The following is a 288,358-nucleotide window of genomic DNA, read 5'->3' as shown; positions in this document are numbered from 1 at the left end:
AACCCATCTATAACCCATCCATAACACATCTATAACCCATCCATAACACATCTATAGCCCATCCATAACACATCTATAAACCCATCTATAAACCATATAACCCATCCATAACACATCTATAAACCTATCTATAAACCCATCCATAACACATCTATAACCCATCCATAACACATCTATAAACCCATCCATAATACATCTATAACCCATCCATAACACATCTATAGCCCATCCATAACACATCTATAAACCCATCTATAAACCATATAACCCATCCATAACACATCTATAAACCCATCCATAACACATCTATAAACCCATCTATAAACCGTATAACCCATCTATAAACCCATCTATAAACCCGTCTATAAACGTAACTATAAACCGTATAACCCATCTATAAAACCATGTACAACCCATCTATAAACCCATATATAAACCCAATCTAAAACCCATTTATAACCCATCTGTTTGTCAGATTTAAAAATTAAGAACCTACGTATTTATTTGATAGAATTAGAATTCTGTATAATTTACAGTTCCTTAAGAATATTGTTTTGTTTTCCTCTTTCTAGATCTATTATTGAAAGTCACCTGGGATCTTATAATTGAATATTATTGTACATGGCGTAACTTTGGAGTCTCCTGTCAGACCACAAATAAGAAAGGGTAGATTCAGATCCCTGGAGAGGGGATCCTGAGGGACCAATGAAAAGGATACCTAGGACATCTTTGTGAAGAGAGCTTCCCTCTGCTATTTCTGAAGGTGAACGGTATGAATAGATTACATGAACCCTATTCTTACTTTCCGTAATTCAATCAATAAAAAAGGGGTCTAAATAAATGCCTGTGTGATTGTGGACACATAGGGATGAGGGACCAACGACAGGCTTTTAACATATTAACTGTGGCACGCAATTGGCTAACCAGTCCCAGCAGATGACCCCATGTCCCCCTGACCTCTCCCTGCCAACCAGGTCCTCAACTCCCACGTGACTGCGCTGTCCTTGTCTGCACAGAATCTAATCTACATTAATCTCTAACCATCTACCTCTAGAATGATTGCTGTTTTGAACAAGGTAACTTTAGCCAACCATAAGATGTCCAAAAGCTGACTGAACTGAGAGTGTTGCTGACTGTACAGTCGTGGTCAAAAGTTTTGAGAATGACACAAATACTAATTTTCACAAAGTCTGCTGCCTCAGTTTTGATGATGGCAATTTGCATATACTCCAGAATGTCATGAAGAGTGATCAGATGAATTGCAATTAATTGCAAAGTCCCACTTTGCCATGAAAATGAACTTAATCCCCCAAAAACATTTCCACTGCATTTCAGCCCTGCCACAAAAGGACCAGCTGCCATCATGTCAGTGATTCTCTTGTTAACACAGGTGAAAGTGTTGATGAGGACAAGGCTGGAGATCACTCTGTCATGCTGATTGAGTTAGAATAACAGAATGGAAGCTTTAAAAGGAGGGTGGTGCTTGAAGTCATTGTTCTTCCTCTGTTTACCATGGTTACCTGCAAGGAAACACGTTCTGTCATCATTGCTTTGCACAAAAAGGGCTTCACAGGCAAGGATATTGCTGCTAGTAAGATTGCACCTAAATCAACCATTTATCGGATCATCAAGAACTTCAAGGAGAGAGGTTCAATTGTTGTGAAGAAGGCGCCAGGGCGCCCAAGAAAGTCCAGCAAGCGCCAGGACCGTCTCTTAAAGTTGATTCAGCTGCGGGATCGGGGCACCACCAGTGCAGAGCTTGCTCAGGAATGGCAGCAGGCAGGTGTGAGTGCATCTGCATGCACAGTGAGGCGAATACTTTTGGAGGATGGCCTGGTGTCAAGAAGGGCAGCAAAGAAGCCACTTCTCTCCAGGAAAAACATCAGGGACAGACTGATATTCTGCAAAAGGTACAGGGATTGGACTGCTGAGGACTGGGGTAAAGTCATTTTCTCTGATGAATTCCCTTTCCGATTGTTTGGGGCATCCGGAAAACACCCTGTCCGGAGAAGACAAGGTGAGCGCTACCATCAGTCCTGTGTCATGCCAACAGTAAAGCATCCTGAGACCTTTCATGTGTGGGGTTGCTTCTCAGCCAAGGGAGTGGGCTCACTCATAATTTTGCCTAAGAACACAGCCATGAATAAAGAATGGTACCAACACATCCTCCGAGAGCAACTTCTCCCAACCATCCAATAACAGTTTGGTGACGACCTATGCCTTTTCCAGCATGATAGAGCACCTTGCCATAAGGCAAAAGTGATAACTAAGTGGCTCGGGGAACAAAACATCGACATTTTGGGTCCATGGCCAGGACACTCTCCAGACCTTAATCCCATTGAGAACTTGTGGTCGATCCTCAAGAGGCGGGTGGACAAACAAAAACCCACACATTCTGACAAACTCCAAGCATTGATTATGCAAGAATGGGCTGCCATCAGTCAGGATGTGGCCCAGAAGTTAATTGACAGCATGCCAGGGCAGATTGCAGAGGTCTTGAAAAAGATGGATCAACACTGCAAATATTGACTCTTTGCATAAACTTAATGTAATTGTCAATAAAAGCCTTTGACACTTATGGAATGCGTGTAATTATACTTCAGGATACCATAGTAACATCTGACAAAAATATCTCATAACACTGAAGCAGCGAACTTTGTGAAGACCAATACTTGTGTCATTCTCAAAACTTTTGACCACGACTGTAGTGGTCTGAGGATGAAGGATGAAAGAGCTGTAGCCTACTTGATGACCAAGGCATGATTATTCTACCTGGCCTTTTCCCCAGTCTGGTTGGCTAGGGCTGCAGAAGACTGTCAGTTTATTACACTGCAGACAGAAATAGAGTTTTCAGCTCACAACAAAGGAGCAACCAAATGCCAGCATTCCAATCAAGAGGAGGATGAAAGGAGTGTGTGTGTGCGTGTGTGTCTGTATGTGTGTATGCATGAGTGTGTGCTGTTGTTTGGCCTACACATACGTGAGGGTGTGTTTGTCAGACCTCTCCCGGGGGGACAAAAGTGAAAGAAAGAAGAAAGACAGCGTGCCAAACATTTACATTTACATTTTAGTCATTTCGCAGACGCTCTTATCCAGAGCGACTTACAGTTAGTGAGTGCATACATTTTCATACTGACGTATTTTTAAAAAAAAGCAAAAAGAAGCAATGGAATGGAAGAATTCTCAGTGGTATAGTAAACTGTGAATAGATCCCTTTAGGTGGCAATGAGAGAGAACACAAGCCAGCTGATCACCCAAGCTCTCCACTTGCCTTAGTCTCTTGTTTCATTAATGCTGCCCTCAGTACACCTCTAACCCTCTCAGAAAGAGTTCAACACCACTAAGACGAGTTGTGACTCACTTCTACATGCTATTCCTGTAGTTATTTGCTATAAATAGAGGGTGAAATGACTACAATTTCTGACACAACTCAAATTGGTCCTGTTATCACTGTTCAATATCAAGATGATTTGAATTAAAGTGCTCAACCATCAAGCTTCCATTGTCTACAATAGCCGCAAACAACAGATCTCTTCTAATCACTGCGCTCTTCTCAATTGACAGGTTCATTTCCTCTAGTGTTGTAGATTATTATTAGTCAAGTGTTTTGTCAATGTCAATGGCAGCAACTGACATTTTGCTGCATAAAGAAATAGCCTAGGAAACAACGCATGGAAATTCATCATTGGCACTCACAGAAAGATGTGTTTGTTGAAATATGTAAGTCTGAAATAAGTAACACTGCCAGCATACTGCCCACAGAGCACTTGACCTGATACAGTGCCAATCCATTCAGCTAAGGACACCCTCACGATACCAGACAGACACCTTCTGCAGGGCCCTCCCTCCTCTCCCTCTCACCTCTTTTTGGTGGTACTTGATGGCCAGTTTGAGCTTGGCTAGGTCGCGGCAGTCCTGTGGGTCCAGCTCCTCACTGAGGTGGTCACGGTGGTTGAGGATGGTCTCCAGCTCTCTGGAGCTCCTGGCCTGGTCCAGCAGGTCCTTGGCAAACAGCTTACACTGCTGGGACAACTCCTCGTACTCCTGACGGAACTCATTCTCCACCTGGAAGAGTAATAAACTAGTTATAAACCCTTTATAAACCCTTGATAAACCCTTTATAAACCCTTCATAAACCCTTAACACTACTGGGAAAACTCCTGGTAATCCTGAAGGAACTCGTTCCCCACCTTGCTCAGCTCTTTCAGCTCCCAGCCCAGGCGGAAGGCGGTCAGGATGGGATCCTCGCTAGACAGGGCAATGAGCGATGGGCTGGCTAGGGTCTTGTAGACGTTGAGGCGGGAGCGGGAGTGGCGCAGGCTGTCCACCTCAGAGCTGGAGACGCACGCCACACAGTCACAGCGGATCTGGTGTGGCCGGGGGATGGTGACTTTACGCTGGACCAGCAGCTTGATGATCTCGTAGTTGTTGGTGTGAGCTGCCAGCATGATGGGTGTGATGTCAGGGGTAAACTCTGAGAACTGGGTATCCATCATCAGGTTGGGCACCTGGAGAATAGAACAGGTTGGGGAGGAGAGGGAGTACTGAATGCGCCCCAGGCAAGAGCAGAACCTGTATAACTTACATACATTGGTGGGAAAAGTACCCAATTGTCACACTTGAGTAAATGTATAGATACCTTAATAGAAAGTTACTAAAGTAAAAGTGAAAGTCACCCAGTAAAATACTACTTGAGTAAAAGTCTAAAAGTATTTGGTTTTAAATATACTTAAGTATCAAAAGTAAATGTAATTGCTAAAATATACTTAAGTATCAAAAGTAAAAGTATAAACCATTTCAAATTCCTTATATTAAGCAAAGCAGATGGCACCATTTTCTTGTTTTAAAAATTTACGGATAGCCAGGGTCACACTCCAACACTCAGACATTATTTACAAAAGATGCATTTGTGTTTAGTGAGTTCGTCAGAACATAGGCAGTATTATTTTTTTATTTCACCTTTATTTAACCAGGTAAGCCAGTTGAGAACAAGTTCTCATTTACAACTGCGACCTGGCCAAGAGAAAGCAAAGCAGTGCGATAAAAACAACAACACAGAGTTACATATGGGGTAAAACAAAACATAAAGTCAAAAATACAACAGAAAATATATATACAGTGTGTGCAAATGTAGCAAGTTATGGAGGTAAGGCAATAAATAGGCCATAGTGCAAAATAATTACAATTAGTATTAACACTGGAATGATAGATGTGCAAGAGATGATGTGCAAATAGAGATACTGGGGTGCAAATGAGCAAAATAAATAACAATATGGGGATGAGGTAGTTGGGTGGGCTAATTTCAGAAGGGCTGTGTACAGGTGCAGTGATCGGTAAGGTGCTCTGACAACTGATGCTTAAAGTTAGTGAGGGAGATAAGAGTCTCCAACTTCAGAGATTTTTGCAGTTCGTTCCAGTCATTGGCAGCAGAGAACTGGAAGGAATGGCGGCCAAAGGAGGTGTTGGCTTTGGGGATGACCAGTGAGATATACCTGCTGGGGCGCATACTACGGGTGGGTGTTGCTATGGTGACCAATGAGCTAAGATAAGGCAGGGATTTGCCTAGCAGTGATTTATAGATGGCCTGGAGCCAGTGGAATTGGCGACGAATATGTAGTGAGGACCAGCCAACAAGAGCGTACAGGTCACAGTGGTGGGTAGAATATGGGGCTTTGGTGACAAAACGGATGGCACTGTGATAGACTACATCCAATTTGCTGAGTAGAGTGTTGGAGGCTATTTTGTAAATGACATCGGCGAAGTCAAGGATCGGTAGGATAGTCAGTTTTACGAGGGCATGTTTGGTAGCATGAGTGAAGGAGGCTTTGTTGCGAAATAGGAAGCCGATTCTAGATGTAACTTTGGATTGGAGATGCTTAATGTGAGTCTGGAAGGAGAGTTTACAGTCTAACCAGACACCTAGGTATTTGTAGTTGTCCACATACTCTAGGTCAGACCCGTCGAGAGTAGTGATTCTAGTCGGGTGGGCGGGTGCCAGCAGTGTTCGATTGAAGGGATGACCACGTGTTCTCTTGATAAGTGCGTGAATTTCACAATTTTCCTGTTCTGCTAAGCATTCAAAATGTAACTAGTACTTTGGGTTGTCAGGGAAAATGTATGGAGTAAAAAGTACAATATTTTCTTTAGGAATGTAGTGAAGTAAAAGTAAGAGTTGTCAAAAATATAAATAGTAAAGTAAAGTACAGATACCCAAAAAAACTACTTAAGTAGTACTTTAAAGTATTTTTACTTAAGTACTTTACACCACTGCTTACATAACATATACATGACCTTTATAGCATATACATAACATGTAACCTGTCTGTCACATCATGCTAATTGGGCTACAGTAAGGACCTTCTAGGCCTAGGTAACTAGCTGAAATGTGCTCCTAAGGTCCTCCTTACCTGTTTCTCTCTGCTGGGCCTGCGGTGGGACAGCAGCAGCTCCACGGCCCCCACCACCTCCTTGCGGATGGCGTAGAGCAGCGCGTCGCCCACGTGCACGCCGTGGTTGAGCAGCAGCTCCATCACCTCCAGGTTCTCGTTCTCGATGGCGATGAGCAGCGCACTGCGCCCCAGCGGGTCCAGGCAGTTCACATTGATATTGTAGTAGATCTCCGCCTCCTGCAGGGCCAGCTTCACCCCGGCATAGTCACCCTTCTCCACCGCCGTCAGGTACGCCCGCTCCTCCGCTGACAGCTCCGCTTCCGCCCGCACGATCTGCAGTGGGATGCGGTCGCGGTACGGCGAGTAGCTCGCCTTCTTGTAGTACAGCTGGGCCATGGAATTCATCATGTGCACACGGTCAGTGTCACTCACGACCTACTGGGAGATTGGAATCTGGGGCCAAACAAAAAACAGCATGGGTTCGTTTTGTTCTCCACATATTACACAGTAGGATAGTGTTGATAGTATAGTATAGTAGGGCAGTGTTGATAGCCTAAAAGGCTCTGTATGGTCAATCCGTATTCTGCAATGGCCATACAGCATTTACTGTGATAAGGGCTCCGCAGAAGTAAGAGCAAACATACTTTTTGCACTTCGCAGAGCAGCGCAGAGCTGTTGTGAAGGAAGATGTCAAGGAAGTGAGTTTGTGGTTATACAGGACCTCCTGCCCTCACCTACCGTCAACCAATCATGTTAATGCGTAGCTATAAGCAGCCCTCCGCATTGTTACAGCAATGCGGTACGGAGCTCAATTTGCAAGAGTTTTGTTTTTCTCCAGGAAACTGACTGCAGAGGGGAAGAAGCCTATAGGTGGAGGAACTAGTGGGGCCCCTCTGCCACCCCACCGCCACCCCCTCATCCCCGCTCTGCCACCCCACCGCCACCCCCTCATCCCCGCTCTGCCACCCCACCGCCACCCCCTCATCCCCGCTCTGCCACCCCACCGCCACCCCCTAATCACCCCTCTGCCACCCCACCGCCACCCCCTCATCACCGTTCTGCCACCCCACCGCCACCCCCTCATCCCTGCTCTGCCACCCCACCGCCACCCACTCATCACCCCTCTGCCACCCCACCGCCAACCCCTCATCACCGCTCTGCCACCCCACTGCCACCCCCTCATCACCGCTCTGCCACCCCACTGCCACCCCCTCATCACCGCTCTGCCACCCCACCGCCACCCCTCATCACCGCTCTGCCACCCCACTGCCACCCCCTCATCACCGCTCTGCCACCCCACTGCCACCCCCTCATCACCGCTCTGCCACCCCACTGCCACCCTCATCACCGCTCTGCCACCCCACTGCCACCCCTCATCACCGCTCTGCCACCCCACCGCCACCCCCTCATCACCGCTCTGCCACCCCACTGCCACCCCTCATCACCGCTCTGCCACCCCACTGCCACCCCTCATCACCCCTCTGCCACCCCACCGCCACACCCTCATCACCGCTCTGTCACCCCACTGCCACCCCCTCATCACTCCTCTGCCACCCCACCACCACCCCCTCATCACCGCTCTGCCACCCCACCGCCACCCCCTCATCACCGCTCTGCCACACCCTAATCACCCCTCTGCCACCCACTGCCACCCCCTCATCACCGCTCTGCCACCCCACTGCCACCCCCCTAATCACCCCTCTGCCACCCCACCGCCACACCCTCATCACCGCTCTGCCACCCCACCGCCACCCCTAATCACCCCCTCTGCCACCCCACTGCCACCCCCTCATCACTCCTCTGCCACCCCACCGCCACCCCCCTCATCACCGCTCTGCCACCCCACTGCCACCCGCTCATCAACACTCTGCCACCCCCTAATCACCCCTCTGCCACCCCACTGCCACCCCCTCATCACCGCTCTGCCACCCCAGTGCCACCCCTAATCACCCCTCTGCCACCCCACCGCCACCCCTCATCAACGCTCTGCCACCCCACCACCACACCCTCATCACCGCTCTGCCACCCCACCGCCACCCCCTAATCACCCCTCTGCCACCCCACTGCCACCCCATCATCACTCCTCTGCCACCCCCTACTCACCACTCTGCCACCCCACCGCCACACCCTCATCACTCCTCTGCCACCCCACCGCCACCCCCTAATCACCCCTCTGCCACCGCACTGCCACCCTCTCATCACTCCTCTGCCACCCCCTAATCACCACTCTGCCACCACACCGCCACCCCCTAATCACCACTCTGCCACCCCACCGCCACCCCCTCATCAACGCTCTGCCACCCCACCGCCACACCCTCATTACCGCTCTGCCACCCCACTGCCACCCCCTCATCACTCCTCTGCCACCCCACCGCCACTCCCTCATTACCCCTCTGCCACCCCACCGCCACCCCTTCATCACCCCTCTGCCACCCCCTAATCACCCCTCTGCCACCCACTGCCACCCCCTCATCACCACTCTGCCACCCCACTGCCACCCCGCCACTCCCTCATCACCGCTCTGCCACCCCACTGCCACCCCCTAATCACCCCTCTGCCACCCCCACCGCCACCCCTCATCAACGCTCTGCCACCCCACCACCACACCCTCATCACCGCTTGCCACCCCACCGCCACCCCCTAATCACCCCTCTGCCACCCCACTGCCACCCCCCTCATCACTCCTCTGCCACCCCTAATCACCACTCTGCCACCCCACCGCCACACCCTCATCACCGCTCTGCCACCCCACCGCCACCCCCTAATCACCCCTCTGCCACCCCACTGCCACCCCTTCATCACTCCTCTGCCACCCCCTAATCACCACTCTGCCACCACACGCCACCCCCTAATCACCCTCTGCCACCCCACTGCCACCCCCTCATCATTCCTCTGCCACCCCCTAATCACCACTCTGCCACCCCACCGCCACCCCCTCATCAACGCTCTGCCACCCCACCACCACACCCTCATCACCGCTTCTGCCACCCCACCGCCACCCCCTAATCACCCCTCTGCCACCCCACAGCCACCCCCTAATCACCCCTCTGCCACCCCTCATCAACGCTCTGCCACCCCACCGCCACCCCCTAATCACCCCTCTGCCACCCCACTGCCACCCCCTATTCACCCCTCTAACACCCCACCGCCACACCCTCATCACCCCTCTGCCACCCCACTGCCACCCCCTAATCACCCCTCTGCCACCCCACCGCCACCCCCTCATCAACGCTCTGCCACCCCACCGCCACACCCTCATCACCGCTCTGCCACCCCACCACCACCCCCTAATCACCCCTCTGCCACCCCAACACCACACCCTCATCACCCATCTGCCACCCCACTGCCACCCCCTAATCTCCCCTCTGCGACCCCCACTGCCACCCCCTCATCAACGCTCTGCCACCCCACCGCCACCACCTCATCACCGCTCTGCCACCCCACCGCCAACCCCTAATCACCCCTCTGCCACCCCACTGCCACCACCTCATCACTCCTCTGCCACACCCTCATCACCGCTCTGCCACCCCACCGCCACCCCCTAATCACCCCTCTGCCACCCCACTGCCACCCCTTCATCACTCCTCTGCCACCCCCTAATCACCACTCTGCCACCACACGCCACCCCCTAATCACCCCTCTGCCACCCCACTGCCACCCCCTCATCATTCCTCTGCCACCCCCTAATCACCACTCTGCCACCCCACCGCCACCCCCTCATCAACGCTCTGCCACCCCACCACCACACCCTCATCACCGCTCTGCCACCCCACCGCCACCCCCTAATCACCCCCTCTGCCACCCCACAGCCACCCCCTAATCACCCCTCTGCCACCCCTCATCAACGCTCTGCCACCCCACCGCCACCCCCCTAATCACCCCTCTGCCACCCCACTGCCACCCCCTATTCACCCCTCTAACACCCCACCGCCACACCCTCATCACCCCTCTGCCACCCCACTGCCACCCCCTAATCACCCCTCTGCCACCCCACCGCCACCCCCTCATCAACGCTCTGCCACCCCACCGCCACACCCTCATCACCGCTCTGCCACCCCACCACCACCCCCTAATCACCCCTCTGCCACCCCAACACCACACCCTCATCACCCATCTGCCACCCCACTGCCACCCCCTAATCTCCCCTCTGCGACCCCCACTGCCACCCCCTCATCAACGCTCTGCCACCCCACCGCCACCACCTCATCACCGCTCTGCCACCCCACCGCCAACCCCTAATCACCCCTCTGCCACCCCACTGCCACCACCTCATCACTCCTCTGCCACCCCCTAATCACCACTCTGCCACCCCACCGCCACCCCTCATCAACGCTCTGCCACCCCACCGCCACACCCTCATCCCCGCTCTGCCACCCCACTGCCACCCCCTCATCACTCCTCTGCCACCCCACTGCCACCCCCCTCATCACCCCTCTGCCACCCCACCGCCACCCCTTCATCACCCCTCTGCCACCCCCTAATCACCCCTCTGCCACCCACTGCCACCCCCTCATCACCACTCTGTCACCCCACTGCCACCCCCTAATCACCCCTCTGCCACCCCACCGCCACACCCTCATCACCGCTCTGCCACCCCACCTGCCCCCCTAATCACCCCTCTGCCAACCCACTGCCACCCCCTCATCACTCCTCTGCCACCCCACCGCCACCCCCTAATCACCGCTCTGCCACCCCACCGCCAACCCCCATCACCCCTCTGCCACCCCCTAATCACCCCTCTGCCACCCCACTGCCACCCCCCTCATCACCGCTCTGCCACCCCCTGCCACCCCCTAATCACCCCTCTGCCACCCCACCGCCACCCCCTCATCAATGCTCTGCCACCCCACCACCACACCCTCATCACCGCTTTGCCACCCCACCGCCACCCCCTCATCACTCCTCTGCCACCCCCTAATCACCACTCTGCCACCCCACCGCCACCCCTCATCAACGCTCTGCCACCCCACCGCCACACCCTCATCACCGCTCTGCCACCCCACCTGCCCCCTAATCACCCCTCTGCCACCCCACTGCCACCCCCTCATCACTCCTCTGCCACCCCACAGCCACCCCCTAATCACCCCTCTGCCACCCCACCACCACCCCCTCATCAACGCTCTGCCACCCCACCGCCACCCCCTAATCACCCCTCTGCCACCCCACTGCCACCCCCTCATCACCGCTCTGCCACCCCACTGCCACCCCCTAATCACCCCTCTGCCACCCCACCGCCACACCCTCATCACCGCTCTGCCACCCCACCGCCACCCCCTAATCACCCCTCTGCCACCCCACTGCCACCCCCTCATCACTCCTCTGCCACCCCACCGCCACCCCCTCATCACCGCTCTGCCACCCCACTGCCACCCCCTCATCACCCCTCTGCCACCCCCTAATCACCCCTCTGCCACCCCACTGCCACCCCCTCATCACCGCTCTGCCACCCCACTGCCACCCCCTAATCACCCCTCTGCCACCCCACCGCCACCCCCTCATCAACGCTCTGCCACCCCACCACCACACCCTCATCACCGCTCTGCCACCCCACCGCCACCCCCTAATCACCCCTCTGCCACCCCACTGCCACCCCATCATCACTCCTCTGCCACCCCCTAATCACCACTCTGCCACCCCACCGCCACACCCTCATCACTCCTCTGCCACCCCACCGCCACCCCCCTAATCACCCCTCTGCCACCGCACTCGCCACCCTCTCATCACCCTCTGCCACCCCCTAATCACCACTCTGCCACCACACCGCCACCCCTAATCACCACTCTGCCACCCCACCGCCACCCCCTCATCAACGCTCTGCCACTCCCACCGCCACACCCTCATTACCGCTCTGCCACCCCACTGCCACCCCTCATCACTCCTCTGCCACCCCACCGCCACTCCCTCATCACCCCTCTGCCACCCCACCGCCACCCCTTCATCACCCCTCTGCCACCCCCTAATCACCCCTCTGCCACCCACTGCCACCCCCTCATCACCACTCTGCCACCCCCACTGCCACCCCCCGCCACCCCCTCATCACCGCTCTGCCACCCCACTGCCACCCCCTAATCACCCCTCTGCCACCCCACCGCCACCCCTCATCAACGCTCTGCCACCCCACCACCACACCCTCATCACCGCTTGCCACCCCACCGCCACCCCCCTAATCACCCCTCTGCCACCCCACTGCCACCCCCTCATCACTCCTCTGCCACCCCCTAATCACCACTCTGCCACCCCACCGCCACACCCTCATCACCGCTCTGCCACCCCCACCGCCACCCCCCTAATCACTCCTCTGCCACCCCACTGCCACCCCTTCATCACTCCTCTGCCACCCCTAATCACCACTCTGCCACCACACGCCACCCCCTAATCACCCCTCTGCCACCCCACTGCCACCCCCTCATCATTCCTCTGCCACCCCTAATCACCACTCTGCCACCCCACCGCCACCCTCATCAACGCTCTGCCACCCCACCACCACACCCTCATCACCGCTCTGCCACCCCACCGCCACCCCCTAATCACCCCTCTGCCACCCCACAGCCACCCCCTAATCACCCCTCTGCCACCCCTCATCAACGCTCTGCCACCCCACCGCCACCCCCTAATCACCCCTCTGCCACCCCACTGCCACCCCCTAATCACCCCTCTAACACCCCACCGCCACACCCTCATCACCCCTCTGCCACCCCACTGCCACCCCCTAATCACCCCTCTGCCACCCCACCGCCACCCCTCATCAACGCTCTGCCACCCCACCGCCACACCCTCATCACCGCTCTGCCACCCCACCACCACCCCCTAATCACCCCTCTGCCACCCCAACACCACACCCTCATCACCCATCTGCCACCCCACTGCCACCCCCTAATCTCCCCTCTGCGACCCCCACTGCCACCCCCTCATCAACGCTCTGCCACCCCACCGCCACCACCTCATCACCGCTCTGCCACCCCACCGCCAACCCCTAATCACCCCTCTGCCACCCCACTGCCACCACCTCATCACTCCTCTGCCACCCCCTAATCACCACTCTGCCACCCCACCGCCACCCTCATCAACGCTCTGCCACCCCACCGCCACACCCTCATCCCCGCTCTGCCACCCCACTGCCACCCCCTCATCACTCCTCTGCCACCCCACTGCCACCCCCTCATCACCCCTCTGCCACCCCACCGCCACCCCTTCATCACCCCTCTGCCACCCCCTAATCACCCCTCTGCCACCCACTGCCACCCCCCTCATCACCACTCTGTCACCCCACTGCCACCCCCTAATCACCCCTCTGCCACCCCACCGCCACACCCTCATCACCGCTCTGCCACCCCACCTGCCCCCTAATCACCCCTCTGCCAACCCACTGCCACCCCCTCATCACTCCTCTGCCACCCCACCGCCACCCCTAATCACCGCTCTGCCACCCCACCGCCACCCCCATCACCCCTCTGCCACCCCCTAATCACCCCTCTGCCACCCCACTGCCACCCCCTCATCACCGCTCTGCCACCCCCTGCCACCCCTAATCACCCCCTCTGCCACCCCACCGCCACCCCCTCATCAATGCTCTGCCACCCCACCACAACACCCTCATCACCGCTTGACACCCCACCGCCACCCTCATCACTCCTCTGCCACCCCCTAATCACCACTCTGCCACCCCACCGCCACCCCCTCATCAACGCTCTGCCACCCCACCGCCACACCCTCATCACCGCTCTGCCACCCCACCTGCCCCCTAATCACCCCCTCTGCCACCCCACTGCCACCCCCTCATCACTCCTCTGCCACCCCACAGCCACCCCCTAATCACCCTCTGCCACCCCACCACCACCCCCTCATCAACGCTCTGCCACCCCACCGCCACCCCCTAATCACCCCTCTGCCACCCCACTGCCACCCCCTAATCACCCCTCTGCCACCCCACCGCCACCCCCTCATCAACGCTCTGCCACCCCACCGCCACCCCCTCATCACTCCTCTGCCACCCCCCTAATCACCACTCTGCCACCACACCGCCACCCCCTAATCACCCCCTCTGCCACCCCACTGCCACCCCCTCATCACTCCTCTGCCACCCCCTAATCACCACTCTGCCACCCCACCGCCACCCCCTCATTAACGCTCTGCCACCCCACCGCCACACCCTCATCACCGCTCTGCCACCCCACCGCCACCCCTCATCACCCCTCTGCCACCCCACAGCCACCCCCTAATCACCCCTCTGCCACCCCACCGCCACCCCCTCATCAACGCTCTGCCACCCCACCGCCACCCCCTAATCACCCCCTCTGCCACCCCACTGCCACCCCCTAATCACCCCTCTGCCACCCCACTGCCACCCCCTAATCACCCCTCTGCCACCCCCACCGCCACCCCTCATCAACGCTCTGCCACCCCACCGCCACCCCTAAACACCCCTCTGCCACCCCACTGCCACCCCCTCATCACTCCTCTGCCACCCCCTAATCACCACTCTGCCACCCCACCGCCACACCCTCATCACCGCTCTGCCACCCCACCTGCCCCCTAATCACCCCTCTGCCACCCCACTGCCACCCCCTCATCACTCCTCTGCCACCCCACAGCCACCCCCTAATCACCCCTCTGCCACCCCACCACCACCCCCTCATCAACGCTCTGCCACCCCACCGCCACCCCCTAATCACCCCTCTGCCACCCCACTGCCACCCCCTAATCACCCCTCTGCCACCCCACCTTCACCCCTCATCAACGCTCTGCCACCCCACCGCCACCCCCTCATCACTCCTCTGCCACCCCCTAATCACCACTCTGCCACCACACCGCCACCCCTAATCACCCCTCTGCCACCCCACTGCCACCCCCTCATCACTCCTCTGCCACCCCCTAATCACCACTCTGCCACCCCACCGCCACCCCCTCATTAACGCTCTGCCACCCCACCGCCACACCCTCATCACCGCTCTGCCACCCCACCGCCACCCCCTCATCACCCCTCTGCCACCCCACAGCCACCCCCTAATCACCCCTCTGCCACCCCCACCGCCACCCCCTCATCAACGCTCTGCCACCCCACCGCCACCCCCCTAATCACCCCTCTGCCACCCCACTGCCACCCCCTAATCACCCCTCTGCCACCCCACTGCCACCCCCTAATCACCCCTCTGCCACCCCACCGCCACCCCCTCATCAACGCTCTGCCACCCCACCGCCACCCCCCTAAACACCCCTCTGCCACCCCACTGCCACCCCCTCATCACTCCTCTGCCACCCCCTAATCACCACTCTGCCACCCCACCGCCACACCCTCATCACCGCTCTGCCACCCCACCTGCCCCCCTAATCACCCCTCTGCCACCCCACTGCCACCCCCCTCATCACTCCTCTGCCACCCCACAGCCACCCCCCTAATCACCCCTCTGCCACCCCACCACCACCCCCCTCATCAACGCTCTGCCACCCCACCGCCACCCCCTAATCACCCCTCTGCCACCCCACCACCACCCCTCATCAACGCTCTGCCACCCCACCGCCACCCCCTCATCAATCCTCTGCCACCCCCTAATCACCACTCTGCCACCACACCGCCACCCCCTAATCACCCCTCTGCCACCCCACTGCCACCCCCTAATCACCCCTCTGCCACCCCACCGCCACCCTCATCAACGCTCTGCCACCCCACCGCCACCCCTCATCACTCCTCTGCCACCCCCCTAATCACCACCTCTGCCACCACACCGCCACCCCCCTAATCACCCCTCTGCCACCCCACTGCCACCCCCTCATCACTCCTCTGCCACCCCCTAATCACCACTCTGCCACCCCACCGCCACCCCCTCATTAACGCTCTGCCACCCCACCGCCACACCCTCATCACCGCTCTGCCACCCCACCGCCACCCCCTCATCACCCCTCTGCCACCCCACAGCCACCCCCTAATCACCCCTCTGCCACCCCACCGCCACCCTCATCAACGCTCTGCCACCCCACCGCCACCCCCTAATCACCCCTCTGCCACCCCACTGCCACCCCCTAATCACCCCTCTGCCACCCCACTGCCACCCCCTAATCACCCCTCTGCCACCCCACCGCCACCCCCTCATCAACGCTCTGCCACCCCACCGCCACCCCCTAAACACCCCTCTGCCACCCCACTGCCACCCCCCTCATCACTCCTCTGCCACCCCCTAATCACCACTCTGCCACCCCACCGCCACACCCTCATCACCGCTCTGCCACCCCACCTGCCCCCCTAATCACCCCTCTGCCACCCCACTGCCACCCCCTCATCACTCCTCTGCCACCCCACAGCCACCCCCTAATCACCCCTCTGCCACCCCACCACCACCCCCTCATCAACGCTCTGCCACCCCACCGCCACCCCCCTAATCACCCCTCTGCCACCCCACTGCCACCCCCTAATCACCCCTCTGCCACCCCACCTTCACCCCCTCATCAACGCTCTGCCACCCCACCGCCACCCCCCTCATCACTCCTCTGCCACCCCCTAATCACCACTCTGCCACCACACCGCCACCCCCTAATCACCCCTCTGCCACCCCACTGCCACCCCCTCATCACTCCTCTGCCACCCCCTAATCACCACTCTGCCACCCCACCGCCACCCCCTCATCAACGCTCTGCCACCCCACCGCCACACCCTCATCACCGCTCTGCCACCCCACCGCCACCCCCTCATCACCCCTCTGCCACCCCACAGCCACCCCCTAATCACCCCTCTGCCACCCCACCGCCACCCCCTCATCAACGCTCTGCCACCCCACCGCCACCCCCTAATCACCCCTCTGCCACCCCACTGCCACCCCCTAATCACCCCTCTGCCACCCCACTGCCACCCCCTAATCACCCCTCTGCCACCCCACCGCCACCCCCTCATCAACGCTCTGCCACCCCACCGCCACCCCCTAAACACCCCTCTGCCACCCCCACTGCCACCCCCTCATCACTCCTCTGCCACCCCCTAATCACCACTCTGCCACCCCCACCGCCACCCCTCATCAACGCTCTGCCACCCCACCGCCACCCCTCATCAACGCTCTGCCACCCCACCGCCACACCCTCATCACCGCTCTGCCACCCCACCGCCACCCCCTAATCACCCCTCTGCCACCCCACTGCCACCCCCTCATCACTCCTCTGCCACCCCCTAATCACCACTCTGCCACCCCACCGCCACCCTCATCAACGCTCTGCCACCCCACCGCCACACCCTCATCACCGCTCTGCCACCCCACCACCACCCCCTAATCACCCCTCTGCCACCCCACCGCCACACCCCTCATCACCGCTCTGCCACCCCACTGCCACCCCCTCATCACTCCTCTGCCACCCCACTGCCACCCCCTCATCACTCCTCTGCCACCCCTCCGCCACCTTCTCATCATTCTGGTTCTCATTACCCACGCAGAGCCAGCGCTGTGGCCCCATGCAGCCCCGCAGGGCATGCCGTCTCTGGGGCTCCACTCACACACATCCATATTCATGGCACCACATGGAGAGGGAGTGGAGGCTTGGGGGTAGTGCACCGCACTGATCCCCTGCCAAATACACTCCTCCCAACCATGGATGGGAGGGAAGTTAGAGAAGGGGTTTCGAGGGGTGATGGAGAGAAATTGACATGAGATGTGTGCTTGCTTTTCCCTCAGCCTGGTCTTGCATGAGTGAGCCCCCTGCTTCAGGGGCTCTGCAGGAGATATGGGTCCTGCAGAGCCACGGGTGACAAAACACTCTCCCACTGTATTTTCTGCAGCGTGTGGATGGCTGGGTAGTTTAAGTGCTGCTGGTTGGAGCTTAATCTCCTGGGGACGGTGACTTTGGCAAGACTGTCACTATCTCAGGTACCTAGGGACCTGCTCAAATCACTTAGATTTGACAAACACAGTAAGGGGATTGGCCAGCCCAGCCAGAGAGGGTGGATATGTCTGTACATAAGCCAAGCTTGTTAGCCCCTGATCCCTTGGTAATTGAACCAACCATTGACTTAATCAATACAACTGAGCCACCCTTTGATGTGGCTGACATGCTGATGTTGACTCTGTCCTTGTGACACCAGTATTACATTCCCTCAGGTATAATGGAGACCGGAACTCTCCAAACACACAGTTTCATTCTTGGCAAGGAATCTCAAGGAGGGATACTCAGTTAGATTGTGTTCGCACCAAATTGTCACCTTGGAAATGCATTCCTGTGTCAGCTGTAAATGACGAGGAATATGTATAGTGACACCTAGTAAGACGTGCCCCAGAATACCAACAACAACCTCCATTTACACAAACTGGAGATTTGTAATAAATACAGCTATCATATCTAATACTAAGCAGTATTATTATTCCTTTGTGATAAGCTTTGATAGCAACGTTCCAACATGGCTGTTTACTGTGCTGAAACGCTCATGCTGTTCTATATCTCTTCAACAGACCAGGCTGGCGGCTGCAGTGCACAGACTGCACAGTTTTTCAATGTGAGCAAAAATTAGCATTAATGTGGGTGAACCAAGCCAAAGCCAACCTTATGCCCAGCTCTAGCATACATCCCCTATCTGTCCTTCTAACGGAGAGGACTAAAACCGCTCAAAGCAATTACATCAATCACCTCCTTTACAATCTCAATTCACATCCCTATAAAATATTAACTGATGATTGATGTCCTCTTACAGCATATTATTACTATTATAGTTATTGTTATATTGCTCCTTGTATACTGTAACATAATTACGCCACATGAATCTTGTAGGATGATTTTGTCTACAGTACAAGTTAAATGCTACAATTAGTGTTTGTGACCAGTGTGGTAAAGTGATGGGTGATATTAGGCTAAAGACCGTGAGGCATGGTATTGATCATCCCTGTTCATGTGCACAGCTTTTCATTACTGTGGTGACTGATGCAAAGACCACTAATCTGCACCACACCACACTTACCACAAGACAAATAGCCTACAATGGATTGGCTTCTCGGGGAGGTTTTTATTTTCTCTCTCATGTGCATTTCAACCATAGAGTTAGATAGAGGACTCATCTTTGGAACTACTTTAAATGGTAGGAGCCCTCAATGACAATGTCCATGCTAAAACAGGTTATATCCATCTAGAGTCCTCTATCTATCTCTATGATTTCAACCAACAACAAGACTGAGGGCAGTGCTGCTTCAATCATGTTAAATATATATCTACCATAATCACTAAGAACTCTACGCTCTTAGAAAAAAAAGGTGCTATCGGGAACCTAAAGGGGTTCTTCGGCTGTCCCCATAGGAGAACCCTTTGAATAACCATTTTTGGTTCCAGGTAGAACCCTTTTCGTTCCAGGTAGAACCCAAAAGGGTTCTACCTGTAACCAAAAAACAGTTATTTTATGGGGACAGCCGAAGAACCTCTTTGGAACCCTTTTGTCTAAGAGTGTATTTCTATACATAGAGACCACAGTAACATATGAAAATGACTTGATTGTTTTTCAAAACCCGAGACGAGGATATTCTATTAGCTGTGCAGGACGTGAGAAGCAAGGGAGATGAAATACATTAGGAAGTATAACGGAACCAGCTGTGGGCGCTCTTTAATGTCATGGTTAACGCCACCGATTCAGTGTACTTCTGAAGTTTTGTGAGCTGCTAGAGTGGCCCTGCCTGCCTGTAGGTGAAGGGAACCCACGGAGAGGACATGGATATTTCCTACCGATGCTTCATTGCTATGCCCAGCAATAGAATTGCACTCATTGATTAGATTGCATAAGAGTCGTCTCCTGACATTCAAACTAACATCCATATTTAAGATCAACACATTGTCTGTCTCCTGTTGGTCTTCCTCGTGGAGGTGAGGTGAGAAGGAGTAGGGAGAAAGGGAGCCGCTAATGCAGAGATACTCTGGTTCAGCTCATTCTGTCGGGGCTGGATACCTGGCACTTCATAAACCAGCTGCCGTAGAGCAAACACACTGGAGCTGCTGAAGGCTGGAGCATCCTCCCTGCTCCACTACAGTGCAGAGCTGTAGGGAGGCTCAGGCTGATTGGAAATCTAGCAGAGTGGGCAGTAATTAGGGATGTTTAATGTTGAGTTCAAATAAAGCTTGTGCAGCTCTATTTGCATATAAGGATTTCTTCACAAGTTGTAATTTAATGTTGATCTGAGCCTGAAAAGGAGAGGGACAACAGATAATCAACAGATAACACAAACGTATCATTGGGGGCTAGAAAAGCGAGTCCACTGGGGTGTGAAAAGGTCTGGTGTGGCGTCACAAACCGCAGTACTATTTATACCGCAGTACTATTTACACCGCAGTACTATCAGTACCCATTATAATTCAGAATATGTCACAGGAGCTGAGCCAACCAAAGACTGAACATCAAGTGTTGTTTAGAATGTTGAAAACAGTTTAAATAAAACTGTTTGCAGGAACTGCCTTCAATTGTGTTCATTTGTGTCAATCAATAGTCTGACATTTGATGAGTGAGACTTCTGGCTCCATCACCGTGAGGAGAACTACACATCTGGAAGTCAATTAGATACTGTATCTTGTCAATGACTGTGTCCCTAGTGGCATTAAGACTAACAACTACTGTCCAAACATCCAAACAACATTCATTTTAGAAATTGGATTGTGTCAGTCCAGGCTCAAGGGAGTCCTATATGTTTCAGGATGATTGTGTCAGTCCAGGCTCAAGGGAGTCCTATATGTTTCAGGATGAGTGTGTCAGTCCAGGCTCAAGGGAGTCCTATATGTTTCAGGATGATTGTGTCAGTCCAGGCTCAAGGGAGTCCTATATGTTTCAGGATGATTGTGTCAGTCCAGGCTCAAGGGAGTCCTATATGTTTCAGGATGATTGTGTCAGTCCAGGCTCAAGGGAGTCCTATATGTTTCAGGATGATTGTGTCAGTCCAGGCTCAAGGGAGTCCTATATGTTTCAGGATGATTGTTTCAGTCCAGGCTCAAGGGAGTCCTATATGTTTCAGGATGATTGTGTCAGTCCAGGCTCAAGGGAGTCCTATATGTTTCAGGATGATTGTGTCAGTCCAGGCTCAAGGGAGTCCTATATGTTTCAGGATGATTGTGTCAGTCCAGGCTCAAGGGAGTCCTATATGTTTCAGGATGATTGTGTCAGTCCAGGCTCAAGGGAGTCCTATATGTTTCAGGATGATTGTGTCAGTCCAGGCTCAAGGGAGTCCTATATGTTTCAGGATGATTGTGTCAGTCCAGGCTCAAGGGAGTCCTATATGTTTCAGGATGATTGTGTCAGTCCAGGCTCAAGGGAGTCCTATATGTTTCAGGATGATTGTGTCAGTCCAGGCTCAAGGGAGTCCTATATGTTTCAGGATGATTGTGTCAGTCCAGGCTCAAGGGAGTCCTATATGTTTCAGGATGATTGTGGCAAGTGTCAGATGAAGTAACACAATTAAATTCAGCAGGATGAATGTGCTTTTAATGCTGAAGCAGACACAGAGAACTTGTTTACTGCATCTCAGACATGATGGGAGGGAGAGAGAGAGAGAGAGAGAGAGAGAGAGAGAGAGAGAGAGAGAGAGAGAGGGGGGGGAGAGAGAGAGAGAGAGAGAGAGAGAGAGAGAGAGAGAGAGAGAGAGAGAGAGAGAGAGAGAGAGAGAGAGAGAGAGAGAACGAGAAAGAAAGAAAGAGGGAGAAGTAGAGAAGGAGAGAAGGAGGAGGAATCCACCAGAAGCACCGTGAGAAATGGAAATATCCCGCTCGACTGTGTGTGACTCGTCCACACTTCCTACCGCTGGGACATTGTTTCTCACAGCCCATCAACTGGGTTAGGCACAAAGCTGGTATTTAGCAAGATTATTTCCTCTGTGCTGTCAACAATTACTCTAATTATTATCACCACAATGCTAATATTCCTCTTCAGAGAGATGACTTATCCTAAACACTATTTTCTCCAATCGTCACCTACTGTTGGGTTCATTTTTCCACCCACGTTAGAGTGAACTCTGTGTGGTGCATCCGACGCGGACAGAGAATTATTACTAGGGTTGCAAAGGGAGGGTATATTACTGGACATTTAAGGAAGTTAACCAGTAAACTACTAGAATGTTGGTATCTTTTAAGGATTTTATGTAATCTACATCTAGTGGCCCTTTTGGGTACTGCAGATTATCACAGCTGTCTGTAATTATCTCTGGCTCTCTCTCTGGCCTTATCACATGTAAAAAATATGAAATAATTAAATAAGATGATTTTAAAATGAAACATAGAATGACAAAGCTGTAAATCATTATTCTAAATATACCATAAATTTAGTGAATACCGTTGGTGTTTAATCCCTAATTGGAAAAACACATCAATTTCACGTGAACACATGTGAAGTGTTACAGAAACACATGTTTTAATGTGATCACATGTGAAGTTAAAACCCTCTCAACACACTGTGGTGTTTTTACAGTGAGTGGGATAATTGTCTGTGGTAAGAGAGGTTTACTGGTAAACTAGTATAGATGACGTCCCATGTTTAGATCTCAGCAATAAGGGATGTATCAATAACACAGGGCTGATGATTTCCACAGAGACACACAATCTATTTCAACTAGAATGGTAGACCATTGTTCCCTTTTCTGCATTAATGATGGATTTAGGTAGCCTTTTCCTCCAGTCGAAGGACCAAATCGCCCTCTAGTGGCCTCATGGGTGGAATGTTATTAATATATTTCAGAATCTCATAATTAATTAACTTTCTTTTTTTTTACTGCAGAAAATCCAGTGTTTCTATGTCAAACGGTTTTGTTATATTTCACTCTTCTGTGATGTATATAAAGTGTAATATTGGGATTCAAACGCAAAATTGAATACATTTCAACTCCATATTTGACATGGTACAGGTGTCTTATTTTTATATAAACCCAAAACCATGTGTGTGAGGTGTATACTTTTGTTTCAAAGTAGATTTGTTTAAGACTAACAAGAAACACTCGGTGGGACTCTGATTTAGCCCACTGCAGTAATTTAACATAGCTGATTGATCTCCTGCAGATTAAATATGTACACTGAGCCACCATCTCCAGTGTGTCAGAGAGAGAAAGGCACACACCAGTCCCAACATTCACCCTGGAATCTGGATCATACTTAGTCTGACTATGGAGATGCAATGTTTACATATGGATTGAAAAGATCATGGGGAACTTACCTGATGCAGATATTCTACATTCTCTATTTCTTTGTGTTTCCCCACCAGTCTGTCCCTTTCCTGGTTACCTCTAGATCGTTTTTTTAATGGTGATTGGGTAGTCCTATTAGAATTGGTGGGAGTCTTATCCAATCCTCATGGTCGGTGGCTGTGGCTCCAAGAGACATCTCTTAGCTCCCATCATGGAGCAGAGAACTCTAATCAGGAACAGGGAAGGCTGATTACCCAGAATCTCCATCCCTATCCTCCTCCCCACTGTGGGGAAAAAGAACAAGAGCACCGCTGATTATCCAGGAGGTTTTCTCTGGCATCCTGTGCTCAGACAAGAGACTGATAAATGGCTGGGTGGCTAGCTCTGTTCTGTTATCCTGCATTCGTCTCTCCCAACACAGGTTGCAGTGTTCCGCTCACTCCTCCCTGATTGGTGTAGCGGCAGGGCCGGGGGCTCGCTGTGCGTTTGCCGTGGTTGTCATGGTGTCGAGCAGAGTGTGGTCACAGTGGCGGCTGCGGCGGATGCACTTCTCCAACCCCTCTCTGTCTCTGTCAAAACTGCCAGCTCCTCCACTCCTGCTGTCTGTCTGTCCTCACCTCAGACTCCCCTCTTTGGTGCTTTGCTTTCTCTCTCTTTTCTCTCTCTCTCCTTTCTCAACCCTCCCTCCCTCTCTCCCTCCTCCCCGTCTCCCCTCCTTATCACTGCTGCACCAGCCTCCTCTCCCCCACCCATTCATCTTCAGTATCTGCTTGTATAGTGGCTGTTGATGTCAGCTCTTCCCTCCCTGCTCCCCAAATTGCAGGTGAAATTTGTCATCCGAGGCTAATCAAGGATCAAGGGATTTGAAATGGCTTTACCCTCCCTGCCCGTCACCACCAATCCTGCAGAGTTTAGTCTCTACTTCTGCATTTGACCATTCTCATGCATAATCAATACATGAACCTGTATGGAGAGTAATGTGGGCTACCTTGTGTTGAATCTAACCAGACTGTAATTGCGCTACCCTAATTGTTTTCATTGAGGCCAGTCAACCACACCCAGTCGATAGAGTGATTAATTTAATTACTTGATGAATTAGAAAATCCTGTAATTAGAAATGGGCAATGTGGGTTAGTCATCCAAACAAGATGCAGCCTGGCCTGTGGCTAAACTCTCTTCCCCAATAGTGCTGTTTCCTCATGAATATCTCTGCTCCTTGATGGCTTGTGGGTCTGGACATCAATAATGTATACGATGGGTCTGTTCTCTAATTTATTCCCATATGAATAAATCCTGCATGATGTGGCTTTCCATGGTTGTCTTTGTTTGTCTGAGGCAGGAAACAATTGTCTCAGTAAACAAAGTGATTTGATGACAAACCTTGTTTCTTTTGTTTCCTCAGTACTGTCACCTCAGACTTCACTGTGGTGGGGGGGGGGGGGGGTTGCTTGGTCTTGGTTATGCAAGTTTGATTATTAGATTATTAGTTTGATTGTTATTTAAACTAGGCAAAAGACATGGCTCTATGTATTGTCAGGAAGAAAATCTGAGAGAGAGAGCGAGAGAGAGAGAGAGAGAGAGAGAGGGCGAGAGAGGGCGTGAGAGAGAGAGGGCGAGAGAGAGAGAGAGAGAGAGAGGGTGAGAGAGAGAGAGAGAGCTCTGCTCAATTCTGAGAGGGTGGGGACAAGAGATCATACTGCGACAATTGGCATATGCTGTCATGGGTACACAAAAGCTCTCCCTCATTTTCTCTAGTCTACACTGGTTTAGAGTAGTTGGTGTATCTGGGAATATTAAGCAGCTTGTGGCCAAAAGCAGAGCACACACATAGATTTTAGGAGGATAAGATTAAAAGTATCTTCTTATGTTGGACAAATGTCTATGTTGATTGTGAGCTATTATGGCACTGTCTGCTGGACCAATTATGTTTGTGTAATATGCCCACATGACTGAGCAATGATATACTTTTAGATAACCATTCCAAACCACAATGAACATTTTAGTCATTTAGCAGACGCTCTTATCCAGAGCGACTTACAGTTAGTGCATACATTATTTTTTTCATACTGGCCCCCCGTGAGAATGAAACCCACAACCCTGGCGTTGCAAACTGAGCTACATCCCTGCCGGCCATTCCCTCCCCTACCCTGGACAAACGGTGTGCCGCCCCATGGGTCTCCCGGTCGCGGCCGGCTACGACAGAGCCTGGATTCGAACCAGGATCTCTAGTGGCACAGCTAGCACTGCGATGCAGTGCCTTAGACCACTGCGCCACTCGGGAGACACAACAGAGAGTGGTATATCCATGAAGTCAGCACGGTGATGTAACCATGTATAAAAGGTCAACCTGCTAGGTAGGTCACAACCCGGCCACTGGCTAAATATATGTGAGTATATTCTACCAAACCCTCCATCTTGCTGATTTATAATCAGCAGATTCCGTTCCTCTTTGAGAGCTGATATCACAAAGGAAATGGAGGGGAGGGTGTAAAATGTTGGTTGTAAATTAAATTGTGCTCTGCAGCATCTCAAATCAAATAAAATGTTATTGGTCACATACACGTGTTTAGCAGATGTTATTGCGGATGTAGCGAAATGCTTGTGTTTCTAACTCCGACAGTGCAGTAATATCTAACAAGTAATATCTAACAATTTCACAACATATACCCAAGACACATAAATCTAAGTAAAGCAATGGAATTAAGAATATATAAATAAATATATGGACGAGCAATGTCAGAGCGGCATAGACTAAGATACAGTAGAATAGTATAGAATACAGTATATACATATGAGATGAGTAATGCAAGATATGTAAACATTATTAAAGTGACTAGTGTTCCATTTATTGAGGTGGCCAGTGACTGCCATGATAGCGTACAGAGCAAATGGACACTTTTCTCTCCGCTGTAGCACCTTCTTTGCCATGATACAGTTATTCAACATGATGTCAGTAGTGTTCTTTTTGATATGTATACTTAAATGAGCCGGCAACAACATGAAATACCATAATGCTGTTTCTTGTTTTACTGTAAGTCAAAGTCAAAGTCTCTTCAAATGGCATTTGAACTGTGATGTGCACTGGTTACCCAGGTTGCACTCTAGTGTGTACTGACCAAATAGGCCCCCAGGATTACAGACGGATACCCAGGCAATCTGGGGCGGTAATGACAGAGGGCCCAGGGATCAATAAAGCCATTACACACCCAGCTGTGGACAGCAGCTAGCGCACAGCACACACTACCGAAACATGCGCCCATGTCCTGGTAACCTCCCTGGTAACCTCCCAGTTAACCTAATGTAGCAGGCGTAAAATATATGCCTGAATCTACTGTAGATCCCCCCCACATGAAAAAATACTACAGTTTGCTATAGAATACTACAGTACCGGGTGACTTCCGGTTGGGCGATGTAAGAAGACGTGTTTGAGAGAGGTCCCCAATTAAACTTTTGTTTTAAAGATTTTACATGCCGCTGTTAGTTTTTCTGTTGATGTATCGGTTGATTATATTATTTTAATCATTTTTTATGGTACCATGAGCAAGACCAACCCGAAGAGAACTGCTATGACCAACACATCGTCGAAGGCCGAACCAACTACTCAAACACCGAAAATAGCCTGGTCTATGACCACGCTTTAATCTGAGCTAGCTAAACAAATAAGTAGCCTAAAAGAGTATAAGGCTTCCCTCATCATCGCTTCACTGGCAAACTTCCATTGACACCTTTTGAGAAACAGTCAACATGTTTGGGCTACACCTCACTACACTAGAAGGTTTCTCCACTGACAACACCGAGCGGACTGTCGAGCTAGAGGCAGCTGTCTCTCATATGAAAACGGCCAACATAGCTCTACTTTCCAAGGTAGATTCGTTAGAGAATTATACCAGAAGGAAAAATATCTGGATCGTTGAGACTGGAGGCAACCATGTGAAATTTGTCTCCGACATGCTGGTAGAAGTGATGGCCAACGGTGTCTTTGACAGGCCGCCGGAGCTCGACCGAGCGCACAGATACCTCGACCCCAAACCCAACTCAGGGGAGCGGCCTAGGACAAACCTAGCCCGCTTTCATCATTACCAAGATAAGGAACGTGCCATGCGCTGGGAGAGGGAGCATCAATCAAATTTCTGTGGCCAAAATATAAGATTCTACCCGGACCTGAGTGCCAACCTCGTGAAGAAACAAGCTGAATTCAAGGACATCAAAACCTGTCTCTACAAGAAGGGGATCAAGTTTCAGCTCCTACACCCTGCCCATCTTTGTGTCTTTTACGAGGGAGAGACCGTTATTTTTGACACACTGTCTGATTTATAGAGTAAAGTTGATCGAGGAAGGCTAGCAGCCGGCTGGCTAGCCATGGTGGGTGGAATATGTGGCTGGCTGGAAGGATCTTTTCCGTTTTGGAATGCTAATTTTTACTCTGTATCTTGAAAGCTTCAGGCATTAGTTTTCAGCTGGCAACGGACTGATTTTCATGACATTCACTTGGATATTACTTTTCACATGAAAGCAATGATATTTATTTTTTTCTCATTCTGGGAGCATCCGATGACATCTTTGTTTTATTTAGTTACATTTGACTGAGATTAGTGGCAACGTTAGCTATAATACATCACAATCAAATTGGCTGGCTAGCGGGAGCTGGCTGGACACACTTGACTATTTACTATCTGGCTGGCTAGCTAACGTCACATTTGTTTTGAAATGTATTTTTACATGGCAACAAGATGATTGCTTAATTCCAGGAGCACCAAGGGATATCTTTATTATGTCCATATTTGGCTGAGAAGATTTCAGACAGCAGGTACTTTTGGCTGACTTGCTAGCATGGCTAGCTACGCACAACAAAAACCAGAGAGCTCAAGCATTGACTGGGCCATTTGAATGTGGCGGTGGATTTAGCTAAGCACTTCTCCATAATTTTTAGCGGCTAGCTAGCTGAGATATAGCTTGACAACTACCTAGCTAGCTACATCTAGAATCAACTGAATGTAGACCTGTATCCATGTAAGTAACATTGGCTGACTAGTTTAGCTGGCACTAGTAACACATGTTAAATATCCAACGTCGGTTTATTGTGTTTTTGTTTGAACTAAGTTGCCGTTAGCTAGTCATTTACCTCGCTAAATAATATTTAATAATACTACAATCTCAGGATTTGACTCAGGTTAATTTCTTGTTTGCATTTGCTTTCATATGATAATAATATGCCATTTAGCAGACTCTTCTTTCCAAAGAGACTTACAGTCATGTGTGCATACATTTTTACGTATGGGTGGTCCCAGGGATCGAACCCACTACCCTGGCGTTACAAGCGCCATGCTCTACCAATTGAGCTACAGAGGACCACAATGATTCTAATGCCTTTGTTTGATTGAGTGGGTGTTTAGCTATATTTAGCTTTCGCCTCTACCAAGATTCACTGATGTTGGAATATTTTGGCCTCCGTGTTTGCGGGGTGCGTTCCCTGCTGTGGTCTTTGTGGTAGCGCTGCACCTGAGTTTCGTATTTCACTCCCTGTAGTTCCGAGCACGGGACGTGGCATGGAGATTGCCCCTTACACAACCCATGGACCAAAAGTCTTGACCAACAGAAGCATTTTATTTTGCTATTGCCGTCTGTTAAAGCTAATAGAGGATGTAGCTGATCGACTATTGACAGTGACACTGTTGATATATTTGAGTTTATTTAAGTTAAAATTATTTAAAACTGGCATTGTAAATAATTCTGTTCCTAATTGGGAGCCCTCTTGTGTAGGGTAAGTTAAGTGACAGATGGTTAACCGGGAGTCTGACCCTATTTGGGGAAGCCTGCAGTCCACCTTAGAGGCGAACATAGGACAGCGTTATTTTGTACTGCGTTTATTTTCTGTTATTTTGAGGGTTTTTGTCGGGGGAGTGGGGGGACGTTGTTTGCCTTCATTAATCATTTGATCGTTACACATTCTACTTCAACAGTATTTTGCGTACGTTTTCGGTACATGCTTTTTCTTTTGTCGCAAGATTTGATCGGTGGTCTTATACATGGTTTTCATCTCTATTCCAGTCTTAATTTAGTAATCTCAATTTTTAATGACTGGGAGTTGGGCGGTCAGCTATTAGGTTTACAAGCTGGAACGTCAAGGCAATGAACGGCCCGTTTTAAACGGGCTAGAGTCACACGGTTTTCTTTACGAGCATGGAGAAAAGGCTGGTCGACTTCTAGCTCATCAACTCAAGTGCAAATCTACCTCACAGCTGATCCCTCAAATTCACAACACCTTGGGTGTTTTAACAGTTAGTCCCACTGAAATCAATAATACTTTCAAAACATTTTATTCAGATCTTTACACATCAGAATCACCTGAAGACAATTCAATTATGAAACTCCTACCATTAGTACAGAGAAGAGAGAGGCAATTGATCAACCTTTGCAGTTAGAGGATATTATTAATTCAATTACAGCAATGCAAAGTAGGAAATCCCCTGGCCTAGGTGGCTACCCAATCCAATTCTACAATAAGTTTTCTGCCAAACTGGCACCCCTCCTGCTTGAAATTTTCGAAAACACCCTGGACCAGGGTGTTTCATTACAAACCCTGACAGAGGCGTCGATCACACTTTTGTTAAAATCCGGCAAAGATGCATCTGAGTGTGGCTCATACAGACCGATCTCACTTTTAAATGCAGATGTTAAAATATTACCGAAATTGCTCGCCTCTCGAATAGAGTCCGTTATGACAGACATCATATCGACTGATCAGACAGGGTTTATTAAGGGTTGCCACTCCTTTTCTAACATTCGATGTCTGCTTAATGTAATACACTATGCTGCATATTCGGATGTTCCTGAAGTAATTATCTCTTTAGATGCGGAGAAGGCATTTCACAGGTTAGAATAGGAATATTTATTCTCTGTACTGGGAAAATGTGGCTTGTTGTGCAAACTTGTTTTCCTGGGTCCGACTGTTGTACTCATCACCCAAGGCATCAGTACATACAAACAAACTTTGTTCACAGTATTTCCCATTATCAAGGGCCACATGCCACGGATGTCCAATGTCCCCTCTGTTATTTGCCCTGGCAATAGAACCCCTTTCTATTATACTAAAGGACACACCCTCAATACATGGTATCTACATATGGGGACTGGAACACAGTTTCCTTGTATGCAGATTACTTGCTTTTATATACCTCAGACCCTGAAGCGTGTGTCCCTGATATAGTGGACCTACTGCGTAGGTTTGGTGTGTTTTCGAGTTATAAATTGAATTTCTCAAAAAGCATTCCACATTCCACAGGATACTATTCAATTTCGTATGTCCAAGTCTGGCTTTAAATATTTAGGGATCAATATCACCCGTACCTTGTCTTCCCTCCATGATGAGAACTTTATACCCCTGATTAGCAAACGTAAACTGGACTTTTAGAGATGGAGTATTCTCCTTTTTACTTTAGCTGGTAAAGTGAATTGTATGAAGAAGAATGTATTGCCCAGATTTCTGTATTTGTTCCAATGTCTCCCACTTTTTCTACCAAAGTATTTTTTCACTTTAGTGGATAAGCTTCTTTTTTTTTTTTTATGGTGCGGTGGGAGTCCAAGAATACGAAAAGCATTCCTCCAGAGGACTAGCCCTTCCTAACTTTATGTATTATTACTGGGCAGGAAATATACAATATATTTTTAACTGGCTTCGCACCCCAGAAACTGACTGATGTACTCTTTGTCAGCTTTAGTCACCTACAATCTTCCTCTTTCAGCTTCGCGCTACACATCCAATCCAATTGTTGTCAATGCTCTTCAAATTTGGACTGAATTCCATCAACATTTAACATTCTGTGATGTCTCTATTCAAGGTCCTATATGTAATAATCACCTCTTCCTTCCAGGCAAACTGGATTCAGCTTTTAGGCTGTGGCAGAGGAATGGCCTTACTAGGTTAAAAGTTTAATGACCTTTATATTGATGGCACCTTTGCCAATTTCGATGACCTCGCTATCAAAATGTATCTACCTCATTCAAGTTTATTTAACCAGCCAACAAGTGCTCAGCATATGTGGGACTCCTTCAAGACAGTTGGAAATCCATTCCTCATGAAGCTGGTTGAGAGAATGCCAAGAGTGTGCAAAGCTGTCATCAAGGCAATGTGTGTCTACTTAAATATATCAAATGTATTTTTATTTGTTTAACACTTTTTTGGTTACTACATGATTCCATATGTGTTATTTCATAGTTTTGATGTCTTCACTATTATTCTATAATCTAAAAAAATAAAGTGTGTGTGTGTGTGTGTGTGGGGGGTAGCCCTATTTGGTAAAAGACCAAGTCCATATTATGGCAAGAACAGCTCAAATAAGCAAAGAGAAACGACAGTCCATCATTACTTTAAGACATGAAGGTCAGTCAATACGGAACATTTAAAGAACTTTGGATACGTTCATTAGAGTTCCCAGCCTCAGAAATTGCAGCCCAAATAAATGCTTCACAGAGTTCAAGTAACAGACACATCTCAACATCAACTGTTCAGAGGAGACTGTGTGAATCAGGCCTTCATGGTCGAATTGCTGCAAAGAAACCACTGCTAAAGGACACCAATAAGAAGAAGAGACCTGCTTGGGCCAAGAAACACGAGCAATGGACATTAGACTGGTGGAAATGTGTTATTTCGTCTGGAGTACAAATTTGAGATTTTTGGTTCCAACCGCCGTGTTTTTGTGAGACGCGGTGTGGGTGAACGGATGATCATGTGTACTTCCCACCATAAAGCATGGAGGAGGAGGTGTTATGGTGTGGGGGTGCTTTGCTGGTGACACTGTCTGTGATTTATTTAGAATTCAAGGCACACTTGACCAGCATGGCTACCACAACATTCTGCAGCGATACACCATCCCATCTGGTTTGGGCTTAGTGGGACTATCATTTGTTTTTCAACAGTACAATGACCCAACACACCTCCAGGCTGTGTAAGGGCTATTTTACCAAGAAAGAGAGTGATGGAGTGCTGCATCAGATGACCTGGCCTCCACAATCCCCCGACCTCAACCAAATTGAGATGGTTTGGGATGAGTTGGACCGCAGAGTGAAGGAAAAGCAGCCAACAAGTGCTCAGCTTATGTGGGAACTTCTTCAAGACTGTTGGAAAATCATTCCAGGTGAAGCTGGTTGAGAGAATGGGTGGCTATTTGAAGAATCTGAAATATAAAATACATTTTGATTTGTTTAACACTTTTTTGGTTACTACATGATTCCATATGTGTTATTTCATAGTTTTATTGTCTTCACTACTATTCTACAATGTAGAAAATAGTAAAAATAAAGCAAACCCCTTGAAGGAGTGTATATATAAAGAATACTACAGTACCTACTATATAATTCTGTAGTGTACTGTGGAATACTATACTACACACTCTAGTATACCTCAATCATGTGTAGTACTTACTATAGGATGTTGTAGTATACCGTAAACACTACAGTAATGTTCACAAAAACACTACAGTAAATACTACAGTACAGTCTGCAAAATCACTACAGTAAATACTATAGTATATACTACAGTATTCAATTTGCATATACCCTGCCCATTCCCCTCCTCGTATCCCAATTTGTGCCATCCATAAGTGAGAAACCTACATGCCAAGTAGAGTATATGATGGGTTCCCTACAGGTTATAAAAAAGATCAGAAGCGCTGAACTGTCCGTTCAGTCCTACCTACCTACAGGTTATGGGAAATTAGCTTTGAGTATTTTGTCCAGTAGGTTTCCTCAAGGACAAAGCCCCCACTTCTATGTCAAAAAGAATAAAACAAAAACACTATAGTAAATAGTACAGTCATGTCTGCAAAAACACTACAGTACATACTATAGTATACTACAATCCGCAAAAACACTACAGTAATTATTATAGTATAGACTACCATTTTTTCTTACTACAGTATTTATATTATAGTAAACTGTAAGTACTACAGTATACTACAGTCATGTCCGCAAAACTACAGTAAACACAAAAACACTACAGTGAATACTATAGTATTTAACCATAGAATACTACATTATTTTTTCATATGGGCGGCGGGCCTACATACTGATCTTGACGAGATGGAAAAAAAATGTCGGGGGAGGTTCTCTTCTGCACTTTTCAACCAATCTAGTAAATGTGGAGGAGGAGTTAAGATGGAGTGTCGCCTTGTTAATGTCCAGAAGTGGAAGTCGTGTCACAGGCTCTCTTTCCATTTCCCCTGAAAACCGGAATATCCGGTTGTTGGGACTCGGCATAGGCTACCTCCCAGGTAACCTCCTACACTCTACTGGGTAGAGTTCACATTTGGCAAGGTTGTCTTTGATTGATTAACATCTTGTCTCATCTGATCTGAAGGTCTACATCAGCTTCAGATGGAAACTTATGAGTCCCCAGCAAGCCTGATATTGATTTCATGGACTGAGGTTTGGGAGAGTAAGCCATGGAAGACATAAAGATACTGTAGGCCTACAACTTTGGGACAAGGGCTCAAAGTGCCCAAAGCTCCTTGTATCAACTTTTCAACCTTTGAGAATATTTCATTAATCTCATACAGTATTCTGGATGCCAACAAGGATGAAAATAACGTAATTTATATTAAACGTAATCAATCCCTACATCAAGGCATGTACAGTATAGGGGGATACCAAAGAGTCTGAGAGCAGTATTGCAATCCTATAAATCTTATCAATTAAATCTTCAATTTGTTTCGTAAGATCACATTTTCTAAGTTCAGGGGGGATGAGAATAGCAGAGGAAGGACTTCCTGCCGTCACAGCCCCACAAGGCACTGTTCAGTGGTCGTGGTGCTGAAATCAGCTAGCGATCCTTTGGTTTCCTTCGCGCTGATCACAGCGCTGTCTATGGTGCTGAATATTGATGCACCAATATCAGGGATTTCCGCAGGCTAGTTAGACATCTTCATTGTACCTGCCGCTTCTGTAATGTAAGTTACAACAACATGCATTAGTGTCTCTAGAGACCCATCGTCTGTTCAGCAAGTGGGCTACAGACTGTACCTCAAGGTCATGTAGTCAATGATCACAGCCTAAACCAATACCATGCTACACACTATCATCACCTGTGAATTATATATGTACTACACTTCACATTGGGTGAGAGAGACCCATTTTGTCTGGTGTCGCAGTTAAGTTTTCATATCACAAACACAATCCTGCAGGCACATAGTGAGAAAAAAGCCTCATCAAATTATCTTCTGAGCAAATCAATTGTGAGGTTGTGGTTTTTCTGTCCCCTCCCGTTCCCCCTCTCAAATATACTACATGTTAATAGGCTACACTGATGGATTAGGGCATTCATCAGAATATTTAATGCACTGTGACTTTTGAGTATCACAGACAAAGATTTTTATGTTGGGTTGTTCTCATCACAAAATGGAAACAAATATATCTAGAGTAGCTACAAGGGAAACATTAGAATGATTTCCAACCTCACAGTGACTCCATGCAAATAGATCCAGCATGCATTAATAGGCTGACAGCGTGTACAGTATGACCTCTGTACAGAGAGAGAAGAGAATATCACCTGCCTTATTCTCATGAACCTTCCTTCCAGCATAAAACATTTATCTCTTGTCATAGGTAAGGAAGTCCTATCTTATTCCTATCAAATAGACTTATATTCATTTTCAGATTTCTATCGGGTAAAACATTAAATTTGCACCAGGGCTCTGTGTTGGAGAATCCAAAGGGCACAAACAGTTTGTGCATCAGAACATATGAGACATTTACAGCAGAGGTGATTAGATAATGTGGTCACATTCTATGGCCTGGATTAAAGAGGCTATTTTAATAATGCAGTAAGTACAAAAAGCCTTGGGAATAAACCCAGGTGTAATCACAGGGGTAACAGAGATATATGTAATCACAGGGGTAACAGAGATAGATGTAAGAGAGAGAGAGAGGGCATCTTCCCCAATATTTGGAACCAAGGACTGATCACCCCAATCCACAAAAGTGGAGACAAATTTGACCCCAATAACTACCGTGGGATATGCGTCAACAGCAACCTTGGGAAAATCCTCTGCATTATCATTAACAGCAGACTAGTTCATTTCCTCAGTGAAAACAATGTACTGAGCAAATGTCAAATAGGCTTTTAATCAAATTACCGTACGACCGATGACGTATTCACCCTGCACACCCTAATTGAAAAACAAACAAAAGAAAACAAAGGCAAAGTCTTCTCATGCTTTGTTGATTTCAAAAAAGCTTTTGACTCAATTTGGCATGAGGGTCTGCTATACAAATTGATGGAAAGTGGTGTTGGGGGAAAAACATACAACATTATAAAATCCATGTACACAAACAAGTGTGCGGTTAAAATTGGCAAAAAACACACACATTTCTTTCCACATGGCCATGGGGTGAGACAGGGATGCAGTTTAAGCCCCACCCTCTTCAACATATATATAAAATAATTGGCGAGGGCACTAGAATAGTCTGCAGCACCCGGCCTCACCCTGCTAGAATCTGAAGTCAAATGTCTACTGTTTGCTGATGATCTGGTGCTTCTGTCACCAACCAAGGAGGGCCTACAGCAGCACCTAGATCTTCTGCACAGATTCTGTCAGACCTGGGCCCTGACAGTAAATCTCAGTAAGACAAAAATAATGGTGTTCCAAAAAAGGTCCAGTTGCCAGGACCACAAATACAAATTCCATCTAGACACCGTTGCCCTAGAGCACACAAGAAACTATACATACCTCGGCCTAAACATCAGCGCCACAAGTAACTTCCACAAAGCTGTAAACGATCTGAGAGACAAGGCAAGAAGGGCCTTCTATGCCATCAAAAGGAACATAAAATTTGACATACCAATTAGGATCTGGCTAAAGATACTTTAATCAGTTATAGAACCCATTGCCCTTTATGGTTGTGAGGTCTGGGGTCCGCTCACCAACTAATAATTCACAAAATGGGACAAATACCAAATTGAGACTCTGCATGCAAAATTCTGCAAAAATATCCTCTGTGTACAACGAAAAACACCAAATAATGCATGCAGAGCAGAATTAGGCCGATACCCGCTAATTATCAAAATCCAGAAAAGAGCCGTTAAATTCTATAACCACTTAAAAGGAAGCGATTCCCAAACCTTCCATAACAAAGCCATCACCTACAAAGAGATGAACTTGGAGAAGAGTCCCCTAAGTAAGCTGGTCCTGGGGCTCTGTTCACAAACACAAACAGACCCCATAGAGCCCCAGGACAACAACAACAACAACACAGTTAGACCCAACCAAATCATGAGAAAACAAAAAGAGAATTACTTGACACATTGGAAAGAATTAACAAAAAAACTGAGCAAACTAGAATGCTATTTGTCTCTAAACAGAGAGTACACAATGGCAGAATACCTGACCACTGTGACTCAAGAGAAGACAGGCTATGTGCACACTGCCCACACAATGAGGTGGAAACTGAGCTGCACTTATCTACTGGGTGAAAAACCACAGTGTGCCATCACAGCAGCAAGATTTGTGACCTGTTGCCACAAGAAAAGGGCAACCAGTGAAGAACAAACACCATTGTAAATACAACCCATATTTATGTTTATTTATTTTTCCATTTGTACTTTAACTATTTGCACATTGTTACAAAACTGTATATATACATAATATGACATCTGAAATGTCTTTATTCTTTTGGAACTTCTGACTGTAATGTTTACTGTTAATATTTATTGTTTATTTCACTTTTGTTTACTCTCTACTTCACTTGCTTTGGCAATGTTAACATACGTTTCCCATGCCAATAAAGCCCTTAAATTGAAATTGAGAGAGAGAGAGAGAGAGAGAGAGAGCGAGAGAGAGAGAGAGAGAGAGAGAGAGAGAGAGAGAGAGAGTGAGAGAGAGAGAGAGAGAGAGAGAGAGAGAGAGAGAGAGAGAGAGAGAGAGAGAGAGAGAGAGAGAGAGAGAGAGAGAGAGAGAGAGAGAGAGAGAGAGAGAGAGAGAGAGATTCCTCTGCTGGAACCGTTGTGCTCTACTTGAAAACCTTAAGTAGATTCATACGCTCAACAAAACCATGTTTACTGAGTGAAACAAACATGCTTTCTTACTACAGTGGAAGAGTATTGTATTGGATCTATCCAATAATCTGGTTTTGAATCTGTCCCAAAGTTCAAACTTGGTGGACAGTTGATGTAAATGTATTTAGAATACGCTGAATTAAATGATGACGTCATGTCCTGATTTTTCATGCTCACTATATCAGATCACCAGTTTGTCTGCTGACAAGGGAGAAAAAGGGGTTTGAAGAATGTCAACAGTCAACTTAAAAACAGAGATAACTGATTCAATACAGTGGTCACATTACCTAACATCCATTTACTGCACTTCAAGTTTGGATTAGATTCAGATGTTCAGAGCAACACATTGTTGTCCATTAAATACATAGCTTTCTGCCATGATAAAGGAGGCATAATACTTGACTGATGTAACATACATTTCATGTAGAAAAAAGAACAAACACAAAACATAACAGTGTTGAGCTGTGCTGTATCTATATAATGTAATACCTAAAGCTTTTATTTACACATATACAGTAAATACAATGATTTTTTTTTTTTAACTAGTTGACAACACAACAGATCCTGTGTGAAATTGTGTAATGCATGTCTCGGGCCAGTGGCTGGAATGTTAAAGTTGTTGGAGTGCATAGAGTCCATTGATTGTGTCAACTGACTCATTAAGTTCAGTGGCTGGACATTAGACCTATTGACCAGGGGTGTATTCATTAGACGAAGACCGTAGCAAAAAGTTGCTAAATGTTTTGCAACAGAAACCGTTTGCTCCAAACCAGAAAACGTTTTGCAAAAAAATTAAAAGGAGTTTCTATTGGACATATTCAGGTAGATCCATCCCCGTTTCATTACGTTTGGTTCTGTTGGGTTCCTAGTGAATACACCCCAGACATAGAAAACATGGTCAAATCAAGATCAGAGGCTAACACAAATTAACAATGTAGTTTTAAAAACTTTCTGTCTTCTAACCTTTAGGCACACTAGAGCTCTTTAGATAAATTCACTCTGAGGTGGTTTTAAGCAAACTGCATTCTAATGTCGACTTTTCTTATAGATAACTGTATCAAGCGAAGGGTTTTACTCATGCTCGGTTCTATGGTCTGGAGCGCTGCACGAGTGGACATTTGAAATGGAAGTTATGGAACTCCCTCGCGTGCTTGTGCTATGGGGAAAAAGTCCAGAATGAAAAGTACATTAAAAGTTGAGAATGATAGGCTACATTTGCATCTGTTGGCCATCAAGTAGGCTATTAATTATATGCCATTCTAGGCTACAGTACGTTGAAATGACGATATCACTGGAGTCATTGCAAATCAATTTGTGCCACTTGTGTAGCCTTACCTGGAGCTGGCAAACGGATTTATTAAATAGTCTATAACTCAGTTTGTGTTTTTAGCCTTGTGTTATTATGCAATTATTAATGTACGTGTTTTGTTAATTAAATTGGAAGTTATCAGTTGTGATCATGGTCACAGCTCTATCGCAAATGTATCATTCTCCACATTTAATGTCAGTTTCATTGTGGACTTTTCCCTGAAATTAGATGTTGGTCTATCAGGGGCTATAGGCTACCTGCATCCAGCTCAGCAAACCATTTCAAAGTTGAATTGCAATTATAAACCCAGATTTTAGTCAGTAGCTTATGTCTATTGAAATAACAAGTCAATCTCACAAACAGGTCATTTATAACGGTTTGTAGTCTTAACATCTGGCACATAAATAGCCTAAAATTAGTTTTTTGAAGTTCGTCCAAGTGTTTCTTGCACAGAGATTGAGATCCTCTGTCCAACTTTCATCACTTAGAACTCTCCTGTCAGATGTATCTATATTTACATTTACATTTACGTCATTTAGCAGACGCTCTTATCCAGAGCGACTTACAGTTAGTGAATACATATTTTTTTTATACTGTCCCCCCGTGGGAATCGAACCCACAACCCTGGCGTTGCAAACGCCATGCTCTATCAACTGAGCTACATCCCTGCCGGCCATTCCCTCCCCTACCCTGGACGACGCTGGGCCAATTGTGCGCCGCCCATGAGTCTCCCGGTCGCTATAGTTATGCACATGCGCAAACAGGATTTATTTAAGCAATAAGGCCCGAGGGGGTGTGGTATATGGTCAATATACCATGGTTAAGGGCTGTTCTTATGCACGACGCAATGTGGAGTGCCTGGATACAGCCCTTAGCTGTGGTATATTGGCCATATACCACAAACCCCAGAGGTGCCTTATTGCTATTATAAACTGGTTACCAACTTAATTAGAGCAGTAGAAATAAATGTTTTGTCATACCCGTGGTATGCGGTCTGATATACCATAGCTGTCAGCCAATCAGCATTCAGGGCTTGAAACACCGGTTTTGATCCCTGGATGCTTATTGGTTGAAAGCCATGGTATATCAGACGTGTACAAAGGGTATGACAAAAACGTGCTTTTTACTGTTCTAATTACGTTGGTAACCAGTTTATAATAGCAATAAGGCACCTCGGGGGGTTGTGGTATATGGCCAATGTACCACGGCTAAGGGCTGTTCTTTGTGGTATATTGGCCATATACCACACCTCCTCAGGCCTTATTGCTTAATCATACCAGTCAAAATAAGTTAAATCGACATCCATCGATGGAAAAGGATCTGGAGTTTAATAAGGGAGCTTTTATATTTTCTTTTGCGACATATTCTTAAACTCACAATAATTGTTATTTTGATGGAAAACCAAATTTTGCTTCTTAGCCTACATTGTTAAAAATGACGTCGATATTCCTTCTGAATTCGCTCGATAACGTTATGGAAAAAGGGTTTATTGGAAAAATGTGTCAACTCCTCTCTTGCTGCGAACATTTTTTTGGAGCTCATTTTCAGGCCTTGTGGGCAGGTTTTAAGAGGTCATTGGGCTAAAAATTTTAGCTAGACCGGGCAATCCTGGTGGCAATCCAAAATGATCTTGGCCGTAAGAGAGATTTCCAGGGTCACCATGAAGGACCACACAGCGACTTCAACCTTTTCCATATTCATGGTTAAAAGTTGACATTTTGATAGCCGTCCTGTCCAGCAGCATCATTCACTAGATGTTTCCATTTAACCTTGTGTTGTAAGTCAGGAGAGTCATCAAGGGTTAAATCTATGGAAAAGTTTGATGTTAGGTCATTGAAAGATGTAGTTATTACATGCCTGCTGCCCCAGCAGTGAGGTTTATGATTACGTCAGTCAAGGATGTACAGTTGAAGTCAGAAGTTTACATACACTTAGGTTGGAGTCATTAAAATTCATTTTGCAACTACTCCAAAAATGTATTGTTAACAAACTATAGTTTTGGCAAGTCGGTTAGGACATGACACAAGTAATTTTTCCAACAATTGTTTACAGACAGATTATTTCACTTATAATTCACTGTATCACAATTGCAGTGGGTTAGAAGTTTACATACACTAAGTCGACTGTGCTTTAGAAGCTTCCGATAGGCTAATTGTCATCATTTGAGTCAATTGGAGGTGTACCTATGGATGTATTTCAAGGCCTACCTTCAAACTCAGTGCCTCTTTGCTTGACATCATGGGAAAATCAAAAGAAATCAGCCAAGACCTCAGAAAATAAATTGTAGACCTACACAAGTCTGGTTCATCCTTGGGAGCAATTTCCAAACGCCTGAAGGTACCACGTTCATCTGTACAAACAATAGTATGCAAGTATAAACACCATGGGACCACGCAGCCGTCATACCGCTCAGGAAGGAGACGCGTTCTGTCTCCTAGAGATGATTGTACTTTGGTGCGAAAAGTGCAAATCAATCCCAGGACAACAGCAAAGGACCTTGTGAAGATGCTGGAGGAAACAGGTACAAAAGTCTCTATATCCACAGTAAAACGAGTTCTATATCGACATAACATGAAAGGCTGCTCAGCAAGGAAGAAGCCACTGCTCCAAAACCGCCATAAAAAATCCAGACTACGGTTTGCAACTGCACATGGGGACAAAGATTGTACTTTTTGGAGAAATGTCCTCTAGTCTGATGAAACAAAAATAGAACTGTTTGGCCATAATGACCATCGTTATGTTTGGAGGAAAAAGGGGAAAGCTTTTAAAATAATGTATGCACTAACTGTAAGTTGCTCTGGATAAGAGCATCTGCTAAATGACTAAAATGTAAAAATGTAGTTACACCAGCTCTGTCAGGAGGAATGGGCCAAAATTCACCCAACTTGTTGTGGAAGGCTACCCGAAACGTTTGACCCAAGTTAAACAATTTAAAGGCAATGCTACCAAATACTAATTGAGTGTATGTAAACTTCTGACCCACTGGGAATGTGATGAAAGAAATAAAAGCTGAAATAAATAATTATACTATTATTCTGACATTTCACATTCTTAAAATAAAGTGGTGATCCTAACTGACCTAAGACAGGGAATTTTTTCTAGGATTAAATGTCAGGAATTGTGAAAAACTCAGTTTAAATGTATTTGGCTAAGGTGTATGTAAACTTCCGACTTCAACTGTACATTTCTCCTCCACGCCCATTTGGTCCCCGAGAGTCAGAGATGCATGCTCACTGATGTTGACAGATATGACTTTTCATGCAACCTTTTGTTGGATAATAAATAACCTGAAAAAGAGCAACATGTGTACAACTACACACAGCTGAGTGGTTCTCTGATACATGTGGGGAGAGATGGATTGCAGTTTATATGGTCTCATGACTCAAATGTTCCTCCTATTAAGTGTTAGAATTTCTTAGTCACTACTGAAGATCCACACTTCTCACAACAGTAGTGTCATATCAAAAACACTCATATCAAAATACTACAATGTTGCATAAACTTTAATACATTTACAGCTAAAGAAAAAGGCACAATTAAAAAAAATACATTGCGCAATTGTGGTAATTTCAATGCAGGGAAGAAATCAATTTCGATCCACACAGAACATAAAAATTTAAATTTTTATTTTAAATCAGCGGCATCCTAAACATTCAAAACAAATTGCAGGTGCAAAGAAACCAACCTTGTCCAACAGATGTAGTGTCACCATTGGTCAAAAGGGAGACATCCTCACATCTAAAAAAAAAAGTCATTCCCCCAACAACAACAAAAATATATTTAATCATCATTCCTTTCAGCCATAACACAGTGAAATGGATCAGCCCTGCTTCAAACACAGTTGGTTGGCATAATAGGCAATGGTAAATACCTGGTTGTTGGACTGGACATCTGCCTAAAGTCTATGGATTGTGTCTCTAGATACACATATGAAACACTGGTTCAAGTCCCTCAAACGCAAACTTACAATTCCATGAAATTCACAACCCAGTAAAACAGAAAAATTAAATAAAATCTATTTCAACACCCTTATGGTAACACACACGGCACCTTACACATCTTTTAGGAGTTAAAGGGTGTGAACTCTTATGCTATCGCTTTAAATATGTTTGTTCAACTGACAAAAACAAAGAGATCAAGAGAACACTGACAGCACGGTGTTAAAGACCCAAATGACAAACAGAAAGTAACTACAGGGAGAAAATAGTTTCAAAACCAATTGGATGTTTTGTTCTAGGACAGTTGAACCCTACAGATGGGTTTGCTCACCAGCCAGTGTCTTAACCAATCACAATACCATTTTCTATTTGTCAAAGATGATTATTCATCATCATCATCATCATCTTCGTCCTCTTCCTCATCATCCTCGTCGTCATCATCATCATCTTCAGCCTTCTTTGATTTAGAGGCTCCTGCCCCACCCACTTTTCCTCCTTTGTAATCTGCCACATCCTAGAAACCGTAAGCAAAAGTGTCTTAAAAACAAGTTATTTCCTACCCCTCGAAATCCACAGGTTTTGCAATATTTATCTAGTGATTCCTTGCATATAGGGTCTGACAGCACAGTCAGACCACTTAGTGGTACAAATCAAATTGTACATTTCCTTTGAGACAAATACAGAGTCCTCAATGGCGTTACCTTTTGGTATTTTTCCTTGAGTTTGTTGGCTTTGACAAGATACGGCTGCTTATTGGAGTCTGTCAAGTTGTTCCACATCTCTCCAAGCTTCTTGGCCACATCCCCAATGCCAAAGCTTGGGTGTTGGGCTTTGATCTTGGGGCGCTGCTCAGCACAGAAAACAAAGAATCCCGATCTGTAAGAGAAGAGATGTAGTCATTCCTGTTTGTTGCAGGCCTTGAAAATGAATCATACATCGTTGTGAACTGTCTACAATAAGCAGCATAAACCAATTTCACTTGAAATACAAATTGCTTCAAAAGCACAACTAATTAAAATCAATCTGAAGACAGCCAAGTGAAACAGTGCAAGATATAATTATGTTAATTTAACTACTATAGATGATGACAGTGTTTAGGAATAGACATACGGAGGTCTCTTTGGAGCATTAGCATCCTTCTTTGCCTTCTTGCCCCTCTTCCCAGGAGGACCATAGCTCATCATTTCCGAATCATAGCGAGCTTTGTCCTGCTTGGCCTGGTCCTCAAACTTTGACTTCTCCTTTGGAGACATTGTCTGAAAAAACAACAACAACAAGAGTGGCAAGTAAAATGTTAAGTTGGTGTATGGATGGATAGGACTGCACCATGCTAGCCTAGTGCCATTATGTTGAAAATAATGATCATGACAAAATCGTTTCACGCTGAAATACTTAAACTTTTCATGTTGCTCCTCTACCTTCCATCTTCCAGAGCACTTCTTGGAAAACTCTGAAAAGTTCACTGGGATCTCTGGATTCTTATTTTTGTGTTCTTCTCGGCAGGTTTGAACGAAGTAGGCATAGGCAGACATCTTGCCCTTTGGCTTACGAGCGTCACCTTTGGCCATCCTGAAAAGTGGTGGATGTTCTCTTGCACCACCAGAATATCTATCTTCCACCAGCTCCTACAAGACAGACATTAAAGCTCAATGAAATGCTCTCTGGAGTCTGGACCCCAAATGCACAGGTACTATTGAGCCATCACAATGATCCTTCTATGATGGGCAAATGTTATGCCAGTTTATATTTAGGTATTTCAAGACAAGATGTCCAGCTATTCCCATAATATAAGTATAGTGGTATGTATGAAGATGTCATGGAATGCACCTTGAAATATTTTCTCATCAAGCTATTGTACAGTTAATTATTTGTTTAATCGTATTTTGTTGGTAAGCCCATTCTGACCCATACAGTGGTTTAAAAAGTAGGTTAAAAAAAGATGTTTTGTTAGCAATGCTGGCTGGATAAAAAAAAAATTGAATTCTACTTTAAATTCAAAGTGGAAAATGATGTGCCAGTTAATTGAAGAGATATTTAGGCTACTCATGTCATCCACCGCCAAACCGCACACCCGAGATGAGGTGATTTGAATAAATAATTTTTAGTGCGTGTGTTGGTGATGCAACTCAACATAGGCCTACATGCGGATAGAAGAGAATTCCTCAGCAGGAATGATTCATCTTCCATTTTGTACAATAAATTCTCATGACAGAAACTGTCCTTTAATTTTAACAACATTTCGTGTTTGGTATTTTTCTCCTTTACAAATAGACCCATTAACTATATTTTAACAATTCTAAAGGCGTTTGTATGGGGACTGTATTTGGTGCCGAATGAAGGGTAGATCTCCTATAGGAGTCCATTGATTAAAATGGCTTCGGCTTCCCTGCTAGGGAAAGGCTTAGTAACAAAGCCACGGATTACAAATGGCACGGGAACAATGTCAACGCATTACATACGTTCTGATCTCAATCGTTTGATCAACTGAAAAGGCTTATTTTGATTTCTATAGGTCTATACGTTTAATTTCCAAATGCGAACATTACATCAGTTTGTCAAAGTTCTCCAAGCACTGCCTGGCGCACAGCTGAGCTGTCAGTAACAAAGGCTGTACAAGCCAGCCATGACTGGTATAGCGTTGGCAGCACCGAGTCAAACACAGCAAACTCAAACCAGAAGGAAACGCAAAAGAAACAAAATAATATTTTCGACATCGAGGGAACGAAAATGCATCTGATATTAAAACAAATTGGTGTCGTTTCATTAGATTGTCAGTCTTTAAATAACATTTGATGGCTGATTGTATTCTCTCAATGGCCAGCCATTTTAATGCACTTATATCCTCGATAATGAACAGTCAAAAAAAAAAAATCACCATGTTGAATGAACAAATTCAAACGCTTTTCAATATAGAAAAATTACGTTTAGATAATCTACCCAAAGAACCAGATTAGCTTTTATATATATATATATATATATATATATATATATATATATATAATTAGGCCACTAATTAATTAAACTGTTTATGAATAGAAAATATGAACACATTGTTAAGAATGAGAAACATTATGCCAAAATACAAAGATACATTTCTTTATAGGCTGCCAATATATTCCAAACAATTATTTTCAATAGGCCCTGTAGTCTGCCTACCTGTGTTTGTTTGAGCGCAGTCAGTCACACGATCCCACGTCGTTCACTTTAACAGCTGAGTAGCCTACACAGCCTCGCGCTAGCTGACTACGAGACCGGTCTGATTGGATAGTCGTTTCACATATTTGAAAGAACCTCCACTAGTATGTATTGGTTAGCACCTTGAAGAGCACAGATTATATATTCATGACATCCCAACTTCAATTGGACCAACACGCAAAGCTTCTTACCAAACCCAAACGTTTATGTTACCTACATCAATATGCAACATCGTTCCTTCAGTAATCGAATACTGTATAGGCTTACAAATGTGTTTTATTAACATAATTTGCCCAAATGTAGGCCTATATAGGCTACACATTGTGTTGGTGGTAAATGTAATAATGAAAAAATGGGCATATGGCATAATTGAAAACTACCACACACTTAAGTCACCCACAGAATGTTCATGTCTCATCATTGTCTCCTCTTCCTACTTATCCCTTCATGATATGTTTTTGACATTATGTTTCTTAGAATATAGTGAAATAAATTAATCATTCTCGTGTGCTTATCTAAAAAAAAAAAAAAAAAAGACAGAATGTTTGTTCCATTCCACTTGGAATGTAACAATCTGAACTGTGACTATAACAATATAAAATATAATTTGCATCTTGTCATTAGAACGACAATTCTAACGCTTGGCTAGTCATTTTGCTCCTGAAAGCCCGCATACAGTGCTTGACGTCTGCGTTGCATATAAAAAATACAATAAAAAAGTATGTGTGACATTTCGGTTACCAAAGTTTTCACGAAAAGGAAACATGCTGAAAGACCGCGTCCTCCGCTCTCTCCCTGTATTGGTATGGGCTCTGGAGTCGAGGACAAAAAGTTGAGAGCTCTCTTGGAAGAGAGCGCATTCCAGATTCTGGCTCAGAAAACCATTTCCAAGAAACCACAGAAAGACACTGCTCAGACTCAAAATGCACCGGTGGATGCCAACTTGTACTACATTTCATTCCCCAAAAGACTGTGGACCATCGTAGAGAGCGATATTATAGAATCTATCAAATGGGACCAGACCGGAATGTACATAGTGATAGACGAGGAGCTGTTCACGTCGGAGGTGCTGAAACGCTTTGAACCACACAAAATCTTTCAAACGACTGGCTTGAAGAGTTTTGTGCGCCAACTCAACGTCTACGGTTTTAAAAGAGCTTTCCCTGGTATCGAGAGATCCGCTTCACTAAGCACCTTTATTGCTGAGGAAGACAATGCATGCACGTCAAAGGCAAGTTCGTTATGAATATCAAATGGTGTTGTGTTAGTTTCCGAGGCCTATATTTTGACGTGTGACTTAATTGAATGACACTGATTTTTTATACTGCAGTTGCAATACTACTCCAATCCCAATTTCCGCCAAGGATTCAAACATCTCCTGCCCCAAATGAAGAGATGTGTGCAGCTCAAAGGCACGAGACTTGGCATAGGGAGGGAGAAGTTGGGCCACAGCAATAAGAACAGCGCTGGCCAACAGCATAGCCCAAGATTGGCCGACACAGGCAACCCGACTTCAACTAGGTTGAACTGCAGAGCTCCACTCCTAAGCATTTCAGCCATGTCATTGGCCCCAGACGTCTGCACTCCAGCCCAGGAGGCTGAGAGGAGTGAAGAAAGCAGAAGCCCCAGCAGCCACAGCACTGGCTTACTACCCAAGCTGATCTCTGTCCTCAAAAAGATGTCTAGGGATTCCCAAGAAGCTTGTCTAGCCCAGATCCAGACCCACATGACCACCTTCGGTCTACAATTAGTGATGGCAGGAATGACACCCCTGCCCTCTTTTACCCCCTCACTGCCCCCAGAGCTTCACCTCCCAGAGCTTCAAAAATTCCGATAGGGCCCATTCTCCCAGCAGACAGGTTTAAATTCATAATAAATGCATATTGCAACAAAGTTATGGTGTCAATATAAGAGTTTTAGACATGCAGTATATACAATCACATTCACAATGCTTCAGTCCATTGGTAATTTATTGCACCTTAAAGCTTGTGTGTCATCTCTAGAAACGTCCCTAATTTGAACAATGATCCTGTCAGTACAAAATGAGTATACATTATTTTACAACAACTCTACGCAGATGGCAGTAATTGTACTGGGATGTCCACTGTCCAAATGTCTTTGTGCCCTCTGGCATAAAGGGGTTCCTTGAGCCAGCGTGGGTTTGACAGCTGTGTGAGGTGTTTCTCTGTGAGCCCAGTGAGCACTGCTGCCTTCTCCAGCTCCCTCAGATTCTCCTCTGGCACACTGTCAGAGCAGCACCAAGTCTCCCCCACCTCCACCAAGCCTGAAACAAGGAAATGACAGGGGGTTGGAGATTCATCAAATCTAGTTTAAATCAAGCATGAGATGTGCTGTGTTTATGTCCTCCCTCCCCACTGGCTAAGTAATTCAAAAGTACTGTTTTACCTGCCACGACTCCACGGCCGAATCTGTCTCCTGAAGCCAGAAGCTCCTCCATTTGCATTTGGCTCATTCCCAGTGTATTGGTGAGCATGTCTCTCCACTGGTCGCCTTCCCAGTCCTTCTGCGCAATATGGATAGCTAGAGTGCAGTTTTCCATTGCGGACAGCAGGGGGCGCCAACGTGTCTCAATACTTTTTACACCATCCAGTACAAATCCCGCGTACGGCTGCCTGAATGATAGGCAACCCACTTGTAATGTCATCTTCACTCAACGTGAATATGTTAGAACCAGGTGCTCGGTATTTTATCACTCTAAACCACTCGTAAAATATTGTGCTAATAAGTACAAATGGCTGTTGCACTCATCATAATCACGCAGTCAATCGACCCCTTTGCGCTTGTATCGCACTAATCTCTGGCTGGCTGGCTACATGTATCCGACTGTAATTATAAGTAACAATGGTTGACTTGTATTTCTAGAGACCTAGGTATAACAAACGCAATTGATCTGCAAATCCTCGAGGCACCGTTAACGTAATCTTGAGCTACAAGACTTTAACTATTTCCCGTAGACACTTCCTGTTTAAATTCAACAAAAACGTCTCAAGAAGGTAATGAGAGTTCCAATTATTTTTTCAATGGGAGCATAGTGCCATCTAGTGACTGACAAGTCCAAGGAAACCATTCATTCCATAATAGCTAGCATTCTAGTAGATACCCATAGACTTCCAGTCATTGCGCTAACGCTAGTTAGCATTGGCTCGCGAAACTAACTTCCTTCATACTGGACACAGATACATAAAAATGGAATTCACGAGTTCATCTGACTCTGGGGAAGTAGATAAAGAGCCTCATTGCCAAAATCGCGAAGTATCCCTTTCGCTGTAAATTGCAACCAATCAGCAATCAAGTATATAATGTTCAAACAGAAAACTATTATTTCCAAACAGTATTATTTCAATTTGAAATAAAGGTTAATGCATTTGACAAGACAAGAAAATGATTACCAGATACAATTTTAAATCACTTTATTGTTTGTTATTGGTTAGTTATCAGCCACTTGGAGCAAGTATACATTTAACATTTGTATTAAAGTGCTTGCCAGAAGAAAAAATAGCTATATTGCAACAGAATGTGTATGGTGGAAGGTAAGAAACAAGGTACAATAGAGGGGAAAGTATACCATTGGTCCGTCCCCAGTCAAAAATGTGTTTTCAAATGAGTAATGCTTATCTCTCAGGCCAGCAGAGAGTGGTCACAGAACATAGACAAAACAAACACAATGGGATAAGTTAGAAGTTCAAAGGGGAATGGTGGGGGAGAATATTTTTTGTGAAGGTGGGAATTTCACCAAGGAAGCATTTTACACAGGTATAATGATATAGAAGCAGCACTGCAGGTTTCTCCTTTACTCATCACCCAATGCAGACCTGGCAAGGTAGAAGAGGCAGGCTGGTGGTCTACCCAGAATACTCAGGTTGAACTAAAAACCAGCACACACTAGTAGGAACCTCTCGAGGTGAAGTTGTGCACCCTGAATGGTAACAGCGAAGGTCAACTACTAGGAGAAACAATGACGTCATCCTGCCATATAAAAAGAGTCGCTAGAGGGACAAGGTTGTTGAGTCACTTAAACACACAGGACAAGACCTCAAGAACGGAAAACTAGGATATAATCCTATATCATACACTACTATATTACAACAAATGTTACTCACAAAGTGTTAAATTATTTAATAAAACAAAAGCAAATATCACCAAGTAGTAAGCTAACCTTAGATTTAAAACAGTTAGCCTAATAAGCATGATCTTGGTACAGTATCATCCATCCAAACAAAGTAATTGAGCTTTGATGCAAAGATTCAGGGTTTGGGAAATTTACTAGCACAACTTCTGACACGCACATAATGCATCTTCAACTGGAATCATGTGAAAGACATCTGAATATTAAAATCTCTTTGGAGATATTTTGTTGGCCAAAACATCACAAGGGAAATAGAAAGTACTGTACAGTATATCATACCACATAAATGAAAAGGAACTTCCGTCTCTTTCCACTCTCAAAAAAATAGAAAAACTCACGATGATATAAGAGTGCCTTTGGTCACACTTTATTTGGATAGATGCTCTACAGATGGTAATACTATCAACTAGGGATTCATATTTTCCCGAAAATCTACCAAATTTAAATACCGAGAATAATTCATATTTATCCCGAGAGTCCCAGGGAATACCGCACAAATCGAAAGTGTCCATTTAAAGGATTTTAAACCATGACATGGTTCCTGTGCCACCTTGTCGGCGTCACTATGTAAAGATTTCAGAGCAAATTTAGTAATGATAGAGTAACTATCTTTGATGGACATTGAATTGCGAAACAGGCCGTTCATAAATTCCGAGCGTTATCATGTTCCTCAATTAATTCAGCGCATTTCAGAAGTAGGCTATCTCGACACAGAGCGCACACCGAGTTTAGCGTTGTCGAATCACACAACATTTGTAACCGCAGTCAAACCAAAGCCGCTAAACTTGCTAGATAACCTCCAACGAATGACAGAATACATCCTGTTTGGCAAAATCGAGTTGATGATTATACAGCGAGCACATCAGCTCATGAATAACGGGGAGATGAAGAGTGGAAATAATTTAACATAAAAGGTATCTTAACGGGGACCAACTCTGTTTAATTTTTTTTATTAATATCTACTCTCATGCCGTTTGTTGATCACACATTCTCTACCACATTCTATATGGGCAGCAAGGACGAGACCGCGCAGAGAAATGGGGGAAATATTACAGCGTTATTTTGACATGCATAGGCGAGAGAAGTTCTTTGATAATGCAACCTAAGTACAGGCCTCCTGTAGCTCAGTTGGTAGAGCATGGCGCTTGCAACGCCAGAGTTGTGGGTTCGATTCCCACGGGGGACCAGTATAAAAAAATTATGCACTCACTAACTGTAAGTCGCTCTGGATAAGAGCGTCTGCTAAATGGCTAAAAATGTTTTTTTATTTTGCATTATTATTCCAGAATAAGGTCAGGATTTTGAGTTTCAGTAGGATTGGGACTGGATAGAAAAATAGCCTAGGCTCTAAGAGAAGATTTAATTCTCCCTCATGGGTCTTGTGTGCAGTCCTGCATGTGCTTTGAATTTATGGCTACTTTGTGTTTAGTAAATATGCTTGGCTAAAGGCTTCCATGCAACAACCTGTTTGGGTAATGTGCTATTACATTTTTTGTTAATCTGCTGCTGCACATGTTGTGTATTTTGTAGAATTGCATTAGTGCAACATTGGGGAATTTTTGGTTATTTCCCGGGTCTTGTCATTATATTTTTTGGGGAAATGTGAAGTATGTTCCTGGGACAGTTAATCCCTACTATTAACAAACTATCTGTTGATAAGCAACTGCTTGTTAAGGTTAGGGTTAGGTTTAGAATAAGGGTTAGGGTTAAGTTTAGGGTTAGGGTTAGGTTTAGAATAAGGGTTAGGGTTAAGTTTAGGGTTAGGGTTAGGTTTAGAATAAGGGTTAGGGTTAAGTTTAGGGTTAAGGTTAGGGTTAGTAGATAGTTAGTTGAAATGTTACCGATAGTCTGTAGAGCATCTACAGATGGAGTATCCAAATAAAGTGTTACCGTTCCTTTTGTTCCACAAACTCTGCCATGGTTTTTAGTTATCGCTAAAAACTCATGTCTGAATTCCGGTCCCACCGCTCACTAGGAGTGAGCCACATGGAAACTATGCTCTTCTGCCGCTTCTTAAAATTGGTGGTCAGTGCACCACAGCTCTCTGGTGCATGTGAAGTCCATCAAAGCTCTAGAGCAGTTGTTGCAAAGCTTTACATTTAGTCAGGCATGTCAATGCACAGTTTTGGAGGAGGCACAAAGTACTTCCCTGGGCTCTGTGTGATCACCACACCAGTCTTTTTGCGGAACATGGGGGCTATTTTTGGCGGATCGTGTGCAGGCATCTCCACGGACACCTCAGCGTCCTCGTGGTGCAGGTTGTAGGAAACGTTCCCATACTCCCGCAGGAAGGGAAAGAGCTCAAGAAGAAACTGGCAGAAGTCTTTTCGGATGCCAAACCACCCTGTTAGAAAAGAGAAATACCAGTTTTAAAAAATAGTTTGGAGCAATATTTGAGGAGTTACACTGACTGCATTCTCAGATAAATAAAAAGAACACTGCCTCAATATGACATATAATATGACAATTATTTCTGCTGCACTGCTATCACTGTCGAGGAGTAACTCACAGTGGTTGCCTCCTTTCTGGCCGAAGGTCGTGGCCATCAGTGTCACCAGGGATAGCCAGAGAGGCACGAATACTGACACATAGCTGGAGCCGTAGTGGCCATCCAATTTATGGACCAACAGGATCTGAAGAGCCAATGACAGAGACAACAATAAAAACAAGGCAAACGGGGTTAAAAAAATTAAATTTAAAAAACGTTCTTAACATCTGACCTTCTTCAGCTCTCTGGCCACAATAGTAACTGAAGGATGGATGACATGACCACATACCTCAAAAGTGAGCAAGGGTACAACGATTGTCATCCAGCTGATTGCCATGGTGATGTGAGTGCGCCGTTGCTCTGCGATGAGGTCCATAGAGCGCAGAAAGAGCACTGACCACACAATGTAGTAGAGCACTACAAGGCACAGGAAGGACATGACGATCCACAGTGGCACACAGACAACCTGAACAAAATAACATTCAAAAATGTATAAAAAGAATATCAATGATATTTTCCAACTCGCTGTAAGCTGTACTAAATTCCCATGAGTTTTTATTCCCCAGACCTAGATATTAGGCAGGTTGTTCTCTTACCAGCCAGGGCCAACTGATGATTTTATCCAGTCGCAGGGCAATGAAGATAAACTGAAGAATATTGACTGAGCACAAGATCTCCAACTGATACAAGGAGAGATGGGAAGAACAGAGAAAACGAGGGAGGTAGACAGGTATACTATATTCACCAATATCTAGCCTAAATAGGCTATTTGAGAAAAATAACATCCTTGTGACTGATATAATGCCAGACTGACCTCTAGAGAGCGATCATGCCGGAAGCCCCACACACAGGCTGCAACAGAGACAGGCGAGACGAAGAAGAGGGGCATGAAGACCAGCAGCCAGAAGTGAGTGCCCCTCTCCACACGGTCACACACCAGCACCTCAAAGGTGAGCAGGAGCAGGTGGATCCCAACAGCAATCAGCATGGCCTTGAACTCCACACAGGTTTCACCCTCAGCCCTGCATAACCAGCATGACAGGCACAGTAATATAAGTCATACTAGTCAGCAGTGATAGCTATGGCAACCAGACAGCTTTCTCATTATGACAATTTTATATTGATAAGACAGCCACATTGACAAAAAAAATAAAAATACCAGAGAAAGAGTAAAGCATTTTTGTTTAAAAAACACACCTGTACTGTGGGTTGTGGGACCAGACGCCTGTGCCCACTGAAGCACCAATGATGACCATGAGCTTCCATAGCCACATGGGGGCAAACACAGCCCAATAACTCCATTGGATGATGCCATCCAGACGCAGGGACAGCAGCACCGAAAACAGCAGCAGGCAGGCATAGATGAGAAACTTACTGAGAAGGAAGGAGAAAAACAATGATCCCCATTACTCTATTCAGCTTGCTACTCATCAGATCATGTTAGTGCAGAGCTGGTACAAAAATGTGCACCCCAATGCGATTCCAGATTAAGGAAACTTAACTAAGTGGTGTTAGCCATTTTGGCCATTCAGTTGGTTAGTTATCTAGCTAGCTGGCATGCAATAACTAACTAACTAATATTGAACGACTGACAGCAACACAACAGGGCTGGATAACTAGCTAACAACAGTTGCTAACATAGCTAACGTTAACTGGCTAGCTAACGCTGTTCTTCCCCAATATAATAGCTAGTTAGCTGACCTTACCAGTTACCGAAGCTGCTAGCTAACGACGTTTAGTTAACGTTAGCTCGTTCGTTCTGTCATAGTGATTCACCGGTTCAGGTAGACTGCCTACTACTATTCAGCCATTGACTAACTAACTAACGGATCTGGCTAGGCGCTTTCCAACACAGATATGCTGGCTAGCTAACGTTAGTTAGCATAGCCGGCATAGAGACGTTATATTTCTCTTTACGTTACCTGGGATTAAAATCTTGGAAGAATCCCCGAAGATTCATGACTATAGCTTATATTCGTCTAAACCATTATATGTATTAATAAGGCAATTACGCATCAAGAGGATGTTGTTTTTATCAGGCAAACAGTTAGCTTGCTTACTAGCCCTCTATCGCGGTTCACGTAGATGCAAACGGAATGTCCATAGCACGCGGCAGTGTTGTTAAATGTCACTAGGGGTCAGTGTCGTGTACAAAAGCAGTAGGCTACTACCAAAGACAGTACAGGTTTAGACAGTGGCGGCTGGCCGATAGAGGGCGCTAGGGCGCCGCCCCCTTAAATAAAATTATTTTTAAAAAAAAATAAAAAAATAAAAATAATAATAATAATAATAAAAACATCAGTATGTCAATATTTGTGTGTTTGAAATATGGAATGCACACAGTAATATGTGTAAGATATGATAGAAAATCATATTCGCAACCTTTCCTCTGCCTGTCAAACGCCTCGTCAGCTCTGGGCGATACAGAAAGTGCCCCGAGGAGGCGGGTCTACGTAGCAGTTAAGCCAATTGCTAATTTAAGATATGAATGTATGACATAAAATGTAGCTAATCAGCGATTTTAATTCGAATCCAAGGAGGGCGATTATTTTATCGCCCCAAGCTCGCCCCTGATAAAATAAGGACCGGGCTCCAGTGGCGCCATTTTTACTAGACGACAATGGCGAACGCAAACGTTACTCCTCCAAGACCCAACCCTAACTCGGTGAAATCTCTCCTCCAAGATCCGTTTGAGAGGAGAACTTTGTCAGAGAAAGTTCGGGTGAAAGAGCTGGGCCCAGATCAACCTGACCTCTCAATCAGACAGCAGGCTAGCGAGAAAGGGAAGCAGTATATGCGCGGCTTCTCCCGTAGCTGGTACACCAGGAAGGCTTGGCTAGCTGGGTGCACTGATGCTAATGCTTTATTTTGCTTTCCGTGCTTGCTTTTAAAACGACGGGTCAGATTCAGCATGGACAGGTACCGGAGTGAGGGATATGAAGCACCTGTCAGAGAAGGTAAAGAAACATGAGAACACCAGGGCACACATGGACAACTCTGTAAAGCTAGCTGTATTAGGAAGGGTGAACATTGCTACGCAGCTGGATGACGGCCACAGGATTGCGGTGAGGAAACACAATGAGGAGGTGGATAAAAACAGGCACATTCTATCCAAAATTATCGATTGTGTGAAGTTCTGTGGGGCTTTTGAGTTGGCCTTGCGTGGGCACGAGGAGACTCCCCAGAGCCTCTACAACACGGTGGAACTTCCACAGTCGCGCTGTAAACACTGTGTACGAGTACAGGGATGACCTCCTAACGTGTTTCCAGACCATCAGAGACTCTGGGAACTTTGATGCCCCGACTGTCAGAGAGGCGGGGGGCTTTGTGAGGATGCTCAAGACGAGGCTTTCTGTTTTTTCCTGGCACTGTTCCACAAGATCATGCCAAATGTGGACATGCTTTTCAGCCAGCTGCAGAAGAGGAACATCGACCCTGTCTTCATTAAAGCACTTGTCCAGAGGTTCACAGAAAGCATGCTAACAATCAGGTAAATAACTATATTTACTATTGGCTGATAAAGATGCTGTTAGAAAGATGAATAGTTCACTTACAACAGTTTAAAAGCCTAAATGTGTCTGGTCATCAAAGTGAGTGATTATCATAGAGCCGTCACAATTATATTTGTTTTAGTATTTTAAAAGGAAAGAGAAGACATTTACATTACATTTTAGTCATTTAGCAGACGCTCTTATCCAGAGCGACTTACAGTTAAGAGTGCATACATTTTTTCATACTGGCCCCCGTGGGAAACGAACCCACAACCCTGGCGTTGCAAGCGCCATGCTCTACCAACTGAGCTACACGGGACCACATTAGTTTTGGCAAGATCTGAAAAAGAAGTTGGTGGAGTGCAACCCTCAAACATTGAAGAATTACAGCAGTTTGCTGCTGAAGAATGGGCCAAATTGCCAGCAGAAAAGGTGCAGCAAGCTCATTGATGTCTACAATAAGCATATGTTGGCAGCTATCTTGGCCAAAAGCTGTGCAACCAAGTACTAGCTCCAGGGTGCCAATAATTTAGTCCATGACATTTGTCTATATTTTCTAAATTACAATTGTAAACTTAAGTTTACAGAAATATAATTAAAGGTGTGGAGACCCATTTTTTCCTCTCAAATTTCAACTGATTTTAGAAGAAATAGGGAATTATTTAAGAAAAGCCCAAGGGTGCCAATATATTTGGACACAACTGTATGCCTTCAGTCTAATTGGAATGTATGGCAGTAGAGTTGTTTGTATTTCTCCCTAACCAAAATGGCTGCCATTAGGATACCATTCAGGATTTTTTTCACCTGTGTTACCACGACAATCACGCCAAATGAGCATTGCATTTGTGTGCTCCTTCAGTGTGAATGCGCAAATTTGATATGGGTCACATGTAAAACTGATACATAATTGATACAGATTTACGGTATGTTGCCTATATATTACTATATACCGGTATTGATGCACAGACCAGTTTGGGTTTTTACTTTACCTTCTATAACGGTATTTCAATGTTTGGTTTGTTAAATGTGGTAATGCCACTCCGCCATGTGTAACGTCCGTTTTTCTAGTTTACTCCGCAATTTGGGTCGTCTCTCTCCCTCTCTCACCAAGTACCACCCCGTCACTCAAGGAGCGCAGTTGTTGTTACTCGACCACGAGAACAAGTGTTTGTCCAAAAGACACAATCAGACGTTGATAATAATGCAGGAAAGTACTACACAGTTTGTAATAATTATTCAGGTGTCCACCAGGTCAATTTCTAGAAGAGGCCTAGTTGTTATTGAAGATTAACTTTATTGCTAAGTGCACAGCAGAACAAAATTATGTTGCATCCCTCTCACAAATGTAATAGAAAAAGGCTTTAAAACGTAATAACATCAGTTAATTATGTACATCACAGGTTAAAAGCAGTTACTAGACATAGTTTGTGTGTATATACACACTATCTGTCTGTCTGTCTGTCTGTCTGTCTGTCTGTCTGTCTGTCTGTCTGTCTGTCTTACTGTCTGTCTGTCTGTCTGTCTGTCTATATATATATATATATATATATATATATATATAAGTCACTGGTTGTGTGTTGAGGGGGGATTACAGTGAGCTAAGAAGTCTGATTGCAAGTTATCAAATTAAACTTTATTTTTTGGACCCAGGGCCTCAATTCCCTCTTTGTGTGGGGACAGCGCATCTGACGAGCAGCAACAGCCCATCAAGCGACGGAGGATGCTGGGACCAGGAGAACAACAGAGGTTGGCTATAGAGGTAAGTTGTGATGTAATTGTCAGTGTTTCCCCATAGAACTTTTTTCAGGCCTGGTAGTATGTAGCCAAAACCCTGAACAATCAGCACCTTGGTAATCATATACTTGAGTTGGACATAGGCATGTGTCAGTCAGGATCACTTGCATCAAAATAGCTTAATTGCAAATTAAAGCTGATGATGTATCTTTTACAGGTATGTGATACCATCCTGAGTCATGCCAAAGAGAGGTTCTCCTTCACCCAGCACCTCATCAGCGCAACACTATTGCACGGAGAGTTGTTCCCACAACACAGTGTGAAGTTCCCCGATACAGCGCTTTGAAACAACCGTGGAGGCGTACCCCCATGTTGAACAAGGCCAAGCTCAAAACCGAACTGTCCCTCATCTATGAGAACAGTGAGTTCAAGGCTTGTAGTGGTGCAGTGCCCCTGTACCAGTTCTTCATGGAGAACAACCTTCAGAGCACTTTCACAGAGACTGCCAGCCTCCTCAAGATCCTCATCACTACACCCATGACAACTGCTGAGTCAGAAAGGTGCTTCTCTACACTGAAAAGGATCAAGACCTTCCTGAGAAACAGCATGACACAGGATCGCCTGAACGCTCTGGCCATGCTCTCCATGGAGAAGAAACTTGTCAGGGACATTCCTGACTTTAATCAAAGGGGTCATTGAGAGGTTTGCCACTCAGAAGGACAGACGGGCAAAATTCCTGTACAAATAAGATGACAGACACACACACACAGAGCAGCTCTGGCCGCATGTTTCTTTGTATATAGTTGACCTTAGCATAAAAAATCCAGTTATATATGGTACTCTAGAAAGTCTTAATAGTGTCTTTGCTAATATTACTGTATATATGTTGTTTTGTATCAATTAATTGTTGCAGTTCTGGAGCACATTAACAATTAGTCACATTTAGTATGATCATAAAATACTGTATGCTATTCTTCCAGTCAAAGGTTTGAGTTCATCCACTTGATATCCATTTCTATATTATACATCCTTTTATACAGTGTAAGATTTCCTATAAACTTTATAATAATTTCATGTTATTGTCCACTTTCCACTCTGTTCTGACAGCATGCCTGTTGCGTTGCCTGTTTACTACCAATGGTAAAAAGTTCACTTTAAATGCAAATGAAAGGCTTGGGTTTGTGTAATATGTTTTTGTGTAAGAATGCCTCAACTTTTTAATATTGGCATTAAATAATTACTGAATGTTTCACTGAGCACTGCTGTCCTGCAGTTTGTGTTAAAATATATCGCGATGGTTACAGGAAAAAAAAAGTATGGCACAGCCCCACCGAGAATATTTTTCACCAGCCGCCACTGGGTTTAGAAGCGGTCTGTGCTACTGCCACTGGCAACAATGTAGCTAGTTTTGTGGAAGCCAGACCTTCTTATTATACTGTAGCTTCATGAGCCAGACAGCCTGCTAGTTGCCGTGTTCGAGACACTGAGGTATAATAAGAACGAAAGCATCAAAACTGTGATGTATCATGGGTAAATTGTGACTGACTGATCTACAAATAATAATGAGTTGTTATTTATGATGCAAGGTGATTTGTAGATCATGCAGTCTCTTCTTCTTCTTCTTCTTCTTCTTCTTCTTCTTCTTCTTCTGTGGATTTTATATGGCGGTTGGCATATACAAATCCATGGGGAAGATATATCTCTGGCAAGTTATCCTATAATTATTATTTAGCAATGGGTGAAAAAACAGAAACCAGAGTGCCATGTAATGTTTTGATTTCTGGAAACACCAACTTGGTTTCGTAAATGTTTTGGTTGATGTAGTTTATAATGGTTTCAAACGTTATTTGTCATGGATGACAAACACATTTGAACTACATTACCCAAGAGGTAATCCTGTTTGTTTGCATTCTGCCTTTTCACCACCTATGTGACGCTAGCCACTATAAGGATTAGCCACAGTGGAATTAACGGTTCAGTTTAAAAATAAAAATCCCTCATTGTCCCTCATCAATAGTAGAATCATGCCATATTTTGACTAGGTAATGCTAAACAAAGTTGGAATGTTGTTATATAAATTCAACAAAAGACAATAATTCGTTAATTTAACAAAACATTTACAAATCAGTTGAAATCACACTGTGGATATATTAGACTTCAGAATTGCATTGGGGGCATACTTACAGAGAGCTCCAAAAGTATTGGGACAGTGACAATGTTGTTGTTGTTTTGACTCTGCTCCAGCACTTTGGATTTGAAATGATACAATGACTATGAGGTTAAAGTGCAGACTGTCAGCTTTAATTTGAGGTCTGGTGAACTGTTTAGAAATTACAGCACTTTTTGTACATAGTCCCCCCATTTTAGGGGATCAAAAGTATTGGGACAAATTCACTTATATGTGTATTAAAGTAGTCAAAAAAAATGTTTTTGGTCCCATATTCCTAGCACACAATGATTACATAAAGCGTGTCACTCTACAAACTTGTTCGATGCATTTGCTGTTTGTTTTTGTTGTGTTTCAGATTATTTTGTGCCCAATAGAAATAAATGGTAATTTATTGTTACCCAACGCTTAGGTTTACCTCCACTTTACTCATATCCTTCCATATCCTTGTCTGTACATAATGCCCTGAATCTTTTCTATAACACCCGGAAATCTGCCCCCTTTATTCTATGTACCCAACGCACTAGAAGACCAGTTCTTAAAGCCTTTAGCCGTATCCTTATTCTAGTCCTCCTCTGTTCCTCTGGTGATGTAGAGGCTAACCCAGGCCCTGCAGCCCTCAGTATCACTCCTACTCCCCAGGCGCTATCATTTGCTGACTTCTGTAATCGCAAAGTCTTGGTTTCTTGCACATAAATATCAGAAGTCTACTTCCTAAGTTTGAGTTATTCACTGCGTTAGCACACTCCGCCAACCCTGATGTTCTAGCAGTGTCTGAATCCTGGCTCAGGAAGGCCACTAAAAATTCTGAAATTTCCATCCCCAACTATAACATTTTCCGTCTAGATAGAACTGCCAAAGGGGGTGGAGTTGCAATCTACTGTAGAGATAGCCTGCAGAGCTCTATCATACTATCCAGGTCTGTGCCCAAACAGTTTGAGCTTCTACTTCTAAAAATCCACCTTTCCAGAAATAAGTCTCTCACTGTTGCCGCTTGCTACAGACCCCCTCAGCCCCCAGCTGTGCCCTGGACACCATATGTGAATTGATTGCCCCCATTTATCCTCAGAGTTCGTACTGCTTGGTGACCTAAATTGGGATATGCTTAATCCCCCAGCCATCCTACAATCCAAACTAGATGCCCTCAACCTCACGCAAATTATCAACGAACCTACCAGGTACAACCCTAAATCCGTAAACATGGGTACCCTCATAGATATCATCCTGACTAACATACCCTCTAAATACACCTCAGCTGTCTTCAACCAGGATCTCAGCGATCACTGCCTTATTGCCTGCGTCCGTAACGGGTCCGCGGTCAAACGACCACCCCTCATCACTGTCAAACGCTCCCTAAAACACTTTAGCGAGCAGGCCTTCCTAATTGACCTGGCCCAGGTATCCTGGATGGATATAGATCTCATTCCGTCAGTAGAGGATGCCTGGTTGTTCCTTAAAAGTAATTTCCTCTCAATCTTAAATAAACATGCCCCATTCAAAAATACAGAACTAAGAACCGATATAGCCCCTGGTTCTCCTCAGACTTGACTGCCCTTGACCAGCACAAAAACATCCTGTGGCGTACAGCATTAGCATCAAATAGCCCCCGCGATATGCAACTTTTCAGGGAAGTTAGGAACCAATATACACAAGCAGTCAGGAAAGCAAAGGCTAACTTTTTCAAACAGAAATTAGCATCCTGTAGCACTAACTCCAAAAAGTTTTGGGACACTGTAAAGTCCATGGAGAATAAGAGCACCTCCTCCCAGCTGCCCACTGCACTGAGGCTAGGAAACACTATCACCACCGATAAATCTACAATAATCGAGAATTTCAACAAGCATTTTGCTACAGCTGGCCATGCTTTCCATCTGGCTACCACTACCCCGCCACCAACTCTGCACCCTCTGCTGCAACTTGCCCATGTCCCCCCCGCTTCTCCTTCACACAAATTCAGACAGCTGATGTTTTGAAAGCGCTGCAAAATCTGGACCCCTACAAATCAGCTGGGCTAGACAATCTGGACCCTTTCTTTCTAAAACTAGCCGCGAAATTGTCGCAACCCCTATTACTAGTCTGTTCAACCTCTCTTTCATAACGTCTGAGATCCCCAGAGATTGGAAAGCTGCCGCGGTCATCCCCCTCTTCAAAGGGGGTGACACTCTAGATCAAACTGCTACAGACCTATATCCATTCTGCCCTGCCTTTCGAAAGTATTTGAAAGCCAAGTTAACAAACAGATCACCGACCATTTCGAATACCACCGTACCTTCTCCGCTATGCAATCCGGTTTCCGAGCTGGTCATGGGTGCACTTCAGCCACGCTCAAGGTCCTAAACGATATTATAACCGCGATTGATAATAGACAGTACTGTGCAGCCGTCTTCATCGACCTGGCCAAGGCTTTCGACTCTGTCAACCACCGCATTCTTATTGGCAGACTAAATAGCCTTGGTTTCTCAAATGACTGCCTCGCCTGGTTCACCAACTACTTCTCAGATAGAGTTCAGTGTGTCAAATCGGAGGGCCTGTTGTCTGGACCTATGGCAGTCTCTATGGGGGTGCCACAGGGTTCAATTCTTGGGCCGACACTTTTCTCTGTGTATATCAATGATGTCGCTCTTGCTGCTGGTGACTCTCAGATCCACCTCTACGCAGACGACACCATTTTGTATACATCTGGCCCTTCATTGGACACTGTGTTAACAAACCTCCAAACGAGCTTCAATGCCATACAACACTCCTTCAGTAGCCTCCAACTGCTCTTAAACACTAGTAAAACTAAATGCATGCTTTTCAATCGAAAGCTGCTGGCACCCGCCCACCCGACTAGAATCACCACTCTCGACGGGTCTGACCTAGAGTATGTGGACAACTACAAATACCTAGGTGTCTGGTTAGACTGTAAACTCAACTTCCAGACTCACATAAAGAATCTCCAATCCAAAGTTAAATCTAGAATCGGCTTCCTATTTCGCAACAAAGCCTCCTTCACTCATGCTGCCAAACATGCGCTCGTAAAACTGACTATCCTACCGATCCTTGACTTCGGCGATGTCATTTACAAAATAGCCTCCAACACTCTACTCAGCAAATTGGATGTAGTCTATCACAGTGCCATCCGTTTTGTCTCCAAAGCCCCATACACTACCCACCACTGTGACCTGTACGCTCTTGTTGACTGGTCCTCACTACATGTTCGTCGTCAAACCCACTGGCTCCAGGCCATCTATAAATCACTGCTAGGCAAATCCCTGCCTTATCTTAGCTCATTGGTCACCATAGCAGCACCCACCCGTAGTCTGCGCTCCAGCAGGTATATCTCACTGGTCATTCCCAAAGCCAACACCTCCTTTGGCTGCCATTCCTTCCAGTTCTCTGCTGCCAATGACTGGAACGAATTGCAAAAATCTCTGAAGCTGGAGACTCTTATCTCCCTCAATAACTTTAAGCATCAGTTGTCAGAGCACCTTACCGATCACTGCACCTGTACACAGCCCATCTGAAATTAGCCCACCCAACTACCTCATCCCTATATTGTTATTTATTTTGCTCTTTTGCACCCCAGTATCTCTATTTGCACATAATCTCTTGCACATCTATCATTCCAGTGTTAATACTATTGTAATTATTTTGCACTATAGCCTATTTATTGCCTTACCTCCATAACTTGCTACATTTGCACACACTGTATATATATTTTCTGTTGTATTTTTGACTTTATGTTTTTTACCCCATATGTAACTCTGTGTTGTTTTTATTGCACTGCTTTGCTTTATCTTGGCCAGGTCGCAGTTGGAAATGAGAACCTGTTCTCAACTGGCTTACCTGGTTAAATAAAGGTGAAATAAATAAATAAATAAAAAAACATGTATTGTGTCATTTTGGAGTCACTTTTATTGTAAATAATATAACATGTTTCTAAACACTTCTACATTAATGTGGATGCTACCATGATTACTGAATGAATTGTGAATAATGATGAGTGACAAAGTTACAGACACACAAATATCATACCGCCAAGCGCAGGAGGTTGGTGGGACCTTAATTGGGGAGGATGGGCTCGTGGTAATGGCTGCAGCGGAATTGGTGGAATGGTATAAAATACATCAAAAATATGGTTTCCAGGTGTTTGATGCCATTCCATTTGCGCCGTTCCAGCCATTATTATGAGCCGTCCTCCCTTCAGCAGCCTCCTGTGCCCCCAAGACCTGCTAACCTCTCACCATTACAATAACAGGGTATGTTACCATTTTTTGGGTGGTATGATATTTAAGCCTCTGTAACTTTCTCACTCATCATTGTTCACGATTCATTCAGGATTAACTGTAATCATGATTGACAACTGTCTTCATCTTGATCTTGACTATTGGAGAGAGGCCTCATTGCTTTATCAGGTATGCAACATGGTCTCAATACAGTGCTTTTGTTAAAATATGAATGTCCAATACACATAGTCGGTTAACTGGTAAGCTTAATGTGGCTCATTTCACAATGGTTTCAGAGTCCCGCAATATGAGCTACGACGCTAATATTTGTGTAATCTCTTCACAGTTGTGTTCTGTGGGTGTCACTGAGTAGACTGATACCACATTTCATTGATCCACTGTACAGTGAAATATATGTATGTCCCCAATGCAATTCTGAGTGCAATTTGGGCTGATTTTGAGTTTTGTTTGTCAAATTAACTAATTATTGTATTTTGTTGATTTTATATAACAATATTCCAACCTTGTTTAGCATGATCTAGTCCAAATATGGCATGATTCTAGTATTTGTATCCATTTGCATCACTTTCAATTATGGACTTTTATTTTGAAGGCAACCCGCAAATTCCACTATTGGGGCTAATCCTTATTGTGGCTAGCTTCACATAGGTCTTTTCACCGATGACAACCAGAGGATGGAGGCAGGTAATAGCCACTCAAAAATAATACTTTATTCACTTATTATGTGCCTTTCACTTAGTCCCTTACATGCATTGACAAATCATGCTGCCATTGGGCCCAAAACATATTGTCTAAAGATGTTGGTCGTTATAAACTTGGCCCTGTAAAAAGCCATGGCTGATGTGCAAGTTTAGCCATTGTTTCTTTGGTGGCCTGTTTCGCTTACTTGTTTACCCGGCGGCTTTCATCACATTTTGAAAGCAGGGCATTATCAGTGGAAAGTACTTCATGCTTTTCTGAAGTGGGATGAGATGTATTTTCCCAGAGTGAGTAAGGATGTTAAAGGTAATTTGGTCACATACGGTATTGTACTGTAGTAGTACAACCTAGCCACCAGATCCTACCCGCTTACTTACAAATGCACTAGGATCAGACAGGCTTCTTGTGTAGATTAAGACGCCTGCACGAGATATGTCTTGGAAAATGTACCTCAATCCAGGAATGAGAAATGCGTTGTACTTCGAATATTCGGAATACAACTCATTTCTCATCCCTGGATTGAGGTACGTTTTCTGAGACATTTTTCGCGCCGCCTCCGCAGTGTCTTAATCTACACAGGAAGCCTGTCGGGCCCTAGTGCAGCTGTAAGTAAGCGGGGCGGATCTGATGGCTATGTACAACGTACACTATTGTGTGTGTGATCAGGCATTTACAAATTGTTTTGGAAACAACAAACCCATTTCTAATAATTTCAGCAAACCGAAATTATAATGTCAAATTGCAGCTAACTATCAACGCATATTAAAAAATAATTGTGTAAAACTTTATTAACTGGTGTATCTCACATCATGTGTGTTTCTTGACAAGTCTTTTTTCATGTCTCCCCGTTTCCATGTCTCGTTTCAGTATTAGCCAAGTATGAAAACCAAATAAACGTGTTTTCGGAGTTCCTTGAAGACTTGCCTGACACCGATGAACCTGTATGGGTTTTAGGAGAGTGTTACAATGCTAAAACAGGTAGGCTGGCATCTTCTAGCAGTCATATTGTGATTTATATGTGGAGGAAAAACTGAATGAAGGCATGACAGTCTTTCTTGTTGTGTGTTCACAGAAAAGACTGAGCTACTATCAGACGTCCACTCGCGGTTATGGTTTACCTACAGGAAAAAATTCTCTCCCATTGGTGAGTGAAACAGGCAGAGGTTATGTAAAATCTGATTGTTGGCTACCCAGCTAACAATTCTACGGAGAGAGAACGTTTTTGTAATGTTATCTGTAATGTTCCCGTAATGTTTTAGTGTCCAGTTTTCCGTTAGTTAGGGGAACATTTATTTCTATGTTGAGAAAAACCTTCGGAGAACCTTTTTATAATGTTTTGGTGTTAAAGTTAGGAGAACTTTCCCTTAATGTCAAGCAGAACTTATCTAGAACGTGGTTACAATGTTCTCAGAATATGCAACATTACTGTTCTAGATGTGTTTTATGGGACGTTGGAAGAATATTCCTGTGTCCAGTTTTCTAAGGGTTAGGAGAATATTCCATTACCGTCCCACAGAACATGGTTGCATCTTCTCAGAATGTAAGATATTAATGTTCTAGACGTTTCATACACATCATGCCTTGTTACTGTTGCCAAGCCCATCAAGGCCCTGATTGGTGAACCACTGATCTATTCACAGCTCTTTTTGTCTGTTGGCAAGGTTAGGGATACTCACACACACACACAGTGCTTTTAACATAGTGTTTTTAACTTGCATATTTGACACACGTTGCCATACGTGATTACTTTGTGTATGTTCATTTATACAGTAATTATTAAAATATTTTATTGATCATAGTGATTCAGGAGTATCATTAAAACAGGTTAATATGCCCCACCAACATTAGACCTCTATACAGATTGTCATTCAATTGCTGAAATAAGTCAATAAAATCAATGATGAGAATAGTCAGATTAACTGATACCTGACATGGACATATGGTGGCGTAGCAGAAAGATCGGAGTACCGTGAACCAAGAGGTTGTGAGTTCAAGTCCCAGGTGAGGACATGTTGAATAATAATAATTGAATAAATGAACATGCACAATGTAATGATGTATGTCAAATATGGAAGTTGAAAACACTGTTAAAAGCACTGTGTGTGTGACTATCCCTAACCTTGCCAACAGCATTAGCGCAATTACTGAAAGTCTATGGGTATCTGCTAGCATGCTTTTTAATACTAGCAGATATCCATAGACTTCCAGTCATTGTGATAACGCTAGTTAGCATTGGCTCACGAAACTATCTCTAACTTCCTTTATACTGGACACAGAGACATAAAAACCGGTATTCATGAGTTCATCTGATTCTGGAGAAGTAGATAAAGGGCCTCATTGCCAAAATCCCAAAGTATCCCTTTAAGGGTGGCAGGTAGCCTAGCGGTTAGAGGCAAGCCGGCAACCGGAGGGTTGCCAGTTCAAATCCCGGAACTAGGGGAAAAATCTGGCGGGAAGTGAGCTAGCATCCGGAGGGTTGCTGGTATCAAATCCTAGATGCCATTACCTGCCGTTGTGCCCTTGAGTAAGGCACTTAACCCCCCACAACAGCTTCCCGGGCGCCAAGCGTGGCCACCAACACCTTTCCTAAACCTCTATATGTACGTGTCTCTTTTTCGGGGGGGTTGGGTTAATAGCGGAAGTCAAATTTCGGTTGGACCTTGTGTGCAATTGACAAATAAAGTAATCTTAATCTTAAGTGTCTATCTTGGTTTGATCCAGGGGGAACAGGCCCCTCTTCGGATGCAGGCTGGGGATGCATGCTACGGTGTGGGCAGATGATCCTGGCACAGGCCCTGGTATGCTCACAGCTGGGACGAGGTGAGGAGGGGACGGGTCATGAACATGTATGGGGTGGGGATGTATGGAACTGCATTAGCAAAGGGGGTGTTTATACAGTGCATTTGGAAAGTATTCAGACCCCTTGACTTTTTCCACATTTTGTTAGGTTACAGCCTTATTCTAAAATGGATTAAATAATTTTTTTCCCTCATCAATCTACACACAATACCGCATAATGACAAGCAAAAAACAGGTTGTTTGAAATGTTTGCAAATGTATTAAAAATAAAAGAAGAACCTTTGCTATGAGACTCGAATTTGAGCTCAGGTACATCCTGTTTCCATTGATCATCCTTGAGATGTTTCTACAACTTGATTGGAGTCCACCTGTGGTAAATTCAATTAATTAGACATGATTTGGAAAGGCACACACCTGTCTATATAAGGTCCCACAGTTGACACTGCATGTCAGAGCAAAAACCAAGCCATGAGGTCGAAGGAATTGTCCGTAGAGCGCCGAGACAGGATTGTGTCGAGGCACAGATCTGGGGAAGGGCACCAAAACATTTCTGCAGCATTGAACGTCCCCAAGAACAAAGTGTCCTCCATCATTCTTAAACGGAAGAAGTCTGGAACCACCAAGACTCTTCCCAGAGCTGGCCACCTGGCCAAACTGAGCAATTGGGGGAGAAGGGCCTTGGTCAGGGAGGTGACCAAGAACCCAATGGTCACTCTGACAGAGCTCCAGAGTTCCTCTGTGGAAATGGGAGAACCTCCCAGAAGGACAACCATCTCTGCAGCACTCCACTAATCAGGCCTTTATGGTAGAGTGGCCAGACGGAAGTCATTCCTCAGTAAAAGGCACATGACAGCCCGCTTGGAGTTTGCCAAAAGGCACCTAAAGGACTCTCAGACCATGAGAAACAAGATTCTCTGGTCTGATGAAACCAAGATTGAACTCTTTGGCCTGAAGGCCAAGCGTCACATCTGGAAGAAACCTGGCACCATCGCTACGGTGAAGCATGGTGGTGGCAGCATCATGCTGTGGGGATGTTTTTCAGCGGCAGGGACTGGGAGACCAGTCAGGATCGAGGGAAAGATGAATGGAGCAAAGTACAGAGAGATCCTTGATGAAAACCTGCTCCAGAGCGCTCAGGACCTCAGACTGGGGCGAAGGTTCACATTCCAACAGGACAACAACCCTAAGCACACAGCCAAGACAATGCAGGGGTGGCTTCGGGACAAGTCTCTGAATGTCCTTGAGTGGCCAGCCAGAGCCCGGACTTGAACCCGATCTAACATCTCTGGAGAGACCTGAAAAGAGCTGTGCAGCGACGCTCCCCATCCAACCTGACAGAGCTTGAGAGGATCTGCAGAGAAGAATGGGAGAAACTCCCCAAATACAGGTGTGCCAAGCTTGTAGCGTCATACCCAAGAAGACTCGATGCTGTAATCGCTGCCAAAGGTGCTTCAACAAAGTACTGAGTAAAGGGTCTGAATACTTATGTAAATGTGATATTTCCGTTTTTTATTTTATTTATAAATGTCATTATGGGGTATTGTGTGTAGATTGGTGAGGGAAAAAACAATGTAATCTATTTTAGAATAAGGCTGTAACGTAACAAAATGTGGGAAAAAGTCAAGGGGTCTTAATACTTTCCAAATGCACTGTATGTGAAGGATTCATCTGGTCATGATATGTATTCTACGACGTAGTCAATTAAACAGTGAGAAAGAGAAAGGGTTTTTAATCAGACAGGGTATGAGAATGACACAGTGATTGTGGCCTGTTTTCCTGCTGTAGCCTGGCGTTGGAGGGCAGAGGGAGAACAGCCGGAGGAGTACCAGCGTATCCTCCACTGTTTCCTGGATAGGAAAGACAGCTGCTACTCCATACACCAAATGGGTAAGAGAGTGTCCTAGCCTAACCCTGCCTTTACCTTGGCCTGACCATACTTGCAGTACCCTGAATTAGCAGATCGAATGGGGTTTTCTAGCACATTCCTATATATTTCTGGATGACTGTCCTCAAAGTAAAAATGTGTAACTTGAAGGAACATCAAATAGCCTGATGAATCAATGACCGGCTAGACAGGCTAGAAAGAAGCTAAGACTTAGACCAGAGATGACCGGCTAGACAGGCTAGAAAGAAGCTAAGACTTAGACCAGAGATGACCGGCTAGACAGGCTAGAAAGAAGCTAAGACTTAGACCAGAGATGACCGGCTAGACAGGCTAGAAAGAAGCTAAGACTTAGACCAGAGATGACCGGCTAGACAGGCTAGAAAGAAGCTAAGACTTAGACCAGAGATGACCGGCTAGACAGGCTAGAAAGAAGCTAAGACTTAGACCAGAGATGACCGGCTAGACAGGCTAGAAAGAAGCTAAGACTTAGACCAGAGATGACCGGCTAGACAGGCTAGAAAGAAGCTAAGACTTAGACCAGAGATGACCGGCTAGACAGGCTAGAAAGAAGCTAAGACTTAGACCAGAGATGACCGGCTAGACAGGCTAGAAAGAAGCTAAGACTTAGACCAGAGATGACCGGCTAGACAGGCTAGAAAGAAGCTAAGACTTAGACCAGAGATGACCGGCTAGACAGGCTAGAAAGAAGCTAAGACTTAGACCAGAGATGACCGGCTAGACAGGCTAGAAAGAAGCTAAGACTTAGACCAGAGATGACCGGCTAGACAGGCTAGAAAGAAGCTAAGACTTAGACCAGAGATGACTGGCTAGACAGGCTAGAAAGAAGCTAAGACTTAGACCAGAGATGACCGGCTAGACAGGCTAGAAAGAAGCTAAGACTTAGACCAGAGATGACCGGCTAGACAGGCTAGAAAGAAGCTAAGACTTAGACCAGAGATGACCGGCTAGACAGGCTAGAAAGAAGCTAAGACTTAGACCAGAGATGTAGGCCCGCTGATAAATTTCCCAACAAACAAAAAAATACACAAATATTGTTTGAATAGTAGAATACACAAGGTGCAATATCGACATTTTTGTTGTGCATCATCAGTTTTTCTTTTGTTATGTCAGTCACTAACAGTCACTCAATTAGCCCACCATGTCAGCTAACATTTGTTAGATTGGTAAATTAGTCCAGGGGCCAGCTATCTAAACTTGTAGTAATCATGGTCGAATTACTAGCCTGGGAGCCCCCATTGATTTTGTTAGTCACTCTCATTCAGATATCATTATAAAAACTGCAAACGTTTCTCCCCAACCAATGGTGAAATGTGTAGAATTGCAGGAAATAAGGTGTAAAACTGCAACATTTTCTCTACGGCCCATGGCAAAATGTGTAGAATTGCAGGAAATTAACTCAAAAACGTTTTCTCTCCGCTGTCAAGAGGAGGGCCGCTACAATGTTTTGCTCGCAAGGTGAGGGTATGGATGTGGGTACGCAGACCTGCGAGCCACTGCGGCCCCCCCATGATGAGTTCAGATTTCTTGTGGCCCCCACCCCCATCAAAGTTGCACATCCCTGACTTAGACCATTGGAGTGAACTTGGTTTTCCTTTATTGGTTTTTCTACTTGCAGCTCAGATGGGAGTTGGTGAAGGGAAGTCTGTAGGAGAGTGGTATGGCCCAAACACAGTTGCACAAGTGCTCAAGTAAGTATTTTATATGCGTGTTTTAAGACTGATCTATTCAGATTCACGTGTAAACGGGAAGTAACAACTTTCGAGAATTGTACTTCTGGGTAACCGAGATTAATACATTTCAGAATATTTGATTGTCAGATTGAAAATGTCAGTAGAGTGACCTCTAGCAAAAATATGTTTGTGGCATAAATAAACCTATTATCTCTCGTCAGGAAACTTGCGCTATTTGATGACTGGAATTCTCTTGCTGTGTATGTGTCAATGGACAACACCGTTGTGATCGAGGACATCAGTACGTTTTTTCCCTCACTTGCTAAATATACAGTGCCTTCGGAAAGTATTCAGACCCCTTGACTTTTTCCACATTTTGTAACGTTACAGCCTTATTCTAAAATTGATTTTAAAAATCCTCAACAATCTACACACACTACCCCATAATGAAAAAGCGAAACAGGTTTTTAGAAATGTTTGCAAATTTATAAAAAAATAAAATAAAAAATAAATGATTTACATAGGTATTCAGCCCCTTTGCTATGAGACCTGAAATTGAGCTCAGGTGCATCCTGTTTCCATGGATCATCCTTGAGATGTTTCTACAACTTGATTGGAGTCCACCTGTGGTAAATTCAATTGATTGGACATGATTTGGAAAATTACACACCTGTCTATATAAGGTCCCACAGTTGACAGTGCATGTCAGAGCAAAAACCAAGCAATGAGGTCAACAGAATTTTCCGTAGAGCTCCGAGAGGATTTTGTCGAGGCACAGATCTGGGGAAGGGTACCAAAAAATGTCTGCAGCATTGAAGGTCCCCAAGAACACAGTGGCCTCCATCATTCTTAAATGGAAGAAGTTTGTAACCACCAAGACTCTTCCAAGAGCTGGCCACCTGGCCAAACTGAGCAATCGGGGGAGAAGGGCCTTGGTCAGGGATGTGACCAAGAACATGATGGTCACTCTGACAGAGCTCTGGAGTTCCTCTGTGGAGATGGGAGAACCTTCCAGAAGAACAACCATCTCTGCAGCACTCCACCAATCAGGCCTTTACGGTAGAGTGGCCATACGGAAGCCACTCCTCAGTAAAAGGCACATGACAGCCCGCTTGGAGTTTGCCAAAAGGCACCTAAAGACTCTCAGACCATGAGAAACAAGATTCTCTGGTCTGATGAAACCAAGATTGAACTCTTTGGCCTGAATGCCAAGCGTCACGTCTGGAGGAAACCTGGCACCATCCCTAAGGTGAAGCATGGTGGTGGCAGCATCAAGCTGTGGGGATGTTTTTCAGCGGCAGGGATTGGGAGACCAGTCAGGATCGAGGGAAAGATGAATGGAGCAAAGTACAGAGAGATCCTTGATGAAAACCTGCTCCAGAGCGCTCAGGACCTCAGACTGGGGTGAAGGTTCACCTTCCAACAGGACAACGACCCTAAGCACACAGCCAAGATGACGCAAGAGTGGCTTCGGGACAAGTCTCTGAATGTCCTTGAGTGGCTCAGCCAGAGCCCGGACTTGAACCCGATTTGAACATCTCTGGTGAGACCTGAAAATAGCTGTGCGGCAACGCTCCCAATCCAACCTGACAGAGCTTGAGAGGATCTGCAGAGAAGAATGTGAGTAACTCCCCAAATACAGGTGTGCCAAGCTTGTAGCGTCATACCCAAGAAGACTCAATGCTGTAATCGCTGCCAAAGGTGCTTCAACAAAGTACTGAGTAAAGGGTCTGAATACTTATGTAAATGTAATATTTCAGTTTTTAATATTTTATAAATTAGCAAACATTTCTAAAAAACAGTTTTTGCTTTGTCATTATGGGGTATTGTGTGTAGCTTGATGAGGGGAATAAAAAAAAATCATTTTTAGAATAAGGCTGTAACGTAACAAAATGTGGAGAGAGTCAAAGGGTCTGAATACTTTCCAATGGCACTGTATATACAGTACCAGTCAAAAGTTTGGACACACCTACTTATTCAAGGGCTTTTCTTTATTTTTACTGTTTTCTACATTGTAGAATAATAGTGAAGACATCAACACTATGAAAAAAGACATATGGAATCATGTAGTAACCACAAAAGTGTTACTCAAATCAAAATATATTTTATATTTGAGATTCTTCAAAGTAACCACCCTTTGCCTTGATGACAGCTTTGCACACTCTTGGCATTCTCTCAACCAGCTTCATGAGGTAGTCACCTGGAATACATTTCAATTAACAGGTGTGCCTTGTTAAAGGTTAATTTGTGGAATTTATTTCCTTCTTAATGCGTTTGAGCCAATCAGTTGTCTTGTGACAAGGTAGGGGTGATGAGTCCAAATGAGAGATTTTTGGTTCCAACTGCTGTGTCTTTGTGAGATGCAGAGTAGGTAAACGGATGATCTCCGCATGTGTGGTTCCCACCGTGAAGCATGGAGGAGGAGGTGTGATGGTGTGAGGGTGCTTTGCTGGTGACACTGTCAGTGATTTATTTAAAATTAATGGCACACTTAACCAGCATGGCTACCACAGCATTCTGCAGCGATACGCCATCCCATCTGGTTTGCGCTTAGTGGGACTATCATTTGTTTTTCAATAGAACAATGACCCAAAACACACCTCCAGGCTGTGTAAGGGCTATTTGACCAAGAAGGAGAGTGATGGAGTGCTGCATCATATGACCTGGCCTCCACAATCACCCGACCTCAACCCAGTTGAGATGGTTTGGGATGAGTTGGACCGCAGAGTGAAGGAAAATCAGCCAACAAGTGCTCAGCATATGTGGGAACACCTTCAAGACTGTTGGAAAAGCATTCCTCGTTAAGCTGGTTGAGAGAATGCCAAGAGTGTGCAAAGCTGTCATCAAGGCAAAGGGTGACTACTTTGAAGAATCTAAAATGTATTTTTATATTTTTAACACTTTTTTGGTTACTACATGATTCCATATGTGTTATTTCATAGTTTTGATGTCTTCACTATTATTCTACAATGTAGGAAACAGTAAAAATAAAGAAAAACCCTTGAATGAGTAGGTGTGTCCAAACTTGTTACTGGTACTGTATATTTTTTAACTCTTACCTTCTGAGCCTTCTGTATAGGAGGATAGTGGTGATGCTGTGATGCCGAAGACACCAAGGTTTTCTTTCCATGTCCTCTCCAGAGAAGCAGTGTCGCCAGGCAAGCAGAGAGAGCAGATTGCGGCCGAGACCCTGTGGCCGGGAGGAACCCTTCACCTCTGGAGAAACACCAGAACAAGCCTGTTCTCACACGCACGGGAACAGAGTCACGACGTGTCCACATTCCCCGTCCCTTTCTGACTGGAGGCCCCTGCTGCTGGTCATACCGCTCCGCATGGGAATCAACCACATCAACCCTGTCTACATCCAGGCCCTCAAGGTACTGGGCCATCAATGCTTTCTGTGATGGGATTGGGAATGTCTCTGTTCTTATTCAATTGATACTAAACTACTATGTAATAGTCCTGTATTTACTGTTGCCTTTAAATAGTTATACTGTACTGACTCCACGTGCTGTCCCATTCAGGAGTGTTTTAAAATGCCACAATCCTGTGGTGTGCTGGGAGGAAAGCCCAATCTGGCCTATTACTTCATCGGATTTGTAGGTGAGTTTAAGAGGAAACTGGAACTGTAGGTTCTCAAATAGGGAGTAGAAAAATAAGCTAAACCTGTGAGTTGTCTAGCCACTGTGTTCAGCAGGCCTTCCTGTGTCCTCCAGGAGAGGAGCTGATCTACCTGGATCCCCACACCACCCAGTCAGCCGTGGAGGCAGAGGCTGGCAGTGGATTGGACGACCAGAGCTACCACTGTCTGAGGAGTCCACGCCGCATGAAGATCACCAACCTGGACCCCTCTGTGGCCCTGGTGAGAGCTGAACCCACACACCGACTACCACAGCCTGCTATGTCACTGAGCCTCCTATCTCATGGGCCTTGTTTTCATAGTTGAATTTTAAGTGCATGGTAGCGTGTTCTAAAAATTTGCTCTAATGGGAATTTTGTATACTGTGGTGATGATTTTGCCACATAATTGCTGCCCATCAAAATTCGGTCTGTTTTTAAGGGATTTTTTTGTAAGAGTGAAGATGACTTCGACAGTTGGTGTAACCTGGTCCAGCAGGTAAGAGTAATCCACTCAAGTCACAAGTCGATGTAGATGGATATTGTCCGGTGGTTGAGACCTATGTTGTTGTCCTTTAAGGAGATCCAGATGAAGAGGAACCTGCGGATGTTTGAGCTGGTGGAGAATCACCCGCCCCACTGGCCCCCCTTCTTTCCTCCCACCAAACCAGAGGTCCAGACCACAGGGGCAGGTACGAGCTTAGCCACCGGACAGATCCAATAATATTACACCAATAACAAGCAACCCTGGCTGCAAATAACTATAAGGATATCAAGCTTCCACTCTCTTGTATTTCCCTATATTGTTTTGAAGTGACAGTATAGGTCTATACATTAAGTATATTTATTTATTGAACTTTATTGAAACTCCTGTGTTTAATCTCAACTGAAACATACAAACCAAAATTAAGTGTGTTGTGTCAAACTGCTTACTTTTGTTCTCTTTTTGAACAGAGTTAATCGAATCGACCGACAAGCTGTTTGAGTCTGAAGAGGAGTTTGAGATCCTCAACGTGTGACCAGCCTCCCTTGCGCTCCCATCCCCTCCGCCCAGTCCAGTGGATGATGGTGATTGGGTGGATTCCCTTGGCTCCCATGTTCCTGTGCTGTAGAAGTGCCTCAGAACAACACCAAGCACAAACTGCTTACCACTTTGCAAAAAACACTAACAACCCAGCAAGAGACAAATACTAGATAAGGAAAGATCCTGGACAACAACTCAAGACAGTGACCAAATGAAGGCAGGAACATGGTGTATACAGTAAATGCAAGCTTGCACTGTTTCATTTTGATGTTGTAACCAGGAAACAAAGCCAGGGACCATGGTTGTCTTTATATGAAACAGGCTTTCTTTGGAAGTCTGTGTTAGTTGTTTAATGAACAAGAGAGACGAAGACCGTTCAGATGCATGAACCGCATTGTACTGCAAGAGGTACAGTGAGACTACACCTCTGCTGTGGCAGGGAGAGGACCTAGGTGAAGACAGGCACGAGGATGATACGTCTGAAGAAGCCATTTCCTCAGCACACACTACCTCCTGACGCCAGGAGACAAATATATGCAGACATCTGGGTTTTTTCAGTGTTAAAATACAAACATACAACCAATAACTTGTTTATTAAGAAAAGTGCCTCTTAACTATATGTGTTCAATGGTTGGGGAGGGAAAGGGTTTTCCCAACGTATTGGACAGGGGGATGTGGAACACCCACCCTCTGCACACTCTTGTAAATATGCCTGACAATAAAGATATTTAAAGACTTTGCTCAGCCTCAGGGTTGATATTGCCTCTTAGCGCCATCTTCCTCACGTTTCATTTGTGAGAAGACGCTAGTGTTGTGGAAATGGAATGTGTAGACTAGAGCCTGGAGTGATCATTAGCAAAACTGCCTCTTTCCATCGTTATTAACCTAACCCTCCAGCTTTTTCCAGCTAACCCTTGTCCACTGATTTGATTAGGAGCTCTTTGTTGTCCTCATTCGGACTAATCTTCCAGAAGTCCTTAATGATGAATTGTACTATGGTGGTCCTCTGTAGCTCAGCTGGTAGAGCACGGCGCTTGTAACGCCAAGGTAGTGGGTTCGATCCCCGGGACCACCCATACACAAAAATGTATGCACGCATGACTGTAAGTCGCTTTGGATAAACGCGTCTGCTAAATGGCATATTAATTTAATTAATTATGGTTATTGTCCCTGCAGCCCCACTGTATAAGTACTGATGATGGTAACGTGAGGAACATTAACTGTCCCTCTGTGTGGTGGAAACTGCATTATGATGGTTATAGTATCACCTGTTGTACATCCAGCCCAGTAAATGAAGACAAGCTGTGGATAACTGCATTATCTTTATTTTAGTGGTATAATTACATCCATGAATGGTATAAATGCATTAAAGGGTGACATCAACAGGGCCCAGATTCACAAAACCTTAAGAATAAATGTTTTAAATGTATAGTTCTTAAATGTATAGTTAAGTAAAAAATGGCAGTTAAGAAGAAAGTTAAGCAAAGTTGCTATTCCTCAAAAAGGTTATTGGAAAAAAATCATTAAATCTTAAGATATTGTTGAGGAATTGCACTTACTATCTTATGAACTACCGGTAGTTTTTTTTCTTAAGACTTAAGTTTTTGCGTAATAAGTATTTTGTGAATATGGGCCCAGGGCATGGTAATCCAATACAAAATAAGGCAAGAAAATTATATTTTCATAACCCAAAGGTGCTGACTTCCATCCAGGTACAGAGCAAACTATCCAGTAAATGCCCTGTGAAGAATGTGGGGAAAAAATGCAAACATCCTCTCTTGATTCATGAAAAATACAAATAAGTTAGGCCTACACAACAAAAAGTATATTCTTCCAGTTGACAACCAATACATTGCCTGGAGACTCACAACTCTCACTTTACTTAACAAAAAAAAAATCTATTGATTTCAAAGTTGAACAAACCATACAACTCTATGCACAAGGACTACATTTAACAAATGACACATTTACTTGATGAACAGTGCAGATGCAAAGTTCTGTTACCGAACTTCGCACTGTTTGTTCTTCAAGTACATTTGTATAATTTTCTGTGTAAATTGTTAAATGTAGTCCTTGTGCATACAGTTGTATGGTTTGTTCAACTTTGAAATCAATTGATTTTGTTTGGCATACATTTCAAAGATCTGCGTCATTCCGTTTCCATGGAATTGCCCAAAACAAACGTATTTACAAGGAGCTATAAGAACATGTTCTCCAAGTGTAAAAAAACAACCTAGTCTGGGTACCAGTCTTTTTAGCTAACATCCCACTTGTTGTAATCTGTGCCATATGCCAGGGAGTACAAGGAAGGTACCCAGTCTAGCAACAACCACCAAAAGTACAGAAACATGACATATTTATTATATGAACAATCCCACTGAGAACAAATAACTCATTTATTTTATAATTATCATCCTATACACAACAAGGCTGAGTATTCACAATCTGGTTGATTCAATAATTAATTGATTCAAAAGCAGCACAGACAGTTTTTAAACTGCACTCTTACTCACTGTCATCTGTATTGATACACAAGGGGAGACAGGAACACAGCCAACGTCTGGTGGCAGCAGTCTGTCTTGCTGATGTGGAGAGGTCTATGCCAGTGTAGAGCCCGGGTCCAGACCCACTCTCTCTTGGACTGGTACGTGCAGGAAGTGGAGAAGGGACCTCATCAGTATGCAAAGGGACATCACAGGTGGCACACTGATCATCCCTCAGGTAGAGAGCAATGTAGTTGAGACGATCTGTTGAAATCTGGATAGACTCAGTTTGAGTGGGCAGGTCACCTTCATCTTCAACCCCATGCTGGTCCAAGGATAAACCAGTGACATTCAACACAGGCACATCGGATAGGTTCAGCAGCACATCACTGTTTGGATGAGAAGAGTGACGAGGCGAGCTACAGAGAGGATTTCTACTGTTCCATTCAACTGCAGAGCAGTGGTGAGCTGCAGGATGACACATGGAGACATAGTCATCATGTTCACAGTTCCTCTGTGAGGGAGGCTGGTTAGAACTTGGTAGAGAGGAATAGCTGTAGGACTTAAGAGCCTCAGGTGAGCCCTGTGTATGGCCTTCCATGTGGCTCCCGAGAGACATGTTCATGTATTCATCACACAGTGAACGATCGACATCACTGAGGCTATCCTTTGCTGGTGAACAGCTATGTGGAAGCATCATCATGTAGCCCTGGGGCCCCACCTGGTCTGAGGGGAACATGGTAACACTAGGTGTTTGAGGAGGAGTGGGGGGTACATTGACATCTGAAGGGATGTCATCTGAATAATGAGGCCCTGGGCCAGGAGCCATTGGCATATAACTGTCCTCCACTGTGAGTTTACTCTGATTATAGATATGGAGGAAGGGGGGCTTGGATGAGAGACATTCTTCACATTTTGGAGTGCATGAGGTGGTTAGGTGGTATTGTCTGGAATGTTCATGGGTAGACATTTCCACATCACAGCTATCTCCTTGATTGGTCCTGGCCACAGCCATTACCTGCAAATCCATGGCCACGTAGTCAGTCAGGCTGTTCTCTTCAATGAGAGTGGTGTTGCACAGTGAGTCTGGGGTGTTACTGCTGGAGAACTGCAAGACACATGGGTTGGAGCACAAATCCTCAGCCCAGACAGAGCCTCTGTCACTGGGAGAACCAAAGACTGAAGTGTCAGAGGGCCAGGGGTGTGGATCAGAGCCATTGCCACTGCTGCTGGATACACTGATGGTGGTGGAGATGCATGCACAGTGACTGAGGCTCTCTTCAAGGCTTTTATTGATGCAGACATTACGGATAGCCAAGGTGCCAGTCCCTGGGCTGATCGGTTGGTTCATTGTCCCCTCTCCTTGGTTAGAAGTTTGATTGGGGCTGTGGCCTCCATCTCCTTTATTTTTCTGTGGGGGCGTTTTGCTCACAACAGTTTCGGTCCTTGTAGAGCGCTGTAACCCATTCTGGCTGGGTGGGAGGTTGCCATGGTGTTGACGTCGCGTGTTGACTACGGCACAGGGGTTTGATGGGAATGACTGACTCTTGCTCCGAGGCCTGAAATCAGGGATGGCCCTCAGGGCTCTCATGGCCTCCAGGATTGTCTCGTGCATGTTCTGAGCCACCACAGGGTCACCTGATTCTACCTGCATCCAGATCTCCCCCGGCCCAGTGGAGGATGAGCGGCCCACCTCTATAAAGAAGAAGCTCTCGGAGTGACCACAGCGACGGACATTCATCAGAGGCAGGTTCACAGACGTCATCTCCGAGCACAGCTTCACTAGGTGAATGGTCTTGGCAGAGACACACAGCCGGCACACTCCTGTCAGGTTCTTGGTTTGTCCTAAACCTTTGGGCTTTACGATCACCTGCCACACCTCCTTGAAGATGGCTCCAGGAGAGATGGTCCAGTATCCATCATCCAACTCCTCAACGTCCTGGTACTCCTTTTTCTCCTGGATCATCAGGTCACTCAGAGCCAGGTACCAATTCTCTTGCTCTTCCTCATTCTCCGCTATCATGACAAAGTATTCATCCTTAGTGTACAGGGCTATCAGGTGCTTGTGTTTAGAATCTGCCCTCTTACTAACAGTGAAACATTGATACAGATAAATCACCTTCTTAGGAGAACCCACAGCACTTGGAGATTTAGAAATGGATTTCATTCCATTTCTAAATTTCTTCTCACTATCATAGTACTCCAAGCGGCTGGGGCCTGTGTTGCTTGGCCCTCTCAAGACAAAAAATCTCTTGTGACTGTGTTTCAGCTTTCTCAGGTATCCAGCTTTCCATACATCTCTAGCCTCAACACCAGAGCAAACAGAGGTAGTCACAGCTAAGGCTATGGCAGATGCAGAGCAGGCAGTCCGGTCATGGGAAACACCACCAGAGTCAGGTACCTCATAGACACAGGATGATGAATAGTCTCTCACCGTAATATCCAGAGGATTCTTCTTAGGTAACAGATTATGTCCATGGCTATAGTACTGCTTATGATGCCTCTTCAACTGGAGATCTTGGAGGGGCGGTGGTGATGCTGCCTCTAGCTGAAGGTGAGCACTGCTGCTGAAGGAAGATGATGGTGGTGGTGATGATGATGTCGATGATTTAAGTTTCGGAGCTGGTGAATCGCAGCTATGAGAAACATATCCTCCTAGGTCCATACCGCTGCACTCAGGTGTTTTCGGCATTGTCAACGCGCCTTTCCTGGGAAAACAAAAAACTATTACTGCTCAGTAGTTTGTGCACGCTTCATACATGTTTCATGTTTAGATTTTTTAAATACATTTCCTTACCTGTTTGGGTAATCACCAGGTACTTCACGAATAAAAGCAACACTTGATGTGCAATTGCAGTAAAAACGAATAAATCCCTAAGTTCTCCTGAAGGCAGGCTGCACTTCGGTAAAATGAAAACAACTCTGTCTGCGTTTCGATTGGGTCCGTGCTATCCGGGATCCTTGGGAAGTCCGGACCCTCCCAATTGAAGTTGACGTTTAAAATTGTATTTAGGTTAGGGTTAGGGGTTAAGGTTAGGGTTAGGATTTAGGGTATGGACGTCCCAAGGAGCCCAGATAGCAATGGCCGTTTTGATTGGTCAGGCTGTACGATTTACTAGAACAGTCACAGACAACACCACCAGCCAATAAGATCGAGTGGTTCCGAACATTTAAAAAAGTTAATTGATCAATTAATTTTGGCCTCTGGCCTCGACGATACTTGGGTTATCTTTGAACACTATAAAAAGCTATGCAACGTAAAATTATTTTTTTAACAAAGTTGCCAGCGTGACAACTCTAGAAGTGTATTTTGCGTTTCATATAATTGACTCGAAGGTGGTTGGCTATGGACCTGTTCAGATACATCATCTCTCTATTTCAGTGTTTTGGAGCTATTATTATTAGCTGTTATATTTTGCAACAAATCTGCTTTATAAACTCAAGGGACAGTGCTAGATACCTGAGTAGAGTTTACACTATATTCTGTCTCACTCCCTGATGAAAGGATTTAATGCAAATGTTAATCCATTATGCCCTTCTTAATGAGGATAGCCTATGTGTAGGATTATCTGTATGCCTAATGGCCTCATTCCTGTCTCCATATGGTGTACCTATACATTCAGCCTTAGAGGGGTAACATAGAGCCTGCTGGAGTTCAGATGAAAAACACTGGGATCTTTAAATGCCCCAGTTTCTGATACTGTAGAATGTCACTTTGTCCACTGGACAATTGATGCAAAACAAAGATGTATGTTTGATGCACGTTTTATTTATTCCTCTACACAGCCTTTTATTGCATAGTTGAATCACAAGATATTGTACTTGGGGAGGTCCCACCATCTCAAGCACTGTGTGACAAAACAAACCATTTGCAATTGAAATTCCATTTATTTTGAGATGCGGATGATAATGACAGGGAAAACAACTGTTTTATCATCTCAAGTGAACGACTATAGAGATTAGGGAAACATTTCAGATGGCTCAGCTAGATGGCTACAACTGCATAGCAGGATAAATTCACATTTAAGTCATTTAGCAGACGCTCTTATCCAGAGCGACTTACATGAGCAATTAGGGTTAAGTGCCTTGCTTAAGGGCACATCGACATATTTTTCACCTAGTCGGCTCAGGGATTAGAACCAGCAACCTTTCGGTTACTGGCACAACGCTCATACCCACTACGCTACCTGCCGCCCCTCTGAACATAGATTCAGTTTCACGTTGCAATACACTATCATATTTACAGGTAAATAAATACTATATACATGACAACCCTTATATAACTCTTGTATGTTATTACATACTTGCCCCATGTTCGTTTGTTTATTTGAGCACAGGAGAAGAACACATGCTCCCGAGATGAATAATAGATTGTAGGCTACATCATGCACCAACGCAACTGGGTCAAAACACTATTTTTCTTTTCACTGAGAACCACTGTAGAGAGTGTTTTCTTCATCCTATACCAGTGACTAATCTTCTACTTGCTGTCTGCTTCAAGAAAGGGACAACTGTGGTGAGGGACAGGTGAGAAATGCGATCCCTCTACGACTCAGTGACGAAATCCCATATGCTATTTATAGCTCCTTCCCCAGAGACAAATTCCTCTCCGAAGGGCTTCTTATGAAGATTGCAGAATAACCTCTCCAGTATATTGTACTGTAATATTATGTCCACTGATGCCAACTGTATGGTGTACAGTAATGCCAACTCACCATGTCCTAATTAGGCATTGTCTATTTCTAAAAACGTCCATTGATTAGTAGCAGCTCATAGCTTTACCTAAAACGTTGTCCCTTTTCCTGCTCAAGCAAAATATGCTATGGTCTGTGGCAGTGACTTTTCAAACTCCCATTTCTATAGGAAGAGTATCGAGCCATGGTTGGAAAAAAAAGTCATTGAGTGTCAAAATGGCAAACACAAGTGCAGAGAGGGTATCCAGGTTTCATCAGGTTTCAGAGAGGGTATCCAGGTTTCACCAGGTTTCACTTGATGTTTCCTCCTCATCCACTAGAGGGATTTCTTGCAAATAACCATTTCAGTGATGATGCATCATCACATTGTCCTCCTCATCCAAACCTGCTGCCAGAGTCAGAGTCACTGTCCGCACAGTCAAGAGCCTCCTCACCGCTTTCTGCAGGAGATGCTTTAAGTCCTTCGCTGTCTTCGTTCTGAAAGACAGCAAGAAGGATGTGGGACATCAGTTCATAAAGCCTGTGGCCTTTTTTTTCCCCCTTTGAACTGTCATTGCTGAAGAGAGAGTCCCACTTGCGCTCCGTTTAAGTTTGAAAGAACACAACGTTAGTCAGCTGTTAGCAAGATCTTCAGAGATCTTCAGCAGAACAACATCCAGGAAGAGTAAAAAGGTAGTCAGTGTACATAATGAGTATCCCACTGAGATACTACTCTAGTCATGAACACCTTGTAATGCTATACATTTTTCATGCATAACACTACTTCATTTATTATTCTTGGCAAGTTGTTGTTGTTCCGCTTTCTTCCGCTTGTATCGGCTGATCTCCTCCATCTGCAAGCCATGAGCCATTTGCCTGAAACATACATTGGAGAGGTAAAGGAAATGCCCCACATAGGAACTCAAGACCAAAGCTGGCCAACCCTACTCATGATGCGCTGCATGTGTCCACTGTAAGTTGTCAGAGGCTGCATTTACACAGGCGGCCCAATTCTGATATTTTTTCCACTAATTGGTCTTTTGACCAGTCACATCAGATCTTTTTCAGAACTGATTTGATTGGTCAAAAGACCAATTAGTGAAAAAAAAATCAGAATTGGGCTGCCTTTTTAAACACAGCCTTTGTAACTCTTTATGATCTGCTGGTAAAGTGCAGTTTGTATAGAAATCAGTTCATGATACATGCACTATATACAAAAGTATGAGGACATCCCTTCAAATTAGTAGATTAGGCTATTTAAGCCACACCCGTTGCTGACAGGTGTATAAAATCAAGCACACAGCCATGCGATCTCCATAGACAAACATTGGCAGTAGAATGGCCTTACTGAAGAGCTCAGTGACTTTCAACATGGCACCGTCATAGGATGCCACCTTTCTAACAAGTCAGTTCGTCAAATTTCTTCCCTGCTAGAGCTGTCCCGGTCAACTTTAAGTGCTGTTATTGTGAAGTGGAAACGTCTGTCCTCGGTTGCAACACTCACTACAGAGTTCCAAACTGCCTCTCGAAGCAACGTCAGCACAATAACTGTTCATCGGGAGCTTCATGAAATGGGTTTCCATGGCCGAGCAGCCGCATACAAGCCTCAGATCACAATGCGCAATGCCAAGTGTCGGCTGGAGTGGTGTAAAGCTCGCCGCCATTGGACTCTGGAGCAGTGGAAATGCGTTCTCTGGAGTAATGAATCACGCTTCACCATCTGGCAGTCCGACGGATGACTCTGGGTTTGATGGTTGCCAGGAGAACGCTACATGATCGAATGCATAGTGCCAACTTTAAGGTTTGGTGGAGGAGGAATAATGGTCTGGGGCTGTTTTCATGGTTCGGGCTAGGCTCCTTAGTCCCAGTAAAGGGGAATCTTAGCGCTACAGCATACAATGACATTCTAGACGATTCTGCGCTTCCAACTTTGTGGAAACAGTTTGGAGAAGGCCCTTTCCTGTTTCAGCATTACAATGCCCCTGTGCACAAAGCGAGGACCAAACAGAAATGGTTTGTCGAGATCGGTGTGGAAGAACTTGACTGGCCTGCACAGAGCCCTGACCTCAACCCCATCAAACACCTTTGGGATAAATTGGAACGCCGACAGGCCTAATCGCCCAACATCAGTGCCCGACCTCACTAATGCTCTTGTGGCTGAATGGAAGCAAGTCCCCGCAGCAATGTTCCAACATCTAGTGGAAAGTCTTCCCAGAAAAGTGCTGTTATAGCAGCAAAGGGGGAACAATTCCATATTAATGCCCATGATTTTGGAATGAGATGTTCGACGAGCAGGTGTCCACATACTTTTGGTCATTTAGTGTAGTTTGATACCTGCAGAATCACAGTCACTTGGACCAAAGATAAGCATCTCGTTAAAGGACTTTGCCTTGACACTCCTTACCCTGACTTGAGCTCAGGTGGCACAGGCAGGGGTTTGGTGAAACTGTCTCTTCCAACCAGCCAGTAGGTCTCCTCCATGCCTTTCCCCTGTAGAGACATGAGATGTCCAAGGTCATTATTATCACAGATAAGTCACTAAAACAGTGTTCAGTTGTTCATTTGATGTTTTACTTTGAGGGTAATAGAAATGCCAGAGAGTGAGAGTACAAAGCTCTCAACTGACCTTGAGCTCTGTCTTTCCACGAAGTTGAACCTGGTAGCCTTCTCTCAGATCCACCAGGATCTTTGCTGTGCTATGGCTCAAATGGATTCGGTATGCTGCAAACAACATGGTAGGAAAAATCTTATTTTGGGACTCTGGGATAAAGCGCTTCCTTAAACAACGCCTAGAATTGCTTCATCTTTTAGCCATATTTGGCTCTCTGGTGGCAGTTGAGAGGTCTTACGCATTCCTGTGGATTCCATCCTGGAGGCAGTGTTGACTGTGTCACCAAACAGACAGTACCTGGGCATGGTGAGGCCTACCACCCCAGCAACACACGGGCCTACAAACAAACACACACACACACACACACACACATCACTGGTGTCATGCTTATTCCTACGAGACACACCGTGAGAAAAAGTGAAACACACTGGATACCTATGAAAGTTCGTGGCACTTTGACTATGTTTATGATGGTGATGAATGTTTAATATCAGTATGGTATGTGGCGTTAATGTCAAAATTATTTGTACTTTTTGTTCATATGTTTATTTTTATTTTTTATGGAGCCCTGACCTGAGTGCAGTCCAATGCGTATGCGGACAGGCACATCTGGCATGTGTCTCATCTTGAAGGTGCCAACAGAACTCAGGATGTCCAGAGCCATGCTGGATATCTCTGCAGCATGACGGTTGCCATTGGGAACAGGTAGGCCGGACGCCACCATGTATGCATCTCCTATTGTCTCCACCTACCATCGAAGAGGAAATATCTTCAGTAGGTTACAAAGGTGGACAAGAAGACACGCTAAGTGATTCATTCTAAGCAAAAGGCTTACCTTGTATACATCGTGATTGCCAATGATGGCGTCAAATAGGGTATAGAGGTCATTGAGGAGGTCTACCACTTCAATAGGCTCGCTGTTGGCAGAGATTGTGGTAAAACCTACTATGTCGCTGAAGTAAAGTGTTACATTTTCAAAATGCTCCGGTTCCACAGTACCGCCAACCTTCAGGACGTCTGCAACAGATCTGCAAACAGAGAAGAAACACCATTTAGGGCCATAGTCTTTGGAAACTGGATACTTCGTTTGAGGAGAAAAATGTGTACATCCTAGTCAGTAACTTTGAGTGTATGCGTCTGTTACTCACGGAGGCAGCATCTGAGTGAGTAGTTTCTCCGTCTTCTGTTTCTCTATCTCCAGCTCCTCGGTCCTCTCTCTGATCAGCTCCTCCAGGTTAGAGGAGTACTGCTCCAGCATCCTCAACATGGAGTCTATGATGTTGGTCTTCCTCCCCTTGTTGATGTTCTTAAACTGGGATTGATGGGGGATGGGAGGGGGTTAAAGGTGAAATCGATTGATACATTTATATCCTCCAGTCAAACTTTTACTGACAAAAAGGTTCCCTCATATTAGTCAAATTTCTTTTTTTTAAATACATTGATTGTGGAGTAAGTGATCAACTTGTTTGATGTCTCAGGTACCTGGTCAAAGATGTCATTGAAGTACGGACGCCTATCTGCCTGTTCGTTCCAGCACTGTTTCATCAGCTGGATACACTCCAGGGGGGCGTGGTCTGGTGACACCACAGGGCGGCACAGTGGTGGAGGATTCCTCACCTTCTGAATGACATCTGGCAGACAGGAGCAGACGCTCTGAGCCGCCAAGACCAAGCTACAGTATCTACTAGTACTGACTTTTTTGTTTTTACATTTTTGTAATTTAGCAGACATTGAGTGACAGTAGTGAGAGCATAATTTTTTTACTTTTTCCCCTGTGGGAATTGAACCCACAACCTTGGCGTTGCAAGCACCACGCTCTACCAACTGAGTCACACGGGAGAACCGACAGACAGCACTGGGACTATGCATGCAACAGACGGCATATATGTATACGCATTCAAATGAAGCCTGACTCACCCACGCATCCCCTATTAAACCACACCCCTATAAACCACACCCCTATTAAACCACACCCCTATAAACCACACCCCTATTAAACCACACACCCTATTAAACAACATCCTTATTAAACCACAACCCGTATTAAACCACACCCCTAAGACTGTCTCTTCTACTTTGTTGTTTTGTGTCTGGGGTTGTGATTGGATGAGTGATCCCCACCTTCAGCAGACAGGTCCAGCATACAGAAGGGAGGTCCCCGCAGCACCACCTCCTGCATGATGATGGCGAAGCTGTAGACGTCCCCCAGCTGGGTGCCGCACAGCCCTGGGTGAGAGCCCCGCAGGATCTCAGGGGCCGTCCACAGCAGCTCTGCACAACCACACAGGCAAGTACGCATGCACACACATGCACACACATGCACACAGACACACACACACAACACACAGACATATACACAGAAAGGAAATGTAATAATATTAATATAAAGCATTTTGTTGTACAGGCGCACACTCCCATCTAACAACAACCTTAATGCTTGCTTATGATAGTTTTATTATGATGCTAGATTGTACTGTATGTTATCTTAGTTACAAATTAACTAGTAACAAAGCTTAGTGGTCTTAACACCCACCTTCTGCGGAAGGATCTTCGTATGGGAACCTTTGTGCCATCAAAATCTCATTGTAGCCGTAGTCTGTGAGCTTGAGCACAAAGCGGCCGTCCACTACGCAGTTCCGAGACTTGAGTCGTCCATGACAAACACCTCGGTGGTGGAGGTACTTCATGCCCTATGGAAGACAGAAAAAATGTAGTGTTGGTGTCATGTCAGAGAGAAAGGTAGCCTGCTGTAGGTATACAGTGAGTTGGGCATTTGAACTTTGGAACCCTAAACTCTAACAAATCTGTAATGTGAAATGGTTTAAAGCACATTGTGGCCTCGGTATGTTTCTGTTAGGATTTTGCCCACACCCCACTACTTTTCCTACTAGTGGTTACCTTGATAAGGTCTAATAACAGGGAGGTCTTGAACATCCAGTCAAGCTTAACGTCAGTATTGCTTAGCAAGTCCTGCAAGCTGCTACGTGAGCAATACTCTGTCACGATGCCAAAAACACCACAGTCAAGGAAAAACCCCAGGAAGAGGTTGACGTTCTCGTGGCGTATGTCCTTCATCTGAAAGAACAGAGCAGTGACAATGGGCTCATTTTAATGGACAATATAGAAACGTCAGTTATAATCAACTGGATTTCTCATCATCAAATCTTCTTACATCGTAACTGACAGTATATTTGACAGTAGAAACTCACCAACTCAAAGACGTCACTTGTCTGGGGAGTTATGGCTTTAAAGTTTCCAGACGGGAGTCTTTTCATCCAAGCCCAGTCTCCCTGTAAAAAGGTAGGCGTTTGATAGTTCTGAATCAACTTTCAGACAAGCCTCAGAACTCCCTGTAAAAAGGTACGCGTTTGATAGTTCTGAATCAATTTTCAGACAAGCCTCAGAACTCCCTGTAAAAAGGTACGCGTTTGATAGTTCTGAATAAATTTTCAGACAAGCCTCAGAACACCCTGTAAAAAGGTACGCGTTTGATAGTTCTGAATCAATTTTCAGACAAGCCTCAGAACTCCCTGTAAAAAGGTACGCGTTTGATAGTTCTGAATCAACTTTCAGACAAGCCTCAGAACTCCCTGTAAAAAGGTACGCGTTTGATAGTTCTGAATCAATTTTCAGACAAGCCTCAGAACTCCCTGTAAAAAGGTATGTGTTTGATAGTTCTGAATCAACTTTCAGACAAGCCTCAGAACTCCCTGAAAGTTCTTAGAAGAGAAAAAGGAAGCAGAGCACCCTGTTACCTCAAAGATGGCTATGTTGGAGTTTTCATAGGTTGCCGGGGTGACGGTGGAGTCAGAGAAGGGCGTAGAGAGGCTCTGGCGATCCGTACCTGAGGGTTTCCTACTCATATCACCCGCTTTGCTCTCATCTAAACTTAGCTTCTGACACATGGAGAGAAAAACATAGGTTATTGACAAAAGCACTCGTCATGCTGCAAAGATATCAAACAAAATATATATTTTTCAATTCCATGTGTTGTCCAACACATACACTACATGACTAAAAGTATGTGGACGCCTGCTCGTTGAACATCTCATTCCAAAAGCATGGGCATTAATATGGAGTTGGTCCCCCCTTTGCCACTATAACAGCCTCAAATCTTCTGGGAAGGCTTTCCACTAGATGTTGGAACATTGCTGCGGGGACTTAGTGAGGTCGGGTACTGATGTTGGGCAATTAGGCCTGGCTCGCAGTCGGCGTTCCAATTCATCCCAAAGAAGGGTTTCGATGGGGTTGAGGTCCAGCCGATGCTTGGCATTGTGTATGGTGATCTTAGGCTTGTGTGTGGCTGCACGCCATGGAAACCCATTTCATGAAGCTCCAGACGAACGGTTATTTTGCTGACGTTGCTTCCAGAGGCAGTTTGGAACTCGGTAGTGAGTGTTGCAACCGAGGACAGATGAGTTTTACGCACTACGGGCTTCAGCACTCGCCGGTCCCGTTCTGTGAGCTTGTGTGGCCTGCCACTTCGCGGCTGAGCCGTTGTTGCTTCTAGGCGTTTCCACTTCACAATAACAGCACTTACAGTTGACCGGGGCAGCTCTAGCAGGGCAGAAATTTGAAGAACTGACTTGTTGGAAAGGTGGCATCCTATGACGGTGCCACGTTGAAAGTCACTGAGCTCTTCAGTACGGGCCATTCTACTGCCAATGTTTGTCTATGGAGATTGCATGGCTGTGTGCTCAATTTTATACACCTGTTAGCAACAGGTGTGGCTGAAATAGCAGGATCCACTAATTTGAACATACTTTTGGTCATGTAGTGTATATCAATCATTATGTGGGAACTTAAATATGACCCCATTGGATCTTCCAGATACAGTCAGTTAGGGGATCTTACCTTATTACTGAGTGAGGGGTTGATGAAGATCACGTCTGCCAGGGTTAGCATGATCTTGTCAGGACCTCTGACTAGACGAATCTGGTTGATACGCCTCCTAAAGGTGAAAGGTGGAAGGAGGGGTGTGGAGGGAGGGGTGAGGAGGGGTGAAGAGGGGTAAGGAGAGAGGGGTGAGGAGTGGTGAAAAGTGGAGGGAGGGGTGAGGAAGGGGTGAGGAGGGGTGAAAAGTGGAGGGAGGGGTGAAGAGGGGTGAGGGAGGAGTGACATCAGTAGTAGTTCAGAAAGTACCTAAAGGTCTGTGAAGACATATTGAGAAATGTTGCTGCTATTACCAGCTGTTATAAACTTTAGTCATACAAATGTAGAAAATAGCAAACAAGAATATGTGGAAAGTTCTGTACCTTACACAGTATTATAAATTGGGTGGTTTGAGCCCTGAATTAGATTGGCTGAAAGCTGTGGTATACCACAGGGATGACAAAACATTTATTTTTACTGCTCTAATTACGTTGGTAACCAGTTTAGCAATAAGGCACCTCAGGGGTTTGTGGTATATGGCCAATATACCACGGCTAAGGGCTGAATCCAGGCGTCGTGCATAAGAACAGCCCTTAGCCGTGGTACATTGGGCATTTACCACAAACCCACAAGGTGCCTTATTGCTAAACTGGTTACCACACCACCTCGGGCCTTATTGCTAAACTGGTTACCACACCACCTCGGGCCTTATTGCTAAACTGGTTACCACACCACCTCGGGCCTTATTGCTAAACTGGTTACCACACCACCTTGGGCCTTATTGCTAAACTGGTTACCACACCACCTTGGGCCTTATTGCTAAACTGGTTACCACACCACCTTGGGCCTTATTGCTTAAATAGAATACCTTATACAGTAATAGAGTCCAATTGAGAAGAGAATGGTCGAAAGGATGCACAGGAAGATTATGATAAGATGGAATGGATCCACTCCTCCTGAAACAAAAGCATATCATAGTAGAACATCATATAATGAATATCAAGTGCCTGGTTTAAAAAGATCTCTAGCTTCCTGAAGTTACCACAAACTATGTCAACATACCACCACACCCTGTTCTAATTCTCTGTTCTACTTTCCTCTAGAGAAAGATGTCCTCTTTATGAACAGATGGTAACTGTTCCCCTCCTGTTTGCTGGTGTGTGTGTGTGTGTGCGTGCATGCCTGCGTGTGAGTGTGCGTAAGTGCAGTGTGTTCATCTGTCTCCGTTTAGCCCCCTCACCTTCATTTGTCATTTAGTATAATTTGCTGTATTCTCACCTCCTGTACATAAGGTGCCTGGAATGAACCAGCAGCTGGAGTCTGGGCTGGGCTGGACCCCACCTGGGAAGTGGATGCTGCGGCCCAGAGACCTGACCATCCCAGCCTCCAGGTCCACACAGTGGGTGGGCAGCAGAGGCCAGGACTGCCCATCTGTGTCCAGCACCACATACTCCAACAGGCTGGCCCCGGAGCCATTGGTGCGGACACGCTGGCTGAAACCATAGAAAGCCATGTTCCTGGAGTGGCGCACCAGGTTGGCTCCAGACCTCCACTCCCCAGCATCACGCACATTCTGCAGAGCGTTAGCCATGAAGAGGATTGAGCTGTAGATGGTACCAAACAGAGGAGAAATCTGGAAAAAATTTAATAAGAACATACCTATATTTAGTCAGATATGTTTACGTAGTCTGTCCATGAGAGATTGTTACACAAATGCAAATATACAAAATCATGGACACTCTAATGGCCCAAAGCTATGCCTATGCATGAACACCCCAGTTGTCCTCAGCCCATTCAGCTGTACTTGGTGGAGCTTGATGTGTCTGGGCACCGCCCCAACATTCACAGCCTTCTGGTAGGCCTTGTAGAAGGAGTTCTCCTCTGAGTCCATGGTGACGGTCAGGACAGCGTCGTAAGCTCTCCGCAGCTTGCCGTTGTTGATGAGGGCGGGGTAGCGGACGTCCCTGTAGGGCAGGCTGTAGACCAGGGTGTCGTAGGGGATGAACACCAGGGAACCGTCCGTCAGGTGCATGTCCAGAGCCGTCTCCAACAGCAACCTCTGGGTGTGCCCTCCAATCAGCACAGAGTGCATGCAGAGGATCACCACTGATGACACAAATGACAATATGATGCTGGGGCGGCAGGTAGCTTAGTGGTTAAGAGCGTTGTGCCAGTAACCGAAAGGTCGCTGGTTCTAATCCCCGAGCCGACTAGGTGAAAAATCTGTCGATGTGCCCTTGAGCAAGGCACTTAACCCTAATTGCTCCTGTAAGTCGCTCTGGATAAGAGCGTCTGCTAAATGACTAAAATGTAAATAATATGCCATTTAGCAGACGCTTTTATCCAAAGCGACTTACAGTCATGCGTGCATACATTTTTGTGTATGGGTGGTCCCGGGGATCGAACCCACTACCTTGGCGTTACAAGCGCCGTGCTCTACCAGCTGAGCTACAGAGGACCACCTACTCCACAATGAGACATGAGGTTAGTAGTAGTAGTGGTAGTAGTAGGAGGAGGAGGAGTAATAGTAGTAGTAGTAGTAGTAGTAGGAGGAGGTGGAGTAGCAGTAATAGTAGTAGTAGTAGTAGCAGTAATAGTAGTAGTAGTAGTAGTAGCAGTAATAGTAGTAGTAGTAGTAGTAGTACCAGTAGTAGTAGCAGTAGTAGTAGTAGGAAGAGTAGTAGTAGTTGTTGTAGTACCAGTAGTAGTAACAGTAGCAGTAGTAGTAGTAGTAGTAGTAGTAGTAGCAGTAGCAGTAGTAGTAGAAGTAGTAGTAGCAGTAATAGTAGTAACAGTAATAGTAGTATTAGTAGTAGTATTAGTATTATTATTAGTAGTAGTAGTAGTAGTAGTAGTAGTAGTAGTAGTAGTAGTAGTAGCAGTAGTAGCAGTAGTAATGCTAGTAGTAGCAGCAGTAGTAGGAGTAGTAGTAGCAGTAGTAGTATTAATAGTAGTAACAGTAATAGTAGTAGTAGTAGGAGTAGTAGTAGCAGTAGTAATGCTAGTAGTAGTAGTAGTAGTAGTAGTAGCAATGCTAGTAGTAGCAGTAGCAACGCTAGTAGTAGTAGTAGTAGCAGCAGTAGTAGTAGTAGTAGTAGTAGTAGTAGTAGCAGTAGTAGTAGTAGTAGTAGTAGTAGTAATGCTAGTAGTAGCAGTAGCAATGCTAGTAGTAGTAGTATCAGTAGTAGTAGTAGTAGTAGTAGTAATGCTAGTAGTAGTTGTAGCAGTAGCAATGCTAGTAGTAGTAGTAGCAGTAGTAGTAGTAACAGTAGTAACAGTAGTAATAGTAGTAGTAGCAGCAGCAGTAGTAGTAGTAGCTGTAGTAGTAGTAGTAGTAGTAGTAGTAGTAGTAGTAATGCTAGTAGTAGTAGTAGCAGTAGCAATGCTAGTAGTAGTAGTAGCAGTAACAGTAGTAGTAGTAGTAGTAATGCTAGTAGTAGTAGTAGCAGTAGCAATGCTAGTAGTAGTAGTAGCAGTAGTACATTTTACATTTACATTTTAGTCATTTAGCAGACGCTCTTAACCAGAGCGACTTACAGGAGCAATTAGGGTTAAGTGCCTTGCTCAAGGGCACATTAACGTCATTTAGCAGACGCTCTTAGCCAGAGCGACTCACAAATTGGTGCGTTCACCCTATAGCCAGTGGGATAACCACTTTACAATTTGGGGGGGTTAGAAGGAATACTTTATCCTATCCCAGGTATTCCTTAAAGAGGTGGGGTTTCAAATGTCTCCCGGAAGGTGGTGAGTGACTCCGCTGTCCTGGCGTCGTGAGGGAGCTTGTTCCACCATTGGGGTGCCAGAGCAGCGAACAGTTTTGACTGGGCTGAGCGGGAGCTGTGCTTCCGCAGAGGAAGGGAGCCAGCAGGCCAGAGGTGGATGAACGCAATGTCCTCGTTTGGGTGTAGGGACTGATCAGAGCCTGAAGGTACAGAGGTGCCGTTCCCCTCACTGCTCCATAGGCAAGCACCATGGTCTTGTAGCGGATGCGAGCTTCAACTGGAAGCCAGTGGAGTGTGCGGAGGAGGGGGGTGACGTGAGAGAACTTGGGAAGGTTGAACACCAGACGGGCTGCGGCATTCTGGATGAGTTGTAGGGGTTTAATGGCACAGGCAGGGAGCCCAGTAGTAGTAGTATTAGCAGTAGTAGTAGCAGCAGTAGTAGTAGTAGTAGTACCAGTAGTAGTACCAGTAGTGATAGTAGTAGTAGTAATAGTAGTAGTAGTAAGTCATTTAGCAGACGCTCTTATCCAGAGCGACTTACAGTTAGTGCATACATTATTTTTTTTATTATATATACATTCTTTTTTGTATTTTTTTTTATACCCTCCATGGGAATCGAACCCACAACCCTGGCGTTGCAAACACCATGCTCTACAAACTGAGCTACATCCCCTGCCGGCCATTCCCTCCCCTACCCTAGACCAATTGTGCGCCGCCCCATGGGTCTCCCGGTCGCGGCCGGCTACGACAGAGCCTGGATTCGAACCAGGATCTCTAGTGGCACAGCTAGGACTGCGATGCTGTGCCTTAGACCACTGCGCCACTCGGGAGACTAGCAACTACTAGTAGAAGTAGTTCTACAACTACTAGTAGAAGTAGTTGTGATACGTTAGTAATGAATGAAACTGCCTCTGGTACTGACAGCACTGTAATAGTAGTTAGTGGTAGACAGACAATAGATGTATTGAAAGAAAACCCCCAATGATAAACAGTACTCACTGCGGATGTTTTCTGCCCTCTTGACCCTAGTCAGAGCCAGTCGTATGCTGGCAGGGTCCTTGTCTGTGGAGACCACAGTGGTGACGGGGAGGCCGTAGCTCCGCAGGGCGTCAGCGACCTTGCTGCCTGTGTCCACCCACACATCCTCAGCCGAGGAGATGATCCCTATGTGTGCCCAGCGGAAGTGTCTCACCAGGCTGAGCAGCACCCAGGTGGGCGAGGGCACCGTGCGGGCGAAGGTAAGGTGCCTACTTCGGTCGTCCAGCTCATAGTTCACACAGGTCCAAGAGAACAGGGCCTTGTTCCAGTTGTTGGCCAGTAAAGACGCTGCATCACAGTAGCCAGGGTTGACAGGGCCCAGGAAGGCATTAGCCTGTGCGTAGTGACCTAGGAAACCCTTGAGTGCCATGGATGTCTGGCAGTCCTCGTCAATGATGACATACTCAAAGGTGGTGCCCAGGGACAGTGAGGGGTCATTGTTGATCCTCTCCACAGCTAGCTGCGCTGCTGTCTGGGGCAGTGCCTTAGCAAACAGAGGGTCACATTTCCACGGTCCTACCACCCCTACCTTGAACGCAGTAGAAGAAGATCGTGCCACACAGGGCAGACTTAGGGATGCCAGCAGGAACCACAGCAGCCAGGCTCCATGGGGAGGGGAGGGGAACTTATCTTCTGTGAGGACTGGGGTTGTCAGATAGGTTGATGCCCACTCATGCAGTGAACTCTGAAGCTGGTAAAGCTGCCGGAGCATTGCAAGATGCCTCCTCCAGCAGATCCCACAATCCACTATCCCTCAAACGCTGTCCTTCCCCCAAAAGGCCCAACGTCCTGTGAAATAAAAAGGTATGATGACAGATACTGTATGTCTGGGTTTATTTTCTCCAATGGGATGATCATTCATCATGTGTGGTGATAATCCAATCATGGCAGACAGGGAGTGGAGATAGAAATAACCCTCTGTCTGTCCCCATCGGTACCTGCCTAATAACACCGTCACATAACAATCACCTGTCTAATCCTCAACAGAACCATACTTGTTGTTCAAGTTAAATGTGTAAGAATTGTGATTAGAGACAGAAACAAACTAAATTCATATTTTAAACCTGGCTCGTTTAATCATGCAATTGACCTTATGATAGTTTATTTGACATAAAAATGAACACGACTCCTTATTACATAGCTATCCTATTGAAAGCCATTGGAAGATCTCATTGAATCCAACGCAGTCACACATATTAGTTGTGGTTGGAATTACTGTGTAACAATCTTTTCAACAAAGTTATAATTCTTTAGGAGAGACATCGGAGGAACAGAAAGAAGATTCATCTTGTGTTATATCTGCTTCAGCCTTTCCCACCAAATGTGTGTGTGTGTGTATATGTGTGTGTACACTAACTCTAAAAAGAAAGCAGCCCTTCTATCCCACAACATAGCAGCTAGTCGACATTGTTATACAAACTTGTATTTGGCAGGTGCACCATCATCCTTACCATTTTAGCACATCTTCTCCCCTTCTGGAACACTAAGGTCTCTTAAATCCAGCGATGAGACGATCCATAACACTGAACTGGAAAATCATGTTGAATGTGAAACTCAGAGTGGACCTTAGTAGTGAGAGTGAAGTAGTGAACACTAATAATCCACTCAGGCATAGTATCAGAAGGAGTGACGCATTACAGACCTAGGGCAGCTGAGCTGTGGATTATATGAAAACCCTTCTATCTATCTCCAACACTCTCAGTAACACCCCTCATGCTCAGAGTCCCCATGCTTGGCTTGAATGTTTAACGACCCCCCCACTTAAGTGCCTAAGAACTGCTCTTTCACAAACCTATGTACAGTAAGTAAGGTACCAATTTTGAATGTAATTTAATTGTGACAGGGAATTGTTTCAGGGGAAAACATTGGTTCTTGAACATACATTATCTTGGATTTATATCAATTCAATAATCATGACACTGGAGGAACTTGCATAAGGTGAACAACCAGTCAATAAAACAGCAATCATGCTCATCCATTACTTTGTCAGAGTGAATAAGGTTTGGGCAGCAGTGGGTTAGGTCAGACGCATACTAATGATCTGTCACAGACACACAAGCAGCTTTGTTTTATTTCTGAGTGACACATGACCAAAAGCACAAACGTTATCAGCTCAAAAACAGATGTTGTAGGCATCACAAGTCAAGGCAAGAAAAATGTATTGACATGATAGATTGTCTTAGCTCATAAGCAAAAAACAGCTGGCCAACACTGTCGTATTTACAGTTAGACATGACCTCTATAAGCTGTATTTCCATCACAGAAACAAGTTGCCGTTGTACTGTAGCACGTAAAGCAATATAAACAATAGCCTTTCCTTCAGTCCCTGATTGTCCACAATACTTGCATGCCCCATATTGAGTGAAAAGTGTTTGTAACACATTGAGAAACATAAACGTTGGAGTTGTTTGATGCTCTACAGTTGGCCGGCCAATGGTTTGGTATTCTTCAGTAGTTCAGAGGCTGACAGTCTCTCCCCAGAGCTTGGTTTATTGCTCCTCCTCCTCTGCAGAAAAGCCATGAAGTTGTCATTTTTGGAGGTTGACTTCTGGACATCCCTCTGGATGCCTTTACTGGGGGATCCGTAACCCTGCCTGCTCCCCGCGCTGTCAGCTGTTTCTTTACCACCCAGGAGTTTCTTCTTTGACCTTTACAAAACCAGGGAGTCCAGAAAGTAGGCATATTTAATACACTTGTGATGAAGACAAGACCTTTGAGAAACAACTTAAAGATGAAATATTTCTGACAATATACTTTTTTGGAAAGTGTGTTAATGCTTGTTTATTTGTTGGATGGAATTATTTAACTAATTTAGTGTGCATGAAAATGGACAGGTCCCGTTACTTACGTAACGCGGGTAGTTTGTTTTGTGTGTCGTGACTATTCTATTTTGGGGGAAAGTAAGTCCCATTACCTGTGTATGATGGTGAATAGGTCCTCAGTAGTTGGTTGTGAGGAGTTGTGGTCAAACACTTCCTCCTCCTGCTCGCTGAGGCATAGTGTTCTCATCTGAGGCATTGTCTTCCTCTCTTCACTGTTCTCATCTAGGAAAAAATAGAACACTATCATTTCCATTTGGGATGAAAATACTTTAGTTCAAGAGCTAACTCGTGCCATATACATATTATGCGTACACGTTGATTCAATTTTAACAACATACAATAAAGAATGTTACAGATGATGGTTACAGATGTTACAGACTGCATGCAGAGAGTTCAAAACAGTGTGAGTGAGTTCTTCTTATAAAATTGAAGAATACCGTCTCTTATCCTGTGATGGTTGCAATCTTGTCCAGTAAAGTCTATGTCTCTGTAAACACTGGCAGGAGGCTGGTAAGCACTGGCAGGAGGCTGGTAAGCACTGGCAGGAGGCTGGTAAGCACTGGCAGGAGGCTGGTAAGCACTGGCAGGAGGCTGGTAAGCGCTGGCAGGAAACTGATAACCACTGGCAGGAACCTGGTAACCAGTGGTAGGAGGCTGGTATGAACTGGCAGGAACCTGGTAACCAGTGGTAGGAGGCTGGTATGCACTGGCAGGAACCTGGTAAGCACCACTGAGCCCAGACCAGACATGGCTCCTGGTGCTCTCCTGTCCCAGTGAGCTGATAGATGGCATGAAGAGGACATCAGGTTTCTTTGCGACTGGAGGGGGAACCAACTTCTTCTTCCTATCTAATTCAGCTTGACGAGATGTGGTGCTGGTGGGAGAGGTCCTTCTCACGTCCCTGGTCTCTGAATGGTAGGAGGCGGGTGGTGGGTGTGAGTCAGTCACTTCATACTGTTGCTTGTCTACAGCTTGCTGCCTCTGAAACATAACCCCATCACTGGCAACACAAGGAGGCTGGTGCGACCTCTTAGGCTTCGCTCTTCTTTCCACCATAAACATATTCCCTTGGCTCTCTCTTGGTGAGGCTGGAAGGGTCTCTGAGAACTGTGTAGAGACTGAGGAGGACTTTACCATATGTATCGGTGGCCATTTATGTGCAGGTGGCTTAGCAGCAACAGGTGGTTTAGCTTTAGGACTGTGGTGGACCAGTGGGCAGCTCTCCAGCTCCTGTTCCTGTTCCTGCTCCTCCTCCCTGATGACTTCAGGTGAGCCCTCCAGGCCTTTGTCAGAGTCTGAGCTGCTGACGGAACGTAAACGCACATTGCTGAGATCCTCCTGGGTCACCACAGGCATCACCATCATGCTGGAGCTCAGCCTCTGTCTGGGTCTGGTAGTGCCAGAGGACTCGGAGTGACGCCGGGTGGCTTTGGATTTGACCGACGTCGGGTCAGGGAGAGGGACGACCCCTGGCAACTCCAGGGACAGCCGCAGCCTGCTGGTCCTGGCTCTGGGGGAGGTGGGTGAGGTGGAGGACTTGGGCCGCATCCTGCAGCCCAGGGGGGAGGGTCCAGTGATGGAAGACATGAGGATAGGAGGGGGAGAAGTCTCACACTGAGAGTTGGACTGGTCACTGGAAGGGGAGTCTGGGGCAGGTGGTTGGAAGGGGGACTGTTTACAAATTAGAGACGGAGGGTGTCGCAAGGGGGGAGGGGGTCTGACTGATTCTGACCTGCTGGGGGCTTTTTTGTCCTCATTTCCAGTAATACCCATAGCAGGACCTGAGCTTGACATGGAAGAACAGCGGTCAGTAGATCTTACTTCACCTAGCTGCCCATTGTTGTTGACTGGTGGCCCAACCAGAGCCTGTACAGGCTGAGCAGGGGACTGCTCCAGGCCCAGCTCCTCCTCTGTCCTGGGTGTGGAGATGAGGATGAGGTCAGGCAGGAAGGAGTCCTGGGTAGCTGTGTCCCTGTCCATGTAGAGGCTCTTGGTCCTGTTGTCTCTGAGCTGGGAGGCGGAGTCTCTCCTGAGGGACACGCTACGGGTTGGTGGCGCCGGCCTCCTCTTCGTCTTCCTCAGGATGATGCTGCGGGACCGCGACCGTGGACCACCGTGATCAGGGGAGACGTCTGGGCTCAACGGAGAGGCGTCGCCTCTGCTAATGTCCTCTGAGCTGTTGTCAGGGCATCGGTGGTCGTAGCTGTCACATCTGTTTCTGGAAGGGATTGAGTTTGAGGCAGTGGCTGCGGAGAAGGAGCGTCTGCGAAACTCAGGGTTGTGTGCTGGCAGGGCCGTCTCCTCATTTTTAATGGGGTTGACTATATAACACTCCCTTTCACCTCTTCTACTGGCAGTGTTAGCCATGGCAGACAACCCAGTTGAGGTTGAGGCGTGGGGGCCAACCTGCTGGAACTGGGAGGTCACAGAGGCTTCTGGGGGGTGGCATATCTTGGCAGCATGCTGGCATGGGGACTTGACCACGTCAGGACAAGGGGACATCATGATGGTTGGTTGGTATGATGTGTTGTCCCAGTTGGGGGAGAAGGTGGAGCCTTTGGGCCCCTTCCAGGCCTGACTGGTACACATCAGGGCCCTGTGCTCCATGACATCAGAGACAGGCCTGAGACACCAAGCAGATCTCTGGCGGTTTGGCTGAGTAGAGATGGGTCCTCTTTAGAGAACAGAGTTTCACAATTCATTCAGCTAGATGTTACCTAAGGGGATGAGAAGAGAGTAGAAGCAAGTTGTGTGAGTGACAGCACAGTGGGGTGTTTGTCTTGGTTTCAGAAATAAAACCAATATAGGCAATTCTGTCTTTTGTTCATTTCCCTTTTTAATCAAACCATAGTCCTTTGAGTATGTGGATACTGTATGTAAAGAGAGAAAGAGAGTGAGAGTGGGAGAGGGCGAGAGGGACGTGGCTAGAGAGAAGGAAGAACTTCAGAATATATCTCTGCCTATCTTGGTCTTGTGCTTGATAAAGGAAGAGTGGGTGTTTACCATGGCAACTGCTACCTGGTCATCCAGATACAGATCACAAAAACACTTATTTTAACCCCAGATTAGATCAACACTGCATGATGCCTGGTTTGTCGCCATCTACACTGAATGGGATGAACAAACTATTGAAGAATAATTGACAGATTGGAAAAGCTATTCCAGTGATCATGCCAAAAAAATCCATGGCCATTGATAAAAGGGAAAGGTTGTGTCCAGGAAGAAATGAACATTTTGATGTTAGATTGACATAAAAAATTAGATCAATTAAGAGGAATAAAGAGATGGTAAATGCATCATTTTTGTATTGTAGTAATAGTTTCAGGGCTAGTATGATGAATGTGGCTTTGAGATCTACACATCCAATGATGGAAGACTTGCTTAAGTCTCAACACAGTCAGAGAGAGTGTGAATGAAATTAGCCAATGAAGACGGTCAATGCTGTTTCTTGGGAAAATGCTCCTCTTTCATTGTTGGAGAGGGCACCTGCTATTGGGATAATTAGTGGGATGCAGACTGTTGCATACAGCTGCTCATGGAATCCTCCCTCTTTCATTCCTGGACTAAACCTGTAGTTGTTATGAATTTCCTTCATTCCTTTCATTCCAAAATCCCTTTTTCCTTCCATTTTCATTTCCGCTCTATCACCTGCTTTCTCTCTTGACAACTCTCTGAACAACATATTCTGCCTTAAAGAATACCATTTTTAACACTTCTTCTAAATGGTGTGTGTGGGTTATGATGTCGTCAAAGAGTGTGTTTTTGCATGGGTCAAGTTGCCATTTAGATATGCTGCACACTCCACCACTGACAGTCAAAGGAGAGTTTTCTCTGCATTCATCAGCATAACAAACACCACAGCCTTTGGGTTCCCTGGATGAAGAAATGATCAGTCCTATTCCCTTTCCTTTAACAAAACAGATGTTATATACATACACACACACAAAAAGAACATACACTTCGCTTGCACTCACACACATGCATGCACACATTCATACACACACATGCTTGCACACACAGATGCACGCACCCACATATGCATGCATGCATGCAGACACACACCCTCTCACAACGCACACACACACATATATATATACACACACACACACACACACACACACACACACACACACAATAACAATAATGCTTAAAATAGAGGGCTTGCTGACATAGTCATGTCCATGTTCTACCTTTCCAGATAGATGGCTAGAGACAGAGAGATAGAGAGAGAGAGAGACAGATAGACAGAGATAGAGATAGAGAGAGACAGATAGACAGAGATAGAGAGAGAGAGACAGAGAGAGACAGAGATAGAGAGAGAGAGACAGAGAGATAGAGAGAGAGAGAGACAGATAGACAGAGATAGAGAGAGAGAGAGAGATATAGAGAGAGAGACAGAGATAGAGAGAGAGAGACAGAGATAGACAGAGAGAGAGACGTGCACATACTGTAGCGTGACAGAGACCCTCGACTTCCTTGAATAAATAGATACTAATTTGAACAATAAAAATGAAAACATTTCACATAAACCACACAACCATATCTGCATGACTACATACATGAAGTCAAAATGAATACATGACAGAATGAAGAGACATCAATGGCATACTGTCATCTCAACCTTCCTGTAAAACAGAGCCTGATTAATGAGTCCATAAACCCCATCCAAAGCCCTGTGTTGTCCCCCTCCTACCTCACAGCTGGCTCAGGAGATAGAGCTGTGGCTTCCAATGCAGCACTCCTACATCCACTCTACAGTCTGCTCCTACGGCCCAATACATTCACATGCTGTTGCCATGACAATGGGAAGTGGGCTGCTACTTGCTCTGAGTTTGTTGGATGCTGAGAGAGAGAGAGAGAGAGAGAGAGAGAGAGAGAGAGAGAGAGAGAGAGAGAGAGAGAGAGAGAGAGAGAGAGAGAGAGAGAGAGAGAGGAGAGAGAGAGAGGAGAGAGAGAGAGAGAGAGAGAGAGAGAGAGAGAGAGAGAGAGAGAGAGGGGAGAACAGAGGATGGACATCAAAATAGTTTTCTGATGGCGTGTGGAGCATATTTGCCTCTAAGGGACAACGAGAGTATTGAATAGTTTCAAAGAGACTGGAACATCAAAATAGTTCCATAGCCCCTACAGTTGCATCATGACAAGAGCTGACTTGATATTCCTGGCATGCCTTGGATGGTTTACATTGAGGAGTATAGATATATCTGGGCTAGACAATCTGGACCCTTTCTTTCTAAAACTAGCCGCCGAAATTGTCGCAACCCCTATTACTAGCCTGTTCAACCTCTCTTTCGTAACGTCTGAGATCCCCAGAGATTGGAAAGCTGCCGCGGTCATCCCCCTCTTCAAAGGGGGTGACACTCTAGATCCAAACTGTTACAGACCCATATCCATCCTGCCCTGCCTTTCAAAAGTTTTTGAAAGCCAAGTCAACAAACAGATCACCGACCATTTCGAATCCCACCGTACCTTCTCCGCTATGCAATCCGGTTTCCGAGCTGGTCATGGGTGCACTTCAGCCATGCTCAAGGTCCTAAACGATATTATAACCGCGATCGATAATAGACAGTACTGTGCAGCCGTTTTCATTGACCTGGCCAAGGCTTTCGACTCTGTCAACCACCGCATTCTTATTGGCAGACTAAATAGCCTTGGTTTCTCAAATGACTGCCTCGCCTGGTTCACCAACTACTTCTCAGATAGAGTTCAATGTGTCAAATCGGAGGGCCTGTTGTCTGGACCTATGGCAGTCTCTATGGGGGTGCCACAGGGTTCAATTCTTGGGCCGACTCTTTTCTCTGTGTATATCAATGACGTCGCTCTTGCTGCTGGTGACTCTCAGATCCACCTCTATGCAGACGACACCATTTTGTATACATCTGGCCCTTCATTGGACACTGTGTTAACAAACCTCCAAACGAGCTTCAATGCCATACAACACTCCTTCAGTAGCCTCCAACTGCTCTTAAACACTAGTAAAACTAAATGCATGCTCTTCAACCGAACGCTGCTTGCACCCGCCCACCCGACTAGAATCACTACTCTCGACGGGTCTGACCTAGAGTATGTGGACAACTACAAATATCTAGGTGTCTGGTTAGACTGTAAACTCTCCTTCCAGACTCACATTAAGAATCTCCAATCCAAAGTTAAATCTATAATTAGTTTCCTATTTCGCAACAAAGCCTCCTTCACTCATGCTGCCAAACATGCCCTCGTAAAACTGACTATCCTACCGATCCTTGACTTCGGCGATGTCATTTACAAAATAGCCTCCAACACTCTACTCAGCAAATTGGATGTAGTCTATCACAGTGCCATCCGTTTTGTCTCCAAAGCCCCATATACTACCCACCACTGTGACCTGTACGCTCTTGTTGGCTGGTCCTCACTACATATTCGTCGCCAAACCCACTGGCTCCAGGCCATCTATAAATCACTGCTAGGCAAATCCCCGCCTTATCTTAGCTCATTGGTCACCTTAGCAACACCCACCCGTAGTCTGCGCTCCAGCAGGTATATCTCACTGGTCATCCCCAAAGCCAACACCTCCTTTGGCCGCCATTCCTTCCAGTTCTCTGCTGCCAATGACTGGAACAAATTGCAAAAATCTCTGAAGCTGGAGACACTTATCTCCCTCACTAACTTTAAGCATCAGTTGTCAGAGCACCTTACCGATCACTGCACCTGTACACAGCCCATCTGAAATTAGCCCGCCCAACTACCTCATCCCTATATTGTTATTTATTTTGCTCATTTGTACCCCAGTATCTCTATTTGCACATCATCTCTTGCACATCTATCATTCCAGTGTTAATACTAATTGTAATTATTTTGCACTATAGCCTATTTATTGCCTTACCTCCATAACTTGCTACATTTGCACACACTGTATATATATTTATTTCTGTTGTATTTTTGACTTTGTTTTGTTTTACCCCATATGTAACTCTGTGTTGTTGTTTTTATCGCACTGCTTTGCTTTATCTTGGCCAGGTCGCAGTTGTAAATGAGAACTTGTTCTCAACTGGTTTACCTGGTTAAATAAAGGTGAAATAAAATACAAATATATCAATTTCTACTTTACAACCAAGTCATTCACAGCTGTTTTGCTACATTGGCTTTTCCAGATGGACGTGTTCAACTCCATCAACTTCTTTGTAAATAAAAGCATGAACTTGAGACAATTTGAGTAAATGTCTTACAATCACCTCAATACCGTTTATCTCAATGGGTGTGTTCACAAGATCATACCAGAGGTGGCTGCTTGCTCGGAACATCCCTTTAGATGCTTTAGAAAGATACAGTGCCTCCTGAAATAATTCAGACCTCTTGACTTTTTCTACATTTTGTTACAGCCTTATTCTAAAATTGATTTTTTTTTAAAATAATTTCAGCAATCTACACACAATACCCCATAATGACAAAGAAAAAACAGTTTTTTAGAAATATTTGCAAATGTATAAAAAATAAAAAAGAGAAATACCTTATTTACATAAGTATTCAGACCCTTTGCTATGAGACTCGAAATTGAGGTCAGGTGCATCCTGTTTCCATTCATCATCCTTGAGATGTTTCTACAACTTGATTGGAGTCCACCTCTGGTATATTCAATTGATTGGACATGATTTGAAAAGGCACACTCCTGTCTACATAAGGTCCCACAGTTGACAGTGCATGTCAGAGCAAAAACCAAGCCATGAGGTCGAAGAAATTGTCCGTAGAGCTCCGAGACAGGATTGTGTCCAGGCACAGATCTGGGGAGGGTACCAAAACATTTCTGGAGCATTGAAGGTCCCCAAGAACACAGTGGCCTCCATCATTCTTAAATGGAAGGAGTTTGGAACCACCAAGACTCTTCCTAGAGCTGGCCGCCCGGCCAAACTGATCAATCGGGGGAGAAGGGCCTTGGTCAGGGAGGTGACCAAGAACCCGATGGTCACTCTGACAGAGCACTAGAGTTCCTCTGTGGAGATAGGAGAACCTTCCAGAAGGACAACCATCTCTGCAGCACTCCACCAATCAGGCCTTTATGGTAGAGTGGCCAGACAGAAGCAACTCCTCAGTAAAAGGCACATGACAGCTCGCTTTGAGTTTGCCAAAAGGCACCTAAAGACTCACAGACCATGAGAAATAAGATTATCTGGTCTGATGAAACCAAGATTGAACTCTTTGGCCTGAATGCCGCCAAGCATCACGTCTGGAAGAAACCTGGCACCACCCCTACGGTGAAGCATGGTGGTGGCAGCATCATGCGGTGGGGATGTTTTTCAGTGGCAGAGACTGTCAGGATCGAGGCAAAGATGAACGGAGCAAAGTACAGAGAGATCCTTGACTTAGGACCTCAGACTGGGGTGAAGGTTTACCTTCCAACAGGACAACGACCCTAAGCACAAAGCCAAGACAACGCAGAAGTGGCTTCGGGACAAGTCTCTGAATGTCCTTGAGTGGCCCAGCCAGAGCCTGGACTTGAACCCGATCTAACATCTCTGGAGAGACCTGAAAATAGCTGTGCGGCGACACTCCCCATCCAACCTGACAGAGCTTGAGAGGATCTGCAGAGAAGAATGGGAGAAACTCCCCAAATACAGGTGTGCCACGCTTGTAGCGTCATACCCAAGAAGACTCATTTTTTAATTTTTAATAAATTAGCAAACATTTCTAAAAAAAACTGTTATTGCTTTGTCATTATGGGGTATGAGGTTGATGAGGGGAAAAAACAATTGAATCAATTTTATAATAAGGCTGTAACGTATCAAAATGTGGGAAAAGTTAATTTTAATTTAATTTAAAAAGTCAAGGGGTCTGAATACTTTCCGAAGTATGTCTAAATAAATAATCCTGAAACTAACAATCAAAAAGCGTCTAGCCATACAGTCATAACAAAATGTCTGATGCACGGTGTAGCAGATGTTGACAGTAACAACTGAGACGAAAGATGACAGAGCTGAGAAAGAGAAATTGGCTCCACCCTCTTCTTCTAATGTTGAGACAGAGCTGTGGACCAATGTTTCACAACATCTGGGAAACATTGTCTGCACATGATGGGGATAGAAGCACATTCATTTATGTAACCTGAGTTTTTCTGCTAACTGCAACAGTTCAACACGTACTGTACGTTGCCATAGATAGACTACTGTGTGGTCCGCTTAAGCAATAGTGCATGAGGAGGTGTGGTATATGGCCAATATACCACGGCTAAGGGCTGTTCTTATGCACGACACATCGCGGAGTGCCTGGATACAGCCCTTAGCTGTGGTATATTGGCCATATACCACAAACCTCCGAGATGCCTTATTGCTATTATAAACTAGTTGCCAACGTAATTAGAGCAGTAAAAATAAATGTTTTGTCATACCCGTGGTATACGGTCTGATATACCACGGCTGTCAGCCAATCAGCATTCAGTCCTCGAACCACCCAGTTTATAAATCTGAATATAGCTTTGTTACATGTAGGCCTTCATGACTTTGGTGGGACTACTGAAGGTGAATAAAATACAACATACAGTTCACGAACTGTACCAAGACGGCTTTGCTGTGCCAATTGTGTCAGAGTCAATGTGAACCCTTCAGAATAAAAGGCTGTGGTTTATTCAAGCAAGCTTGGATTCTTTCCCCAGAGTAAACTCAGATGAAGAATGTATTTCTAATACCATGCAGACATGACCTAATACATTTGATCTTTATCTTTATTGATTTACTGAATTATGTTACGAAAAGTAAATGTAGCAAAGGAATCATTGTACTTGCCAGTATGAAAATGTATGCACTCACTAACTGTAAGTCACTCTGGATAAGAGCGTCTGCTAAATGACTAAAATGTAAATGTACTTTTGGAAATACTGGACACTTAACTTGTTACCTGTCATCTTCATGCCATATTAGTGGCCCTTAGTTGATAGATTGTAAAGAGCTCAAAACTGAGACTTTATTGATAGGTCATTAATTCACCATTCCATACTAATGTTATCCACAGAACCCTCTCAACCTGATAGGCCAAGACCTACATATAGAAACTAAATCACTTACCTCTTTACCTGCAAGGAAGGAGCTCATGAATTAATAATAATAATAATTTGGGAATATTTCAATTTAACTGATAATAACCAGCCTCCTCCAAGCTACTCAATGAAATGGTGAGTTGTCTCTCTAGACCTGACTCTTGTCACCCACGTCCCAATATGACCCAATGTTCCGCAAATGTAACTTCTAAATCAGCCCCTCCCTTAGAACACAGGAAGTGGCTGTGTACTAGGCGTTGGGACAGGAAACATGGGGAGGGGAGTGATTAGGGCTGGGGCTGCTTCCATCGGGGTCAAGTGTTCAGTGAAGGGTGAGAACCATCTAATATACGCTACTATTTCCACACCCCTTGCTTCCTTATAGGCAGACCATGCTCACACGCCCTCCTCTCTGTAGTGGAACTCATACTAGAAGGCCATTCCTGAAGTTGATCAGACTTCTTACATGATCATGGGGATATATGGAGGGAGGGTGTAAAACATTACTGGTGAAAGTTAATTGGTCTTAATAATCCCAGTAAAAGAAACAAACTCTGCATAGTCAAAACTCAATTTAGGGTCAATTTGTTTTTGACAGGCAGGTCAGCAAGTTTACGTGTATTGTAACCAGCTAGCAAGTTACTTTAATCACCAGTGGCAGGGTGAAACTTCCAAAAGATTTCACAGCTGCCTTACTGATCACATTTGTTTCACCCCCCCCCCTTTAAAGTCTTATACTGCCTCCTGCAGGTTCCTGGATAAAACAGTTGTCTACTCATAATGGTATCACTTTGTGCCGACGTCAAGGGAGGAATGTGCTTTGAACTTAAAATAAGCTCAATCAGATGCTGGAACCATTCTCATCAACGGAGGTCAGTAAAATGCAAGGTAACTCTTAGGATCCTTGTGTGAATATATTATCTGCCACCTAATTAAAATCTAGTTGGAAATAATACCAGTTCTTAGCTTACAAAAACATACATAAAATACATAAACGCGAAACACCTAATGGGATTGAGTATTTTTTTCTGAAATTCTATGCTGTGTCACCCTCTTCTACAAGCTCTGAATCACACATCGAATGAAGAATGGAGTGGGAGCACTTGACGTCAGTTGGAGAATCATCCACAGGACCAATAGGATAGTAACAAGCAAGAGTCAATGCCAGCGAATTGCCAACATCATTAGCGGTGTGTCAACCAAGTCTTAACGTCCTCCTGCGATAAATCGATTTGTTACAATAACGGTAAAAGAAAACAGAGGGGTTATATTATACATCGGCGCCGGCGGTTACCGGTTATAGTCTTCACCCGCGCGCCCAATGTCTCCATCTTCCCTGTGAACAGCTGTCAAGGAATGCATATGGGGAGACCTCAACAAGCCATCTCAACATCACTTGACTGAGGCATAGTGACACGCATGGATGCACTGGTTAGTGATCAGTTTATATATCTATATATTATGTCCGTGTTTAAATTATAGACAAGAGAGAAACCTTTTCTCACAAAAATGACATCATTTGGTTTTTGACCTTAGAAGTCCTTTATAATCACGCGAGGGGGTAAGCCTACATGTGTGGATTAATAATATGAACTTGCCCTGAGTGGAACAACCCATATCTAATGTATTACTAATCGAAATGACATGATCTAAAATTAGATCAAAGACAACCCATTCATTAACATTTTTACCCTTTCTATAAATTCCTGCTCAAACAGCCAATCCGTGATGTCAATAGTCCCGACAGAGGGGCTCTCATTTGAATTTAACTCTTTGTTGTATGTGCTGGGAGTCAACGGAGGAAATCATAAGTACACTTAACAGCACAGTTTCACTGTTATGATTAGACTAATCAGTGATACTCCGCTAATATCTTTTATGCATAAAAGGCGGCATTTTGGCCATGCATTCACGCCGCAATTTGACGTGCATCTGTCTAATGAGCCAAATGTTTTATTTGGAAATATGTAAGATACACTCTTGAACACAAGTGTCTTTACACTGTACCACTCTGAAATTCTCTATCTGCGCCCCCTCCCCTTCTCTGTCTTTCTCAGTGATGATTCACTCTCTGCCGCAGCTATGAGTAACCAATTCCAGAACACCTCATCCCCAATCTGGAGTGTTCAAGAAGGAGGGAATTCCACGCCACCTCCAACATTCGAGCTGGAGCCGGTGCCTGTCAGCGTGAATCCCTGGGATATAGTATTGTGTGTCACAGGGACCCTCATGTCCTGTGAAAATGCAATCGTGATTGCCTTAATTATTTACACGCCCACCCTGAAAGCGCCCATGTTCGTGTTGATAGGGAGCCTGGCTTTCGCGGACCTACTGGCGGGGCTTGGTTTGATAGTGAATTTCACCATCACCTACATCTTTGATACGGGATTCGCGACGCTGCTATCAGCTGGACTGCTCATCACTGCCTTTTCGGCCTCCGTTCTCAATATCCTGGCAATCACTGTGGATAGATACCTCTCCCTCTACAACGCACTCACTTACCACACGGAACGAACAGTGATTTTTACCATCATCACACTGGTTCTCATTTGGGTGACTAGCATCACTCTGGGCGCGTTACCGATCATGGGTTGGAACTGCCTTAAGGATGAGACTACTTGCAGTATTTGCGCCCCCATTGATAAAAATCACGCCGCCGCACTGGCGGTGACTCTTCTTTTTGTATTCGCACTAATTTTGCAACTATACCTCCAGATTTGCAAGATTGCTTTTCGTCACGCGCAGCAAATCGCCGTGCAGCACCAGTTCATGACTACCTCCCACTCCTCCTCCACCACTAAAGGGGTCTCCACCCTCTCCATTATCCTTGGCACCTTTGCATTGTGCTGGATCCCATTCGCCATGTACTCTCTGGTGGCGGACATCAGATACCCCTCCATCTATACTTACGTCACCGCTCTCCCGGCCATTTGTCACTCTATGATAAACCCCATCATTTATGCTTTCAGAAATCCCGACATACAGAAATCTATGAGATTCGCTTGTTGTTGTGGATGTGCATCTTCCAACTTCCCTCTGCGACCAAGGACACCAAGTGATGTCTAGGCTGTTGTATGTTGGCCTATTGCCTCTAGTGAAGTAGTTACAAGCGCGTCCCAATCTTACTGACTAATCCGAAAACATTTGTGGGTGTTTTGTTTTGCATTTCATGTGTATTGAAAAACGAAGTCTGATGTCCTCTTGTATATTTTACTGAGGATAGCATTAGGATGTCTGCTCTCAAAATATAGCCGTTCAATCTCTCGAAAGTGTATTGGCGGAAGTGTATTGGCCCAGAGCTACCTGTGCAGTATTGATGCGCTTTTATGGAGGTAGTAGCCTTCACTGTAAGAGCGAGGCATCATATTACAACCTTTAGATTATAATTGATGCATCTGTACATGTCATGTGCAGTGACTCGGTGTTGCTCATAAAGTATTCAAAGAAGCCCCTGACTCAATAGGTAAATACCTGTTCTGTGTCAGTACAGTAGGAGTAAGGAAAGTACTCCTAATGTCACAATATTGATTCAATTCATTGGGAATAATGTTCATCAAAGGTTGTTGAATGTTTATTAGAATGATGCCGAAACGTGGTACTCACTTACTGCGTCTCTGCACCTTCAGTATGTTTAAACTGTCCCCTCAGTCTGTCAAATAGTGGGGCAAGTAAAAGTGAGCCAATGTGTGATTTACGCATGGTTTATTGCGAGGGGGAAATGCTGGAGTGAGTGGACAGCTCTATGTACACAAGCGTCATCCGCACAGCCGTTTCAGCACGAAACGTGAGCTATCGCCCCTAATGCACGCAAGAGCTATGTAGCTAATACTGTAAGAGTGGAGAATAACCCTCATTTGTGTGCATTTTGAATTCAAGACAAAAGCAGCAAAATAGTGTCGGCCAAGGTTTTCCAAATGAACGCGCACAGACAGTATCACATATTCCCTGTGTGACGGGGAACTCTACATTTTAAAGTGGGAAACCCCGTACATTCGACACGCGCAACACTACTTCATTATAATGACAATAGCCTACTTGCAATATTTGTATGCATTTAGCCTACCTACACCCTCGGTAGACCTTCCACATCGACATCTGATTGATTTCTGATGTCATAACATATTTTTGTTGCTTGCCCACTAAAAACAAATGGTTCTATATAGTGCCAAATAAGGGGTATTTGGCTTGTAACCATAGCGGATCCTTTTTTTTTGGTGTTTTTTAAAATTATAAATGGAACCTGTATGGTGCTATAAAGAATCTGTTCTTACGGTTCTATAAAGAACCATTAAAAAAGGTTATATAGCACCAAAAAAATGGTTCCGCTATGGTTACAACCCTTTTTGTGGCTATATAGAACCCTTTTTATGGTTCTTCATAGAACCTTTATGGAGAATGGTTCTATAAAGAACCTTTCCCAATCTAAACAGTTCTTTGTAGATCTATTTGAAGAACCATACAGGTTTTTTTTAAATTCTGGTTAGCCATATTGTTAAAATTCCCTAGGTGTTATTATTGTGTTAATTGACAAGTTGAATCAGGTGTGCTAGCTGTGGAACTGCTGGTGTACCTGAGGAAAGAATTGAGAACAACTGAGTTAGACAACAGTTCTCAGTTGACACAAGGCCATAAGTGAGTCTTTCACAAGACACTGTTTCTGGCCATAGTCATATGTAACATGTAATGGCATAACACAACAGATTAGATCAACTAGAATGACGACCACGCCCCAAAATATTCGAATGAGCCGCTGGCCCTACATTTTTATTATCACTAAAAGAGCAATGAACCCTTTTGTGAACTGCAAAGAACCATTGAAGGGCTCAAAGAGTTCTTTGGGTCATTATGGTTCCACATAGAACCATCACCCTTCCCAAAGAACCCTTGAGGAACCCTCTTTTCTCATGTTTTCACAACAAATCAATATTTAGGCCTTGTACACATAGATGTCTGTAGGGTAGTTGTATAGAATGGTTGCAGTGCATCATTTAAGAAAAATATAAATTATGCAAATTGTAGGCTACGGTTTTGTTCTGCTGTAATGGCACTCATTCCAATAGTTGGTAAACACACATTTTCTAATGTCTTAATTGTTTTGCCTTACTTTGTCTCACTGGCAATAATGTATAACTTGTGTGTATAGTGATAAACTGAATGACATGACATGTTGTTTCTCAATAGGATGTGAGCACTATACATAACTAATAGCCCCCTGTCAGTTTATGACTGTGTAGTACAGTAGCTGCATCTCTATGACTTCCGTAATGTATGGTGGACAGTTCAGTACTTGAATGATAATGCAATGTCTGTTGTTTGAGATGTGTGTGGAGAGCCCTTACAGAATGTAGGCTCCTCTACTGCCTATTCACTAGTAGTTCAGCCAAAGAGCTGCTATAAACAATACACAATAATTGGAACCCTCAATTTGATATGCTATGATTTCAGTCAAAGTTGGAGGGAACTCTGCAACTAGAGTCATCACTATTGAATTGAAGGCTGTTTCCTGTGTGCCGCAAAGCTTTGCTTGTGGTAATACTGAATGGAATGTTTGTGTTCAAATGATTGTCCCAAACACTGATCCCCTTGGTCATCAACCTCCACTGTCAGCATTATTTGATTTAGCTATGTCAAGATATAGTATTCTCACAGGGTTTAGAAGTCCATAAGGTCTTATCATATTGATATAAAGCTATATTTTTATATATTTATTGAAATAAATGTATGTAGTTTGTATCTCTCGTTTGTTTTAATCATCAATTATGATTTTGTCTTAAGGAAAACCACTTCAATGTGTCTTGTTCAACTGGTTTAGAAATGTATTCAAGGACTGATTGTTTTCATACCAAAACGATTGCAAAGCTACTGTCAAAGTTGTTTGCTTTCTTAAGATGCTGGGGCACTCTGTGTTGCATGGTTCATTTCTGTTCGAAACACCTCACCATATTGTCACGAGACAGGATTTTAGTTTGGGTTTTTGTAACAAAGGCAATCAACCAAATCTGTAGCAAGGAGACATCCAAACCAGGTGTCTGTGGAAGAGGCCAATAAATGTTTTTGTTTACCACGTGTCTGTTTGGTGTGGGTCACTCAGTGGGGTCCTGGCTCTATGCTCCCTGGGACAGATGGCGGCTCAGTGACCGCTGCCTAGTGTGATGCCACTGCCTTTGAGGGGAGCAGGAAAACAAACAGGATCTAACAACAGCTATCTGTATCTGTCTGGTGTGAAATCTGTCTCGTGGTCCTCTGTAGCTCAGTAGAGCATGGCACTTGCAACGTCAGGATAGTGGGTTTGATTCCCGGGACAAAGCATATGTAAAATGTATGCATGCATGACTGTAAGTACCTTTAGATAAAAGCATCTGCTAAATGGCATTACCATTATTATTATTACTATTATTATTATTATTATTATTATTATTATTATTAGAATAATAAACACTCCACTAATCTCAGTGCTGCTTCACATGGGACCAGAAAGAGATACAGACTCATTTCCAAAATACATTTTACATTTGAGTCATTTAGCAGACGCTCTTATCCAGAGCGACTTACAGTTAGTGAGTGCATACATTTCTCATACTGGCCCCCGTGGGAATCGAACCCACAACCCTGGCGTTGCAAGCACCATGCTCTACCAACTGAGCTACAGGAGGCCTATACTTTACCACTGGAAGGTTCCGGTACCATCCACAAACGTTGGAAAGAAACAATACGCATTAAAAAACAGACAACACAGACTCCTCTATAAATACATTAGCTAGTTTATCATTATACATAGGGTACCACATCCAGTGGGGATTTACTTGTTCTTATTAAAATACCATCCTTAGGATGTGGCTCTACACAATAAATACTGTCATCTCCCTGGCTCACAATGAGCTGTTCCCTCCCATGTTGCGGATCTCATGAGTTCATTTGTCTCTATGACCTTCTGTCATCTCAGATGGCCAGATGGCCTGCGAGGTGGGTGGGGGTCATACTGTACATGCAAAAATAACAACGTACAAATGTCTCTCAGAACCAGTGCATAAATTGGTTATTCATATTCTAGTGATACGGTACAATAGGGTAGTTATATCAGTGCAATAGGTTTGTGATAAACAGTCACAAGAGGATCCAAGACAACAGTAAGGCGTCATAACACTTATTTCATTTTATTAGCTACTCATACGTGCACTATTTTCACTAGGTTTGATCAATGTGATAGATAGATAGTCATTTCATATCTAGATACCCAAATTCATTTTACAAGCAGTGCTACAAAAATCTATACAACAATGAATTGTAAAACACATTAGTAGTTATATAAACATGTCTGAAACATTGCTCTCTCGTCTGCTCCAGTAAAAAATTAGTCAAACTGGACGACAAGCCCACCAGCAATCAACCACTATCTCTTCAGGCCTTGTGAGTCAGAAAATAAAGAAATGAACAGCAAGGCATTGAGATTTCCCTGACACACACACACACACGCACACGCACACGTGCACGCGCACGCACAAGTACAATAGGGAAAATAACCCCCTAAAATAATTGCATGTTAGGGTCTGTCTTACACAGTAGTCATTAGTCAACAAGCAAATCTTCAGCAAATTATGTTCACCAAAAACGACAAGTGATGTTACACTCTGCCAGTTAGGGTATCAATACTGAACCACAACACTGTAGACAAGTAAATCAAAGGGACGTCCCTCAGATAACAAGAAGTTGTGTTGATGACACGGTTTTGGCTACACTACCATATGTCCAAAAAGTATCAACCAACCTGATATACACTTGATGTGGCATCTTCTTCATATGCACAGTAGAACCAGAGCAGAAGACTAAATAATACTTTTCAATAAATACATATTTAAGTGCATTAAGTTAGAGATGAGACTAGTTGAAAGAACGCCCTAGCATCTTACTGTCTGGCTCATTTACAGGTGGAGGATATGCAACTGAAACCACACATGATATTCAAACTACAATATCATGACTCATGAAAGAAACACTTTTATACTGTACCTTAAGTAATATATTATAATCATACAGTATATATATATGTATAAGCTTGCTGTGCTTGATCCACCTAGCCCCACTGTGGCTTCCTCTGAACCCTCTCCTCTCCTCTCCTCTCCTCTCCTCTCCTCTCCTCTCCTCTCCTCTCCTCTCCTCTCCTCTCCTCTCCTCTCCTCTCCTCTCCTCTCCTCTCCTCCTCTCAGCCCATACAGTATCTGACTAGGTAATGGATACTGTCATACTGTGTAAGCACCTCATCTACAGTACTTTCCCTAACAAGCGGTCTATCGAGACGTAGTATGCGAGGACTGTGTGTGTGTGTGTGTGTGTGTGTGTTTGTGGTGTGTGTGAGTGTGTATCCTGGTATTGGAATAGCAGCAGTATGTAGGTGAGTACAGCAAGCCTAAGCTCCTCTCTTCCTCCGCCTCAGTCTGACCACTCATTCTCCTCAGGCTCAGAGTCCTCGTCTGATTCGCTGTAGTCCACTGCGATGCGTCGGGACAGGATGGTGGCCACGTCGTTCCCCACCGGTTCCTTCTTTGCTTCCTGCTCACGCTGCTCTTGAACCTTCCTGAGCTGGATCCCTGAGGACACAACACAACGGTCATCTACTGATTACACTACAACCGTCAAAAGATACTTTCTCTACTGTAATGATATGTTACTAGTATAGTAGCTGGGCTATCTTTCCATGTACAGTAATGTAGACATATCATGCTGTATAATCCTGGCCCTTCCACCTAGTGAACCATAGGGTCTCACCTCTGCGGATGGCTGACAGCAGGTCGCTGCGTGCGTCGCTTATCGGGATGCCTAGCACCTTGCCCTTCCTTGGCAGTGTGCCCCCAGAGGGGTGCATGGCATGGGCTGGGGAAGGAGCGAATGTTGGCGGGCCACCAGGTGGGGGTGGAGGAGGGGCAACAGGGGGTCCCCCAGTGACAGGGTGGGATGGAGAGGGGAAGTAGCCGGCGGGTGGGGGTGGAGGGGGTGAGGGGCTGTAGGGGCGGGACAGGGCGGCCACATTGCCAGGGGCCAGGGTGGGGGGCCCTGCTGTGCTGTCGAAGGCCGTCTGGGCTGAGGGGATGAGGGGAGGAGGTGGGGGCGGGGCCGGAGGGATAAAGTGCTCTGGCATCTGGTGACCACTGTGGAACAATGACATAAAACCAACCAAGTCAGACAGGGCCTGTCCAGCACTACATCATTTACATTAGAATCAAATATATGCCTGTGGCATTTACTGTAGATAGAATGGGCTTTCAGACTTTAATTCAACTTAGATACAGTAGCAGAAACGTACTCAGAGAAGGAGAGATGAGAGGGGATATGAGACAAGAGACAAGAGGGGATATGAGAGGGGATATGAGACGAGAGACGAGAGGGGATATGAGAGGGGATATGAGAGGAGAGACAAGACGAGAGACGAGACGAGAGACAAGAGACGAGAGGGGATATGAGAGGAGAGACGAGACGAGAGATGACAGGAGATATGAGAGGAGAGACGAGAGGGGATATGAGACGAGAGATGAGACGAGAGACGAGAGGGGATATGAGAGGAGAGGAGAGACAAGAGGAGATATGAGAGGAGAGACGAAATATGAGAGGGGAGACAAGACGAAAGATGAGAGGGGAGACGAGACGAGAGATGAGAGGGGAGACGAGACGAAAGATGAGAGGGGAGACGAGACGAAAGATGAGAGGGGAGACGAGACGAAAGATGAGAGGGGAGACAAGACGAAAGATGAGAGGGGAGACGAGACGAGAGATGAGAGGGGTAGCCAGTTACACACCTAGCCTCTTTGGCAGCTGCAGGCCGGGGTCCGTTCAAGGAGGGGTCTGTGGGTGTGGGTCCGTGGTGGGACTGCACGCGGCCCAGGGAGTGCTGGCGGCCTTGGGCTGCAGCGGTGCCGGCGGCAGGGGGTCGGTAGGCCCGGTCCAGAGACTGGGTCTGGTTGGGGCCTGTCAGGTGCTCCTTCCCATCAGGACCCAAGACAGCTCCCTCTTGGGGTGGGTGGTTAGGGCTAGCAGGGTAGGACAGCTCATCAGACATACCAGACCTGGAACATTTAAACCACAGATAGAGGTTGATGAGGAGCAAGGGATCATCAAAGACTTTTAACATACACTTAAGTCTCATGCCAATGGAGGTCTTAAAGAATCGATGTGTCATCTAAAACCAAGGCGCCTAGTATTAAAACATCATAGTATTGCTGGAGTACAATTTACAATATTTTTACAAAAACTACATGGTAGTTCTTTAAAATTGCAGATTTGGGCACTTATAAGCAGCTAAATTGGAAAGCAGTGGCTGCACAGTAAATGACGTCAGAGCTCAGGCTCTATGCTTCACAGCGCTGTATGGATTTTGACTGACAGCTGTTCTGAACAAAAGAAGTTGACCCCATCCCTCCTGCTAATTGGGCAACTTTTGCAACATCTTTTGTTGTTTGAGTGAGGGAAATGCTGTAAATTAAGAGGACTCGATGTATTTTGAAAGATGAGACTAATAAATACCGTTTTGATGTCATACAAGCAAGCCAAACACCCGTGAGTCCAAATGTGCACTTCACATTTCCATATCATAAAACACATGTCATATACAGTGTCAAAGTTTATGATCACTATGATTGATGTACAGTTCCAAGATGACATGGTGTCATACCCTGGGTTGTTCTGAACAGAATGAGCCTGTTTGTCTATTGTGAAGGAAATTCGCTGTGGAACACGCACCTGAATGCACGCATGACTCCTTTCTATGCGCACCCAAATTACGCTCTGTTTCTCTGAATTGCCCTGTGAAAGCCTAGCACTGTAAGATTGTACTTATAACTTATCTAGACATGTTGGTAATAGAACAAGCTTGTCTCACTGCTTGATGTTCTCTAAATCAGACCCAGATTGCAATTTATAATGGGCCGTTTTTGGATTGCGTAAACAACAACAGTAATTGTGTGATGGCGGGGATGCAGGGATGTGTTCCAAAGAGAACTACAGGTGTTCTTGCTCTAGTTCCTCAACGGCACAGCTAGGAGAGCAACAAAAAGTACCTTATAGTTGAAGACCTTTTTCTTTGAGTCATAAAAGTGCATTGAAATGACTTAAGAACTGTCCACACTTTGGAGAGGTGTGTGGCCACTTGGAGACACCAGTTAGTCCTCTCACTCAAACCCTTGTCATTCTTTTCTCTTATGTTGCACCTACCCCACATTTTCCAGGAATAGTCTTATCATGTTACTGAATGTATCCAGATCATTTTCAGATTTCGTTATCAACAAATGCGGCGAAAAGTACAGTAAATGTAAAATGCACATAAAATCAACAGTGTAATGTTTGGATTCAGTCCTGTGTCAGGCGAACTGTTGTGTCCTCAACTTTGGTCATTGTTTTCCTCCATAATCTCCAAACTGTTCTCTTTCAATTGCTACCATGGTTATGCATTTCATATTTATTCTGTAAGAAACATTTCAATTTAGCCCTATCCATATAGGCCAATTCCCATCAGCGTAAAGGGTTAAGGAGCATGCAGGCTTTCAAACTTTTAGGTAGATGGCAGCAGAGAGCAGATTCCTTTGGTACATTTACATTTAGTAATGCACATATCACCATATTATACATCATAAAAAGTTCCTTGATTGATTGATTGGTTGATTGATTGATTGATTGGTTGGTTGATTGATTGATTGTTTCGGTGCATCCCTACTGACCTGTCTGGAGAGAGGGATCCCTCAGAGGACATGCCATGGTAGGGTGAAGGCGTGAGGCGGGTGTCTGGGCGGAACTCCTTGTCGTATGCCATCATGTTCCACTCCTGACGACGGTTCCGGGCCTTCCTCACCTTCTTCACCTCCCGGCTGGGGTCCTCCACCTGTTTCTGCTCCTAGAAGAGACAAACCTATAAGACTGGGGTCCTCCACCTGTTTCTGCTCCTAGAAGAGACAAACCTATACATTTATTTGATTTAACTTTGATTTAGTCAGGAGAAACCCATTGAGACCAAGGTCTCATTTTCAAAGGTGACCCGAGCACAGCAATACAACAATACAAAATGATCACTCAAAAAACTAGAAGTTACAACTTTCAACATTACAACCACAACAATCTCTTCATTCAATCAAAACAACTGCAACTATCATTCAACACATCTAATAATAGTCTTAAAGTGTTGTGGCGGTACCAGGGAACCTGCATTCTCAAAACAGGGCGTTCTGCAGGCTATTCCAAGAATGCGGGGCATTAAAACTGAAAGCGGATCTACCTAGATTGGTACGGACTAGTACGGACTAAAAGTATGTGGACACCTGCTCGTCGAACATCTCATTCCAAAAACATGGCCATTAAAATGGAGTTGGTACCCCCTTTGCTGCTATAACAGTCTCCACTCTTCTGGGAAGACTTTCCACTAGATGTTGGAACATTGCTGCGGGGACTTGCTTCCATTCAACCACAAGAGCATTAGTGAGGTCAGGCACTGATGTTGGGCGATTAGGCCTGACTCGCAGTCGGCATTCCAATTCATCCCAAAGGTGTTTGATGAGGTTGAGGTCATGGCTCTGTGCAGGCCAGTCATGTTCTTCCACACCGATCTCGACTAACCATTTCTGTATGGACCTTGCTTTGTGCATGGGGGCATTGTCATGCTGAAACAGAAAAGGGCCTTCCCCAAACTGTTGCCACAAAGTTGGAAGCACAAAATCATCTAGAATGTCATTGTATGCTGTAGCATTAAGATTTCCCTTCACTGGAACTAAGGGGCCTAGCCCGAACCATGAAAACAGCCCCAGACCATTATTCCTCCTCATTTTACATTTTAGTCATTTAGTAGACGCTCTTATCCAGAGCGACTTACAGTTAAGTGACTGCATACATTTTTTCATACTGGTCCCCGTGGGAATCGAACCCACAACCCTGGCGTGTAATTAATAACTTCACCATGCTCAAAGGGATATTCAATGACTGCTTTTTTTTTTAAACCCATCTACCAATAGGTGCCCTTCTTTGCAAGGCATTGGAAAACCTCCCTGGTCTTTAGGGTTGAATCTGTGTTTGAAATTCACTGCTCGACTAAGGGACCTTACAGATAATTGTATGTGCAGGGTACAGAGACGAGGTAGTCATGCAAAAATCATGTTAGGCACTATTATTATACACAGAGTGAGTCGATGCAAATTATTATGTGACTTGTTGAGCAAAACGTATTGACTCAAGACATTTCAGCTTTTAATTTTTTATTAATGTGTAAAAAATGTGAAAAATACATCATTCCACTTTGATATTATGGGGTATTGTGTGTAGGCCAGTGACGCAAAATCTAAATGTAATCCATTTTAAAGTCAGGCTCTAACACAACAGAATGTGTAAAAAGTATAAGGGTGGGAATACTTTCTGAAGGCGCTGTAGAACATGTAAGGGCTTATTTATTAATGTAATACATTTCAGTTCTGCCACAGCTCCTTCCACTGGTGGAGGAGTCACATCTTAGTTCTTAGTAAATAAATAGTAATGCTTCCTCTAATTAAGGGTGCTATTCAATCTGTATCGCGGAAATTCAGCGTTCCAGTTTGATTGAAATGTAAAGGCAAGTTTCCTGCGTTAGCGGAGACTGCATTCATGGTAAACGCTGCAGATGACGGCTCAATAGGAAATTATCTTTACATTTCTAGCACGCTAGTCGTAACGCTTTAGCGTTACAGATCGAATAGAGCCCCTTGTCAATTTAAGATATATATCTTAGTAGCGTTAGTAAGAGGTTTTGTTCATCTTGCTAAACACATAAGACAAGGCTATTCACTAACCATGTTTCCTCTCTTGCTCACTCCCTTAGCCCTCTTTCTCTCTTTCTATCTTTCTCTGATTCGATCTTTCTCTCGCTCTTTCTCTCTTTCTCTCTTTCCTTCCCCTGCTCTCCGTCTGTCTAAACACACGTCCACATCACCAGGCTTAGGAGGCTTTTGCACAGACAGTCTAAAAAGAGCAATGAGCTAATCCTGACAGGCCTGATGTCAAATGGTGGTGGGAAGGAGAGAGTGTCTGAGAGGGAAAAAACTGCCAACAGTCATAACAAGAGAGAGAGAGACAGAGACAGAGAGATACATAGAGAGAGAGAGGCTATGTGCACACTGCTCACAAAATGAGGTGGAAACTGAGCAGCACTTCCTAACCTCCTGCCAAATGTATGACCATATTAGAAACACATATTTCCCTCAGATTACAGAGATCCACAAAGAATTAGAAAACAAACCCAATTTTGATAAACTCCCTTATCTACTGAGTGAAATACCACAGTGTGCCATCACAGCAGCAAGATTTGTGACCTGTTGCCACAAGAAATGGGCAACCAGTGAAGAACATACACCATTTTAAATACAACCCATATTTATGTTTATTTATTTTGCCATTTGTACTTTAACTATTTGCACATTGTTACAACACTATATATAGACATAATATGACATTTGTATGTATTTATTCTTTTGGAACTTCTGAGTGTAATGTTTACTGTTAATATTTATTGTTTATTTCACTTTTGTTTACTATCTACTTCACTTGCTTTGGCAATGTTAACATATGTTTCCCATGCCAATAAAGCTCTTAAATTGAATTAGACTGAGAGAGAGAGAGAGAGAGTCAGAGAGAGAGAGAGAGAGAGAGAGAGAGAGAGAGAGAGAGAGAGAGAGAGAGAGAGAGAGAGAGAGAGAGAGAAAATGTGAGAGAGTAGTGATTCATCACAGACACACATAAAACACATGTGCACGCACACATACACACAAACTCACTCACCTTGTCACCCGCCTTCTGCCGCCTCTTCTCCTTCCGCTTGTTTTCTGTTGCTTGGATCATCTTCTCCTTCCACAGATTAAAGAAATAGGACGGGTCTGTGTAGAACTTCAGGCCATCCTTTTTGTCATCCCTGTATGACAACAACACATCCTGACCTGAGACACTGGCCTCGGCAATGCAATTGACACCTATACTTTACATTTTACATTTTAGTCATTTAGCAGACGCTCTTATCCAGAGCGACTTACAGTTAGTGAGTGCATACATTTTCATACTGGCCCCCCATGGGAAACGAACCCACAACCCTGGCGTTGCAAGCGCCATGCTCTACCAACTGAGCTACACAGGACTTTATATACTTTATAACTCTTATGTTATAATACACATAAATTGCACATCCCCAATGCTTAATTATGTACCTTGTACCTCAACGTAAAAGGATAAGTGCAATGACTAAAGTGGGGTTCAGTAAGTCGTAATGTGATTGGCTGAGGGCTGACCTGTAGGGGCTGAGGATGTTGAGGGGTGGAGGTTTGTCACAGCGATGGTACATCTCCATGACAGGGTTGAGGATGGAGTTCCTGGACACCACCTGCTGGTCTTGGATGGTGGAGCTCTTGAAGGCCTTCCTCATGTTGATGTCCTGCAGCGAAACTGGGACCAGAATGCCAAGGATCAACACAATGAATGAACACTACAACACTGACTCATTGGCAGCTATGAATGAAGTGCCATGGCAACCCAGGAAGTTTACAAGTGTGGAATGTTCAATAACATGAAAACAAACCACATTTATTAGTGGTGTACAGTGGCTTGCGAAAGTATTCACCCCCCTTGGCATTTCTTCAATTTTTTTGCCTTACAACCTAGAATTAAAATGGATTTTTGGGGAGTTTGTATCATTTGATTTACACAACATGCCTACCACTTTGAAGACGTGAAACAAACAAGAAATAAGACAAAAAACAGAAAACTTGAGCGTGCATAACTATTCACCCCCCCAGAGTCAAAATATTTGTAGAGCAATTACAGCTGCAAGTCTCTTGGGGTATGTCTCTATAAACTTGGCACATCTAGCCACTGGGATTTTTGCCCATTCTTCAAGGCAAAACTGCTCCAGCTCCTTCAAGTTGGATGGGTTCCGCTGGTGTACAGCAATCTTAAAGTCATACCACAGATTCTCAATTGGAGTGTTGCTTTAGCAGTATGCTTAGGGTCATTGTCCTGCTGGAAGATGAACCTCCGTCCCAGTCTCAAATCTCTGGAAGACTGAAACAGGTTAATCTCAAGAATTTCCCTGTATTTAGCGCCATCCATCATTCCTTCAATTCTGACCAGTTTCCCAGTCCTTGCAGATGAAAAACATCCCCACAGCCTGATGCTGTCACCACCATGGGGATGGTGTTCTCGGGGTGATGAAAGGTGTTGGGTTTGCACCAGACATAGCGTTTTCCTTGATGGCCAAAAAGCTCAATTTTAGTCTCATCTGACCAGAGTACCTTCTTCCATATGTTTGGGGAGTCTCCCACATGGCTTTTTGCGAACACCAAACGTGTTTGCTTATTTTTTTCTTTAAGCAATGGCTTTTTTCTGGCCACTCTTCCGTAAAGCCCAGCTCTGTGGAGTGTACGGCTTAAAGTGGTCCTATGGACAGATACTCCAATCTCCGCTGTGGAGCTTTGCAGCTCCTTCAGGGTTATCTTTTGTCTCTTTGTTGCCTCTTTGATTAATGCCCTCCTTGCCTGGTCCGTGAGTTTTGGTGGGCGGCCCTCTCTTGGCAGGTTTGTTGTGGTGCCATATTTGAATAATGGATTTAATGGTGCTCCGTGGGATGTTCAAAGTTTCAGATATTTTTTTATAACCCAACCCTGATCTGTACTTCTCCACAACTTTGCCCCTGACCTGTTTGGAGAGCTCCTTGGTCTTCATGGTGCCGCTTGCTTGGTGGTGCCCCTTGCTTAGTGGTGTTGCAGACTCTGGGGCCTTTCAGAACAGGTGTGTATATACTGACAGATGATGTGACACTTAGATTGCACACAGGTGGACTTTATTTAACTCATTATGTGACTTCTGAAGGTAATTGGTTGCACCAGATCTTATTTAGGAGCTTCATAGCAAAGTGGGTGAATACATATGCACGCACCACTTTTCCGTTATTTATTTTGTAGAATTTTTTGAACCAAGTTATTTTTTTCATTCCACTTTACCAATTTGGACTATTTTGTGTATGTCCATTACATGAAATACAAATAGAAATCCATTTAAATTACAGGTTGTAATGCAACAAAATAGGAAAAAACACCAAGGGGGATGAATACTTTTGCAAGGCACTGTATCAATGCTTCCTCTGAAATATAGGGTCAGGATTATAGTGAGCAGACTCTTCAGGATGCACATACAGTCTCCAGTGTATCCCAGCCTGTATAATGACAACCAGTGTATTGGTGATTGGAGCAGCAGTGAGTCTGGGACTCAGCTGTTGGGCCCTCAGCCCTGGTGAAGTCATAGCATTAAGCGTTATGCAACCGTGTGTTTTACTGCGCTAATTACCATGGTGCTCTTCATTTGATGCTCATTCACGCTCTCATACCATATGCTGTGCTGTACGTTGTCCTGGGAATGATCATGCTATAGCATGTTCTGTATGATGCTCAGCAGATAAATTACCCCTCTTACCCCCCAGATGTGAACCCTTCCCCCCGCTGCCACCACCTACCCTCCTCCACAGTGGAGTCCAGCTGGGTGACTTTGACAGCCAGCAGGTCCACTCTTTCCTGGAGGCTGTTCATTCTCATGTAGAAGCTGTTGGCCTCGTTGAAAAGCTCTCCAAAGATGTCCTCTGCATGTCGACCTGCATTCACAAATCACACACACCATGCATAGACATAGGGGACAGAGCAGGGCAGTGAGAATGTACCTTTAAAATAACCCATACAGTACATGTTAAAAAATACTGTCTGAAATAGTTTGGTTAAGATTTAATCTACAGTAAGAGGAGCCCCCATCCCATTTCCCTTCAGCAGTCAGTCAGTCAATCTGTTAGTCAGTCAGTCAGCAGCCAGCCAGTTAGTCAATCTGTTAGTCAGTCAGTCAGCAGCCAGTCAGTCAGTCAGTCAGCTAGTCAGGTAGTCAGTCAGGTAGTCCGTCAGCCAGTTAGTCAGTCAGTCTGCTAGTCAGTCAGTCAGTCAGTTAGTCAATCTGTTAGTCAATCAGTCAGCAGTCAGCCAGCAGTCAGTTAGTCAGTCAGTCAGAAGTCAGTCAGAAGTCAGCCAGTCACAGTCAGAAGTCAGCCAGTCAGTCAGTCAGCCAGTCAGCAGTCAGTATGTCAATCAGTCAGCCAGCCAGTCAGTCAATCAGCAGCCAGTCAGCAGTCAGTATGTCAGTTAGTCAGTCAGCAGTAAGTCAGTCAGTTAGTCAGTCAGCAGTCAGTCAGTCAGTCAGCAGTCAGCCAATCAGTCAACCAGTCAGTCAGCAGCCAGTCAGCAGTCAGTCAGTTAGTCAGCCAGTCAGTTAGCAGTCAGTCGTGTAAGCAGATAGTCAGTCAGCAGTCACTCAGTCAGTCAGCAGTCAGTCAGTCATTTAGTCAGTCAGTCAGTCAGTCAGTCAGTCAGGTGTGTAGACTTACTCAGGCCCCCCAGCTGTTTGATGATGGCTGCCAGGGTGCTGTTAGTGACACACTCCAGCTCGCTGGTGACCCCGTCCGGCACGGCTCCACGGCACAGGTGCCTGGGCTCGATGCATCTTTTAACCAGCGGCATGGCGACTGCGCCCTACACACACTCACACACTCACCTACAGAGAGCCAGGGAGGAAGGGTTAAAAAACACTCCAATTAGCACATTCATTACAGCTATAAAACAATACAACGTAGTCTTCAGTGGAGCAATCTATAATGAACAAAAATATAAACGCAACATGTAAAGTGTTGGTCCCAAGTTTCATGAGCTGAAATATAAGATCCCTGAAATTTTCCATACACACAAAAAGATCATTTCTCTTAAATTTTGTGCACAAAGTTGTTTACATCCCTGATAGTGAGCATTTCTCCTTTGCCAAGATAATCCATCCACCTGACAGGTGTGGCATATCAAGAAGCTGATTAAACAGCATGATAATTACACAGGTGCACCCTGTGCTGGGGACAACAAAAGGCCACTCTAAAATGTGCAGTTTTGTCACACAACACAATGCCACAGATGTCTCAAGTTTTGAGGGTGCGTGAAATTGGCATGCTGACTGCAGGAATGTCCACCAGAGCTGTTGCCAGATACATTTCTCTACCATAAGCCCCCTCCAACGTCGTTTTAGAGAATTTGGCAGTACGTCCAACCGGCCTCACAACCGCAGACCACGTGTAACCATGCCAACCCAGTACCTCCACATTCGGCTTCTTCACCTGCGGGATCGTCTAAAACCAGCCACCCGGACAGCTGATGAAACTGAGGAGTATTTCTGTCTGTAATAAAGCCCTTTTGTGGGGAAAAACTCATTCTGATTAGCTGGGCCTGCCTCCCCAGTGGTTGGGCCTATGGCTGCACCCCTGCCCAGTCATGTGAAATCCATAGATTAGGGCCTAATTTATTTATTTCCATTGGCTGATTTCCTTCTATGAACTGTAACTCAGCAAAATTGTTGAAATTGTTGCATGTTGCCTTTATATCTTTGTTCAGTATATATTGATGTTGTGTGACACGTCAATTAGAGGCACTGAATAAAGAAAGAGTCAATAGACGGAGAGACGCAATAGTGACCATGTAATCAACCAACAGAGAGAAATCACAACATCTACAGCATTTAACAGTTGTTTTTTTTTTACATAAAATGGTGCTCATAATATGAACTCATAATAGAAGGTATGCAGGACAAAGACCTAGTACTGTCCAAGACAAGAGGTTGAGGTTAAAACGCATTGATAAAAGGTAAAACTACATTATTGTGATTATAATAGTAGCGTTTGAAAGTAAGGCAAAGACAATCAGAGGACACCTTGAAATGAGGATTGAAAGGTCGGGTGGTACAGACTAGAGAACCAATGAAATGTGAGGACAGTATCATGGCCTATTGCACCATGGGTGGGTGTCTATGACAGTGTGTGTCTGTGGGTAGGAACTCTTTGCTCAACCTATCAGGCTAATGGGTAGTGACCATCTACGTCACATGTGTCAAACTCATTCCACAGAGGGCCGAGTGTCTGCGGGTTTTCGCTCCACCCTTGTACTTGATTGATGAATTAAGGTCACTAATTAGTAAGGAACTCCCCTCACCTGGTTGTCTAGGTCTTAATTGAAAGGAAAAACCAAAAACCCGCAGACACTCGGCCCTCTGTGGAATGAGTTTGACACCCCTGATCTACGTTAACCGGACTCTCTCCCCACACAGACCTAATGCAGGCTGGCATGTCTTTACACAACCGCCTGCCATTCTTTTATACAGTACGACCCACTGCCTACTGCTCAGCATGTCCCTATAGTGGAGAGACAATAGAGGAGAGCTTTCTTCCTCTGGCCCTCTTCCCTCTCTCAGAATGTTCTCCCTCCTACACTCTTTAAAAAAAAAGGTGCTATCTAGAACCTAAAAGGGTTCTTTGGCTGTCCCCATAGGATAACACTCGCGGCCATTCTCATGATGTGTCAATACTGTCACAATGTATAAAATCAACATTTAAAGCATAGTTATTGGACAATTGCTCTTTTGGATGGCAATTTATGAGAATTCAGTGTTGGAAAATTACACTTTTTAATTTCCCTGCTGTAACACAGTATATCGGGAGATATATCGGTAAGTTTTGTCCTTCCCAAAAAATATTGGTTGGGCTTAGAGTACCTCTGTACTCTAAATATATACAGTATATACTTAGAGGAAGGCCCTCAAAATTGTCAAAGTCTCCAGCCACCCTAGTCATAGACTGTTCTCTCTGCTACCGCACGGCAAGCGGTACCGGAGTGCCAAGTCTAGGTCCAAAATACTTCTCAACAGCTTCTACCCCCAAGCCATAAGACTCCTGAACAGCTAATCATGGCTACCCGGACTATTTGCACCCCACCCCCTCTTTTACACTGCTGCTACTCTGTTTATTATCTATGCATAGTCACTTTAACTCTACCCACAAGTACATATTACCTCAATTACCTCAACTATCCGGTGCCCCCGCACATTGACTCTGCACCGGTACCCCCCTGTATATATAGCCTCCCTACTGTTACTTTATTTTACTTCTGCTCTTTTTTTCTCAACACTTTTTTGTTGTTTTATTCTACTTTTTTATTAAAAAGAAATGCACTGTTGGTTAAGGGCTGTAAGTAAGCATTTCACTGTAATGTCTGCACCTGTTGTATTCAGCGCATGTGGCCAATACAATTTGATTTGATTTGATTTGATTTATAGAAATAAGGCTATTCTGTTCAATGTCAATGGAAGACTGATTATGAAATTCTTAGTTGATCCATATTGAGCTTCAAAATCTTGTCTATTCTGTGATCATATTCAAATGTCTTGCATTGGGCCTGGGGGGCGTTGTGAGTAGTGGAGATGAGAACAAACAGCAAGGAGCTCTATTACATCAGAGCTACAGTCTAGGGCCATCACCATGGCAACCTCGCAGGGCCTTCCCTTATGCTCTGCTGGCCATTGCAATGTGATGAGGAACAGGAAGTACAGTTAAGGGGAAATAGAACAACGCAATTGTACACATACCGTATATATTGAAACATAGGACCAGAATAACAAAGAACATTATCATTCTTCCTACATCAGCATATCATAAAATGTCAGGCTTTGGAAAACTAAATGCACAGAAACTGTAAATGACTTGGTAACAGGAAATACATTTATTTCCATGACATAATCAAAAAGTAATTTTCAACTGACCAATGTAGATAGTTTCAAATACATGCAACTTAAAAGTTACAGATCACAGAATTTTGATTTGAAATCTTTTGGCCACCTTACCTTGAGGGAATATTATTTGAGTAAAAAAATGATGTTCCTATGATAGAGAAGATAAACAAAACCTTGCAGAGAGCATATGCAACTGACAATCTCTTAGAAAAAATATAAACTATTGGAATAAAGACTTAAAAAGAATTGATGTTGGCACAAGATGGAGGGAAAGTTGAAGCATAACTAACGAAATTACAGTTAACGAAAATGTCCAGTATAAGCTTATGTATAGCATTTATTATACAAGAGACAAAATTCACAAATTCTACAGCAGACATGTGTAAAACGCATAATAACTCAATAATCCCTGCTTTCTGGGATTGCTATAAAGTCCGGAAGTTGTGGGCGGAGCTAGAAAGTTGGCTGTCAGAAGTATTACAATGGAAACTTACTTTTAATCCGTCTGTCTGCGTATTTCAAGACATGGCATAAGAGAGTGTAGTGAGATACCCAATGGGCTGGACGATTCTCTTCTCATCACACATGTTGAAAAAACGTATACTAAAAACTTGGAAATCAATCAATCCGCCATCATTAACACAATGGATAAATCTATAGATTTATTATTGAAATATTGAAATTGCGTGGGCTACGGAGAGAAACAAAATGGTGCAGTTTCAGGCCATGTGGCGGAGAGTGATGTAGGAGCTGGAGATGGGGGTGTGTGCTAGTGGGACTTGGCAGGTGTGATGTTGTTGATGTTTGTATGATGTTGTCTTTTGTATGTGCATATTTTGTATTGTTTATAAAAGAAAAAGAACATCTTAAGAAAAAAAAGAAATATCAGGCTTTAAGTCAATGTATCCTATTTAAAAGAAATGAGACGAGATGTTCCCCAAGGCTACAGAGTCCTTTTTGCAGCTGTCAGAATTCCTATGAATTGGCACAGTGAAATAACTAAACATGCGTAAACAACCTCAAGGGGAACCTCTAGCTGGGAAGCTGGGGCAGTGCACGTGACTGTGCAGCCTCTCACACTGAGAAAGGCCCATACTCTGGGCCTTATAACATGTCTGCCCTGCAGCTCCACTCTGCGTAAATCTTGAGTAGTTGAATAGTCGAAAGTGCAGTTGATTTTGAGAATGCATTCTTTTTCATTTTTTATTTAACCTTTATTTAACTAGGCAAGTCAGTTATATAGTTAAATAGTATTATCCCAGTTTACCTATTTGCTTATGGTCTTGCCTACGCCTAGCGAACAGTTTTTGAAATTATATGAGAAAAAAATATTCAATTTTATTTGGAACGGCAAGCCAGACAAAATTAAAAGGGCATATTTATATAATGAATATGAATTTGGAGGACAGAAATTATTAAATATTAAAGCATTAGACCTATCACTAAAAGCTTCAGTCATACAAAAGTTATACTTAAACCCGAACTGGTTCTCAAGCAAATTAGTAAGATTGTCTCACCCAATGTTCAAGAAAGGCCTTTTTCCCTTTATTCAGATTACAACAACTCATTTGCAGTTATTTGAAAAGGAAATAATCTCCCAAATATCACTATTTCTAAAACAAGCCATAGAAAGTTGGTTGCAATTTCAATTTAATCCTCCAGAAACGACAGAACAAATAATGTAACAAACATTGTGGTTAAATTCAAATATACTAATTGACAAAAAAACTTTATTTTTTGACAGAATGTTTAAAAAAGGTATAATCTTCGTAAATGATATCATCGGTAGGACTGGTGGAGTTATGTCGCACATGCAGCTAACAAAAACATATGGAAATGTCTGCTCTACCCAAAATTAGAACCAAATAATTGCAGCCTTACCGCAAAAGTGGAAGAGGAAAGTGGAAGGGGGAGAAAGTAAGGAACTTGTCTGTCGGCCTTGCATTAAAGAACATAATTGGTTAAGTAAAACTGTGATAAATAAAAAAGTATATCAGTTTCATTTAAGGACCAAAGGATTGACAGCCGTCCCATATAGATCGCAAAATAGTTGGGAAGAGATCTTTGACGTACCGATCCCATGGCATAGTGTTTATGAACTGACACGCAAAACGACACCGGATTCAAAAATTAGAATCTTTCTATTTAAATTATTATATAAAATTCTTGCTACCAATATAATGTTATTTATATGGGGGATACAATCTTCCCAGCTCTGCAGATTTTGCTGTGAAGAGACAGAATCATTAGATCATTTGTTTTGGTTCTGTCCATTTGTAGCTTGTTTTTGGACACAGGTCCGGGAATGGCTAAAGGATTGCAATATTTACCTGGAGCTAACCTTGCAGATAGCATTACTGGGTGATCTGAAAAGTCATAGTCAATCAATCAATAATATAATAATACTTTTAGCAAAAATGTTTATTTTTAATTCACAATCTGTAGAAGCAATGAGAATAGAAAGGTTCAGAACTTTTGTAAAACATCACAGTACGGTTGAAATATATATGGCAAATAGAAATCCTATATGGATGGTGTTAAGAGATAGATGGGAGGTATTGAATAGAGTTGAAGGATGGGACTAATAACAAATAACAACAAATAATAACAAAGATAGCTAATAATGTAAGCATACTGTGTCCATAATAAGTATATAGGTTGTATGTTGGGAGCTTTTGGGAAAGAGCACAGTTAGAAAGATATGGCATATAGAAGCAAACCGGATGGACATCATGAAAATGATCGGAGAGGTTGAGAGTAGAAGAAGTTCAGGAGCAAAAAAAAAAAAAAAAAAGGATATATATATAATATAATTATTGTAAAATTAACTCTGTCCATAAGGTGTAGATAGTAGGTATAGATCGGAAGTAGAGGCCTGGGCATTGTTGTTCACTAATTTACTCCAAGTAGGGAAAGGATGGCGGGGTTGAAAAGTAATAAAGGGGAGTATATATATAAAAAACATGGGGGATTGGAAGTGATGCAGACAATTACATTGATAGAAGATACAATCTATCTGCAATATTAAGCTGATCCACCCCCAAAAAAAAAAATGAAAAAAAAAAAAATATTTGACTAAAATATAATACAAATATTAAAATAAACAAATAAAATAGGCAAGTCAGTTAAGGACTAATTCTTATTTACAATGATGGCCTCCCCCCAGCCAAACCCTCCCCTAACCCGGACGATGCTGGGCCAATTGTGCGCCGCCCTATGGGACTCCCGATCATAGCCGGTTGTGATACAGCCCGGGATTGAACCTGGGTCTGTAGTGACGCCTCTAGCACTGCGATGCAGTGCCTTAGACCGCTGCGCCACTCGGTCCCCTGAGTGGTGAATGCTTTCAGCTTCAGAAGGGTTCAGACAGGAGCATAAAACATTTCATACTTCTTCACTATTATGGAGAAAACTAATGTCAGATACTCACAGATGCAACTTGTGAGAGGATCAACTTGATTTGAAGCCTACTTTGTAATTAGGGCTTGCATTTAGAGCAAGCTAACAGGAATCCTGCCGCTCACTATTTTGCACTACAACAATGAGCATGCTAAGTAGCAGCTGAGTAAACAAATCCAAAGCTATGGGTTACAGAGTCTCTGCAGCCATAGTCATCTTTCTGTATCCTTAAGAAGAAAGATACATTTACTATCGGGGTGAACTATCCCGTTAAATCATTTATACAGTTGAAGTCGGAGGTTTACATACACCTTAGCCAAATACATTTAAACTCAGTTTTTCAAAATTCCCTCTCTTAGGTCAGTTAGGATCACCACTTTATTTTAAGAATGTGAAATGTCAGAATAATAGTAGAGAGAATGATTTATTTCAGCTTTTATTTCTTTCATCACATTCCCAGTGGGTCAGTTGTGGGTCAGAAGTTTACATACCCTCAATTAGTATTTGATAGTGTTGCCTTTAAATTGTTTAACTTGGGTCAAACGTTTCGGGTAGCCTTCCACAAGCTTCCCACAATAAGTTGGGTGAATTTGGGCCCATTCCTCCTGACAGAGCTGGTGTAACTGAATCAGATTTGTAGGCCTCCTTGCTCGCACACGCTTTTTCAGTTCTGCCCACAAATGTTCTATAGGATTGAGGTCAGGGCTTTGTGATGGCCACTCCAATACCTTGACTTTGTTGTCCTTAAGCCATTTTGCCACAACTTTGGAAGTATGCTTGGGGTCATTGTCCATTTGGAAGACCCATTTGCGACCAAGCTTTAACTTCCTGACTGATGTCTTGAGATGTTGCTTCAATATATCCACATAAATGTCCTTCCTCATGATGCCATCTATTTTGTGAAGTGCACCAGTTCCTCCTGCAGCAAAGCACCCCCACAGCATGATGCTGCAACCCCCGTGCTTCATGGTTGGGATGGTGTTCTTTGGCTTGCAAGACACCCCCTTTTTCCTCCAAACATTACGACGGTCATTATGGCCAAACAGTTCTATTTTTTTTTCATCAGACCAGAGGACATTTCTCCAGAAAATATGTTATTTGTCCCCATGTGCAGTTGCAAACCGTAGTCTGGCTTTTTATGGCGGTTTTGGAGCAGTGGCTTCTTCCTTGCTGAGCGGCCTTTCAGGTTATGTTGATATAGGACTCGTTTTACTGTGGATATAGATACTTTTGTACCTATTTCCTCCAGCATCTTCACAAGGTCCTTTGCTGTTGTCCTGGGATTGATTTGCACTTTTCGCACCAAAGTACGTTCATCTCTAGGAGACAGAATGCGTCTCCTTCCTGAGCGGTATGATGGCTGCGTGGTCCCATGGTGTTTACACTTGCGTACTATTGTTTGTACAGATGAACGTGGTACCTTCAGGCGTTTGGAAATTGCTCCCAAGGATGAACCAGAGTTGTGGAGGTGTACAATTTGTTTTCTGAGGTCTTGGCTGATTTCTTTTGATTTTCCCATGATGTCAAGCAAAGAGGCACTGAGTTTGAAGGTAGGCACTGAGTTTGAAGGTAGGCCTTGAAATACATCCACAGGTAAACCTCTAATTGACTCAAATTATGTCAATTAGCCTATCAGAAGCTTCTAATGCCATGACATAATTTTCTGGAATTTTCCAAGCTGTTTAAAGGCACAGTCAACTTAGTGTATGTAAACTTTTGACCCACTGGAATTGTGATACAGTGAATTATAAGTGAAATAATCTGTCTGTAAACAATTGTTGGAAAAATTACTTGTGTCATGCACAAAGTAGATGTCCTAACCGATTTGCCAAAACTATAGTTTGTTAACAAGAAATTTGAAACCAAGTTTTAATGACTCCAACCTAAGTGTATGTAAACTTCCGAGTTCAACTGTACATGACTCCTAGTGCTGAGACCACCGAGACCTCACCTCCTAAATATTATGCTTATTTATGTCCTGACACACTACAGCTTATTGTTCAAATATGAATGAGTAAACTTTGTTCTCCTTTGTTAGTTCTTCATGAATGATCACTTTCACACCAAACACTGCCGTCCTCTCAAGAATCTATTGGCCTCCAGTATGTTGCTGGCATCTGCTAACCACTACAGTCTCTTCCACATTTTCTCCATCGCTCACAATGTCTCTTTGTTGTTGGAGTTTCTCACTATTCAAACTAAGAGAGGCTCTAAACATCTAGCTAAATGCTACCATTGATCCTAAAACGTCAAGTTGGGTGACTTTTCTCTCACCTCTAATTCTTGTCTCCTTTACTGTAGTCTGTATAGCATGCCGCCACAGACTCCACAGCCGCCACAGCCGCCACAGACTCCACAGCCTCCACAGCCTCCACAGCCCGGATTTAACAGTCATGGGAAGAAAATGGATTAATGAGTGGAAACCATAGCAACGCTTCCACCATGCTGTTAGCATGACATTGGCTCCAGGCTCACTTTTACATAATCTACAGTGTGTTCAGAACAAGACAGTAGAAATCAATGATCTACTGCATTCCTCCCATCACATACCTGGCAGTTCAATCAGAGTCACCACACAGAGAGTGAATCTATTTAAACGAAGTAAGAGCAATGAGCATTATGTAAAAATCAGCACAGTTATGAGTAAAATATACAATCACAGCACCCCACATTACAGGTTCCTCCTGCTCCTAAAAAAGGATACCTGAAATAACTTCATTCATTACAACTGTCAAAGTTTCCTGGGGCGGCAGGTAGCTTAGTGGTTAAGAGCGTTGTGCCAGTAACTGAAAGGTCGCTGGTTCTAATCACCGTGCTGACTAGGTGAAAAATATGTTGATGTGCCCTTGAGCAAGGCACTTAACCCTAATTGCTCCTGTGTAATAACAATGTAATTACTGTAGTATTCAAATGTTACACAGTATTCTAGTTTAGTAGGCCTAATGTATTCTTAACTGCTTAGTAATAGATCCATGAGCAGACATGTGGTTCTAATCCTGCAGCACCATGCAGGCACAGATTGCTTTTTCAAAAATATCCATGACTTCATTAGTAGTCATCTTTGATTGGACATGACTGACTCGAAGAAAAATAATGACATTAGTGAATTCATGCAGTTGGACTGATGATTACGTCATCATACATCCGACCGTTGCTGCTTCTGCACGTGCATGTGATTTGTAAAGCAAAAGGAACAGGTGCTCGCAACTACAGGGCTACAGCAGCAGATAACCAGGCAGTGTTCAAGTACAGCTGAAAATCTAATAAGCGTGAACGTGAATAGGAAAACCAATATATTGATTGGTTAGAATTGAACAGGATGGATAGGATAGGGTGTCTTGATTGCATTTTGAGTGGTGAGAGCGTCAACCTATGACACTATACCGAGGCACCATATCTGTCACACAAAAATATGTTCCACATGCAAGCATTTCTTCTATTGTAAAATTATAATAAATAGAACTGTTCTGGTTTAGTATTTTTCCACACAAAAACATTGTAGAATTGGAAATACTTATTGTGCAATATAGAATAATGTAGTCAATTCTAGTGATCTAAAAATTGTAAAATGGTACATAAATCTACTTACCACTGGTTGTTTTTCTTAACCTTTTTTTTTACCTCCTCTCTTTGGCTGTATGATTTAGCAGCTATTTAGACATCAGGCATGGAATAGATCGGAGGCATTGCTGCGCGCTACCATCATTACCGATGCATTGTCGACGTGAAGGGAATGGAGGAAGATGCTGAAATCTGGATTCCCTATGCCTGCATGTGTGTTTCCTTGGCAGCGTCGGGTTTCCTCGACGAACGCTCTGCAGCAACGAAACCACGGCGCATGCGTGTATTGGCTCACATAGACCACCACCCTCTGTTTCAAAGATGCTCAGAACCCACAGAACCGAAAACCCAATTTAGGACACAAAAATGACACCCCAAAAGATAAAAAGCAGACGCATGAATAGAATGACCTAGCATCTTCATCCAATATGCATAGGCCAGTCTATGTGATAATCGCGTGTTTCCATGCGTTAGGGTGAGGGGCAGTACCGTGCATAGCGCGCTATGCTGTGGGAAAAGGAGCGGAATACAAGGGGCTCTCATTGTTGGGATGAGAACTCTGTGCGTGTGTCCGCGCGTGTGTGTAGGAGGCACACGATTCAAGCCTATTAAAGTGGAAAGAAGTCTCCCCATTCATAGCTTGGTGCAGAATGATCTAGAAGCTTGAATGAACATTCAAAGTATTTCTCTAGCACTCATTCTACATCTCATACACTAATGACAATTCAAAGGGTAAAAAGTCACATAAATAGTACAAATATACACTGAGTGTACAAACATTAAGAACACCTACTCTTTCGATGACCTAGACAGACCAGGTCAATCCAGGTGAAAGCTATGATCCCTAATTGATGTCACTTGTTAAATCCACTTCAATCAGTGTAGATGAAGGGGAGGAGACAGGTTAAAGAAGGATTTTTAAGCCTTGAGACATGGATTGTGTATGTGTGCCATTCAGCGGGTGAATTGGCAAGACAAAATATTTAAGTGCCTTTGAACAGGGTATGGTAGTAGGTGCCAGGTACACCAGTTTGTGTCAAGAACTGCAACACTGCTGGGCTTTTCACTCTCAACAGTTTCCCGTGTGTATCAAGAATGGTCCACCACCCATAGGACATCCAGCCAACTTGACACAACTGTGGGAGGCATTGGAGTCAACATGGGCCAGCATCCCTGTGGAACGCTTTTGACCACTTGTAGAGTCCATGCCCTGACGAATTGTAGAGTCCATGCCCCAAGGGCAAAAGGGAGACACTGGGATTGCAATCTACAGTATCTAAGATGCTTAATGCAGATTTTAACCATCAAATCCTTAAGCAAAATTATTCTGGTGAATGGAAAAAGGGGTTCTTGATAGATGTAATATATTTAAATTTTAGTCATTTAGCAGATGCTCTTATCAATAGCGACTTACAGTTAGCGAGTGCATAGATTTTTCATACTGGCCCCCTGTGGGAATCGAACCCACAACCCTGGCGTTGCAAGCACCATGCTCTACCAACTGAGCTACAGGAGGCCTTACCTTATGCTAATGAGGTGTTGCTGCAAGCATAATATAGCTTCTAGTGAGGGGCAAACCAACCATATACCCAAGACTAATATGTATGCAGATGATGATGGAACTTGGAAGACATTATCGATTAAAATACTAAATCCTCTACAATATGTGTATTATCATTTAAATTGAGCCAGTACCAGAAAATAGTATTGTTGGTGTATCATGACATGAACATCACCACAAAATAAGAAAAGAAAATGAGCCCATCCCTACCTCAAAAAGGGATTGGTAATCTTAGAAAACGTTGTAACAGTTACTTGATTATTTATATTATGGGCTCTATTTTAACAAACCTAAGGCAACGGTCAATCTAATACTTTTGCTATTTCCACAACCACAATTGTCGTAGCAGTTGCTGGCGTTGGCGCCAAAGTGCTGGGTTTTGATGATAAACAAGTTGTGGGTGTGTTGAGGCTTGGCCCCTCACTGGCCAATCAGAACGTGCTCCATGGCTAAATATGTGGTTGCGTTAAATTGTGTATTTATGGTATTTTATGTATTGCCTTGGAATCAACTTCAATTCCAATGTTAGTCACTATAGTTTGTTAAACAGCTTACAGAAACGTAATAACAAAATGTAGACCTAACCCATCGTTGCTAAATACACATACAGTATGTTAACTTCAACCTGTTTGCAGTCCACATTGTTCTAAGTAATTGCATAGCTACAATGTGGAAATATATACATAGTATTCGCACTGATATAGGGGCTAGGCTACTGTAAATTGCATTATGGCTGAGGATGGACATGCCAAATGTTGTCAATAAGCAACATAAAATTCATTATTGATGAGGCCTAAAAAGAGAGCGAATAATTATCAAATTCTAAACAAAACAACTTGTTTTTCAATAGGCTATGTGTAAATACACTTACAGGCACCATAATTGCTCCCTGTGGACACATAATATTAAAACAACGCAGACTACGGAGGGTTTTATGCACATCCACACTTTTCACGGTAGCTGGACAAAGATCCAATATAACGATAAAGGGAGAATGTCCACTCACCATTATACTGCGCCGACATATGTTTTATATACATATTGGAACCATCTTACAGATCGCATTCACACTTCTCCAGAAGTTGCATTGCATGCGTGCCACGGACGTTCTCACCATAAAACCAGGACAGTGAATCATTCTAATAAGTTTGGTTGTATTAAATTTCTACGAAAAACAAGCAATCTGTTCGTTTTTTCCCAATAACAATAAATACATGTAAAATGTAATGATATAAAATCACCATCATATGAAAAAGATGACCCCATTGCTGTTGGGCCAGCCTTCGTTGTAGTAGAACTAGAGTAACTCCTTGATCACACCTACATCCAGGGACGGCCTGTTCAATAGGGCGATATGGGCGACGCACTGCCAAACGGGAAAAGGAAGGGATTTTTTTTCTAATCAATTATATCACGGCAACAGTAGTTATCAGTGTTGTAATCTGATCTGACTGCCACTAAATGTCAAATCAGGCTAAAGTCGTGCTTCAAATGGCCCCGCCCGTTTTTGGGCGATTTCAGTCAGGTTGAAAATCGCCCAGAAGTCTCTCATAGCCTGTCATGTAAAATCTATTTTTTCAAATTTCAAAGCTTTCAACACATTCTCTATGGGTGTCTGTGGGCTTGCACTTACGCGCTTTCGTCATACGTGACGTAACCATGAACGTAACTAAGCAAATAGCGGCTAGCAGCGTCTCTTTGCGACCTGCAGTGTGGCGTTATTTTATGTTTTTAATTTGAACACTTAGTGGCGTTATTTTATGTTTTTAATTTGTACACTTAGTTTACAAACATTCTGCCAACCATGGATTTCGAGTGGTGGGTTTTGGACTGATCTTGTTGATCGTGTACATACCCGCTACGAACGGACTAAATAATGAAAACGTTGCTGGCAGCGGAATCCAATACAGCTGGGAGACTTGGCTGGATGACAGAGTCCCGGACAGAGAAGTGGAGCCGGCCGGCTTCACCCTGGTCGGAGCGGACCTCGATCTGACAGTCACAGGGAAAATCGATCCTGGTAAGAGAGCGACTCTGTACCCCCGAGCCCCGACATTGAACTGCTTTCTGTGTCACTGTGACCTTACTATCTGCCCCGTGAGTTCCCCCAATTGTTTGTTACCGTTGTGTACTGTTGATAATCACAAGTTTACTGGAGAACTGAGACCAAGTAGAGACTTTGGACAGGGTGGATATGGTATAATAAAGGCAGTTTATTCAGAGGTAAAGATATCTGGAATCGCGTGCACGGACTCGTTCGTCAAACTCTTAGGGAGCTATCTGAAGAGAGCCCCGAAAACATTGTGTGCTGACATTTTATACAATAAATGATGTAGGTTGAATATAGTAGTTCTGATCTTCTGATTGGTCCTGATGAGTTGGGCGAGGTCCCCTCCACTGTTGCATTGGCTCTGAGTCGGGTTCTCTGTCTTCAAATGTTCAGCCTAAAGAGAGGGGATTTTTGTGTGTGTGTGTGTGTGTGTGTTTAACAGTGATGATGTGTGTGTGTGTGTGTGTTTAACAGTGATGATGTGTGTGTGTGTGTGTGTTATCAGTGATGATGTGTGTGTGTGTGTGTGTCCTCAGAGCAAGAACTCGTGAGTTGGAAGAACTGAGAGACCTATGGCGTGGGTGTTGTCCTTGGCCACCTGCTGACAAGGCTGACAAGATAGGACTCTTTTGTCCATTGTTATAGGATAGGAACAGCATTGATTGAAAACAAACGCCCAACACAAAATGGGTCATGCACAAGATTTTAGTCAGACCAAGCTATAACATTATATATTTACTACGACAGTACATTCAACCAAAAGCTAATATAACAAAGGCATCAGAGATTATTTATAATCTGTCACAGAAACTGGAATCCATCTCCCCAGATCAGTCAATAAATGCTTCTGGTATTGACTTATATGCTGCCCCTGTCTTCATGTTGTTGCTGGACATATCTTTTTTAAAATGTGTGTAGGTCACCTAAATCATCAGAAAAATTGCCCCTCCTGAGAATTTTTTCAGGAGCCGCCACTGCCTACATCTTCATTGCGCAAAATGTTAAGCAGTATCGTCTGGATATGTGTGCAACAAAAGTTCAACATTCACCTTCTGCTACCATTTCTGTCAAGCTGTCTACGCGTACAATTTCATGCATAAGGTTGATAAATCCTATGTATGCACCACACAGAACGCACTGCAACTGCCTCTGCAACGCAATGGTACAAGGCAAATGCAGCGTGTACAAGGCATACTTCTGGTGTACCAAAACGCAAAAACCCTGTCGGTGTGATCGAGGCATAAGGGTAGCCTATGGAGGGCTTGGGTTTAAAAAAGATGAAAACAGAAAACAAACTATTGTTACAGGAAAATAACTTTTAAAAACCAGGTTCACCGGTATTCACCGAGGTTCTCATCTCATGTTTCATGATGGGAATGGACACGTAGCCTACATCATGAAGGGGGTCTTACACATGTCCAAAGCATGGCTAAAACAATGTAGGCCTGCCTACAATACATAGATAAAAAGGGAATGTCAGCACACTATTTTCCTCCTCTCAAACTTGAAATTTTAATAAAGTTTTGGTGATTAAGATTAATTTCCAAGTGGTCTCACGAGCCAAACACGTTATCAACGGTCTTGACTAGCCTACTTGATTGCATTGGGCAGGACAAAAATAAAACAGACATTGAGAGGAGGGGAGGCTATGCTTGGTATTTAATCAAATAAAACGAAATGGGGAAAAAAAAAACATTCGTGTTTTATGTTTCTAAATAGGAAGTTTACAGGCACCAACTCACATCTTGTTCAATGCACATATGGGCAGTGTGCGTCACGGCTGGATAGGCTGCGTTTCCGCTGTCAAAATTCATGCCATAACCAACTGCTTTACCGCTAAAACCAGCTTTTGGTTGGTCTTAAATATCCCTACCAGCGCTGTCTGAAATTAGCACTTAAAATCATGTTTTTAATATTTCCACCCCTCCCATCTGAGCACAAGCGTGCTGATGTTAGAGGTAAATTGCCGAACCTGGCGTTACGGCTGGAAAATGCCAGTGCACAAATTTTTACATGAAATTGCAAACTAACATGCGTTTGACGCTAGCGCCAATTTAACGCCTGCAGAAAATAGAGCCCTGTATGTTAGAACTGAAGAAACCCCCCCACAGATATCATATCATATTAAGCGCCACAGGCTAAAATGACATTTTTACATTTACTTATACACTTTGAGATGTTTTGGTATTAAAAAAAAAAAAAAAAAAGTAAAAGTAAAAAAAAAGTTGATTCAAATGTATATTTATTATTTTCGTTAGTTTATCATCATCAAAATGTAATGAATTGTAAACACTTTTAAATGGACATACATCCATAATATCAAAACTCACATTAAAATAACATTTACATTTAAGTCATTTAGCAGATGCTCTTATCCAGAGCGACTTACAAATTGAATCACACATAATTTAAAAGCCCATTTCATAGAAAATGTTACAAACTGGCCTATATGTAGTAACTTACTTTGAATAGATGGTGGTTGGGTCTAAATAGCTGTTTGGCGTTTGGTAGTCTAAATTCATTGTCCTTGTCTTTAACTGCCATTTCCCTAAAGTCAGACTCTACCCACATGCCAACAAATTGTTCTCAGCCTCAGAAGCATGTGCATTCACCAAATTGTCTGTGGTTATCCTTAGACCAGGGTTTCCCAAACTCACTTTGCGTGATAGGCAAATATGTGCATATTGAATGAGATATCACCAAATTTACATATTTGAATACAATATGTCAGAGAAAAAATAAACTAGTAAAAGTCGATTGTGATATGATTAAGAAAAACAAAACTCATAGGGTGTGGTTCCTGGCCTCGGTCAGAAATATTAACCAAAATAGTACCAGTCTTGAGGTAATGAGGAGTGAAACATCTCCTTGTCCATGAGGACATCTGTTTCCCATTCAAGTGCAATACTAATTTCCTATCTTTGACTTGAATCTATCATACAAACAGAAAAAAACGTATAGTATATGTATTGTACAGTAAGAAAATTACATTTGTATGTATTGTACAGTATATGTCCACTAGGTGGCACTGTGGTTCTAGGATTACAGAGAGCTACAGCAGGTGGTTTTCCTGTAAAGCTGTACGTGACCCTCTCAAAGCCTGTTGTGAGGGATGCAAACGCCTTTTGATTTCCTAGTAGTGCAGTTAATGGACATTTCATTTCAATAACCACACTGAGTAAACACGTATTACTCACTAGTTGTAATGCCAATATTAAAGTCTGACACAAACACTATCAATGTCTTTAGTCACATTGTGCAGCCTTAACACAATTTCATATCTGGTCATGTTTGCAGGTCCAGCAACAGGGAGACATCGAGTACATCTCCTATGTTTGAACAGGAAGTGGAGCTGGAGAATCCAGTACATCTCCTGTGTTTGAACAGGAAGTGGAGCTGGAGAATCCAGTACATCTCCTGTGTTTGAACAGGAAGTGGAGCTGGAGAATCCAGTACATCTCCTGTGTTTGAACAGGAAGTGGAGCTGGAGAATCCAGACAGTGACATGAAGCAATGTTTTTTTTTTTTTTTTTAACCTTTATTTAACTAGGTAAGTCAGTTAAGAACAAATTCTTATTTACAATGAAGGCCTACACCGGCCAAACCCGGACGACGCTGGGCCAATTGTGCGCCGCCCTATGGCTGTGTCACAACAATGTTTTGTATGTAGAGAGAGCCTGGAGGGGAAAGACAGGAGGCCAGCCAGTTCAGACACAGCTGACATCCTCAGTGGGGGTGGGACAGACGCTGGCCAACATCCCAGACCCTGTACCCTCTCTCTCCAACCCCATTCTTCCTTTCATGTCCCCTTTATGCCCATTGTGGCTGTTACAGCTACAGTCGTTGGCATCTTTACTGCAGAGAATAGGTGTGACGGTATAACCAGGAACGGTAGGGTTGGCTGGCGTGCTATGGTAGATACACTGTAGGTAGCGGTGGAAGGCCTGTCTGTAGGTCCTGTTGAATAGAGTGTAGACCAGTGGGTTGACACCAGAGGAGACATATCCCACCCAAACAAAGACCTTTAGGAGCACTGCCAACACAGGCTTATTGCACAAGCTTATTATCGAGTCCTCACACAACACACTCAGCACGTTGGTGATGAAGAATGGACACCACATAATCAGGAAGAGGAAAAACACCACACCCAGGACCATGGAAGCTCTCCTCTCATTTTTTATTGATTGAGCCATGCCAGGTCTCCCACCAGCTCCCCCTGGCTCCAGTCTCCCTGCTGGAGAGATGGGTTGAAGGGAGGCTTGAGAGACGGAAACATCGGAGGAACCAACAGCTGGCAAGGCCTCAGGGGCAGGGTCCTGTTTGAGGAGGCGGAGACCGTCCCCTGCAGGGGACCTTGGGGTGATCCTGAGTAAGACCGACTGGTTGATCGAACCCTGGCCTCCATGCAGGAAATCAGAAGCTTGGTGCTGCAGCACACGCACAGTCAAATAGTAGCTGACCACCATGATGACCAGAGGGACAAAGAAGGCTACAAAAGAGCCCACCAGGACGAAGCTGTGCTCGTTCAGTACACAGGTCCCGTTGACAAACACCTTCCCCTCATCATACAGGCCAATCACAGCGATGGGAGTGGAGATCACTGTCAGAGAGAGAGAGATGGACGGGACAGGACAATTAATATAACTTATTATTGTCATATTTAAACCAATGCACAAACATGGCTACATCTATCTCAAAAACATTATATTTTTAGATTAGAGGAGGGAAGCATAATGATTAAACAAATTGACCACCGGGTGCTTTCAAGGAAGGACATGAGGGCGGAGAAAGTGGATGAGGTTTTTAGATAAAGTCAACAAGCTAACAGGTTGACTGGCTCTCCCATTTCTGTGAAACCAAAAAGCCTTGAGCCATGAGACCATCATGGCTTGTCCTGTTGTCCCTGTTTAGAGCATCTCTCAGGGTGAAGATGTCAGAGAGCCCCAGGAGAGGTAAGAGGGAAAGGGTCAGTTTGGCTTTCTGACAGACTGTAGAAAAGAGCACTGCTGTTTTTTATTCAAAGGCAAAACAGAAAGCATGTCACAGAGTAACTGACTATCTCTCCAGACACACAGACAACACAGTAGGAGGAAATTATTTAGCTAGATCTCTTGTTTAATCTTTTTTTTCTCCAGATTTACAGTAACTATGTCAGCATGGACTCACCTATGGAGATGGTCCAGACGAGGGCGATCTTAGCCTTGGCCTTGAAGAGGGTGTTGGAGCGGCTGTGTTGGATTGGGTTACAGATGCCCACATAGCGGTCCAGTGAGATAGCACACAGGTGCATGATGGATGCTGTGGAGAACAGCACGTCTAGGTAGATCCAGACGGGACAGAGGGGTCTGGGGAATGGCCACACGTAGTCTGAGGGATGAACAGGAACAGTTCACTAACAATTACTGATATTTCATTATCAAATCGGCACTTTGTGACCATGCAAACAAATCCAAGGTAATTTTTCAGTCTCATTGATCAACAAATAGACTGCTATGATGTAACTACAAAAATACCCGATCAAAGTCTTTAAGCCTTAAATGGCATGAAAGTAATCAAAGTTTAAGAGGGAAGATCTAAAATAAACAAACTCTTCAATGCCGCTCAAAGTAATAGGGCTTACTGAGATAAGGGAATTGTGTGGGAACGGGGAAGGGGGGTAATCTCACATTAGAATGTCTTTCTGTCTACTCAAATTATCTCCATTTAGTCGCCATCAACATAACGAACTGTCCCTTTATCCTCGTCTAAGGGGCTTGACCAATTGGACCAATTAACATAGACATAAAAGCCTGATTTGTTTGCTCCGGTAGACATGCCATAACATGTTACCCAGGATATTTTTCCTCACCGTCTTCCTCATCCACTAACATCCCCTCACAGTAAAGCCTCGTATCCCTAGCTGCTTTCAATAGATCATTATTCCGAGGGTAAACAATCACTGCTTTGCTTTGCTAATAGAGCTCAACCTACCACATACCTACAGTTGAAGTCGGAAGTTTACATACACTTAGGTTGGAGTCATTAAAACTAGTTTTTCAACCACTCCACACATTTCTTGTTAACAAACTATAGTTTTGGCAAGTCGGTTAGGACATCTACTTTGTGAATGACACAAGTAATTTTTCCAACAATTGTTTACAGACAGATTATTTCACTGTATCACAATTCCAGTGGGTCAGAAGTTTACATACACTAAGATGACTGTGCCTATAAACAGCTTGGAAAATTCCAGAAAATTATGTAATGCTTTAGAAGCTTCTGATAGGCTAATTGACATCATTTGAGTCAATTGGAGGTGTACCTGTGGATGTATTTCAAGGCCTACCTTCAAACTTAGTGCCTCTTTGCTTGACATCATGGGAAAATCAAAAGAAATCAGCAAAGACCTCAGAAAGAAAATGGTAGACCTCCACAAGTCTGGTTCATCCTTGGGAGCCATTTCCAAATGCCTGAAGGTACCACGTTCATCTGTACAAACAATAGTACGCAAGTATAAACACCATGGGACCACGCAGCCGTCATACCGCTCAGGAAGGAGACACGTTCTGTCTCCTAGATATGAATGTACTTTGGTGCGAAAAATGCAAATCAATCCCAGAACAACAGCAAAGGACCTTGTGAAGATGCTGGAGGAAACAGGTACAAAAGTATATAAATCCACAGTAAAACGAGTCCTGTATCGACATAACCTGAAAGGCCGCTCAGCAAGGAAGAAGCCACTGATCCAAAACCGCCATAAAAAAGCCAGACTACGGTTTGCAACTGCACATGGGGACAAAGATCGTACTTTTTGGAGAAATGTCCTCTGGTCTGATTAAATAAAAATATAACTGTTTGGCCATAATGACCATTGTCATGTTTGGAGGAAAAAGGGGGATGCTTGCAAGCCGAAGAACACCATCCCAACCGTGAAGCACGGGGGGTGGCAGTATCATGCTGTGGAGGGTGCTTTGCTGCAGGAGGAACTGGTGCACTTCACAAAATAGATGGCATCATGAGGAAGGAAATGTATGTGGATATATTGAAGCAACATCTCAAGATATCAGTCAGGAAATTAAAGCTTGGTCACAAATGGGTCTTTCAAATGGACAATGACTCCAAGCATACTTCCAAAGTTGTAGCAAAATGGCTTAAGTACAACAAAGTCAAGGTATTGGAGTGGCCATCACAAAGCCCTGACCTCAATCCTATAGAACATTTGTGGGCAGAACTGAAAAAGCGTGCTTGAGCAAGGAGGCCTACAAACCTGATTCAGTTACACCAGCTCTGTCAGGAGGAATGGGCCAAAATTCACCCAACTTATTGTGGGAAGCTTGTGGAAGGCTACCTGAAACGTTTGACCCAAGTTAAACAATTTAAAGGCAATGCTACCAAATACTAATTGAGTGTATATAAACTTCTGACCCTCTGGGAATGTGATGAAAGAAATAAAAGCTGAACTAAATCATTCTCTCTACTATTATTCTGACATTTCACATTCTTAAATAAAGTGGTGATCCTAACTGACCTAAGACAGGGCATTTTTACTAGGATTAAATGTCAGGAATTGTGAAAAACTGAGTTTAAATGTATTTGGCTAATGTGTATGTAAACTTCCGACTTCAACCGTACCTACCATAGAGGATGTTGATCAGTGAGACCGGCATGACGAGAAAACCCACGAGCATGTCTGCCACAGCCAGGGAGCGCAGGAAGAAGCTGGTGGCATTCTGCAGCTTCCTCTCTAGAGACACAGCTAGGATGAGCAGGATGTTGCCCGCCACAGTGAAGAAGATGACCACTAAGATGAGCAGAGCAGGCCAGTTCTTCTCCTTGTCAGGTGTCTCCGGTCTAGAGTCAGACTGATTCCACTCTACGGGGAAGCTCAGATTCAAGAGAACCGTTGTGCTCTCGGTCATAATCATCCTGTCACTGAGAGAGGCTAGAGGCTGGACCCTCCAAGCACGGCTACTGCTGTGCTCAGCCATCACCTGTGTTCCAAGCACCACTACGGTGCTCAACAAACATTGAACTTCCTGCGATGCCAATGATAGACAGAAGGTTTAGTTTTTCATGCCCCTGGAGAACTCGGATGATATTTGTGATGATGAAAAAATATATTTAAAAAAATCTGCAAAATAAACCGAAACAGTTCTGAGTTAGTCACATTTCTGTAAACACATTTCCATTGTAGACAGACAACTTAGCTTGTGCATTAACAGAACATTACAGCCACATCAACCTCTGCTTCTATGTATGCCACATCTGTCAGGGACAAGTCAGACCAGTATGCTAATTCATTACAAATACTGTGATTCTCAACAGCCAATGTTTTTTATTCAGGCATGTTCTTTATAAAAGCATGTGCTTATTCAACTGTAAATTGAACAGTGATGCATTTCAGCGATACACTCTCCTCATCATAACCGCAAAACTAAGGACCTACTGCGGCATTGTTTTTGTTGTCATAGGAGACTTTGCAAACAAATATTTGTACTGTATGTGCAAATGTTATTTTTCCATTGTTTACTTTTTTTCCCCCACAGGGCAACAATTGTACAGTAAAACGGTTAGGCTATTTTATTTATTCAAATGACGTACTACTAGACATGAAGTGCTATTCGCATGTGCACATCTTACAGAGTACACCTTTAGAGCAGATGGCAGTAGGGGTGATTCCCTAATTGCTCTGGTTAAAGTCCACTGTTCCTGCCAGATGGGCTGGATGCTCTGGGCTCTCTGCTGGTGCCAAAGAGGATGTGCAGTGTGTGACCACGGGACATGGATCCGGTTCTGATCCACTGAGTCAAGGAACAGCTGGACCGCCGCCAGAAATCATGCAGCATCAATAAGATCAGCAGAGACTATAAGGCGGTTTATGCAGAGAAGATTACTAAACTCAGTGCAAAAAAATGATACAGACTTGGTACAGCGCTTGGCTATTGAAGAAGACCCCAGATGGCATTGCATGCTATACTTCTGTAAGAATGGCCAAGTGCTGATGTGTATCACATTGGTCTCTGTGCCACATCGGGAGTCTGGGTAATATGCTGTATCTTTGACAGTCAGACTAGAAGCCACTACCACCGTAAGAACATAAAAATGTCACACCATGCCGTGCTATAATCCCAAACGATGTCAATGTATTATCCTTCAAAGGGACTAAAGCTTAAAGAGGAAGACAAATTAGAGATAGTCTAAGTTAATTTTAGTCCCTGGATGTCTTCATTCCTCCGGCAAACATTGAGGCTCTGGTGATTCAACCCTCTAAAATAAAATGTTTTGTCACCTTTAATTTGCCCACCAAACACCAAGCTAGACAAACTTACCTCTGGGGGAGTGGTGGAAATTGTAATGTTTCAAAAATGCATCCTAGCACTGACAATGTCCGTAGAAGTGGAGGCTGGTGGGAGGAGCTATAGGAGGACCAGCCTCCACTGGTCTGTAGGAAAGATGACATCACCATTGTGTTCTTCTATGTACAGTATCTGTGTTCTATCTTTTTAAAGTCTTAAAGTGGAACTAACAGCGTTTTAATTACTTTGCAGATATGAAACAAACAGACAATCATAATATCAGTCAAAAAAAATCAAATTCCCAGTTTATGCTACAAAACTGTTGGACTAAGTTCTATTTGACAAAATATTCCATGACGTAGAGCAGGGCTCTCCAACCCTGTTCCTGGAGAGCTAACATCCTGTAGCTTTTCACCCCAACCCTGTTCCTGGAGAGCTAACATCCTGTAGCTTTTCACTCCAACCCTGTTCCTGGAGAGCTAACATCCTGTAGCTTTTCACTCCAACCCTGTTCCTGGAGAGCTAACATCCTGTAGATTTTCACTCCAACCCTGTTCCTGGAGAGCTAACATCCTGTAGCTTTTCACTCCAAGCCTGTTCCTGGAGAGCTAACATCCTGTAGCTTTTCACTCCAACCCTGTTCCTGGAGAGCTAACATCCTGTAGATTTTCACTCCAACCCTGTTCCTGGAGAGCTAACATCCTGTAGCTTTTCACTCCAAGCCTGTTCCTGGAGAGCTAACATCCTGTAGATTTTCACTCCAACCCTGTTCCTGGAGAGCTAACATCCTGTAGCTTTTCACTCCAACCCTGTTCCTGGAGAGCTAACATCCTGTAGATTTTCACTCCAACCCTAATCTAGCACACCTGATTCTAATAATTAGCTGGTTGATAAGCTGAACCAGGTTAGTTAGGTTGAAGCAGGTCCATGGGGACAAACGTAACAGAAGGTAGCAAAGAAGATGGTGGACAAGGAAAAATGGAAGAAAGTGGAATAAACACTACATTACCAAAAGTATGTGGACACCTTCTTGTCGAACATCTCATTCCAAAATCATGGGCATTAATATGGAGTTGGTCCCCCCTTTGCTGCTATAACAGCCTCCACTCTTCTGGGAAGGCTTTCCACTAGATGTTGGAACATTGTTGCGGGGACTTGCTTCCATTCAGCCACAAGAGCATTAGTGAGGATGGGCACTGATGTTAGGTGATTAGGCCTGGCTCGCAGTCGGCGTTCCAATTCATCCCAAAGGTGTTTGATGGGGTTGAGGTCAGGGCTCTGTGCAGGCCAGTCAAGTTCTTCCACACCGATCTCAACAAACCATTTCTGTATGGACCTCGCTTTGTGCACGGGGGCATTGTCATGCTGAAACGGCAAAGGGCCTTCCCCAAACTGTTGCCACAAAGTTGGAATCACAGAATCGTCTAGAATGTCACTGTATGCTGTAGCGTCAAGATTTCTCTTCACTGGAACTAAGGGGCCTAGCCCGAACCATGAAAAACAGCCCCAGACCATTATTCCTCCGCCACTAAACTTTACAGTTGGCACTATGCATTCGGGCAGGTAGCGTTCTCCTGGCATCCGCCAAACCAAGATTCGTCCGTTGGCCTGCCAGATGGTGAAGCATGATTCATCATGCCAGAGAACGCGTTTCCACTGCTCCAGAGTCCAATGGTGGTGAGCTTTACACCACTGCAGCCGATGTTTTGATGGAATGGAGGATCGCACAGAACTTTCGGAAGTGAATTAATTGTGGTGGCAGGTGCAGTGATGACCGAGAAGGAGCTGAGTGTAGTGGGAAGCAGTGTGGTGAGGAGGGTTGGCGTCAAATGCAAAAAGAGGGATACGTGCTAGTAGCTCAGAGATGGAACCTGACGAGGGTATGATGTAGTACCTGCGGTGAGGACTGCTGAGTTCAGGCCTCATCCAGATGGTGATAAAGATGGTTCTGGCCCAGTGGGAGTGAGATTTTTGGAGAGAATGGATATTTGCCTTCTGGCTGATCCATATGTGGTGTCAGGTTATGTGGAGAAGAGGTTGGGGAATGTTGGGTTGGTGAAAGTGACTCGAAGTGGTATCGTGTAGATTTTTTGCATTTCTGCTGTCCTAAGGGAGCGTACGCACTGTACCACGCAACTGGGGACAAGAACTGTGACTTGCTTTCCTCTCCGGAGCAGGGCGCCGTTTTGAAAGGAGTAATAACTGGAGTGGCGTTAAGTGTTGAGGTTGAAGATTCCCGGTGTCTGTGACGCCCACCGTTTGGTGCGAGGCAGACCCAGTGGAGAGCGCTGTGAAATGGAGAAGACACTGTCTGGACTACTGAGTTTTGAGTCTTTACCAGATAAAGTTAGGATCTGTCAGTTATCACGCGAGAGCTTTTGTCCCGAATACATTATGGTGTTTTAGGTGTCAAACGTATGGTAATGTGGCAGCAGTGTGTAGTAGGGAGATTCTTAGATGTGAGAAGTGTGCAGGAGGACATGAGACAAAGGAATGTGTATTATTGGTGGAAAAAATAGTGTGTTTAAACTGTAGGGGTATCCATGGTGCTGGAGATCAGAGGTGTCCGGTGAGAGAAAGGCAAGTTGAGGTTGCCAGGATCAGAGTAGTGCAGAAGGTGTCATATGCTGAGGCAGTGAAGAGAGTAGTAGAGGAAGATGGATCCAAGGTGAAGGATCCAAGGCCAATGGAGAGTGATAGGAATAACGTGCTTCAGTAAGGTTGGTTTTTTGGCGTTCATGGCCATGGTTGTCAATTGTACCTCAGGAATGGAACGTAAATCATAGAGGATTTTCTGTGGTGGCAGCTGCAGAGAAGTACTTGGGTGTACGAGATTTTACTGCAGAAGAGATGTTTTGAACAATAGTGTCCCGTCATCCCAGGCTGCTGGCCTGGAGTAGGATCAGATAGGGCCAAAGTAGTAGAATAGTGGTGCGGTTTTAATGGGTGCAGGGTTAGTTGGTAGGGCAATTTTTTCACAAAGTGTAATGAATTCATACTACAGAATAGTAGGCTAATACACAGCCAATACAGTAGGTGGTGGCATGCACCTATAAAATGTGTTTGTGGACCGCCATAATACCAAAGACGACGACACACCAAAGCAGCCGTTGCAGACTCTCAAGTCAAGGACGTAGAGAGTATTAGCAAGACTAGTAGAGTAAGGTACTGTTGGCAGAATAGATGGATGCAGTTCAATGATTCAAATAATTCACCAATACATTTCTAGGTAGTCCAACAAATATTGCTATCAGGTTGTAAATCACAGCTGGCCTGGTACATGTTTTGCTGCCTCCACCCATTCGGGATGCACCGTTTCAGTTTCAATTACTCAATATATCAATAACTAAGGCTGAGAATGTCAATACAATCAAACTAGCAAGGGCAATGATCCCAAGTCAGTCATAACGTGGCTAATAAACCAGCCTATCTATTTATGTAGCTATTTATTTAGCAAGCTAAAAACACGGAGCCTAACGTTAGCTAGTTAGCTAGCTGCTGGGAGGCTGTCATGTCATTGAACGAGTGGGTGAGTGGCCAACTTTTTCCCATCATATAGTTTTTCGGTGGCTACAGCTAGAGATGCAGGTGTCATTTGGTTAGCTATCAAGAAATGGGAATCGCTTTGCTACCTAGCTAGCTAGCTATGCTGAACTTGAACGACTGTTATCCACAGTTAGCATGCATACAGTATCTCTTAGTTGTCAACCAAATGTATTTGGCATCGATCAAATGGGCGGGCAGGACGTTCCCATTCAGTTGTCAAAACGTGGGTTGGGACAACATGCATTGGCAGGTAAGCTGCAGAAGGGGCGAGCAGGCTACTATTCCCCATTGTTTATTAGTGCAATTTTGACGGCCAACATCAAGCTGAAAAGGTTTGAGAGGGTTTATCTACTCTTGCCTCGTTAGATTTTAGCTCATCTCACTCTGGCTAATATTAGTTGTTGATCTTAGGGAGGGAGAGTTTGATCAATAGGACTGTCAAGTTCCCAAATGTAAGAGGACACCTATTTTGACCAATGCTTTCTAAATGGTCTAAAGTCCCACTGTTGCTACTGCCTGTAAACACACAGTCCAGTTGAAAGTGAATAATGGCAGGCCCATGTGGCAAATGGCTTATTTGCATATAGGCCTACTGTAGCTCTGATTGGCTATGGCGCACGATCTGTGTAGAGTCCGGTCCTGGACAAGACTGACATGTTTGTTTTATTTTTATTTAATTTTTTTAGCAGACGCTCTTATCCAGAGCGACTTACAGTTAGTGAGTGCATACATTTTAATTTTTTTCTCCATACTGGAATCGAACCCACAACCCTGGCGTTGCAAATGCCATGCTCTACCAACTGAGCTACATTCCTGCCGGCCATTCCCTCCCCTACCCTGGGCCAATTGTGCGCCGCCCCATGGGTCTCCCGGTCGCGGCCGGCTACGACAGAGCCTGGATTCGAACCAGGATCTCTAGTGGCACAGCTACCACTGTGATGCAGTGCCTTAGACCACTGCACCACTCGGGAGGCCCATTAAGGTTAGGTTTTATTAGGTTTTATTTACTGCAGTGTCTATTAATTGTCCAAACACAAGGCCGCTTTCCCACTCTATATCGCTATAGAATTTTCACAAATACCTTACTCTACGTCATTCCCAAACATTCTATGAAAACGTGAAAATAACCATATCTAAGTGCTCGTTTGTCAGAAAATGAAGAAAAAAAAACTGCATCATATTCTTCCTGGGGGTGTACATGAACATATTGTTTATACGATTTAATGTTGCTAAAACGCTGTCAGTTCCACTTTAAGTCCTACTAAATGTGTTGATCCAGATCTGTTCCAGCTTTAGCTAACTCCTCGGACCATTGTAATGCCATGTATAGTATAATATAGCCCTATGTTTATAACTCAAGAAGTCATTCCACTTGTTACCATAATCAAGAGTCATCAGACAAACATTAAAGCACAGACAGACACAACCCAGACTGAGTTCCTAGGAGAAGCCAAACGCAGGACATTGCCCTGGTCGGTGACGCTATGACAGGATTCTCAGGAGAGGCTATTCTGAAACTGTTCACTTACAGGAAGTGGTTCTGAAGAGACTAATTAACTTGACATCTAGAGCTGGCAGGACTCATTCTGTCATCAGCAGGGGAATTGTCCTCAATGTGAAAGCACAGGTGTCCCACACATTAGGAACCTGTAATCAGAATCACCTTTATTCGCCAAATATATTTGTATGTAAATGAATTTGACTTGGTGAAATGGTGCTGCCACAATAAACAGGATATACAGACAGACAATAAACAGGATATACAGACAGACAATAAACAGGATATACAGACAGACGATAAACAGGATATACAGACAGACAATAAACAGGATATACAGACAGACGATAAACAGGATATACAGACAGACAATAAACAGGATATACAGACAGATGATAAACAGGATATACAGACAGACAATAAACAGGATATACAGACAGACAATAAACAGGATATACAGACAGACAATAAACAGGATATACAGACAGACGATAAACAGGATATACAGACAGACGATAAACAGGATATACAGACAGACAATAAACAGGATATACAGACAGATGATAAACAGGATATACAGACAGACAATAAACAGGATATACAGACAGATGCGCCACTGCGCCACTACAGACGATAAACAGGATATACAGACAGACGATAAACAGGATATACAGACAGACGATAAACAGGATATACAGATGATAAACAGGATTTACAGACAGACAATAAACAGGATAGACAGACGATAAACAGGATATACAGACAACATACGTAGAAGCAGAGTTTACACAAATCCACATGCGATACACTATGTACACTGTAAGATAAGAACTACAAGCTTCCCTATAAACCCTAATCTACATGGTAAATGATGTATGTAGAGATGTGAGACTGTTGATTATAATAATATGCCATTTAGCAGACGCTTTTATCCAAAGCGACTTACAGTCATGCGTGCATACATTTTTTTTTTTGTGTATGGGTGGTCCCAGGGATCAAACCCACTACCTTGGCATTACAAGCGCCGTGCTCTACCAGCTGAGCTACAGAGGACCACCTTCACTTCAGTTGAACTGAACTGCCTGACGCACACCAGAGAGAGAGAGAGAATCAAGTATATTATTTGATCTTAGTAAACAGCCCATGCATGTTTCAAAATGATGATACTGTTGTGTCTTAAATTTGACTTGTATTCATTTTAGGTAGGCTTACGTGTTGTAGGCATAAGCTATGACATCAGTTGTTCCTATATTGTGAGGGTTAATATTAAATATCATATTTATGGAGGAACTTAAACCCTGGATGATACACCACATGCTGGTAGCCGTTTAAAACTTTCTAAATGGTCCATGTAGTGCTGATCGTGCATGATGACTGGCTCTCATATGGGAACAGCATGCTCAAATAAAAACCTGTCTGCAAGCCTTATCTGTGGTGTAGGCAGATAGGTCCTCAGTCCAGTTCCACAGTCAGAATAGATTTAAAAAACACTATGATATTCATCCCAGGGAAGACTTGCAGTGCCAATGATGTCTGGCACGTTCAACCCAGGTTAATGTATAGCCCGATAAAAATCATGAAGTACTCCTGAGTGGCGCAGTGGTCTAAGGCACTGCATCGCAGTGCTAACTGTGCCACTAGAGATCCTGGTTCGAATCCAGGCTCTGTCGCAGCCGGCCGTGACCGGGAGACTCATGGGCGGCGCACAATTGGCCCAGGGTAGGGGAGGGAATGGCCAGCAGGGATGTAGCTCAGTTGATAGAGCATGGTGTTTGCAACGCCAGGGTTGTGGGTTCGATTCCCACGGGGGGCCAGTATAAAAATAAAAAAAATGTATTCACTAACTGTAAGTTGCTCTGGATAAGAGCGTCTGCTAAATGACGTAAATGTAAAGCATAGCCTACCACTTGACTGTTAAATTGACTTTGCGCTTGGAGGGCAAGGCCAAACTATTCTTCAAGATCCAAAGTTAGATCAACTCTGCCATTAAAAAATGCTTTATCTTATAAAATGGGCATATTCTTCCTGGGGGTGTACATGAACATATTGTTTATACGATTTAATGTTGCTAAAACGCTGTCAGTTCCACTTTAAGTCCTACTAAATGTGTTGATCCAGATCTGTTCCAGCTTTAGCTAACTCCTCGGACCATTGTAATGCCATGTATAGTATAATATAGCCCTATGTTTATAACTCAAGAAGTCATTCCACTTGTTACCATAATCAAGAGTCATCAGACAAACATTAAAGCACAGACAGACACAACCCAGACTGAGTTCCTAGGAGAAGCCAAACGCAGGACATTGCCCTGGTCGGTGATGCTATGACAGGATTCTCAGGAGAGGAGAGGCTATTCTGAAACAGTTCACTTACAGGAAGAGGTTCTGAAGAGACTAATTAGCTAGATATCTAGAGCTGGCCGGACTCATTCTGTCATCAGCAGGGGAATTGTCCTCAATGTGAAAGCACAGGTGTCCCACACATTAGGAACCTGTAATCAGAATCACCTTTATTCGCCAAATACATTTGTATGTAAATGAATTTGACTTGGTGAAATGGTGCTGCCACAATAAACAGGATATACAGACAGACAATAAACAGGATATACAGACAGATGATAAACAGGATATACAGACAGACAATAAACAGGATATACAGACAGATGATAAACAGGATATACAGACAGACAATAAACAGGATATACAGACAGATGATAAACAGGATATACAGACAGACAATAAACAGGATATACAGACAGACGATAAACAGGATATACAGACAGACGATAAACAGAATATACAGACAGACAATAAACAGGATATACAGACAGACAATAAACAGGATATACAGACAGACAATAAACAGGATATACAGACAGACAATAAACATGATATACAGACAGACAATAAACAGGATATACAGACAGACAATAAACAGAATATACAGACAGACAATAAACAGGATATACAGACAGACAATAAACAGGATATACAGACAGACAATAAACAGGATATACAGACAGACAATAAACAGGATATACAGACAGACAATAAACAGGATATACAGACAGACAATAAACAGAATATACAGACAGACAATAAACAGGATATACAGACAGACAATAAACAGAATATACAGACAGACAATAAACAGAATATACAGACAGACAATAAACAGGATATACAGACGATAAACAGGATATACAGACAGACAATAAACAGGATATACAGACAGACGATAAACAGGTGTCGTGTATTAGGATTATGCCTTTGTTAAATGTTTTTCATGAAGGAATGGAATGTTGTTTATCTTAGTTCCAATTTTTTTTTTTTTTTTTATTATTATTTTATAATTTTTCTTTTTTTCTTTCTTTTTTTTTGTCATTTAGCAGACGCTCTTATCCAGAGCGACTTACAGTTAGTGAATACATATATTTTTTTTTATACTGGCCCCCCGTGGGAATCTAACCCACAACCCTGGCGTTGCAAACGCCATGCTCTATCAACTGAGCTACATCCCTGCCGGCCATTCCCTCCCCTACCCTGGACGACGCTGGGCCAATTGTGCGGCGCCCATGAGTCTCCCGGTCGCGGCCGGCTGCGACAGAGCCTGGATTCGAACCAGGATCTCTAGTGTCACAGTTAGCACTGCGAAGCAGTGCCTTAGACCACTGCGCCACTCAGGAGACACAAATATAGCAGTTGGAGGGTGACGCCCCAGGGGGGATAGGTGATTGGACGAAAAAGGGAGCAACCCATTTTTGCCATTGTTTATAAGTAGGAGTTAGACAAAGGGGTAGTCAGAAGCATTCAGATTAATTTGGGACGGGGCTTTTCCAGACACCGCGGGTCTGTAACTTATGCTGTAAACGTGTGATATTAATAAAAGCCTCTAATCACGGTGCAGCCTAAGCGGACTCTTTGTTGACAGCAATAATTGCCAGCATTCACCCGATACGACAAATGGCGCCCAACGTGGGGCTGGTCTGCATCTCTCCTTTGCTTCATTCGTAGCCGCCAAGCTAACTCGGTCTGAAGTCATGGCCAGACAAGGGTGAGTGTTCCTCACAGCTTAGTTTGGATACTGCTTGTGTACACTGGAGGGGGGTACCATTACGACCGAAATGTGCCTCATGTGGCGTTATTGCTGTCGACTAGGAGTCTGTAATAATATTCTAAAATGTGGTTCCATTGGTAAACGGTAGATAATTGGAATTTTAGAGCACAAAACGGTAGGAATTAAGTATTGGCAGGTGTACAATTAAGGCAGATATGCATACATTAGAGCACTGTACCGCTTAAGACCCCAGGGGGCCATTTAGATATGGGCCGACAAATCCGGTTGCACGATAGAATGTGCAAGTCGGTGTGTTTAAAAAAAAAAACTCTGGTTAATGAAATGTATCTGATTGTGATTATTGCTCGACTTTCGTCCGACGGGGGGTCTGTTGGGTCTAATTTCTCGGTGAATTGTCATTAAATCCACGGTAGCACAAAACGGTAGGATACTAAGTCAAAAAAGAAAATGGGCAGTGCAGGAGGCTTATTTGTGTGTGGTAGGCCGCAGTTAGCTAAAGGCTAATGCTAATGCTAATGCTAAATGTTGGTTCAGGCCACATTGTACATAAAGGCTAATGCTAAATGCTAAGGCTAAATGCTAATTGTGTTGCGTGCTACATGCTAACGGCTGTCCTTAGAGGTCCTATTGCGATAGGATAACCCTCTTAAATGTGTTTGTGTGTGTGTGTGAGCTCTGTTAAGTGTTATTGTCTGACTATAAGTGTAAAATAGAGAACTGAGGTAGAACGCTGGCGTTCTATTGTGTGGCAATCGTATGGTTAAATGGATTTGCGCATGCGCTTGATTTTACGGCGCTAAAACTACAACATGAGGAGATTGGTAAAACTACAACACGGGATTGTGGGTAAAGGGTCATATTTCTGTGGGGTTACACTGCAGGGGGAGAAATAGCCACAGACAAGAGGTATTTGGACACGAATCTTCTAAATCGTTAAAGTGACTGTTATTCGAAAATGAAACTATTTGTTGAGATGTAGTGAATTTATAAATTAAATATATGTTGACGGAGTATAATGAATTAAATTAAATGACGGATTAAAATAAAATAAAAATGTTTTTGAGCGATCTATTTAGTCCTGAATTAAGTCTTAAAGTGAATGTGAGTGGGGGAATATTGAATATGGTTGAAGTAACTCAGTATTGCATTAACTACTAAAATCTTTTCCTGTGTCTCTGATCTTCTGTCATATGAGAGGAGCAATAGGACGATACGACAGGAGAGAGAGAGAGAGAGGGGGTGCTGACGTATACATCACGTCACGTGACGCGACAGAGGATCGAGTCAAGGGGGTTTTGGTACTGGTCTGTTACAAAATCTTCCCCTACAGGATGTTTGATGTTATGACAATTTTACATAGGCTTGGCAAATGATTCATTAAAAATTGCATTTGGGAGGCTCTGTGCATCACTGGGGTTTGATTGGAATTCTGTTGGGAATCAAGGACTGACATTATTCTGTAAAATTAAGATAATTAGGTGCTTATAGAGCAAGGGGGTTATGGGGAATGTAGTGTTGTAAGGTTAGAAGGCTTTGTTTTTGGGATGGCTTTGAAGTTGACTAACTTACATTTACTTTCCTGATGGGTTGTGGTAAGATAACCACCACTAATATTAGAACATATAAATTGGTAAGATATGATATAGAAATAAAAAATTGGTTTTAATTATTCATAATTTTTAATTGATTTTTTAATTGATTTTTTATTTTAATTAGAAATGGTTTTTGAATAAAAATTTTAATATAATTTTTTGATAGTCATATTTTTGTAGATTAATTTGTTTATTATTTTTTTAATCATTTTTTATTTATTTTTTAAATTTTTAAAAATTTTTTTGGGTTGTTTGGTTTATATTAATAATTAAAGGGGGGAAGCCATAGGCTATATAGTCTAAAATAAAATAATTCACAATAAAGGAATATAAAAGTGTTAGGTTATCCGGCAAATGAAACAAAAGTTGCCCTTCATTCTCAAACAAAAACTGATAAAACATTCCAGCGATAAGATAAACAAAGGTATAGAGAAGGTGACAGGAAAACTAATGGCAGAAGTTAGTACACCTTTCTCACATACGGATTCAGCAAAAAGACACCCACCTTATGAGAAGGAAGTAGAGCTTAGGGATGTTTATCCTCAGCTTCCAGGGATCATCCAGGAGGGTGATTGTTGCATCAGAGATGAAGATGAATAATAGATAGAGGACAAGCAGAAACGACCAGAAAGATGAATCCAAAACTCCAGAAGGAAGAAAATGAGATGTCTGGAAGAGAAGAGTGAGGTTAAGGAAGAAGATGATGAAGATGAAGATCAGAGTGATTGAGAAGAGATCATGGGTGGATATGACTCTGTGATCAGAAGGAAGTTGGCAAGAGAGGAAATAAGGATACTAGAGATTTGATCTCTGATGGAAGTTGAAGGAAGAAGGATACAAGAGATTCGAGTTCAGATGAAGACAGCGATAAAGAGGAGACTAAAGGTGCTGTGTATTCAAAATGAGTTTGTCCTACAAGGACTGGCACAGAAGAAATAGAAGAAGTAACACAACTGGATGAACAACTCAAGAAGAGAACATTTCTAAGGAAGAAAAACTGCTGAGAAAAGGATCCCAAGAATTGGAGGAGAAGAATACATTGAGGCCAAGAAGCTGAAGAAAAGTAAGAAGATGATGGAAGATGATATTTTGAGGACAGAACTTAGAATATAAGCTTTTGAAGAATCCTGATATGTCAACAGCAAGAAAGAACAGGATCAAGAAACTCTCAGAAAACTCAATCATACAACTGGTGGAGAAGAGAAGCTTTGGTTATGAAGAATCAGAGTGAACCAAATCAACAATCACTGTTACAGCTTCAACTGAACAATATCAAATGCAATTGTACCAGCCACCAAGGGGGTACCAGGTGTTTCATATCCACAGCCAGTTTCTGGACAGACACAGAATTGGAGAGGAAGAGGACGAGAAGGCTTAGAAGGAGGAGGAAGATTTCAGCTACACTTCCAGCAACTTTCAGAAGACTGTTATAATTATGGACAGGTTGGTTACTTTACCTGTGAGTGCAATGGACCAGGAGGAAACAACAGAGAACATTTTTAAGGAAGATACAGGGGCCAGTCAAGATCACCTGTTCTCCAGGTGAACCCTAAGGATTCTAGAGTGCCTAGAAGATACGAAGGGGGGTGTCAGCTGATAGCACCGATTAGAGAAGAAGAGAAAATATCTAACAATTGAAGTAAAAACAGAGGACTATGAGAAATAATGGTGAATAGTGGAAAAACGTATCTGTGTTCAGCCTAAAGAGGTTAAACATCTCACTATGTAAAATTAACTAATTAGGATAGGGATTTGAGGTAGTAAAACAGTTAATTACTCTTAAGGAACCAATTGAGCTCTGCTATAGAACTCAAAGAGAAATAAAATAGACATACTAATATTAGAACATATACCTATTGCATTGTTGGGAAGAGATGCATTGTTTAAATTGAATTGTACAATAAGATGTACACTAAACGGCTGTCTGGTAGAAGATTTTTAAAAAGTAGGGTTTTTGGGAATCATATTTGCTTGAAAAGATAATATCATAGGAAGGATGATAATCTATTAGACTGCCTATTAGACAATCTGTCTGAAAAATAAAGTTAAAAGGGGTGACTGTTATTCTGGGTTACATTCTTACACCAAGAGATTTCAGGCTAGGCTAAAAGGTGTTTAGTCGTTTGCCAAGTCTGTGTGTAAAGAAGTCAGAAGCAGGTGGGGACTTTCCCAATCACATATTCTAAAAATTGGTGGTAAAGGGATTTTGTGAATAAATCAGTGGGAAAAGGTTTTTAAAGGTTAGGAGAAAAGATTAGATTAAAATAAGTTAGGAGAACTAGGTTGAAGGGACTCTAAGACAGTAAGCTAAGTTTCAAAGTTAGTAGTAAGAGAGAGAACAGTGGTGAAGGACATTTTAGAGTTTAATGGGAAGATATGGTAGGAGTTTAGATCTGTTAGAAGCAGATGCATTGAGAAAGTATGTGTTGCTGAATGATAAGAGAAGATTGAGGGTGATTGAGTATCTATATTTACAGTTCCCAGCAGGGAGATCAAGGTAATTATAGGTGTATTTTTTATAATCAAAAGTTTGAAAGTCAGGGATTAGCGGTAGGACTGAGAGTTGGGAAAAAGTGACACTAGTGGTGATAGATGGAAGTACAAGCAAAGAGTTCAAAGCTTTGGGGAAAATGGATGAAGTAACTAAGGACATTAACACTTCAGTCTATTAAAATAACAGTGAGAAGCAATTTAACTCTTTCAACATTGATAGTTATTAAAGCCATAAATATATCGCATTTGATTATAAGGGAACCAATAGCTCCGGCACCAATTTTAGAGGAAAATACGTATTAGGGTTAGGATGGGGACGTTCCTCCCACATGGAGAGATAATTATGGAGAAGAAGTATTGTTATCAGGACCAGATGTAGAAGCGGTGGCCCCTAGTCAAAGGAAGTATATTTTGTACAACAATATGGAGTGGAAGAGGGTTATGAGTGACTGTTCACTTATTTTGCGTAATGTTACAGAGAAAGATCAGGGAGAATATATGTGTACTTATCTAGTGCAAGCATTACAATTTGTTCCGGTTAAGAATTATTGGTTAAAAGGCTATGTAATTCGTAAAGTGACGCTTATAATGGAAGATTTGAAGTCTGTTGAAGTTTCCACAGTCACCAAAGGAGTTCAGGAAGAATATGTTACAGTAGTCACTCCAACAGTAAATAATGCACATAGGATATCGGTAGCTTTCCCACTAGAAGTAATTAAGGGTGTTAATTCATCAACTAAATCAACTACTTTAATGGTAACTTTGGAAGGGATTAATGATACGATGGCAATAGCAAATGTAGGAAGTATGACACCGACAACAACTTTTCTGAAATTAAAGGGGGTAGCAAGAAGGACTCAGGGGTTTATGTTACGGATGGAGAGTGCTGTCAATGATAGTAAGGATAGGGTTAAAATAGGAGAGCAGATAGTAGTAGAGAACAATATAGATTCATCTGAAATAGTGAAGGATACTATCATGGAGGTACAGGATGAGGTCTTTGATTTTAATGACAGACAAGGAGAGGTATCTGATCAGTACAGCTCGTTAGGGAAGAGAGAAACTAAATGGATGGGTTTGATTCTTCTGTTGTGAAAATTAAAGATAGCAGGTAGGAATCTTTGGTTCCAGCAGCTCATTCTGTAATATCAGTGAGGAATCTTGAGGGTCCATGTCTGTTGAGAATTCCAGCACCAGAGACGTGGGGTTCGATCTCTATCAAGTATGTGTCAATCTTATGCTTTGTCATGACTGTTGTATCAGCAACAACAATCAGTAACCGATAAAATAATGTCGTTGTCAAAACATTTGTTTAAGCCTAGGGTTAGGTGTTATTGATAATGTTAGTTATACTTTGAGTCCAGATAGTTCAGATATTATCACTAGGGTTATATATGCATTGAAGAATATAAGGGATGCATTTGGTAGATCTGAAGGAGCGGAAGTCAGCGAAGACTTGGTTGCAAGATCAGGTAGGCCCAGTAGGGGCAGTGATGGTTCAGATTTTAGTTGCAGCTTTGATAGCACTGTGTGTGATGTTTGTAATTTGTTACTGACCTTTGAGAAAGCTATGATATTGAGATAGGTTGGAGAGTGATGCCTGGAGACAACACTCAGATGCCGTGGTTGACTGTTCCTGATCTGGATGAAGATGGACAAGGGGGTCTGGATGGAGTATTAATGGATAAATGTCCTTTTTGATCATTTTTCAAAAAAAATTTTTTTTTTCAATATTAGGGTGATTTTAGTATGATTTTATGAATCAAAGGGGGGGAATAGGATAATGTGATTCATACATCATTTATATATCATTTTTATATTCTTAGTTGATATTGATGTTTAATTTGAAAGTGTTGTTTTGCAAAAGATACTGTTTGGTCTTTTCTTTTCTTCCAGAAGCATTTGGGGGAATATGTGGAGATTGAAATACTCAAACAAGGACAATATGAAAGGACAATGACTGGAGGAGATGAAACAAGGAGGGTGTGGAAAGGTTCCCATTCCATCATCAACAATCCATTGGAAGTCGAGACTACGGGGAGATGAAGTGTAGTGGACTACATTCCAGTGTCTGCAATGAAATATAGACATATTTGCATGTGTAATACATAATTTGTGTCATAGTCTTAGGTATTAATTTTTGTAGAAGGATATTTGATGTTTTTGAATACATGTGAGGATCTTAGATGTTTTTGTTTATTTCGTTGATGCTTAGGGACAGGGAGTCTAGGCAGGGAGAGGTCCACTATAGGGTCCAATGGGTTGACCAGCCTTAGAGTGGATATTTTTTGGATAGGATTTTGTTTGCAGGGGCTTACATGTGTATTTAATTGCATCATAGGTTCAAATGCATTTACATTGTTTATGAGTTTATCGGGAGTACCTAGGTGGTTGCCTGGGGCAGAGGGACCGTGAGAGAATTTTACTGTCTTGATTGATGGATGGATTTGGAACGAAGGTTGCCGGACAGGTTTTTCGCTCTCACACTCCATAAAGATTTGTTCATATTTCATAGAAAGGTATTTACACTCTAGAGAATAATGTTTTTTGGTTTAATGTTAAAGATACTCAATAAGATAAATTGTTACTTGTCATAATCCTATTCTGTTTGGTTTCGAGACTTTTAGTTAGTCTCGAAGGGGGGAAATGTCGTGTATTAGGATTATGCCTTTGTTAAATGTTTTTCATGAAGGAATGGAATGTTGTTTATCTTAGTTCAAATATAGCAGTTGGAGGGTGACGCCCCAGGGGGGATAGGTGATTGGACGAAAAAGGGAGCAACCCATTTTTGCCATTGTTTATAAGTAGGAGTTAGACAAAGGGGTAGTCAGAAGCATTCAGATTGATTTGGGACGGGGCTTCTCCAGACACCGCGGGTCTGTAACTTATGCTGTAAACGTGTGATATTAATAAAAGCCTCTAATCACGGTGCAGCCTAAGCGGACTCTTTGTTGACAGCAATAATTGCCAGCATTCACCCGATACGACACAGGATATACAGACAGACAATAAACAGGATATACAGAAGATAAACAGGATATACACAGACAAACAGGATATACAGAAGATAAACAGGATATACAGATGATAAACAGGATTTACAGACAGACGATAAACAGGATATACAGACAACATACGTAGAAGCAGAGTTTACACAAATCCACATGCGATACACTATGTACACTGTAAGATAAGAACTACAAGCTTCCCTATAAACCCTAATCTACATGGTAAATGATGTATGTAGAGATGTGAGACTGTTGATTCACTTCAGTTGAACTGAACTGCCTGACGCACACCAGAGAGAGAATCAAGTATATTATTTGATCTTAGTAAACAGCCCATGCATGTTTCAAAATGATGATACTGTTGTGTCTTAAATTTGACTTGTATTCATTTTAGGTAGGCTTCCATGTTGTAGGCATAAGCTATGACATCAGTTGTTCCTATATTGTGAGGGTTAGTATTAAATATCATATTTATGGAGGAATTTAAACCATGGATGAAACACCACATGCTGGTAGCCGTTTAAAACTTTCTAAATGGTCCATGTAGTGCTGATCGTGCGTGATGACTGGCTCTCATATGGGAACAGCATGCTCAAATAAAAACCTGTCTGCAAGCCTTATCTGTGGTGTAGGCAGATAGGACCTCAGTCCAGTTCCACAGTCAGAATAGATAAAAAAACACTATGATCTTCATCCCAGGGAAGACTTGCAGTGCCAATGATGTCTGGCACGTTCAACCCAGGTTAATGTATAGCCCGATAAAAATCATGAAGTATGAAAGCATAGCCTACCACTTGACTGTTAAATTGACTTTGCGCTTGGAGGGCAAGGCCAAACTATTCTTCAACATCCAAAGTTGGATAAACTCTGCCATTGAAAAACGCTTTCTCTTATTAAATGGGCATATGCAATATAATCAATGGTTACCTAAACAAATATCACTCATCATTATCAATGCATTATTGTGCCATACCAAAGGGATATCCTCCTCCTAAGAACTGTAATTTGATTATTTGTTTTCTTAGAAGGACTCATTCATAAGAACCTCAGACATTATGGGTCCGATTCCGACGTAGGAATTTACGCCATTTCTATGCAGGCATTTCTTACACACTTGTCAGTATTTGGTATTCAGACTTACCTTATTCAGTCGAGCAATGCGCTCGGGAATAAATGTAATTAAACTGCTGAAAACCATCCCACTTGCTGGGCAACAGATTTTCTTGTGGAGTTTTCATTCAATATGGTTTTCAGTACATTTATCTTAAGCCATCTCTTTAAATATGGCATACCTTTAAGTTTGAATTTAGTCGACAGACTCAATAGAATATATTGAGAGAACGGTTCAGATTATTAGGGATCAATGAAAGAAAGACAACTAAATATATGCATATTCATCTTAATTTCAGCACCAATTGGTAGATTTAAAAATACTCTGATCTTGTTGATTATTTAGGTTTACGTTGAAGCATTTATGAATAATAAAAAACAGGTTTGGAGAGCCTTTATGCACAAAGGAAGAAAATTGGCTAACCATGGAACTGTGTGATGACACGTCAAAGTATTGCGCCATTCATCCGGTTAAACCTGTTATGGCATGAACATCCCCTCCATAACATTTAATTAGCCTACATGTTTTTTTGTTGATATTATCAACTGTTACTAATGATCCTCAGCAACAACCACACGGCCGTTTACACAGGAAGCAAATTGGCAGTTGAATATGTGTGGTTATTAGGCCTACTGAAGGTCGATACTGATAGTGGCTAATATTTAACATGATTTTAGTATGATTTTATGAATCAAAGGGGGGGAATAGGATAATGTGATTCATACATCATTTATATATAATTTTTATATTCTTAGTTGATATTGATGTTTAATTTGAAAGTGTTGTTTTGCAAAAGATACTGTTTGGTCTTTTCTTTTCTTCCAGAAGCATTTGGGGGAATATGTGGAGATTGAAATACTCAAACAAGGACAATATGAAAGGACAATGACTGGAGGAGATGAAACAAGGAGGGTGTGGAAAGGTTCCCATTCCATCATCAACAATCCATTGGAAGTCGAGACTACGGGGAGATGAAGTGTAGTGGACTACATTCCAGTGTCTGCAATGAAATATAGACATATTTGCATGTGTAATACATAATTTGTGTCATATTCTTAGGTATTAATTTTTGTAGAAAGATATTTGATGTTTTTGAATACATGTGAGGATCTTAGATGTTTTTGTTTATTTCGTTGATGCTTAGGGACAGGGAGTCTAGGCAGGGAAAGGTCCACTATAGGGTCCAATGGGTTGACCAGCCTTAGAGTGGATATTTTTTGGATAGGATTTTGTTTGCAGGGGCTTACATGTGTATTTAATTGCATCATAGGTTCAAATGCATTTAAATTGTTTATGAGTTTATCGGGAGTACCTAGGTGGTTGCCTGGGGCAGAGGGACCGTGAGAGAATTTTACTGTCTTGATTGATGGATGGATTTGGAACGAAGGTTGCCGGACAGGTTTTTCGCTCTCACACTCCATAAAGATTTGTTCATATTTCATAGTAATGTATTCACACTTCATAAAGAGTTATTCATATTTCATAGAAAGGTATTTACACTCTAGAGAATAATGTTTTTTGGTTTAATGTTAAAGATACTCAATAAGATAAATTGTTACTTGTCATAATCCTATTCTGTTTGGTTTCGAGACTTTTAGTTAGTCTCGAAGGGGGGAAATGTCGTGTATTAGGATTATGCCTTTGTTAAATGTTTTTCATGAAGGAATGGAATGTTGTTTATCTTAATTCAAATATAGCAGTTGGAGGGTGACGCCCCAGGGGGATAGGTGATTGGACGAAAAAGGGAGCAACCCATTTTTGCCATTGTTTATAAGTAGGAGTTAGACAAAGGGGTAGTCAGAAGCATTCAGATTAATTTGGGACGGGGCTTCTCCAGACACCGCGGGTCTGTAACTTATGCTGTAAACGTGTGATATTAATAAAAGCCTCTAATCACGGTGCAGCCTAAGCGGACTCTTTGTTGACAGCAATAATTGCCAGCATTCACCCGATACGACACAGGATATACAGACAGACAATAAACAGGATATACAGAAGATAAACAGGATATACACAGACAAACAGGATATACAGAAGATAAACAGGATATACAGAAGATAAACAGGATATACAGATGATAAACAGGATTTACAGACAGACGATAAACAGGATAGACAGACGATAAACAGGATATACAGACAACATACGTAGAAGCAGAGTTTACACAAATCCACATGCGATACACTATGTACACTGTAAGATAAGAACTACAAGCTTCCCTATAAACCCTAATCTACATGGTAAATGATGTATGTAGAGATGTGAGACTGTTGATTCACTTCAGTTGAACTGAACTGCCTGACGCACACCAGAGAGAGAATCAAGTATATTATTTGATCTTAGTAAACAGCCCATGCATGTTTCAAAATGATGATACTGTTGTGTCTTAAATTTGACTTGTATTCATTTTAGGTAGGCTTCCGTGTTGTAGGCATAAGCTATGACATCAGTTGTTCCTATATTGTGAGGGTTAGTATTAAATATCATATTTATGGAGGAATTTAAACCATGGATGAAACACCACATGCTGGTAGCCGTTTAAAACTTTCTAAATGGTCCATGTAGTGCTGATCGTGCGTGATGACTGGCTCTCATATGGGAACAGCATGCTCAAATAAAAACCTGTCTGCAAGCCTTATCTGTGGTGTAGGCAGATAGGACCTCAGTCCAGTTCCACAGTCAGAATAGATAAAAAAACACTATGATCTTCATCCCAGGGAAGACTTGCAGTGCCAATGATGTCTGGCACGTTCAACCCAGGTTAATGTATAGCCCGATAAAAATCATGAAGTATGAAAGCATAGCCTACCACTTGACTGTTAAATTGACTTTGCGCTTGGAGGGCAAGGCCAAACTATTCTTCAAGATCCAAAGTTGGATAAACTCTGCCATTGAAAAACGCTTTCTCTTATTAAATGGGCATATGCAATATAATCAATGGTTACCTAAACAAATATCACTCATCATTATCAATGCATTATTGTGCCATACCAAAGGGATATCCTCCTCCTAAGAACTGTAATTTGATTATTTGTTTTCTTAGAAGGACTCATTCATAAGAACCTCAGACATTATGGGTGTCACGGTTTCGGCCGAGGCGGCTCCTCCTCCTTGTTCGGGCAGGTTTCGCCGGTCGTCGTCTCCGGAGTTCTAGCTGCCACCGCTCGATGTTTCGTGTTTGTTTGGTTTTGTCTGTTAGTCACACCTGTTTTGTGTTAGGTCTCGTTTAGCACCCTATTTAGTTTCCTTGTTGTTAGGTTTGTGTTGTGTGTGATTGTTCGTGTCGTGGTTGCGCTACCTGTTACGGTACGCTATTTTCCGTAGTTTCCTCCTTGTGTTTAGGAGAGATTTACGCACCTTTGTGTGCGCTTGCATTACGCCTGTGTGCGTCTTTTTGCCTCCGGGCTGTTGTGGATTATTTTTGTGTTAAGTAAAGTCTTGTTGGACTTACCCTCTGCTGCCTGCGCCTGATTCCACACCACACCTATACACAGCAACGTGACAGAATCACACACCACCAGATGGAATCAGCAGGAGCACCCGTCGACCCCATGGAGGAGCGTCTCCTTGGACACGAGCACCGGATCAACCGTATCGGGCACGCCTTGGAGGGGGTCATGGACACCCTTCGTCGATGGGAGACCAGCGGGGTTCCCATAGCCCCACCTATCGCACCATCACCTTCACCACCGGACAACCAGCCGTCCATCGACCGGAACCCAGTGGGATTCGGCTCTCGCTCCCGAGGGCGTACGACGGCACCGCTGCCGGGTGTCAGGGGTTCCTCCTACAAGTGGAGCTCTACATTGCCACCATACACCCGGCGCCCTCGGGATACGAAGCGTGTCCGCCTCATCTCCTGTCTCACCGGCAAGGCGTTGGAGTGGGCCAACGCTGAGTGGAGGGGAATTGACGCCGCCACCGTCACGTATGCGGAGTTCTCCCGTCGCTTCCGTGCGGTCTTCGACCATCCACCAGAGGGGAGAGCGGCGGGGGAACGTCTATTCCACCTCCGACAGGGGATGAGGAGCGCTCAGGCGTTCGCACTGGAGTTCCGGACTCTAGCGGCTGATGCGGGGTGGAATGAGAGGGCCCTCATAGACCACTTCCGATGTAGCCTTCGGGAGGACGTCCGCAGGGAGTTAGCCTGCAGGGACAGTACACTAACATTTGACCAGCTGGTGGACATGGCCATCAGACTGGACAACCTGCTGGCGACCCGCGGACGTCCCAGGTGGGGGCCTCCCATTCCACCCTCCAGCATCCCTCCGAGCAGTGTCCGATGGAGCTTGGAGGTGCTGGCGCTAGAGGGAGAGGAGGTAGGAGCCCGAGGGGGGCAGTCTCCTGCACCAAGTGTGGGCGCGGAGGGCACACCGTGGCTAGGTGCTGGGGAGGGTCCCCTGGTGAGGGAGAGAGCAGGTCGTACAGTGGGGAGTCCACCCAGGTGAGTAGGCGCCCTACTTACCCAGAGCTTTCTGTCGTGCACATTACCTTACCTGTTTGTTTCCCACAGGTTGCACCTCGGTCCCAGCATAAGGCGCTAGTCGATTCAGGCGCAGCTGGGAATTTTGTAGACCGGAGATCCTGTATTAAGTTAGGGATTCCCCTCCTTCCAGTCGACAAACCCTTTCCTGTACATGCCCTAGATAGTCGTCCGTTAGGATCTGGGTTGATTGGGGAGGTCACAGCGCCACTTAGGATGAGGACGCAGGGGGTCATGAGGAGACGATTCAACTCTATCTGATCGACTCTCCTGCGTATCCGGTGGTACTGGGGCTTCCCTGGTTGATGACCCATGATCCTACTATTTCGTGGCGAGAGAAAGCTCTTAAAGGGTGGTCTGCTCAGTGTGAGGGGTTATGTCTGGGTGTTTCCGTAGGGGCGACCTCGGTGGAGAGTCCGAACCAGATGTCAGCACTGCACATTCCTCCTGAGTATGAGGATTTGGCGCTCGTGTTCAGTAAGACCAGAGCGGCACAGTTGCCACCTCATAGACAAGGGGATTGTGCGATAGACCTCCAGACAGGAGCAGCGCTTCGCGGAGCCATGTGTATCCTTTGTCACAGGAGGAGAAAAAGGCAATGGAGACTTACATTGCCGAGTCTCTGAGACAAGGATACATACGGGCCTCCACTTCTCCCGCGTCCTCGAGCTTCTTTTTGTGAAGAAAAAGGATGGAGGTTTGCGTCCGTGTATTGATTACCGCGGTCTCAATCAGGTGACGGTGAAGTACAGCTATCCACTTCCTCTGATTGGGACTATGACGGAGTCCTTACACGGGGCAAGGTTCTTCACAAAATTGGATCTCCGGAGCGCATATAACTTGGTGCGCATTAGGGAGGGCGATGAGTGGAAGACAGCATTTAGTACTACATCCGGCCATTACGAGTATCTCGTCATGCCATATGGGTTAATGAATGCTCCATCAGTCTTCCAATCGTTTGTAGACGAACTTTTCCGGGACATGCAGGCGCAGGGAGTAGTGGTGTACATAGATGATATTCTTGTGTACAGTGCTACTCGGGCCGAGCATGTAGCCCTGGTGCGCAGGGTATTGAGGAGACTGTTGGAGCATGACCTGTATGTCAAAGCTGAGAAATGTCTGTTCTTCCAGGAGTCAGTTTCCTTTTTGGGTTACCAGTTGTCTGCGTCGGGGGTGAGAATGGAGGTGGACCGTGTGTCCGCTTCGTGCGTAATTGGCAAACCCCAACTACGGTTAAAGAGGTGCAGCGGTTCTTGGGTTTTGCGAATTACTACCGGAGGTTTATCCGGGGTTTTGGACAGGTGGCAGCTCCCATAACGTCTCTGCTGAAGGGGGGTCGGTGCGCTTGCAGTGGTCAGCTGAGGCGGACAGGGCCTTTGGGAGACTGAAGGACCTGTTTACCTCGGCCCCGGTGTTGGCGCACCCGGATCCCACTTTACCCTTCCAAGTTGAGGTGGACGCGTCTGAGGCCGGTATCGGGGCAGTTCTTTCTCAACGATCCGGTACACCACCTAAGCTCCGCCCCTGTGCTTTTTATTCTAAGAAGCTCAGTCCGGCGGAGCGGAATTATGACGTAGGGGACAGGGAGCTGTTAGCCGTAGTACAGGCCCTAAAGGTGTGGAGGCATTGGCTTGAGGGGGCTCAGCACCCTTTCCTCATTCTGACCGACCATCGTAACCTGGAGTACATTCGGGCAGCTAGGAGGCTGAATCCTCGCCAGGCTCGATGGACTATGTTTCTCGCCCGGTTTGTGTTCAAGATCACTTACATCCCTGGGTCCCAGAACGGGAAGGCAGATGCTCTGTCCCGTCGGTATGACACGGAGGAGAGGTGCGTGGAGTCCATTCCCATACTACCGGAGTCTTGTCTGGTGGCACCGGTGGTGTGGGAGGTCGATGCGGAGATCGAGCGGGCGTTACGCACCGAGCCTAGTCCTCCCCAGTGTCCGGTGGGTCGGGTGTACGTCCCGCTCGAGGTCCGGGATCGGCTGATTTATTGGGCTCACACGTCCCCCTCCTCTGGACATCCGGGTATTGGCCGGACGGTGCACTGCCTTAGTACGAAGTACTGGTGGCCAACGTTAGCCAGGGATGTGAGGGTTTATGTCTCCTCCTGCTCAGTATGTGCCCAGTGTAAGGCGCCCAGACACTTGCCCAGGGGTAAATTACAGCCCCTGCCCATTCCACAACGACCCTGGTCTCACCTCTCGGTGGATTTTGTTACCGATCTTCCCTCCTCCCAGGGGAATACCACCATCCTGGTCGTTGTGGATCGGTTCTCGAAGGCCTGTCGTCTCCTTTTCCTTTGCCGGGTCTTCCTACGGCCCTACAGACCGCTGAGGCTCTATTTACTCACGTCTTCCGGCATTACGGGGTGCCCGAGGATATAGTGTCCGATCGAGGCCCCCAGTTTACCTCCAGAGTCTGGAGAGCATTTATGGAACGTTTGGGGGTCTCGGTGAGCCTTACCTCGGGTTACCACCCGGAGAGTAATGGGCAGGTTGAACGAGTCAACCAGGATGTGGGTAGGTTTCTGAGGTCATATTGTCAGGGCCGGCCGGAGGAGTGGGCGAGATATGTGCCCTGGGCCGAGATGGCACAGAACTCTCTCCGCCACTCCTCCACCCAACTAACCCCTTTTCAGTGTGTATTAGGGTACCAGCCGGTTCTGGCACCATGGCATGAGAGCCAGATCGAGGCCCCCGCTGTGGATGAGTGGGTGCGGCGCTCGGAGGAGACGTGGGACGCTGCACACGTCCATCTGCAGCGTGCCATACGTCGACAGAAGACGAGCGCCGACCTACACCGCAGTGAGGGGCCAGTGTACACACCTGGAGATCGAGTCTGGCTCTCAACCAGAAACCTGCCCCTCCGCCTGCCCTGCCGGAAGCTGGGTCGGCGGTTTGTGGGGCCTTTTAAGGTCCTGAGGAGATTGAACGAGGTGTGTTACAGGTTAGAACTACCTATTGATTACAAGAATATTAACCCCTCGTTCCATGTGTCTCTCCTCAGGCCGGTGGTAGCTGGTCCACTCCAGGACTTTGAGATTGAGGAGACTCCTCCGCCCCGTTGGACATCGAGGGGGCTCCGGCGTACACGGTTCGGACCATCCTGGATTCGAGACGCCGGATGGGGGTCTCCAATATCTCGTGGAGTGGGAGGGGTACGGTCCGGAGGAGCGGTGCTGGGTGCCAAGGAGGGACATTCTGGATTCGTCCCTGATGACCGAATTCCATCGTGGTCATCCTGCGCGCCCTGCTCCGCGTCCCCTGGTCGTCCCCGAGGCCGGAGGGCGCGCGGCTGGAGCCGCGTGTCAAGGGGGGTACTGTCACGGTTTCGGCCGAGGCGGCTCCTCCTCCTTGTTCGGGCAGGTTTCGCCGGTCGTCGTCTCCGGAGTTCTAGCTGCCACCGCTCGATGTTTCGTGTTTGTTTGGTTTTGTCTGTTAGTCACACCTGTTTTGTGTTAGGTCTCGTTTAGCACCCTATTTAGTTTCCTTGTTGTTAGGTTTGTGTTGTGTGTGATTGTTCGTGTCGTGGTTGCGCTACCTGTTACGGTACGCTATTTTCCGTAGTTTCCTCCTTGTGTTTAGGAGAGATTTACGCACCTTTGTGTGCGCTTGCATTACGCCTGTGTGCGTCTTTTTGCCTCCGGGCTGTTGTGGATTATTTTTGTGTTAAGTAAAGTCTTGTTGGACTTACCCTCTGCTGCCTGCGCCTGATTCCACACCACACCTATACACAGCAACGTGACAATGGGTCCGATTCCGACGTAGGAATTTACACCATTTCTATGCAGGCCGTTCTTACACACTTGTCAGTATTTGGTATTCAGACTTACCTTATTCAGTCGAGCAATGCGCTCGGGAATAAATGTAATTAAACTGCTGAAAACCATCCCACTTGCTGGGCAACAGATTTTCTTGTGGAGTTTTCATTCAATATGGTTTTCAGTACATTTATCTTAAGCCATCTCTTTAAATATGGCATACCTTTAAGTTTGAATTTAGTCGACAGACTCAATAGAATATATTGAGAGAACGGTTCAGATTATTAGGGATCAATGAAAGAAAGACAACTAAATATATGCATATTCATCTTAATTTCAGCACCAATTGGTAGATTTAAAAATACTCTGATCTTGTTGATTATTTAGGTTTACGTTGAAGCATTTATGAATAATAAAAAACAGGTTTGGAGAGCCTTTATGCACAAAGGAAGAAAATTGGCTAACCATGGAACTGTGTGATGACACGTCAAAGTATTGCGCCATTCATCCGGTTAAACCTGTTATGGCTTGAACATCCCCTCCATAACATTTAATTAGCCTACATGTTTTTTTGTTGATATTATCAACTGTTACTAATGATCCTCAGCAACAACCACACGGCCGTTTACACAGGAAGCAAAGTGGCAGTTGAATATGTGTGGTTATTAGGCCTACTGAAGGTCGATACTGATAGTGGCTAATATTTAACATGATAGAAATAGGAAACAGAGAAAGTCGGGGTAGCCTATAATTAATACATTCCAGAGTGCCCATCCCAGCAAGTTAAAAGGCTGTACAATTTAAATTCTGCATAATGGCACAGCATTTCATAAACTGAACTATGGGAAAGTTGATAAGTTGATATGCTTAATCAGTTTGCTGCCATATGAGTGGCTTCACATTTGTCTCCAGGATTATAAGGTAAAATTGATCTAAAACAAGTAATTTATATTTAAAATTCCCTTAACCAAACGGATTACTCATCTACCTAGCTCTTATAAATAGCTCTTATCAAGTTGTAAATTACCGTGCATGGAGAATGGTGTTATTTCTATCTAAAAAAATTAAGTAGATGCTTTTATCACTTGGAACTGGTAGGTTCGCGTGTATCTGTAGACACACATCCACTACACATTCATACCTTCATACAAACGAATAGCCGGTGAATAGCATTCTATTTCTATGCTTAAATTCAAGGTCAGAATACACACTGCGAGAAAAGTGCAAAAAAAGGGAATTACGTGACATTTACACTTCACTCAGGTCGGAATCGGCCCCTAAATGCACTTGATAAATATATATTTTTTCGTCTGGATTTGTGCAAAGGATGACATTGCAGTCAAAAACAGGCCTGCTCACTCAACACTAATCAGACTATACAAGAGCAGTCATCCACCTAATGCAATCAATTAACCATGAGATCCAAGATTAATGCCAAATATCGATCTCTGTGGCGAAACTAATCAAATAATTTATAATAATAAATAAATAATTAGTCATTTAGCAGACGCTCTTATCCAGAGCGACTTACAGGAGCAATTAGGGTTAAGTGCCTTGCTCAAGGGCACATCGACAGATTTTTCACCTAGTGGGCTCGGGGATTAGAACCAGCGACCTTTCGGTTACTGGCACAACGCTCTTAACCACTAAGCTACCTGCCGCCCCAATTTAGTGAAAGGGTGACCGCAGAATACCTTTTAATAAGGTCTCTTTAAATTATGGTATATGTCACGTGTTCGTCATGAAATTACCAATGAGCAGGGGAAATCGTACAGGTCATAGACTACCTTTTTAAAGGTCCAATCTGCTATATTTACTGCTGTTTAACAGGCTACGCACGTCTTCCTGCAGAATATAACTCATTTCCTCCTGACTTACAACTGTCTTACCCCATCATAACCCAATACAAAATTGTTCAATTTACTCCATTAGTAAACAATGTCTCAATGAGCTTCAAATGTGTAAAACTATTATGTTGTTCTCACATGCACCCAAGCACCATCTATGTATTTGAGAGTGGTTAGATTTTCCCAGCCCCGTCCTTCAGCTTTAGGCTACAGCTAATCAAGTGGCTGCCGTTTGATTGAAAACGAATTAAGGCTTTATATGGACGGCAGCTAGCCTTAAGAGCGATGGGCCAGTAACCGAAAGGTCGCTGGTTCGAATCCCTGAGCCCACTAGCTGTAACATCTGTCGATGTGCCCTTGAGCAAGGCACTTAACCCTAATTGTTCCGGTAAATCGCTCTGGATAAGAGCGTCTGCTAAATGGCTAAAATATAAAGTGGCTAGGCTATTTAGAATTGAAGATCCTAAAACTGTCTGTATAGCCCAATAGTGAACCGATGCAAATTAATTCAAAGATCTTACAAAAATATTGTCGCGCGCTTGCATGTCTTTACATAGGATATAAACCTATTTCAAAGCGAGACGTTACATACCGCCGATGACACTGTCGGACCTTCTGCGCGCACTTTTCGTTTTCACCTCCTCAAAACGTGTTTTCCTTCATAGCCCCATCATGTATGTTAGCCTCCTTTCATGGTAAAGTGAGAACTCTCGGTGTAAAATCTGCGACAGTTGCAGAAGTAGAGGCGTCTCCTCTGACTTCGAGTCTAGAACAAACCTGTTCTCATATCCACGCCTTCCAACCATCCACGGACACTGCCATGCTCACAATGCCGCTCTGCTTTTTGAGTGCACATGCATTTTCAGATGAGATTGTTGTTGAATATTGCTTAATGAATAATGCACGTAAAATGCAGTCTGTTTTGAAGGCTTCCTGCCGCTTGCAAATTGCGTGTTCTATTAGATAGGGTTTTCTACTTTCCTCATCTGAATGTGCATGTCTTGAACAAAGTTTAAGAAAATACCTACTTCATATTTTAATGCAGTAGGTCTACTACTGTACGGCCAATAACAACATTGTAAATACAATGTTTTATTTCTGTCCCTGACCCGCTTAATGGTGCATTAAATATTTTCCATCTGTCCTAGCCAGAGGCTGAGCCTAGTGTACATGCACTAGGCTGAGTCTAAGACACACCGTCACCAATGCACACACAGGACAATTCCTCAGACCCAGTTCGACATAGTTTTTATCCATAGCTTATGTTTACTTACCACAATTATAGCCGAGGGCATAGCCATGGGAAGTAAGGGTGCTGCAGCAGCCCCTGAAATCACAATATATACACTACCAGTCAAAAGTTTGGACACACCTAATCCTTCAAGGGTTTTTCTTTCTTTCTTTTTTTAATTTTTTACATTGTAGAATAATAGTGAAGACATCGAAACTATGAAATAACACATATGGAATCATGTAGTAACCAAAAAAGTGTTAAACAAATCAAAATAGATTTTACATTTGAGATTCTTCAAATAGCCCCCCTTTGCCTTGATGACAGCTTTGCACACTCTTGGCATTCTCTCAACCAGCTTCATGAGGTAGTCACCTGGAATGCATTTCAATGAACAGGTGTGCCTCCTTAAAAGTGAATTTTAAACTTCTTAATGCATTTGAGCCAATCAGTTTTGTTGTGACAAGGTAGGAGGGGTATACAGAAGATATCCCTATTTGGTAAAAGACCAAGTCCATATTATGACAAGAACAAATAAGCAAAGAGAAACGACAGTCCATCATTACTTTAAGACATGAAGGTCAGTCAATACGGAACATTTCAAGAACTTTGAAAGTTTCTTCAAGTGCAGTCGCAAAAACCATCAAGCCCTATGATGAAACGGGCTCTCGCGAGGACCGCCACAGGAATGGAAGACCCAGATTTACCTCTGCTGCAGAGGATAAGTTCATTAGTTCCCAGCCTCAGAAATTGCAGCCCAAATAAATGCTTCACAGAGTTCAAGTCACATGCACATCTCAACATCAACTGTTCAGAGGGGACTGTGTGAATCAGGCCTTCATGGTCGAATTGCTGCAAAGAAACCACTACTAAAGGACACCAATAAGAAGAAGAGACCTGCTTGGGCCAAGAAACACGAGCAATGGACATTAGAAAGGTGGAAATGTGTCCTTTGGTCAAGTCAAAATGTGAGATTTTTGGTTCCAACCGCTGTGTCTTTGTGAGACGCGGTGTGGGTGAACGTGTCGTATCGAGTAAATGCTGGCAATTATTGCTGATAAACAAAGGAGTCCGCTCATACTGAACCTTTGATCATAAGTTTATTCGTATCACAAGCTTTCAGCATGATTTACAGGCGTCATGAGACCCGGAGAGCAGTGTCCTCGAATTGTAATGGCTGCTCTGACTCCTACTTCGTCCAGCATATACTTATAAACAATGCAAAAAGATGGGTTGCTCCCTCTGCGGTCCAATCACCAGTCTCCCCTGGGGCGTCACCCCACAAACGGCTACTTTTGAACTAACATAAACAGTTCTTCAGTTCCACATGAAAAAACATTAACAAAGACATAATCCTAATACACTACATTTCCCCCCTTCGAGACTAACTAAAAGTCTCGAAACCAAACAGAATAGGATTATGACAAGTAACAATTTATCTTATTGAGTATCTTTAACATTAAACCAAAAAACATTATTCTCTAGAGTGTATATACCTTTCTATGAAATATGAATAACTGTTTATGAAGTGTGAATACATTACTATGAAATATGAACAAATCTTTATGGAGTGTGAGAGCGAAAAACTTTCCGGCAACCTTCGTTATCAATCAAGACAGTAAAATTCTCTCACGGTCCCTCTGCCCCAGGCAACCACCTAGGTACTCCCAATGAATTCATAACTCTTTATAAATGCTTTTGAAACTATGATGATATTAAATACACATGTAAGGCCCTGCAAACAAAATACTATCCAAAAAATGTCCACTCTAAGGCTGGTCAACCCATCGGACCCTATAGTGGACCTCTCCCTGCCTAGACTCCCTGTCCCTAAGCATTCACGAAATAAACAAAAACATCTAAGATCCCCACATGTATCCAATAACATCAAATATCATTCTACAAAAATTAATACCTAAGACTATGACACAAATTATGTATTACACATGCAAATATGTCTATATTTCATTGCAGACACTGGAATGTAGTCCACTACACTTCATCTCCTCCCGTAGTCTCCTCTTCTAATGCATTGTTGATGATGGAATCGGAATCTTTCCACACCCTCCTTGTTTCATCTCCTCCAGTCATTGTCCTTTCATATTGTCCCTTCATATTGTCCTTGTTTGAGTATTTCAATCTTTACATGTTCCCCCAAATGCTTCTGGAAGAAAAGAAAAGACCAAACAGTATCTTTTGCAAAACAACACTTTCAAATTAAACATCAATATCAACTAAGAATATAAAAATGATATATAAATGATGTATGAATCAATATAAATGATAGAATAATGAAATAGGATAATGTGATTCATTCATACACTTCCCCCCTTTGATTCATAAAATCATACTAAAATCACACTAATATTGAAAATAATTTTTGGAAAAATGATCAAATCATCAAAAAGGATATTTATCCATCCAGTTCCACTTGTCCCTCTTCATCCAGATCAGGAACAGTCAACACCGGCATCTGAGTGTTGTCTCCAGGCATCACTACTCCAACCTATCTCAACAAATTACAAACATCACACACAGTGTTATCAAAGCTGCTATTAAAATGTAATCCATCACTGCTCCTACTGGCCTAACTGATCTTGCAACCAAGTCTTCGCTGACCATCCAGCTCCTTCAGATCTATCAAATGCATCCCTTATATTCTTCAATGCATATATAACCCTAGTGATAATATCTGAACTATCTGGACTCAAAGTATAACTAATATTATCAATATGATCTTCCCAAATGTTACACCATACCATGGAAAAAGTCCCCCCTTCTCTCTTAGACTTATCCTTCAATGATAGGCTTGAAGACTATGACATGTCGCCATGTCTCTTTTCACCCTATTTTAAACTCTAGCTTCAGATTTATCTGTGTCCGGTGCTACCCCTCTTATAATGGTAAAATCCTCATATGGAAGCTTCAATGTTGACATGTAACAACATCCTGTCCATCCATAGGGTAAGAATATATATATGCTTTATCACCACAAACCTCAAAATATCTCTAAAATTCCCAATAGTCACATTGTCAGGCAAAAGCTAATTTTTCACCATCAAAGTCTTGCTGTTCTTACTACCTGGAACATAAAAAGTAACATTATATTTCTCCTTACTACCCTTAAGGTCATGCTTACCCAAAGTCATCATATAATCATCACAATCTGATATTCCCATAAACATGCCCCTTACATCATATGTTTTATTAGAACAAAAACAACTTTTAGCCCTCACTGGTTTCACCTCCAATGCATCAGGGTTCGCTATTACCTGATTTTCCTTCCCATCTAACAAATTCCCCCAAGTTAATTCACTTAACCAAGAACACCTAAACCTAGGCTTAAACAAATGTTTTGACAACGACATTATTTTATCTGTTACTGACTGTTGCTGATACCACAGTCATGACAAAGCATAAGACTGACACACACTTGATAGCGGTTGAGCGACCGTCTCTAAAATGGAACCCCACGTCTCTGGTGCTGGAATTCTCAACAGACATGGACCATCAAGATTCCTCACTGATCTTACAGAATGAGTTAACCGCTGGAACCAAACATTCCTACCTGCCCATCTATCTCTAATTTTTACAACAGAAGAATCAAACCCATCCATTTAGTTTCTCTCTTCCCTAACGAGCGGTACTGATCAGATACCTCTCCTTGTCTGTCATTAAAATCAAAGACCTCATCCTGTACCTCCATGATAGTATCCTTCACTATTTCAGATGAATCTATATTGTTCTCTACTACTATCTGCTCTCCTATTTTAACCCTATCCTTACTACCATTTACAGCACTCTCTATCCGTACCATTTCAGAAAAGTCGTTGTTTGTGTCTGTGTCATACTTCCTACATTTACATTTACGTTTACGTCATTTAGCAGACGCTCTTATCCAGAGCGACTTACAAATTGGTGCATTCACCCTATAGCCAGTGGGATAACCACTTTACAATATGTTTTGTCCTACAATATGTTATGTCCTACATTTGCTATTGCCATCGTATCATTAATCCCTTTCCAAAGTTACCATTAAAGTAGTTGATTTAGTTGATGTATTAACCTTAATTATTTCTAGTGGGAAAGCTACCGATATCCTATGTGCATTATTTACTGTTGGAGTGACTACTGTAACATATTCTTCCTGAACTCCTTTGGTGACTGTGGAAACTTCAACAGACTTCAAATCTTCCATTATAAGCGTCACTTTACGAATTACATAGCCCTTTAACCAATAATTCTTAACCGGAACAAATTTTAATGCTTGCACTAGATAAGTACACATATATTCTCCCTGATCTTTCTCTGTAACATTATGCAAAATAAGTGAACAGTCACTCATAACCCTCTTCCCCTTCATATTGTTGTACAAACTATACCTCCTTTGACTAGGTGCAACAGCTTCTACTCCTGGTCCTGATAACAATACTTCTTCTCCATAATTATCTCTCCATGTGGGAGGAACGTCCCCATCCTAACCCTAATAAGTATTTTTCCCCCTAAAATTGGTGCTGGAGCTATTGGTTCCCTTATAATCAAATGCGATATATTTATGGCTTTAATAACTATCAATGTTGAAAGAGTTAAATTGCTTCTCACTGTTGTTATAATAGACTGAAGTGTTGATGTCATTGTTGTTACTTCATCCATTTTCCCCAAAGCTTTGAACTCTTTGCTTGTACTTCCATCTATCACCACTAGTGTCACTTTTTCAACTCTCAGTCCTACCTCTAATCCCTGACTTTCAAACTTTTGATTATAAAAAATACACCCACAATTACCTTGATCTTCCTGCTGGGAATTGTAAATATAGATACTCAATCACCCTCAATCTTCTCTTATCATTCAGCAACGCATCTGCTCCTAACAGATCTAAACTCCTACCATATTTATCTTCCCACTAAACTCTAAAAATGTCCTTCACCATTGTTCTCTCTCTCTTACTACTAACTAACATTGAAACTTATCTTACTGTCTTAGAGTTCCTTCAACCCTAGTTCTCCTAACTTTTTTTAATCTAATCTTTTCTCCTAACCTTTAAAAACCTTTTCCACTGATTTATTCACAAAATCCTTTACCACCACTTTTTAGAATATGTGATGACTTCTTTACACACAGACTTGGCAAACGACTAAACACCTTTTAGCCTAGCCTGAAATCTCTTGGTGTAAGAATGTAACCCAGAATAACAGTCACCCCTTTTAACTTTATTTTTCAGACAGATTGTCTAATAGGCAGTCTAATAGATTATCATCCTTCCTATGATATTATCTTTTTAAGCTAATATGATTCCCAAAAACCCTACTTTTTAAAATCTTCTACCAGACAGCCGTCTAGTGTACATCTTATTGTACAGTTCAATTTACACAATGCATCTCTTTCCAACAATGCAATAGGTATATGTTCTAATATTAGTATGTCTATTTTAATTTCTCTTTGATTTTTATAGCAGAGCTCAATTGGTTCCTTAAGAGTAATTAGCTGTTTTACTACCTCAAATCCCTATCCTAATTAGTTAATTTTACATAGTGAGATGTTTAACCTCTTTAGGCTGAACACAGATACGTTTTTCCACTATTCACCTCTCCTAGTCCTTTGTTTTTACTTCAATTGTTAGATATTTTCTCTTCTTCTCTAATCGGTGCTATCAGCTGACACCCCCCTTCGTATCTTCTAGGCTCTAGAATCCTTGCTCCGGACCCCTGTAGGGGTTCACCTGTCCTCCAGATGATCTTGACTGGCTTCTGTATCTTCCTCTGAAATTCCCTCTGATGTTTCCTCCTGACTTATTGCACTCACAGGTAAAGTTACCAACCTGTCCATAATTATAACAGTCTTCTGAAAGTTGCTGGAAGTGTAGCTGAAATCTTCCTCCTCCTTCTAAGCCTGCTCGTCCTCTTCCTCTCCAATTCTGTGTCTATCCAGAAGCTGGCTGTGGATATGAAACACCTGGTACCCCCCTTGGCTGGTACAATTGCATTTGATCTTGTTCAGTTGAAGCTGTAACAGTGATTGTTGATTTGGTTCACTCTGATTCTTCATAACCAAAGCTTCTCTTCTCCTTCTCCACCAGTTGTATGATTGACTTTTTTGAGAGTTTCTTCGTCCTGTTCTTTGTTGTTGACATATCAGGATTCTTCAAAAGCTTATATTCTAAGTTCTGTCCTCGAAATATCATCTTCCATCATCTTCTTACTATTGGCCTTTCCTTGACCTCAATGTATTCTTCTCCTCCAATTCTTGGGATTCTTTTCTCAGCAGTTTTTCTTCTCTTCTGGATCTTCATCCTCATCTTTCCGAACCTCATTCTTCTCTTAGTTTCCAGACATCTCGTTTTTTTCTTACTTCTGGAGTTTTGGATTCATCTTCATTGTCGTTTCTGCTTGTCCTCTAGCTATTATTCGTTCATCTTCATCTCTGATGCAATAATCACCCTCCTGGATGATCCCTGGAAGCTGAGGATAAACATCCCTAAGCTCTACTTCCTTCTCATAAGGTGGGGGTGTTTTTGCTGAATCCGTATGTGAGAAAGGTGTACTAACTTCTGCCATTAGTTTTTCTGTCGCCTTCTCTTCCTTTAGCATTTTCTCTATACCTTTGTTTATCTTATCGCTGGAATCTTTTATCAGTTTTTGTTTGAGAATGAAGGGCAACTTTTGTTTCATTTGCCGGATAACCTAACAATACTTTAGTTAAAGAATTACTATTTTGTACTATACCAACCGGTGTAATCACCTTCATAGCCTTGCTGTCCTTTCTCCCCATTATAACAACCCTTTTATATTCCTTTATTGTGAATTATTTTATTTTAGACTATATAGCCTTTTTTTTTTATCAATCAATAAAAATATGAATATGAAAAAAATCAATTAAAATTTCTATTCAAAAACCATTTCTAATTAAAATAAAAAATCAATTAAAAAATCAATTAAAAATTATGAACAATTAAAATCAATTTTTTATTTCTATATCCTATCTTACCAATTTATCAATTAGTGGCTATCTTACCACAACCCATCAAATGCAAGTAGTCAACTTCAGACTACAATCCTAAAAACAAAGCCTCTAACCCTACCATTACTACACTACCCATAAACCCCCTTGCTTTATAAGCACCTAATTATCTTAATTTTACAGAATAATGTCAGTCCTTGATTCCCAACACAACTCCAATCAACCCAAGTGATGAACAGAGCCTCCCAAATGCAATTTTTAATGAATCAGTATTTGCCAAGCCTATGTGAAATTGTCATAACATCAAACATCCTGTAGGGGAAGATTTTGCAAACAGACCAGTACCAAAACCTTTTGACTGATCCTCTGTCGCGTCACGTGATGTGATGTATACGTCAGCACCCCCTCTCTTTCTCTCTCCATTGTTCCTCTCATATGACAAAAGAACAGAGACACAGAAAAAGATTTTAGTAGTTAATGCAATCACTGAGTTATTTCAACCATATTCAATATTCCCCCACTCACATTCGCTCTAAAACTTAACTCAGGACTAAATAGATCAATAACATTTTTATTTAATTTTAATTTATTTTAATCGTCTTTTAATTTAATTTATTATAATCCGTCAACATATATCTAATTTATCCATTCAATAGGTCACAAAACAAGTTTCATCTTTAACCAACAGCCGATGTAACAACTAGAAGATCTAATTCATTTTCAAATCTTTCCTCTTTGTTCCCTCGTCTGTGTTTCTCTGTCTCCCCCTGCAGCAAAGCCCAACAGAAATATGACACTTTACCCACAATCCCCTTTGTTGTAGTTTTAGTACCCACTGTGTTGTAGTTTAGTACCGTAAACCAACGTCTCATAATCTCGTGCAATAAACTCCAACTCCCACGTTTTGTAGTGTAGTGTCGTAAAATTAAACGCATGTGCAAATACATTCAACTATACGATTCCCAGACAATAGAACCTTAGCATTCCGCTACAGCTTCACTATTTTATACCTTATAATCAAACAATTACACATAACAGAGCTCACATTTGCGTAGAACTCTGAATTCTACACACACAAACAAATTTAAGAGGCATAATCCATCGCAATGGCCCTCCAAGGTCAAAAGTTAGCATGTAGCATGTAACATAATTAGCATTCAGCATTAGCCTTTAGCATTTAGCCTTTATGTACAATGTGGCATGACGCAATATAACCTGCATTGTGCCTAACTACCGTACATTTATCCCCTTCTAACTTTATGCTGCCGTGAGATATGGATATTATATGAGCGGTTACCCCAAGCAGATACCCCGTCGGCTACAAGATGAGAATAACTTACAATATAACCGTCCACCTCATAGTTCCCAGAACTAACCTGAAACACCGAATGCATAATCAGGATTTATGGCCCATCCTATGATGGCCCCCATGGGGTCTTATCAGATTCACAATGCCCTAATTGCATACGTATCTCTGCCTTTAATCATCTGCCTTTATTATATCTGCCTTCAATTGCTGTACAATTTTAGAATAATTATGACAGACCCTTAGTTCTCAGCAATAACGCCACACGAGGCACATTTCGGTCCTAATGGTACATCGCTCCAGTGTACACAACCAGCATCCAAACTAACAACCTCCCAAAGCTTGTGAGAAAAAACTCACCCTTTTCTGGCCATGACTTCAGAACGAGTTAGCTTGGCGGCTGAATGGAGCAAAGGAGAGATGCAGACCAGCCCCACGTTGGGCGCCATTTGTCGTATCGAGTAAATGCTGGCAATTATTGCTGATAAACAAAGGAGTCCGCTCATACTGAACCTTTGATCATAAGTTTATTCGTATCACAAGCTTTCAGCATGATTTACAGGCGTCATGAGACCCGGAGAGCAGTGTCCTCGAATTGTAATGGCTGCTCTGACTCCTACTTCGTCCAGCATATACTTATAAACAATGCAAAAAGATGGGTTGCTCCCTCTGCGGTCCAATCACCAGTCTCCCCTGGGGCGTCACCCCACAAACGGCTACTTTTGAACTAACATAAACAGTTCTTCAGTTCCACATGAAAAAACATTAACAAAGACATAATCCTAATACACTACAAACGCATGTGTAGTTCCCACCATAAAGCATGGAGGAGGAGGTGTTATGGTGTGGGGGTGCTTTGCTGGTGACACTGTCTGTGATTTATTTAGAATTCAAGGCACACTTAACCAGCATGGCTACCACAGCATTCTGCAGCGATACGCCATCCCATCTGGTTTGGGCTTAATGTCTTTCAACAGGACAATGACCCAACACACCTCCAGGCTGTGTAAGGGCTATTTTACCAAGAAGTGCTGCATCAGATGACCTGGCCTCCACAATCCCCTGACCTCAACCCAATTGAGATGGTTTGGGATGAGTCGGACGGCAGAGTGAAGGAATAGCAGCCAACAAGTGCTCAGCATATGTGGGAACTCCTTCAAGACTGTTGGAAAAGCATTCCAGGTGAAGCTGGTTGAGAGAATGCCAAGAGTGTACAAAGCTGTCATCAAGGCTACTTTCAAGAATCTAAAATCTATTTTGATTTGTTTAACACTTTTTTGGTTACTACATGATTCCATATGTGTAATTTCATAATTTTTATGTCTTCACTATTATTCTACAATGTAGAAAATAGTACAAATAAAGAAAACACACACACACTTTTTCACAAACGTAGTGCACCCAAAACAGAGAAAAATATCATTATTTTCTGCCCATGTTTTGGCCTCAGGCCAGGGGAGAGTAACCAGCTATGACATATCCAGGACGGTGAGGAGGAACCTTGCCGTCTCTGATATATGGACCAATGGGCAGCCCATGGACATCTCAGCAAGAACATACAATATAGGGACATGACAGAGACCACAATCAACTGGAGACATCAGGGAACTCTTAGGTTACTGCCGGCCTGCACCTGCTGGGTTAGAGACGTGAGACAGGAGAATATAATAACTTTAACATTTTTGAGTGCGGACATTCTACAAATGAATCTTTGGAGACAGGAGACCAATCATATCAAGGGTATGCACGATATGCCGTTGTCCATTCTATTAGCCTACACTCTCAATAATATGGGTCTGTACATGTGTGTTAACCATGGAGTGTTATGACCAGCTTGTGAATCATTAACCAGCATCTGAAAACACTACACAGTTTGAGTATTCACTAGCATTGTATTGATAAGACATGTCTCCGAGTGACTTCAGTGACGCAGACCAGGACAGAAGTGTTGGTGCTACTAAACCAGGTGGAACGTTGCAGACCAGGATGACCTCTGACATGCAACCCATCTAATGAGAAGAGAAGCACAGCTATAGCCCTGTGTCTCCATCTGTCACACTTCAATTACAGCTCTAATGACTACCTCCCTCACTCCACAGGGCACTGACTGCAACCTTCCTTCCTGTTTCTCTCCTCCATTCTCCCTTTCCCACTCAATTTGCAATTATACCTGATATATCTCAAAACAACATGGTCTGGACTCAGGATTTGAAATGGCAGAAGGACAATTCACTGACAACTTGGACAAACACCCTCTAAAGGCTACTGTTCATTGTAGGACTGCTATGCATATAATAGACGTGTGAATGTATGCTGACATGCACTACGTTTTAATAAGGCCCAACACTGACAGACTTTTCTATGTAACATTTAATGACTGAGTAACATGTATAAAAATGATTAATTTAACATTGTATACAAGTAGTGTGATAACTGATTGCTGACAGTGAATTAAGTACTAAAATCACAACTTTGCATAGCAAGAGATAATATTTGACATACTGGGTGTACTCACTCAAGTAGCTAACAGTAATTTGTGTGTTATTCTCTGGACATGTCTGGGTCCAGCCAGACGTACATCAGGATAATACACAATCTCATAGAAAAACACATACAGGACACAGATATTTAATCTCTCAAGTGTCAATTAACACAAGTGGATAATTGCGTTCATACAAGCCTTAAAAAATATCAAAATCTAAAATGCTACATAAAAAACAGATTGTTAAACCCTATTGGCTGTTTCACATCGTTCCCATCACATGTATTTTGTATTAAGTGTAGAAATAACAACTGAAACAAATTCAACAGGTTGTGCTCTCGCTGATTTGTAAAAATGTTCCTCTACAAGGAGACAACAAATATGACATACAAATAAATAACCTATTTACACTATTAGTAGACAGAGTACCTCTCCGGCGGTTAGCTTAGGAGACTTGTTGCTCTTTCAGAGCATCTTCTAGTGTCTGGACAGCCACCAAGGGGATACATGCTACCTCAAAGAACACTCTGAAATACAAGAGATTCTTAAATAAATACATGTTTTCTTCCTGGACATAGAATGCAACTAAAACACATACGTCTACATTGAGAACCCCTGGTTTTCCTTGTTCTAGTTTACATTTGACATTTTAGTCATTTAGCAGATGCTCTTATCCAGAGCACCTTACAATTAGTGCGTTCATCTTAAGATAGCGAGGTGAGACAGCAACATATAGGAAAGGGTATGTCTGTCACCTACAACAGAGCAAGGTGCCTTACTTATGGGAATACTTGGTAGTGACGGCTGTCAGCTTGTCATCAGTAGGACAGGCCAGCATGGAGCGCAGCATCTTCACCAGGGGGGGTTAGCTCCTTCACAGGGTAGCCAGTGTGGTACTCCAGGATGGGTGTCTGGGGTACATTTACATTTACATTTACGTCATTTAGCAGACGCTCTTATCCAGAGCGACTTACAAATTGGTGCATTCACCTTATAGCCAGTGGGATAACCACTTTACAATATGTTTATTTTTATTTGTTCTTTCTTTGGGGTGGGGTAAGGGGGGGGTAGAAGGATTACTTTATCCTATCCCAGGTATTCCTTAAAGAGGTGGGGTTTCAAGTGTCTCCGGAAGGTGGTGAGTGACTCCGCTGTCCTGGCGTCGTGAGGGAGCTTGTTCCACCATTGGGATGCCAGAGCAGCGAACAGTTTTGACTGGGCTGAGCGGGAACTGTGCTTCCGCAGAGGTAGGGGGGCCAGCAGGCCAGAGGTGGATGAACACAATGCCCTCGTTTGGGTGTAGGGACTGATCAGAGCCTGAAGGTACGGAGGTGCCGTTCCCCTCACAGCTCCGTAGGCAAGCACCATGGTCTTGTAGCAGATGCGAGCTTCAACTGGAAGCCAGTGGAGTGTGCGGAGTGTGCGGAGGAGCGGGGTGACGTGAGAGAACTTGGGAAGGTTGAACACCAGATGGGCTGCGGCATTCTGGATGAGTTGTAGGGGTTTAATGGCACAGGCAGGGAGCCCAGCCAACAGCGAGTTGCAGTAATCCAGACGGGAGATGACAAGTGCCTGGATTAGGACCTGTGCCGCTTCCTGTGTAAGGCAGGGTCGTACTCTCCGAATGTTGTAGAGCATGAACCTACAGGATCGGGTCACCGCCTTGATGTTAGCGGAGAACGACAGGGTGTTGTCCAGGGTCAAGCCAAGGCTCTTCGCACTCTGGGAAGAGGACACAACGGAATTGTCAACCGTGATGGCGAGATCATGAAACGGGCAGTCCTTCCCCGGGAGGAAGAGCAGCTCTGTCTTGCCGAGGTTCAGCTTGAGGTGGTGATCCGTCATCCACACTGATATGTCTGCCAGACATGCAGAGATGCGATTCGCCACCTGGTTATCAGAAGGGAGAAAGGAGAAGATTAGTTGTGTGTCGTCTGCGTAGCAATGATAGGAGAGGCCATGTGAGGATATGACAGAGCCAAGTGACTTGGTGTATAGCGAGAATAGGAGAGGGCCTAGAACTGAGCCCTGGGGGACACCAGTGGTGAGAGCATGGGTGCGGAGACAGATTTTCGCCACGCCACTTGGTAGGAGCGACCGGTCAGGTAGGACGCAATCCAAGAGTGAGCCGCGCCGGAGATGCCCAACTCGGAGAGGGTGGAGAGGAGGATCTGATGGTTCACAGTATCAAAGGCAGCAGACAGGTCTAGAAGGACAAGAGCAGAGGAGAGAGAGTTAGCTTTAGCAGTGCGGAGAGCCTCCGTGACACAGAGAAGAGCAGTCTCAGTTGAATGACCAGTCTTGAAACCTGACTGGTTTGGATCAAGAAGGTAATTCTGAGAGAGATAGCAAGAGAGTTGGCTAAAGACGGCATGCTCAAGAGTTTTGTAGAGAAAAGAAAGAAGGGATACTGGTCTGTAGTTGTTGACATCGGAGGGATCGAGTGTAGGTTTGTTGAGAAGGGGTGCAACTCTTGCTCTCTTGAAGACGGAAGGGACATAGCCAGCGGTCAAGGATGAGTTGATGATCGAGGTGAGGTAAGGGAGAAGGTCACCGGAGATGGTCTGGAGAAGAGAGGAGGGGATAGGGTCAAGCGGGCAGGTTGTTGGGCGGCCGGCCGTCACAAGTCGCAAGATTTCATCTGGAGAGAGAGGGGAGAAAGAAGTCAAAGCATATGGTAGGGCAGTATGAGCAGGACCAGCAGTGTAATTTGACTTAACAAACGAGGATCGGATGTCGTCAACCTTCTTTTCAAAATGGTTGACGAAGTCATCCACAGAGAGGGGGGATTCAGCAGGGAGGAGAAGGTGTCAAAGAGCTTCCTAGGGTTAGTGGCAGATGCTTGGAATTTAGAGTGGTAGAAAGTGGCTTTAGCAGCAGATACAGATGAAGAAAATGTAGAGAGGAGGGAGTGAAAAGATGCCAGGTCCGCAGGGAGTCTAGTTTTCCTCCATTTCCGCTCGGCTGCCCGGAGCCCTGTTCTGTGAGCTCGCAATGAGTCGTCAAGCCACGGAGCAGGAGGGGAGGACTGAGCCGGCCGGGAGGATAGGGGACATAGAGAGTCAAAGGATGCAGAAAGGGAGGAGAGGAGGGTTGAGGAGGCAGAATCAGGAGATTGGAGGGAGAAGGATTGAGCAGAGGGAAGAGATGATAGGATGGAAGAGGAGAGAGTAGCGGGAGAGAGAGAGCGAAGGTTGCGACGGCGCATTACCATCTGAGTAGGGGCAGAGTGAGTAGTGTTGGAGGAGAGCGAGAGAGAAAAGGATACAAAGTAGTGGTCGGAGACATGGAGGGGAGTTGCAGTGAGATTAGTAGAAGAACAGCATCTAGTAAAGATGAGGTCAAGCATATTGCCTGCCTTGTGAGTAGGGGGGGGCGGTGAGAGGGTGAGGTCAAAAGAGGAGAGGAGTGGAAAGAAGGAGGCAGAGAGAAATGAGTCAAAGGTAGACGTAGGGAGGTTGAAGTCACCCAGAACTGTGAAGGGTGAGCCATCCTCAGGAAAGGAACTTATCAAGGCGTCAAGCTCATTGATCAACTCTCCAAGGGAACCTGGAGGGCGATAAATGACATGGATGTTAAGCTAGAATGGGCTAGTGACTGTGACAGCATGGAATTCAAATGAGGAGATAGACAGATGGGTCAGGGGAAAAAGAGAGAATGTCCACTTGGGAGAGATGAGGATTCCTGTGCCACCACCCCGCTGACCAGATGCTCTCGGGGTATGCGAGAACACATGGTCAGATTAGGAGAGAGCAGTAGGAGTAGCAGTGTTTTCAGTGGTAATCCAGGTTTCCGTCAGCGCCAAGAAGTCGAGGGACTGGAGGGTAGCATAGGCTGAGATGAACTCTGCCTTGTTGGCCGCAGAACGGCAGTTCCAGAGGCTGCTGGAGACCTGGAACTCCACGTGGGTCGTGCGTGCAGGGACCACCAGGTTAGAGAGGCAGCAGCCACGCGGTGTGAGGTGTGGAGAGAACAGGGATAGACAGAGGCATAGTTGACAGGCTACAGAAAATGGCTACAATAACCCAAATATAACTCTCCCAACTTCCACCTCAGAAACTATAATTGTTGTAAACTACAGAGGTTCAATGTTTTCTAGGAATAGACTAACTTAGTTTATTCAATAGAAATGCGCGTTTAACTATACTGAACAAAAATATAAAAACGCAACAATTTCATTGATTTTACCAGGTTGCTGTTCATATGAGGAAATCAGTCAATTGAAACAATGTATTAGGGCCTATTCTATGGATTTCATATGACTGGGAATACAGATACGCGTTGGTTGGTCACAGATACCTATAGAAAAAAAAGGGCCTCAGGATCTCGTCACAGTATTTTAGTGCATTCAAATTGCCATCAATAAAATGCAATTGTGTTCGTTGTCCGTAGCTTATGCCTGCCCATACCATAACCCCACTGCCACCATGGGGCACTCTGTTCACAACGTTGACATCAGCAAACCGCTCGCCCACACGACACCATACAGGTGGTCTGCGATTGTGAGGCCGGTTGGATGGACATACTGCCAAATTCTCTAAAAACGACGTTGGAGGCGGCTTATGGTAGAGAAATGAACATTCAATTATCTGGCAACAGCTCTGGTGGGCATTCCTGCAGTCAGCATGCCAATTGCACGCTCCCTCAAAACTTGAGACATCTGTGGCATTGTATTGTGCGACAAAACTGCACATTTTAGTGGCCTTTTATTGTCCCCAGCACAAGGTGCACCTGTGTAATAATCATGCTGTTTAATCAACTTCTCGATATGCCACACCTGTCAGGTGGATAGATTATCTTGGCAAAGGAGAAATGCTCACTAACAAGGATGTAAACAAATTTGTGAACAAAATTTGAGAGAAAAAAGCTTTTTGTGCGTATGGAACATTTCTGGGATCTTTTATTTCAGCTCATGAAACATGGGCCTTTACAGGTTGCGTTTATATTTTTGTTCAGCATAGCTTGAATCCACAGAGATATCCAATGTATTTTCCATCTGCCATTCTTCCATTTAAACTATCATGTGTGTCTGTGCTGATCAGTCTTTACCGAGAACCCAAATTAAATGAGATATGGCAATCAGAATTAATGGGAGCCATGCAGTATGGGATTGGTGTTTACAAAGGAAGAGTTGGCGTGATTATAGCAGCTGATTGTACACTCACCCATCCTCCCAGGCCTTTAGTGATGAGGGCCAGGAGCAGACAGGCAGCAGCCAGGCGAGAGCCTCTCTCAGGAACCTGCTCCAGCTCCAGAAGGCTCAGCTCATACACATAGCGAGCCAACGTCAGAGTCTCCATACTGGGGAGAGGAGGGAGAATCAATCATGTGTCCATCTATTTACTAACACAGCATATCAACGAATACATCTCCTTTTTTTTTTAAATGGGAGACCTCTGAAGCGTGAAGTGTTTCAAAATACATTCCTGAGTACTGCCAAAGGACAAGGAAGGTCTCACCTTGGCATAGCGTCGGAGAAAGTGGTAAGGGACCGGAATGTGTATATCAAACTTCAGTGCCTGCAAGATGTTTATCTCCATGGCAATAATCTCTTCCTTTTGTAGGCGCAGATGTACATGAAATCATTGATACAAGGCGGAGTGCATTCCTAAGGGAGGACAACAATACTCAGTACTTACTAATGGAAGGATAATGTTTCACTTTAATAGCAATTCATGATTAGGTCAGAACTGTTAAGCTTCTAAGCAACATGAGGAAATATTCTGGTGTTCAGGTCTCTGACCAGTCCCGTACCCCTCAGGGCCTCACCTCGAACTTGGACGTGATGAGCATGGCTGTGGTGCCAATGAGCTGCAGGCTCTCCCTCATGACAACACTGCAGGCCAGGTAGTGGTCCATCAGCTTCACCGCCAGGTAAAGGCTCTTGTGGTTCAGCTCAAAGTTTTCCTGAAGGAGGAGCAGAGGTAGACGTTCAGATCTAGAATGTGTTAGGGCAGCTACAGTGAGGGAAAAAAGTATTTGATCCCCTGCTGATATTGTACGTTTGCCCACTGACAAAGAAATGATCAGTCTATAATTTTAATGGTAGGTTTATTTGAACAGTGAGAGACAGAATAACAACAAAAAAATCCAGAAAAACTTATGTCAAAAATGTTATAAATTGATTTGCATTTTAATGAGGGAAATAAGTATTTGACCCCTCTCAATCAGAAAGATTTCTGGCTCCCAGGTGTCTTTTATACAGCTAATGAGCTGAGATTAGGAGCACACTCTTAAAGGCAGTGTTCCTAATCTCAGCTTGTTACCTGTATAAAAGACACCTGTCCACAGAAGCAATCAATCAATCAGATTCCAAACTCTCCACCATGGCCAAGACCAAAGAGCTCTCCAAGGATGTCAGGGACAAGATTGTAGACCTACACAAGGCTGGAATGGGCTACAAGACCATTCGCCAAGCAGCTTGGTGAGAAGGTGACAACAGTTGGTGCGATTATTCGCAAATGGAAGAAACACAAAATAACTGTCAATCTCTCTTGGCCTGGGGCTCCATGCAAGATCTCACCATGTGGAGTTACAATGATCATGAGAACGGTAAGGAATCAGCCCATAACTACACGGGAGGATCTTGTCAATGATCTCAAGGCAGCTGGGACCATAGTCACCAAGAAAACAATTGGTAACACACTATGCCGTGAAGGACTGAAATCCTGCAGCGCCCGCAAGGTCCCCCTGCTCAAGAAAGCACATATACAGGCCCGTCTGAAGTTTGCCAATGAACATCTGAATGATTCAGAGGAGAACTGGGTGAAAGTGTTGTGGTCAGATGAGACCAAAATCAAGCTCTTTGGCATCAACTCAACTCGCCGTGTTTGGAGGAGGAGGAATGCTGCCTATGACCCCAAGAACACCATCCCCACCGTCAAACATGGAGGTGGAAACATTATGCTTTGGGGGTGTTTTTCTGCTAAGGGGACAGGACAACTTCACCGCATCAAAGGGATGATGGACGGGGCCTATGTACCGTCAAATCTTGGGTGAGAACCTCCTTCCCTCAGCCAGGGCATTGAAAATGGGTCGTAGATGGGTATTCCAGCATGACAATGACCCAAAACACACGGCCAAGGCAACAAAGGAGTGGCTCAAGAAGAAGCACATTAAGGTCCTGGAGTGGCCTAGCCAGTCTCCAGACCTTAATCCCATAGAAAATCTGTGGAGGGAGCTGAAGGTTCGAGTTGCCAAACGTCAGCCTCGAAACCTTAATGACTTGCAGAAGATCTGCAAAGAGGAGTGGGACAAAATCCCTCCTGAGATGTGTGCAAACCTGGTGGCCAACTACAAGAAACGTCTGACCTCTGTGATTGCCAACAAGGGTTTTGCCACCAAGTACTAAGTCATGTTTTGCAGAGGGGTCAAATACTTATTTCCCTCATTCAAGTGCAAATCAATTTATAACATTTTGACATGCGTTTTTCTGGACTTTGTTGTTGTTATTCTGTCTCTCACTGTTCAAATAAACCTACCATTAAAATTATAGACTGATCATGTCTTTGTCAGTGGGCAAACGTACAAAATCAGCAGGGGATCAAATGCTTTTTTCCCTCACTGTATAACCAAAACACATGTTGGTGTGATGATAATCAATCAGCCAACCAAACAAAGTTATCTGGAACCAAAACTAACCTGAAGTTCAACCATCCAGTCCACCAGAATCCCTCTCATGTCTTTGTTCAAGTCCGGCTGACTGTTCAAGTAATCCTTTAAAACAAACTTCTCCTGAAGAAAAATTATAACATTTCATTCAGAGGATGTATTATCATCCACCATATTAAAACGCCCCAAGACAACAACTTACCTCTCTCGCCCTCAGGTAGTCAAATATTTCCTTGGCATACTCTGCGCTCATGGAAACGTCACCATGGAGTTCCTTGTTAATGTCAAACTCGTCAGGCATCACCTGGGAATAGGACACAGGCAGAGGAGAATGACTGCCTTGTTGAACCCAGAGGGCTGATAGCATGGATGTGTGTCTGTCTCTCACCGGTCTCCCTGGGAATAGAGCGGTCTCCTCCTGTGGCCATACCACCAGGTCTTTCTCTGGGGATAGGCCCACCTCCAACTTCTTAGATTGCCCATTAGAGCACACAGCTTTAGGCCTACAAAAAAAAGAAAGAAAGGTTTTAGCTGTTTTGGGGAGAGAACATATACAAACACAAAATGATCTGATCTGATCTGATATACAGTGCATTCAGAAAGTATTCAGACCCCTAGACTTTTTCCACATTTTGTTACGTTACAGCTTATTCTAAAATGGATGAAATTATTCCCCCCCTCATCAATCTACACACAATACCCCATAATGACAAAGAAAAAACTGTTTATTTGAAATGTTTGCAGATTTACTAAAAATAAACAAGTACCTTATTTACATAAGTATTCAGACCCTTTGCTATGAGACTCGAAATTGAGCTCAGGTGCATCCTGTTTCCATTGATCATCCTTGAGATGTTTCTACAACTTGATTGGAGTCCACCTGTGGTAAATTCAATTGATTGGACATGATTTGGAAAGGCACACACCTATCTATATAAAAGGTCCCACAGTTGACAGTGCATGTCAGAGAAAAAACCAAGCTATGAGGTCGAAGGAATTGTCCGTAGAGCTCCGAGACAGGATTGTATTGAGGCACAGATCTGGGGAAGGGTACCAAAACATTTCTGCAGTATTGAAGGTCCCCAAGAACACAGTGACCTCTACCATTCTTAAAATGGAAGAAGTTTGGAACCACCAAGACTCTTCCTAGAGCTGGCTGCCCGGCCAAATTGAGCAACAAGAACCCGATGGTCACTCTGACAGAGCTCCAGAGTTCCTCTGTGGAGATGGGAGAATCTTCCAGAAGATCAACCATCTCTGCAGCACTCCACTAATCAGGCCTTTATGGTAAAGTGGCCAGACGGAAGCCACTCCTCAGTAAAAGGCACATGACAGTCCGCTTGGAGTTTGCCAAAAGGCACCTGAAGGACTCTCAGACAATGAGAAACAAGATTCTCTGGTCTGATGAAACCTAGATTTAACTCTTTGGCCTGAATGCCAAGCGTCACGTCTGGAGGAAACCTGGCACCATCCCTACGGGGAAGCATGGTGGTGGCAGCATCATGCTGTGGGGATGTTTTTCAGCGGCAGGGACTGAGAGACTAGTCAGGATCGAGGGAAAGATGAACGGAGCAAAAGTACAGAGAGCTCCTTGATGAAAACCTTCTCCAGAGCACTCAGGACCTCAGACTGGGGCGAGGGTTCACCTTCCAACAGGACAACGACCCTAAGCACACAGCCAAGACAACGCAGGAGTGGCTTCGGGACAACTCTCTGAATGTCCTCGAGTGGCCCAGCCAGAGCCCGGACTTGAACCCGATCGAACATCTCTGGAGAGACCTGAAAAGAGCTGTGCAGCGACGCTCCCCATCCAACCTGACAGAGCTTGAGAGGATCTGCAGAGAAGAATGGGAGAAACTCCCCAAATACAGGTGTGCCAAGCTTGTAGCATCATACCCAAGAAGACTCAAGGCTGTAATCGCTGCCAAATGTGCTTCAACAAAGTACTGAGTAAAGGGTCTGGATACTTATGTAAATGTGATATTTCCATTTTTATTTTGTGCAAAAATGTCTAAAAACCTATTTTTGCTTTGTCATCATTGAGTATTGTGTGTAGATTGAGAGGGAAAACGATGTTATCAATTTTAGAATAAAGCTGTAACGTAACAAAATGTGGAAAAAGTCAAGGGGTCTGAATGCACTGTAGCTACAGTAGTTTAGGCTGTTTTGAACTGAACAAATTAATGGACATCCTAGTTGATGGAAACATTACAAATGCTCATTAGTCAGATAATTATCCCATTAGAGTAGACTGATCTAATTCTAACCCTATCGGATAGACCTCCGGTCGTTTTCTGTGTGTTCTAACTAAAAGATATCCGAGCCACTTGCTCCACTCCACAATGAGAAACCGAAATGGGCATTTTGTGTCACCTTGTCAGTGACCGTGTCGAACCCATTCTATCCAATCTAGATCTTAAGCTTTCAGTGAGTGATGATCAGTGTGGTGAAGAAATGGCTCTGAGAAACATTACTCTTTCAGATTAGCTTCATTCTTGGCAGCTTCTTTGCTCCTAAGTGCCTTCTTGGCAGGCTTCTCAATCTTGGTCTGGTTGTTCATTTGGATCTTGGTAGCCTATTCAAAACGGGTAAATGAGAGAGACAACAGTAAATCTTTATGACCATTCAGATTGTTACATTTCCTCAGAAGACACATCTACATTTTAAAGGGGCAAATAGGGTACCAATCTAGCAGTAAATAGGGTACCAATCTAGCAGTAAATAGGGTACCAATCTAGCAGTAAATAGGGTACCAATCTAGCAGTGCTACACCATTCATTACACATACTGGCAACATTTATAGGATCAAAGCTGCTTAAAAATTACACAACAATAATTCAATATATACACACGGAGTGTACAAAACATTAGGAACACTTGCTCCTTCCATGACAGACTGACCAGGTGAAAGCTATGATCCCTTATTGATGTCACCTGTTAAATCCACTTCAAATCATTGTAGATGAAGGGGAGGAGACAGGTTAAATAAGGATTTTTAATCCTCGAGACAATTGAGACATGGATTGTGTATGTGTGCCATTCAGAGGGTGAATGGGTAAGACAAAAGATTTAAGTGCCTTTGAACGGGGTATGGTAATAGGTGCCAGGCACACCGGTTTGTGTCAAGAACTGCAAAGCTGCTGGGTTTTTCACACTCAACAGTTTCCCATGTGTATCAAGAATTGTCCACCGCTCAAAGGACATCCAGCCAACTTTACACAACTGTGGGAAGCATTGTAGTCAACATGGGCCAGCATCCCTGTGGAATGCTTTCAACATCTTGTAGAGTCCATGCCCCAACGAATTGAGGCTGTTCTGTGGGCAAAAGTGGGGGCAACTCAATATTAGGAAGGGTTGGGATCAAGACAAAAACAAACATCTATGGAAAAATGTCCCACTCTTGGCAATTTATTATTGTGATGCAGCGCTCAGTATTGACCAACACCCTCTTACAATGGCTTTGGGCCCCTTCCCAGAAATCAGCTATTTATTCAAAACTCTAATAATGGGATTATTCGATCATGCTAAACCACGGGGCACTGGTCTATTGCCCGTGACATGAACGGGCAAATACGGCGAGGGAGGAGCGCCCTTCTCAAATCGAACAGTAATCTGCAGTGCTGTTGTCAACAAGGCAGCATTGTGCATCGTCTAGACACATGCAACATATATTTTCAATAAAACATGTTTGAATTTTCAAACTAGTTGTTTTCATTGGGAAGGCAGATAAAGCATTCATCAAAAGCAATCACTTTTGCATGTGAAAACACAGAATTCTACGCATTACTCAAAGTGCTTAATTACGTCAAGCCTACCCAGGCCAGATTAATCTAATCCCCTCAATGATTCCGGAAACTGCTTTGAAACAGTGTCAGGTGTGCAGTGTTTGTACGTTATGACATTTCCAGTACATCCTCAACTGGTATAATGGAGATATTTTCTGAAATATTTATATAATATTGCTTGTCCAAGTATGAGTTACAAAATCGCTGTGGAATCTGTAGTTATAAATGCGATATTTTGAAATATGTAATATATATTTGAAAATGTCTCCTGTTGAAAGATTAATATTGCCAACAGTTTAACCACAGGTTATTTTCAGAATCAATTTACACATCCACAAGCACCACAGTTGAAAACCCTTGGTCAATGGTGATGTCAACGAAGGCAGATCTTTTCTTTACGCCACCCTGTGGAGAAGATGTGGACCTCTTATTGTGAACGCCTTCCTCCTGAGAAAGACAAAGACCGGGTCATTTTCTTCATTTTGCAGAGAACAAAAATAATTTAGCTAGACCTTGTTATAGCTAGCTAGCTACTACTCTTTGGCCTGATCAGGAAAACAGTGCATCATGTTCAATCATTGCAACACTCTTTTTCAAAAGGCAGGATTTCATCAGACAGCAGATGTGAGTTTGATAACATTAGCTTCTAGCTAGTTACCTGATTCTCCATCCCACCTATTGATCCTTTTCCATGAACTTTGATGGAAGAGGGGTTCTTTCCCTTTGAGAAAGACATCTCTCTGCTCCACCGGGATGGTAACGTTATACTGTGATGTTTGGTAGCTAATAGTCGTTTCTGTGGGAAAAGCCATGTCGTTAGCCTGTTTGCTGAAGTAGGTGGCACTAGCAAGGCATGGCTAGCTAGACGCTGGGGACAGCAGACTACCGTCTGACCCACTGGAATTGTGATATAAGTGAAATAATCTGTCTGTAAACAATTGTTGGGAAAATTACTTGTGTCATGCACAAAGTAGATGTCCTAACCGACTTGCCAAAAGTATAGTTTGTTAACAAGAAATGTGTGGAGTGGTTGAAAAACGAGTTTTAATGACTCCAACCTAAGTGTATGTAAACTTCTGATTTCAACTGTACATTTAGAATAAGAATACACGCTTTAACACATTTATGCCTTAGCATTCCATGCATCATGTAGCAGCCATACATTTTCACATATATTGCATCCTTTGCTACTACTGTTACAGTTGCTTTGTCTAAGCAGGTCCTGATATCCAAATCCTGACAGCATCCTTGAATCATAATATCCTAATCTATAATAATAATAATAATAATAATATGCCATTTAGCAGACGCTTTTATCCAAAGCGACTTACAGTCATGCGTGCATACATTTTTTTGTGTATGGGTGGTCCCGGGGATCGAACCCACTACCTTGGCGTTACAAGCGCCGTGCTCTACCAGCTGAGCTACAGAGGACCACAGCACCAGTTGTTCTGTAAACACCAGAGAGAATCTCACAACATCAGGAACCAACTGTGTCCTTGGTTCATAATCATGTGACTCATAGATGCTGCTGAAAGCAAGTGCAACACACTAAAATGGAAATGCAATAATCATGTGGAATTTCAAGTCATTAACCCCTGCTATGTTCCCCTGACATTAATGCAGCAACCTTGAATCACTTGGAGTTCTACCTAAGTTGCACCTTTCCAGACCCTTGTGTTTCATCTCTACCTCCTCCCTCTTCTTCATTTCTCTGTCTTCCTTCCTCACCCTCTGGATCTCCTCCTCCACCACATCTCTCTACCTTGATCCCGCCTTCTCCTTCCTCTCTACCTCCTTCATCCTCGTCTTCATTTCTTCCTTTGCGCTCTCGTCACCCTTCTCCAAAAGCTTCTCTCCCTCCTTTTGTATCTTCTCCAGCAGTTTATAGAGAACATTCAGTGTCTTCATGCATTTCTGCATCTACACTCTCCTTTACTCTCTCTAGCTCCCTCTCCATTTCTCTCCTCCAGCCCTCTCTCTCTCCATTTCTCTCCTCCAGCTCTCTCTCTCCATTTCTCTCCTCCAGCCCTCTCTCTCTCCATTTCTCTCCTCCAGCCCTCTCTCTCTCCATTTCTCTCCTCCAGCCCTCTCTCTCCATTTCTCTCCTCCAGCCCTCCCTATCCATTTCTCTCCTCCAGCCCTCTCTCTCTCTCTCCATTTCTCTCCTCCAGCCCTCCATCTCATTTCTCTCCTCCAGCCCTCTCTCTGTTCTTTCCTCCAGCCCTCTCTCTCCATTTCTCTCCTCCAGCCCTCCATCTCAATTTTTTCTCCTCCAACCCTCTCTCTCTCCATTTCTCTCCTCCAGCCCTCTCTCTCATTTCTTTCCTCAGCCCTCTCTCTCCATTTCCTTCCTCCAGCCCTCCCTCTCATTTCCCTTCTCCAGCCCTCTCTCTCCATTCAACTCTTCCAGCCCCCTCTCTCCATTTCCCTTCTCTAGCCCTCTCTCTCCATTTCTCTCCTCCAGCCCTCACTCTCCATTTCTCTCCTCCAGCCCTGCCTCTCCATTTCACTCCTCCAGCCCTCACTCTCCATTTCTCTCCTCCAGCCCTCTCTCTCCATTTTTCTCCTCCAGCCCCCTCTCTCCATTTCCCTCCTCCAGCCCTCTCTCTCAATTTCTTTCCTCCAGCCCTCTCTCTCCATTTCCCTCCTCCAGCCCTCTCTCTCCATTTCTTTCCTCCAGCCCTCTCTCTCCATTTCTTTCCTCCAGCACTCCTTCTCCATTTCCCTTCTCCAGCTCTCTCTCTCCATTTCTCTCCTCCAGCCCTCTCTCTCCATTTCTCTCCTCCAGCCCTCCCTCTCCATTTCCCTTCTCCAGCCCTCTCTCTCCATTTATTTATTCCAGCCCTCTCTCTCCATTTCTCTCCTCCAGCCCTCTCTCTCTCCATTTCTCTCTTCCAGCCATCCCTCTCAATTTCTATCCTCCAGCCCTCCCTCTCCATTTCTCTCCTCCAGCCCTCTCTCTCCATTTTTCTCTTACAGCCCTCTCTCTCCATTTTTCTCTTCCAGCCTTCTCTCTCCATTTCTCTCCTCCAGCCCTCTCTCTCCATTTTTTCTCCTCCAGCCCCCTCTCTCTCCATTTCAGTCCTCCAGCCCTCTCTCTCCATTTCCCTCCTCCACCCCTCCCTCTCCATTTCTGTCCTCCAGCCCTCTCTCTCCATTTCTTTCCTCCAGCACTCCCTCTCCATTTCTCTTTCCTCCAGCCCTCTCTCTCCATTTCTCTTCTCCAGCCCTCTCTCAATTTCTCTCCTCCAGCCCCCTCTCTCTCCATTTCTCTCCTCCAGACACCTCTCTCTCCATATGAGGAGCTGGCTGGGAGAGAAAAGACATCTAGTGAAATGTGATCTGCTCACCAGGGTTGCTGGCAGACGGCACCACCTGCTGTTGTCCACACTGAACCCCTACACTGCTCCAGGAGCACTGTACTGAGGCTGACTCGCTCCCTGTTGGGTGTGTTAGACACTGGGAAAGCATTAAAAAAAGACATCAACCAACTAGCAAATCAACCAACCAACCAATCAACCAACAAATCAACCAATCAACCAACAAATCGACCAATTAACCAACAAATCAACCAATCAACCAACAAGTCAACCAATTAGCTAACAAATCAACCAATCAATCAATCAACCAATAAGTAATCCAATCAAAAAGTCAATAGGTCAATCAATAAGGCAATCAACAAGTCAATAAACGATTCAACCCAACCAATCAGTCAGTCAATCAACCCAACCAATTAAAGATTAGACTACAGATTATTGATGAGAGCAAACTCAGAGCACAAGGATCATGTCTGTTGTCCTCTCTCTGGGTTTTCAGGTCGGTGGGGGGAAAAAGAGATTGGGAAAAAGGGAAAGAAATTAAATGTCATTTCCACCTGATGAGTTCAAGTATCTAGACTTGGGTGTCACTTGGGCCAACAGGTTGCTGATAGGTTTGCGTTTTTCTCTTCATCAAGTGTCCAGTGGAAGTGGCTGATGAAATCACATTATGATGCTCCAGAATGATGGCCCCAGAGTGCTGGTCACAGAGTGCTGGTCACAGAGTGCTGGCCCCAGAATGATGGCCCCAGAGTGCTGGTCACAGAGTGCTGGTCACTTAGTGCTGGTCACAGAGTGCTGGCCCCAGAATGATGGCCCCAGAGTGCTGGTCACAGAGTGCTGGCCCCAGAATGATGGCCCCAGAGTGCTGGCCACAGAACTAGAATGAGATTCTATTTCTACGGTTATGGTACTGTCACATTGCCTTGTACAACACCAGTAATTCACCCATGCTTTGCCAAATGTGTCATAACTTTACTTACATGATTTGTGAAGCGTTTATGTAGGCCTTATAAAGGGCTTATGAACCATATAAAGGGCTTATGAACCTTAACATCATGTTACCATCTCTGGTGATCAACACCCCAGCCAGCGGCAACATTATGTTGCTGTAATTGGGAGTTTCTGACAGTAGAGGGCACTCTGTGCATTTTAATCGTCATGCCATTGACTGCTTGAGACATGGAAGACCGCTTGAGACATTATATCCGGAACAAGTAGGCCTAAATCCCTGAAATCATTTAACACCAGGAATGTGTGTGTGTGTGTGTTAAATCTGCAGTCTGATGCACAGCTGCAAGGTCCATAAGGCCGCTGCATACACAAAATCCAGCTGTGTTGGAATGGACAGTGCCAAAGAAGGCACTGAGGACAAAAGGGGAATGCAGTGAAAATGCATATTATGTTGAAAGTCCCCACTCAACAGCCAGCACAAGTTTGAGTAGGCCTATGTGATGTCTAGGGGCACATAGCTCTGATTACACCCCCACATCTCAGCTGTGACCAGACCATTGGGTCCAGCTGCAGACCTCATCTCTCAGGCCCCTCATCACTCAGGCCCCTCTCTGTACTGCCACCTACTGAAGACATCTCTCAGGCCCCTCTCTATACTGCCACCCACTGGACACCTCATCTCTCAGGCCCCCTCTCATCTCTCATCTCTCATCTCTCAGGCCCCCTCTCATCTCTCATCTCTCAGGCCCCCTCTCATCTCTCATCTCTCATCTCTCTATACTGCCACCCACTGGACACCTCATCTCTCAGGCCCCCTCTCATCACTCAGGCCCCTCTCTATACTGCCTACTACTGAAGACCTCATCACTCAGGCCCCTCTCTATACTGCCTACTACTGAAGACCTCATCTCTCAGGCCCCCTCTCTATACTGCCACCCACTGGACACCTCATCTCTTAGGCCCCCTCTCATCTCTCAGGCCCCTCTCTATACTGCCACCTACTGAAGACCTCATCTCTCAGGCCCCTCTCTATACTGCCACCTACTGAAGACCTCATCACTCAGGCCCCTCTCTATACTGCCACCTACTGAAGACCTCATCACTCAGGCCCCCTCTCTATACTGCCACCTACTGAAGACCTCATCACTCAGGCCCCTCTCTATACTGCCTACTACTGAAGACCTCATCACTCAGGCCCCTCTCTATACTGCCTACTACTGAAGACCTCATCACTCAGGCCCCTCTCTATACTGCCTACTACTGAAGACCTCATCTCTCAGGCCCCTCATCACTCAGGCCCCTCTCTATACTGCCACCTACTGAAGACCTCATCACTCAGGCCCCTCTCTATACTGCCACCTACTGAAGACCTCATCACTCAGGCCCCTCTCTATACTGCCACCTACTGAAGACCTCATCACTCAGGCCCCTCTCTATACTGCCTACTACTGAAGACCTCATCACTCAGGCCCCTCTCTATACTGCCTACTACTGAAGACCTCATCTCTCAGGCCCCTCATCACTCAGGCCCCTCTCTGTACTGCCACCTACTGAAGACATCTCTCAGGCCCCTCTCTATACTGCCACCCACTGGACACCTCATCTCTCAGGCCCCCTCTCATCTCTCAGGCCCCTCTCTATACTGCCACCTACTGAAGACCTCATCACTCAGGCCCCTCTCTATACTGCCACCTACTGAAGACCTCATCACTCAGGCCCCTCTCTATACTGCCTACTACTGAAGACCTCATCTCTCAGGCCCCCTCTCTATACTGCCACCCACTGGACACCTCATCTCTTAGGCCCCCTCTCATCTCTCAGGCCCCTCTCTATACTGCCACCCACTGGACACCTCATTTCTCAGGCCCCCTCTCATCTCTCAGGCCCCTCTCTATACTGCCACCTACTGGAGACCTCATCTCTCAGGACCCTCTCATCTCTCAGGACTCTTTAATCTCTCAGGCCCCCTCTCTATACTGCCACCTACTGGAGACCTCATCTCTAAGACCCCTCATCTCTAAGACCCCTCATCTCTAAGACCTCTCATCTCTCAGGCCCCTCTCTATACTGGCACCTACTGGAGACCTCATCTCTAAGACCCCTCATCTCTAAGACCCCTCATCTCTAAGACCTCTCATCTCTCAGGCCCCTCTCTATACTGGCACCTACTGGAGACCTCATCTCTAAGACCCCTCATCTCTCAGGCCCCTCTCCCCCTCTCCAATGCCAGTGTAGTCCCGTGTAGCTCAGTTGGTAGAGCATGGCGCTTGCAACACCAGGGTTGTGGATTCGATTCCCACAGGGGACCAGTATGAAAATGTATGCACTCACTAACTGTAAGTCACGCTGGATAAGAGCGTCTGCTAAATGACTAAAATGTAAAAATGTAAACGTCACTTCCAGGCCTGGCACATGAGACGGAAGCGGAAGACTTCTTTCTGTTTAATATAAAAGAGGATAGCGTCCAAACAACAGACAATGCACTTTAGGTCAAAACTAAAACACAATAAACGTATGAATGGTACACAGTGTCCGTCGCCCCCTGCCTGCCGAGCACTGTTTTCCCGCAGTTCTGTTAATGTAGTGCGGCTAGGGAAGTAGCTAACTAGCTAGCTAGGACACCGGTACACAGTGAATGTATGAACTTACAATACCAATGTAAACAATTCAACTTTTTAAAGGCCCAGTGCAGCCAAAAACATGATTTTCCTGTGTTTTATATATATTTCCACACTATGAGGTTGGAATAATACTGTGAAATTAGGAAAATTATAATAATTCCCTTTTAGTGTAAGAGCTGTTTGAAAAGACTGCCTGAAATTTCAGCCTGTTTTGGTGGGATGGAGTTTTGGCCTGCCTGGTGACATCACCAGGCGGTAAATTAGTTAATAGACCAATAAGAAAGAGAGTTCGAAACCTCTCTGCCAATAACAGCTAGTTTTCAGTTTTCCCCTCCCCACTCAGTGTTTCGAACTCTCTATCTAACTTGTACTAAGAGATGGCTAGCTAACGTTAGCTAGTTATCTAGCTAACGTAATGTTAGCTGTGTTAGCTAGCTGCTTGGCTACAACTAGGATAACAGAAAGTGTGTATTGTAATGGCTTCAACCACCAACTGCCTGTGAGTCTCTCACACACACGCATACATTCACTTACAGTATGTACACGCACATACACATTGTACACACTTACATACAGCTCTTCTGCGTTCATTCTGCCCATTCATACAACCCCAGTCTACAGTATATAAACCCATTCTGCATTCCAACAACTCTTTCCTAACTCCACACTACCCTAAAGCTGATGACCTGCCAACTCAACCCCCCTCTCTGTCTGTGTTAATTGCTTCACTGCCGAGCCCGGTGTGTTCACCATGTTCGCAGAGCAGCTGAAAAAGTCCTACTTCAACATCCTAATCAAGCCAGAGAGGCTGGGGAAGTGAGTGGGATTTCAGTCTGACACTGACTGCACAACCCTATATACCGTCTCTGGCTGCTCTTTCTTTGCAACTCCAACCACCCATTTTCTTATGTGTATGTGTGTCTCTCTCTCTCTCTCTCTCTCTCTCTCTCTCTCTCTCTCTCTCTCTCTCTGTCCGTCTCCCCCCACCCTCTCTCTCTTCTTCAAATGTTTCAGCTAGGACCTGGGAGATGGCCTCACTCCATGGATGGACAGTCCTATTTTCAATAACACACTCCTGAGGCTGCTGTGGGAAACTGTTTTACCATGCAAGGGTCTACTGTTATGATTGTGAATGGAAATGTATCCTGTTATTGTGCTTAAGCGTGAGTCTGGGTCAGTGTGACCTATGTTGAATTAGTTGACAGGGAGAGAGGGCCTGTGTGCCTTCTCGGCTCTGCTTGTGTGAGTGTAAATCAAATCAAAGTTTATTGGTCTCATACACAGATTTGCAGATGTTATCGCAGGTGCAGTGAAATGCTTATGTTTCTAGCTCCAACAGTGCAGTAATATCTCAAATATATCAGAATGAGCAATATAAGAAAGAGCAATTTTAGAGTCTGGAATATACAGTATATATACTGTATATACACACAGTGCCTTCAGAATGTATTCATACCCCTTGACTTTTTCCACATTCTGTTGTGTTAACAGCCTAAATTCAAAATGGATTAAATAGATTATTTTTCTCACCCATCTAAGCACAATACCCCATAATGAAAAAGTGAAAACATGTTTTAAGAAATGTTAGCACATTTATTGAAAATGAAATACAGAAATATCTAATTTACATAAGTATTCACACCTCTGAGTCAATACTTTGTAGAAGCACCTTTGGCAGCGATTACAGCTTTCTGGGTAAGTCTTTAAGAACTCCACACCAGGATTGTGCAACATTTGCCCATTATTAGTTTCAAAATTCTTCAAGATCTGTCAAATTGGTTGTTGATCATTGCTGAATACAATTTTCAGTTCTTGCCATAGATTTTCAAGTAGATTTAAGTCAAAAATGTAACTCCACCACTCAGGAACATTCACTGTCTTCTTGGTAAGCAACTCCAGTGTAGATTTGGCCTTGTGTTTTAGGTTATTGTCCTGCTGAAAGGTGAATTCATCTCCCAGTGTCTGGTGGAAAGCAGTCTGAACCAGGTTTTCCTCTAGGCCAATGACACAAAATCTCAAATTCAGACTGTACACAACAAAATGTGGAAAAAGTAAAGGGGTGTGAATACTTTCTGAAGGCACTGAAGTTTGTGACTCTACACATCTGTTGGATGCATTTGCTGTTTGTTTTGGTTGTGTTTCAGATTTTTTTGTGCCTTATACAAATTAATGGTAAATAATGTATTGTGTCATTTTGGAGTCACTTTTATTGTAAATAAGAATAGAATATGTTTCTAAACACGTCTACATAAATGTGGATGCTATCATAATTATGGATAATCCAGAATTAATCGTGAAAAATGGTGAGTGAGAAAGTTAATGACACACAAATATCATACACCCCCAAGACATGCTAACCTCTCACCATTACAATAACGGGGGAGGATAGCATTTTTTGGAGGGCCTACCTACCATATCTATTATTTTATTTAAAAAAAAAAAAGCCATTAGCCATTACCTGGTATACAAGTCCTTGCCTCGTCAAAAACTTAAAATAACAAAGGTGAATGTACACTTGAATATGCGCATTAAGTGAATACACATTAATGCTGGATTTATTCAGAACATCAAGCTGGATTTATTCAGAACATCAAGCTGGATTTATTTAGAACGTCAAGCTGGATTGGACTCCGTGTCTACTTTCCGTTGAAACCCCAGACAACACCTTTTGCAACACCTAGGCCTACTTTTATGAATGTAAGATTTATTTTCTTGATTAATTGTAGACATATTCTAACACAGTGGCCTACTTATTCATTTGTAGGCCTACCCTGTTATTCAATGACCAGTGGCTGTTAAAATAACAGGTATTCCACAAAAACCAAGGTATGAATACTGTTGTGTGCATGTTTTGTTAATCTTCTGTATAATTACTATTTTGGGGATTCACAGACTTCACCTATTCGATCACCATGCACTGCAAAATCATTCTGGCTATGGATACGGAGAACATCAACACTAACATCAACACACCAGAGGATATACTCATTACACTTGGGGCTCTGCTGGGAGTTTACCTCATATTTAGATTTTTTTTTATTCTGCTTTGCCACTAAAATCATAATAAACATTAACAACTCAAATATTGTGTTATTGTTATGCATATTATTATTATAAATAATAATAATAATGGGGGGGTAGTTCAAAAATTTACCCCAAAAGGTTATTTGAGGAACCATTAAAAGGGGTTCTTAAAAGGGGTTCTTTGAAGAACCCTTTTAAAGGGTTCTTCGAATAACCTATAGGGGTTCCCCCACAGTTTCAGTTTGAAGAACCCCTAAAGGTTACTCCAGGAACCTTTTTAGAGTGTAGTAGAGCGCAGGCAGTGAGTTTGAGCTTGGAGAAGGGGCGCTCTCCACTTGCCACTGTCACGGGAATGTGAGGCGAACTCTCAGGACAAGAAAGGCATTGGGGAACAAGGAGGCAATTTGGTGTCTGGATATGTGCTCCAATGCGTCGATTGGTTTTACCTCACTGCCCAGTCTCCTGTTCATGATTTTTAGCTCATCGTATAACTATTTTTTGCTGATTTCCTTGGAATCCCTGTGCGTAAGGGCCCTTTCCAGCTTTGTGCAGTCCCTGGTAAGAGCCGTAATGTCCATGTCCTTGTTGGTGGGGATGTTGTACAGGATGCTGAAAACACTGCTGTGCTCCTCAAGCTGCGTAAAACGCTCGTTGATGGACTGGATAGCAGAATCAAGAATCTGATTTAAGGGTCACAGGCTCATCCTCTAACTCATAGCCAAACAGACTCCGCTTCTTCCTTGGACAGACCGTGGGCTGTGCTGGGAAACAGGGCTGAATACTCACTCTTTGCGCTTGCTAATGCGCCACCGAAACCTGCATCGGAGCGTTAGTCTTGGAGAAACACCCTGGTTGAGTTTAATTGAGCCACTGCTTGTAACAGGTTAAAACACCGCAGAGGTAGGCCTATGGAAGCACTGTGATAAAATCTGAGCAGTCTATGTCCAATGTGAACTGGGTGAGGGGAGCTGTCAGCCTTTTCATATTTCCGAACTAGGCTACGCACCAGCCTCTACGACCAGAACATGTCGTGTGCACGAGAGGAGAGCTTCTTTCGTCAGTCAGTCAGAAATGTTTACATAGAACCTACTGTCTTGAGAAAGGTAGGCTTAGTTCAAAGATAGAATTCCGGCAGGAGTAAACTAGAACCCATCTTCATCTTCCAAGATTGCCATAGGACTGAACTCTCTACAAGTCAGACAGGATTCTTGTCATCATCCAACATAATTCATAATATTTTAATAATGCAAAATATGGTTAAATTCATTGTCTCCCAAATGGAATGAAATAAACAAGTAAATTAAACAAATTGGGATAGCGACACGAGCAGCATTCCATGAACTAAAATACATAAAAAAGCATATAAAGCAGAAACAGCAGGCTATTTCTATTCAGGTAGGCAAAACAAAATGAAGTTAAAAAATGTCTGCTACTGCTATCCACTAGAACAAAGAAGTAGTCAGGAGCCAATAGAATGATAAGCATCCAGGAGCCAATTGAAAGAGGGGGTTCGCTTTTCCTGGGCAGTTGTTCACAGGCAGGCCTGAGAGATGAGGTCTCCAGTAGGTGGCATTAAAGAGAGGGGCCTGAGAGATGAGGTCTGCAGCAAGAGTCTACTGGACCATTGAGGGCATCAGGAAACTGGGGGCTGCCAGTTTGGCTTGTGGCCAGACAAAATGTATTATTCTCACTCTATCTGAGCTTCAGATGCATAATGAGGGAATATGAGCCTTTGAGTGTTACAAATAAAGCAAAATATCAATAACCTACTGAACAGTAGGCTCACAAAAACAGGCTTCATTTTAGATTAACACAAAACAAGGATCAATAAACCAACCATGTCAAACTTAGCCTATCTATTTGCAAAAAGCAGATCCAAACATATAGCATTAGAGCCAACTAAAATAGTGAGTTTGACTGTTTAAGTTTAAAAACCGAATACTTGTAGCAGGCAATAGGCTACAGAATCTGCCCACGGGAGATTAGTAGAAAAACGCTCAGGAAAAAAAGCGCGCCTCTGTGTGCGGCACCAATGACACCGGGGCGTTGTTGAATTTGGATAGTTTAGCCCCTGCAGCCCTCCCACTCAATAGAGAAAATATTGACGGTGTTATGGATGACGGTGTGTGGGGTTCCCCTCCTCATCCACCAATTGTATTTTATGGCAACACGAGATCAATTTAGACCTGTCGTTGAACAAAGAGACATCATGGCCGCATCAAACAGCCGACGGGACTTGCCGTCAAAGTTATGGGTCCCAATTATCGTTATTGTCGTGGTAGGACTGCAAGTAGCTTCAACAACTGGACTCCTCGTCTTCTTGAACATGTCAGTTGCTCAGGTAAGGTGTTTTTTTTTTACCCAACAGCTGATGTTTGTCTGACGACCAGAAAACGTATGTTCAGGCTCTTCTGATGGTTTTTTTCTCCAGCTCACAGTTGGTTCTCCAGAACTTCTGGTAGTCAGGAAAGTTATGCCAACACATTCAGAGTACATACATTAAAACATTTATGAAGTATGAAGTTGCCTATATAGTCTTCTTGAGTGATGCATGGCAGTGAGTGAAGAACATTTTATTGGCCGACTGATTTATAAATGACATATTATCTAATAATTAAGAGTATATGAACTACCCTATAAAAACCTTTTACAAATACTCTAAAAAGCAGTATTCTAGCTACAGATAATAAGTACACATACAGTAGGCTACATTATTCTTCACCTCCTAATCAGAACTATACTGTAGTTTGCAGCATACTTATCCAGACAGTATACTTTCCCATTTAGATTGTATGATACCTGCTGATTAAAAGTGGAATCTGTCTACATAAAGTATCAGCATACACTGAAGAAGTTGTAACTGGATGGAGATGAATATGACTGTAATAATCAATGTAGTCTGAAGCTGTCAGGTCTAATCACTGTACTGATTACATGGGACAGATTCTCCTCTCTCTGTAGCATGGCATGGGATTGTTTGTTACCATGATGACAGAGCCTGTTAGCAGCACAAACAAAGAGCCAGTGAGTCACTAATATGAGCATGGGGTCGAAGAAACAAACCCAAATGAACCACATTCCTCAGGGAAGAAAACACTCACATTGGATGTAACAATGAAAGTTTATGAAACAGGTAGTCACCAGGCAAATACTTGTTGAGAGGGAAGGGATTTGTAGTCCGCTGCAACTCAATGCTATGTCAAACGTTATCATAAGGCCTGACTAGCAATGCATTAAGTATTGTACAAAGTCACGAAAGCTGCCAAGTTTAGAGTCAGCAAAGTTGTGTTGAGGTGTTGGCAATGGGGGCAGGGAAAGGTGTGTTGTTCCACTTGCACACAAGCAGAGCGACCAAATCATGGACAGGACTGAGCTTGTACTGCTTTACTTCTACAAATTAAAACCAGTTTCTGGAAACGTTTGCCATTTGCAGTTATCATGTTGGAAAAACTCCAGCAGTGTGACTAACAACACAGCACACGTCAATATCTATGAAAAGCGGCACACTCTTTCTGGTCTGCGCCATCAAGCCTGTTAGTTCATCCTTAGAAAATAGAACAATGACATTTCAAAACACTAATGGATAAGATGTTATGGCGATACTAGGTCTATATTTTTTTGGGGGAAACCCAAAACAAAGTAGTTGCATCCTTGTCCTCTAATACAGATACAGACAAAGATACTTAATCATCCCTGTCCTGTGTGGGTTGTGCTGTGCAGGTGAGGAGCCAGGGGGTGGCTGAGGAGTTACGCTGCCTGGGGCTTCTGAATGCCCTGGAGAAAGACCAGGAGATACCTGAGTCTCTGGTTCAACTGTTTGGGGAGCCCTGCATCAAATTGGCCCAGGGAATCAGGGCCTATATTACCAAGGTGGGTACCACCGGCTGTTTGATGTGGCCATGATGTATGTCTTTGTTCAACGACAGGTTTGAATTGATCTGAGTTGCCGTAAAGTCTACCCACTGGGCATAGACGTCAATTCAATGTCTGTTCCATGTTGGTTCAACGTAATTCCATTGAAATGACGTGGAAACAACATTGATTCAACCAGTGCGTGCCCAGTGGGTAATCTAATTATTGGATGAGGAGGGGAACACCCACTCCGTCATCCATAATGCGTTTGAGTGGGAGGGCTGCAGGAGCTAAACTGTCAATGTCTTAGTTACACAGTTTGTTCATTACAAACTATTCAAATACCTATGATGTTTGTGGAAGTACTACATACACATGGTTATAGACTTCTTAACAAGGGAGATAGTTATTATAGCATTCACTTTTGCCTCACTCGTAACATGCTGTATTGACGTTTCTGAGCTCAGAGCTTAGTCCAGTGATGGAATTCTTCAGAACCTTACGTACAACAGCTTCCACCCTCATCAGCATTGTTGTTTATAGAGGTATAACCTCAGCTTGACCCCAAATATCAGACAGAGCTCCTCTCCGGATATGAGCTTTCCTGTTCCCATGGTCCACATTGCATCATACTCAATTCTCTAGTTTACCCTTACGGAATAAACACATGAATTTCACGTGATCTTGTGTGAAGTCAATGTGATAACATGTGACAACATGTAAAGCAACATGTGATAACATGAAACTACACGTGACAACATGTGAGCACAAGTGAAAACATGATCTCATGTGAAATAAATGTGACAACATGAGGATGCAAAATCTCAACATGTGACAACATGAAACTACACGTGACAACATGAAACTACATGTGGCAACATGAAACTACACATGTGACAACATGAAACTACATGTGACAACATTAAACTACATGTGACAACATGAAACTACACATGTGACAACATGAAACTACACATGTGACAACATGAAACTACATGTGACAACATGAAACTACATGTGACAACATGAAACTACACATGTGACAACATGAAACTACACATGTGACAACATGAAACTACATGTGACAACATGAAACTACACATGTGACAACATGAAACTACATGTGACAACATGAAACTACATGTGACAACATTAAACTACATATGTGACAACATGAAATTACACATGTGACAACATGAAACTACACATGTGACAACATGAAACTACATGTGACAACATGAAACTACACATGTGACAACATGAAACTACTTGTGACAACATGAAACTACACATGTGACAACATGAAACTACATGTGACAACATGAAACTACACTTGACAAGGGCCAGGGGCACATATGTGCATTAGTAGCTGCAGTGAGAGATGGGAAAGGTTATGTGGTCATGTGAAAATCCATATGAAACTTCATGTGAAATATCATCACATGTGAAATGTTCCAAAAACACATGGTTTCACATGATTTCACGTGATATTTCACGTGAAATAAAAATGTACATGTTCAAAACATGTTAAATTATGTGGCTTTTCCTTAAGGGTAGAACCTTGGCAGTGTCTGATTCAGTCAAACCTTGCAGTGCTAAATAGGTAAAGCTGTAAGAATCATCCTAGTGGTCCTCAGTAGCTCAGCTGGTAGAGCACGGCGCTTGTAACGCCAACGTAGTGGGTTCGATCCCCGGGACCACCCATACACAAAAAAAAAAAATGTATGCACGCATGACTTTAAGTCGCTTTGGATAAAAACGTCTGCTAAATGGCATATTATTATTATTTGTCCTTCATGGTCTCTTTCTGTCATAGATCATGATCAAGGGGTGGGTGGGAGTAGTTGTTGAGAGTGCATGGGGATTCAGCTTCAAAGAGCACGGCTGTTTTTCATTATTTCAGTTGAAAAACTAGTCGAGGCATAACAAGTCAGTCGCACATCTGATCTGTCTCCTCCATGTGTTTTTCCGTGAAATCTAGGGAGTGAGATAATTTACTGGGATGTGTCCAGGTCCCAATAAAATGTGTAACCCTCTCGACTTTGTCAAAAGTGTTCAGCATGAAATTGGAATGACAAAGAATCGGATTGCTCAACAGAAATGCTGCACTGCATGTCATAGATAGGCTGTACTATACTCTGTGCTGTGGGTTCACTATTGAGGTCTATGCCACATCTTAAAAAGGGGTTTTGTCTTTCAGGTGACAGAAAGTATTATTTCAAAACACGCCGTTCCAGGTAATCATCCATCCATCCATCCATCAATCATCATCATCATAGCATATCTTATGTACAGTTGAAGTCAGAAGTTTACATACACTTAGGTTGGAGTCATTAAAACTCGTTTTTCAACCACTTCACAAATTTCTTGTTAACAAACTATAGTTTCAGCAAGTCGGTTAGGACATCTACTATGTGCATGACACAAGTATTTCTTCCAACAATTGTTTACAGACAGATTATTTCACTTATAATTCACTGTATCACAATTCCAGTGGGTCAGAAGTTTACATACACTAAGTTGACTGTGCCTTTAAACAGCTTGGAAAATTCCAGAAAATGATGTCATGGCTTTAGAAGCTTCTGATAGGCTAATTGACATAATTTGAGTCAATAGGAGGTGTACCTGTGGATGTATTTCAAGGCCTACCTTCAAACTCAGTGCCTCTTTGCTTGACATTATGGGAAAATCAAAAGAAATCAGCCAAGACCTCAGAAAAGAAATTGTAGACCTCCACAAGTCTGGTTCATCCTTGGGAGCAATTTCCAAATGCCTGAAGGTACCACATTCATCTGTACAAACAATAGTACGCAAGTATAAACACCATGGGACCACGCAGCCGTCATACCGCTCAGGAAGGAGACGCGTTCTGTCTCCTAGAGATTAATGTACTTTGGTGTGAAAAGTGCAAATCAATCCCAGAACAACAGCAAATGACCATGTGAAGATGCTGGAGGAAACAGGTACAAAAGTATCTATATCCACAGTAAAACTAGTCCTATATCGACATAACCTGAAAGGCCGCTCAGCAAGGAAGAAGCCACTGCTCCAAAACCGCCATAAAAAAGCCAGACTACGGTTTACAACTGCACATGGGGACAAAGATCGTACTTTTTGGAGAAATGTCCTCTGGTCTGATGAAACAAAAATATAACTGTTTGGCCATAATGACCATTGTTATGTTTGGAGGAAAAAGGGGACTGCTTGCAAGCCAAAGAACACCATCACAACCGTGAAGCACGGGGGTGGCAGCATCATGATGTGGGGGTGCTTTGCTGCAGGAGGGACTGGTGCACTTCACAAAATAGATGGAATCATGAGGAAGGAAAATTATGTGGATATATTAAAGCAACATCTCAAGACATCAGTCAGGAAGTTAAAGCTTGGTCGCAAATGGGTCTTCCAAATGGACAATGACCCCAAGAATACTTCCAAAGTTGTGGCAAAATGGCTTAAGAACAACAAAGTCAAGGTATTGGAGTGGCCAATCCAAAAGGCATGTCCGAGCAAGGAGGCCTACAAACCTGACTCAGTTACACCAGCTCTGTCAGGAGGAATGGGCCAAAATTCACCCAACTTATTGTGGGAAGCTTGTGGAAGGCAATTTATTGTGGGAAGCTTGTGGAAACAATTTAAAGGCAATGCTACAAAATACTAATTGAGTGTATGTAAACTTCTGACCCACTGGGAATGTGATGAAAGAAATAAAAGCTGAAAAAATCATTCTCTCTACTATTATTCAGACATTTCACATTCTTAAAATAAAGTGGTGATCCTAACTGACCTAAGACTTGGATTAAATGTCAGGAATTGTGAAAAGCGGAGTTTAAATGTATTTGGCTAAGGTGTATGTAAACCTCCGACTTCAACTGTATCCAATATCCACTCCTGGTGCTACCGTTCTCTCACTGCTATGCTCCTTTTCAGAACCCAGCGTCCAGCCAAGAACCAAGCCAGTCAGTGCTGTAGGGCATCAGAAGCCCTCTGCTCATCTCACACTCCGAGACAGTGGCTTACAGGGTATGTGAGACTAGTATGTTTGTGCTTGCTTCTTCATTTGGTGGGACATTCGCTTTTGTCAGAATATTTTTGATTTATTTTAATCTAATGTAATCTAATGTTTTTATGCTGGGATAAAATTGCAGAATGTCAGTCAATTTCAACAGTATAGCATTAAAAACACTGTACTAATATCAAACATCTGCAGGGCCAGCTCTAGCCTTTTGGGGGCCCTAAGCAAGATTTGATTGGGGGGCCCCGCATCTCACGGCAAACATTTTGGTGGCCGCCCTCTTGACGGTGTAGAGAAATATTTAAGTTTTAGTTAATTTCCTGCAATTCTACACATTTTGCCATGGAGCGTAGAGAAAATGTTGCAGTTTTAAAGTACGTTTTCTGCAATTCTGCACATTTTGCCATGCATCCGGGAACCGGCCCTGAACATCTGCAAAGACCATCTGAGCAAATAAAGGCTTAGGTGTGGCATCACTCATCTCAACACATCACCGAAACCAATTCACTGAAACTGTGTCATGATCTCACATAAACTTCAGACTTCACAGACAGGGCGCTGTTTTCAAATTCAGATCACCAGCAATCTCTCTGATCATGTATCCAAGAACGCAGTAATGTTGTCCTCATGAACAAATACGTCAGAATAGCTGATACTTATGTTTCTTGACTGAATTTTTTCTCTTCCTCTTTCTCCCGTCCAATCCACCTTACTGCTGTTTTCCTGCTGCACGGATTTCACCAAAGTTAAAGAGATCCTTGTTAAAGGAATCCAGTTAGCTATAGGCCGACTCATCTTTGAGTCTACAGTAATAATGCTTTGAATGGACTGTCTGTATTGACATATCTTCCTTTGACCTCCTTATAGGCCCTATATCCCTGGCACCTCAGAAAGACCTGCATCAGTCCTGCCGCCACCCAGTCCGGTCCTGGGGTAACCAGAGTTTCGGCTCCCATCTCCACAACATGACCCTGTCTCACGGGCGCCTCCGCATCCCCCGGTCCGGACGCTATTACCTGTATGCCCAGGTGTACTTCCGCTACCCCTCCCTCACCCACGAGGGGGGTAACCACCATGGGGGCACCTCCAGCTACCAGCTGGTCCAGTGTGTTTACAAGAAGACGTCATACGCCAGGCCCCTTCAGTTGCTGAAGGGGGTGGGCACCAAGTGCTGGGCGCCTGACACTGAGTATGCCCTCCACTCTGTCTACCAGGGAGGCCTGTTTGAGCTGAGGGCCGGGGATGAGATCTTTGTTTCTGTGTCGTCGCCTACAGCCGTGCACGCAGAGGACTCATCCAGCTATTTTGGGGCGTTCCGGTTTGACCCATGAACATGGAGGTTAAGGAGGGAAAAAGCTCTCTCACACAAGGGAATACTAAACATGTACTGTACAGTCGTGGTCAAAAGTTTTGGGAATGACACAAGTATTGGTCTTCACGAAGTTCGCTGCTTCAGTGTTATGAGATATTTTTGTCAGATGTTACTATGGTATACTGAAGTATAATTACAAGCATTCCATAAGTGTCAAAGGCTTTTATTGACAATTACATTAAGTTTATGCAAAGAGTCAATATTTGCAGTGTTGACCCTTCTTTTTCAAGACCTCTGCAATCTGCCCTGGCATGCTGTCAATTAACTTCTGGGCCACATCCTGACTGATGGCAGCCCATTCTTGCATAATCAATGCTTGGAGTTTGTCAGAATTTGTGGGTTTTTGTTTGTCCACCCGCCTCTTGAGGATCGACCACAAATTATCAATGGGATTAAGGTCTGGGGAGTTTCCTGGCCATGAACCCAAAATGTCGATGTTTTGTTCCCCGAGCCACTTAGTTATCACTTTTGCCTTATAGCTAGGTGCTCCATCATGCTAGAAAAGGCATTGGTTGTCACCAAACTGTTATTGGATGGTTGGGAGAAGTTGCTCTCGGAGGATGTGTTGGTACCATTCTTTATTCATGGCTGTGTTCTTAGGCAAAATTGTGAGTGAGCCCACTCCCTTGGCTGAGAAGCAACCCCACACATGGTCTCAGGATGCTTTACTGTTGGCATGACACAGGACTGATGGTAGCGCTCACCTTGTCTTCTCCGGGCAAGGTGTTTTCCGGAAGCCCCAAACAATCGGAAAGGGGATTCATCAGAGAATATGACTTTACCCCAGTCCTCAGCAGTCCAATCCCTGTACCTTTTGCAGAATATCAGTCTGTCCCTGATGTTTTTCCTGGAGAGAAGTGGCTTCTTTGCTGCCCTTCTTGACACCAGGCCATCCTCCAAATGTCTTCGCCTCACTGTGGGTGCAGATGCACTCACACCTGCCTGCTGCCATTCCTGAGCAAGCTCTGCACTGGTGGTGCCCGATCCCACAGCTGAATCAACTTTAGGAGACGGTCCTGGCGCTTGCTGGACTTTCTTGGGCGCCCTGATGCCTTCTTCACAACAATTGAACCTCTCTCCTTGAAGTTCTTGATGATCCGATAAATGGTTGATTTAGGTGCAATCTTACTAGCAGCAATATCCTTGCCTGTGAAGCCCTTTTTGTGCAAAGCAATGATGACGGCATGTGTTTCTTTGCAGGTAACCATGGTTAACAGAGGAAGAACAATGATTTCAAGCACCACCTTCCTTTTAAAGCTTCCAGTCTGTTATTCTAACTCAATCAGCTGACTCCAGCCTTGTCCTCGTCAACACTCTCACCTGTGTTAACGAAAGAATCACTGACATGATGGCAGCTGGTCCTTTTGTGGCAGGGCTGAAATGCAGTGGAAATGTTTTTTGGGGATTAAGTTCATTTTCATGGCAAAGAGGGACTTTGCAATTAATTGCAATTCATCTGATCACTCTTCATGACATTCTGGAGTATATGCAAATTGCCATCATCAAAACTGAGGCAGCAGAATTTGTGAAAATTAGTATTTGTGTCATTCTCAAAACTTTTGACCGCGACTACAAATCTTACTAAAAGTCTATGGACATAGACTCCAAATCACCATGGTTCTGACACAGCCAGCCACAGACTGGTGCACAGGTCATTAATAAAACTGGCTCACAGATGGCTACATTAAAACGATATATTAGAATAGAGTGGTGTGGACTAATTGGTAGCCCGCTTTGGTACTGTAGCACAATCACAAATAAGAATCTCCAGCACTGCGAGGGAAAGTGGAAATGCATAAGACAATGTGCGTCGGTAAGGCTCGAAGGGATTTTGGTAATGGCCCTCTTGGGATTCCTTCATCATACTGAGAATTCTGCTATTTATTCCATTTAGCAATGAACTGCAGTAAATGTCGTTTTTTCAGCAACAACTTTTGGTTGTTCTTTACTGTGGGTGGAGGTATTACTGATTACTGCAGTTAACCAGATACCAGTACTAGTCTTCAGTCATACTCCACTGGGCATAGACATCAATTTAACGTCTGTTCCACGTTGGTTCAACGTCATTTCATTGAAATGACGTGGAAACAATGTTGATTCAACCAGTGTGTGCCCAGTGGAACAGAGATTCAGCACCAGACAGTAACTTAGTACTACTGTAGAGAACTAGCTAATAATACTATAATAATAATATAATAAGTGTAACGCAAACATCTGCAACCCAAAGGTTGCGTGTTTGAATCTCATCACGGACAACTTTAGCATTTTAGCAACTTTGCAACTACTTAGCATGTTAGCTAACCCTTCCCCTTCCCCTAACCCTAACCTTAACCCGTTTAGCTAACCCTTCCCCTAACCCTAACCTTAACCCGTTTAGCTAACTCTTCCCCTAACCCTAACCTTAACCCTATAACCCTAACCCCTAGAGCTAATGTTAGCCAACTAGCTAACGTTAGCGTAAGCCACCTAGCTAACGTTAGCCACAACAAATTGGAATTCGTAACATATCATACGAAATGGATGATGGACACCACAAATTAACACACCATACGAAACATAACATATCATACTAAATACAGAAAAATACATACAGAATAATATGAAATGCTCTGAGACCACGTTGGCGACAAAGCCTCTACAATTAGACTGTTGTTAGCTAAGTGGAGGTGAGTGCTGCTGATGATCATCTTGTCTAGGTTCATTTATTAACACTGACCAGAACATTTTGCCAGCATGTTACTGTACGTAGTTTAATTAACAAGTGGATTATTTTGCTTTTCACTTGCAGTCGCTTAGCAGCCTAGGCCTACTCCCAACCAAAAAGCCTGTGACTTGTCTTAATCAATCAATGTGATTTTGTTTCACTGAATCTCCATCTGTATATTTGGTTAATTCTCTGGCTGGGCAAATAAGTAGAGGTGGTAGCTCATCTATTCGATTGCTCATCTATCACTGATCAGAAACATTTAACATGCAATAATGGAGCCTAAATCAAGTGTTCATCTATCACTGATCAGAAACATTTAGCATGCAATAATGGAGCCTAAATCAAGTGTTCATCTATCACTGATCAGAAACATTTAGCATGCAATAATGGAGCCTAAATCAAGTGTTCATCTATCACTGATCAGAAACATTTAGCATGCAATAATGGAGCCTAAATCAAGTGTTCATCTATCACTGATCAGAAACATTTAGCATGCAATAATGGAGCCTAAATCAAGTGTTCATCTATCACTGATCAGAAACATTTAGCATGCAATAATGGAGCCTAAATCAAGTGTTCATCTATCACTGATCAGAAACATTTAGCATGCAATAATGGAGGCTAAATCAAGTGTTCATCTATCACTGATCAGAAACATTTAACATGCAATAATGGAGCCTAAATCAAGTGTTCATCTATCACTGATCAGAAACATTTAGCATGCAATAATGGAGCCTAAATCAAGTGTTCATCTATCACTGATCAGAAACATTTAGCATGCAATAATGGAGCCTAATTTTACTCGATTGCATATAGGCAACTCCAAAAGCCTGCGGAAGTTGTGAAACATGAACACAAGACTCTTTTGAAACTTTGGATTGCTATTATTTTCTATCGATATCATGATGAAGATACTCTCAATGTAAGACCCTACGTCTGCTCCCTAACAAAGCGGAGTGAGGGTCAGAAAGAGATGAAACGTGGATAAAAAAAGCATTGTCTTGCCTTGGGCAAGAAATATCACTTTTTTAATATGACAGCGGTTCGCACGTTGTGTGGGAAAAATATTATTTGTATTTTATTCTGTTATATTTCATTATATTCTTAGCCTACTATAAAATATATGTGTGTTGACTGTGATCAGGGTAGACTAAGTGTGTCTTGGCACTGGCCTCCCGAGTGGCGCAGTGGTCTAAGGCACTGCATTGCAGTGCTAGCTGTGCCACTAGAGATCCTGGTTCGAATCCAGGCTCTGTCGTAGCCGGCCGTGACCGGGAGACCCATGGGGTGGTGCACAATTCGTCCAGGGTAGGGAAGGGAATGGCTGGCAGGGATGTAGCTCAGTTGGTAGAGCATGGCGTTTGCAGCGCCAGGGTTGTGGGTTCAATTCCCACGGGGGGTATAAAAAATAATGTATGCACTCACTAACTGTAAGTTGCTCTGGATAAGAGCATCTGCTAAATGACTAAAATGTAATGAACAAAATTACTATTGATTTCATGTGCATGGCACAGCCATGTGGTCTATAGACTGCACAGACCAGTCACATAATTAAACTCAAAATATGGCATTCTATTATTTTGAAAATACATTTAATTAGTCTTATGTTTCTTAGGACCTGGCTAAAAATGAATTAATAATGGATTTATTTGTGATGGTGTAGCCTATATTCAATGGATTTATTAAAATACTTTAGATGTCCACCCACATTGGCCCACATCTACTCCCACTCCTAAACTTGCCGGCATGTGCCCAGGCGATATAAAAGGCTTATCTCAGCAAGAATGTGGTAAAAATGAGACTGTTTGAATTGGGATATAAAAAACATTGCCTGTTTTATTTTTACAGGCAACATACCTGGGAAAAAAACATACCAAGTATGTAAGGGATATTAAGTATTGTCAGAGCCAAGTTTGAACTTCCTGTTAAGCACTGTTCAGGGCCACATCCTAATGGACGATGTGCAATGTGTTATTGGTTTAATTGTTTGGGTTTGACGTACAAATGTTTGCAATGTCTAAAAGAGTGACTCTTTGACTGTGTATTTGACTATTGTTTGAAACTATAAACATTGACTGTCTAGACATCTTCCTGTCACTTTCTCATGAAAGACATGATGGGCCACCCACCCAGACCATTCACACACAGACCACATCCCTCAGCCGTGAGTCATAATGGTTAGATCTTCAGGGAGGGATTCAATGGGTTCATGATGCTGGAATGAGAATGACTCCAAACTTGTGTGTATAGTACTTATTGGTGAGTAACTGGGCACAATGAGCATACATTTTCTCACGTGAAGGTTAACGTTGTTTTAATTCATAGCAAATATGAAATGAATCCCAGTTGCACGTTTACATAAGATGGTAGTGATACAAACCCATTGCAGTTAGCATAAATACAAATAACATAGACATATGGTTTGATGATGTTACATATGATTACTGTAGCTGCATCTCCAAAAACAACTGATAAGTATTTTTAAATGGAGTGCTTTTATGTGATAATGTGTTTAGCTCTATGAGACCCCAAAGTATTTTACTGATGTAATGAACTACGGTATACAATACAAAAAGGGTCAGACTTGGTTGAAGTCACACTTGTCCTTAAAAGGTACAGGAATAATGTACAGGAATACATTAATCTAGTTTAAGAACGTCCACCATCAACCTCCCAGGGTATCTGCTCTAGGTAAAAGTGAGATTTGAGGTCCCTCAGCTTAGTTAATGTGTAAGAGACAGTATGCTACGTTTCAATTACTCATTCTTAGTGTGGACTTTGATGTTGTAGGGAGGGTAAGACATGAGGGTCTCGTGAGACAGCATGAGGTAAAAGGGAGAAGAGATCCAGAGTTCTTTACTAGACTGTTGACAGGCCAGTCCCGTCTCCAGATCGCCTGCCCCTGCCTTGGCCTTAGCCAGCAGGTAGGAAGGGCATGCAGATCCATGGACATTGCGAGAGGAGAGGTAAGAGCTGGAGGACGAAAAGAGATTTGACACACTGGAGACCTCTCGCTCGATCATCCCTCACCTCATCCAACACTACTCTTCTCTACGACCTCATACTCCGACTACCCGGCACACTACTGAGGATTCTGTAGTGTGCCGGATAAAGTGACCCATAAACTTATACAATACGTAACATTAACTGAAAAGGTACATTCATATTTCATTATTTTCCACTGTTGAGTGTTTGTTGCTGATAACCTGGTACTAAAATGTAGTAATGTGACCGTAAACCACATCTAGGTAGTGCACATTAGTACCTCCCTGTGGTCAAAATGAACCACAGCATGCTGGTTTCAGAGGAGGGTTATTTTATGCAGCTTATTTTATCCTGGTGAATAATGAATAAGAAATCCATGCTGTTTTACAGTGTCCCTGTACGAAGAGGACATCATCTCCAGGTCTGTGTTAAAACCACAACCAATTACATGACAAAAACGCAATGAGGAATATGACATTACCAAGGAGAGAAACACTTTTCTCTATAGCTATAATGCCATATAAAATACATTTAGTCTTGACAGCCATATGCAAGTGCTCATTCATGACAAATATTTCAGGCAGACTTCAGCTGAGAATTTCAGCTGAGAATTTCTTCATGATACTTTGATAGGTGGAGGCTGATCATTTTCACTCCTCGCTTAGTGATTGTATGGGTTAAGATGTCTTTGTGGAGGAGGGAAGGTGGAGTATGTCTTGGCAGTGGTGTGGTTTAAATCTCAGACTCGTCTCTGCTGATTTACAATCCTTGGTCTCTCCAGAGACACATGCCACACCCAGCATGCCTACTCTCATCTGTCAACTGAAGAGGAAGACCACTCCTGCCAATAGAGCCAAGAAAAACATATTCTCCCAGTTACTGACACTCATTTAACAAGTCATACAGTTTTTCAAAATCCAACTCATCATTTGGGCCAATCCTGGAAAGCCAGCTTGCTGTTGAAGAACAACGAATCCTCTACCTCTCCAGTTCTAATGGAGTGGCCAGCTGTCACTGCAGAGAGGAATCCACTAGACATGAACATAGTGCAATGGAGACAGGCCTGGGTAAAAGCTGTGGTTCCACAGTGATGTCTGGCCTAAAGTGCTACAGCTGGTACTATAGCATCAGTTGAAGAGGATAGAGTCTGGGTCCCGGTTGGCGATCTGAGCCACGTGCTTCAGAATGTCCTTCTTTGTGATAATACCCAGCAAGCGGCTGTAAAAAAAGAGAGGGACAAAATGTCAAAGAGGTCTGGACTTCTTACCATAATACAACACAACTTTAGGAAGGATTAAAAAAAAAAAAATGTATAAGCCAATTCAGAGACATATTTTTATAAAACCTGTTATCAATTTACAGTAATTTTTTTGTCTGTCTTGGGGGGCTGCTATGTTCTACTTATGAAATCAGTCCACTATAGATGTAAGTAGAGGTCCCTAATTACATAGCTAGTTCTCAGTAGCAGGTGTCTTACCCATTGTGTGTGATGAGGCACTGGCGCAGTCCCAGCTTCCTGAAGATGTCCACCACAATGTCCATGGCGGTGTGGTCTGTGACAGTGAAGGGACTAAGGTCCATGATGCCTCTGAGCTTCAGAGGAGGGGGGCTGTTGGGGGGCTGAGGGGGCGTGTACTCTGTAAAGAAGACCCTCGATGTGCTCACTATCCCATCCTGACGCTGTCTGGCATTATCTGAGAGGAGAGAGGGAGGGTTTACAGAGGGGTGGCAGAGAGACTGGAATTATCTGAGAGGAGAGGTTACTGAGGGGTGGCAGAGAAACTGGCATTATCTGAGAGGAGAGGGAGGGGTTACTGAGGGGTGGCAGTGGGATAAGACCAAATAAGAAACGACTTTGGGTCCTTGAAAAGCGCTATATAAATATAATGTATTATTATTAAGAATACATTACATTGTTTTGACAAAGGTGAAAGAGCATGTGGCTCAAAAGCCAGCACCTCAACACATGATAATGATGATCGGTCATCCCTACCTATGGAGATGGTGAGGTCCCTGCGCAGCACGAAGCCCACTAGGCGCTGGGACTCATGGGAGACCACCACAGGGAAGCCGCTGTAGGTGGTGTCAGTGATCATGGTCTCCACGTCCTCTACCGTCATGCCGTCCTGGGTCAGTACGGAGAGCGGCGGGTCACTGCGACGCGGCCGCATCACGTCCATGGCCAGGGTCTTATGGCTGAACTCCTCCTTGGCCTCCAGGAAGGGGTACCCGTTGAGACGGATGTGAGCTTCGTAGATCCCCTCACGCCCGATGGCGTCTGCCACCCACTTACTGGTCATGGCTGCGGCCATCAGGGGCACGATGTACTCCAGCCCTCCGGTCAGCTCGAACATGATGACCACCAGGGACACGGTCATACGGGTCACCCCACCTGTGGGCACAAAGCCAGTGGGGAGGGAGTGGGTGGCACAGAGAGAGGGGTGGAGGCACAAAACACGAGGCATACCCTCAAGACAACATTTAACCAGGAAAAGGGAGTTTAGAGTAAAGACAAAAACAAGTGAAGGAAAATCTCTTAAACATGCAAGGTGCCAACATCCAGTACCCGTGCAGGCCTTACCTAAGCAGGCAGCAGCCCCCACCATGGCATAGAGGCCTGGGGTGATGCAGTCAGCACCAGGAGAGCACCAGCCCCTGAAGACCGCCCAGTCATGGTGGTAGTAGGCTAGCTGCTCCATGCCTATTCCCAGCAGCCTGCCTGCGATCGCCCCCACCGCCATACTGGGAATGAAAAGACCAGAGGGAACCTGGAGGAACGACACCGTTATATTAACACTCAAATCACAGGGAAGAGCACCAGTGAAATCTCTGGACAGATGTACCATATAGATATGCTGGAGGTTCTCCAGTACCTTCATGCCGAAGGTAACCACGGTGATGAGCATCTTAAAGACCAGGGCCAGGGACAGCTGCCACATGGCCGTGTAAACGTCATCTCCAGCCGGGCGGTCCGGTAGCTCGTTGCTGCTCTTGGTGACGTTGGCGTTGTCATAGTTACACAGCTTGGAGGAGTCCAGCAGGCCACAGTCGTTGAAGAGCTCAGAGATGAGCTCACTGGTGCTGGTGCGGGTGTAGCTGTTAGGGAAAGCCACCACCGCCGTCAGCGCGGTGACAACAAGCACCTCCAGGACCGGGTAGTGGCCCAGCCACGTGGTCTTACGCCTCCGGCACCACGCGATGTTGGCACGGATGAAGAAGGCGCCCCAGATGCCCCCGAAGATGCCCAAAAGGATGAAGGGTATGAGCTCCAGGAGGTGCCAGGGGGTGTGGAACTCCACATAGAACAGCACCAGGCGGCTGTTTCCAAATGGGTTGATGGAGCGGAGGGTGAAGGCTGCCACCAGGGCTGCGAAGAACGACCGCCACAGCGTCTTCAGAGGGAAGTAGTAGCTCACCTGACAGCACCATGAGGAGACGGACAGTTACACAGTGCTCTTAGTCAAATGTTTAACTTTGTCAACTTTATTACTTTCAAACGTTAACTTTAAGAGTGTTTCAACTTGACAGTCATAGAGCCCATAGATTTGCATAAGAAGAAGACAGCTGAGTCACTTGTTACCTCCTCCAGACTGAAGAGCACTCCTCCTATGGGGGCACCAAAAGCCACAGACACACCAACGGCAGCAGCAGCAGACAGAACCTGACACACAAACCACCAAGCAGAGGAAGGAAGAAGAAGGTGATCAATGTGTCAGTCCATTCATGCTTTACAACACAGCTCAGCAACACGGCTAAATAACAAATAATAATATGCTTGCTGATTCATGACTCAATGCAAAATATCTCTTTGTTGGAAAATAAATCTCAGGCACAACGTTTACAGAAGGAAGACAGAGTCACTACATGTTTGTGGCATTGTACTTCCATTAATAGTATCTCACTGTAGCAGAGGAGCAAAAACATCGCCTTGGGGTATGTGTTTGTTGAAATCATAAAACCATGAGACCGGCTACAGGCTATTTATAGTTTAATGGGGTTTTCCTGCGCTGAATCGGACTTGACGCTCTCATTCTTTTGATACAGCTTGATTTCAGAGTCAATGCAAAACAACATCAGTGGTCCAATGTTTAGCAATTTGTGCCAGTTCCTTGAAACATACTTAAAAGGTTAACCAGTATTGTATACATCCATTTAAAAAAGGGTTCAGATGTTTGTGAATAGCCCAGTGCAGTGTTCCTCACCAGGGTATAAAATTAACATCTGCCACCCACTACATGCAGGTAGATTTTAGGGGTAAGAACGTCTATTTCATCAGCCACGTTGGCGGGTGGTCAATTTGCAGGGCTCTAAAATGCGAGTGTTACATTCGCAAATAAAAATGGTCAAAAGTAAAGTATGAAAAATGCTGCAGTAGCTGTTTTCAAAGTATTTCTGCCGTTTAGTTTTATAGCTGCTAATCTCACAAAGAAATACGAATCTATATCCCACCACGCACAGCGACACTGCCTGGCAGGGGAGCTTTGTGCAGTGTGCTGATATATTCATTTTTGGAGGCGTTGCTAACAGGCATAAAAGCTGGTCTAATTTACTCAAAAGTTTATAAAGTGAGACTTTGTCCTCCTGTTTCTTGGCTATTTACATTGTTTTGTTCACAAGGTCGGTTGTTTTTCAATGTTAGTTTGAGTCTGCTGCTTCAACTGATAGCGAAGATATGCTGTCTACTACTAGTAGGATCCAAAATAACACAGACACACGACTCAGTGGTCCTGTTACCACGGTAACCTCCCACCCTTGAAGGGGCAGCTGAACATTTAGTTTCATCTGATATTTTGGTTAAAAGACTCGGGTCACAAAAAAAATGACATGAAATTGAGAAATAGATCACAATATATATATCACAACACAATATATATCACAATACTTCTTACTAATACATTTCTTGTTTTAGAAACAGTAAGCATGGCCATCTTGTTTTTTTAGGTAATTATGGCGTTAAAATAAAAAGTTGTCTGGTAAAAAAATCTGAGTGGCTATTATATTTGTTCATCTACCTGCCACAGTGGCTGGTGGACCAAAAACAACACTTTAGGCCCTGTTCCTCACCTCTCTGCGCTTGGCCTCATTCTTTCGGTACTTGGTGAAGAGGTGGCAGAGGATGTTGCCACAGCAGCAGGCCACGTGGACTAGGGGTCCCTCCTTCCCCAGGCTGAGCCCTGACGACACAGCCAGGACCAGGGTGATGGTCTTAATCACTAGGGTCCACTTCCCCAGGTACCCTCGGATGATGAAACCACTCAATATGGTTTTGATCTGGGAGAGAAAATAAATAGCATGGGAAAATAAACCACATACTTTGTCCTCATTCAAAAGAAGACATATCAAATAAGGGTAAAGGAATAATGTAGTCTTACCTCTGGGATTCCAGAGCCACAGGCATAGGGGGCGAAGGCCCTGACCAGTGTCACAGCCAGGAAGGAGAATAGTAGAGCCCAGCACACATACATTAGATAGTTCATAATGTACGCAAAGGGACCCTGCAGACAGACATTTCACAATCAGACTGGGACCAAAATAATCACATACAACAAACACAATGGGTCAAGTAATACTATTTTAGCACGCCTCTGTTCTGCCGATGATGAGCTCAGCCCAGCTTTTCCACTGTGGACACTTGTCCCTCTCTTGGAAGGTGGTCTCGTTGGAGGTCCAACAGCAGTGTTCATGGTTGAACCAGAACCCGTTCAGACAAACCCCTTCCTTCAGGTCTGTCATCCAGTGGGCTGATATGTCGATCCCACCTGCCAATGCACCTGGAATAGACCACAAGGTAAATTACTAACACAATCAATGGCTTCCAGGTGCGTTGCCGTGTGGGTCTTAGTAGAGGGAATCAAATGAAAAAGCATTTCTGTATCATAAATCTGTATCCATTTAGACTGACCTGACATGAGTCCAATCAGTAGCATGAGCAGCCATCCAGAGAAAGCATCACAGACACTGTTCACCAGTGCCCATGTGGACTCTTTGCTTTTACTGGTAATCTACACATCAGACAGGTGACATAAATATTATTGTTATAATACTATGATACTTTTGATTCAGACAGTAATGCCATGTAACACTTACAGTGCATTCGGAAAGTATTCAGACCCCTGGACTTTTTCCACATTTTGTGGAACAGCCTTATTCTAAAATGTATCAAATAAATGTTCCTCATCAATCTACACACAATACCCCATAATGACAAAGCGAAAAAACAGGTTGATTTTTTTTGCAAATGTAATAAAAATTAAAAACAGAAATACATTTACATCATTTAGCAGACACTCTTATCCAGAGCGACTTACAAATTGGTGCATTCAACTTATGATAGCCAGTGGGACAACCACTTTTTTTCTTCTTTTTTAAATTTATTTTTATGGGGGGGTAGAAGGATTACTTTATACTATTCCAGGTATTCCTTAAAGAGGTAGGGTTTCAAGTGTCTCCGGAAGGTGGTCAGTGACTCCGCTGTCCTGGCGTCGTGGGGGAGCTTGTTCCACCATTGGGGTGCCAGAGCAGCAAATAGCTTTGACTGGGCTGAGCGGGAACTGTGCTTCCGCAGAGGTAGGGGGGCCAGCAGGCCAGAGGTGGATGAACGTAGTGCCCTCGTTTGGGTGTAGGGTCTGATCAGAGCCTGAAGGTAAGGAGGTGCCATTCCCCTCACAGCTCCGTAGGCAAGCACCATGGTCTTGTAGTAGATGCGAGCCTCAACTGGAAGCCAGTGGAGTGTGTGGAGGAGCGGGGTGACATGAGAGAACTTGGGAAGGTCGAACACCAGACGGGCTGCGGCGTTCTGGATAAGTTGTAGGGGTTTAATGGCACAGGCAGGGAGCCCAGCCAACAGCGAGTTGCAGTAATCCAGACGGGAGATGACAAGTGCCTGGATTAGGACCTGTGCCGCTTTCTGTGTAAGGTAGGGTCGTACTCTGCGAATGTTGTAGAGCATGAACCTGCAGGATCGGGTCACCGTTTTGAGAACGACAAGGTGTAATTTACATAAGTATTCAGACCCTTTGCTATGAGACTCAAAATTGAGTTCAGGTGCATCCTGTTTCCATTGATCATCCTTGAGGTGTTTCTACAACTTGATTGGAGTCCAACTGTGGTAAATTCAATTGATTGGACATGATTTGGAAAGGCACACACCTGTCAATATAAGGTCCCACAGTTGACAGTGCATGTCAGAGCAAAAACCAAGCCATGAGGTCGAAAGAATTGTCCGTAGAGGTCCGAGACAGTATTGTGACGAGGCACAGATCTGGGTAAGGGCACCAAAAAATGTCTGCAGCATTGAAGGTCCCCAAGAACACAGGAGAAGGGCCTTGGTCAGGGAGGTGACCAAAAACCTGATGGTCACTCTGACAGAGCTCCAGAGTTCCTTTGTGGAGATGGGAGAACCTTCCAGAAGGACAACCATCTCTGCAGGACTCCACCAAGCAGGCCTTTGTGGTAGAGTGGCCAGACGGAAGCCACTCCTCAGTAAAAGGCACATGACAGCCCGCTTGGAGTTTGCCAAAAGGCACCTAAAGGACTTTCAGACCATGAGAAACAAGATTCTCTGTTCTGATTAAACCAAGATTGAACTCTTTGGCCTGAATGTCAAGCGTCACGTCTGGAGGAAACCTGGCACCATCCCTACGGTGAAGCATGGTGGTGGCAGCATCATGCAGTGGGGATGTTTTTTAGCGGCAGGGACTGGGAGACTAGTCAGGATTGAGGGAAAGATGAACGGAGCAAAGTACAGAGAGATCCTTGATGAAAACCTGCTCCAGAGCGCTCAGGACCTCAGACTGGGGTGAAGGTTCGCCTTCCAACAGCAGAATGACCCTAAGCACACAGCCAAGACAACGCAAGGGTGGCTTCGGGACAAGTCTCCGAATGTCCTTGAGTGGCCCAGCCAGTGCCCGGACTTGAACCCGATCGAACATCTCTGGAGAGACCTGAAAATAGCTGTGCAGCGACGCTCCCCATCCAACCTGACAGAGCTTGAGAGGATCTGCAGAGAAGAATGGGAGAAACTCCCCAAATACAGGTGTGCCAAGCTTGTAGCGTCATACCCAAGAAGACTCGAGGCTGTAATCGCTGCTAAAGGTGCTTCAACAAAGTACTGAGTAAAGGTCTGAATACTTATGTAAATGTGATATTTCTGTTTTTTTAAATAAATTTGCAAAAATTTCTACAAACCTGTTTTTGCTTTGTCATTATGGGGTATTGTGTGTAGATTGATGAGGAAAAAATAACATTTTAATCCATTTTAGAATAAGGCTGTAATGTAACAAATTGTGGAAAAAGTGAAGGGGTCTGAATACTTTCCAATGACACTGTGTTGCTACTACACCTAATAATGATGACAAGTACACATAGATACTGATCTGAAGCCTGTTTGAGACACGTGTTTTGTTCTGGGTTGGGAAGTGGGTTAAGACTAAGAGTTAAAAGGAAATAAATAGATGTGAGTCACCTCTCTGTGCCGGTCGCGGTCTTTGGACTTCTCCCGCACCCAGTCTATGGTGTTAAAGTCCTCATAGGTGCCCACCCCTGGCACAGGCTCATCCAGCAGGTCCATCAGTTTAGGAACCCCGTTTACCTCCTCCATACCTGGGTTATCCCCTGGAGGAGAAGGGAGGAAGTAGAGGTGAGGAATTGAAGAGAGATTCAAAAGGACAGAGGTAAACACATTCTAGAGCTGCCATTGCTTTAGGGGCAGTTTCCCAGACACAGATTAGGCTAAACCTAGTCCTCGACTAAAAATATATTTTTTATGGAGATGATCCATTGAGCTTGCTTTTTAGTCCAAGACTAGGCTTAATCTGTGTCTGGGAAACTACCCCTTAGTGTTTATCTAATAACCAAGGTTTTACTTACATATCAATGACACATACTTAAAGGGAACAATGTGTTACAGACAAAATTCCTGGAAAATATTGATGAAAAACAAAGTGGCACCTCACTGAGTGTGAGGTTTGGGATGTGATCAAGTCAGAATGGTTTAGGCCTAATAACTGCATATTCCAAATGAAATTGGTGTCAAATTAAACCAAATCAAAACAAAGTCAGGAAGAAATGCAAAGAGGACTTTGGTCTCACTGATATTAAAACCCAGCAATGTAGGCTGGCCCAGCTTCATGTGTTACCTTTTAGTCAAAACTAACAATAGACATTTGATCAGTCAAAACACCTATCAAAACAAGACACACATTAACAAATCCATGACTTCTTGTGTGTGTGTGTGTAAACACTACAACAGAGACAGACACATGGGCCTTGGTCTTACCAGAACCATAGTCTCGGTCCAAGGGTGGTACATCCTCCGTGTTAGAGAAGTCTAATGTCGCCCCTGCTATCTCCACCATGTCCTCGTCACTTGTGCTACTTCGTATGCTATTGAAGCTATCGTTGCAATATCTGGTGTTATCCATCGACAATCCTGAAGGAACACACACAGAAAAGCAAATAGTTCAAAACAAAGGAATCTTCCACCTAACTGGATAGCTACGCTAACATTCTCGGGGCCCTAGCTATGTGAGCGAACGTTACTTAGCTAATAAATAGGACTAACGTTGGCTAATTAGCTAGCTCTGTCTTAAAATGTGTTATCATGTTCGACTGGCTGTTGTGGTTAGCTAGCTACGGACTGACATCGACAATATTGCCCCCAACCAAGGAAGCTAACGCGTTAGTTATCCAACGTTAGTTAACTTACTAGCTAGCAAGTTAGCACAATAGAGCAGCAGCCACACACACTCACATAACACTTGCAAGCAAGATTAACATTAGCCAGAGAAAACCGAGGTTCCCGTGCAAGCACATATCGACATCGTAATAATATAAACGTCGTTATCGTTATTACTTTGTCGGATGAACGTAAACGGAGAACTCTGCTGTTGTTGTTGTAATGTTGTTGTTGTCCGATCCGATACGAATTCCAACAACTTCCTGTTGCGACAGGCATTGAGAGCTGATCACAGATGATCATCTTCTTCTTCTTAAAAATAAATAAATAAATAAAAGAGCCCTACTACCTTCCAACAAACCCTCCCCATCCCTCCAAACCCTTCATATCCACCCAACCAACCAGATGCTAATAAAATAAAATGTTTTATTTGTCACATGCGCAGAATACAACAGGTGTAGACTTTTACCGTGAAACGCTTGCTTACGAGCCCTTCCCAACAATGCAGAATTAATTAATGAAACTAAAAATCGTAACACAAGAGGAATAAAATACACAAGAATGAATCTACATCGCGGGAGTATGAGGTAATTGTGGTAGATGAAGGCAGGGTAAAGTGACAAGGCATCAGATAGATACTAATAAGAGTAAGAATAAAGAACAGAGTAGCAGCAGCAATGATGATTGTGAAAGTGTGTGTGTGTGTGTAAATGTATGTGATTTTGTGTGTCAGTGTAGTGTGTGTGAGTGAGTGTGTAGGCGTATACAGTGTGTATATATAGTCTTGTAAGTGTGCATAGAGTCAGATAGACCAGGCAACCATTTAATTTACTATTTAGTAGTCTTATGGCTAATTAGCAGTCTCGTTGCTTGGAGGTAGAAGCTGTCTTGGAGCCTGTTGGTCCGAGAGCCGATGCTCCGGTACCATTTGCCGGATGGTAGAAGATTGAACAGTCTATGGCTTGGGTGGCTGAAGTCTTTGGTAATTTTTCGGGCCTTACTCTGAACTGCCGGATCTAGAGGTCCTGAATGGCAGGGAGCTCAGCCCCAGTGATGTACTGGGTCGCCTGCACCACCCTCTGTAGTGCTTTGCGGTCGAGGGCTGTGCATTTGCCATACCAAACGGTGATGCAGCTAGTCAAGATGCTCTCGATGGTGCAGCTGTAGAACTTTTTGAGGATCCGAGGGCTCCCCATGCCAAATCTTTTCAGGCTTCCTTTATTGAGGAAAAGTGTACTTACTATGCCTGTGATATGTGGTTGTCCCACCTAGCTATCTTAAGATGAATGCACAAACTGTAAGTCGCTCTGGATAAGAGCGTCTGCTAAATGACAAAAATGTAAAGAACTTGAACCCCTCTCCTGCTCCACTACAGCCCTGTCGATGTGGATGGGGGCGTGCTCTCCCCTCTGTCTCCTGTATTCCACAATCAGCTCCTTGGTCTTACTGACGTTGAGGGAGAGGCTGTTGTCCTGGCACCACACTGCCAAGTCTCTGACCTCCTCTGTGTAGGCTGTCTCATCGCCGTCGGTGATCAGGCCTACCACCGTCATCAGCAAACTTGATGATGGTGTTGGAGTCGTGAGTGGCCACTTAGTCTTGGGTGAACAGGGAATCCAGGAGGGGACTGAGCATGCACCCCTGAGGGACTAAACCCTCAACACCTGGGGCCGGCCAGTCAGGAAGTCCAGGATCCAGTTGCATAGGGAGGTGTTCAGTCCAAGGGTCCCGAGCTTGGTGATGATCTTGGAGGTGACTACGATGTTGAACGCTGAGCTGTAGTCTATGAACAGCATTCTCACATAGTTATTTGCCCTTTTGTCCAGGTAGGAGAGGGCAGTGTGAAGTGGAATTGAGGTTGTGTCATCTGTGGATCTGTTGGGGCAGTATGTGAATTGGAGTGGGTCCAGGATGTCTGGGATGATGGTGTTGATGTGTGTCATGACCAGCCTTTCAAAGTGCTTCATAATTACAGATGTGAGTGCTACGGGGCGGTAGTCATTTAGGCAGGTTACCTTGGAGTGAACAGGGACAATGGTGGTCAGCTTGAAACATGTTGGGATTACAGACTGGGACAGGGAGCAATTGAAAATGTCAGTGAAGACAGTTGCCAGCTGGTCTGCGTAATGCTGATCAGTTTATTGGTGATCGATTATTCCTTTATTTTCCCAAAGACTCTGGTCAGTAATTTGGTAACCCGTCAAAATGGAACGGAATAGTTTTAAAATTACTATTGAACCCATCAGTGTAGCAAACAAGGATGTTAAAATATTGACATTTGTTCAGTGTTTCCAGCAGACATGGAGGTGTAGCTAAATTAGACAAGGCTACCCTCTGGTGGCTATCACATACTACTGTATATGCCTCGTCCCCAAACAGGCATGTTTGAAAACTGGGTTATAATGGAATTGTCCATGTATGCAGAAGACAGTGTGTCAAATTACAGTCTCAAAAAAGTTCAGCAATGGCAGTAATTATTTGGGTATGTGTTCACTATTGAAATCAAGCATTATTTCTTCAAACATGCACTCTCAGCAAGCATAGAGCGTTCAATGACCCCTCAAAATCAACAACCTATTTTTAGAGTTGTTGTTTGCTAGAACAGAAACACTGAACAGACAATGGTGAGAGTTATTATCCTAGTGTACCCTATTTCTCAGCAGAACAAATCAGACTTTGTCCACAGTGCATCTGTTGCCTAGTGACCTCTCTTAAATAATCTCTCCACACCTCGATCAACACTTGCGCCCCCCAAATAGCAAAATTATCCTTGGTATGACCTTAAAACAATTCTATACAGCTTAGTAGTACCCCCTGGCTTAGACTATGGCTAAGACTTTTATGGGTTTTTAAGAAGGCATGGGTAAGGCCAAAATGTCACATATTTCCCAAATGTTATTAGTTATTTCTCAATAATCATTTTGGATACAGATTTCAAAGGTATGCCAAACATCCTTCCCCAAAATATCCTTTCTGTGGATTTAATTTCAGGAAGATCCAAAACATCATACTATAAATATCTTTGAGCCATTCTGGTGTGTGTTAAATGCCCTCATGGCATGTGGGCTGGCGTAAGCGAGGGCTCAATGTGCATGTACTTTTCAGTGCACTTTGTCAGCCTCAATGGTTTCACTCTTTATCTTGCAATTTGATGTCAGACAGCCAAGACTTGCAAACAAACAGTGAAGTGCTAGTAAAGGTCACACCCCATGGTCCCATAGAGATGACAGAGGCCTTGACTGCTATATCTCACATGCTATAGGATGGGTCAACCCTGAGTGGCGCAGCGGTCTAAGGCACTGCATCTCAGTGCTAGAGGCGTCACTACAGACCCTGGTTCGATTCCAGGCTGTATCACAACCCAGTCCCAAAGGGTTTGGCCGGGGTAGGCCGTCATTGTAAATAAGAATTTGTTCTTAACTGACTTGCCTAGTTAAATAAAGGTTACAAATAAATTAAAGGGATAGTTCAAGATTTTGGCAATGAAGCCCTTTTTTCCTCTACTTACCAGAGTCAGATTAATTTATGGATACCATTTTTATGTCTCTGTGTGCAATTTGAAGGAAGTCGAAGGTCGTTTCTGGAGCCATTGCTAACTAGTGTTAGTGCAATGACTGGAAGTCTACAGGAACAGCTAGCATGCAACTAGACCACGTGTCAAACTCATTCCACAGAGGGCCGAGTGTCTGCAGGTTTCTGCTCCACTCTTATACTTGATGGATGAATTAAGGTCTCTAATTAGTAAGGAACTCCCCTCACCTGGTTGTCTAGGTCTTAATTGAAAGGAAAAAACAAAAACCTGCAGACACTCGGCCCTCCGTGGAATGAGTTTGACACCCCTGAACTAGACAGACAACTAGACTGCTTCTTCTTTAGCATCAGAATGGTCACTCTGCCTTGCTATCCACAAGAAACTGAAAGAATCCAAAAGATTGTTGCTCTGCCTTGCATCATCTGAAAATTGAGTAATATACAGTGAAAATGAAGACATTTACAGTGAAAGTTTACCCAATCAATATTGGAATAGAAGATAGCAAACTCTCCAGGTTAGATAGATAAGAGTTGTGGAGAGAACCATTTCGAAATACTGACCGTGGGATGACTTAGGTGTGATGTTGCATACAGAGAAAAGAACTAACCAAAGATCATCCACAGAGGGCAAACTTCAAGCTCAGTGGTTATGTGTAATCCACACCTGATTGTTGATCTTGCATGCGGTAGTATCTTGGACATGCGACAGTTTTAAGTGATATCCAACTATCTCCTTGAATGTAACAGGATGCTGTGCATTTCAAAGCTATCCTACCAATGCAGAACAAAGACCAGGATAATAATATTTTTTTATTTTTTATTAATGAGTAACATAAACAACAGAATTTTGAAGGTTCAATATCCAGGTCCAGCGTTTGTAAACTCTAAAACTCTATAACATATAATGTAAAATAATGTGTATGTTAGTCCCCTTGTGTGAGCTTGTTTTATGACTAGTGTCTGGTTCCAATGTATGAAAGAGAGGAACATTTTGTCCAGACATTGAGAACATCGTGCTTTCACCGTTGTGACCTCTTTTTTTTTTTTTACCAAGTTTTGTAATTTTGTATACATTATTCATTTAAATGTATAAGTTTATAAAACATGTACCCATAGGCTGCCACTCAAAAGGAAAATAACAGTAAGAAATACATACATAGTTTAAGGAAAAAAAACAAAAGTGGACCTCCACCCCCAACCTCCAATACCCATTACCTCAAACCCCCTCCCGGTGACCAGAGAAAACCCTCCCCATACCACATCTTCCCCGTGGGCCTGAAAGCAAAAGAAAGTAAAAAAGATTTAAATAGGTATATACATTTACATTTTCATAATTTAGCAGACGCTCTTATCCAGAGCGACTTACAAATTGGTGTATATATAGTGCATTCAGAAAGTATTCAGATCCCTTCACTTTTTCCACATTTTGTTACGTTACAGCCTTGTACTAAAATTGATAAAATTGTTTTTTTTCCTCATCAATCTACACACAATACCCCATAATGACAAAGCAAAACACAGGTTTTTAGAAATTTTTCCAAATTTGTTAAAAATAAAAAGCTGAAATATCAATTTACATAAGTATTCAGTCCCTTTACTCAGTACTATGTTGAAGCACCTTTGGCAGCGATTAAAGCCTCGAGTCTTCTTGGGTATGACGCTACAAGCTTGGTACACCTGTATTTGGGAAGTTTCTCCCATTCCTCTCTGTTTTGGCTGTGTGCTTAGGGTTGCTGTCCTGTTGGAAGGTGAACTTTCGCCCCAGTCTGAGGTCCTGAGCGCTCTGGAGCAGGTTTTCATCAAGGATCTCTCTGTACTTTGCTCCGTTCATCTTTGCCTCGATCCTGACAAGTCTCCCAGTCCATGCCGCTGAAAAACATCCCCAATCAAGTTGTAGAAACATCTCAAGGATCATCAAGGGAAACAGGATGCACCTGAGCTCAATTTTGAGTCTCATAGCAAAGGGTCTGAATACTTATGTAAATAAGGTATTTCTTTCTTTATAGAATTTTTTTTGGCAAAAGTTTCTAAAAGTCTGTTTTCGCTTTGTCATTCTGGGGTATTGTGTGTAGATTACAAAACATATATATATTCAATCCATTTTAGAATAAAGCTGTAAGGTAACAAAATGTGGAAAAAGTCAAGGGGTCTGAATACTTTCTGAAGGCACTGTATATATATGTGTGTATATATATATATATATATATATATATATATATATATATATATATATATATATATATACAGTACCAGTCAAAAGTTTGGACACACCTACTCATTCCATGGTTTTTCTTTATTTTTTACTATTTTATACATTGTAGAATAATAATGAAGACATCAAAACCATTAAATAACAGATATGGAATCATGTAGTAACCAAAAAAGTGTTAAACAAATCAAAATATATTTTATATTTGAGATTCTTCAAAGTAGCCACCCTTTGCCTTGATAGTCGCTTTGGATAAAAGCGTCTGCTAAATGGCATAGTATTTAGTATTATTTATGACAGCTTTGCACGCTCTTAGCATTTTCTCAACCAGCTTCACCTGGAATGCTTTCTTGAAGGCGTTCCCACATATGCTGAGCAACCCCTTTGTTATGGCAATCCTAAATAAATTCAGGAGTAAAAAAGTGCAAGTCACATAAAAAGTTGCATGGACATAATAGTGTTTAACATGATGTTTGAATGACTACCTCATCTCTGTACCCCACACATACAATTATCTGTAAGGTCCCTCAGTCGAGCAGTGAATTTCAAACACAGATTCAACCACAAAGACCAGGGAAGCTTTCCAATGCCTTGCGAAGAAGGGCACTATTTGTAGATGTAAAAAAAATCAGACATTGAATATCCCTTTTGGATGGTGTATCAATACACCCAGTCACTACAAAGATACAGGTGTCCTCCCTAACTCAGTTGCCGGAGAGAAAGGACACTGAGGAAGGATCAACAACATTGTAGTTACTCCACAATACCAACCTAAATGACAGAGTGGAAAGAAGGAAGCCTGGACAGAATACAAATATTCCAAAACATGCATCCTGTTTGCAATGAGGCACTAAAGTAAAACTGCAAAAATGTGGCAAAGAAATACAAAGCATGATGTTTGGGGCAAATCCAACACACAACACATCACTGAGTACCACTCTTCATATGGTTTCAAGCATATGCATGGTGGTGCATGATTCAAGCATGGTGGTGGCTGCATCATGTTATGGGTATGCTTGTCATCGACAAGGACTAGGAAGTTTTTTATGATAAAAATAAATGGAATAGAGCTAAGCACAGGCAAAATCCTAGAGGGAACCTGGTTTAGTATACTTTCCAACAGACACTGGGAGAGAAATTCTCCTTTCAGCAGGACAATAACCTAAAACACATGGCCAAATATACACTTGAATGGCTTACCAAGATTACATTGAATGTTCCTGAGTGGCCTAGTTCCAGTTTTGACTTATTAAATTGGCTTGAAAATCCATGGCAAGACTTGATAATGGCTGTCTAGCAATGATCAACAACCAACTTGACAGAGCTTGAATAATTAAAAAAAGAATAATGTGCAAATATTGTACAATCTAGGTGTCCAAAGCGCTTAGAGACTTACCCAGAAAGACTCACAGCTGTGATCGCTGCCAAAGATGATTCTAACATGTATTGAGATATTTCTGTATTTCATTTTCAATACATTTGCAAAAATGTCTAAAAACATGTTTTCACTTTGTCATTATGGGGTATTGTGTGTAAAATATTGAATCCATTTTGAATTCAGGCTGTAACACAAAGAAATGTGGAATAGGTCAAGGGGTATGACTACTTTCTGAAAGCTCTGTACATTTAAGGAAAGTGATTCTGCCTTCTTAGTCTTCGCCATTACCCATGATGGGGATTTTGAGTTTCTTATGTATCATTATGATTACACCTTTAGTTTTGTTTGGGGCTGATGAAAAGACATTCAGTTTGTACAAATGGTTCTCTATTATATGGGCGTCCTTTTGGAACAGGTGTGTTTCTTGGAAAATGTCTATATCAGTATGGTTCCTTGCTAGAAATTCTAGACAGCTGGAACGTTTAATAGGACTATTAAGCCCTTTCAAATTCCAAGAGAGAATAGCTAGCGTTGACATTGTAAAAAAAAAAAAAAAAAAGAATGTATTATTAATTATGTAATTATTATCTTTATTGTTGATAAGTCCATAGATGTGAAACACAAAGCAGGACCCTCAGGGAAACCCACCCATTGATCGTTCCCCAACCAGAAAACCCCCCCTGTAAACCATTCATTATTATCAGCAATATGGTTTAAATTACCTTAGACATAAATGTACCATCCATTTGTATTAAGCATTTAGGTGCTCTATACTAAATACAAGAAAAAAGAAGAGGGTATGTGCAAGAAATGCAGTCTATAATCTAGATCTTCACAATAATTAATCGTGACCTGTAGGCCATGTCCTCCCTGGGAGATAAATTCAGTAGCGTAAATGGAGGGGGACAGCCATATATATATTTATATTTTTTTATTTTAATGGAATTGTGTGGTAGCCCATATGGGACTGGCCATCTATTCTAAACAGTAGTACAATAAAAAATTGTAGGGGAATAGCTTCCAATTTATATTTCCATATTTAGGCCATATAAGGATGCAATGCATTGTGTCCCCACGAAGAAGCAGCACCAGTCTGTATGACACTTCAATATATTGTCCATTGTTAATTAATTGCCGTTGTCATCATTGTCTAAATGACAAAGTCCAAAGTGCAGCAATAATAGTAATAAGGTGTTCCTTTTATCCAATTGAGGGGGTGTCCTCTTCATTGTCTTATGGTCAAATATTTGACATGACATGACATGTGAGTGTGAGTGCGAGTGCGTGTGCGTGTGCGTGTGTGCGTGTGCTCCCGAGTGGCGCAGCGGTCTAAGGCACTGCATCTCAGTGCTAGAGGCGTCACTACAGACCCTGGTTCGATTCCAGGCTGTATTACAACCGGCTGTGATTGGTAGTACCATAGGGCGGCGCACAATTGGCCAAGCGTCGTCCAGGTTTGGCTGGGGTAGGCCGTCATTGTAAATAAGAATTTGTTCTTAACTGGCTTGTCTAGCATAAAATAATAATAAAATAATAATTGTTAAAAAATTAATGTATGCACTCACTAACTGTATGTCGCTCTGGATAAGAGTGTCTGCTAAATGACTTAAATGTAAAATGTATGTGTGTGTGTGTGTGTGTGAGAGAGAGAGAGAGAAAGAGAGAGAGCGAGAGAGAGAGAGAGAGAGAGAGAGAGAGAGAGAGAGATAGAGAGAGTGAGTATATAAGCGGAGTTCTCCAAAAGCATGTTTGCTACTGTAGTTAGAAACATACACCTAGCTGCCATCCAGCACCTTTCACCGAATTTTCCAGGATATATCTCACCATGCACGGTCAAAACTACAGCAAAGCAACGCAAGGAGTGTGTCTAGTGGCTCTGATTCTTATGCATCAGGTAAAGCACTTTTGATCATTATTTTATCGTTTTCTTTTCAATAGTGTTGTTAACCATATTTAACCAGTAGTGAAACCGTAATGCTAAATGTTGTTGATGTATACACTTTGTATGGCAGGTGTGTGCTAGTCAAATAGGAAGCCATGATTCAAGGCTGAGCCTCCAGCAGGGCACCAAGCTACTGCAACGGAGAACCCGCATGACCCCTCTGTGGAGGTTCATGGGTACCAAGCCCACTGGGGCCTACTGCCGAGACCATTTTGAGTGCTCCACCCAAATCTGCAGGTAAGATATAGTTAACTGCCTTGGCTTTATACATTAGCTATCATTTGATTGTTTTGTTTTTCCATTTATGTTGATCGACTGTCATTTTTCTCCTGGTGTAGAAGGGGCCACTGTGCCCTCAATGGGGCGGTTCATTCCTAGAAGTGGAGGAGCCAGAGGTTTCTTCTCACCAATCAGAGAACATTGACTAATGTTTTAATAAAGTTGATTTACGTAACAAGCCTGTCAAGAAACTTCACAGACATGGTGAAACATCTCAGATTGCAAACTTATTTTTTTTTAATGTAGGCCAGGGATTAAACATTTTGAAATTAGAGGAATGGTTTTATCAACTTGGTGTATATTCATCTCACATGTACTTGAAAGCACTTTAACTTACCATTTATATGTATGTACTGTATAATACTACAACTCAAGAGCCTTGAAACTATTTTTTTTTGTATTTTATTTGGTATTTTATTAGGATCCCCATTAGCTGTATCGAAAGCAGCAGCTATTCTTATTGGGGGTCCACACAATGATCACCATTAAACATTGCGCAAATGTCCTCCATGTATCCTGACATCCTACACAACAGTGTTTAGTTGAAATGTTTAGTATGCAATGTTAACTGATAAGAAGTGTGTACTAAAGTGAATATGAACCATTCATCCATGTACCGCATAAAACTGTACTGTAACGATTCTTGCTCACTCATGTCTAATGTCTTCGTAGTGATTTTTATAGAAACGCTATAATGAAGAGGCATAATGTTCGATGTATTTGAAAAAAAGAAGCACAACAAAGATTTTGCTCACAAATGAAGCGATGATGAAAAATGTGCATAAGAGCATACTGTAAAGGAGTGTCTGCCAACATGTACATTTAACAAGAGAAAACACACTTAAAGTTGCAAAAATAAAAGTATGCTTCTGATAATTTTGATGTTCTTGTTTATTCATTGACTGCTCGTATCTTACTGATGACACGGCACAGATATTTCCACATTTTGTAGACTTTTTGTTTACTTTCATAAATAACTTCATAACTTTATAGCTTAACTTAATGTTATATTTAACTTGATTTTATTGTTTATGACAACTCCATCTAATGATATTGTTACATTATTCGTTTGAAGATGCTGTAGTCAATTATACACAGGCTAGGCCTAATGCACACAGAAAATACAGACTAACTAGTCTGAGAGATGCAGTGTAACAGACAGTGATCAGAACGCAGCTTCCTAGACCCTGACATTTGCTTCCCTTTCATGTTATTATCCGATGGTGCAACTATAACAAGCTGTAATAAGAATTGTTTTACTGTATCCATTAGAAAGACCATAGTAACCCAACTGCTGCTTCCTGTACTAGACTATGATGACCTCATCTATCGAAAAACACAACCAAGACCATACTTTGCGAATTAGATGTCATTTATAACAATCTTTGCCAATTCATTCTTGTATGCCATTATAAGACATCATTGCACAATGTAGGAATCACTCCCAAACAGAAGACAACGGCATTGGTTAAGGAACACCTAACTTCACAAAACTCACACTACTCCTTTCGACAACAGTAGCAATTACAAATTCCAAAGGTATATCATGAGGTTGGAGTAACATCTTTCACCTAGAATAATTTACCTATAGAAATCAGGGCATAAAAATCACACAGTGAATAAAAAAAAAGCCCTTTTTCAAATGTTAAGATCAAACTGTTTTTATTTTTAACTAATAGAAACACCATCATGTGAAGATATTTGTAAATATGTAGGCCTATGTACAGTACCAGTCAAACGTTTGGGCACACCTACTCATTCAAGGGTTTTTCTTTATTTTTACTATTTTCTACATTGTAGAATAATAGTGAAGACATTGAAACTATGAAATAACACATATGGTAACCAAAAAAGTGTTAAACAAATCAAAATATATTTTATATTTGAGATTCTTCAAATTAGCCACCCTTTGCCTTGATGACAGCTTTGCACACTGGTACTGTATGTATATAAAACAATATATAAAACAATTTTGATTAATTGTATTTCTGAAGAGCAGAGGAAGATTGCAGTGGGCTTCAAAAGAATCCGGACAACAGAAGTTTTGTGTTTTGAACTTCGGAGTAGAGCACCCGTCAAAGGAATCATCTCAGGGGTGACGACTGATGTTCAGGTTGAATACCTGAAGAGAATTCCTGGTGTGGTTGGTGCCCGGCGTCTCACCTGCTAGGTGAATGGAGAAAAAGAAGAAAGTCTGTCAGTCCTGTTGTTTTTTATAAAGAGCAAATAGCTACGCATGTGAAGCTTGGTTATGGAAGATACGCTGTAAGAGCTTTCGTCCCCAAACCACTGCAGTGTAAGAATTGTAAAGGATTTTGCCATGTTTCAAGTGTGTGCAGACTAACAGAATATACTGAAGAACGGTATGTAGAATGACGACGGTGTTGCAATTGTGGAACGTTTTCTGTAAGGATTTTCGAAGAAGGGCCCCTATTAAGGTGATTATTTCTGGGGTGGCGCAAGAAGTAAAGGCAGATAATATATAACTGAAGACATAGATGAAGAGGTTGGTGCACCTCGACTGACCAATATGGTTGATGGAGAAAATAAATTCACTTCATCCATACTACTGTTCTTTGATGAAGAGTCTCCCTTTTCATATAAAGTTATTATTAATGAGATACCCTGTAAGAGCGTTTGTGCACAAGCCCCTTCAGTGTCATAAATGTAAAATATTTGGTAATGTGTCAAGTGTGTGCAGAAGGGAAGAGTATAGTATGCCAGATGAAGTGAAATGCTGCAATTGTGGAGGCGAACATGCGCCCGAATTCTTGGAGTGCCCTGTTAAAGTGAAGGAGACCGAGGTGGCAAGGGTAAGGAGTGTCCAGCCTGTCTCCTATCTGGAGGCAGTGAAGATTGGAAGGAATGAGTGGCAGGGAAGAAACAATGGTTGTAGAGCCACCCTGACCAGTGAAGGTTTCTCATCAATCGAGGTATCGTGAAACGTAACATGTTAAAGGTGGACTTTGTATTATTTATTGCAATGGTCATAAACTGTACAGCACAAGCGGAGAAGTCTGAGAAAATTGGAATCATTGTGAATGCAGCTAAACATTGGGTCTTCATGATTTCACAGCAGAGGCCTTGCAAGAAATCCGGTCGGTAAATGTTCCACCCTCACAGGCCCCTGAGCCTGTGTAGGGAAGTATCTTGGAACGGACTGTGATTAAAGAAGTGGGATGGGTTTTGTTTGTTGAAGTGTAAGTTTTTGTATGTCATTTTCCCCCTTTCCCGCAATGGATTTTATTTTCTCGTTCAATACCCGTCCAGCTGGTGGCGGTACTGCACCATTAACATTGTATGCCAACCGCCTTTAAACCCCATCGAATAAAAATAATTCAGTGATGACATCACAGCTTCAGTTCTTTACCAAGTGCAGCTCGCCACCTGCTGTGAACACAAATCTCAGTTTTTGGACATTATTCCTTTCTAACTAATTTATTCATCACTGTGCGTAAATACCAGAACTGTAAATAATGTATTTCTTTTCCTCATGTTTTACTGACAAAGTTGTCAATAGTTTAAGAATATTTGCGTAATTATTACAGCATTATGTATCTCATTTTTTAATGCTAGCTATCTAACATTAATAGCTACATTTTCACCTGTCATTGTTAACTGGCTAGTCTGATGTGGCTATCTACTTGTATTTTGATTTCAGTCATTGGATTATTATAACAGATGAGAGCTGTATATCTTGTTTTGTTATTGTTAAATGAATATGTGCTTTGTATTAGTGTTGATGCCATTGTATTCATGTCTATTATTATTAATTGGATAATCACAGCTGAATGCAGGCTTTTAAAAAATGCCATCCCAGTAAGCAAAATGAAGTTGAAACGACATCTAAAATACGTATTTTCCAGACGTTGAAGTTTGGTTCAATTTAGGTTCTGAATGAAAGGTGAAAAGATGTCTATGTTTGGGCCAAATCAAGGCTGGTCCAGACCGGATAAAATCTGAACAAAAAAAGACGGTCAGCGTGCTTACTGAGGTATAGCCTACAGTGTCGCCTGAAATGTAATTTTAGGAATGCCCATCTATGTGGTAGGACAACCGTTTTGTAAAACACAAAAAAAAGAAGGCCGGTCCGGATGGCGTCGGTCCGTGCTTACTGGGGTGTAGCCTACCATGTAGGCCAGCAATGGAATTGTATGAATGCCCATCCATGTGGTAGGCCCACCATTTGTAAAACAGGCCATTGCATTGGCTTTATTAGTCCTGATTTCTGTGACTAATCAATTTGGCTATTTAAGATCAGAATATCAGCTACCCAACTTTATCTGGAGGAGTTATCCTGAGCCTATTTGCAATGTATTTACACAGCGAGAAATGCAGAAGTATTTTCTGTTTTGCTATGATCAGCTTGTAAAAATTGTATCCAAACTTAAAACCACTGATCATGACAATTTAGCCTATGGGGTGAAACTCCTGGACAGCAGTTGTGAGTATCCTGATTGTTAATTCCATATTGTCCATTTTACTTTGACCTGTCCTGTTTTTAGGATATGTTGTTTAACATGGCAGTGCGCTTGTTTATTTGATTGGGCGCCATTTAGGTTAAGCTATTTGAATCTGAGAAACCTGCATGATGTAAAAAGTCTCCATCTCATTACATTGTCATACATTTTAGATCCAGCCTGTAGGCTACAGAAAAGGCCACATACTATTTCTACCATGCTATATCTGCTAAATGATTTATGCAAAAAAAATTGAGGGCATGTTGGTGGAGCTCCGCAGCGATGCCTCTCTAACACCACCCTGGAGAGGTGCGGTGGGAATGGACAAGATAAATATATTGCGTCTCTGCCTTTGACAAAATGGACACTGCTTATCACAAGACGGGATCAGCGTGCTCACCTAAAAAAGCCCATATACAGTGAGGGAAAAAAGTATTTGATCCCCTGCTGATTTTGTACGTTTGCCCACTGACAAAGACATGATCAGTCTATAATTTTAATGGTAGGTTTATTTGAACAGTGAGAGACAGAATAACAACAAAGAAATCCAGAAAAACGCATGTCAAAAATTGATTTGCATTATAATGAGGGAAATAAGTATTTGACCCCTCTGCAAAACATGACTTAGTACTTGGTGGCAAAACCGTTTTTGGCAATCACAGAGGTCAGAAGTTTCTTGTAGTTGGCCACCAGGTTTGCACACATCTCAGGAGGGATTTTGTGGTGAAGTTGTCCTGTCCCCTTAGCAGAAAAACACCCCCAAAGCATAATGTTTCCACCTCCATGTTTGACGGTGGGGACCACAACACTTTCACCCAGTTCTCCTCTGAATCATTCAGATGTTCATTGGCAAACTTCAGACGGCCCTGTATATGTGCTTTCTTGAGCAGGGGGACCTTGCGGGTGCTGCAGGATTTCAGTCCTTCACGGCGTAGTGTGTTACCAATAGTTTTCTTGGTGACTATGGTCCCAGCTGCCTTGAGATCATTGATAAGATCCTCCCGTGTAGTTCTGGGCTGATTCCTCACCGTTCTCATGATCATTCCAACTGTTGTCACCTTCTCACCAAGCTGCTTGGCGATGGTCTGGTAGCCCATTCCAGCCTTGTGTAGGTCTACAATCTTGTCCCTGACATCCTTGGAGAGCTCTTTGGTCTTGGCCATGGTGGAGAGTTTGGAATCTGATTGATTGATTGCTTCTGTGGACAGGTGTCTTTTATACAGGTAACAAACTGAGATTAGGAGCACTCCCTTTAAGAGTGTGCTCCTAATCTCAGCTCGTTACCTGTATAAAAGACACCTGGGAGCCAGAAATCTTTCTGATTGAGAGGGGGTCAAATACTTATTTCCCTCATTAAAATGCAAATCAATTTATAAAAATTTTGACATGCGTTTTTCTGGATTTTGTTGTTGTTATTCTGTCTCTCACTGTTCAAATAAACCTACCATTAAAATTATAGACTGATCATTTCTTTGTCAGTGGGCAAACGTACAAAATCAGCAGGGGATCAAATACTTTTTTCCCTCACTGTACCACTGGTTGAGAGAAATTGTCATTGTTTAGGGGCAGAATTATGATGTTTTATGTGTTGTTGGAGGTACGTCTTGGTCAGTTCAGCTCAGAAAATGCCGCCCTCGTCAATTTGCTGCCATAGGCGGCTGCGTAATGAGCGGGCCGGCCATGCCTAAGTGGCATGGCACAGAATTGCAAACGTAAAAAAAAAAAAATCTCCAATCATCATTAAAGAACCCTAAACTGAGGAACTGTCTCTAATAGGAGTACAATCTCCATAACTTCACCTACTCAAACAGTGTTTAAATACCTGAGGCACCGCCCTCTACTTCAGCAATGTTGGCCTGCCTGTACGTCTACAGGAGGGCGCTGTTGAGGATGGATGGCTTATTGGTGAACGTTGCCTACTCATATGAAGGATATTTGCCATTGCTAAAGCAACTTGTGTTGTCCTAATGGTCCTGTTTGTAGCTGTTTGAATTTTTACTGGTCAAACCACAACTGAGCAGGCAACCTTTTGGTTGTACTCAGTCTCTGAAAGGTTTTTTTGTCGTGTTTTTTTTTTTTGATGCGCTGTTGTGGGATATTCCATGGTAAGGCATTGTATATTCCCCACGGGCGTTAAAGCAAGGATTTTGGCCATATATGGTTAGTTAGGGTCGTTCCGAAATGCAAAAAGCCAAGGTCGTTCACAAACACTCAGGCTGAGAACAATTGGTATTTATCAACACTTATCTCCTACCGGTGTGCGTATGACGCTCGTAGGATTGTTTGATAAATCACACTTGTTCTATTCGTACGAACATTCAAAATTCTGTTCATAAGTAGTATTTTAGAATAGTTTCTACCCAATATTGATAAATGAGGCCCCAGGTGTTTGTGGTTGTTCATTTTTCTCAGATTGACAAAGTGGAGAAGTTTAAATACAGCAAGAACAAGGATAACTCCCAGACAGCCGCTACAGCCCGGTGGATGCCACCTCAATTATCCTGCTCTACCTGGCCCAAATGACTGCATCAGGTAAACATGCACACCCCACTGTGTGCCCTCTCCTCAAGTATTGCTGCAACCTTAAGCCTTCAAATGTGCAACAGTTCTTCTGTTAATCCTGTCTGCTGTCATTGGCAGGCCTTCACATGGTCTACACTCGAGATGATACACTGATTCAGAACGTCACGTTCTACATAAAGGCTGCATATAAAGTGGCAGTAAGTTATCCTTTTGACTTGCTGTTGATGTTCAGTGCATTTGCTGAGACCTACGGTATAGTCTTTATAGACTAGGGATGGGCAACTTTGATGGGGGTGGGGGCCACCAAAAAAAAACAGAACTCATCATGAGGCCACAGTGGCTTGTTGGTATGCGTATGAATTTGCACCTTGCGTATTCTATTATTCTAACTCTCAGTAATTTGAGACCCTGACTGAGTTCCCAAAAATATATATACTGTATGTTTTTGTGAAATTGGTCCACAGGCCTACAAAAGGGGGGCCGCCAGTTGCCCATTCCTGGTATAGACTGTATACGTATTTTATCTAGAAGTGTGAACCAGTAGTTCTTCAGTTTGATTTGTCTGGATTGTCTCTGGATTTTGGATCGTAGGAATGTGGGGACAAAACACACCAGGGGATTCCTGAGATCAACGTGAGTAAGCAGTCTTTCACTCACGCAAAAACTTGCGCCCCAGATCAGCCATCCTCTCCTGCACTGTTCTCAGTCCTGACATCTGGTGGATGTAGTGGGTGTTGTACACGTCTGTAGGCCATCCTGATTGCCAGGGTCTGTATTTTTTGCATGTGTTTTGTCCCCACATTCCCACGATCCAAAATCAAGACAAATCAAACTGAAGAACTACTGGTTCACACTTCTAGATAAAATACGTATATAGTCTATACCAGGAATGGGCAACTGGCGGCCCCCCTTTTGAAGGCCTGTGGACCAATTTGCAGTTTTCAGAAGAGACCTCCCTACGTTGCTCCAGGCTGGACAGACATATTCATACAGCGGTCTGAGATAACTCTGATAGACTTTGATGGCTGTTCTGGGGGTGGATCCTCCTTTCTTCCTGCAAAGCACCCTCAGGTGGTTCAGTCACTTCCTTCCCTCCTTCTCCAAGCACAGGTTCATTTGCAAAGGGCTTCCGGTTCACTTGCAAGGAGCTTCACTTGCCTGTCTTTCCTTGAGGTGCGTGGAGAAGAGGACGCACTGTGTCTTGAGGGGGTTGAGTTTAACCCGCCACATGTTGGCCCAGATCTCTATTTCAGTTATGCTGTTCTTTAGCTTCTTCCCAGCATGTGCAAAGGTCTTTGAGGCCGCCCAGTAGCAGAGGTAATCCGCAAACTGGGAGACCTGTCTCTCTCTTGGATGGGAGTAATTAATATCACATATATACATTAAACAGTAGAAGGCTGAGGGCGGAGCCTTGGGTTACTCCCGCCTCTGGGGAGAACCTGGATGATGTGGTTTCTCGTCAGCATTATCTCCCATTTGTTTGAGTGACCAACTGAGTGGGGAGTTTCAGGTTTGTATCCTGCAGTCGGTAGATGAGTCCATTGTGACACATCTTGTCAAAGGCCTTCTCTATGTCAAAGAACACCGCTACTGTGACCTCTGTCTTGTTCTATTCTTAGTCTTTCAGTTTTTGATATTCTTTTGTTTTTTTTATCCTCTTATGTTTGTCATGTAGTAAATATTTCTGTTTTATTTTCATTATTTTTTTTTTTTTGCTTTTTCCTGTGATGTGCGTTGCATTAATGTCTGAAACGTGCTATATAAATAAAGCTTCATGATTTGATATCGGCCAGCATCAGGATGTTAGCGGTGGTGGATCTTTTCTTCCTGAAGCCGGCCTGGTGCACCCCGAGGACCCCCGTTGTCAGTGTCTCTGAAGTGAGCCAGGACCCTCTCCAGAAGCTTCCGTAGGTTGTTAAGAAGGCTGATGGGCCTATAGTTGGCTGGCTAGTGGGGGTCTTTACCTGGCTTGGGAATCATGGTCAATACTGCTGACTTCCAGGGCTTTGGAAAGTGACCAACATGGAGGCAGAGGGTGTAGAGGTCACAGAGCTGGGAGTGGAATTCAGGGGAGGCCTCTTTGAGTTGGTGTCCTCCCCTGGTGCCTTGACCTTTTTAACTTCTTGATGTGGCTCAGCAGTTATTTTATGGTGACGGGCGTAATGAGGGGGTGACTGGTGTCCAGTGAGTGGGAAGGTGGGTGGGGTCCATGATTGACTTCCACTCAGGGTCAAACGGGGTCATCAGGACAGGATGAGGAGGTGCCTTGGGCACCTGGGCTGCCCCTGTGCTTCATGGAGACCCTGTCTGGCATTGAGGAGGACTTGGCCCATCTGGACGGTCCTTTGGTCCAGGGATAGGGGGTCTGGGTCACATTGGGGCAGATCAAGGCTCTGGGTGGTTGTGGTGAGTTTTAAGGTTTCCCAGTCTGCAGTTTTATTGTGATCTTCTCATTACAGACTGGGCTTGGAGACAGACCTTAACATGTGATGACAACACAAGAGAACAAATGAACAGAAATGACAAAATATCTTAAAGCCACGCCCCTACTAAGCCACGTCTCCCCTCCAGGGTTCCTCCAGGAACACGTTGCTACATCGAACCATTAAAGGTTTCTCAAGAACCCCTCAACTAACCGAAGGTGCAAATATGAACCATTGACTAGCAATGGTTACTTCAGGAACTCCAGGTGTTCTTTGAGTCGCCACTAATTCTAAGCGTGTACTGCCTTCTCTCTCTCCTCTCATCTCTCTTTCTCTCTTTCATCTTCTCTCTCCCTCTCTACTCAGTCCCTCTTTCTGTTTCTTCCTCTCTTTCTCTCATTCTCTCTTTTCCTCCCTCTCATCTCTTTCTCCCTCTTCCTCTCTCCCCCTCTCTTTCTTTCCCGCTCTTTCTTTCTCTCCCTCTCCCTTCATCTCCTCTCCCATCCTTCTCCCACAGTAGGAAAAATAATAATTTCTCTCTCCCCTGCATCTATTCCCTCCTTCTCTCCTCCCTCTGCTTCTCTCTCCCCTATAACTCCCCTCTCTTCACTCTACCTCCCTCATTAACAGTGAAAGAGAACCGTTAGGGGACCACCTAACTCTACTACATCCTTCCTCTTCTCCTTCCTCTTTTCCTCCATCCTTTCCTCTCTCCCTCCTACCCATTTTCCTCTTTTTATGTAACACCCTTTCATCCCTCTCTCCTCCGATCAGTCCGGTCTGTTTAGGAGGAGTGTGATACATGACTGACAATAGAGAGAGAGGTGTCGTGTGTGCGTCTATTCATGTCAGAGCTGTTTCATAAAGCGTATTAAAGGAACTACAGTCAATTAGTACAAGTCAAACCAATTAAGAGTTAGGCTTCGCCTCATTGTCCTAACCATCTACCGTACACAACAGACACACACATATAGCGGTTCACGCTAGTGGATATGAGCGTTAGCCAATTACATAACCATATCTGATCAGACTGACTGGTGACTTGCTCAAGGCCCAGTCAACATGACTCACTGGCTGAGTCCCAAATGTTTAATAAATATTACTGAATATTCAAGTAATATTTCACATATTTCACCAGGAATTATTGCAAATTAAAAATACCTGTGCAACTAAACATAGTTGATTACTTCATCACACCAGATGCAGAAGCTAACTTAATACAGTTTAATTAACTTACTGTCAATTTGATATGCAGATTAAGCTACGGTGAAGATTGATTCATCTTGACTGATTATGAAAGTTTAGCATAGATTAGTATAGTATTATATAATATCTACCTCAAGACTCTCTGGTCTGCACTCTCTGTTGGAATGCCTCTTTGTGATGGGATGTGGTAGAAAATAGCCTTACTAGGTAGAGCAGGAGGAGGGAGAGATGGATGGTTGGGCAGGAGATGTGAGATGAGGGTTGTGTCATTCCTCAGGGGTAGAGTGAGGGAGTGTGTGTATGTGTGTGTGTATATCAGGATTGTGGTCAATTCCACAAATTCCAATTCAATTCCCCCTCCCTTTGAATTCCATCAATTCCATTCCAAGGATGGTTCTTGTTCAATTCCAATTCCATTCCAGGGATGATATTTCTATACAATTTCAATTCCATTTCAGACAGTCTAAATTCCAATTCTATTCAATTTTTGAAGATTGCAGCAATTTCAATTCCAAGTAAATTCTTCACAGACGCTGCTGCCATATTGAACACATTTAAATGCATATCAATATTCTGTTATCAGTGGTGGAAAAAGTACCCAATTGTCAAACTTGAGCAAAAGTAACGATACTTAATAGAAAATGACTCAAGTGAAAGTCACCCAGTAAAATACTACTTGAGTAGAAGTCTAAAAGTATTTGGTTTGAAATATACTTAACTATCAAAAGTAAATGTAACTGCTAAAATATACTTAAGTATCAAAAGTAAAAGTATAAATCATTTCAAATTACTTATATTAAGCAAACCAGACGGCACAGTTTTCTCGTTTTTTAAATTCATCGATAGTCAGGGGGACACTGTAACACTACCATCACATTTCTGCTTATAATTTGACATTTGGTAGGCCATTTGTTTGTCAACTATAGTTAGATACATGGAGCTTCTCTTCTGTCATACCTTGTTGCCCTAGAAGACTAAATAAAGTAGCGCTCAGAAGAATCATCTCTTAAATCAATAGAATGAATGCATTAGTGATCAAGTTGACACCGATTAAGTTGTTTCACTTCAGCTAAGCCCCTCTCCCCTTTTCTGTGTCCCAAATGTGTAATTCACACTCTGACCTGTGAAAGGCAGCAATACGCCACAAATCGTCTAGTCTGCCGGAAAGCTACAAGAAGAAGGTTAGCTAGCTAGCTAGCTAGCTTTAGCTAGTAGGGGTAGCTAAGTGTTGAGTGCTGTGTTGGGTTTTTATCTGTACGATATTTTTCCCTCATCTCTTGTGTTACGGTTAATGACGACATTCGCCTTGCCCTGCTCTACAGTACTCGATTACAATGGCAAACTCCACCTTCGTTGCCTACGTAGTCCGCAGTCCCCTGGTGTGCAAAATATGGCCGTTTCATTTCTCAAGACAATAGTGTATCAGTTCTATCTACTAACTGAGGACCTCCATTGAGTGAGTGACTCAATTTATGAGTGAGTGAATGATTGATTGGTTTGTTTGTCGATTGATTGATTGACAGGTCGGTCGGTTGCACAGTTAACATAATATTATTACTACAGGAGACTAAAACATTTTATAATCAAAGTTAACACACCTGGTGAGATGACAGTGGTAGAACCAGTTAACATTGGACTGGACTGACCACCTGCTCGGATTCTCTACCTTAGCACACATGCACTCACTCATGCACACACACACACACACACGCACACATTCATGCTACACATCGCAACTGCTGCTACCAGGCTCTTATTATGATAGATAAATAATTCAGTTTAAACACTTGCCCCCTAATCTCGCTTCCCCAAAACACATGTAAATATTGGACTATAAATGGTGCCTTCCTGTATTATACATGTGTTCAAATGTTTATTCTATTCTACTGAGCCATTTACTTTATATTCGTATCTTTTTATTATTTCTTATTGTTGTTGCATTGTCGAGAGGGAACCTGCAAGTAAGCATTTCCTTTGACGGTGTACACCATGTGTATCCTGTACATACGACTAAAAAAAAAACTTGAAACTTGGTAATATGGTGTGTCTGTGGCAGGGCTGTCCAAAAGACAATGCAGGTGAACACATTACTAACCCAGTCAGTAAGCTAAAGTCAATGTTTATCTAATTTGAGATCACACACACACCCGTTCACAAGAACTAAAAGTTATTAGGGGTTCAAGCAGCAAAGCTGGGTGAAACACTATTGTATTTGTTGCCGTTATACAGCTTCTTCTGTAACTTCACATTAAAATGCAAATGATAAGGGTGCAACTTTCATGATGGTAAAGGGCCAAGGGCCACACCCTCTCATGCAATGCCATGGCAATTGGCCAAATATAGTGGCACTTCTTAACTTCTTAGACGTAAAGTCCTCTATTTAGGGGACCTGCGTGGTTCTGGTACCTGTTCCGACTGACATTTCCCTTTATAAATCGATCTGTGGACACCGTAGATCGAAATGGCTTGCATTGAGTGGTAGCCCTGCTTCTCATGGACACAGGAGTATATCTATTTTGCCTGTGTGAAGTAGGATGTGAAATCTAACACCACTTGAAGCTGGGCTGGCTCTTATATCATTTCATTCGCTTTGCCGACTGTCCGTCAACTCCTTGCTGAAGGAGTTGCTATTGACAAAGCACATGCCTGCAATCCTTACATTGTAGCACAGTAGGAGAGAGTGGTTTTGTCACTAGTGCATTCAGAGATCGATTGATAGCCGACTTTATCAAAGTAATCTAAAATAATAGATTTGAAACAAAAAACACTCGGTTTGTCATAGACGGACAACATTAATATGAGATGAAAGGAAAGTTCCTAACGAGTTCAGGAAGCGAAGCTAGAGAGCTCTGTGACGTTTACAGCAGTCAGGGTAGACTGTGATCAAGAGAGACCTTTAGAAAATAAGCACATTTTCTCTAACACTAAACATATATGTATTCTACGGTTATAAGGTGAAATCTTATAGTTAGTCGTTTTATAATTTGATTATACTATATTTAGAAAGAATAGTCATTTCAAGCCTTATTCATACCATTTTGTTGAATAGGAAATACTTCAAAATATTTCATATTTTCATATATTTTTTAATATTTGTACTGTGTACTTAATAATAATAATAATAATATGCCACTTAGCAGACGCTTTTATCCAAAGCGACTTACAGTCATGCGTGCATACATTTTTGTGCATGGGTGGTCCGGGGATCGAACCCACTACCCTGGCGTTACAAGCACTACTTGAGCTTGTGTCCTAAAAAGTGACTACACTTGAGCAATTTATAACTCACCAGAAAGGTGAGATTGTACCTTTCTTGGAGTATGGAGAATTGTTTATGGCCCTCTCATGATAAATAATTACTTTTGGGGATGTCACGATCGTCTTGAGAAGAAGCGGGCCAAGGCGCAGCGTTGAATGCAAACATATTTATTAATTAGACTGATAACACAAACAAAACAACAAACGATAACGTGACAGTCAACGGTCTAACACAAACCAACTAGAACAAGATCCCACAAAGAATAGCTGAAAACAGCCTACCTAAGTATGGCTCCCAATCAGAGACAACGAGCAACAGCTGCCTCTGATTGGGAACCACCCTGACCAACATAGATCTATACGATCTAGAACAAAACCCAGAACATAGAAAACACAACATAGAAGCTACACCGTGAAACTAAACATAGAAAATCCACACCCTGGCTCAACATTTCAGAGTCCCCAGAGCCAGGGGCGTGACAGTACCCCCAAAGGCGCGGACTCCGACCGCGCCAACAGAACACCACAGGGGAGGGACCGGGTGGACACTCCGCCTTGGCGGCGGATCCGGCTCTGGGCATGATCCCCACTCCCTCTCTAACCCCCACAGTACCCCTGGTCCGGTCTGGCCCTGCTGGCCGGAGCTGGACTGAACACTGGTGGAGCGGATTGCTCTAGCTCCGACGTGGAGCAGCTGACCGGTACCGGACCAGGCACCGGTGGAACAGGCACGGGCTGTGCCGGACTGACGACGCACACCACTGGCTTGGTGTGGGGAGCAGGAACAGGCCGAGCCGGGCTGACGACGCACACCACTGGCTTGGTGTGGGGAGCAGGAACAGGCCGAGCCGGGCTGACGACGCACACCACTGGCTTGGTGTGGGGAGCAGGAACAGGCCGAGCCGGGCTGACGAAGCGCACCACTGACTTGGTGCGGGGAGCAGGAACGGGCCGGACCGGGCTGGCGACGCGCACCATCGGTTTGGTGCGGGGAGCAGGAACGGGCCGGACCGGGCTGGCGACGCGCACCACTGACTTGGTGCGGGGAGCAGGAACGGGCCGGACCGGGCTGACGAAGCGCACTACTGACTTGGTGCGGGGAGCAGGAGCGGGCCGGGCCGGGCTAGCGACACGCACCATAGGCTTGGTGCGGGGAGCAGGCACGGGCCGTGCCGGACTGACGAAGCGCACCACTGATTTGGTGCGGGGAGCAGGAACGGGCCGGACCGGGCTGGCGAAGCGTACCACAGGCTCGATGCGGGGAGCAGGAACAGGCCGGACCGGGCTGGCGACGCGCACCACAGGCTCGATGCGAGGGACAGGAACAGGCCGGACCGTACTGGGGACACACACCCCTGGCCCTACGCGGGGATCAGGAACGGGCCGGACCGGACTGGTAACACACCCCAGTACCTCTCGCCGTGCCTCTACACTTTCCTTCCCCTTAGTGACCAGTGGCCCCCTTAACCTGGCGGCCTCCTCTGCCAACCCGCTGGACCGCTCTATCGCGGCCTCCTGCTGCCCCGTCGTGAGCCCCCCCCTAAAAATTTTCTGGGCTTGTCTATCCCCCGTGGACCAGGCCTCCATGGTTCTCGCCCAACTCTCACTCCACTGCTCCCAATTCCAACCTCTCTGCTCTTCACTTGGCTTGGCCCAGTCGAGACTCTTACTCCACTGCTCCAAAGTCCAACCTTTCTGCTCTTCACTTGACTGGGCCCAGTCGAGGTTGCAAAGGTGATCCGCTAGCGATTCCCCTGGCGATGGCTCCTGGACACGCTGCTTGGTCCAGTTTTGGTGGGATCTTCTGTCACGATCGTCTTGAGAAGAAGCGGGCCAAGGCGCAGCGTTGAATGCAAACATATTTATTAATTAGACTGATAACACAAACAAAACAACAAACGATAACGTGACAGTCAACGGTCTAACACAAACCAACTAGAACAAGATCCCACAAAGAATAGCTGAAAACAGCCTACCTAAGTATGGCTCCCAATCAGAGACAACGAGCAACAGCTGCCTCTGATTGGGAACCACCCTGACCAACATAGATCTATACGATCTAGAACAAAACCCAGAACATAGAAAACACAACATAGAAGCTACACCGTGAAACTAAACATAGAAAATCCACACCCTGGCTCAACATTTCAGAGTCCCCAGAGCCAGGGCGTGACAGGGGATTACATAGATTACATTTTAAATTACATTTAGTTCCATTTAACTGGTTTTAACGCAAACATTGAAAGGTCAAGCCCCTCACCCCGTGTGACTTAGAGTCATACAAATAGTTACTTTGAGTTGACAACTATGAATACATATCCCTAAAAAATGACTACTTTTTAAAACTGTTTGAATACAGATCACATAAAGTAATTACTTTTTTTAACTATTTGAATACAGATCTGAGAAAGCAACTACTACTACTACTACTACAGATCTGAGTAGTGACTACTTTTCAGAAACTATTGGATTGGCAGGGCTGTATCTGCAACTGCATTTTGGAGATAGAATGAATCGAATACATTCTGCTATACCATTCCAATCTAACTGACAGTCATATTTGATCTACACAATACATTTCTATCTGAACATTCTGTCAATTATAAATATGGGATGCTCAACTACTGTATATATCACTTTTTCAACAAGTCATGGAAAGGTTGAAAGCTGCATTTAATTGTATAATACCTGAAAATAGTGCAGATGAATTCAAAGCCATTTGTAAACATTGCAAACAGCAAGTTGGATGCTTAGCAAAAAGTCTGAACCTCTTTGTCCACCTGAGGGGAAGTGTTCTTGTTTCAAACAAACACTATACCCATCAAACTCAACTTTGGACCTTAACCAGTACTGCTTAGTTCTTTCATTGTTCCCCTCTAATCAGGGACTCATTTAGACCTGGGACACCAGGTGGGTGCAATTAATTATCAGGTAGAACATAAAACCAGCACACTCCAGACCTCCTAGGGTAAGAGTTGAATACCCCTGCACTATACCATCTTTAAAGGGATAGTTTACTCAGAATACAAACTAACATGATTTTCCACGTACCTTAGCTGTAGATGATTCAAGACGGCAGTTTTTGGTTAAGTTTCCTTTTGACACTTAATAGACATATTTTGTTACTATTAGCATTCTCAGTAACACATAACATGAACCTGTTCTTATGGCTGTGTAATAAATGTGTAATTGCTTTTGGAGCAACATTTTATAAGCAAGTTGTTACATAATACTTTGGTAATTGAATTTTTTTTTGGTAAGAGCTAAAGGTTTTTGTAACTACTGTAGACGAGGAGTAGTGACTGTTCCTTTTTTCACTTATGTAATAACTCCATTATTATGCAATTACACGTTCAGAAATAAACGTTTAGATTTGTTCCACTTGTCACTGAGTTGGTACCCTGTAAGGCCCTCATTAGTAATTTTAGTTATTGGTACATCATTTTTCCCCAATTCATACCTCAGATAGTGCCTTTCTTATATATATAGTCCTAACTCAGTCTTCCCCAAAATAACACGGTCACTGTGGTAGAATGTTTATTTTGATTGTAAATGTTCTGCATTTATCAAAAGTCCCATCAGGTAGCCTGATCTCAGATGTGTCTATGTAAACAGGATTATTAGGGAAATCGTTCTTCTTGCAAAGCATGTAAACATATTAATTAAACTATTATATTAATCTGACTATCCACAACAATCACATTATTGTGTGCATGTAACTGTACTCATTGGCTCATAGCGGCCATATAATTTGCGCTAGAGTCCTTAAAGTAGTCAACATCATTGAAAATGGTCTAAAATACATCAAAAGCATATTGCATGGTCTGTTCGACTGATTTCTGATATTTGGCAAGTGTGGTAATGAGTACAGAAGTAGCTCATCCTAGGGTAATGTGTCAAATGTTTACTGATGGTGGTGGTATGGGCCAAATTTTGAACCCCAGCACGGATGCTTGCAGCTATATTTAGAATTGAATTTTAATGAATGTTAGAATTTTTTGTGACCGGGTACAGTACTTGTTAGACGGGTTCATTGTGATGGGAGTGGCTTTTGAACTATGGATAGCTTTTGAATATATATTTGAATTATTTAAATCTTCCTTCTTATTCACTTCCTCGATGTGGACGGACACGAATGTACATGTATTTTTTGAAGCATTGTTTTTGTAATATATCGATGTAATATTGTAGTGTGTAGATTTCTTTTTGACCATTACCAAGGATTTTCTGGCAACATGACCCAACACATTGGCTCCGCTAAGAAAGATCACCCATCAAAACTGATCAACTGGCATTTTGTCCACAAGACGGGAAAAAGGTTACATGATCTTATACTTGATAAGTTCTTCTGATTTATTTTAAGTACTAAACAAAAGTACTTCTTAATCACTGGTTTAGAACACATTAGAACTATTAACAACTTGAAGAAATAATACTAATTATGATTTAACAATGTCAATAATGACTGTGGAAAAGCTTAGGGGAAAAAAACCAGGAATAGGATAAAGGATGAAAGCAAACATGTGTTCAATAAAGGTAAAATAAGATTGTACTTTAGAAGTTACGTACAACACACGGATGATAAACCGTACACAACACCTTCCACTCCGGACCACGGGTGTCGCTCGAAATTTCGACATATCGTGAATGGGTTCATCCTTTTCCGGCTCTGCAAGCTACACGACTCCACGTGGCGATGGTATTGTACCTCAAATAAAAATTCTTGATATTTGGCTCAAATGCAAACAGAATGATAGGACAGCCCTCAAATGATTTGGGTGATTTGTTTTGGCTCGTCGGCTCGTCGGATTGTTTTACTATTTATTGGATCGGTAAACGGAACGTTTCTGTTCAAGTCATAGGCCTGTATGACTTTAATTTGATGAAAATTGCTATGGAAATGTCCTCCATATAGTATTGTTTGTTTGTTCATGTAGCACCGTTTGGTAGCTTTTGCCTTAACACACAAGTATGTATGTTAAACACTAGATCAGTAGAGAAAGACGTGTTTAGCCTATGTTACTTGTGTTAGCATGCTAGCCTTACCTAGTTTACAGATCTTGTGATTTTTCGATACATCATCCAGGGTAGAATATCTTCACTAGGTATCTCAGAAGTATGACTTCTATGCTCTACAAATCAACAATCACAAAGTTATATCTGATCGTGCACCATTACAAAATGTCTTGTGTCTTTAAGAAAACAGCAGGTTTTATTTTTTCCATGGCATTATTTGTACCAGGAAGAATGGTTCCTCGTTATCTGTTAGATCCCACAGTCTTCCAACAGAAATACAACATTACTTCATGTAAAGTTACAATCTAATTGTTGACTGCTGTTTTATGGTCAATGTCATAGCAAACCCCTGCAGAAACCAGAGGGCAGGGTCAAAATGAATACAAGCATCAGTCTTCTGATCTGACCCCCTGGGATATATCTTAATAACCCAGCACCAATAACCAAGCATCAACCACCCAACCTTGCTCTTTTTAAAGAAAACAACCCAAATAAGTGACCCAATGCCTGCAACCCAGCAGTTAGGTCAACCAAAGCAGCATTTTTTTGTGTAGGTTGTTGTTTGAGGAACACGTTATAGCCCCTGCCAAAGATCATTTGTAGATAATTCAGTTGGGAACTAGCTGAGTCACCTCACTTGACTGATGATGATAGTTTCCCTAGGGTCCATCTTAAGGGTGGTGTGTAAAATAAATGCATTTTAAGTTGAAAATTGTGACAACTAATGCATCAAAATGTTTCAGGGGGAGTTGCGATATGCCAGAAACACAATTCCATTACACACAAGTGTGTAACAGGACAAATATAAGCACCCCCCCGAATTATTATTATTATTATTATTCATCTTTCCTCAGTTTCTTCCAACGCAGTGTGTTGACAACCAGCTGGGTGTATCTGGAGTGGTCGTCTACAACCAGTGGACCTGTCCCATACGTATAGAGCCTAGCGTAAGAAACACATTGATTAATTATATTGGTCTAAGATAAAAATGCATTATCACATTCATACCTTTCCCCACTTCTAGTTTTATTTTTTGGTTCATTCGGATCCTCATTAGCTTTTGCCAAACAGCAGCTTTCGTGTGTCATTCCACAGTGCCTATTGTTATTCATGACATGTTGTTTTATACCGTTTTTAAAGGTAATTTGCTTGAGTAATTGGAGATGGAAGGGAGTTCCATGCGATCATGGCTCTGTGTAATACTGTGCGTTCTTGACTGATGCAGGCTCCATGTCAATGTATTGACAACCCGCTGGGTAATCCTGGAGTGGTGGTCTACAACCAGTGGACATGTCCCATACGTATAGAGCCTAGCGTAAGAAACACATTGATTAATTATATTGGTCTAAGATAAAAATGCATTATCACATTCATACCTTTCCCCACTTCTAGTTAATTTTTTTGGTTCATTCGGATCCTCATTAGCTTTTGCCAAACAGCAGCTTTCGTGTGTCATTCCACAGTGCCTATTGTTATTCATGACATGTTGTTTTATACCGTTTTTAAAGGTAATTGGAGATGGAAGGGAGTTCCATGCGATTATGGCTCTGTGTAATACTGTGCGTTCTTGACTGATGCAGGCTCCATGTCAATGTATTGACAACCCGCTGGGTAATCCTGGAGTGGTGGTCTACAACCAGTGGACATGTCCCATGAACCAGGCACCTCTTCATTGTGGGAGGAGGTATGACCATGTTAACACCTCTCTGTGATCACGTGATTTTATGTGATAGATGCAGGAAGTAGGGGTGCTGAGGGTGCTGCAGCACCCCCTGATAACCCCCACACACAAAATGAGTGAACTAAGCCCCCCCCCTCCCTGCACCTTCGACAGCACCCCCAACCCAAAACATCTTCCCAGCCATGATAACGTGACAACAGGTCTCTGAGCATAAAAGAGATATGGCTACAGACTTATTGGCAAGAATACATTCAAAAAGCTGGCCATAATCAAGTAAATAATTGTCAAATTATCGCCACCAACGTTACATTAATGTAAAACGAGCAGTGCTCAAGGACACAGAGTATACATGAATGCTTGGGGATTTGAACTTGCAGGCTTTTGGTTGAGCGCATCACTGTTTCTGCAGTGCCACCAGGTTCCTTCTTATTACTCAGAACATGTATTAAGGCACTCAAAAAATAAGGGTGTGGTTAGGGTACAGCGTTGTTCCCTGGGTTACAAAAAAGTCAAAGGTACACTTCACAGGTACACATATGAACCTCCAAATAAAATAAAATAAAATGTATTGGTCACATACACATGGTTTGCATATGTTATTGCGAGTGTAGCGAAATGCTTGTGCTTCTAGTTCCGACAGTGCAGCAATATCTAGCAAGTAATATCTAACAGTTCAACAACAAAAACCTTATACACACAAATCTAAGTAAAGGAATGGAATAAGAATATATAAATATATGAATGAGCAATGTCATTATCAGAGTGGCATAGGCTAAGATGCAATAGATATTATAGAATACAGTATATACATATGAGATGGTGTGATGCGTGATTTGAAGGAGAGGCGCTGGAGGGTAAATCACTGTATACAGAGTTTATTCCGTAATCCAGTGTAACCAGTCCAGTGCGCAAAACAGGCGCACTGGAACAAACATGCACGGGGGAAAATACCCCGGCAATACAAAATACTGAGCTCCACCGAGCTACTAATCCTCACAATGAACAAGGAGGGGAGGCAGCTTCGGAGGAAGTCGTGACAGATGAGTAATGCAAGATATGTAAACATTAGACCAGTGGCGCACTGGTCTAAGGCACTGCATCGCAGTGCTAACTGTGCCACTAGAGATCCTGGTTCGAATCCAGGCTCTGTCGCAGCCGGCCGCGACCGGGAGACTCATGGGCGGCGCACAATTGGCCCAGCGTCGTCCAGGGTAGGGGAGGGAATGGCCGGCAGGGATGTAGCTCAGTTGATAGAGCATGGCGTTTGCAATGCCAGGGTTGTGGGTTCGATTCCCACGGGGGGCCAGTATAAAAAAATATGTATTCACTAAACTGTAAGTCGCTCTGGATAAGAGCGTCTGCTAAATGTAAATGATACAGTATATACATATGAAATGGGTAATGCAAGATATGTAAACATGATTAAAGTGGCATTATTAAAATGACTAGTGTTCCATTTATTAAAGTGGCCAGTGATTTTCAAGTCGGTATGTAGGCAGCAGCCTCTCTGTGCTAGTGATGGCTGTTTAACAGTCTGATGGCTTTGAGATAGAAGCTGTTGTTCAGTCTCTCTGTCCCAGCTTTAATGCACCTGTACTGACCTCGCCTTCTGGATGATGGTGGGGTGAACAGGCAGTGGCTCGGGTGGTAGTTGTCCTTGATAATCTTTTTGACCTTCCTGTGACATCGGGTGCTGTAGGTGTCCTGGAGGGCACGTAGTTTGCCCCTGGTGATGCATTGTGCAGACCGCACCACCCTCTGGAGAGCCCTGCGGTTGTGGGCGGTGCAGTTGCCGTACCAGGTGGTGATACAGCCCGACAGGATGCTCTCAGTAAAAGTTTGTGAAGGTTTTAGGTGACAGGCCGAATTTCTTCAACCTGCTGAGGTTGAAGAGATGCTGTTGCGCCTTCTTCACCACACTGTCTGTGTGGGTGGACCATTTCAGTTTGTCAGTGATATGTACACCGAGGAACATTCCACATTCTCCACTGCTGTCCCATCGATGTGGATAGGGGGGGTACACCCTCTGCTGTTTCCTGTACATGGTACAGTTCGGTACCTTGTAGGTATAATGGGACATTTTTCTACCCAATATTTTGAATATAAGGTATGGTCATCACAGCGCTTTGATAGGTGGGGGCAATATACTGGTGGGGGTCATTAGCATAGGTGGGGGCGTGGTCAAATATGTGTATTTATGCCAACCATGGAAGTGTTGTAGCAGTTTAAGTGTTTGATGGTTATGCCAATGCAAGTCAAGCATCTTCTTTGAGACTGTCTGTTCTGCAAATAGATGTGTCACTAATGAGCTGCAATGTAAAGAGGTTTTTGTACATTTTCCAGTAACTTAATGGCAACTTGTTGCTGTGAATTTGTAATTTCTTAACTGGAAACCATTTGTCAGTAAGTTATTGTTAAATTCACAATAACTTGCTGGCAAAACGTTGCCATTAACCTACAGGCAACTTGCTGATTCTAGCAATACATGCCAGTAACCTACTGTGCCTTCACTGACTCTTCTGTTGACAGCGTGTAACATTACTTGCTGATTGGCAGCATACTGTAGCAGTGGCAGCCTATCAGAATATTGCGGGCATGGGTTTCAGCTAGCTCTTTTTGATCTCCCAAGAGAGGGAATGTCATACCAGTTAATTTGCTCTGTTGTATTATGTTCATAATACGTCGTGGTCAAAAGTTTTGAGAATGACACAAATATTAATTTTCACAAAGTCTGCTGCCTCAGTTTTTATGATGGCAATTTGCATATACTCCAGAATGTTATGAAGAGTGATCAGATTAATTGCAATGTCCCTCTTTACCATGAAAATTTACTTAATCCCAAAAAAGCATTTCCACTGCATTTCAGCCCTGCCACAAAAGGACCAGCTGACATCATGTCAGTGATTCACTCGTTAACACAGGTGAGAGTGTTGACGAGGACAAGGCTGGAGATCACTCTGTCATGCTGATTGAGTTAGAATAACAGACTGGAAGCTTTAAAAGGAGGGTGGTGCTTGAAATCATTGTTCTTCCTCTGTTAACCATGGTTACCTGCAAGGAAACACGTGCCATCATCGCTTTGGACAAGAAGGGCTTCACAGGCAAGGATATTGCTGCTAGTAAGATTGCACCTAAATCAACCATTTATCAGATCATCAAGAACTTCAAGGAGAGAGGTTAAATTGTTATGAAGAAGGCTTCAGGGCGCCCAAGAAAGTCCAGCAAGCGCCAGGACCGTCTCCTAAAGTTGATTCAGCTGCGGGATCGGGGCACCACCAGTGCAGAGCTTGCTCAGGAATGGCAGCAGGCAGGTGTGAGTGCATCTGCATGCACAGTGAGGCGAAGACATTTGGAGGATGGCCTGGTGTCAAGAAGGGCAGCGAGGAAGCCACTTCTCTCCAGGAAAAACATCAGGGACAGACTGATATTCTGCAAAAGGTACAGGGATTGTACTGCTGAGGACTGGGGTAAAGTCATTTTCTCTGATGAATCCCCTTTCCGATTGTTTGGGGCATCCGGAAAAAAGCTTGTCCGGAGAAGACAAGGTGAGCGCTACCATCAGTCCTGTGTCATGCCAACAGTAAAGCATCCTCAGACCATTCATGTGTGGGGTTGCTTCTCAGCCAAGGGAGTGGGCTCACTCACAATTTTGCCTAAGAACACAGCCATGAATAAAGAATGGTACCAACACATCCTCAGAGAGCAACTTCTCTCAATCATCCAAGAACAGTTTGGTGATGAACAATGCCTTTTCCAGCATGATGGAGCACCTTGCCATAAGGCAAAAGTGATAACTAAGTGGCTCTGGGAACAAAACATCAACATTTTGGGTTCATGGCCAGGAAACTCCCCAGACCTTAATCCCACTGAGAATTTGTGGTCGATCCTCAAGAGGCGGGTGGACAAACAAAAACCCACAATTTCTGACAAACTCCAAGCATTGATTTTGCAAGAATGGGCTGCCATCAGTCAGGATGTGGCCCAGAAGTTAATTGACAGCATGCCAGGGCGGATTGCAGAGGTCTTGAAAAAGAAGGGTCAACACTGCAAATATTGACTCTTTGCATAAACTTAATGTAATTGTCAATAAAAACCTTTGACACTTATGGAATGCTTGTAATTATACTTCAGTATACCATAGTAACATCTGACAAAAATATCTAAAAACACTGAAGCAGCAAACTTTGTGAAGACCAATACTTGTGTCATTCTCAAAACTTTTGACCACGACTGTACACTAAGCTTGTATAGTGTCAATTCTCCAGCCTTGTTAAAGGCTGATGTAAGTGCATGTTATACAAAAGAGCCATTCAATATTTCATTTATAGCTGTTCACTTCGTGACAACTTTTTACCAGTTAGGCTATTTAGATTGTCATTATGGAGATACCTATTTCCAACCCTTTTTCCATAAAACATATTAACACGCTAGAACTGAGACGATGCACTAGAAAACTACTTCGGGCGCGTTACATAAATTCGCTTGGAGGTGGTTTAAACTGCATTCTAATGTTGACTGCTTAAAGAAAACAGTATCAAGTGAAGTGTTTTATGCATGCTCAGTTCTTGGGTCTCGGGGGCTGCCCGAGTGGGCATTTGAATGGGAAGTTATGGAACCTTGCGTGGTTCTTTTTCTGGGGGAAAGTCCTCAATGAAACTGACATTAAATGTAGAGAATGATACATTTGCTTCTGTTGGACATCAAGAAGCCTATTAATTTATATGCCATTGTAGGCTACCATTTGCTACAATACATATGTTGAAATGACGATATCACTGGAGTAATTTCAAATCCATTTGTGCCACTTGGGTAGCCTTCATGGAGCTGGCAAACCAATTTAATAAATAGCCTATAACTTCAGTTTATTGTTGTTGTAGCCTTGTGTTATTATGCAATTATTAATGGACATGTTTAGTTAATTAAATTAGAAGTTATCAAAGCTCAATCGCAGTTGCCAACCAGTTGTTAGAATGCCTTAGATTGACGGTAACAGTGGTCAGATTAGTCTACAGGTTAAAAAAAATTCTAAACAATGCTTATCCACAACACTGGCTGTTGTTGACAAGCATATTCAGTTCATATACATATTATTAATATTTAAATCAGTGATTGAAATTATGACCCTATCCTCAGTAGCCTATTCCGGCAGGCTATTGGGAAACACAAGCACTTCTTACCTTGAAATCGCCCCGCTATTCATTAATAAATTTGTCTGTTAATTTGAACTAAGCAAACTGCTAAATCGTTCAGTTTACATCTTGCCTACATCTTGTCTAGGCTACTGTAGACTATCTGAAATGAGATGTAGGCCTATCAGGGGCTATAGGCTACCTGCCTTTATCCAAGCAAACCATGGCAAAATTGCATTACAATCATAAACCCACATTTTAATCTGTAGCCTATGCCTTTTGAAATGACAAGTCGATCTCGCAAATGGGCAATTTATAACAGATTGTAGTCTTAACATCTGGAACATAATAACAGAACAATTGCCCGAAAATAGCCTAACAGTTTTTTATTTATGTTTCTCCAAGTGTTTCTTGCTCAGAGATTGAGACCCTCTGTCCAACTTTCATCACTCAAACTCTCCTGTTGGATTTGTCTATAGTTATGCACATGCGCAAAGGGGATTTATTTACAATTATAAACCTGGATCAAGCACTGAATGCTGATTGGCTGAAAGCCGTGGTATATTAGACTGTATACCAGGGTATGACAAAAAATATATACTTTTTACTGTTCTAATTATGTTGGTAACCAGTTTGTAATAGCAATAAGGCACCTTGGGGGTTTGTGGTATATGGCCAATATACCACGTATTACGGCTGTATTCAGGCACTCCCAAGTTGCCTCATGCTTAAGAACAGCCCTTAGCCATGGTACATTGGCCATATACCATACCCCCTTGTGCCTTATTGCTTAATCATAGCAGTAAACAAGTTAAATCGACATCCATTGATGGAAAATGATCTGGCGAGTTTAATAAGTGCGAATTGTCTTTTCTCTTGCCACATATTCAAATTCCTTTATTACATCATGTCATAGCTCGCAATTATTATTTTTAGGAAAACCTAATTTTGTTTTTAACGTCATTAGAAGTTACTACAATATTCCTTCTTAATTGGCTCGATAACGTTATGGAAAAAGGGTTTATTGTATAAATATGGCAACTCCGCTCTTGCTGTGAAAAGAAAATGGGGCTAGTTTTTAGGCCTTTTGTGCGGGTTTTGAGTGGTCATTGGGCTACACATTTTAGCTAGACCTGGCAACCTTGCTGGTCACCATGTCATTGTAATACTCACTTCCCTGACAAACCATCTAGTCAGTGAGTGTGACATTAGCTACAGTAATTTACAGCAAAATTTACAATAACCGACTTGCAGCTAGTTGACAGTAAGTTATTGAACATCAAACATTAACTTTCTGTGAACCAGCTGCCATTAAGCTACTGGAAAATGCATATTAAAACCTCATAACAGTGCAGCTCTTGATTGTCACAAGTTCTTACCAGGGCCGACGCCAGAACGAATCAGTTGAATGGGCAATTGAGTTCCATAGGGGGGCACGTTATTTTCATGGGACCTCCTATGTGTGCACTTGCATGCACCATTTGAGGAAGCTTACAATTTATCCTACAATTTCTACAGATCTGCATGCCAGTTATTATTATTTTTATAGGCCTATGTGCATTTTCGTGGAACAGCTGTTTTTTATGACGTTTCCACTGGATATACACTACCGGTCAAAAGTTTTAGAACACCTACTCATTCAAGGGTTTTTCTTTATTTTATACTATTTTCTACTTTGTAGAATAATAGTGAAGACATCAAAACTATGAAATAACACATATAGAATCATGTAGTAACCAAGTAAGTGTTAAACAGATCAAAATATCTTTGAGATTCTTCTAATAGCCACCCTTTGCCTTGATGACAGCTTTCCACACTCTTAGCCCACCCATAGCGCCAACCCTGGTTCTAACAACATTTGTAGAACTAACCATGTCAAAAGAGGTGCTCAACCTTCAGCAACATAACGATAAACCACTTAAACTCGTACAACATTTCCACTGACGGTTGGCACAAATACAACAGATTTTAGAACAGGCCCCCAAATATGCTAATGAGCATGATGCCTACCTACATTTCAAAGTACAGTAATGATTGTACCTTATGTTGAATATATTCTTTAGAAAAAATTACTATTATACTAAATTATCTGAACATGTACACTAAAACGGTACTGACCAGTACCATGTGAATTCCTATGTGTACCTCTGAAGGTACCTTATGTGTATCTTTGAGCTTTTTGCAAACCACAGAACAACACTGTACTGTAACTGTACTCTTATTTTTGAGAGTGTGTAGATATATCTTCTTGGGAAGAAATAAGTATCTGGTGGCACCGCTGAGACATTAGTGCACTCCAGACCAGAAGGTTGCAAGTTAAAATCCAGAGCGCATTTGTGCACACTTAAAGTGTCCCTGAGCACTGCTACTTTTTCATTGGTGTTTTCAGATAATCGCATAATTATTGACCTGATTCTGGGCAACTTTTAGAAGTGCAGGAATGTATTCTTGACAATAAATCTGTGGCCGATATCTGTCATAAATCTGTGGCCGATCTCTGTCAAAAATCTGTGACCGATCTCTGTCATGGCCACAGACCAGGCGGCGTAGCAACAAATTCAGATTGCTGGCATCCTCTTACGGAAAAAACCCATGAGTTCACATGTGGAATATCACATGATTTGGGTTCAGAACACATTTCACATGTGAAAACGTGTTTTTGGAACACATCATGTGACATTTCGCATGTGAAAACATTTGATCACATGAAATTCATGTGGTATTTCCGTAAGGGTGAGGACCATGTTAGGATGTTTAAGAGTTTCTCAAAACATTAGTTCTACCAATCGTCAGGACGTCATGGGATGGTCCTAGATGGCCTCAACCCATCCCAAATCATTATAAGTAAAATAATGAAATTGTGTTTTTTAAAGTTAGTGGTTCACTGTTCAGCTAAAGTACGACCTCCACCTGGGATTTGAACTCACAACCTCTGAATTTGAAGTGCACTGATCTTTCTTCTTCACCACAAAGTCTATAGCATTCCTATTCACATTCATCACCTATAATACATCTCTGCACTTAGCAAAAGAGTGCCATCTGCGCTGCGATTTTAGTTTTCAATTAATCTGACTATTGTCTCATCATCGATTTCATTTACTTATTTCAGCAATTTGAAGGTTTTCTGTATAGTTGTCTAATGATGGTGGGGCATAATATTCTGTTTCAATGTTACGCCTCAATCACTATGATAAATATAATAGTTTATCTTGAGTTTATTTTTAACAAAGCTGAGATTCACTTTGAAGTCCAAAGTGTAGAAATACAGGTGAAATCTGTTATTGACACAGACGTGGGTGTAGCAGAAAGATCGGAATGCAGCGAACCAATAGGTTGTGAGTTCAAACCCTAGGTGTGGACAGGTTTAATAATAATGACTGTGAAATCGTGTGACTTTCCACATGTGAAATCATGTTTTTCCTGTAAGGACTGTGTAATTATCTATTGAATTATGTTGACTGTTTTCCATTTGTGTTTTTGTAGAGGTCAGATTAACGAGGATGAAGAGGAACCCATGGAGGACAACTGACACACACTGTGTGCCTTATTAAGCTTAACCCTCAAAGATCATACTGCCAAGATCATACCCCCATGGTTAATGGTAATAGTAAGAGGTTAGCATGGCTTGGGTGTATGATCTTTGACCCTTTGTAACTTTCTCACTCATCATAATTCACGATTCATTCAGGATTAACCCTAATCATGTTAGGATCCACATTACTGTCAGTTGCGTCATTAGGCCTGGGTTTACGGGGCTGTTTTTGATGGTAAATAAAAAAAAAGTGTACATTTCAGTCTGACATGAGTTTCCATAACCACACATCACCTGCCCTATAGAGTATTTTTTTTAAATGTTTTACTGACACATTTTAAAACAATTCAATGTACTGCGCTAGGCAGTAGCAGGCACCGCAGGAAGCCCCTGGAGTGACGCGGTGTCTGCTGTGATTGGTCGAGGTTTCACAACGAAATGAACCGCTCATGTCCCTTGACCGCACCCCTACAGCACCGGTTAGATATCAATGTCATCACTTAGCAAAACGCCTGTCACTCAGTCAGTCTGCAGCATAGCACAGAGCAAATATAGATATTCAGAACTTCTTTCAAAAGAGTGGCAACAAAAAAAGCGACCAGGTTGAGGCAGCAGTGAATGAGGTGGAGAGGGGAGAACAGCCAGAAGGTCAACGTGCAGCAGAGTTAGCCACAGGTTTAGGCAGGGTTGGTGGTAGCTAACTAGCTAGTCTCCGGTGAAATATCTGTCTCATTGTTCTATCTGCGTTATAAGGGTTGGCTAATGCTAATAAGCTATTGTTACCGTTCAGCAACTTTAAGCTATTGGGTGTCAGTCAAAGTTATTTAACAGTATATTTAGTGAATGGGCAAGATAACGATGTTGATATGTCATGATATTTGGAAAAGTGTTTCCAGCGAGTGTATTTGATTTGGGTTTCGTTTCTTGGCTGGCTAGCCACTTCGATAGCTTTAGCTACTGGCCGGCTAGCTAGCTGAGACTGAAGAGATGAGAACGGTTTTCTGACTGAAGCACATATCTTCTGACAGTGACACAGTGCCCCCGTGTGGACTGAAGCTGAACTTTACTACAACATATTTAACCCTGTTTAAGGTGGTAGAACTGACGAAATGAATCATAAAGGTCTTATAACCTATATCATTCTACAGGTAAACATGCTTGGCTCATATCTGTTATTTCCATATAGGCTATGTAACTATTTGTTAGAAAAACTGCCCATTATTAAATTGGTGAAATTATTTAATTGTGCTTTTATTTATTTAATTCTTCTATTAATACTTTTTATATTGTTGCATTGTCGAGAGGTTAACCTGCAAGTAAGCATTTATTTGCACTGTGTACTACATGTACACTGAGTATACAAAACATTAAGAACACCTGCTCTTTCCATGACATAGACTGACCAGTTTAATTCAGGTGAGAGCTATGATCCCTTATTGATGTCACCTGTTAAATCCACTTCAATCAGTGTAGATGAAGGGGAGGAGACAGGTTAAATAAGGATTTTTAAGCCTTGAGACATGGATTGTGTATGTGTGCCATTCTGAGGGTGAATGGGCAAGACAAAAGATTGAAGTGCCTTTGAATAGGGTTTGCTAGTAGGTGCCAGGCGCACCGGTTTGTGTTAAGAACTGCAACGCTGCTGGGTTTTTCTCGCTCAACAGTTTCCAGTGTGTATCAAGAATGGTCCACCACCCAAAGGACATCCAGCCAACTTGACACAACTGTGAGACGCATTGGAGTCAACATGGGCCAGCATCCCTGTGGAACGTTTTCAAAACCTTGTAGAGTCCATGCCCCGACGAATTGAGGCTGTTTTGAGAACAAAATTGGGGGTGCAACTCAATATTAGGAAGGTGTTCCTAATGTTTGGTATACTCAGTGTATATCATGTATATATGACAAATAAACAAACTTGAACTAAGAAGGAAAGGGGGAGGGAAGCCAGAAAGAGAAGGGAAAATATGGCCAGCTTTGTGGTGAGATTGTAGGTGATCAAAACATAGAAAATACATAGGCCCTTACATTTTACATTTTAGTCATTTAGCAGACGCTCTTATCCAAATCGACTTACAGTTAGTGAGTGCATACATTTTTCATACTGGCCCCCTGTGGGAAACGAACCCACAACCCTGGCATTGCAAGCGCCATGCTCTACCAACTGAGCTACAGGGGACTTAAAATATGTCCTCAAATGTTATGTAATCTAAAAGTCTCACATTAGCTGGTAGAACTGACAAAATGAAATGAATCATAGAGGTCTTATAACCTATTCCATTCTACAGGTAATTGTTTTTGGCTCATGTCTCTTTAAATTCATATAGCCTAGGGGTTATGTAGTTTCTTATCTGTCATATTTGGAGTTGTGTTGCGCTGTTACGTGGACACTTGAATTTTCCTTTCCAGTTGAGTTGCCCTGGTCGTGTCAGTATCCAGTAACTTTAAAGAGCAACTGCCCCCAAAAACCAACTTCTCATTTAAAGAAGGCACCGATATGAGTCAGAAACATTTTATTCTGTCAAAATTTACTACAACGTGCAATTAGGATACTTTTGGTAATAAAGTCTGTCTCGTCCAAAACGGATTTTTGTGAGACTTGTGGTCGTGACTGCATCACAACGTAAATGAAGGTTGGGTTTGTTTCAATCCTGCCCACAGCTGTCGGCACACAAGTAATTATCAATTCGGAGTGCAGCTGCACGCTGCCTGATTGTAACGCCTGTGGTAAATTTGGGTTGACTTTGAGTTTCTTTATGGGGCTAGTTAGAGACCATCAGTAAATTACACAACTTACATGGGACTATAGAGTATCACAGTATGAGTCATATTAACCATAAAACCTAGCGGTCAAACAAGGAAATGGTTCCAATCGTTTTTCCACCATTCATTTTTTCCATAGGGGATTTTAGAAACACTTAAAATAAGGGCTGTGTTTTTGTGTAGGCTTACCCTGGCGTGACATTTTGATAACCGTGTAAATCTCTCTAGGACAAGGTGACTTTAATCAATATATTCGCCTGTATTTACCCCCTAAAAATGAAATGCTAATTAGCTGCTAATGTGGCTATCATAAAGAACGACAAATGCCATGATCTGGACTAAACTGCCGAATCGAGGCAAAGGTAAGAATCTCTGGATTAACTATGTAATGTTAACTAAATTTAGTCATGAATTTAGTCATTTCTTTAAATTGACAATTCTGTGAACTGTCTTGTGCAAGTTTTTAAAATACCTGTTAGCAAAGGTGTCAGCTAGAGATGACGTGCAGGAGCTTGTAGGGATTTGTAGTCTCACATGTCTACTTTGATGCTAATTAGCATTTTCAAATCTGAAAGTAAAAACAGCCGAATATATTAATGTCACCTTGTCCGAGAGGGATTTACATGGGGTTATCAAAATGTCACGCCAGGGTCAGCCTACATGAAACACAGCCCTTATTTTAAGTGTTTCTAAAATCCCCTATGGGAAAAATGAATGGTGATAAAACGATTGGAACCATTTCCCTGTTTGACCACTAGGTTTTATGGGTATTATGACACCTCCACCGTGGGGCTTTATATGTTAAAATTCCAATAGCTCCAAATTTCAATGATTTTAAAAACCTAAAACCAACTATAAATTGTAGAAATTCATATACAAATATTGAAAGCATTTAATGAGAACTAAAAGGTGTGCAACATGAAAATATTGTCTCATTTACATTGTGTAATTTATTGACAATCCCTATCTAGCACGGAGATAGGCACACCAGCCAGCTGAAGCTAATTGGATAAATAATTTGTCTAACTCTTCCCACCTGCCAACACACACACATCAAACCACACCCCGAAGCCAACTTTGAATTCAGTCATGGCCACTAGCATTTTTTAATGAACCAAATCTAAAACGAGGCCAAATCAGGAAGTGCAGTCACCCTTTAAAACTAAGGACATGTTGCACCTTTACCTAGCTACCTTTTCAGATGAGCCAAATTGTAGAACAGATGAAAACACCTGGCTAGTGGAGCACTTAGAACAGCAGCAGCCAGGGGCAATTGGTAGGGAAGAGGATTATTTAGGTCAGCGGTGTCAAACTCATTCCATGGAGGGCCTAATGTCTGCTGGTTTTTGGTTTTCCTTTCAATTAAGACCTAGGCAACCAGGTGAGGGGAGTTCCTTACTAATTAGTGACCTTAATTCATCGATCAAGTACAAGGGTGGAGCAAAAACCAGGAGACACTCGGCCCTCCGTGGAATGAGTTTGACACGTGATTTAGGTGACCCAGACATCTACTCACTCAAGAAAAGTGAAGCTAGCACAGTATCCCCTTGATCGTTTTGGATTGCAAAAATATAGAGACACGCAAGACACAGGGACTGCAGCAGAAGAATAAGATACGCTCGGGAAAGAGGGGGGAGTGTGGCGGGGGTACCTGTATTAGACGTTAAATGTTAGGGCCTACATAAAGCTGTCCCAACACCAACTGAGTGCACTCAGGCTACCCGGAAGGCCAAAGTTCTCTCTCTGTGGGACTAACCCCAAGAAGTTCTGGAAAACGGTGAAAGATCTGGAGAATAAACCCTCCTCCTCACAGCTGCCCATGTCCCTTAATGTTGATAATGTGGTTGTTACTAACAAGGAGCGCATGGCTGAGTTCATTAATCACCACTTCATTAAGTCGGGATTCCTATTTGAGTCAGCTATGCCCGTCCCAACATTTCCTCATCTCCCAGCCCTTCTAATGCGACTAGCCCTGAAACCCCTCCCTCTTTTCCCCCTTGCCCCGCTACACAGTTTCTCACTGAGTCTGAGGTGCTAAAGGAGCTCCTTAAACTTGACCCCAAAAATCCATCTGGGTCAGCTCAATATTATAATTATTTATTTTATACAGTTGTTATTGCTCATCTTTATCAAGGGTGTCAATCAATTTGACTCCACTGTACCTCTCCCCATCTTCACAACAATATGACTTGACCATGATAATTGACAATCCAATGTTATTCCTAGGATTTCAACTTCCTCAATGGTCATGCACAACTCCAGTTTAGGTTTAGGTCTGAGGATGTTTTGAACGTAATACAATGCTTTTAGTTTCAGATGTATTTAAGACCAGTTTATTAAGCACCCTTTCTGATACTGTGTTACGTTCCCAATAGCAAACCAAAAATCGTCCTTCAACAGAAAAAGGGAACTAGCAAATGAGCCACTGACAACCAAAACAAAACAGGTGGAGTTTTATAATGGGTTCTGAAAGGCATCCATGGGGGTGCTTACTGACTGGGTGCTGGCCAAGCCAACTCAAGTAGGGTATGAACACTTATCTCTTTCCAGTGCTGTACTAGTTCAATTGTGGAAATTGCATAAAACATGGTTTTAGACCTAGTTCATGACTACAGGTGTTGTACTAGTTTTTGCCTGGAGATGTTCTAAAACATGATTTTAGACCATGATAATAGAAAACTGTTTTAAATGATATTTCACAGTTGAAACACACTAAATAGTGTCTCCTATCAACTCCCTATCAGATTTGCCTTATATCACACATACTAAAGCACAAGAAAACCCCTACAACTTATGATAAGGAGTCAAAACAAATGTGTAGCGAACCAAACAGGGAGACACAAAATAAAAGGCTTTGTGTCAACAAACTTAGAGGGTGCACTAAACAGCAGTCTCGCTTGTCCAACATCTCTCATGAGCACTGGGCCAGCCGCTCTTGAATAGCAGCTGTGCCAGCACAGGTCACACCAACGACTGACTAACAAGGCGACAGGTGCTACACATCCTGACCAACTAGGATGATTCCAATCAGGGCAAGCCACATCCAAACAACCACCAACCTTGAAATTGAAAATGAAATTGAACAAAACTTCTTTATTTTTTACTATTTTCTACATTGTGCAATAATAGTGAAGATGTCAAAACTATGAAATAACACATATGTAAGCATGGAGTAACCAAAAGTGTTAAACAAATCAAAATATATTTTTGAGATTCTTCAAATAGCCACCCTTTGCCTTGATGACAGCTTTGCACACTCTTGGCATTCTCTCAACCAGCTTCATGAGGTAGTCACCTGAAATGCATTTCAATTAACAGGTGTGCCTTCTTAAAAGTTAATTTGTGGAATTTAATGCGTTTGAGCCAATCAGTTGTGTTGTGACAAGGTAGGGGGGATATTCAAAAGAGAGCCCTATTTGGTAAAAGACCAAGTCCATATTATGGCAAGAACAGCTCAAATAAGCAAAGAGAAACGACAGTCCATCATTACTTTAAGACATGAAGGTCAGTCAATACGGAAGATTTCAAGAACTTTGAACGTTTCTTCAAGTGCAGTCGCAAAAACCATCAAGCGCTATGATGAAACTGGCTCTCATGAGGACCGCCACAGGAATGGAAGACCCAGAGTTACCTCTGCTACAGAGGATAAGTTCATTAGAGTTATCAGCCTCAGAAATTGCAGCCCAAATAAATGCTTCACAGAGTTCAAGTAACAGACACATCTCAACATCAACTGTTCAGAGGGGACTGTGTGAATCAGGCCTTCACGGTCTAATTGCTGCAAAGAAACCACTACTAAAGGACACCAATAAGAAGAGACCTGCTTGGGCCAAGAAACACAAGCAATGGACATTAGACCAGTGGAAATGTGTTTCAACCGCCGTTTCTTTTAAAAATGTATTTACATACGTATTCAGACCCTTTGCTATGAGACTCGAAATTGAGCTCAGGTGGATCCTGTTTCCATTGATCATCCTGTGGTAAATTCAATTGATTGGACATGATTAGGAAAGGCACACATCTGTCTATGTAAGGTCCCACAATTGACACAGCATGTCAGAGCAAACACCAAGCCATGAGGTCGAGGAATTGTCCGTAGAGTTCCGAGACAGGATTGTGTCCAGGCATAGATCTGGGGAAGGGTACAACAAAAAGTTATGCAGCATAGAAGGTCCCCAAGAACACTGTGGCCGCCATCATTCTTAAATGGAAGAAGTTTGGAACCACCAAGACTCTTCCTAGAGCTGGCCTGCCTGGCCAAACTGCGTAATCGGGGGAAAAGGGCCTTGGTCAGGGAGGTGACCAAGAACCCGATGGTCACTCTGACAGAGCTCCAGAGTTCCTCTGTGGAGATGGGAGAACCTTCCAGAAGGACAACAATCTCTGCAGCACTCCACCAATCAGGCCTTTATGGTAGAGTGGCCAGATGGAAGCCACGCCTCAGTAAAAGGCACATGACAGCCCGCTTGGAGTTAGCCAAAAGGCACCTAAAGAACTCTCAAACCATGAGAAACAAGATTCTCTGGCCTGATGAAACCAAGATTGAACTCTTTCGCCTGAATGCCAAGCGTCACGTCTGGAGGAAACCTGGCACCATCCCTACGGTGAAGCATGGTGGTGGCAGCATCATGCTGTGGGGATGTTTTTCAGTGGCAGGGACTAGGAGACTAGTCAGGATCGAGGGAAAGATGAACGGAGCAAAGGACAGAGAGATCCTTGATAAAAACCTGCTCAGGACCTCAGACTGGGGCGAAGGTTCACCTTCCAACAGGACAACGACCCTAAGCACACAGAAAAGACAATGCAGTAGTGGCTTCGGGACAAGTCTCTGAATGTCCTTGAGCAGCCCAGCCAGAGCCCGGACTTGAACCCGATCGAACATCTCTGGAGAGACCTGAAAATAGCTGTGCAGCAACGCTCCCCATCCATCCTGACAAAGTTTGAGAGGATCTGCAGAGAAGAATGTGAGAAACTCCCCAAATACAGGTGTGCCAAGCTTGTAGCGTCATACCCAAGAAGACTCTAGGCTGTAATCGCTGCCAAAGGTGCTTCAATAAAGTACTGAGTAAAGGGTCTGAATACTAATGTAAATGTGATATGAGTTTATTTTTAATACATTTGCAAAATTTCTAAAAACCTGTTTTTCCTTTGTCATTATAGAGTATTGTGTGTAGATTGATGAGGGGGAAAAAAACTATTTAATCAATTTTAGAATAAGGCTGCAACGTAACAAAATGTGGAAAAAGTGAAGGGGTCTGAATACTTTCCGACTGCACTGTATATATTTATATACAGTGGCTTCAGAAAGTATTCATACCCCTTGACTTATTCCACATTGTGTTACAGCCTGAATTCAACATGGATCAAATTGCATTTTTTTGTCATCAATCTACACACAATACCCTATAATGACAAAGGAAAAACTGGTTTTTAGACATTTTGCAAATATATTAAAAATGAAGTTGAAGTATTCACACCCCTGAGTCAATTCATTTTAGAATCACCTTTGGCAGAGTCTTTCTGGCAGAGTCTCTAAGAGCTTTGCACACCTGGATTGTACAATATTTGCACATTATTCTTTAAAGAATTCTTCAAGCTCTGTCAAATTGGTTGTTCATCATTGCTAGACAGCCATTTTCAAGTCTTGCCATAGGTTCTCAAGCCGATTTAAGTAAAAACTGTAACTAGGTCACTCAGGAACATTCAATGTTGTCTTGGTAAGCAACTCCAATGTATATTTGGCCTTGTGTTTTAGGTTATTGTCCTGCTGAAAGGTGAATTTGTGTCTGTTGGAAAGCAGACTGAACCAGGTTTTCCTCTAGGAATTTGCCTGTGCTTAGCTCAATTCCGTTTCTTTTTATCCCCCAAAAAACGATGACAAGCATACCCATAACATGATGCAGCCACCACCATGCTTGAAAATATGAAGAGTGGTACTCAGTGATGTGCTGTGTTGGATTTGCCCCAAACATAACGCTTTGTATTCAGGACATAAAGTTCATTCATTTCTTTGCAGTTTTACTTTAGTGCCTTATTGTAAACAGGATGCATGTTTTGGAATATTTGTATTCTGTACAGGCTTCCTTCTTTTCACTCTGTCATTTAGGTTACTATTGTGGAGTAACTACAATGTTGTTGATCCATCGTCAGTTTTCTCCTATCACAGCCATTAATTATTTAGTCTAAGACGTTGTGGGAGGGGGTGTTTAACTCACATGTAATTGTTTTAAGATGGTCATACTATGGATCATTTAGCTATTTGATTTTGAATTTTAGGACCCCTAAAATATATTTAAAAAAAGATTTTGGCCACCTTTACTACTAAAGCCCATAGAAACACATTGAATAACACATTCATAAATGGCAAAAAGGACAGTCAAAAAATAAATAATAAGAAACACGTTTTTTTTAACAACTCAGTAAATATATATGTGTATGTTGTTTTTACACCTATTTAACCCCTTTTTTTGGGTAGTCACAAAACTGTCTTCATATTTTCATTTGTTTCTTAAAACCGGTACCGGTTACATTCAGACGAGTCCCATGACACTTGTGGGGGCCATAGAGCAAAGCGGAGTACACCATCGTGTTCGTGAGAATCTCCCCTTTCCATTAGTTTGTATCCCAAACTGTTCGGACGGTACAGATGTTTTCGTGAGAAGACCGATTTTCGGGATGTCTCATGGTCTGACAAACACCACTCTAGCTCTGCCACCTTTCACCGCAAATGCAGAAGTGCGACACTGGCGGATGCATTAGATTGAGACGCATCCAATGCAAAAAAAAGGAAACTCTCTCTAGTTTAAACTGATGGATTTTGATGGGAATTTTGTTATGTAACTTAGATTGACACACCGGTGCGTCAACTTACTCTAGGGGTTTAAACTCTAACTTTTAAAGTCACCATTGGCCTCATAGTGAAATCCCTGAGCGGTTTCCTTCCTCTCCGGCTACTGAGTAAGGAAGGACACCTGTATCTTTGTAGTGACTGTGTGTATTGATACACCATCCAAAGTGTAATTAATAACTTCACCATGCTCAAAAGGATATTCAATGTCTGTTTTTAGTTTTTTTACCCATCTACCAATAGGTGCCCTTTGCGAGGCATTGGAAAACCTCCCTGGTCTTTGTGGTTGAATATGTGCTTGAAATTCACTGCTCAACTGAGGGACCTTACAGATAATTGTATGTGTGGGGTACATAGATGGGGTAGTCATTCAAAAATCATGTTAACCACTATTATTGAACACAGCATGAGTCCATGCAACTTGTATTATGTGATTTGTTAAGTACATTTTTACTCCTGAACTTATTTAGGCTTGCCATAACAAATGGGTTGAATACTTATTGACTCAAGACATTTCAACTTTTCAATTGTTATTAATTAGAAAATGTTCTACAAACAAAACTTACTTTATGGGGTATTGTGTGTAGGCCAGTGACATAAAATCTCAATTTAATCAATTTCAAATGTAAGCTGTAACACAACAATATGTGGAAAAAGTAAAGGGGTGTGAATACATTCTGAAGGCACTGTACATGGTTGCTAATGATCAAATCTGAGGGGGGAAATAATAGGAAGGTAGTGCCACCTCAGGTGATCAGATTCACTATTTCTATGTTGTTGTTTTAACCTCTGAAGCACCTGACAGAGGGTCTCCCCCTGAGCCAAGAGAGAAGACCATTTCAGCGTGAGCTCACCGTCGTTAATCCCTCACACACCTGGCATCTTCATGACAGTATTCAGCATTTATTTTGGAAAGATGCACAATGAAGACAAGACAGAGGTTAGCTCTGTGTCAGTGAGTGATGAACATGTTATCATTGTCTCAACACAGTCCCATGCCTCCTGCCTGACAAGCTGGCAAAGTTGATAGATTTGGCCAGTGAAAATAATCTGACCATCGCCATTCTCACTCAGATAAGGAACCTATGACCGCTCATTGCTCAGATATAAAAAATAATAATTCTGATGGTATTGGTACTAGTCCTAGCTGTATGTTGTGTATTGGTTTGTGCCTCAGCATGCTGGTGTTGTGGTGCAGCAGATCGTGGTGCTCCAGGCAATGTGTATCCGCACCCAACCTCTTCAGTGAGATGTTCCGTCTCAGTCCGCACCCAGCCCAGCCTCTTCAGTGAGATGTTCCGTCTCAGTCCGCACCCAGCCCAGCCTCTTCAGTGAAATGTTCAGTCTCAGTCCGCACCCAGCCCTTTCAGTGAGATGTTCCATCTCAGTCCGCACCCAGCCCAGCCTCTTCAGTGAGATGTTCCGTCTCAGGATCGGACTTATCATCCAGGTCATGGCTACTGAGCTGGCCCAGTCTCTCAACTGCAATGGTGTGCTATCACCCCTTCCCCATGTTTAATGCTAGGCTCAGATGTTATAACCTTTAGATTGATCTTAATCGTGGTTTATTTCATTGTTTTACTTATGTTATTTAATTGATAATGCCCTCGAAGCCGGTGTTTGGAGGATATCTTGGCACGGGTGTAGTTAGGCCCGTGTGTTGTTAGTAGCCGTTATTGGCTGTGGTGTACTTTATTTAAATTAATAATTGTTTCTATTGTATATACTATTTATATATAGTATACACTGAGTATACAAAACATTAGGAGCACCTGCTCTTTCCATGACAGACTGACCAGGTGAAAGCTATTGATTTCACTTGTTAAATTAATTTCAATCAGTGAGATGAAGGGGAGGATAGGCTCATTGTAATGGCTGGAATGGAATGAATGGAACGGTATCATACATATGGAAATCGTTTGACTATGTTCCATTAACTCCATTCCAGCCATTACAATGAGCATGTCCTCCTATAGCCCTCCCACCAGCCTCCTCTGGTGTGCACCTACATCCAGGACTTCCATCCCAGCGGTGCCTGTGCCATTCAATCAGCTTCTATGTGGCTGTGTCCTCCAATGAGCTTCTATGCGGCTGTGCCCTCCAATGAGCTTTCAGTGACACATACTGTAGTAGGGATCAGAACCTGAGAAAGGGTGATTTTTGTAGTCAGCCGACCTGTTCCTCATGGAGGTTAATTTGTTTTGATATATTACATATCCCAGCAAGACTGTGACTGACAGACAAGTAGACACTCCCTATGAGGGAGAACACATCACAAGATAGCAGTATTTTGAATACCAACTTCCTCTGATATGGTAGATTGTTATGTAATGCAGTCCTCACGCACCCCAACAGTACTCATTTGTATTGTAACCCTGGACAAGCACACCTGATTCAACAAGCCCTAAATGAGTTGAACGAGGTATGTTTGTCCTAGGTAACAACAAAAATGTGTTCTGTTGAGGGTACTGGAGGACTGGGGTTGAGAAACACTGCTGTAATGCATATATCTAGGTTTCCAGGCTTGTTGTTGTTCACAGTAGGTAGATGTTTGTTACTAAAAAGATGGTACACTGTGATTCTATGTCATAGTGAGCGATTGTTGCAATACTAGCAGTAGTGAATTTAGTTGTCTTTGCTGCTTTTGAAAATAATTATCCTATTGTGTTTTTGGGACAGGTGTACTGTATGGATATTTGAAAATGGACAGAGAATAGTGACAATCATCTTGTACACGGTTGTTGAGTTACATACTGAGTGCTTCAAGGCTCTCTCATATCCAACTCATAAGAGCCGATCCAACAACTATTCATGAGTATGCATAATGCTTTAACCTGACGATATTACCTGTCAAGGTGATTCACTGATACTGCATATCCTATAGAAAAATTCACTGCACATCTACCAATCTCTCCTCTTCCACTGGTGAAAGGTGAAGAGGCTACAATGGGCAGCAAGACTGCTGCCAAAGAACTACATAAAACCTGAGCAAAATATGACATTTTATTCCAAAAACAACAACCTCTGCATTTAAAATAAGAACCAATAGTTTATAACAATGTCATTTATCATTGACAATACAGTGTATTATGTATTATCAATCCATTTGATGTACAAAACACATAAATCAAAAAGGTATGGGCCCTCACTCCTCAAAACAGGACATCCTGGACAATGCTTTCATCACAGGAAAAATGACAGTTTCCAGATAGACAGTATGTAATACTGTTCTCACATTGTGAAATATGCATATATTATATATAACCAGAGAACGTCAGGCAAAAAGTGAAAATGCATGTTGACATCTTTCAGTGGCCAAAATATATGGGAGTGAGATTTTCCACTGCAAACACAAAGGAAGCTTATTGGCAAAGAATGATGTGGTCCAATGAAAACGGGACAAGACTGAACATCCTTAGAGATGTCCAAAAATGTTGTCAGAGTACTCAAAAAAGAGCAAGCATTCAACAAATGTCTTGAAAATAGCAACGCTTTAATAAAGAGGGGTTTCGCAGAATGATGTCTAGCTAGCTACGTGATGCATGTCATTCACATTCATGTTGTTTCACAAACGTGTGGTCTCATAACTGAATTGATATTTGATAGCTTCCGAATTGCATTTAGAATGCAAAACAGATGTCTTACAGTTATCTGGTGGGACACACATTTATGAGTTCCAATTAATGCTTCTAAAAGAGGGAAGTAAAATATTGTTTTGCAAACACACGGTAAGTGAAATTTCACATATGATCATGCTTTTTACCGGGCACACAAGTCAATAAAGACAACACTAATCATGCATAAAGACTTGTCTCTGAAATCAAATTCCTCCAAATTGGATATCAGCAATGTGACCTTGAGATAAGCTGTGCTTGATGACTTTGGTGCAAAATGTTCCTGTACGGACGGAGAGGACAGTGTCCACTGCCACAATGAAGACACTCTTGGTAGACCAGTTGTGATACTGTTGAACCCAACCCCCATCCCTCATCAAGATGTACACAAACATTAGACGTAGACCCCATGACCTCTCCAAACACAATAACCCCACCACAGACACAGCTGTAACAACCCATGTCTCTCCATGGGCTATCACTTACAGAGGACACATCAAAAACACATGAGGTTATATTACAGAGGACAGGATAACAGTCAGAATTGGTCTATGGGACTGCACGAACTTGCATGAAAGCATTTAACTGACACAGAGGACATTGAGACTGAACTACAACGTTTCAAATAACATCTACACAATGTGGGCTGGTCACAGATCAGAATGCAGTAGTCCGACAGAGCCAATGATTAGCAGAATGAGAGGTTCTATAGCAATCTAACAGACAGACATGTATTGAGACACGTTACGACACTTGACTACTCATTGCTAAATACACACTACCGGATGGCCTGGATGACTTCAGTGACCCCACTGACCTCGGAGGACCCAGAAGCTGGGAGGCCTCGTGGATGATCACTACCCTGTTTATCTCACGGGGAAGGCATGTACATATAGAAACACAATCAATAGAAAACAAGGCTTTCCCCAGCCCCTTTGACTGTACATCCCAGCAATGGTTTTAGTTTTGTGCAGTAGAACACTCGCCCCTCCAGGGTTTGTGCTATATATGCAGTCTGTCTGTCACCATTAGTACTTTTGGGAGTTTGACAGACATGACCCTCGATCACATTTACAGATCCCTCTACTTCCTCCTCACTTGTCCCCTGCCTTCTGCTAAAGTTCCGGACAGCTAGGCTCTCTCTGGGGCTGGAGTTAGCAACAGTACGTCAGATAGTTGCTGATTTACTAGAGCAAGTGTCAGTTTCACTGTCTCAGGACGCAGACTCAGAAACAGCTCCTCAACAACATTCCCCAGTGGTTGGTGAAGAGCTGCACTACAATAACTGCCGCTCAGAAACACAACAACGACACACGCAACAACTCAGCAGGCCTCAACCTGGAGCAGTACGGCTAGCTAGAGAAGAAACACGAAGAACGCACTCTCCCAACGTTTACTCACAGACGGGGCAAGACTGGTAGGACCATTACAAGAACAGCATATCTATCTATAAAACTCAACCAGTTTCAAAGAGCAGAATCTGATGAGATGGCATGGAGGTTTCATGCACTGTTGTAGCAGCTCAAGAAACATGGATCATATAAAACAACCTCAAATAGCATCAAGCAGAGCGAACAATGGACGGCACAGCAGAGGCAGAATGTGTTATCACGGTTTCATA

General features: G+C 43.5%; 17 protein-coding genes and 2 pseudogenes across 24 annotated transcripts in view; 7 read left to right on the top strand and 12 right to left on the bottom strand.

The window, feature by feature from the left end:
• Positions 1-24,090, bottom strand: part of LOC121542129 (short transient receptor potential channel 5-like) — a 45,555-nt gene extending 21,465 nt beyond the window's left edge. The window contains exons 1-4 of the mRNA XM_041851608.2: positions 23,524-24,090; positions 6,408-6,842; positions 4,191-4,508; positions 3,862-4,065 (exon numbers count right to left, since the gene is read on the bottom strand). Coding sequence (XP_041707542.1) covers positions 3,862-4,065; positions 4,191-4,508; positions 6,408-6,797 — 912 coding nt within the window. The 5' untranslated portion in view covers positions 6,798-6,842; positions 23,524-24,090. The remainder of the gene's footprint in view (positions 1-3,861; positions 4,066-4,190; positions 4,509-6,407; positions 6,843-23,523) is intronic.
• LOC123481995 (36.4 kDa proline-rich protein-like) lies at positions 7,184-8,335 on the top strand. Its single transcript, XM_045207946.1, has one exon. It carries the CDS (start codon positions 7,184-7,186, stop codon positions 8,333-8,335), a length of 1,152 nt encoding a protein of 383 aa, XP_045063881.1.
• On the top strand, positions 11,223-12,008 carry LOC123481994 (protein TRACHEARY ELEMENT DIFFERENTIATION-RELATED 7A-like). The gene has a single exon (XM_045207945.1). The coding sequence runs from the start codon at positions 11,223-11,225 to the stop codon at positions 12,006-12,008; it is 786 nt and encodes a 261-aa protein (XP_045063880.1).
• An 18,245-nt stretch (positions 24,091-42,335) lies between the features above and the next one.
• Positions 42,336-46,049, bottom strand: LOC121542128 (high mobility group protein B3). The gene is made up of 5 exons (XM_041851607.1): positions 45,945-46,049; positions 44,207-44,413; positions 43,899-44,044; positions 43,490-43,664; positions 42,336-43,302 (listed from the first exon to the last, which is right to left on the bottom strand). The coding sequence occupies exons 2-5, from the start codon at positions 44,354-44,356 to the stop codon at positions 43,171-43,173; spliced, it is 603 nt and encodes a 200-aa protein (XP_041707541.1). The 5' UTR covers positions 44,357-44,413; positions 45,945-46,049; the 3' UTR covers positions 42,336-43,170.
• A 227-nt stretch (positions 46,050-46,276) lies between these two features.
• LOC121541309 lies at positions 46,277-47,831 on the top strand (annotated as a pseudogene).
• A 104-nt stretch (positions 47,832-47,935) lies between these two features.
• LOC121541308 (protein EOLA1) lies at positions 47,936-48,962 on the bottom strand. Its single transcript, XM_041850292.1, has 2 exons — positions 48,390-48,962; positions 47,936-48,267 (listed from the first exon to the last, which is right to left on the bottom strand). The coding sequence occupies exons 1-2, from the start codon at positions 48,646-48,648 to the stop codon at positions 48,053-48,055; spliced, it is 474 nt and encodes a 157-aa protein (XP_041706226.1). The 5' UTR covers positions 48,649-48,962; the 3' UTR covers positions 47,936-48,052.
• A 2,985-nt stretch (positions 48,963-51,947) lies between these two features.
• On the bottom strand, positions 51,948-54,791 carry LOC121542127 (transmembrane protein 185-like). The gene is made up of 7 exons (XM_041851606.1): positions 54,541-54,791; positions 53,816-53,992; positions 53,433-53,640; positions 53,215-53,298; positions 52,908-53,084; positions 52,640-52,763; positions 51,948-52,474 (listed from the first exon to the last, which is right to left on the bottom strand). The coding sequence occupies exons 1-7, from the start codon at positions 54,576-54,578 to the stop codon at positions 52,230-52,232; spliced, it is 1,053 nt and encodes a 350-aa protein (XP_041707540.1). The 5' UTR covers positions 54,579-54,791; the 3' UTR covers positions 51,948-52,229.
• Positions 54,792-64,877: 10,086 nt separating this feature from the next.
• On the top strand, positions 64,878-76,695 carry LOC121542126 (cysteine protease ATG4A). The gene is made up of 13 exons (XM_041851604.1): positions 64,878-64,923; positions 65,806-65,916; positions 66,011-66,082; positions 67,660-67,758; positions 69,523-69,624; positions 71,259-71,331; positions 71,535-71,614; positions 74,455-74,690; positions 74,838-74,916; positions 75,030-75,175; positions 75,374-75,430; positions 75,512-75,623; positions 75,886-76,695. Exons 1-13 carry the CDS (start codon positions 64,914-64,916, stop codon positions 75,948-75,950), a joined length of 1,242 nt encoding a protein of 413 aa, XP_041707538.1. The 5' UTR covers positions 64,878-64,913; the 3' UTR covers positions 75,951-76,695.
• A 1,638-nt stretch (positions 76,696-78,333) lies between these two features.
• On the bottom strand, positions 78,334-81,463 carry LOC121541307 (insulin receptor substrate 2-A-like). The gene is made up of 2 exons (XM_041850291.1): positions 81,236-81,463; positions 78,334-81,146 (listed from the first exon to the last, which is right to left on the bottom strand). Exon 2 carries the CDS (start codon positions 81,128-81,130, stop codon positions 78,461-78,463), a length of 2,670 nt encoding a protein of 889 aa, XP_041706225.1. The 5' UTR covers positions 81,131-81,146; positions 81,236-81,463; the 3' UTR covers positions 78,334-78,460.
• Positions 81,464-82,564: 1,101 nt separating this feature from the next.
• Positions 82,565-96,976, bottom strand: LOC121542125 (retinal guanylyl cyclase 2). Of its 2 annotated transcripts, none has more exons than XM_041851602.2 (19): positions 96,806-96,976; positions 95,316-96,143; positions 92,399-92,700; positions 91,873-92,227; positions 91,463-91,550; positions 90,577-90,673; positions 89,478-89,618; positions 88,932-89,012; positions 88,621-88,797; positions 88,256-88,412; positions 87,844-87,993; positions 87,205-87,353; positions 86,871-87,034; positions 86,558-86,750; positions 86,296-86,470; positions 85,961-86,059; positions 85,738-85,832; positions 85,516-85,601; positions 82,565-83,609 (listed from the first exon to the last, which is right to left on the bottom strand). In XM_041851602.2, exons 2-19 carry the CDS (start codon positions 96,064-96,066, stop codon positions 83,477-83,479), a joined length of 3,393 nt encoding a protein of 1,130 aa, XP_041707536.2. In that variant the 5' UTR covers positions 96,067-96,143; positions 96,806-96,976; the 3' UTR covers positions 82,565-83,476. The 2 variants fall into 2 exon arrangements, with proteins under 2 accessions (XP_041707536.2, XP_041707537.1); XM_041851603.2 differs by having other exon boundaries at positions 83,517-83,987.
• A 191-nt stretch (positions 96,977-97,167) lies between these two features.
• On the bottom strand, positions 97,168-108,337 carry LOC121542124 (NHS-like protein 2). Of its 2 annotated transcripts, XM_041851600.2 has the most exons (5): positions 108,205-108,337; positions 102,870-103,018; positions 98,614-100,893; positions 98,269-98,398; positions 97,168-98,002 (listed from the first exon to the last, which is right to left on the bottom strand). In XM_041851600.2, exons 3-5 carry the CDS (start codon positions 100,781-100,783, stop codon positions 97,771-97,773), a joined length of 2,532 nt encoding a protein of 843 aa, XP_041707534.1. In that variant the 5' UTR covers positions 100,784-100,893; positions 102,870-103,018; positions 108,205-108,337; the 3' UTR covers positions 97,168-97,770. The 2 variants fall into 2 exon arrangements, with proteins under 2 accessions (XP_041707534.1, XP_041707535.1); XM_041851601.2 differs by lacking the exons at positions 102,870-103,018; positions 108,205-108,337 and having other exon boundaries at positions 98,614-102,168.
• Positions 108,338-109,260: 923 nt separating this feature from the next.
• Positions 109,261-112,373, top strand: LOC121542123 (G-protein coupled receptor 12). The gene is made up of 2 exons (XM_041851599.2): positions 109,261-109,607; positions 110,234-112,373. Exons 1-2 carry the CDS (start codon positions 109,600-109,602, stop codon positions 111,240-111,242), a joined length of 1,017 nt encoding a protein of 338 aa, XP_041707533.1. The 5' UTR covers positions 109,261-109,599; the 3' UTR covers positions 111,243-112,373.
• A 3,951-nt stretch (positions 112,374-116,324) lies between these two features.
• Positions 116,325-137,242, bottom strand: LOC121542122 (wiskott-Aldrich syndrome protein family member 3). The gene is made up of 10 exons (XM_041851598.2): positions 136,777-137,242; positions 135,462-135,556; positions 126,577-126,743; positions 125,668-125,802; positions 123,452-123,605; positions 122,952-123,081; positions 119,879-120,051; positions 117,965-118,231; positions 116,940-117,319; positions 116,325-116,761 (listed from the first exon to the last, which is right to left on the bottom strand). Exons 3-10 carry the CDS (start codon positions 126,707-126,709, stop codon positions 116,604-116,606), a joined length of 1,530 nt encoding a protein of 509 aa, XP_041707532.1. The 5' UTR covers positions 126,710-126,743; positions 135,462-135,556; positions 136,777-137,242; the 3' UTR covers positions 116,325-116,603.
• A 6,712-nt stretch (positions 137,243-143,954) lies between these two features.
• LOC121542121 (5-hydroxytryptamine receptor 2C) lies at positions 143,955-177,796 on the bottom strand. Its single transcript, XM_041851596.1, has 4 exons — positions 177,647-177,796; positions 147,975-148,469; positions 145,526-145,726; positions 143,955-144,959 (listed from the first exon to the last, which is right to left on the bottom strand). Exons 2-4 carry the CDS (start codon positions 148,324-148,326, stop codon positions 144,067-144,069), a joined length of 1,446 nt encoding a protein of 481 aa, XP_041707530.1. The 5' UTR covers positions 148,327-148,469; positions 177,647-177,796; the 3' UTR covers positions 143,955-144,066.
• An 11,188-nt stretch (positions 177,797-188,984) lies between these two features.
• LOC121541387 lies at positions 188,985-202,349 on the bottom strand (annotated as a pseudogene).
• Positions 202,350-212,403: 10,054 nt separating this feature from the next.
• LOC121541306 (tumor necrosis factor ligand superfamily member 10-like) lies at positions 212,404-219,653 on the top strand. The gene is made up of 5 exons (XM_041850290.2): positions 212,404-212,686; positions 214,066-214,215; positions 216,398-216,434; positions 218,125-218,217; positions 219,077-219,653. Exons 1-5 carry the CDS (start codon positions 212,462-212,464, stop codon positions 219,538-219,540), a joined length of 969 nt encoding a protein of 322 aa, XP_041706224.2. The 5' UTR covers positions 212,404-212,461; the 3' UTR covers positions 219,541-219,653.
• A 4,932-nt stretch (positions 219,654-224,585) lies between these two features.
• Positions 224,586-235,291, bottom strand: LOC121542120 (H(+)/Cl(-) exchange transporter 5). 2 transcript variants are annotated; one of them, XM_041851594.1, is made up of 13 exons: positions 235,127-235,291; positions 234,551-234,703; positions 233,738-233,886; positions 231,176-231,275; positions 230,857-231,044; positions 230,646-230,768; positions 230,338-230,544; positions 228,854-228,934; positions 228,147-228,689; positions 227,855-228,041; positions 227,267-227,665; positions 226,751-226,967; positions 224,586-226,491 (listed from the first exon to the last, which is right to left on the bottom strand). In XM_041851594.1, exons 2-13 carry the CDS (start codon positions 234,693-234,695, stop codon positions 226,401-226,403), a joined length of 2,430 nt encoding a protein of 809 aa, XP_041707528.1. In that variant the 5' UTR covers positions 234,696-234,703; positions 235,127-235,291; the 3' UTR covers positions 224,586-226,400. The 2 variants fall into 2 exon arrangements, with proteins under 2 accessions (XP_041707528.1, XP_041707529.1); XM_041851595.2 differs by lacking the exon at positions 235,127-235,291 and adding an exon at positions 235,025-235,116.
• An 8,508-nt stretch (positions 235,292-243,799) lies between these two features.
• si:dkey-22f5.9 (liver-expressed antimicrobial peptide 2-like) lies at positions 243,800-245,164 on the top strand. The gene is made up of 3 exons (XM_041851593.2): positions 243,800-243,961; positions 244,080-244,246; positions 244,348-245,164. Exons 1-3 carry the CDS (start codon positions 243,893-243,895, stop codon positions 244,385-244,387), a joined length of 276 nt encoding a protein of 91 aa, XP_041707527.1. The 5' UTR covers positions 243,800-243,892; the 3' UTR covers positions 244,388-245,164.
• Positions 245,165-286,112: 40,948 nt separating this feature from the next.
• LOC121542117 (phosphatidylinositol-binding clathrin assembly protein) overlaps positions 286,113-288,358 on the bottom strand; it is a 42,017-nt gene continuing 39,771 nt past the window's right edge. For all 5 annotated transcript variants that reach the window (XM_041851588.2, XM_041851589.2, XM_041851590.2 and 2 more), the window contains one exon: positions 286,113-288,358. This exon is cut by the window's right edge. The gene's annotated coding sequence lies outside the window, so the exon portion shown is untranslated.

Source organism: Coregonus clupeaformis, chromosome 27, assembly GCF_020615455.1.
Source record: "Coregonus clupeaformis isolate EN_2021a chromosome 27, ASM2061545v1, whole genome shotgun sequence".
Taxonomy (NCBI): Eukaryota; Metazoa; Chordata; class Actinopteri; order Salmoniformes; family Salmonidae; genus Coregonus; species Coregonus clupeaformis.
The sequence above is the reverse complement of the archived record's forward strand: the minus strand, read 5'-3'. Positions and strand labels throughout refer to the sequence as shown.

Excerpts from the sequence above, each read along its gene's own strand:
- LOC121542120 (XM_041851594.1), bottom strand. The coding sequence starts at position 234,695 with ATGGATAACACCAGATATTGCAACGATAGCTTCAATAGCATACGAAGT. Across the intron at positions 228,935-230,337 it reads ATGAGGCCAAGCGCAGAGAG|GTTCTGTCTGCTGCTGCTGC; the intron begins GTGAGGAACAGG and ends TTTGTGTGTCAG. Across the intron at positions 226,492-226,750 it reads TGCCTCATCACACACAATGG|CCGCTTGCTGGGTATTATCA; the intron begins GTAAGACACCTG and ends CTTTTTTTACAG.
- LOC123481995 (XM_045207946.1), top strand. The coding sequence starts at position 7,184 with ATGCGGTACGGAGCTCAATTTGCAAGAGTTTTGTTTTTCTCCAGGAAA.
- LOC123481994 (XM_045207945.1), top strand. The coding sequence starts at position 11,223 with ATGCTCTGCCACCCCACCACCACACCCTCATCACCGCTTTGCCACCCC.
- LOC121542127 (XM_041851606.1), bottom strand. The coding sequence starts at position 54,578 with ATGAATCTTCGGGGATTCTTCCAAGATTTTAATCCCAG. Across the intron at positions 53,299-53,432 it reads GGCATGATCGCTCTCTAGAG|TTGGAGATCTTGTGCTCAGT; the intron begins GTCAGTCTGGCA and ends TCCTTGTATCAG. Across the intron at positions 52,475-52,639 it reads CCAGAAAGGAGGCAACCACT|GGTGGTTTGGCATCCGAAAA; the intron begins GTGAGTTACTCC and ends CTTTTCTAACAG.
- LOC121542122 (XM_041851598.2), bottom strand. The coding sequence starts at position 126,709 with ATGCCGCTGGTTAAAAGATGCATCGAGCCCAGGCACCTGTGCCGTGGA. Across the intron at positions 125,803-126,576 it reads CAAACAGCTGGGGGGCCTGA|GTCGACATGCAGAGGACATC; the intron begins GTAAGTCTACAC and ends TTGTGAATGCAG. Across the intron at positions 123,606-125,667 it reads GGACTCCACTGTGGAGGAGG|TTTCGCTGCAGGACATCAAC; the intron begins GTAGGTGGTGGC and ends TTCTGGTCCCAG.
- LOC121542126 (XM_041851604.1), top strand. Across the intron at positions 71,615-74,454 it reads CGTTGTGATCGAGGACATCA|AGAAGCAGTGTCGCCAGGCA; the intron begins GTACGTTTTTTC and ends TGTCCTCTCCAG. Across the intron at positions 75,431-75,511 it reads GGTGTAACCTGGTCCAGCAG|GAGATCCAGATGAAGAGGAA; the intron begins GTAAGAGTAATC and ends TTGTCCTTTAAG.
- LOC121542124 (XM_041851600.2), bottom strand. The coding sequence starts at position 100,783 with ATGGAGCACAGGGCCCTGATGTGTACCAGTCAGGCCTGGAAGGGGCCC. Across the intron at positions 98,399-98,613 it reads CCATCACAGGATAAGAGACG|ATGAGAACAGTGAAGAGAGG; the intron begins GTATTCTTCAAT and ends ATTTTTTCCTAG. Across the intron at positions 98,003-98,268 it reads CTATTCACCATCATACACAG|GTCAAAGAAGAAACTCCTGG; the intron begins GTAATGGGACTT and ends GGTTTTGTAAAG.
- LOC121541307 (XM_041850291.1), bottom strand. The coding sequence starts at position 81,130 with ATGCCGAAAACACCTGAGTGCAGCGGTATGGACCTAGGAGGATATGTT.
- LOC121541308 (XM_041850292.1), bottom strand. The coding sequence starts at position 48,648 with ATGACATTACAAGTGGGTTGCCTATCATTCAGGCAGCCGTACGCGGGA. Across the intron at positions 48,268-48,389 it reads CGGCCGTGGAGTCGTGGCAG|GCTTGGTGGAGGTGGGGGAG; the intron begins GTAAAACAGTAC and ends TCCTTGTTTCAG.
- LOC121542128 (XM_041851607.1), bottom strand. The coding sequence starts at position 44,356 with ATGGCCAAAGGTGACGCTCGTAAGCCAAAGGGCAAGATGTCTGCCTAT. Across the intron at positions 43,665-43,898 it reads AATGCTCCAAAGAGACCTCC|ATCGGGATTCTTTGTTTTCT; the intron begins GTATGTCTATTC and ends CTTCTCTTACAG. Across the intron at positions 43,303-43,489 it reads TCAAGGAAAAATACCAAAAG|GATGTGGCAGATTACAAAGG; the intron begins GTAACGCCATTG and ends TACGGTTTCTAG.
- LOC121542125 (XM_041851602.2), bottom strand. The coding sequence starts at position 96,066 with ATGCTCCGGCAGCTTTACCAGCTTCAGAGTTCACTGCATGAGTGGGCA. Across the intron at positions 88,413-88,620 it reads TGTTATTAGACCTTATCAAG|GGCATGAAGTACCTCCACCA; the intron begins GTAACCACTAGT and ends TGTCTTCCATAG. Across the intron at positions 87,354-87,843 it reads GCTGGACCTGTCTGCTGAAG|ATGTCATTCAGAAGGTGAGG; the intron begins GTGGGGATCACT and ends CCTGTCTGCCAG.
- si:dkey-22f5.9 (XM_041851593.2), top strand. The coding sequence starts at position 243,893 with ATGCACGGTCAAAACTACAGCAAAGCAACGCAAGGAGTGTGTCTAGTG. Across the intron at positions 243,962-244,079 it reads CTCTGATTCTTATGCATCAG|GTGTGTGCTAGTCAAATAGG; the intron begins GTAAAGCACTTT and ends TTTGTATGGCAG. Across the intron at positions 244,247-244,347 it reads TGCTCCACCCAAATCTGCAG|AAGGGGCCACTGTGCCCTCA; the intron begins GTAAGATATAGT and ends CTCCTGGTGTAG.
- LOC121542121 (XM_041851596.1), bottom strand. The coding sequence starts at position 148,326 with ATGGCTGAGCACAGCAGTAGCCGTGCTTGGAGGGTCCAGCCTCTAGCC. Across the intron at positions 145,727-147,974 it reads ACTGATCAACATCCTCTATG|ACTACGTGTGGCCATTCCCC; the intron begins GTAGGTACGGTT and ends TTCATCCCTCAG. Across the intron at positions 144,960-145,525 it reads CGTCTGGACCATCTCCATAG|TGATCTCCACTCCCATCGCT; the intron begins GTGAGTCCATGC and ends TCTCTCTGACAG.
- LOC121541306 (XM_041850290.2), top strand. The coding sequence starts at position 212,462 with ATGACGGTGTGTGGGGTTCCCCTCCTCATCCACCAATTGTATTTTATG. Across the intron at positions 214,216-216,397 it reads TCAGGGCCTATATTACCAAG|GTGACAGAAAGTATTATTTC; the intron begins GTGGGTACCACC and ends TTTGTCTTTCAG. Across the intron at positions 218,218-219,076 it reads CCGAGACAGTGGCTTACAGG|GCCCTATATCCCTGGCACCT; the intron begins GTATGTGAGACT and ends ACCTCCTTATAG.